General features: G+C 44.0%; 1 protein-coding gene across 1 annotated transcript; it reads right to left on the bottom strand.

Annotated features, from left to right (window-relative positions):
- Positions 1–29,523: 29,523 nt before the first annotated feature.
- On the bottom strand, positions 29,524–162,586 carry PPM1H (protein phosphatase, Mg2+/Mn2+ dependent 1H; the record flags this gene model as incomplete). The annotated part of the gene is made up of 10 exons (XM_084292889.1): positions 29,524–29,688; positions 35,718–35,869; positions 41,675–41,782; positions 43,442–43,505; positions 55,647–55,765; positions 62,353–62,437; positions 77,165–77,277; positions 84,414–84,758; positions 99,830–99,995; positions 162,333–162,586. 10 exons carry the CDS (start codon positions 162,584–162,586, stop codon positions 29,541–29,543), a joined length of 1,554 nt encoding a protein of 517 aa, XP_084149015.1. The 3' UTR covers positions 29,524–29,540.
- Positions 162,587–257,895: the final 95,309 nt, after the last annotated feature.

Here is a 257,895-nt window from a genome sequence, read left to right as displayed (position 1 = left end):
TTTATCTGAATTGTCCTTTCAAAGGAGCTTGTCTCTGAAGGTTGATTGCAAGGGAGGTGAAGGAGCTTTTCAGCTAAGCGAAGTGCCTGTAGGTGGGTGGTGTGAAATTGTCCTCTATCCTGTTTTCCCTTCCTATGCTCAGGGAACTTGGGTAAAACTAGGACTTGGCTTCCTTTGTCACTTTTTTTTTTTTTCTAGGAGGGTGGAGAGAATCAATGGGAGATGTTCCATATACTACCATTAAAGACTTTTTCACCTCCTGTGTAGAATATTTCCCTTAAACTTTGCCGCCTGAGCAATCAATTCTTCATGCTCTGGATGGTAACTTGAAAGTTCAGGAGAATGTCAAGAGCCTATACTAAAATAGGGTAGAACTACTAAAATAATGCAGGTCGCAGGGACTGCTGCTGAGGTGTTGTGTAATGCATGCGGTGGTGTGTCCTTACGGCCATATAGGTCTTGGTTAGATATGGCTTGGTGGGCTTTAGCTACGTACAACTTCTTCAGGGAGCTGCATTCGAGAGGTTTAGCTTTGCTTTAGGGATACCCTTACATCTCTTAATTCAGAAGGCTTCTCCATCTTGCATTCAAAGTACAGAAATGAGAGTCCAGGCAAGTCCATTCTTAGCTTTGTCACAGTCTCAGTATTTATTGCTTAACTGTCCAACTTACACAGCTTATTTATATGAATAATGCTGCGACATCATGCTTCAAGGCAAAAAAGATTAATTCTTCAGTGGAACGGCCTCATCTCAGTGATGTTGCAAAATCGAAGCTGTTCTGAAAATGCTGTGAAAAACCTAAAATGGAAAGAGTAGCTCATGTCTCGCAAATTCAGTGATCCTTTATTGTGACTTGATGAATTAGTTTGGAAAGAAAAATTGCATCATGCCAATTAAAAAGCTGTACTGCTGGCACATTATTGTCTATGGCATTGTCTCTTGCTGATTTTTTTTCTCCCCCTTTTATTCTTCAGAGGTTTCACTCAGTCAAACTTCTTGTGTGAATTTGTTATAGAAACATTAAAATAAGCACATGGCTGAGTCGATGGAATTTCTGTGCAAAGTTATTTAGTTTATAGTATCCCTATTGTGTATTGTTTGCTGTGCTGGATGAGAAAGTACTGCAAGAAATGTTCCTCTGTAGCTTTTCTGAGCACTTCTTTTGACTCATGGAATAATAAAAATGCATTGAGATTCACGGCATAGTCGATTAAGCTTTAGATGCTCTTATTCCCTGGTTTGATGTCTTTTTGCACTATTGTCTTACCTATTTTGTGAAGAACAGTCACCAGCTGCTCGCCCCTCCAGCTACTGTCTGTCAATGCTGCTTCTAAAGATACTGGCACACATCAACCTAAAATCTTAGATTCCAGATAGTCGCTTCCCTGCAGGGTGCAGTTGCCCTCTCTGTCACCAAGGAGAGTGCTGTGTTCCCATGCTAGCAAAACTGGGATATGAGAACTCGCCTTCAGCGGGGGCTGCTGTGGTCCTTCTGCTTTACAGACCCTGGGCACAATGGGCGAGACCTCCCCTCGCCTGGGGAGCTGCTCAAGGCAGCAAGAGGAAACGCAAGTTTCGGGAGAGTTGCCTCTATGGGCACACGAGCACTTACAGTGTAAGTTAGAGGTCCTACTTGTCCCTGGATGCTTTCACTTCTCTGTCAGAGCGAGTACCAAATTAGCATAAGGAAACGCTTGCACTAGTGATTATAAATACAAAGAATGCAATCTACTTTCATTTACATTGGAAATGGCATATTTAATGACTGGTTATCACATCCCTTCCCGGTCCTTCATCACCTTATTCTGTCTTTCCACCATCTCCACAGTAACTTCTGTGGCCAAGAACTGTCTTTTTTCACTTAAAAAAAAAAGAAGGTTGATTTTATATATTTTGTTAAATGATCATATTATTTTCACTTCCATGAAACAGTTTTAGCATCTCAGCACTAAAGTGGTGTGGTATTTCCCCTTGCACCTGAAGACCCCTCGGTGTGCCTCATCCCGAGTGGAGGGTTGCTTTCCCTGCGCTTTGCTTTATCCTTTGCAAGGAGTGTGGATTTTGCCTTGCAAGTGTCTTAAACCTTTTCCCATGAATGAATTAGTAAGAAGATGCCAGCACTGAATGATCCAAGGTAACGCTTGCTCTGCCTCTTGTGCGAGGGTTTGTGTTGCAGGGAGAAGGGGTGGTTTTGCTTTTGGTTCCCTTTTGAAATACCACCTCAGGAGGAACTGTGAAGTGACCTGGCGTTACCTGTGGCACGTGTCCCTGGAAGGATGCTTGATGCGAAGACTCCCGACCGGACAGGCAAGTGAAATCCTGGTATGCCACCTGCAAAGAGGAAACAGTTAAGAGTGGAAGCAAAAAAAAAAAAAATGGGCACAGACTTCCAGCTGTTCTGAAATCAGCTTCTTAATCTAGTTTCTGGTTTATCTGGTAAAAATCAGTGTGCTGTGGGGTTTTTGTTTAGATTTTGTTTTGTTTAAAGCAGCCACTGATGCCTTGTGTTTAAGTCTGAAGCTTAGTTTTCAGTCTAAAAGAGACTTTGTTCATTCCCAAAGTTTCTAGACTGTGCTTTGAAAGGGGAGGCTTGTCCAAAAACTGGAGTTGGCAACTTTGAGCACTGAGATCATGACTTGATATAAAATATATTTTGTTCATCTTGCGTCTGTGCTTCTGTGTATTGCAATGTGTGTAAGTGTGCAGTTGAAGAAGGAATTTTCTTGAAAACTAAGATAAATCTACTATTAATAGTACATCTTAGTTGTAAAAAGCTTTGATTAAGATAGCTAAATGCTTTTCGGTAGTTGAAGTAAGAAGTGGTGCCCGCAGGTAGGTTTAAGTGAAAGCTGCATTGCTTTTGTCCAATAAAGTGATATTGTAGGTGAATTGTGTTTCTGTAGAGGACGACGGGATTCACCAGTCACTGATGCGTGCAGCTATTGCAGCCAGGCAAACACGTTCATCTCTCGTGCAGTGGTAAAGTGTGGCCGTATGCCTAACAAGGAACACCAAGGGGCCAAACATGAACTGAAAAATCGATGTGTCTTTTTTGAGAGCCTCTGTGTTGTTTCCTGAACTGATACGGATGTGTGGGACTTCCAGAACCATCTGAAAACTTTATTGCTAAGTGAAAGACCTATGGGTCATTATAGGTACGAATTCATGTTAAAAATAAATAAATAAATAAATAAAGCCAAAAAGCCATCATCTGGCTCCATTTTTTCTATTCCCTCTATTGACTAGATAAATCCCACTGTTATATGTTTCCTTGAGTGATGTTTAAATGCGTTGTAGCTGAACTGTGAGGTTTGCCTGAAGAAAGATGAGGCCAAGGAGGTAGATGTTGAACAATGTGCTCTCTTTTTGTTCTCTCTCCCTAAATTGAACACACCTTTTAGAAGGAAGGGGGATGTGGGGCCGAAGTACAGCCCTCTCTGAAATGCTGCACCCGCACGGTAGATGCATGGGCTAAATGACCTGACTCCTGTTCATGGAGCTGAGGCCCTGGGCTTCTTCCAGATGGACGGTTCACCTCTGTACCACATCAGCAGCTGTGCTTTACAGGGGGAAAGCTGATCCCAAAGTTCTTGCCAGTGCAGGCTGTTACCGTGAGGGGACTCGCTATTGCGTGCCTACAGACTACACCAGCATGCACAGTTTATGTAAGGGTCTTGTATAAACCACAGCCCTTCAGCAAGCCTTGCAGAGTTGATTCACTGCTGTACGGCATTAGCTCTTGCTGCTTGTGTCTAGCAGTGACAGCTTCAAGGCCGTTTGCATCATGTGGGATGGCACAAGGTCATCTACAGTGATGTAGTTGGGGTTGGGATCATAGGTGTTCTGTCATTTTAGCTTTCAAACGCTAATGCCTGCAAAGCTGCTTGCACCTCCTTACAGGTCTGTGCTGTGCTACAACTTGTGCTTTATTGAAAGGAGAGAGCCTTGCTTCCTCTAGTTCTGACCGCATGGACAGCTATGTCAGAACACATCCATGTGAATCTGCATTGCTGGGTGGCTTGTAGCACGGTGATGCAGAAACTGACCAGTAGGGAACTACAAACTGCATCTATTTTTCTATATGTTGTCTTCTCTAAAGGCCTCAGGCTAGGCAGAAAATAAATCACTTCCTTACCTGTGCTTACCTACCTGCATTACCTCGTTAGGGACGCTGCTGACACGTACAAAGGGCTGTACTGAATATGTGACATCTGTGCTTCCCAAGGTCTTCTTCCCCAGGTGGTAATCACAAGTATTATCAGGATGTACACGTGCATTGTCACTGTCCCTATCTATCCTGCGCTGCTCTGTGTCATGTAACGCTATCTGATCTATGCAGTGCTTTCTCAGATGCTGAGATTCTGCAGCCTAGTGATCTGCTTTGGCAGTGAAGCAGTAATCTTTTGAGCTGGGCTTGTTGGTGCCAGCAGTATCAGTGTGCCGTTTCATACTGCAAAGCTTGAACATGGAGCCAAGAAATGCTTCTGTCAGAAATGCATGCGGTAGGTTACATTTGTGTAACCTCACTCAGGTTTGACCAGAAGGCCTAGAACTAAGATAAGGCTGAAAAGGTATGTATGGTACAGTTGGACTTGATGATCCTGGAGGTCTTTTCCAACCAAAATGATGCTATGATTCTGTATGCTTGCATGGTATGAGCTAGCACTGCTGCACTGTGTTAAACGTTACAGGTTGATCAGCCTGCCAGCTACAGTGCTTTCATTTCCCAGGTCCACTAAATTTGTTCCCTCTTGTGAGCCAGCTTTTCCACCACTCCCCAGCCGCCTGAACATCTTTCTGCTTTCTACCACCTAAAAGATTGCCTTGTAGTCGTGATGGTCCTTGATGTTGTGTGTGGTCTGTCGTGCATCCTGTACCCAGCTGCTGTCTTTGCTACTTTAGTACATGATTATAGGCTGGAGTAGAATAGAAAATGGGGAAGGATGCCAGAGGAAGCAAGTACTTAAGTTGTACCATTCTTGTTTTTTTAACAGTTGAAAGGTAAAAATAGTTTAGTAAGGAAGCAAGGTGCAAAGGTTAAAGTAGATAAATAGTGTTAACAATCAAATCCCAAACACAATGATCAGTGCAAGGTCTAGAAGGAACAAAGGCTCTTAAATGTTTCTGCAACATGTTCTCCCCTCCCTTCCCCAGGCTTGTGCTTCCAGCAGCCCCGCTGCTGTAACAGTGCAATGGTGTTCAGGATGTCATGTCTCCTGATAACCAGTGGTCTACAAGGCAAAATGCAGCCTGTGGTGACAGCTGCAGGTGAGACGGTGATTGATAGGACAGTACACGTGGAGCATTTACTGTTACAAAGCCATCCAAAATGTTTTATTAGTCACAGTCCAACGTATTCAGTGTTGTCAATGTGAAGTACTATATCTACTAGGAAAAAAGTAGGCTACATCCACAGGATGTGTTGTGTAAAGACCTAAAAGTAGTTTGAGGTAACAGATGGCAACTCTCAGTCTGTTATATAAAATTATTTGTAAACGTCAGGAAAAAAAACAATAAAAATAGATTTAATTCAGTCAAAAATTCCTACTGGTTTAAAGAACATACTGAGATTATATCTGATAGATAACAGGAGCGTGTGACAGGAAAACAGTGAACTGGACCTGCTTGTATTTGAAAGGTAAGCCTAAATGGTGGAACAGGGGGGCTTCCCTTCTTACCTCCTTCAGAATTCATTGTTCAAGTAAAGTGACGTGCAGCTTTACCTGCAAGTCAGCACCAAGGTGGTCACCAGACTTCACTCATGATGCACTGAAATCACAAAGCCTTCAGATTAAGTCAAGGCAGCAAGGACTGAGGTATCTTACACCTTTACTCAATTAAATGTAGTCTCAACCATCACCTGAAATACATGTACTTGGCTACTTCTCATTGCCCCTTTGTGCCTCAGTTTCTTCATCTTTCTTTTCTAGTCCTGATTTTTGCTTTCATGCTAATGAAGTCCTGTTAAATTAGTCGAAATCTTGTCTTCTACAACCTTGAGGCCAGGTAGAAAATGTCTCTGATGTGATACTAGTTTGGCCAGAGCTTGACATCACAGAAAGATGACACTTGGCTGTAGTGGCTGGTTTGGAAGAATTTGCAATACCAAATGGCATTATCTTATTTGTTTAACACTTATCTATTTTTTTTTTCTCCCTTTCTCTCATGTTTTGTTTGTGCCTCGCTTTCAGCTTCATGGCACATATCTCTAGGCTATTTCAATTTGTTTTCCTATCTCTAGAGACACTGTCAACGGCATCTTGGTTTGTCAGGACTGTCAAAACAGAAGTGTTTTTTCCATTCAGCATTTTGTATACCTAAAGTAACGGGAAAGGGAAACAAATGAAGCTTTAGGTTATCCTTCAAGTGATTTAACTGGGTAGGATTTGTTACTGCCTCCTCCACAGTCTTCATAAAGGGCTCATACTTTTCTAGTATGGTTGATTGTGATAAAGTAAGAGAGTATAAGACTGTTGGTCTCATAACGCTGACATTTAATATTGTTCAAGATGGTGTATTGACTGCTTTGTACTGATTTTGGCAGGATGCATGGACCAAGATAGTCAATGCAGGGGCTGTGTATCATAAAGCAAAGACTTAAAAATAAATAAATAAATAAATAAAGCAAACACAACAACAACAACAACAAAAAAACAACAATCTGGTGTCATTGTAGTCTGCTTGCTGTGAACTTCTGCTGCTGTGGTTCAGTACGCAGAAAGATTGTTTTATGTCAGCATAACAGTCTTCCCATCATACAGTATTTGATTATTGCATATTGACGGACTGATCTTCTTAATTCAGAAAGGAAATGGAGCTATTGGAGTGAATTCAAAGACTGAAGTGTTTCAGGAGGAGGGGAGTGTCTCAAGATGCAAGCCATACACACATTCAGCAGGTCAAAGGAAAGGACGGAAGGTAGCACTACACTTAAATATGGCAAAGCAAACTGATTATGGGGGGCTTTTAATCATACATGGAGGCATGAAGATCCAATTGCCATTAATTTCTGTTATTTGAGTGTTAGGAATAATAAAATATTTGAACAATTGACTGGGGGAAGTGGTCGGATGGAAATATTCTATGGGTCTTACATATCTCTTCTAACCACATGCTATGATCCAGAATATGAAAAAAATGATACGTCTGTTGTACAGAGTAGGTGATGACAGGTACTGGTTGGCCGAAGGGAATGACAGGCTACTGGTAGGCTGTACCAGGGAATAGCTGTCTTCAGCATCGGTCTCTGAGCCTTCTCAATGGCTTCTTCCTTCATGCGGTGGGGGCTGGACATCTCTTTCTTAGGATTTCGTAGTCCTGCCATTCTTACTGTACTTCAGTTCCTCAGCTCCGTTGAGTCCAAAAGGTCAGTGACCATGGTAATAATGGTCTTTCTCTTTCCGTAGTGCAAAAATTTCCAGAATGCCTATGGCTATTAGTCGAAAATTTGAAGTCAGCATTTTCCTTTAACTCCTTTCCTTCCGTCATCAAAAAAAGTTAACAGCAGACTGTGGTGGTATTGTAAGCCATGGTTTTCTCTATGAAAAAGAGTTACTGCGTGCCTCTCACTAGTGTTTCCTTGGCTTTGTATTCTATTGATATCACTGTTCCTAGAAACCATGCTAAGCTCACGTTCCTGACTCCGGTTCTCATATGTCCACCTCTAGCATAGGGACACTTTTTTCTTCCTGTTGGAATGAGTCACTTCTTTCTGGAACCGTAATGAATCTTCTTCAGTGTCATTCTTCTGGTTGTGTAGCTCTTCTGATGGTCACCTCAACATATCTGACAGGGCTGTTGGTTATGCAATGTGCTCCAAGCTGGCCAACCTCCAAACCCACTTTTGGAGACTTCCTTCCCTGAATCTGGGTGGCCTTCTGCCCTCCCACCAGCAACAGCACCCAGGCATAGCTTCATCTACAGGAGCACAGGATCCTTTGGTCTCCTCTTCTAGATATGTGTCCGCCTGTTGTAACCTGCACAGGGATGGACAATCTCTTCCTTCCCTGAGTGGTTACTGAACTCATTTTCCTCTGCCTGTCACCAAAAGCCGGGTTTTGCACAAGTAGGGTGGTAGTGAGTGAAACACACTTGGCCTGCTACCCACTGTAAGCGTACTGAAACACTTGGACAGCCACTGCTGTAGTGGCCTGGGAAGGACAGTGGAGCAGTGGCAGCTCTCATGAGCACTTTTTTGTGCCTCTGCCTTCATATCTTGGACTGTGGACAGGCCCCGGAGAAGGTATGCTGTGATTTTAGAAGAAAATGACCGCTCAAAACAACTCTGCAAGGCACAGTATTTGCACCACTACTTGGATGTCGGTGTTCTTTGCTTGTTTTTAGTCAGTGGCAAATAGCTAGTGTAAATACCTGTTGGTGTTATAATTTAAAGACAATTATTTCTCATAAATGGAGAGTTTGTATGCTGGAACAAAGTCTCACCTTACACTAGGACGGATTTGGCAAATAGATTACGGTCTTTTGTTTTGTTATGGCATGGCTGTACGGAATGCTAGGGCAGCTTCCTTTGCTATCATCGCTGGCTTGGGTTGTGGATAATGCATTGCTTCTGTTTGGGTGCTTATTCAAGCGCTGCTACTGCAAAGGTTTTTGTTTTAAAATTTTTAACTTAGGTTTAAAAAAAAAAAAAAGTTCTCTGCATCAGGAAAGTCCGTCCTGTCAAACACTTGGTTTTGTTCTCTTCTTAATTCTAGCAGGTTTTGTTTTCCAAATTACTGAAAGCATTAGAATCACTCTTTGTTTAGCACTGTATATTCCGTGTAAGCCTTTTTCTGCTATAGAAGGCAACCATGCAATTGCTGAACCCACTGCTGGGTATGGTCAGTATCCCTTTGAAGGAATGCAGATCATATGCTCCATTTACGGAAGCATCTGAGCTGCTGCTACAGCAAGAAACTATCGCTTAATGTGGCCATCAGATCAGTCTACACTATGGTCTGCTCACAAAAAAAAAAATAAAAACAGCAGAAAAAGGATGTGATAAAGGCTTATTTCCCTAGATTCCTCATTCTTTTCTGCCAGGTGATATATTTATTTTTAAGTATCTCTGTTTGTGCCAACAGATTTCTTTTTTTCTTAAGCAAGTGCTGAGAAATTGCTCTTCCTCTCCAAGGACGCTCCTCTGTGACCTACTGTAGCATAACCAGCTAAACTTAATCTCTGCTTTGTTCAACACTTGAAAGGATCCATTCACAGAATTGTTCAGGGAGCCTGGACTGAGATTTTTCAGCTGCCCCAAGTGAAATTGGGGAATCAGTAAGAGAACAAGGACTTGAACAAGGTGGTACACAGATGAGTCTGGTGGTTTGGAAGAAGCAGCCTGAAGCTATAGCAAAAATGACTAACCTTTGCTATTGAAACTAAGTATTCTTCTGAGGAGTCTGCAGCCAGCTGCCGCATCATTGTCACCTAAACCACAAATTGGTGCAGTGGCTGTATTGTTAGGCTGTATGTTACAACGTATTGAATCTGATCAAGAACATGGTTTCCTGTTTGTAGTTCAGGGGCATTGCTGTGTAATGCAAGTCAGCTGTGTTTCTGTTTCTGCAGTAAGTGCCTGTAGAGCTCTACATGTCTTAAAATCTATAGAAAAAATATAGAGGAATGAAGAAACTCTGTCTCACTGTCATACCTGAGATTATTAGAGATGCCTGTGGATAGTAACTACAAAAACAGAAGGAGGAATTGATTGAAAAGCAACACATGTAATTATATTTTTTGCCTGTCTCACCTCCCTTTTCTTATCTGTACCCAAATCTAGCAGGCTGCAGGATGAGTTGCAAATCATTGCATTTAAGATGATACTTGCAAATGATGGAAGGAAATGTGAATTCTTATGATGTTTGACTTGATAGCAAATGAATGCTGCTCCATGTAAGAACCTGCTACTTCATATCAAGAAGTATATAAATAAGCAAGTCTTTAATAGTTGCACAAATGAAGGAAGAAAAAATATTTTTCAGCAATAATTCCACTTTTTTTTTTTTGAGGAAAAAACTAAAAATTTATTCAAATCTTCTTTTTATTTACAAAGTAAGTTACATTCTCTAAGTGATTATGCAGTTTGGAAAACAGATCTGTACATACATGTGGAAAATACTTTTCTTATAATGAATGCATCTATTCAAGCACTTTTTCACAACATCGCTGATGGATCTTATTTTACTTTTTTTATTGATTTTGACCATTCCCATGAGATGATTTTCATTAGTCTTTAAAAAAAAAATACTGTATTTGAGAGAATCCTAGGTTCTGAAATCAGAGTAGTTTCAAACATAAACTAATGAGGTCATTTTCTTGCATAAAATACATGTTTTTTTATTTTTGTTGGAACGGTATTACCTTACTATGTAATGGATGTAAAATGTATCTCCTGAGTCAGTGTTCCTATAACATAACCCATTCTCCCTTTTCTGAATTTGGTTACTTCTTCCTAGCAGGACTACATTGCATCTCTGGTGATGTTTCTGCTTATTTCAGGTGACTTCTTAATTTATCAGCATGATTCTGTATTTATAGTGACTAGACTTTTGCTCTTTTCCATTTCAAACTATTTCAGTAAGAATCTATTTTTTCTATGCCACCTCACAGTTAATAAATACATTGAGAAGTCTGTTTTGGGAATGGATTCTAGTAGAACACATTTCTAGAACTCCTTTAAGTTAATACTAACACTAGTGCATTTATTCTTTCCACAAAGTTTGTTTCCCTATTAGACAAAGCAAGTTTAGTTAGTTGCACTTGATTTCTGATGATGAAGTTGACTACTACTTAATTATTATCTTACTGGTGCTTGAAATTCTCACTGTAAGTTTAGTGTTTCGTAAGAAATACAGAACTGTAAGCCCATATACACACATGCTGTTATGTTTTAAACTAATTTATGTACTTGACATTTCCCAGATTTCACCTCACTTCACCTAACTGTGATTATGTAGAAAGAATGGTGGATGATTCCAGTTAAATATTGCTACTTGCTTCAATTCCCTACCAGCACACATCTCTTTAAGAGAAATTCTAGCTACTGCTTGTGATAACGATGTAAGTTTTGATGTATCCTCAAAGACAACAACAAGATGGGAGTGAAGGAGGAAACTATTAGATGGCTGAGTTTTTGTATGTTTTGAAGTTATTATGTTTTTGTATTTACCAAAAGAGAACAACTGCAAAAAGGCAAGCAACTAGTGCAAGTGATCTTTTGCATCACTGGTGCGCAATTCAAATTGATGAGACTGGTGAGTAAAGGAAAAATAAAGTTGGGGAACAACTTCACTTTGCCTTAGTGAAGGATGAGAAAAAGAGAAAAAAAATGAAATAGAGTAGTAGACAAGAAGAGGAGTGAAAGCAGCTTCAGCACAGAAGAGGATGAAATTGTGATAGTAGCTGGCACCCAATGAGTAGTGAACATGATGAATGGACTGTGAAAGACAACAGATGATAGAATGGTCTGAAGACAGAAGAAAGAAAAGATGGGGAATCTAAGGAAGGTGCAGTTAGTATTAGAAAAAGGACATGTGTAACTGGAACTTCCTTCTAAAGAAAAATGGGTAGGCTGTAATGAGAACATATCCAGAAGCTAAGATAAAAATTACAGATTTGGATCTGAAAACAATAATGTTCCAGTGAACAGAAATATGCAGATTTCCTAGAAACTTCGGTGGAAATTCTCCGTTGCCTGAAGAAGGAAGGGCAAAGTTGCGTTGATCAACAGATGACTCAAGAGTTGGTGCTTAGAAAAATGTCGATGGGTCACTGAGAACACTACAGAGAGAGTGTATTTCTCAAAGCATATGCTCAAACATATTATGTGATTCAAGTAAGGCCCATGAAGAAGACAATTAAGTTGTGATAGAGCTATATTTACATATCATCCATGCCTATATAAACAGAAAGGGGAAGACATAGGTTGTGAAAGTTCATCAGAAAATATGGCATAAAGACAGGCATGTTAGAGCAGCAGTGATTCTAGACAGACTTCTGGATCGGGGAAAAGTGAGAGACTAGTTTTAAGAAAACATTCTGTAAACTCCTGAGAAGGCTTATTCAAGACAGTTGCAAAAGAACAGCAAGGGATAAAAGAGCCCCTTCCTATTTTATGTTCCTAAATGTTTATCTAGATGTTCTCCAACTGTTTCTCTTGATCCTGACTTACAACAACTTGTTTTGGTTAACCATTGTTTTGTCATGTCATGCTACTGTTATGTGCTTTTTATCGCAGCCAAGTAGTTCTTAAGCATTTCAGCCTTTCCCATGTCTCTTGAAACAGGAAGGTAAAACAAATACATAGTCACATGCTTGCCTGTTCTTTTTCTTTCTCAGAAGCTTGTTCTCCTTTATAATTTTACTTGCCTTTTTTTTTTTCTTCCAACCTATTACTTGGCTATGACTGGACACTTTAAACCTGACTTTCTGAAAAAACAAGATCTATGTGATTGTGCATCTGCCACCCATTTGTTAGGAACTTTGAATTCACTGGCTTATTTCATCCACATTTGACCAACAGGAAGAGAAGTGAAAAATACTAAGTTTCTGAAAAAGTACAACTTCATCTAGGCATCTGCTACTGGAAAGACAAGATCACTCTTATCAGATACCGTAAAACCCACATGAGAACTCATTCTATAGGCACAAATCCAGAAGAAAGCAGGCTTTACTGGTTCAGATGCTCAAACCCTTCAAAATTCCTAGGCCCTATGATGTGGTTGCACCAGGTGGTGGCACGTAAGAATTTTAGCCTAGGAGAACTAGTGTTCTCAAGGCATGGCTGAGAGACCTCACCTAACAGCTGGGTGACTGACTTTAAGTATTACTGTAATGCTAGCCTAGATGTGGTGCAATGGTGGGACATTCAATGAAAACTGCTAGCACAAATGAAGCTATTTCAGTCTCTGTTGTGCTCCAGATTCTGAGGTCGTTTTCATTTTTTGGTTTGAGAGATGTTGCTGTTATATCAATACACTTTTTCATAGTCTATTTCCTGGCAAATCTTGGCCTCATTGTTCTGTAGTTTCCAAGTTTAATTAGTCTGATGGGGCAGAAGACATGATGAACGCAGAAAAAAATAGTCTAAGAAAAACACGTGAAACTTGAGAGCTTTGCTAAACTAATAGGATACATACATGGATCATTCTCGTATTTAAGTACTGCTGCTCATCCCCATCTAAGGGAGTATCTACAGAAAGCATGCTAAAAATTAGCATAGGCTTTCTCAGCAGTAGTCAATGATGAATATATATCCAAACAGTCTCTGTTCAAAGAGAAAAATTCAGCTGTTAGTAGGAAAGAGAGCATGGTGAGAACACAAATATTTTATAGTGTTTCTTTCATAAAATGCAGTTTTTAAGAGCATAGGGTAATTATATTGAAGTTATATCTTTGGGAATTTTATTGTTACGAATAATTTCTTGAAAATTTGTACCCTCATTTGCCTAGTAATACCGATGGCCTAATGATAGCCACAAGAACTGATTTCGAATGCATTGATGGTAGGAATAATGACATTAGAGATGAAGCATGTTTCCATTAAACACTGAAATTTCAGTTAAATAGCTTTGACTATATATACAACTGATGATAACTAGCAATTAGTTCCTTTCCTATAGGGAAGAGGCTGAAAGCAGGAAATGCAGTATTCAGCATTTTTCTGTCACACGAATTCATTCCATATAAACAATCTATTTCCTTCTTCTGATCTAAAAAGCTGCTTTTGTGCATAATCACATAGTGTGCAGCACGTTTATACTTATAGGTAATAGCTGTTATCCAGAAGATGGCTCTTTGCATGTGAAGTGCCCTCAGTGCCTTCATCCTAAAGATAAACAAGATTGATCATACATCTTTGATTTTGCAACCCTACTTTGTTTGCTACTCCTCCACCAGTTGTGTACTGTTTTCCATCTGTTGCAACATCATGCATCTGCACTCGAGCGCCTGATCACTTACAAACACTCTCTAACAGAACCCCAGTGACCCCCTCCTCTCATATCTATTAATGGCATCACTTGAAGTTGAACAAAATTGTCATCGACTTTGTGATGTGTCCTTGTGAAAGCGAAATGGAGGTTCACAAATTTCCTACCTTATTGCAGTTCTGCAGCTTCCAGACTCCACTTAGAGGATTTCTCTTACTTCTTTATTTATAAACAATATGCTCTACACCTGGCTAATAATTAATACCTTGTTTTGTTTGTTTGCTTGCTCGTTTCTGAGGACTAAGTCAGGCTGGATATGTTATTGGAAGTAAGTCTTTCTCCAGGAAATATCAAGTAACGTTAAATCTGCAAACAGTTCCACATCTTAATACAGTTTTATAAGCTTCATGCTAGTGATTTTCCTGATGTTGAAAGGTTGCCCAGCTGAATGAGCACAGCATTCCCATCAGCTGCCTGAGTTTGCTCTAGAGCTGAGCCTGCAGAGCAGTGCTGTGTTCTTCCATTTAGCTCGAAGCCCACCATCTCCTTAGCTGCAGAGCTGGCACAGCACTGTGCAGGACAGCCTCTGGTCAATGTTTGTAGGCCCCATGAGGTCCCAGAGATCAGGTGGGTGCTTTTGTGTATCCCTGCTGAGCAACACGAGTGTTTAGCACATCTCTATGGGATGGAGCAGAAGGGCACCCTGGCAGGCTTTCTGTCTCATTGTCACCCCTACTCACCCTGCTGTCCTGCATCTCCAGCTCAAGGAGCTGCTGCTATTTCCCTCACTCGGCTTCCTTGCCTGCCAAGGCAGCAGGCTGGTAGCAACCCCACAGCCACAGCCCCTGGGCAATCAGGATGTGTGTAGGGCCGCAGAGTTGTGGCTGGGCCCTCTGAAGCCTGTGGGGTGCAGCCTGTGGTGGTGCCACGGTGGCCAGGCCTGACCATCAGCCTCCCCGCTCCTGCCCTGTGGATGTGGCCAGTCACCATCTGGGGTGAAACTGTGTTCCTGTGGCCCTGAGGTGTCTTAAAGCATCACCAGGGCTGTTCAGTCACATGCAGCATCTCATCCATTCTCCTCAACATAAAGGCTGAGTCAGAAGCTGCACAGCCGTGGATGAAACACAGCTGTGTGCTGGGTCCCCTCTCTTAGCTTGTCCCAGAAATGGGTTGGCCCCACCCATAAAAGTGCTGACTCGCCTTTACAAAATGATTTCTGGTGATTTGGGAACACTGTAGTAGGAAATACATAGACGCTAGGATCCCCTTTTTTTTTTTTTTTTTTGTCTTCAATGGTAATGCACAGACTGAATCATCACACAACTTTATGCTTATTAAACAAATATGCTCTTGTATCATACATCTGGCCTGCAATATCAGGCAAATTTGTTTCTAGTTTGCATAGTTCTGCACAGTTCCTTTCCTGCTTGTGCCATCCTTGCCCCTAGTGCTTGCTCTTTTGCTGCACTGGTGTTTGCTGAAGCCCTGGAGCTCACCAAGAGGCTGCACCACCTCTACATGGGCTTCAGCTGTGTGAGCTGGCTTCTGGACATGTCCTCCACTCGTGCACTAGTAAATAAGCCACAACACAAACTCAGCTTCTCATGGGCACCAAATTTGCTGCTATTACCCTACCCACATCAGTAGATGTGATATTTAGCTGACAGTTCTAACTCTCTCACACACATTTTATGAATTTCTGTGGACATTGCACTTCGCTAATAAGATGCATAGCATTTTGTCTAGATTGTGGAGAAGCATTCATTAAGCTGTTCTATTTACTCTGTTTACTCCTCAGGTAGAACTATGCTGTTCTTGTTCACACAAGATAATATATATATCCGGGGAGTCCAGCAATCCCCTGGTGTCCTTTCTTAAGCTATTGACATATTTAGGAAATTACTAACGTCATTTTTTGTTGTGTTTTGTATACAAATATCTCAGTGTGACTTTAATCACAGTCTTGGCCAAGCAGAGATTTCCTTCTAGCATTTTTCAAGGGAATCCCGTTTCTGCATTTTTGGTCTTTGTTGGGGCTGGGTGTGGAAACAGCAAGGCAGGCACACTGTAAGGGAGAGCCAGAGGGTGTGCTACAGATCTAGGAAGCTGCACAGCATCAAAGGAAGGGGACGTCTTTCACTGGTTTAATGGTAAACACACTGGCAGGTCAGAATATTTGCCTGCAGAGAGGTCTTGTAGCAAAGACACTTTTTTTTCTTTTTTTTTTTTTCCCCTCATTCAAGTGGCTCTTAGAAGTTCAAAGAAAAAGAGGAAGAGGATGTACAAAAGATCACCTCATTGGACTTGTCAATTATTATATATTTTTCAAAGTTTCGATCATCTCAAATGCTCACTCGGGTTCTTGGTAATGCAGGAGTACTTTTGCAGACATAGGAACTGAACAATTTCATTTTGTTTCTTTGTTGTTTATTTTCTTCCTTGAATAAATACATTAGAAGCCAGCTGTGATCGTGTATGTCCTGAACTGCTGGTGCTTCAGCAGCCAGTTACATAGGTTAGACTCTGAGATGCCAGTTAAACCATCTTTGTGACTTTTAAACAAGACAACTCCAAGATGAACAGCATTCCAGTATGTCACATAGAATATATCCCTTAAAAGAGAATTTATTTTTTTCTGTGCTGATAAGTGAAGATTAGGTGTACTTTTAAATGAACCTGTACGACTCGTTTACATCTCCATACACAATAGTGTTGTTAGAATGAAAGCAGTGCTAAATTAAGGGATTAAAAATAAATAAACAAATCCATATGCATTTGCTGAAAAGCAGTCAATAAGAAGTGTTCTTGATGTCTGTGCTGCTGTATATGCTTACCTGTAATTTTCCAGAATTTGATCAGAAGCTTTCCAGACTGTGCTTTAATTGGGAAGAAGTACCCATCATTGTTCTGGGAGGTACAGAGATTTGCTGGTAAGCAGGTCAGTGCTCTGAAGATGCAAGCTTGTTTTACTTATTTAGGAGAACCATTTCATGGGTAAAAACATTGTGTAAAAGCATTTTGTGTGATACATTAAGTGCATTTTCCCCATTAATTTGAATTCAAATAAAATAATATTGCACATAATTTATCAGACTCTCCTAATGTCTCTGTAGTTTGCCATAGGGAACAACACAACTGTGTGATGATGGCAGGAAGTGCAGGCTGGTGTAGGTCTTTTTGTATTCTGCAGGTCCATAATGGAGGCTTCAGCTTTGTTTTTATTTTCATGGGTTTTGGGCGTTGTTTTAACAGTTACCATTGGCCTCCCAAGCCTTTTAGTGAAATAGGTAATTGTGTATGCATTTTTTTGTCATTTTCTTGACAATGCGTATAAGATTTGTGTGGGGGAATAGCTTTTCTACATAGCTAATAATTTATTATATTGTCTTATGCTGTCTTTTCAGTTTTTTAAATAACTGTTATTATTTCACACTGGAGGGCATAAATATAATTTTCTGCCTTTTTTCCCCCATTGTTTGGAGAGTAACTGGACTACCTCAGTTTCAGGTCAGATAGCATTTCATCAGAACAGTGAAATGACTGTAAGCATTCATCCCCAGTGGATGAAATTCTAACCTGCAGCATTTCAGTCTCCCACCTTGAAGAGTGGCAAGACAATTACTGAGATCCTTGCAGATGGGCTTTAAAGCTGGGCATAATCCAGCAGTGAACAAAATGCATAACCCTCCAAATCAGTGACATTTAACCCAACTGCTCGTCAGGCCAGGTGGAAAGACAAAATTGGCACTCAACTGTTTCCAGCTCACTTTCCTGGTTAGTGCTGCAAACACAGGAAATAATTCCGGTGAGCTGATTTTTGTACACATGCACATGCATGTGCCAACACACTATTCTGTATTCAAATTTTCTGTTGTAGATAAACTTGTAAAGCATCTGTATTTCATTTCATGCTCACCTTAAAAGCAGTTGTTCTGCCTGTGGAGAGAGCATTCACCTTTCCCTTTGCCTTTCATCCTTTCTGGTCTTATTTGTGCAGTGAAATTGTATCACTCAGTTGTGACATTTCGGTGGTGGAAGCTACACTCATTTTAACCAAAAGAATATCCTTCTGAAACAAAAGCTGGGTATATGTACATGTCAACAGATATGCTCTATAACTTCTGTAAAGAGAACTGAATGATAAAAATAGCAAAATATGTGAAGCATTTAGGTAGTTCTGAAATCTACCCTTAAAAAAAGCAAGAGCCAGCAATCCCTTGTACCAACTTCTTTTATCTCTTCCAAAGCTATTTCTCATTTACTGTAATGCCTAACAATCCTATTTCACAGTGTGCTTTAGATTCCCAACAACAGAAAAAAAATTACTTAAGAAAAAACAACTTGCAAATCCAAGACCAGGCATCTATTTGTGTGCAGTTCTAAATGAAGCTTCACTGTTTCTTAACTAATGAGGATCTTCTCCATGTGGAATAAATTCTTAGTACTTAGCAGCATTAGTAATGCTTCAAGAAAAAAAAAGTATTTAAAATGGTTCAGTTGCCAACTGTCTTCTTTGACTGTCTCAGTAAGATGTTGAAACAGACCTTCTGCTCTAAATTAATAAGGCCAATCTCAACCACACAAAGCCCAGAATGACCGATCATTCTTCTGGTGTCCTCGCTATCTTTACTGAGGTCAGATAAATCACTTTCAAGCTGTTAAATCAATGATCATAAATTAGGGCTCTGTTTTTACAGCGCCTTGTGGGAAATTCTCATGGTTAAATTAATCTAACAGCTGCAGTGAAGAGCACCTCCCACAAGATCATGTCAAAAGTTCTCTCCCCCCCCCCCCCTTTTTTTTTTTAAAGGGGAAAAATGCCTGAATTATTTGTTTTTACCTAGCGCACAAAATGGAATCCCTCGGTCTGTCCCTGCTAATTCATGTTTCAATTGTACCCAGCTGTTTAAATTGCACTGCGCAGAGATTGCCTTGATCCCCAGGTGCTGGTACTCCATCTGTGCTGCTCCGAGAGACTATTTACAGCAGAGGTTAGGCCAGCGATTGCTGGGATGGAAAACTCATTTCTCAGCCTGGCTTTTATTTACACTCTTATTAAAGATCCTTTCACTCATGTTGGAATGGCAGCTAGTGGCTGCACTGAGCATTTGGCGTTGAGCCAAGCAGCGAAATTACCATGTCGATGAAAGATAGCCCGCTTCCATTTTAACCTTTCGCTGTTCTCCCCTTTCCATCTATATTTGCATGAAGAAGGATGATTATTGAAAGAGATAGGGGGACAAAGGGATGAGAGAATCCTTGTCAGCTGAGCTTTTCAAGGGATAAGCCAATGGTTTGTGACCAATTTGGAAAAATCTTTACTGCCTTATTAATTTCCTACTCCTTTCCCTTAATTGCTATTAGAGTTTATTTTCACATGAAGCAACAGAGCTGCTCATGCTCTGCTTCCTTCCTTCCCCCACTGCTTCCCTGTGCCTTACGAGCACAACCCTGGGATATGTCTGCAATGTTGAGGTTTCTCCTTCATCCCCAACGCAGGTCACACAGAGCCACGGCAACACCCTCAAAATGCTTTTCCTATGAATATGCCTCTTGGAAATGAATCGCCTTCCTGGGAGCAAGGGGCTCGCTGCTCACAGCATGTCACATCGCCGGGGAGGGCAGGGGAGGGTGCCTGCACAGTTGGTGGGGGAGGCTGGCGCGTTACAGACCTGGCTGCACTTAAACAAATGAAGATAACCGTTTGTCCAGAAAACTCAGCACATCTGTTCTGGGGAGCAACATGGGATTGGCAAAAAGCACCAGAATGCACCTCAGCTGTTGGGAGACAAAACCCACCTTCCTGAGCGCCAGCTACAGCGTGGCACAATGAGGACAAGAGCCCCAAACCCCTAAGCCACGCTACCAGACTCCATTCATGAGACAGACACACCGTGCACTTCAGTGTAGCCATGATGCAGGTTCTTGACTTCTACCAAAGCAGTGCTTTTCTTTCTCTTTACCTTCCTGGACAGCAGGAGAGGAGTCTATTTTCCATTTTCCTGGGTAGAAGAGCTGAGCAGTAGCTGTACCATGAGGTTTACAAGGCTTGGTGTTCTTGCTCTTGATCCTATTTTGGATCGTGAGCAAATATTAGCTTTCACATATTAAAGGAAAAAAAAAAAGGCAATATTTTCTGAAGGATTTAACCTTCTACCTAGATGCTTGTTAGATGCTACTATATCCTCGATGCTACTGCTGTTTAGGCACTCAGCCACTCTTTAAACTCACAGGTCGCCAAGATTCTTCATCATTCTTCATCTCTACCCATGCCCAGGAGGCTCAAATGCCTGCTGCTGGCCGGGTGCCAGCAGCTCTGGTGGGACCAAGCACCTAAAAGATGGAGGGTTTGTTAACAAAAGCACAGATGTGGACATGGTTGTATTCTGGGTAACAGACAGCTAAAAAGGGGGTGTTTGCAGACCACCGCTTTCTTTCAGCCCCCTGGAACATGCACAAACAGAGCACAGTTTCCAATATCTTCAAAGTTCCTTGCCATGTTTGTTTCATACATACATGCAGAAAATTGTATTCATAATTCTATATAAAATATGTTATATATAATACATACAAATATAAATTATTATATAATTCATATATAACTATAACATTATATATAAGTGCTTATTTACCAGTGCTCAGTCTGTGCCATTCAGCTAACTTCAGCACTTCGGGTTAGTTGGGTTTTGTCCTTTGCAATTCCCAACTGACTGAGTGCCTCAGCACCACTCTGCTTTCCCAGGGAAGCCATCAGCAGAGAAATTTTGCAAAGAGGTAGCAGAGGAGCATTACTTGGACATTTTACATAACTGTAATCTTTTTCTTGTTTTTTATTTTTTATTTTGGAGCTAAACAGCCTTTCCTTAAAACACCATTCTCAGAAAAATGTAACCACAGAAAGATTTACTGTCTGAGCATTGTGTTTAATATTTTTCCCATTCATAAAATACTTGTCTGTCTGGACATGAGACTCAGTTTGAAGGGTGTGTTTTGCTTCTTGTCTGGCTCATTTAAACTGCTTATATGCTAGTGCTCATGCAGAGAAGGGGGAAGAATGATGTCCCATCTCATAACATGTTATAAAGTCTCAGATGGAAAATACAATTGCATGACTGCTGGTAGACAACAAGTACTAAAAGGAGTGTGTGTGTGTGCATGTGTTTAAAGACCACCAAACTATTTATTTGTTCATTTACTTATTTATTTAACTGGGAGCAACATGAACTTATTCCTCAGCAAATGCAGCCTAAGAAGTTTGTTGGTTGTTTTTGGAGTACCTTGTTCTCAGCGAGCTGAGGTGCAGTTGACATTTGGTGACCAGCTTGGGAGAGATGGAGGATGATGAGAAATGAGACGTTTGGTGCAATTAGCTGTGGTACCAACCCAGGAACAAAAGTGAACAGGCACAACTTGGGGACAAGAGCAGCTTTCAGAGTCAAGGTCTAACTTGCTTGAGGATTTAGCAGTTCTCCCATTTTTGTACATTCTTTGGCAATTTCCTACTTAAATAATTGGATCGTCTGCTTCTAGATCTTGGAGAAATGCAACTGGATTTGGCATCCTCTTGCCTACCCCCATCCCATCCCAGTACGTGCTGGGATATTGCCCTGTACTGTGGAACAGCTGCCACAGCCCACAGCCGCTGAGGCTCTCCAGCTGCAACGGGGTTTGAGAATAAAAATTGAACTAACCCACATTTCGGAGCTCTGGATGGGCAGACACAGACCGAATTTTGGAAAAGAGCAAAATGACTGCAGGTGTGCCAGTTGCTTTTACATCCCCGTCTTTTATTGAATATTATACTGTACAGCGAAACTGAGGAACAGTTTGTGCTACCTGATGAAGGGCCTGCCTTGTTATTTGTCTCTAACAGCTACTTTCATGGGAAAACAGTGTGTTTTCTTGTAATTTTACTTCAATATCTTGCAATATCTCTGTGCTTGTCTTACCTTCTTAAAGAAAAAAAAAAAACAGCAAAATTTCATTGTTTTCTGCTTAGTCCCTGAAAAATTGTAGCACTAACTACAGAAATAGGTGGCAATTGTCAAATCAGAAGCCAAAAGCTTCATCTGAGCTTGTGTGGCTCTTCCAGCCAACTCTTCAGTTACTGAGAAGTAGTTTCCCTAGAGAATAGTTGGGCTGGAGAACTGGGGCAGCAAAGTTCAAAAGGTAGACCCCTCCAAAATCTACTTAAAACCGTAAAAGTTTTCCTTTTAAAATAGGAGAATTCACATATTACATGCATGTATGGTTTCATTTTGAGGTTAATGAGCCACATTAAGTAAAATATAAAAAAGAAATTGTTTCCCTTTCTGCTGGCTTCCCTTCGGCTAGCAGTGGTTTCTGCATTGCTGGTGAGCATCAGCTGCCACGGGAGACGAGAGGTGGAGAGAGGTGAAGAGCCAAAGGCTCAGTGGTTCTTCCAAAACAACAGCTACCTGCCCCACAATGCTTTAAGTTAAAGAGGAGCATGGTAAGGAGAAGGAAGGAAAAATACCACCAATAGGATAAATGAACCAGATGGATGCTATGCTGTTGTAGAGACTGTAGGGAAATGCCTTGACTTACCACAGACAAGAAAAAAATAAAAAATCACACACACACAAAAAACACACACACACACTGAGTGATAAATCCAGGGCTGAGTGTTGGGTTTAGGGGCGATACCACATCGTTATGGACAGTTGTAGAGCTGCCTTTACAGAACACCATGAAGGATTGCCTTCTATTGCTTAAGGGAATGACTGCTCAGGAGTAAAGGTCAGGGACATTTTGACTCTTTAGAGACTGAGATATTATGCAGTAATACGCCCAAGAAAAACAATGCCATTCTAATCTTAGGTGGCCTAAAATTCATGAGGGTTTAGAGGTCTCATCAGTCTATGCATCTAAATAATCAGTCTTAAATTAGCCGCAGGAAAGATCTAATTATTTTTTCTACTGCAGCTTCCTCCCTCTCCCCTTAGTATTTTATGGCAGAGTGCTGAAGAATATTCCTGCAGCTTCAAATTCATGATTAATTATTCTTAAATTATTAAACAGGAGTCTCTGAATCATCCTTTCTTTATCTACCTGTAGACACATTTTGTCTACCTTGATCGTATGCCTTTTATTAACCTTGTCCTCAAAGCACAATATTTCCTCGAGTCATTGTATCTACCTAAAAAGTTGTGCCATCCTCTGTACTGCAAAGTGAAAGAACCTTTTTTTTTTTTTTTTTAAAAAAAAAAAAAGAAATCCTTCATCTTTCCTTCTAACAAGAACAGGATGTGCAGTAACTTTGGTTTACATAAGCATTCCTGGAAAGCACGAGTGTGACTCTGGAATCAATAAAAGCTGCAGTGTAAGAGTATAAAGAAGTAAACTTTTTGTGAAGGTACGTGGCTGTACAGGGGTACATTAAGAAGACAAAACTTCAGGCCTCTGTTTTACAGCAACTGCACAAAATACATGTACAATAAATTACTGGGACTGTTCCCTTCGATAGCTTTAGGTAATGAAGTGCATTCAGTATAAGAATATGAAAGTATTATTGCACTTACTGCATACAGGGAGTACAGAAACTGATGTCCACATCTGAAGAGTTGTATCTATTACCTAGAAATGAAAATAACAAGCCTTATTTGAGCTACAGTCTTACACAATTTAGGGCGTAAGAGATGCAAAAGCAATGGCGCAATGCAGAGCGTGCTCCTTTAGGCTCACTTGGCATGGGACAGCACCCTGTCACTGCACACTACCGACACTGATTTATTCAGCTTGCACTAGTGAGGCTGGCAAAGCTACTCCAAAGTATATTTGCACCGTAATTTTAAACCTGACTCGGTGGTCTGAGTACAGTAGCAAACTGTAGAACTTGGAGGAGAGTAAGAAGAACCAGACTGAAAAGAACAAATCCTTCATCCCTGCACTGTTATGCTCAGTTAACACACTGTGCACAGGCAGCATTTTAAAAAGTGGGGTGACACTGGCAGCAGAGAACAAATGTTTTCACTGCTCTTCTACTGAGTTTGAAGTAAAATAAGAATGGGGAGTAGTAGTAGTGCTACAAGGCAACACCTGAAGAGGCAAACAGCAAATAGCGCACTCAGCTCTCATCCCTGTGCTACAGAAGGACGTTGCCCATGGCTGTGATGGTACAGTGCAAAGAGGCAGGTGTTACCTGTCAGCTACATCTTCGGTTGCTGAATTACCATAAAGACTTGCTTCAATGGAATCAATGAATCAGCTTTGGTTTCACTCTAATAAAAACTTTGGAGTGGAATTTGAGACAGTGATTCCTGAGAAACTGGGGAGGAAAACCATATCCCAACTGCGCTGTCATTTCAGAACTTGCACCCAATTTTTCATACCACAGACAGCGGAGAGCTGAGCAGTTTGCATAGCTCTTCATTGAGTCAAACACAGCAGCTGGCAACCTGAGCCATGAATCATAACCTAAAAGCAGCGTGCAGCTCACAGGGCTCTCCTACAGCTGGACTCCTCTGGATCACCCCATACACTGAGGCACCTCTTCAGGGATCTACTTCATTAGATCTGGTGTGAGACCTCTCGTCAGGGACTCGGCCTTTCCCTGGTAAAACAGTGTGTGCTGCTTGTCTGTACTGCACAATTAATACACAAGGAGACTCAGGTACTCTTCAGGACATTCAGAATAATAATGGTTATAGATATAGATGTATATATATAATTTAAAATTTTATTTAAAATTTTACGCATACACTTCTTCAGCATCCTCCTCTTTTTTTTTTTTTCATTGCACTGAAAAGTTTCAAAAAACACAAAATATATCCCTTTACTAAACATTTTTTTTTTGTTCTTCGGTTACAAAAAGATTAACATTTCACAGTCACAAAGCATAAGTACATTGGTCCAAAACATCTTCCTCCAGCAGGTCCTCCATTCCTCAGGACATATAAAACCTAGAGAGTTTTACAGGTCTCAAAATAAGATGACTTGTCCAATGAAGGGAAGAAAACAGTGATGGCTATTAAAAAAAATCCCAAACCGAAATAAGATACCTATGAAAGAACATCACCAGCAACAGTTAAAAAATATAAAGAAAAAATAATAATAATAAAAAAATGAGACCGGAGGCGGGCAAGGGCATCCTCCTTCAAGTACGTCACAGGTAGAAATACAGCAGCACGGTTACAGCATGGTTTGGTCACGCTCTATGGCAGCCACATCACTACGTCTGCATCTAAGACACGTGGAGGAAAACTATTTACACACCGAGAATGTCGGGGAGGAACAACAATTCTGTAGAGTTTGCAGCTCCTGTTTGATACAAGTGTTGAAATTATTTGCACATAAGATTAAAAAAAAAAAAAAAAAAAAGCAGCAAAATGCTGATGCAGGAAGAAACACAGCAGATTGGCTTGGAGTGTGTAGTGTTCTTTAAAATCTAGTAAAAGCTTAAAGCCAAAACACCAAGTGCAGTTCTTAGTTCTTCAAAAATGTCTTGGAGACACGGAGTCTACTGCATCTCATAGACCTCGCCTGTCGTGTTTTAATATGGAATCAACTTTAACATGAAAAAGCATGGCTAATGGCAGGCTATGACCACTTTCCTTTAGCTTGTTAGACCTGTTGCTCTTTAGTAGTCCTTTTATTAAAAGCATTTTCTCTCTCCACCATGAGGCCGTTGAAAATTAGCTCTCATGGACAACTTCTGTGTTCATACGGGAAGCATCGCTGCATTAATTTAACAGAAGACAGTTGCATCCCTCACTTAAGGTGCAAATGACATTTTGAACTATTGTCTTCATCTAATTAAGTAAAGGTGAGTTCGGGCTGTAGTGTGAGAGAAAACCTCTGGAATGTCTGTCCTACTTCTGCAACAGCATTCGCAATGGTAGAAGCTTCTTCGGTCTGGGTTTCTAGAAATTGGACTGGACCAGGCACCAGAACGGAATGTTAGATGGTGTCTGCTGATCTGAGCTATGTGGCATGCTATTTCCTTTCCTTGCTGGTGTCCAAGGAATGAAGGCTTGCCTTGTTTTCTGAGCAGTGCCAACGCACTGGCAAGGATACAGCACTGTGCAATGGCAGTGCTAATCCAGATGTAACTCAGGGCTGAGGCTCCTTGCTGCTCACACTCAAACAATTTTGGATACTAAGAGAACTTCACTAGCCAAAAAAAAAACAACCAACACATACTGCTGACGGCATCAGGCAGTGACTAAGATGATGTGCCAAGGACCTAAGATTTGGACTTGGTGCCTAACTTGCTCCAGTTCGAGATGAGCTCCTGATTTCAGAGCTTCACTGAGCAGCAGAGCAGCTACAAGTCTGAACATGGCCGTATCCATCCTGTGCCTACCTGAAAAATGGCTTTGTGCATTGTGGACCACAGCAATCCTTCCTCGCTGCCGTCAGTGATTTCTAATGCTGTGACTCCCAAATAATGCACTCTATGATGAAATAGGGAATGTGTTTAGTTATACCAGCTTCACACAAACCTCCCCAATAAATGGCTCCTGCTTCCTATTTGTGCCATGCTTTGGTGTGTAGATGTATTTATACCATGCTGTGAAGCAGAGCACAGAGCACAGTGCAGGCATGTAGGAAGCTCCTCATGAAGGCGAGTAGAAGTGAGAGCCCAGGTGCTAAAGCGGCGTATCAGAGGTGAACCAGCAACACTCAGGGTAGGCAAGCCTGTAAATGTGTAACAGGGACTTTGTAAAGAAGCAAAACAAAAAAAAAACATCACAGCATAGTTTCAGCCACATACATCTGAGTAGAAAGCTTTTTATTACTCTTGAAAATTTTCAGAATTGATGCTAATTTACGTCAATTGTTGATCCTGTGCTTCTGCCCTTTCCAGGAGAAGAGCTCATAGCTAACACAACTTGACCTAGGTAGGCGCAGCAGCTGCAGAGAAGCAGGCTGACTGATGGCAATGCCTCAGGTGAACAGCAGAACTGGAGGCTGATGCACAAAGCCATACTAGTGCCTGCCAGATTTTGCTCTGAAAACTGATCCCTGAATTTGCTCCCACCGAGTCATGCACTCTGCCACCCCATCTCTCTAGGGGTACGTTTAAAAACACCACTGAAAGAGAAGATGCATTTTCCATTGCCTTGAAATTTCACTTTTAAATTTTGGCTGATGCTATCCCGGAAATTAATTTCTACCACATTGTACTCAGTGGTTTTATAATGACTGGTGTGAATGCTGACACCGTGTTACTGAATAATGAAGACTAACACATGGGTACCAAAATGTTTGACTCCAGCTTGTAGCTGGTAACAGCAAGCATCAGCTTCTTTGCTGTTCATGTGACTTTGGAGGGATTGCCATTAGTTTCTTCATTAAAGGGGATCTTTATTGCTAAAGGACTACACAACTGCATTTGCAAAGAGACAACAGGAGTTACACAGAGCATGAAAAGCATGTTTACAAGTTTATTAGGCCAAAAAAAAGAAAAAAAGAGAGTGCAAGAGAAGATCTCCTGCTTGAACTTCAAAACATATGTGGGGCCACGTGAAAAATACTCTAGACTCCAAACCTGCAGATCTCTTTTCACCCATTTGCTCACACAAAAAGATGTAAAGGGGAAAAAATAAAAATGAATAGATAAAGTGTGATAACATATAATCAGATACACGGTTGATTTATACTGAAGCTCTAGAACATAAAACCTCAGTGTTCTGCACAGCTTTATCATATGCAGGCACTGGGGCATGCACGGAACAGTTTCCAGGCTAAAATCATGCAGTTTGCTGCATGTGCGAGCCATTGCTCACTCTGCATCGGCTCAGCTCATCTCTGAAACTCCTCCTGGGTCTAGAGACTTAGAGAAGGGCATCTGAAATTCTCCGAGAATGTTGCACACGTACTTTTGGATGCAATCAAATAAAGCATCTGGGCAGCAATACCGAACAGCACTGTTCTTTGTTTACATAGCACATTATAAATTATAAAACTGGCAAGCTCGAGGCTACTCCTGTTCAGGAGAAAGTCTGCACACCTCAGGGAGCACAAAGGACACAGCATCCTTCTCTTCGAGCTGGCAGTTTCTCCTTTAGAAAGGATATAACATTTGTGAGATGCCTAGTCAGTGCTCTGCAATTATGTCAGCTCCCTGTCTTTTGGCTATTCAAGAAGTAGCTTTTATGTACAAGCCAGATTAGCAGCTCCAAAAGAACGTGGTCTGGGAGCAATTTAGGTTGAATCTGGCTCCCCAGCTGACACATCTGCCTATATATGAGAACCTTCCTTTTTTTTTTTTTTTTTTTAATTGCAGCCAATGAAGTGAAGAGCTGTCTGTCTGAAGAGCAGGCAGCTAGGTTAAGCTGCAGATTTGCTCAGTTGTTACTCCCATGGACTTGCTTTTACTCCAATAAGGTACTCAGGTTTTCTTTATTTAAATCGATTCAGTACGGCTAAGAAAAAAGCTGATGAAGCTAGTGAGGGGTGAAGGGCTGGTAACTATCACAGTGATCTTTTGATCCTCAACTACAGTCCTCAACAAGTGAGAGGACAGAAAGTTATAAGCTGTCACTTTCTGATCGCCAAGTCAAGCAGGAAGCAGGAATATGCTGAATAGTAAGTGAGGCAGGAATAAGTGAAATCATTCTTAAACAGATCACTATCTGTGTACCCAAACTGATAACCAGAACAATATCATCACTTCAAGTAGAAATCCAACTGAAAATATACTCAGGAGCCCAAATAAATTTACTGAATCCCAGCTGATGCAAAAACTGTGTGTTCAGGGATCCTTTCAACAGGATAAGGCAGACGGACCCATTCAATGAATGAAAATCTGATCCCAAAGAAACCACGACCTCCAGGTAAACATCACATAGAGCTGAGTTTGCTTGCTCTGTATAAGCATGGTATGCACACAACAGGGAATCTCAACAAATAATTCCTCGTATCAGAACAAATCTTGCAGTACAAGACTGTGACCTATTTCTCCTGGACAATTTTGCAGCTGGCTGTTTTAGCTGCAGTAAACAGGTATAGTCACACTAAAAACAATTTCAGTTTTCCTACTAAAATACAGGAGCATAGTCTACTGAAGAAGAGACGAGGAAAAATGGGGATTCAAAGGATTACACAAGTTTGCAGTTGTCCATAGGTAAGTCATGAAAGCAACTTTTTGGAAGAAGAAAACTTTTGAGTCTCATATATATATCTATAAAAGTATTTTTAAATGAGATGTAACCCAAGTCACTACTCTGAATACCTGGGGTTAGACTTCAGGAGCCTCCACGGCTTCTGATGCCCACCTCTACTTGCACAACTGAAATGGCTCTTCCAAGCTACATGGTAAACTGAAAAAAATTAACTTGTATTTCAGGTCTTCACCCGGAGGGATGACAGAATCCGTAATATGCTAGCAGCATTTAAATCCCATTCCCGTTAAGCACCAAAACCTTTTCTATAGGGGAGTTGTAATCTTAAGGGTTATCTTTAATCATATACAGTATATGTGCAGAGCCCTGCCTTTCGGGCAGAAAAGTACCCCTCCAGCATTAGCTTTGAATAGATTACATCAGTTGGAGATGTCCCGGTCAGATCACCAAACACACATTGTCTCTTAGAGGCCCTTCCTGAAAAGATCCCCTTTCTGCAAACGCTCTCGATACTGCTCTCACGACTGCTTGTTCCCGTGTATTAAAGGAATGACGTAGACAGAAATGTCGTCTCCAGAGCCAAGCCTGTCGTTGGAGATTCGCCAGCCCCGGTCCTTCAGCACTCCCCGAGCTCGCATCACCAGGTCCTGCGCCGCCAGCGTGTACCTGTGAAGGCAGAACACAGCCAGGGAGGGTGAGTATTACGGCCTAGCTTGGTGAAGAAAGCCTGGAGATTTACATTTGTCAGGAACAAGGACAAGGTACCCAGAAGCAGAGAAATGTTAACCACAACATCCGCGCAAAGCAATCGTTCATAATTCAGTAGCAGCTTTTGTCTCAGAAGGTATTTCACAGGCAGTGATCAATCAAAAAGTGAGCAGTCATTTTAAGTGCCCAACTTCACAAGTTTTCAGAAAATATTAAAAAAAACAAACAAACAAACAAAAAACAAAACTCAACAAATCAGGTTTCTAGTAGTCTGAAAATTTGAGGACACAAAATAGCACCACTTGTTTACTGAGACCTACACTTGGGGACTGAAACACCTGGAGGTAAATATGGGTTTACTCATTCCATAGACAAACTGTAATAAAGAATGCAATTTGAAAACAAGCAATATTTAAAAATAAAATCCAAATTGCCCTTTAAACCAAGTAGATAAGCTATTTTCCTTGACTGTAAGAATGATTTTTGAACCTTTTGTATAGTGAAACTGGAAAAAGAAACTTAATACAGCAGATTCACAGAGTCCACAGTCCATTCACATTTATGAGTTCAATGAAAACTGTGTGAATGTGAGTTGTCAAGTGCTTAATTTAGTGAAATACTGACAGTTTCATGTTGCTTCAAAACTCCCAGACTGTGCGGGGCTGAATGGCATTGTATTTATGGGAGTTATTTTCTGTCCTTAGAAAATACCAGATGCTGCTTGGAGGCTGAAGGGTGGCGGAGCACAAGAAGTGGTGCAGACAGTGCTCTGCCCTGCGCCAGCCAGAATGGAGAAGCGGTTGTTTACAACGGGATTATTTCTAAAATGAGTCCTTATTCAACAAACCTGAGCCCAATGCAATATTGATCAGACGTGTTATCCCATATCGTTTTACCTGCTGTTACTAGATCAACACATCTGTGTGCTAATTTAGAAGTTTCCTCCGAAAGAAATCTCATTATGGATGAACAAGTACTCCAATCAATCCTCAATCCAACACCTGCCTAAGATGTTTTGAATTTAGCTGGGTGGAGCCAAGCTTCTCTATGATTTGCAGATTAAAAATTAATTGAACAGTTAAGAGACTCACAGAAGAAAAAAAAAACAAAAAGACACACGTTCAATATTGTGTCTGCCTGTATTTCATTTTAATCTGAAGTATCAGCCTCTGATGTGATGAGGGGCTCTCTGTAAAGCCAAACTCACAGACCATCAGAAGCAAAACACATCTGCGTAATTTAAAGAAAGCAGGAAGGACGAGAAGGATTGGCATTTCAAGACTCCCTTTTCTAGGGAAGAGCCTTGCCCAGAAGTGATCTGCCCAGATCTCATCTGAGGCATGGGAAAGAACAGCACCTCCACTGATCATAAGCAGTGGACAAAAAAGGGGTTTGTTAATTGAGTATCCAAGGATTGTTCTAACCCCAGCTAATTTCACCAAAGAATGAATTATTAAATGCAATTGCTATCAAAAGAGCCTTTATTCACCTTCTTGGGATAACAGAAGAGAAATACCCAATTTATTATGTCCTGTTTCTACAATTTTGGTTCCTTAGGCTCAAACGACTCCTTTGAATCGGGAATAGATTTACTTGCTCTACTAGAAAGTTACTTTTACTGCAAATAAAACAACGTTTCATGACACAGAAGGTTCGATGTTAAATCCAAATAATGCTCTGCAGAAGCAACACACTACCCGCTCCTAGTGGTACTGAGGGAGTGGTAACATTTCCAGGTCTCTCTAGTTTTGACACAAAATTTACTTCTAGCCATAAGAGCAGGGCCCAAGGGTCATTTTGCACCAGGCAAGTCACGAACTCCAACACACGCTTGCACAGACGCTGTCTGTAGGCTCCAAGACCTGTCTGCACCAAAGACCTCAAGGTGTAACAGCAGGAGGTGACAAGAAGCGCTGATTGTACTGTCCTAATAATGACATGAAATTTTGTTTTCCAAGGGGAAAGAAACAAACATACATTACTTGCATTCCTCAGTTCCCAAATCCCCAAATCAGATGCAGGGCTAAGAACAAAAGGACTCCACGTGGCAGGCAAGAAACTGAAATATTTATTCACAGCATGTCTGATGCTAAGAGAGTTTTGGCTAAGAACATCTTTTTCAAGGGTTTCTCAGCTATTGTCAGGATTTAAGAGAAGCAAACCCATCATTCTGGGAGAAAACTTTGCCTTCCTTCTTTTTCTAATTAACAAGGGCTCCCCACATCTAAAGAGCACAAAGGAATAAGTACTGCTCTTTATTGTGTAAAGATGTGCTGCTTAACGTTTGGAGAGGGTAAGATTAAAAAAAAAAAAGTCTTTAAGAAATCAGAAATCCTCCTGTAGACAGACTGTGAAATACACAAGAAAACCAGCTCGTTGAAGTGGAGGAGAAGGAACAGGTGAAGGCAGCAGCGAGGTAACGTATTCCTCTCCCAGCACAGAGCTGAATTGAGTGACGCTGTTCAGCTTGGCACTAGAGGAGATGGGGCGAGTTTCTGGTACCTGGAGATGAATAGCAGCAGCAGTCCATTATTGAATGCTTTATTCTCCAGCGCTGTGAACTTGGGATTCAGCTGTCAAGACAGCATTAGAGAACTGCTGAAGTAGTTTTAAAGTATCTACTTCCTCCTAATGAACAGCCTCGCTGGAATACAACTTCTGTGTTTTAAGAATAAATATATATATATTTTCTCCAGCTCAAGCTTTCAGTATTGATCAGTGAAAGTACTGCAGGGGAAATGGTGGCAGCAGGGGCAGCATGCTGTTGTCTGAGCAGCTTCTTATCCGCTCACACACAGCAGAGGTGGAGCAACTCCCCAGCACCCTCATAAATCTCCACATGGGGTGAGGGAGAGGAAGGACAGGAGGGAGGATGAGAAATTAAAGATTCCCAAGGTCAGTGTGTGAGTGCAGCCGAAGGAAATGGTCAAGATCCTCGCTTCTCTTCATCTTCATACTTTTTCAGACAGATGATGTATGAAAAAGCAGCAGTGTGTCGCTACCACCTGTTCTTCGCTCAGGGTCGCCTTCATGCTCTTGTAGGCCACAGTACCCGTAAGAAACGAGCTGGCTAAGAAATCCAGCTCAAGCCTGGCTTCTTTGCCCCATCACAGCACTGCCCAGCCCTGGCGGAGAAGCTGCTCTCTGATCAAGTCTGTTCTCGTCACCCGCTGCCCAGATCCCCTGAGGCTGTGTCTGCATGGCTGGGTGAAGACATCGCTCCCTGTGCATTGGAGATGCCCAGACACGTTACGTTTGACAGGATTCAGAAATGTTTTTCTGTGGGTAACAAACACTCAGAGCTCTGACAGTAAATACCAACAGGAGAGAGTCCCAAGAGCTTTACTGAGGGCTATGAGCTCTTATCCATCAGGCTGTAAAATGACTTCTAATTCAAATGGGAGGGATATTGTTCCCTAAAAGAGCTAATTACATAATAGGTAAGTGCTGTGCAGCTCTAAAATTTTCCTATTTTTATTTTTGCCTTTCTTTTTGTTAAATATGCTGCTGTCAGGGAATAAGTAGGCTACTGGGTCAGATGGATCTGGGGTCCAGGTTCTGCTCCAAATGGTAGGTTCTTCAGAAGATCATGGCATTACCAGGCCCAGGGGGCAAGCCCCTTACATTCTGACAAGTTTTCTGCATCCCTAGAGATTTTACATTTCCAGCTGATCACCTCACCACAGACTGTTACTGCACCCATCACAGAACTTGACATTTTGTAGGATAACATCTCCTTTAAACATAACACTGATAATGCTACAAACACGATTCTCCTGTCTCTGAGTAGTGAGAGGAATGAATGCAACGCCACTGTCTGAGCTGCTATGCTATTGTAAATTCATTAGTTATACCTCATTTGGACCACTGAAGTAATTACATAAAACCTCTCACACAGTACTTTAAACCCTTCAAATATTCTTTATAACCAAGCAGCAAGAGCAATTCCACAAAGGTAATTTTCATAAATATCATTGTAAACTATATGAGGGACTGTTCTAATTACCTTTTGCAAGCTGGCCTGAGAAATGTCTTGCTACCACTATTTGTAAGCCTCTAAATGACCTGGCATAAAGTTACTTAACAGAACAAATTAATTTTCGATTCAGATGTCCATTCACAGACCAATAGGTCAAACACTAATAAATGTGTTTGTTCTAACTCGTAATACAGGAGGCCCAATTCTGGAGTGTGTCGTACTCACACTGGTGCAAACGAGACTAATCCCCCACAATTACTGGGGCTAAAGCAGCATAAATAAATCTAAATCAAATAAAGAAAATGTTATTTTGCCCTTACTATGATTTCTATGAGTATTTTATAGTGGATGAGAAGTTACACACCTTGCATGTCAGAAAGATTGAACAAGGAATTCCCATTCCTTCTGCAAGAGAAGTGTTGGCTACCTCCAGTGCTGGAAACACCAGAAGGAACAAGACCGATGCAGTGCACCCAGACTGTGTTCACATCTAACAGGCCCAGCCAGGACAGCACGAAGAGCCAACCTTTCCCAGTTACCAGAAGACAATGGAGGCAGAGTAGGGCACAGGTATTACAACTATACCAGCTGTGTTTGCAACAGGAGACTCAGGGGTGCAGAATGCGGAGCAAAAGCTCCCTACCACCTCTGAACAGTGCTAGGGAAAAATGGGGATGCAATTGGGTGGGTCTCCTCCTACCTTCAATGAGCAGCTGATCTGCAGAGCACAGTGCCAGGTGCCCTGCAAGTGCTCCTCACTAGCCATGTACCAAATTCTGACTGTGTTTGGAGTGGCTGCCACTTCAAAACCCAAGCGGCCGTCAGGGTGTCTGTACCCTCTGCTGTCCTCCATGTTTGATGATGGAGAACAGGGCTCACCCCATGAAGATGACCACTCAGTAATTATGAATACATAAAGCATTTTGAGATTGGATTTCCCCATACCCTCAAGTGCTGCCACATCCAAACAAGTGAAACTTGAGCTCTCACACAGTCCTGCATGTTCTCACTTGGCTGCTGAGATATCCCACTGCTTATATCCCAAACTCCACTTTCCATGGGTACAACTGAGGATGCTTTAAGGGCTCTTTTCCCCCATACTCATCCCAGGGAGAGGGCAGAAAGCAGCGATGGCTAACCAGGCCTAAAATCAGGAGCAACAGGCACCTTTCAGAACAATCTCTGGAGAAGGATGAAACTACTTCCATTTTCATCATCCTCCCTTTCAGAAGCAAGAGACTTCTGATCTCCAGCTAGATGTTCTAATTCAGTGTGACACTGAACTTGGTAGCAGACAGACACTCCAGGCACACACTGCTCCAGTTAGTTTGGGAAGTTTTTTGTTTGCTTGGTGGTATATTCGAAAGAGAGAAACTGACCAAGAGGAGGTGAAGACAGGAAAATGAAGAGGATTACACAGGCTACAATTATGAAATTAAACAGAATCCAGCTACGTGAAGTAGAATAAAACTCTGCACTTATTTTGTCACCACAGCTGCCCAGCAGCAGGCAGGCAGTGGGCATCCACTAGCAGAGGTGGGTTTACAGGTCACAGCATGACTAGGAATAAGTGGCACCCACACCACACAGTATTTATCCATATGTATAGCGTGTGAGAGAGATACCAATAAGGTCCTAGCAAGAAACAATTCTTTAGTGTTAAAAGACTGTCCAGAGGAGAGTTATGTGTGACTGCTGGAGACAGAGACCTGTCGTGATGTTCTTTTAAGACCTCAGCCTCCTTTAGTTTCCATATGACCTATTACAGCCCACAAGATGATCCTTTGCCAAGATACCGTGATCCCACAACTTTCCTTTGAAGGTAGGCAATTCTGAGTTATAACTGGGAAAAAACAAACCCAAACATATTTGCTATAGGGATTCCATCCAGTGTATAAAAACATGCATACCTACTGCATGTTATCTACTGCATATGCTCTACACAAATACATTACAAAAAAGCACTCTTAATTCTGGAGAGGATAGAAAGTCAGGGATGAGCACAAACCTGTGGGGATCATCAGGGTCACAGTTTGGTAGGAAGTTAGTGACAGCTTCTGCCACTTCTTCGTTTAACAGAACGTCCCAGAGTCCATCAGTAGCTAGGATCAGAACATCATCCGGCCCATGCTCATACTGCAGGAGGTCGTAGACTCTCACCTAAAACACACAAAAAACATCATGAGAGGCATCCCACAGGCGTTGACCCAGCCGGGATGGACCCAAGTGTTCCTGAACGAGGCTGCACAAAGCAAGCCTCTGATCAAAGCAAAGCCCCCCCCAGCCCAGCTGCCTGGTCTGCATGCGAAGCTCTCCCCTATCGCTGGCAGGGCTAGTCAAATGGAAGCTGAATAATTCATTTGATGAATTTTTGATATTTTCTAATAAAATATTCACAAATAATTGTTTTCACTATTTGTCCAGACCCATTTAACTCTGCCAAATAAATTGCGTATGTTGTGCACAGCAGAAGGCATCTTGTTCGCCTTTCCAGGCCCGAGGCAGGCGCTGCGCTTCTGAACGACGCCCGGGCAAGGGAGCAGTCCCACCAAAGGGAGAAGAGCTATTTATTTACCTGCTCGGTTGTGTGCATCTCTACGGCATTCAGCGGGTAGAGGCTCACTTGAGATTCTCACAGAAGCGAACCCCGAAGCTTATCTGTGTGAGGCTGTTTTGTTAAAACGCCCACTGGCTTCAGCACCACAGCCGGGGGACGGGGTTGGGAGGGGCTGGGAGGCCACCAGCCGAGCCCAAATACGAGCAAAGGTCATCATGAGCATTTTAAAATGAGCCTTTTGGTGGCCGTAGCTCTCCTTCCAGCACACGCTGTATTCCAGCTGACAAAGCGCCTGCTCTTTCGATTCCCAGGCTCCAGCAGGGAGCCCTTACAAAGCCCTCCCAGAGCACTTCAATTACCACAGCAACAAGCCCCATCTGAAAGACGTGTGGCAACCCCGGCACGGCAGTCAGGAGGGAACGATGATCTGCACTGAAGTTTGGCAGCAGCACACCTTGTCACACATCCTGCTCCAGCCTTGGGCTTCACCGACAGCAGCAAGTTGGTCAGACAAGCACTTGGCATTGCCAGAAGACACGGAGCTGTTTTATTCTCCCCCCTGGTGCACTCTCCCCTTAGGAGCCATGGAGCAGGAAATGCACATAAAATGCCTGGACCTTTTAATGTAATTATGATTTTATGGGACTGCAAGCAGCTCTGGAGAAACAATCATCTAGACCTCACTGCTAATCCTTACTTGTTCGCCTTTCACTCAAAAGCACAAAAAGGTCATTTGTAAAATGTAACCTTCATTTCATTATCTAAGGTAACAGCTGAAAAAGGACTTTGGAGAGGATTAAAGTCAAGGCAAGATACTCTCTTCATTAGAGCATATCTCCTTATTCAGATTGAGTGGGAATACTATTATAGAAAAGATCCTTATATGCAGCACAGCTCTCCTTTCAAGCCCCCTGCACAAAAGGCAGCAGTTGTCACGGTCCCCATCTCCCAGAGTTTAGTTAACCTTTAACAGCCCAGAGTTTACTGGGCTTCAGGGGATAAATTGGGCAACGCAGCAACCAGCAAGTACACCACACATCCTGGTCAAGTCTCCCAGGTATAAGCAAGTATTTCAGATAGCATCCTGGGTAAAGCTCAGGGATTCACTGAGCAGCAAGCGCCTCATACAAACAACCAAGCTTCTACCATCACAATCTTGTACACTGCTGACAAAAAAGAGCTATTTTAGAGCTGTCCAGTCCATCATAGCTGCAGGTTATGCTTACAGACCGCTTTGCCCAGGTGCAGAAACGAGCCAGCTTCTACCTTTCACAGAGCCCTGCCACCAGCTCTCCTGAGCCTTCCAGCCCCTTCCATTGCCCTCACAAACTTTTGCCCTCTGTAACATCTCTGGAGCAACAGGACAGCCCTTGAAGGCTTCCATAAGTCACCATACTTCTGCCATCCACTGATGTCCTCTTTGATGCGGAGAGCTGGAGACCTGTGAAGTGGTTCAGTTTGACTTCAGCAATCAGCGAATGCAAAAAGCCAGCTACAAGGAAGCAGCAACCACCTCAGCAGCACCAACACCCGTGACAGTAAGAGTTGGGTTACACCGCATTTTATCTCGACTGGTACTTAGAGATCTCTGCTGAAATTCAGCAGTGGACACTTGCCACCAAACCCACAGTCGCCCACGACACCTTTCTGAACACGCATTACGTGGCTCGTCACACAGTGCCTTTTTTCATTACAGGTATTTCTTTCTAATATTGCTCGCCTACACACAATGAGAAGTGCTGAGTAAAATGCTTTGGGCAAGCAGCAAATAAGCAGGTGGGCCGGTTTTATATTTACATTTCAAACAACCTACCCACTGGACAAAACCTGCGTTTGGCTCATGCAAAGGACCACACCAGCGCTGCGAAGGCGCTAAGGCTTGCCAGGCAGTTCTGTTTGTAAGAGGCAGCCAACACGAGTCCCTGTGGCGTGAAAACTGTTCAGACAAAGTGGCACAAGAGCCTGCAGCCATCTGAGGTGCTCCCAAGCAGCCTGCCTGGGGGAATTCAAGCCACACAACAGTCCGCATTCAGTTGCCTGCACTATTGATCAACCCAGTCTCTTCAATAAATTAAACCCTTTCTTAATTGTATTGTCCCTTTTTATGTGCAGTGTTATCCAGTGCGGCTCCACTGGCAAACGATGAGATCTTTCAATACCACCCTCCAAGTAATTTATATGTAAATAATAAAAAGCGGGTCCCAACACTGCTCCCTGCAGCACTCACCAATTAATCTCCTTTTAGCTTTTTACTGCCACCCTTTGTTTCCTGCCCTTTAGCCAATTTCCAGTAGACTGTGCCAACTTTCCACTTAGTCTATAGCTTCATATCTTTTATATTAATAACCTGTGATGCAGAACAGTTTCTCAAATGTTTTTTTTTTTTCAGAAATCAAAGTGCTCGGGCGAGATCATCTACCACATTTTTATTTTTTTTTAATTCTCTGGTAGACATAACCCTGAAGGACTTCAAGCTACTAAAGCGTGATGTTTGCTTCCTTAAACCACCTTGACTCCCTTTGATCAAAGAGTACTTCTGTAAGTACTTGCCTCACTTGTTCCTTTAAACGCTGTAATTCCCCAAGATTTCTCCAGAAGGCAGATGTGAATCTAAAACGGCTTCCTTTGACATATTTGCGAAGTCGTTACAAAGATTTTTTTAATGCCTTTGGGTGGGGAAAATTTCTCCTTGGTTACCTTCTTACCATTTGCTCCCAGTGGTGGTGTTGGGTTCGTAGTGGCAAGGGCCAGGTGCTGTTGCCGGAGCCACACTGTGTCCACCGAACGGCTGAGCTGCTGCTTGAAAAATTTCAGGATGAAATTCTGCTTTTCCGCTGCAACAAGAAGGCTCTTGCTGAGCTTTAAAAAGCAGAATTTCCTGCTGAAAGCTTTCAAATGAGCTGTTCCATTATGAAAAATAAATATTTAATTCCATGCCAGAGAGCCTCAGCCATAGCTTGCCTGCTTTGTGCTACTCCAGTTCATTATAAAAGGCTCAATTCTCTAGAGCTCACCAACCTGCAGAAGTCCTCCAAATCTGGTCTCGTAACAGCTGAGCCACTGAATCCTGATTACATTTGTCAGTCTTGGCTACATGACTTCTCCTCCCATAGCCTGGCGCTCTATCAAAGCGTAAATTCATACCACCCCCAAATTACTTCTATGCCTGTTTCTAGATATAGCCACACGGATGCTTACCTTGCCTTCAGATAAATTTTGGTGGACACGCCATACCAGAGTTTTGTCACCCTGGCAGTAAATACACTGAAAACTCACCACCTTGCCCCCAGATTTGGAAAGGACTCTGTAATTACAGCACGGAAACAGAAGCCAGACTTGGATTCTCCCCATGTCACGGCTCACTGTGAGGCTTCACTTCCTGTGCCTCCCCTTTTCCAGGTCTGGAAACCAGACAACGTGCCTCCCTACCTCTACAAAGACAATTTCCAAATCAAATGCTGCACGAGGGCCAAATGTGACTGCTGCCCGAGGCCACTGCACTTCCAAGCGCCTGGGTGCCCAGATGGCAGCATAAAGAGGTTGATTCTTAATGCTGGTTTCTGTGCAAGGTGTCCACATATGGGCAGAACAAGTCAGAGAAGAATGTGAGGAAACAAAGCACTGGAGCCCTCTCTGGGAAGAGAAGGATGAGCTGGTTAAGAGAAGAGGTGTAATGGAAAGCAAGTTGGATCATATTTTTTACTTCCTAATAAAATTCAGGTTATGTTGTTTTTTCCCCCTCCTTTCCCACATCTCTAAATCGAGGTGGCAGGTGCTCTGTCTTTCCTCCTGCTGCCCTAGTACATTTCTACTGAATTTAGCTGAGAAGGGAATATGGAAACAAAGCTAATTTTGCTTCCCTTTAACAAAGCAGTTAAGAGATCCTGAAACGTGGATAGCATACGAACTGAATGACATATTCCAGAATTTGAACACACGCTCGCACACACGCACTACACACAAATCAGAAAAGCCCATGAGAAGCTGTGGTTTATACACACAGACAAATAGAGCAGCAGCAGCAATCAGCAGAGATGGTACTGCTGAGATACTGCGCTGCAGCTATTACATTCCCCAGAAATGCTGGGTCTCAGCAAGCCAGAAAGAAAAATAAATAGGTAGAACTGCATCATTGTGCTGGCACTAAGCAAAACCATCGGAGTGATGAGTGCAGAGCTGCTGCCTGCCTGGCTGAGGAGAACAGCAGCAGGTCCCAGCAATGGGCACCACACACTCAAATGGGGGAGAGGGAAGGGACTGGACTGACAGCAAGGAAAAGCGAAGAAGGGGCTGTCTCTGGATCGCCTCCTTTTCCTCAGGGCCAGAATCTCTCAGTGCTTCATTTTTAAATTGATGTTCTAAGATGTTCTAAGCAAGGTCAATTTAATACTTTTGTTCCCTTCTAGCAGTGTTATGCCATTTGTGTATTTTCACTCTCTCACGCTGCTGTATCAAGCAGTAAGTTCAAGGTCAGATACAGGGTATGGTTAAAACAATGGAAAGGCAGCTGACAGTGGATGGCTCTCAGCATTTGGGCCATGGCAGCAAAGCCTCCTCTTTTTGTGCTCTCACAGGATGGTTTGCCCTTGCTTAATATTTTATTGAAAATGTGTCATCTGTTCCCTGATGTAGGAACATGAATAAAGTTCCAGAGAACAAAGTGAGGTTTGAATGTTTCTTGTTAATAACCAAATACATTCAAACCCATTTAGAAGCCTTTGTATCCCTCACTGCAAGGTCTATGGTGGTCAAACAATAGAACTGTTTTCGTTGAGGCAAGTCAAAACAATGGAGGCACTTAAAACTGGTTTCCAGAGAGGTGAGTAGCAGGTTCACTACCCCTAGTATGGTAAATATTGCCTAATCTCCTCTTTATGTCATCATTTGGGAACGCACATTGCCATTTCTGACACTATTTTGGGTTTGCACAGAACCACCATAAAAAAATTAAGCACTGGATGTGAAGGGGCAGCCAGATGGAAGCATAAAGCACTCTTCCAACGCACTCTTGGCGTTTTCCTACTTAGCAGTTGGATCTGGTACCCTCTGCCTAAAGCAGGATGCCATGCTACCGTGGAAGACATCCAATGCTCCCTTCTGCAGAACGCTGGTTTGTGTCAGCTTCTGTGAAGGCTGCATGATCCAGGCCTCAGAGGGTGTTGGGGCACGTGAAGATGAGGAGAGATGGGTGTCTGCCACACAGAATGGTGAGGCTACAGGATAACTACAGACAAAAGGATGAGAAGGCATCAGTGCTCTGCCTGGGATGTGGAGCAACCAGAGACAGGCACACAACTGGAGAAGGAATTTTTAACATTCAGGAGTCAGATTTTGGAAGAACAAATAAGCACGGTAAGTATACTTGTTTCTCTCCCACAAACCAGATAGTCAAAGCTTGGCTGTTTTACCTCAGGAGATGAGGACAGGAAAGGTTTGATGTAGATATTGGAGTCATGCACCTTCAGGTCGTGGTCTCCCAGTCCTCGGGTCACCCCAATTGTTGCCATAACCCGAGCCTGGAAATAAAGAAATGGGATCAAAACTTGCTTCGTGCATTGTATCACCATGGAAAGAGATAACATTCCTACTTCACAACTGTCACAGCTAGGGATGAACTCTTTTTCTCCCAGAGACTTGAGATCTAACATAGCTAATCAATGTATGAACTTCATTTCCATTTCGCATTTTGTATTTGTGCCCATGCCAGTTTAAGTATGCCCATCCTAGACTGTGACCATCTGTACGGGACTGGGACTATGGAAATCTAACTCAGTTGCCTCACTGTCCCATGGTAATCAATGAGAGCACCCCTTCAGCAAATTACACTAATATGAAGTAAACAGGTTTTATAAAAGGGATGAGGAGCCTAATTAATCACTTAAGAAACCTGTGGCCTCTTCCTTTTGACATATTGCCACATATTTTCTTCATCAAGGCCAAGGCAAAGTGCCAAAGGCCACCTCAAACTGCTGAGTACGCAGAGTGCCAGTGCCCGCTGAGCTCTCTGTGGAGAGCTGGTCCAAATCAGGTCTGCTCTTACCTCAGATCTAATGCTTTCTTCGCTAAGCATCCTCCTTTGAGACAGGAGCTGTTTCCCAAGAGGTGCTGGGCTCTTCTTCATTAAAGCTTCTCCAGAGCCTGCCCAGGCAGCCTGCCCCATGGGCACCCCAACTCCCTGCACATCACCTCCCCAGAACACTACCTTTGCCGCAGCAGCTTTTGAACAAGATTGCTCACAGCATCAGTAACAGTGCAAGACTGACTCAAAATTATTCTGCCTCCCTAACCCCTGGCTCCATAAGGCAAAAAGAGAGAAAATTTAAAAGATATGCGTGAAACATTTTGCAAATAATTATAAACCTAACCAAATTCAGAGATAAGCTGCAGGTCCGAACCTTTAAAACTTGGGCTAATTCTGAAGAGCGTGTGTTTTTGTACTGAGATAAGAGCCTAATGCAGCAGGGGAGCACTATTTAGGAACACAGTGAGCATACAAATATCAGCAAACTGACACCACTGCGTCCTTGTATTGATCCTATTGCTGCATCCAGCTAAGCTTGCTGGGATCAGCACTAATGATCTCACTGTTCTTAATCAGGGAATTGGAAACAAAGTTCACCCAAATGGAAGGGTTCACTTCTTACTTTCAAGAAAAACTATCAGCAATCACATCAGAAAAAATCAACAGTGAGTTCACGTACACTAGCTGAAGAAAACATGTTTAAGGGCTGTTATAATTCCTAAATCCTGCCTTGATCCCTCCTCTTCCTAAATTAGGGTTTTTGCATCTCAGAGCACTGTAAAATGTTTTTAAACATCCTTCTGCTTCATTTTCAGCAAACATGACTTATTTTGCTATCTTCAATCATCCTAGTTATATTTTACAATGAAAATAGAAACATTTAAAGTCATCTATTGAAGACGGTCTCTTTGCAGCCTAGTTACTTGCAATGAAACAAAACCAAAATGAAACTGAACAGCAAATGACTTCCCTCTTCCCTCCACCCCAGACATGAGACTGATTTATAACTGAACCAAGATATTCTTTCAAGCTGTCAAAACGATAAAATAAAGAGATACTGAGTGGAAAACAGTGGACTGCCACAGGCTAAATCAAGTGGTAAACAGCAGAGAATTTGTTCTTCCTCTGGTCTGAGGAAAGCACATGTGCCCACCTTCTTGCCTTCTCCATATATCAGGGGAAACTTCAAGTCATCTTCCTCAATGGTTTTGTATGCCCTGTGAGGGGGGGACAAACAACATTTACAGAGCTTGAACTCAATTAGTGACCCACTGCCCTGAAACAAGCAGATATGATTATTTAATTATTATTATTATTTTTAAAATCATTATTTTTCCTAGGGACTCTGCCTTTGATCCGAGATGTACATTTCTTTCTCCATGGAAAGATTCTTCCCGAAGATTTAGTCCATTTCACCACAAAAAAAGTGACCATGAAGTATGTAATGTGCCAACCTGCTCCTATTGCCTGCAAGGAGAAAGAGGTGGACTGGAATAGCATCCTCACCAGGTAACATACTGTGGGTTATGGCAGTAGCTATACCATAACACAGCACAATTAAAGAAATAGGAACGAAACAAAAAGCCAAGAAACCAACCAATGCCTCGATTCACACCGTTAACGTGAAATGGTGAGCAGCAACTGAGTGTGTATGTGGTTGAAGTGTGAAACAGCTCTCTGATCCTGTTCTCACCTTTCAGGACTGCTTAAACTAAAAGCAAGCTTCACATGCTGAAGACTTTTAGAAGGCTATTTAGTGCTCATTTGACCTTGACTGCAACATCCAAGGTTGTCAGAAATTTTACATTTCGCAACAGTTTTCCAATGGCCGAGAGACAAGAGAAGTAAATGTTCATGCTCTGATTCTGTTCGCTTCATGCCTGCGTACTCTACCTTTTACAGCTGTTGACACTGATGAGGTGAGAAGGTGAGCAATTTTGCAAGTGAGAAATAAAATCAGAAAAATAGATGGCTGTCACTCTCACAGCCACAGAGCCCCATGGCTTGTGTAACATAACCTGGGGTCCCTCTTTGGTCAGAGTACCTCACCCCACAGCTTTGCCAGAGGGACACGCTTCCCTTCACACCACAAAATTGTTCCTCCCATGCTTTCCCCGGGTGTTGTCCTCCCCTCCATTCTACCCCTGCCCCCAGTCCTCAGGGTGATACCAAAATAATTTACTGAGAGCATGGGTCAGCACTCCTTGCTGACATGGAAGGAACAAGCAGGAGAAAGGAAAGGACAGCAGCAGGTCCCTGCCAGCCCCTGCTGCGTGGCTCTCGAGCTGGGCTGCTTGCTTGAGCTCAGGGGAGTTGCATTCAGTTTAAGCAATGGGACACAAACCAGCAGGAAATTAAAAAGTAAAGCTGAAATCCTAGATTGTAGTTTAACTGCCCCCTGCTTCACCAAAATATGGCACAGACCTGGGATCAGTAAATGGTGCTGGATTACACAGCTATGTGTGCTGCAGCATCTAGGCAAACCTCTTAAGTAGTGTAGACCCACTTGAGACCCCCCCCTTTCATTTCTTAGTAACCATAGGTAGGGTCCATATTAGGGCTTTGGGGTAGGGGGACAAAGGAGAAAAAGAAACCAAAATCCAAAGGAACAGTAGTGAACGACTCCACTCCCATGCTATAAAACATCACTACATGGTAAATCCCTAAGTGGAACCAGGTAAGGTTTGCAAAACACGGTGGGTGTTTCATGGGAGACCAGACAGTCAAGAGTATCTGGGGTACGTGGGTATCTCTACAAGGGATGCTATGGAGAAAGCACTTAAATGGCTTCTGTACTGCGGGAAGGGAAACTACAGCTCTTAAACCAAAGGCCACAAATCACTACACACAGCGAGCATGGTAAAACTTCACTGACATGTAAAACTCGGGTTGGCATTTTCTTGGGAAGGATGAGTCAGTCAGTCACGGACTTTGCTCCCGTTCCTATTCTTACATCCAACAGGCAATAGCTAAGGTCTCCGCCTCACTCACCAGCTGGGATACCCTGGTTTGAACAAGGAGGATAATTTTACCATCACTTTACTTACTCCCTGACTGGTTGTGAACACATCCCAAAGCTTCCCGTTAGAACCACAGCTCTGGAAGCCCTGGCAAAACCTCCCCAAGGAGGAGTCTGAATTCTTCTCATTCCTTTCCTTAGAGGCAGTTGTGCTCCGACAACAAGTAAAACGGTGTCAGCTGAGTCTGTGTTGGTCATCGGAGTTAAATGACTAATCCAAACCATAAACCCAAGGATATAATTCCTATTGGATTTTTAAACTGCTAGAGGTATTTGTTACAAAAAGCAAATACGACTACATTGATGTGACTTAACTATTTACAACCCCCCTTTCTAAAGGAACAAACAAACCCATTCTTTACCTACAGATTATATAATCTGAATGAGAACTAAAAATACTTAAGACCAAAGCCCCCACTTCACATTGTAAGTAGCCAAAACAGGGACCAACTTTTCATCCCACTCTCCCCCCCCTTCATTTTCCTTTGTAGCACCTCACACCAGCTGTGCTTTAGGAAGAAGGGGAAAAAAGCAGGGGAGGTGGAAAAGAAAAAAGCATCAGTTGGTCTTGTGTCCTTCAAAAGAATGGTCCCCACGGTTAAGTCCAGCATCTTTTATGGACCCACCAAATAGACAATCTTCTTCCACTGTGACACAATGGTGCAGGGATGTTGGTAGAGGCAGTGTTGCAAGGGCTGAAGCTAACTTCTTTCATCAACAGATTAGGAAGGGCATCTGGCTGGCCTACAACCTCCTGAAGCTATGTGACTCAGTCGGAGATGACCAGAAGCCTGCAGCGATTTGTTTCGTGGTTTCTCACAAGCAAATCATCTTCTGGGCTCAGAATGTGGGTGCCAAGACTCATCTCAAATGCACTTTTTTTCCTATTGATATTGCTATTGCCTGAAAAATTACCAGCCCTCGAAAAACAATGCTTAGAACTGCAACCGCAGCAGTGGAGCTGGCTTGGATACACTGAAAAGCAACCTAAGACACTTGAGAGAAGTACCTAAGCCCTGCACTACTAGCGAAACAGAATTAATAATATATGAGCCTGTGGTTTCCTGCAAAAGAATGATGAAGGACAGCTTTTCAGCTAGCAGCTCTGCAACTGTGCTGGGGCGAAGGAAGGAAGGAAGCTATGAAGTTCCCGGTGATTTATGCCGTGTGAAACCTCCTGTACTTTGTACATGTGTTTATTTCACACAGGCTACAACCTTCTGGACTATTTCACTTGACTTTATGTAGTAAAGTTGCATTTATACCTTCCTGTGCTCTTTAGAGAGAGAGTATGCTGTATATAAAGATGTAATATGGCAATAGGTATATCAAACACAGACATATGGAGAACCTGAGGGGGTTGTTTGGTTCTTTTAATGCCAACACAGCCTTATTCAGACATCCCTGTAACCCAGCCTATCTCGCTGTTTTAACAAACATAAAGGCAGGGTTGCAATCCTCTGAACTCCTCATCCTCCTCATCGCCATCCCAGAAGGATTCCACAGACAGCAGGGCACGAGAAGATGGGTTTTAAGGTTATAAGGACACGGCCATACTACTGCTTGCTGCCCTGAATGAGCCTAAATCCTGTCAGTGCTTCTGCCACGTAAACCTCTACTTCTCCAAATGGAAAAACACAGGGGGTGGAGAAGGGGGAGTAGAAAAGGCAAGCTTGTGCCCAGCTAAATCTAGTTGCATTTTTTTCAGTTAACTTTGTTTCTTCTTTTCGTTTCAAAAGAATTATGAAATGCTACTGCTGTCCAAAAATACTGAACTAGGGCTTGACATATGTACCACCCACAAAGTTACATTTGGACTCAGGATCAACATTTTGGAAAACCAGGCCAAATCGCACCAGGAGCCAAAAGAGATGTCAGAACGAAAGAACTAGGACTGACATGATGTTACTCGTATGCAAACTGGAATCTGCTCTAAATACATGGCGAAAAATCACCACAAGCTGATAAATGCCCAAGACAATCTATGAAATAAATTTCCTACAGTACCTGCAGTTGTTAGCAGTGCTTTAGTACTTGTTAAATAAGAGATAGTCGAAACTACCTGAATATTGCTGGGTCAGAACTTGAAAAACTAGTCAGCTCCCAAACACAAATTTCAGAGCCAAAATCCTAGATAATTTCTTACATATGTTAAGCATTCTCCTGCCATATAATTTGTTCTTAAAATTGGTCTTCTGAAAGCAGACAAATTCATGTAAGAGTAGAAGTTGCCGATGACAAAAAAAAAAAAATAAAATCTACTTTGTGTTCTCTTTTACAGCAAACTATGCAAGTCTACTGTTCATTGAAGGTATTGCATTGGCATCCCCAGGCACAACAGATGGTAGCAAAAACACAATCTATGCTGACCTGGAAGGCTCAGTTCTGCAAACAACAGGGGAATCCAGACTCCATGCCCACTGTGTGCTCTGCTGTTCCACAGCACTTGGCTTCTGAATGTTTGCTCGTTTTTACATCTCTGCTAGTGACACTTGATAGTAAACTGAGGAACAGCAAAAAGAATTGCCATCAAAGGGCTTTAGCTTGAAGCATAAGGCAAAACCCACTTGTGGCAAGCACAAAGAAAAAGCACTACACCATCAAAAATGTCTTAGTTTATATTGAACACAAGAACGAAGATTCTCCTTTGAGACAGATTTGTGAATGCAGTGTATTTCTAGCTCTACTTCGCTATTATTCTATAAAAAAAATAATAATAATAAAAAAGACAAAACAAAACCAAACACAAAACAACAAGCACAACAAAACCCCTCCAGCAAACCAACCAACCTCCCATCATCCTGACCTGTGTTACTCAAGCTCGACCTTTCTTGGTCATACCAATAGAAAACTAGATTTTTATCCTTGAGCAACATAAAATTTGAAAGAAACAGTTCCCAGTTCACCCCCAGTCCTCCCAAGTAATCAGCGGACCGGAGCTACTTTTGAATAACAGAGCTCAAATCACCAACCCAGAGGAACTGATTTTCCTTACTGTCTATCGAACTACAGGTATCAAACCAATGTAAGTGCTTACTACCAAATTTTCCAAAAGGAGAAATGATATGTAGCACAGGTTAGGCAAAGAGCCACTGAAAATCTTGCAATTTATGTCTCAATCCAACCATAATTTTGTTTAAATGTCCTTATATGTGTGCTTTGCAGAGTCAGGCTCTCTAAATCCAGAGAGTGCTGTCTGATACTAAGTACCCTCTAGATATGTTAGTTTTAATGTTTCAGTGCCTCAGTGTCTTTCTCCTATTACTCATCTGACATAGTTTAATGAGGCAAAACTACAATATACAAATACAATAAAAGCACACAAACTACAGCAATGTTTATAAGAGAAAGGATGATGGCAAACCCAGATGGATTAAAGAAGGCATGCATGCACACATGTGCACAAAAGAGTTTTTAGGGACACATCTATTCTAAACAAAGACACTCTAATAATGTTTCTTTCAGGTAAAGAGGAAAACATACAAGTTTTAAAATATCTCTTTTTCATAGAGAAGGCAGCAACTCCTTTTTCTAAACCTGAAACTGTACAGTGTTTAATTTTTGCAAATTCCAGCTCTGTCTACACATGTATACATTTTAATAAGTTTAAAATCTCTCAGCATGGCTTGCATACAGATATTTTCTCTAGTTTGGTCAAATCAGACTGGTACTTGAGCTGCAGGCTTTTTCTGGAGAGGATGTGTCCCCCAGGTACCAGGTACTGCTGTGAAAGTAACCCCTAAGCAAAGTGAACTCCACCCATCTTGCTCAGCCCATTTTACAGACTCGAGCATTGGCATCTTCTCTCAGGCACTTCCCTAAGTGTGGCTGATTTTTTAGTACATTTGCCTCTAATGAATCATTAAAAGAAAGTGGTGGAGGAAAAGCTGGGGAGTGAGTGGCCAAGGACTTAGGGAGCCTTGTTCAAAAAAGCTGATAGAACTGATTCCACAGACTAGGAGTCTTTTGGTGTCATTGCACATGAGGAACCTGATCTTGTGCCGAGGCAAAGCCCAAGCGGAGTTTTGCAGCCACATAGGGACAGGTCTTGGATGCACTGCTTCTGGAAGATGCTCCTGCAGGACACAGCTTGGACCAGATACTTTCTTTCCAGGCTCTCTTGGCCTCAGAAAGGCCATTTACAAAGAACTTTACCTCAGACTTAGTTTCCCCCTTTGTTGCAGCATTATTATTTTTTATATGTTTGCTTCTTCCTGCCCCAAAGACACCGGCTCGGCTCCTGTGGCATGTGTTCCCTTGGGGACCCCAGAGCCATCCATCACCACCAGGAGACTTGCTGTACGCAGCAGGCCAGCTCCCACCTCCTGCTGCTCCTCCAGCAAGGGCTGAAAATCCCCAAAATGCTGGGACTGTGCACGGCGAGTGCCTCGCTACGGGAGTGAAGACAAAAAAGCCAGGCAAGTGGCCACGCACTACGGCTCCTGCTGCAAAAATGACACCCTCTGTCTCCTTTCTCTGGAAAGGCCTAATGCTGCTAAGGTGGCCCGTAATCATTAAATTATGAAAATCTAAGTTGCTGGGAGGAAATTAATACCAGGAGTGACTCGGGAAAAGGCTGCTTTTTTTGTGAAGTAATTATGAAATTAAAATTTGATCTCTCCCTGGTGATTGTGCAAAGGATACGGCTGAGGTCTCAAACACAACAATACGGCCGGGGTTTCAACAGAAGAAGCGCAGAAGGTTTCACTCGACAAAAAAGCTCAATTAAAAAATGGGGGGGGGAGGGGAGAATGACTTTTTGTAAATTACATGAATTTGGCTAAAAGGCGTAATCAAGCAGGTTACGGCACAGGGTCTGCAGACTTCCAATTACTTTTTACAAGTTGGAATCAAGCTGTTAGGAAATGCAGCTTATCTGAATAAGACTAATAATGCTAAGCTAATTAGACCCAGCGGCATTAGCCGGCAGATAAATTCAGGCAGAAAGAGGGACAGTGTCACTTTAAATGCTGCCTTGGGATCGGTGGGAAAGCTAATGAGGAGTGTCAGTCGGGGCTGTTTTATTAGGTGGCTCTCCGGAGGATATAGCCCGAGGTTTCTGTAGCAGGGCTTCTGTGCTTGATTCAATAAATCAATTTATATTAAACGGGGGTGCAGTGCAGGCGCCTGCTTCATAAAGCTCCCGGTGGCATTTCTCAATCTGCTTAGGCGCTCCTCGGCTGGGCTACCTGAACGCCGTCAGAGGACATGGAGCAGGGCAGCGAGGAACAAGCAGCCACACCGGCAATATTTGTTCAGTCGGGCTCACGCATTACCAAGCAAAACATGTACATTGGCTCCCGCCGTGGCACTCCGGATCCCCAATAAGTGATTAATGAGACCCTGGGTTTTGTGAGCTGGAGCCTGAACCGCAGGCCGCGAGGCAGGCTGCACAATGAAAGCAAGAGGCATCCATCCCAAACCAAATAAAATGGCTTGAAAAGTGAAGTTGCTTTTTTAATCAGATGCTCAGAGGCTGAAAGACATTCCCTGTTGGAAAAGAAAAGGGCGAGCGCAGAATAGGCTGGCGGCTTGCCAGCAAGTGGCCAATATTGACTCTAGAATAAAATGGTTTTTGCTTAGCGCCGGCCCCAGGGCACCAGCCTCGCTGCTTGGGAATAAATCAGACGCGCAGCGCTTCCCCAGAAGGGGCTGGCCGTCAGGCGGCTGGTCACGTACCACAGCAAGGCCTCTGGAGGCACAGGGCTGCTGCTCAGGGCTCTGCAGCCCCTACAGCAGTAGGGCACGCTCGGGTGGAGCACGCAGTCCTGTCACTCGCCGGGCTTCAGCCCAAAACGCGTGGCTGGGGCTGTGCCGGGTTGAACCGCTTTTCATGGGTCCAGTTCAACTCCGTGCGGTCCTGGAGGGCAAAAGAAGTCACAAACAAATCAGCTGTAAAACCGGACTTTTGTCTGGGGCTCTTTTGCCACTAAAATCTACTGGAGTCAAAACACTGAAGCTTTGATCTGAAAACAAGCATTTAAAGAATCCTACTTTAATGAGAACAGCAGAAAGGCCACTGTTTACGTTCCAAGGAGGAGCAAAAAACTAATTTTGAAACCACAAAAGGCCAATGCCAACTGGTAGTGTCCTCTGTCTGCCTCTGGTTAAACACACTGCTGTAAGGATGCTCTGGTGCTGCAGGAGGCTGACAGAGGAACACTGGGAGAGGCAGCTTTGTGTGTACGCATGCCAGTAAGGGGCACAGTAAACCAGAAAATCTCCGAGCAGGTTTGGGGAAGATGTCTCAGATACGTTCAGTGCAAAGCAGAATTGATCTCACTGGACTTACCCAAGTGTAAAGGAAAACTTGCCAACCGTGTCTTAAATGCTAAATAAAAGGAAGAGACGGAAAACACTAATTCTGTGCAGTCCTTAAAAGGAGCACAGTAATCATCAGGCCTGCTTCTTTCCCATAATTTCTACCTCTTTTAGCACTGGCAGCACTTCGCTCTTGTGGTCAGAGTCCTCCCTGATGCTTCTGTTGCCAGGACATGTCAGTGTCACCAGAAGTACCTCCTTTCTGATACGAGCTTAACCTCTGCAAGCCACGGACTGAAAACCCTAGGCCAGAGATCCAGCTGTGAAAGACTGTTAGTAACACAGATGTCTGCCAGCAAATTACAGCTCGAGACAGCTCGGAGGCTTGTTCAGCAGGAGACACAACTCTTAAGATGCCTTGCCAGCTGCAGTACGCGATCTGTAAGAGTTGCTCAAGCACGATGTACGGGGGGCGAGGGTGCCAAAGGGGCAGCTCATGGTCAGCTCCCACCTAGATGGGATTTATTTTATATGTATTTAATACAGCGGATTTCCTGTCCCAAATCCCACGGGAGTAAAGGGAGAAAGGGTGAAGGGTGGGAGAGCTGGGGGGGGGAAGGGAAAGGCTGGTCTCAAAGCAGTTATGGGCAGCCTGGACTAGTGATGCAGCACACATTGCTGGATCAGTGGTTGTCCTAATGCTGTGGGGAAACTTGGCAGCTCTGCTACCACTGTGGGCTGTTGAGACAAAGCCAGTGTGGAAACTTCACAGGGAAAAAATAAAAAGAAAGAAAGAAAAAGAAAAACGAGAAAAGAGAAAAGAAAAAAAAAAAAAAGGCCAAATGCATTATGACAGACCCAAAGACAATAACCTTTTGTAATCCAAACGAGCTGGGCAAGCCAATTCATTGTTGAGAATCTGAAAAGCTCCAGAGCACAGGAGAAGGGTAAAAAAGAAAAGAAAAAAAACAAAACTTATACAGCTTCTAATAGAAAACACAGAAAGTGTCCTGAATTTTAAAATAAAGCAGTTCATTTTCGTGAGGAAACATCACAGTGCTGAGTTTTACACCCTCCCACTAAAGGATGCAAGGAAGTGTAAGAGTGGCTGCTTCTTCCCGACATCACCTGCACCTCTCTACGGGTACATGCAAACGTCAACACACCATGAAGTCACTGACCAAAAAAAGATTCAGACAATTGATCTTCTGCATTGTAAGTGATAAAGGTTTGGCAACATTTTAGCATACCGGGCTCTGACTGGCCAAAGTAGCATCTGACGTTTTCTAGAAAAGGAATATACATGCTAATTTATTTTCTGTGATAGATTTTGTCCATAGAAACAAATGGAGAACAGATATGTCCTTGGCTGCTGGACCCTGATAAACCAATTAATTCTAAGAATTAGAAAGGGGAAAAAATAAGAGCAAGACTCTTGAGGTGGAAAACAATCATTGAAACGCCAGCCACCTCAAACCATTACCTCGGAGGGCCCATCACGCTGGAAATCTAATGTCTTCTCCACAATCTCAACCAGTAAGACTGACCCAGACTTTTGGATAAATAGAGGCAGATTGCATTTCCTCTGCTTAGGTGATTGCTGCATGGAATTCAACAGAAAACAACATTTCCTTGGGCACACACCCTGAGAGAAGAAATGGATCCTTGTCTAAAAGGACTCTGATTTAAATAAATCTTACGATGACAGAACAGTTCAGGACAATGAAATGGTGAGTGAAGCAAACAAAGAGGTAACAGATACACTAGCTGTGGGGTACAGAACAGCTAAAAGATTCTGATTCTTTTATTCGGGACAAGAGTGCAGCCCTTATTTTCCACTTCCTGCCAGAAGTCAAAAGGCACAGCAGGGAGAGGTAGCATCATCACAGTCTCCACATGCTTTTGCCTGGCACAGGCCACCTGGGAAAACACTGAGGTGAATTTAGTCTTGAATTTTCAAGTCACAGTTTAAGTATATGTTCTGGAACAATACTTACAGCTATGACTATTTGTGTTAAACCAGTGATAATCTTTGCACTGACCATATTAGAACCTGTAACTGGATCAATGTGTGTCCCACACTTCAGGAAATTCAGAAAAATCAGCAGGAAAATCAACTCATTTCTCCCCCTTGCCATATGGTAGGGTTAAAAGAGTTCACACACCAGTACTGAAAAACAATACATTGAATCAAACTGCAATCCATTTAGACTTACCCAATCTCTTCTATTCATTATTCCACATTTAAAACATGTTTCTTCTTATTTATCTTTCTTCTAACACCAAACAACACTAGCTGTGCAATAACCATTCTGAATAAGTGCTATGCATAGATTCACAAATAAGGCACAAACTGATATGCAGAATTACCCCTTTGTTTAATTTTTAACCATTCCAACCTTGTATGCACCCCAATATCCTGCTTGCAAGCCGAACTTGTGCTGCAGTTTCTGACATGGCTCTCAAGTTCATTTGGAATGTCTGCTGTGCAAAAATAGTTATTTTTCCCAACTCATCCTTTACTCGCTATTTATCAACACCAAATTTGATCACTGTGATGACTATTTGTGTAAGTTGTTTAAATCTCCTCAGTTCCTCGCAGCCCTTCTTGTTTATTAGTAGAAGGGCAGTATCACCTGCAAATACTGCAACTTGAACCATTCTAACCACATCTTCTCCACAGACATCTAACCAACTGGGGAAAAGCCAGAACAACTCCCATGAACCTCGAGAAAAACTCTTTACCTTCCAATCAGTGAAAGAATTTTGCTCTTACCCTCCTCTTGGCCCATGATACAGTAGTTACACTGTAGCTCTCCCCAAAATTAGTTGGATGGTTTGGCTTTTTTTTTTTTTTTTTTTTCCCCAGTAGCTTCTCACATCTTGAAAAAAAAACTTTTGGAAGTCTACATGAAGCCATTCTTTTCTGATGTCTTCAGAAATCCATGAGTTTAACTCTCCTTTTGCAGAAACTGGAAGACTGTCTCACGATCTTCCAAATACTTTACTGTTCAAGTCCTCAGTTGAGCCAAAGGTCTCATTTTGTTCCTATTCTTTCACTTCTATTTAGCCTATTTAAAATGTGCAGCCATTATTTTCAGGGAGAGATTAAGTATTTCTACTAGCAGCTGTTCAAGATGATGGACAACGATGGTTATTCCCAGATTAGCATGTTCTGTACAGTGCAAACATTCCAGATTATATTATAAACTTTGGTCATTATTCTGCCATTAAAACATCATTATATTTATGGTCTGTAAAGTATCAGACAATCAGAAGCATGTGGAGTTGTAGTTGTGTGAGTACATCCAAGTCTCCAAACATACAAGAGCTCAGGTGTTTTTACACCCTCCATCTTTTCCTTTCCTGCATGAACATTTTCTAAGGATGCTAAAACACAAACAGCAAGGAAGTCAATTTGCATACACAGGGCCTGTTCCTTTATAGGTCATATGCACAGTGCTCAACAAAAAAGAAGAGTTGGGCTTCTCTAAATGAGAGTCACTTGAGAAGGAGCCTCTTGAGCTGACGCAGAACAATGAAGACATTTAGCCTGAGACAAAAACCTCATCACACTTCCTGTCAATATTGTTCATTCAAGCTTTTCATTTTTGGATGGCTATGACTTCTATTCAGATAGGTCCACCTCTAAAACAGTTCCTGAAGGGTTACCCAAATCAGGTGTCAGCTGCCCTGGAGCATGGAAGGCAGCTCGTCCTTCTGCAAGCACTCCTTTGCATGCAAAGACATGGTGGCTTCTTCTGTAAGAAGCTATTTGCAAGACAGGAGAGTTGTTCAGCTTTCACGAATACCCCCTGGCATATCTTCCCCTTTAAGTGTTTGCTCTGCTTTGAATGCTCACACGCTAAAATGAACTGAGATCCTGGCTGTGGAGGGAGGTCAAGTCATTTCAAATGTTAACTTCTAAAGAAAAATACATCTGAAAGAAGAAAATACCTTTCCTCATAATACACAGGTGTATACCTCCACCTTTGATGCAGTTTAATCGAAGATGCATACAAAACAGGCATGGGTAGGGGAGAAGATTGACCTCATGCTGAGAAGGGCACATCCTTACCAGCCAGTCATGTTGAAGTCGCGGTAGAGCATCCTTTTTCCAACTTCCTTGCGCTGCACCCTCCGAGGAAACTCTAAATGTGTGAACTCATTTCCCAGCAAGTGGGGCTGCATGTAAGCCTGTGGGCAAAAACCAAGCCACAGATACCACATGAACATCATAAAACAAGACATCGTCTATTTTTAATGAGATAGCATTACCATCCCTTCTCACTCCCTTCCCACACGTTTTTTTTTTTCCTTTTTAAACAAGGAAGATGACAAGCTCTGCTTTGTGAGGTGCACATACACCAGTTCTCACAGTATCTGGTGTCCGGCAGTGGCTCTACTGGAAGTAGTCCTCTGTCCCTCAAAACCCCTCATTTCTTCTCACTGCTTCTCAACATTTGGGATCTCTAAAGTATGCTCCATCCACTGGCCCTGAAGGAGTCTGCAGGGCTTTGTAAAGCAGAACATCTCCTTTTGCAGGTTGGTGACCTGAGAGAATGAATGGCCAAAGAACAAAGCCATCAGGCAAGAAGAGACTTGGAGGGGTGCATGTGGAGAGAAGCTCAAGCTATTTGACACACAGCGCACCTATGTTGACAACACACACAACCTAATGTTACTCCAACGCTTGAATTTTCACTGTCTCCAGAAAAAAATGAGCAATGGTTCTGCTCCCTTTACCTGCTCAGCGTGCTGCACCCCACTGCACAGACACCGCAAGTAAACGTGAACTGCAGAGCACTTTATTTTTGGGTTTTCTAAAAACTACTTCCTTCATACAGGATATGATTAAAGAAAAGCAGCGACTGATGTTTTTGACAGTGTGAACGTTCGACCAGTGCTGCCGCTGTCCCTTCTGGTGTGCTGCTCTCCAGATGCTGGGAGGCCTCCTCAGTGGAGCCGAGCCCAAGGCCTGTGCGCTTCAGAGCTGAGCGTGCTTGAGAACAACGTGAGGCAGCTTCGGCTCTTTGTCCACCACACACTTTTATACACAGATCCCCTGACACAATAGGTTAATCCTTAATCATACTTCATTTCTTCCTTCTGAAATAAACCTCACTCGTTTCTCTTTAACAAATGCATAAACAATCCTTCCTCCCCCCTTCTCTCCCCAAAAGCCACGCCGTGAGTGAGCTTTTCTGAAGATACAGTCAAATTGGCTATGGAACCAAAAAAAAAGTTGCATTTCTTAACCTTTCTGCAGATAACTCTTTTTCCTTATCCAGCCAGTTAAGGCAATAACGTCTGTCTTATCTTCAGCAGCAGCTGCCATCGGGACAGACCAAATGAGCATGCTTTAGTTGCTGGGTTTGTCATAAATCTAGCGCTCATCAAAGGTGAGCAGCAGGAAGCAGTGGAAGCCCTTATTGATCTACCTGGCAGCTATCATGCAGATAGTTCACAATAAAATATTTCCTGCATTTAAGGGCTGAACCTGCTCCCACTCAATTTAATAGGAGTTGGATCAGGCTCAGCGCATGGCAGCGCTAACCGTCCATCAGCCTGTCCCCGCTTCTTTCGCCAGGCATCCTTTCACAAAACACCTCCCAGCTCTGCTGAGACGGGGCCGAGGGAGATGCTGTGTAGCTGAAAAGATTGGATTCTGCTTTCAAGAGGCGGCTTTCAAGCACCCAAGTGTGATCTTGACATTGTGATCCCTTCCCGAAACAGGAGCTCCATCAGATTATTTCTGTGCGCCGTTAAGGGCATTATATTTTTTCCCCTGCAATCTACAGTCACCCAGGGTTCCCTCCCCCACCCAAATATTTGTTTCAAGGGCCCTCTAATTGGATCGCTGCTTCTCAATACAGAAATGGATGAGAAGCACTACTGACTTTTGAGTGTCCTCACAGTATTAGTCCAGAAGAGGCTTTTCATACTTCCAGAACTCTGGATTCCTTATTGACAAGTATATGTAAACTTCGTGTTCATTTTTGCTCAAGTTGCAAACGAGTTCCAACATCCCTAATGATGTATGTATTGTGATGCACAACAGAGCTGCATTTTAGTATTTGTTCTTTCTAATCTATGTCTTTGTAAAAAAATGAAGCCAACAGTCTGCTTAGAAAGTGCAGTTCAGTTCACTTTTGAAAATGCATAGCCTACCTTGATTAAGTCATTACAAACCACTTCTAGCTAAAGACTGGTGTCATCTACCCAAAAAAAAAAAAAGCCTTACTTAAAGCAAAAAACCTCATACCTGAAATCAAAAGCTATTTAACCCTTAGATTATGAGATTACTTATTAGTCCAGATCATAGGTTCAGAAGAAATAAAGTTACAGGCTTTTAGCATTTTTCCCCGTGAAAACAAGAATTTCATTATTGAAAAGGGAAAGCGATTGGGAGAGACTGCGTTTCATAAAGATTTACTCAGATGGAAAGTCTGAGGTCACAAGTGAAATAAGATTAATAAAGCTGGCAGAGTTACCAGAGGACTGCTAATGTTCAAATAAGATTTTTCTTCCGCAGCCAAGCCTCAATGCTTGATTTACAATCTAGGGATCTTAACTTGATTCTAATATTTTTGGCGTCAGTGGAACAGAGGGAAAAGAGCAATTTGGAAGCTTCTGGTGCTGTGAGCTGAATTCTTATGTGAAGAAATTCATTTTTTGGGGAGGTATTTTTTAATTTTTATTCTCTTTTTAACAGTTATTCTTGATGTTTCACTGGTAATTCTACAGAGAAAAGAATGATGTATTATAAAACTCAGCTCTGACTTTCAGTCAAGTTTGTTGAGAACTGTTCTCCATTTACTACAAGGCAGGGCTCTTCTCCTTTTCCACACCAACCAAACTATGCTGAACCAAAAAATAAATAAAAGCAACTCTTTAAAAGTCTAATGGTCCTTCAAGTAGACACACAAGCAGACACTAAGAAATCCCTTGACTGATCGTAAGAGAAACAAAACCAGTAAGTTAACTAACTACCAGAATTTCAGCTGTGATGAGGCACCACATTTTCTACTTTTAATTTGTTTAGTCACAATTTGTAAGAGCTTCAGATTAGAAACATCATCCAGAGAACTTAAAATGTAATAAAAACAGTGACCGTCAAACACTTCCTATATTCTTACGAGGCATGTTCAGACAACTTTGTTATTCTGTGTTATGAAATGGGAATATTTTCCATCATTTTTCTTTTAGAAGCTGTTAGAGTTTTTCTGGCATATATCTGGCACCGCCTGTATCATATGTTTGGTACTCAGCCATTTTATGGTGTATTTTGTGGCTGGATGTATTACACTCAACATTAGCTGTATGAAATGGAGTCCGCTCAGGGAAATATTAGTCACATTTCTTTCAAAAGGCCATTTACTTCCCGCTGTGTTTCCTAGTGCTCAGCAAAGCAAACATGAAATTAAGATAAACCTAGACTTACGCACTAGTATGCTTGTTAATTAGGTTGCAGGGAACATTGTACGTACCTTGCAAGTCTCTTTCCCTCACCCCTCTTCCAGCTTCTCTGGTATGTGCTGCTCCAGTATATCACTGGCAGTAGTAGTTTCACTGCATTACTTGGTATTTTTAGGCTTACTGTTGTCCCATGTATCAGCCATACCTTACAATGCTACCCTCTTATGGATATCTTCATGCCATTTTCTCCTGTAGGATATTCTACTACCTGGGAACACCTCTGACAACCACATATACATCACAACGCATCCAGAGGTTCTCCAAATTACTCAGCCAGTACCATATAGCCAGATTCATGTTGAGCCAAACGGAGATAACTAAAGGTGGTGGTGGTAGAAGAAAGGAAAAAAAGTGGGGGCTGAATCCATCCCTGGATTGGTCCTCTCTTTGTTACAAAACCATGTGTGGCAAAGACATCTCTGAAGCGTGACTTCGGTAACTAACAGAAATACACCCATCTGCAATATGCTCATTCATCACTCGTTTTAAACACGTTTTCCAAGGGGATAAGTAACAAAATCTAAGCCATTTACTGTTGCAATTTAGACTATCATGACTGAAATTAATAGCGTCCTCAGAACATAAAACGAAAATTGCCTCTGGCACTCTTTGCCTGCACAACTCCTGCACATACCAGAGCAGTTCCCAGTCAATACTGCATTTGGTTCTTTCTCAAGATGTACCAATACGGAAAGTCAGAGCTTTCCTTGAGTAGGCACTGTGCAAATTCTTCTGCCAGAATGCCAAACAGAACACAAAGACCTCAAAGTTCAAAACAAAAGGAGAATCGTGAACGCCTGACAGTGGAAGAGAAGCAGTGTGTGCCCTGACCCTCTCTGGGAAGCCAAAGAGCCAAGGCGATACTCATGGCAGGTCTTCCATCATCCCATGGGAGGCACCGAGGAGCTGTGTGCTGGCCTCCCACTGCAAGGACAGGGTGCAGGTGGAGATGAAGAGATGAATGTGCCCAGAGTTGCTCAAAGGTTAGAGAGACTGGGTAGTGACCTTGTTCTTTTGAAGCTGCCATGCCAGAAGCCTATGTCTGGGGTCATTAGCATTAAAACACAAGCTGGTACAGAAAGCATTCATTTTCTCCTTGTTTATTCAACCACCACTATTTGGAACTCAGTTACGTGTAGGACAGGGCTGGAGGGCTTTATACAGTGATTCTCTCATGACTGAGCAGCTCGTTTTCCTGAAGATTTCCTTGCATGTGGAAGTTGAGGCCCAGAGGACAGAGGAAGAATGCAGAAGTCACCAGTTAACCTAAATCAACACCTTTCGTGGCCAAAGTAATCAACAGGCACTAAAGGCAGAGGAAGGCTTCTTCAGCCTGCCTATGCTAACAGTATCTCCACAGGCTGCTGCTGTTCAGGAGCTGTAAATTCATACCCTCCGTTTGCCTTCACAGCAACCTCCCTGCATAGACAAGCCCTGAGCAGAACAGTATCTCTGCACTTACCAAGTAAAATATTTATGCTAAAATGATGAAGCAACTTTCTTCCAATTGTTCAGCAAGAACAGTGCAATTTGTTTCAAACAGAGAAACTCAGCCTTAACTGCAAATGAGAAAATAAGTCCAAAGCAAGCCACTTCCAGGTAGGAACAACAGAGATACAGTGAGCAGAATGACAGGAGAGTAAGGGGACAGCCCAAGGTGAGTAAGGGGAGCCCTTTGGGGTGTAATCAATGGGACAGATGCAAGAGCATAATGTAACGTTACTATGGAGTGTAATGTTCATGCAAACCTTACAAAGAATTGGGGGTCTTTTCTTTTCTTTCTTTTTTTTTAAAAAAAAAAACAAAACCAAAAAAAAAACACTAGAGTAAAAATGTTTCTAACAGAATGCTGTGTTTGAAATTATCTCTGATTTTGTTTCACGCTCTTGCTGCCTTGCATGTATTTTCTTTGAACATGATACCCATAGTCCTGGCATATTTGTTACATATAGAAACAAAATAAACAAACAAAGGTAAAAAAAAATCCAAAGGAAACAGCAGAAATGCTTTTTAGATCAGCTGCTGTTTTCAATATAAGCCAGAAAGGACATCAAAAGAGAAAAAGATTCCTTGTAGGCAATGCTTTATCTCGTATTTCTTACAGAAGCACCAGACTTCCTAGATACTACAGATACCTTTTATTTTAAAGGCAAACAAATTATTTTAAATGTAACTGCAGTGTAAATATTTATTAGGCCTCTTTTCCATTTGGTTTACTGAATTTGAATACTCCCAAAGCAGCACTTCTTCTGAAATTTTCAGCTTCAAGCCAGTGAATCTGACTAAAAACTAAATGTGACTGTTGTAGAAACACTTACAATTTTCTTTAAGATCTTCCACCACCATCTTCAATCACTGGCATACTGTCTAGCCTCAAACTACAGTGCTTGGGCCAGGCTGAAGATAAAAGACACCTGAAGAACAGGGAATGCCACCAGCCTTGGCCTGTCCACCTTGCTTCGGACAAAGCTAACAGTGAGCCTGCCTTGGCTTAGGCTTGAATTTCTAGGAGGTAAAAGCAGGAGACCAGAGGAAGCAGAAAAGAAATCTCTTGGACACGTTAGGAATGGCATTTTGATAACCAGCCACCGAACTTCAACCAAATGATCTGACTGTCAGTGAAACACTTGAAAAGCAACAGGGTTGTCTGTATGGAAAACAACATGCAGTTTGACTTATGTTGACTTGGTGTATAAAGCATCCTGCACCTCCTCGGACAGTCCACCTGTCACAGCATTATGGGTGCTCCTACATTACACAAAACTTGTCTTTCTTCACCCATCCTATGCTGTACTTACTAAGACTTGCTCAGATCACCTCTACGTTGGGCGTCTTGAGCTGGTTCTATCGGCATACTATTAGAGCAAATGAATAAACCCCTGCAATACTGTCCACATGTGTGCGTAGAGCACTTTGTGAAATCTTATCCTGTCACAAAGTAAACACTGGGATGTACTGAAATACCTCTGTGGCTTGTTAGCTGTGTGCCTGAGCTCTCATTATCCAGCACCAACGAGCTGCTTAAGGTCGGCAGCTGCACAAGGCACATAAGCACAGCCGTACCAACCGATGGCCTCTACAAAAGAGGTAAGGCTTCTTTCACCAGGATTTGCATTGTCAGGCTTTTCTGCATATTTGCTGATGGCTAAAACACATACACACACATAGTCAACCAGTAGTGTTCAGTGGGTGTGTGGTCTTCCACTGAGCCCCAGTAACTCAGCTCCATGTGTTTTTTAACCTCAGATGTTCCTGGGGCAATGCTCAGCAGCAGCAGCACCTGATTTGGTTCTCCAGTCTCTTACCAGATACTGAAGTCGCTGGCGTTCAGTCTCTGGAGTGAATTCTGAAGACATTGGAATGACTTCACCATTTCGGATTATTATAGCCCTGTAGGAGTAATAAAGCATCATTAGTAGAAGGAGGGGAAAAATGTAAAAACACACAGAAAACCACGGCGTAGGGTCAGACTCTTATTCTCTTCAGAGTCACAGAAAAATAAAGCAATTACTTTTCTACCGAAGTTCTCAACAGATACAATAACAATTCCTGCCATGCATCCTTTAGGCTGGATAACAAAGTGTATTTGTATATGCCAAGTTCATTTCAGAGCACACAAAAACATCCAAGCAACAAAGGCAAGAGTTATTTTAGTTGATGTCTACTGGGTATCCTTATTAGTGAAATGCAGACACCCAGAGGAGATGCTGCAGAATCACTGATTGCAGAACAACTCTTTGCAGGTTTTAATCCCAGCTGGGGCTGACACTGTCTGAAGCACTGGCTTCAAATGACTCATGCGAGCACTTCCCAATTATTGATTGGTCATATGTCATGTCAGAACATTTCTTCTCCAACAGCAAATGGAAATGGAAAAGCAAATTCAGTTTAACACAAATTTAACTAGCTACCTGCCAAAAGCAGACAGGTAATGGAATGACTATAGATCAGTGGGGAGATTTCACATGTACTTCTGCAAATGGCACAGAGCAAATGCTCTCAAACACCTGTCTCTTGCCTTTTACTCTGCTTTGTTGCAAGGAAAACATGGCCTGGTCCTTCCCTGGTGTAATTCCACTAGCTGAAAGACAGGTAAGAGGAGGTAAAATTTATGCAGTGTTCCTCCTGCATTTATTGGTCAGGTATTGACTCACAAAATTGTATTGCTTTATCTATTATTTGCACAGTTCTGTAAGTATAGTAATGCTTGGTGCTTTGAACAGCTGGATGAGCCCTCTATCATCCCAAAGATTTTAATACCTGATTTGGAGCTGTTTCCCTACCATCAGTTGATTAATTCAGTGTTTGGGTAACAGCAGCGCACCTCTTGAATTCGCACAGAATTTGCTGTGGATTAAGCAAGTAACTGGCATTCGGATTCCAGTTTCTGCATGTTTTCTGTATCTCCTATTGTGTGCTCTTTTAGTTCTGTTGATGTGGTATTTACATGCTCGCTTACTTCTCCTGATAATTTGATCAATTTGATGGTATTGCTTCATGCCAGGTATTCTGATGGCATTGCAATGCAAACAAGGAATATGGTAGTCACACAAACACTGAAAACTTTAAATCTTTAAAGTCAAAACATAAACATCTTGAGAAAACAAGCCCTGATACAAACCAGCTTTGCAAAATCAGCAGCACTGCATAATTTTCCAAGTGCCATGGATATAATATTGGACTAACACAGACTCTGAATGATCACCTAATACTGCTAGTATGAAAATGGTTGGAGCATTACCACAGAGGAAGGGCACTGCTCACGCTTCTTGAGATTCATATGGCAAAGAACAGACAGGTACAGGACTGAGCTGCACTGGCAGAGGTGGGAAAAGGCTCCAGTGCTGAGAGGAAAACAGCTCTGCTTTGACAGGTAACAAATTTACCGCTCCTGGACTTGCAGCACTCCCTTGCAGATGATCATTTTGCAAATTAGAGGTGGCAAGAGCATAAACCTACACACATTGCAGGCTCCCACTGGCCCTCCAATGCTACAATTAAGAACAACGTTGCATGCTTGAAACAAGGCAGACATGGTGGTTGTAATTCTTTAATTTATTTAGAGAAATTTGTGCAGAATTTTTGATGGAAATCCCTCTTTATGGAATCTGAACGGATTACAGGCTTACAAAAACATCAGTTTGAAGGTTTGCTGAAATTTTTTTCTACTTCAGCAGCACACTTGGATTTCTGAGACAGTCCTTTAAAACTCAGTAAAGACCACCACCACCTTTTCTGCAATATCATTGCTTTTATTTTTGCTGTCCTTAAGGTATTCAGATGTGAACCAGGCTCATTTACCCAATGACAGTGGCATGTTTCATAGGTAATTTGACTCACTTGAGTAAGCTCAACTTGGAGGGACTGTGCGTTTAGTACAGAGTAAGCACTCTTGCAATAGCCTGGGTTGAGCTGATCAAAGGAGCTGATCAGACACGAACCCAATTTTACATACTAGTTTAAGAGAGTCATAAGGAATCTCTGATCCTGTGCTTGTCTGAAAGAGCTAGAACAGAAACACACACTGACCTAACTGCTAGTGTGTCAAGCTAATTTTTTAATTATCCTTTGCTTCCCCTTTAATCACCATTTCACAGGAAATCCATATTTCAAAGACCACTGAAGTCTGGGGTTCAGCTTTTCCTTTGTGCACACTGACATACTTCCTATATATGCTGATGGCTATCATTCTCACTTCTATGGGTAGAATTGGGCCCTGAGGGACCAACATCATATAAAAAGCAATTCAGAGGCGAGTGGGTCAACCTTTCATGGCTCAACTTATTTTCACTAGAAATTGCAGCCACCTGGGACAAAAAAGTACAACCCGGCACCGAAAACCTTTGCAGGGGGAAATAAAGCAATGCCGTTGATACGTGATTAAATAGAGACTCAGTTTTATGTTTTTCATTAATGCTTTCAGCAGTTAGATTTTATTCAACTCAAAAGTTACAGCTGCTCATAAGAGTCAAGTGATTTGGTCTGAGGAGTTAAACAGCCCCAGCTATTAGCAAGGGGAGGGAGGCAGACACACACATCCAGGTCGCTGCTCTGAATTCAGCTCTGCTGGGCTCGTTATCCTGTTAGCAGTCTCGTTAACTTTCCACACCAGCTGCTTAGTAGTTTCCTGACAGCGAGGGATATTTCTGACCGTCTACATGACAAAAACGGACATATTTGTTGGCAGCCTCACCGCAGAGGCCGGGTGTGAAAGCCTGGCCCAGGAGCTGCCGCACTCGGTGGGATTTTTCCCTGTGATTTAAGAGGTGCCGAATCAGCCCCTAATTGGGCTCGGAGACCGAAGTGCCCTTCCAGTGACCTGGCAATGACGGAGCTGGAGCAGTGAGGCTGCCAAGTGCAGTCTGAAGGCTTTTCCCGTGGAGCAGCCTCCAGAGCCCCACATCAGCACCACGGAGGAAGCCTGGTGTCGAGAGCAGCCCAAGAGCTGCTTTTGAACACCCACTCTGCGTAGCTCTGCAGAACAATTATTTTTGACTTTATGCTTCCTAATGGACCAACAAGCAACATCGTGTTACGTGGACATTTCTGCTACTGCCATGCATGAGAGATGCATGTGTGTCATGAAATAGTGCTCTGCAAGCATTTAGCTCCCTGTGCATCGTGGAAGTACGAGCATATTATTTTATACCAGAATAAAGCTGCCCTATTAAACTGTCAAAAATAGCTACATAGGAAGGCAGAAAACTTGAAGAGATGCAGTGCTCAGGGAGCATCTGATTCTGCCATGTTTAATGGTGACATTTTAATTTCAACCACACTGGTGAAGCACATTATAGCACGGCCACAGGGCAAGCCTGCCAAAGGAAGCCGGGTGATTCATGTTTGTAGGGAACAAGTATGTCAACACTAACAAAATATTCTTTGATGACAAGGTTACTTCAGCGCCATACCGATCATTAATTTATATCAGCAATGAAGAAGTAATAAAAAAAAAAAGCATAAAAGTGTTTTTTTTTGTCAGCAGAGGAGGCTAGGAGTCACAGATCTGCAGCCCTGGGTGCACTGCCCTCCAAGCTCTGGGGCTCTTGCGCATTCTCCATGTAGCATCATCTGAGGGCGAGCAAAGGGAAACTGTTCCTAATGGCCTCCATGTCCTCACGGCTCACGTCAAGCAGTTTTTGATCATTTCTGAAAACTAGGGATTTCACCAAGTTCCCTCCACTCTTGAATTTAGCTACTTAACACCCAGCAAAAGGCACCCCACACAGACTGCAGGACTGCACTTGCCCTGGCATTTCATGGACACGTGCACCACACAAAAAAAGAAAGTACATTCACCAGTTTGGAACTGGTAAATATTCACAGGAAACAGGAAAACATTGAGGAAAAAATCAGCCAAAGTAGTCTAAAATGGAAGAAACAATCTGATTTTGTATCTCTTTCCTGGCCAATTTACTTTGAGGATTTTCTGCTTTGGAAAATGCCTGCCTTTAACAACTAGACATGGAACAATGTGCCTGGGCTTCAGTGTGTGAGATGGGGCTGACAGTCACGGCAAAGTCTGCAGCAGGTTACATCCAACAACTCTCACACATGTGAAAAGAAACATTATGAGCTTAAAAGGCTGCATGCAAAAAATCTGCATAAAATGATACATTTATCTTTTAAATCAATATAACTACATAGTCCATGGTGCACAAGTAAGTAATATTCTGAGCATCTTAGCATCTTAAGTATTTACTTACTTTCTATATTCAGATTTGATACTTTAAAACAAGAAGTGGTGCCTTAGTGTATAATCCCCTTTGAAAATAGGTGGTGAGTGAAAACAAGCAAAGAGTAAAAATCTGCCAGTGTGCTGTAGTGCAGCTTTCACACTCAAGATAGAGCAACAACACGCTAGCCTAGGGAAAATATCAATACATCAATTACTTCTGCATTTTTAATATGGATAAAACAGCCACCCCTCCTTCTAGCAAGCAGGGCTGGTTGTTTTTTTTCCTTTTTTTTTTCTCCCTTTCTTTTGTGAAGAACACAATCAGCTGAGAATTGCATAGCATCCTTTCTGCGTTTCTTATGAGAAACAAACAGAGGGAAACTCATACATTTTAGAGGAAGCTATTGTTGGTTACTCTCACTTAATCATACAGAGAAAGAAACACTTTAGTGAACAAGGTCAAAAGTGTAATTTCACTGCTGTCATGGGCCCATTGGGATTCTGGTGCTCAAAACAAAGAGGCATCTCCTACTGTTAGGAGTATTCAGGGGATGCCCTGATTCCATTACACACTTTTCCAGCCAAAAATGATTTGAAACGCAACATTAAACTGCACATTCCTACAACCGAGGATAAAAATCTGGTAAAGGTGACAAAGAGAGACCATTTGGAAAACCCTTTCTGACAGTGTATATCAATTCCAAGCCACAGGGAGGATGTATCTGTTTTGTCAAAAGGTGTTAAGCATTGTGGATTCGGTGCAGACGAAGCAGAAGTGTCTGGCCTGTCTGGAGAGGTATTAGAAATGTGTCAATGGAAAAGAAAGAGGGATTAAACTGACAGAAAGAATAAGGCAGGGTTTTATTACATTCAAATACGAAACCAAGCAGTAGATTTTAATTAGGTGTGTCACAAAATAGCTGAGGGAAAAAAATATAAATCCTAGAGCTGTGGAATTGGTCTAGGTGGGTGCTTGTTTACTACAGTAACTAAATGCATGCATTTAAAGAAGCCGAGGAAGCACAATGCTACTGCCGGCTGAGCTTCAGACTGGTTCTGTTTATTTATGTTTTCTTAATTGCTACAAAATGAAAGAGGAGTGATGATAAAAAGATTCAGCATAATGCTTACCTCCTCTATAAATTAAGTACTGGAACTTCACCGTTACGAACAGCCTTTATGATTACTGCTGAGTTTTAAGACCTTCAGCCCTGGCACCCTGGTTTCAATTACTACTCAACGTATCACTCTCCTTACTCCCATGCAGGATCATTTCCCCATGTTTACTTCGAAACCAGGTGAACAAATACTTCATTGCATTGGCCGTAATCATGGAACTACAGTGCAAAGCCTTTAAATGATTTCCTTAATTTTGTGCATTAAGTCAGGCTGGGGATAGTGACACAAGTCATTATACAATGTTTAGCTGGCATTAAAACAGGTCCCAGCGATGACATACCCATCACCATAAAACTCAGAGGTGAAAGCAGCAACCCTCAGCAACACAAATGGCAAAACATGCAGCTGCCTCCCACCTGTGATCCCCAAGATACGTTTTATATATGCCATGAAGAACAGTCCCAGGCTTTTGGGAAGGCCTTGCAGGGCCATGAGCCCTCTGAGCAGCTGGGGTGTCCACCTCAGGAGCATTGGTGTCCAGTATAGCTGTGGTGCTCTGTGAGGATGACAGTGCTGGGCTTCCATGGGTGTTGCATCCAAGGGCCCCTCCTCATTTCCTTGCACCAGAACTGAGTCAGCCGTGCTGCACCACCCTGGGGTGCTACAGGCATCTATCTCCTCTTGCTTTTCCAAGAAACATGGGAATAAGTTATAAAATTCAGTTTCTGTAAGAAACCTCAGGAGTCATCTTTCAGAGGCACCGTACCAGCAAGTGAGCTGCTCCTGTAGCACATTTGTAGGGTTTTATGTTGTTTCCAGTTACCTGATTCATTGCATTTACATTTCTAATGCTTATTTGGTGATTCCTGTGGCCTCTGGGAAAAATGAGGGTGCTGATACACTCTACAGCCACTATTTTGGTGGTCTGGTTGTACTAAACAATTGTATTATTTTTAATAAAGGATCATGACTGGGCAGGTAGAAGCTATTTCTCAAAGCAGGATAATATTCATGGCTTTCCATGGAAGTGTTTACTCCTCATTTATACCAGCAGCCGAGCCAGTCAGCATCTTCCTTACTGCCACTGAGAGCAATAAAAATCTGAATTTTTAGAGCTCTCCCATTCCATCTTGTGTATTCAGCTAACTTAGTAAGCAGTTAAAGGGATTTCCTACACCCAGCAGCCTCCCTCTGCCCCATATATTGCATCCAATAGCGAGAGGCATTTGGCTTCCACCAGCACTGTTACTAAACTTCTTCAGTTGTTTCTGCATCACTGCTCACTCTCTGGTTTAAAATTAAATATAATACTGAGCTTGCAGGTTGTCCACACAGCAGGCAGCCTGGAGAAGACATACTTCCCAGTAATTATTGGCCCCTGGAGCTCAGAGATTCTTTAGTGGGGTGTAGCTTGGTTCCCAGGAGATTGTCCCTTAAATTCCCTGCTCTACTTTAGGTCCTCACGTGGACTGCTTCTCTGAGCCAGTCTAAGTGTGGAGTTGTTATTATTAGCAGTTGGCTAATTATTAGCAGTAAGCTTTATTATCAGGGTTTCATTTTAAGGGCTAATTACACTTTTTTTTTAGTACTCCTCCCATCAGTAATGTGATGGTGTTTGCTATCTATATGTGATTTCTTTTCCTTTTTTGTTGTTTCATTGGGAAAGTAACTTTTACTATTAAAATATGCATCAGTGGTGCCTTTGTATGTCTACCTATACACATTTACCTTGTGCTATTTGCTACTCGGATACCAGTAGCATGACCCCAAAAGACAACTAACTGCACTACAACATTCTGTAATGAATTGCCTGTACTTTCCTGCTGCTTTACACCTGAACACACTGATCCTTCCAGCAGCCAGGAGGCCATTACAAGCCAGTTTGCAGCGAGAGGACACTGCTAGCCCACAAGAACTGCCTGCCGATGGTTCCAGCACGCTAACATTGGAGATTTGCTGCCCTCATGGGATTCATTTTGCTTGTGATGATTTCAGTGTATTCTTAATCTGAACACCGCCAAGCCCAGGGTCGCAGTGACGATAACATCACCACATTTCTGCACTGGCTGAACGTGCCACCCGTTACTCGGGTCGTGCCAGGGAGATGAGCAAAGCAGTGCAGTCACATCTCTGTGACCAGCTCTGAGCCTCGGGACTGGTATCTGTGGAATCAAAGCCTGTTTCTCTGCTGTCCAGGATATCACATTCATCTCCAGGACGAGTTACTATAGCAACTAAACCTGGGCTTAGGGATGAAGGCATCGCTGTGCAAGCCAGTGCTTGCTTTGCCAGTAATATGGCTGGGATACAGCTGACCACAGAAGATGGAAAAAGTGCAGGCTTTTTTTGCCTGCTGTTCAGCAATTTATCATTGAGGATGCCAGAATGATTTTAGCCCCTAAAGCATTACATCTACTTTGATTTCAGCTTTTCTACTTTCTTAACTTAGCAGCAGAACCTTCCAACACATCTCTGACCCCAGGAGACCGAGCAAGCCTCCAGTGCTCCCCCTGGCTCTCCTCCTGATGTTTGGATGGGAACTAGAGATGCAAGGTGGCCAGCCTGCTTGGCATGCCTTGGTGCAGGCCCTGTAACACTGCAATGAATAACCCACTGGTCTCTCTCTGGTCAACTAAAAAGGCACAGATTATAAAGACATTTCTGAGCTCAGCTCCGTGTGCTGGGACGTATGGATTCCACTGTACTTCTTACATCACAGGCTACCTGGACTCAAAATCACAGGCTCTTTATGCATCAGCATGGTACCAGTAAACGAGTGGTTAAAATTATGCCTCAGCACCCTTTGCTCAGCTTACCTCAGAGATTATAAGCTCTACAGGCTACACGCACAAAATACATGTGAGGATGTTATTACAGTGTGAATTTTGTCCTTGATTAGTGCTAATATGCACCAATAAAAGTCAGCAAACAGGGAATTTTTACTTGCAGTGGTAGCAAGCAACTGTTTTGTTTGTTTGTTTGTTTTTGTCTGGCTTGGTTAGTTAGTGTTTGTTGTTTTGTTTTTCAAAAGGCTGAAAAAAAACAAGGAGGATGGCAATTTATAGAATCCATTGCTCCTGGAAAGTAATACCAACGAACTGTGGCTTTGCAGCTTACTGAGAGAATTTGAATAGCAAAAATTTCTGTTCTTCCTCATAATCTGAAATATAAAGACTTCATGCACAGAAGGTATCTGTGTGGTTTGGGTCGAAGACCTGACTGAATGTACCACACATAGTAACTGTTTACAATGGCTTCAACACCTGCTAGGTTGCCATAGACATTGCTAAGGCATACTCTCTCCCAGAAAAAACAAGAGTTTGGAGAAGAAGGAGGATTTTTTTTTTTTTTTTTGGTCTTCAAAAGCCTATGAACACTGACTGCCAAATTAATCATTTCTGCCAAGTCAGTGCTGGAGAGGATGTGCCAGTGCTTTGGAACTCATCAGCCACCGCGTCGTTAGAAAATGCTCTCTCCCGTCACTGCACTTTGAGTGCAACAACTTATTTCTGATCCAACACTTTTTCTCCACACCTTTGATAAAGTGTTTCCTGAAGTGCCTCCAAAAGCTTCACCCGACACAAAATTCTGCAAGATGATCCGAGGTCACCGCTATTCCTGTGAATCCTGTGCTCTTACTTCTCCTTGGAAGGAGGCCAAGTGGCAGAAGGGAAGCAGAAGTGTTTGGAAGCCTGACTTGCAGGCCCTGCAGAAAGGAAGAGAAGCTGGGGAAACAGTGAGATGCTACTTGGCCCTATCTTCTGGGTCTGACTAAGATGTCACGCTCTTTTCCAGCATTTTCTGCTCAGCAGCAGAATCAGACTTCTCCACCTACCAAACTGCAGTCAGTGAAGGAGAATGTGCGTGGGAGAGACTCGCTTTGTTTTGAATCCAGTCCCTCTCCACTTCACAGCCTCCTGAGCAGACCAAGCAGAGGTTGTCTGTTGCCCTGGGAAGACTAAGCACTTATTATTTTTGAGTGATTTCGCCAAAGAATTAATTATCATCTAAAAAGAGGAAGTGCATGCAGCTTGGCCAAAACATGGTCTGTAGGTGTTGCTCTCGCCTCAGAGGAGGCACCACTTGAGGATTTGGAGCAATAAGAATTTTCAAAGGTGGAGGAAGTGTCATCATGGCAAAAGGACGGACCCTGTGCATGGCTCAGATTTGCAGTTCCTCTTGTCTCACTTTTAGGGGGAGACAGGAATAAGAATGCTGCTCCAAATACTGCAGATTGAAGAAGTGCAGTAACTGAGTTGTCTTTCCTTTCCTCCAGAGACCTCTAAAGACGAAACACAATCATTGTTTATGCAGACACAGATGTAAGGAGATAAAAGAGTTTAAAGAAAAAGATACACAATTTAGATTAGAAAATGGCTAGTTAAGAAAAATCTGAAAAAATCTTAAAATTAAAGTTTCTTAAAAGATACTGTAAACCAAGGACAAAAGCAAATCAACTCTACAATAATAATAGACTTGAACATTGCTTGGCTTCCACCCTTAAATAATGTTAGAGCTTCTGGCAAAAATCACCCTGCTGAACTGCCTTGAGGAAGAGGTCAAATAACATGAGCCACAAAAATGGGTCAGAATCTTCAGTTCCGATTTCTCAAAAATTCTAGTTAAGCTACCGTGTCAGCCAACAAATATATTGCTGCTTCCATGCTTCACTTGTTAACTTCATAAAACCACGATTCCCCAAATTTTACTCCGTTCAACGAGAACTACTTATGAAAGAAGCAGCTAACAAACATCATGACACAGAAGAGCTATAAATGTAGTGAGATTCAACACAAGCAGTAAATCTGGAAAGAATGGAAACAGTAAACACGGTAGAATTCCACTTTTGATTTACTATTATAGTGCATTGCGAGAAGTCAGTGTTAAATACACATCTGGGCAACTGAAGCTACAATGAAGTTGTTTAACCTGCAGCCACATGGAAAACCATCTATTCAGTGAGCTCATATCATTTAGCTATCCCAAATGCCTTAGCATTAGTTCTACAATTGCAAAAAGGAGGAGAAAATATGTTCTGAACATGAGAATATATGTTGAATATACCCTGAAAAGATGAGCACAGGGGAGCAAAAAGCAAGGAAGCAAAAAAATTATAAAAAGAAGAAAAAAAGAAAAAGAAAAGAAAAGAAAACAAAACAAAACAGAACAACAACAAGCTGATGAAGCAAAGCAAAAAATCCAGCGACCCCGCAAGTCTATGAAGCCTCCGAAACATCAGGCTCTTTGCTTTGATGCCATCTTATGCCAATATATCAAAAAAGCCCAAGAACTCATTTGCAGATTTAGCGAGTGTTTCAGGCCCTATGGATAAGTCAGATCAACTTGTGATGTTCTGCATCTTATACAATGATAAAAGCACTGCCTACCTAAGTGGCTCCAAACACAGCATAAAATGGCAGTGCCTGCAGTCTCTGAGCAGCTCCTTAGCCAGACAACATGAAAGCCAGAAGAACGCTTGTGCCAAAGATAGTTAATATGATCATATCGCATTAGAGTCATTGGAGTGATATTGGGCAAATGTTATGTTGCGTGAGGCTATACAGTAATGGGCAGTAATCAGTAAAAACATTTTAAGTCCTTGTTTTACTACTGCTTCATCACTAGCCATAAAAAAACATAGTAATAAAGAACATAAAACTAAAAAGAACCGAGATTAACAAGGCGTGTTATGGCAGTTTAGAAGTAAAAGTCACTTTAGCAATATAAAACTGAACAATACTACTTAAAAGGATGAGTAGAGATTTACTACTCATTATTAAAAATAAAAAATAAAAAAACAGCTATTCAGAGAGTCCACAGCATATCTATCAAATTGGTAAGCAAAGTACCAGTGCTCACTAAAAAGGCACTATAGATCGGATAGCTGACTACAGCACTGTCAGTCCCTACCTAAACAATCTTGCATGGACAGTGTTAACCATTGAGAGGGGGAAAGAGAAAGAGAGGCATTAAAAAGCTTTGGCCAATATTCAGGCATGAATTTTGACTGTACAAGTAGGTATATTTATGGCAGAGTTCAAGAATGATCAGCAAGCCATTAGAGAATGAAAGTGGCTCCCTCCAAGTTGTTTTTATCAGGCTCTGAAGACATCACCTCATTTTTAGTAGGGTTCTGGTATCATGTGCAGTTAACATATAATTATTACAGAACTGTGATTGCGTCGTTAGCAGAAGTTTAATTATATCATTGACATTAGTGATGCCATAACATCAAGCTCAACAATAGTTCATAACAAAACGTACAATTAGCACAATTTTTCTCCCTTTTACACCAACCAAAAGTGTTCAGCTTGGAGAAGCCTAATAGTCCCTACAGAAGTGAGCTAGGGCTGAACCTGAAAGGATTGCTGGCTGGTAATTTAGTAATATGGTAATTAAAGTCTTTTCATGATGTAATTACACATCAGCTACAAAAGGACAGCTGCTATACAACAGTGCCAGGGTACGTGGCATGAAATGATTAGATTTGAGAAGCTTTAGTGGTTAAACTGAATACCACAGACATAAGTCTGAGGTATAGCTGGCACCACATAGCACATTATTATTCAGGTCTCACACTTGGCGTTTCCTTAGTCTCATTGTGATAGTAACAGTTTGTTGTATGTACCTTGGTCCTGTGACAGCAGAAGCTGTTCAAAACCCACCTTTATAAGCTTCTGCTGTTTTGAAATTGCCTGGAATTAAAAGACCAAACCCTCTTCTGGGCAGAAGCGGTATAAATGAGTTTTGCGTAAACTCAAAATGTTCATTTCTCACCCCTGCAACACGAAATCTCCTCTCATAGACAAGTCTGTTGGAAATGTAGCTTGATTTATTTGCAGTTGTTTTTTTTCTTCCAGTGTGGGAGTGAAGAAGGTAGGAGAATGAGGACTGAGAAGAGGCACAAATGAGTAGGTGAACTCAAAGAAACTGACTCCACCGAAGAATGGAGGGTTTTGGCATGTGCTTCCAAAAGCAGAAAGCACAAAGTCCCCTGTTTGGGGAAAAAAACAAAACCCACTCTTCTCCTCAAGAGTATATAAATATTTTGTTTAGTAGTTTCCTCATAATATTTATCGCTGCCCTTATTTGTATCTGTACGAAATACAAAGTTGACCACGCAAGGCATGAGACAGCAAAAATGCACATATTTTTCCACTAACAAGAATAAGAGCTTGGCTGCACGACTGGGCTCTTAAAAATACAATAATGCACTGTGCACTCTGGCAGTAGGCAGACAAGCTCAGAGCTGCTTTTCTAGTCCTAAAATGTCATTTCAGAGATGATAAGCAACTTGGATGTTTCACAGACAACTGCAAACTCTCTTTCTGAAGCATGGGAAGTAGTGGGAAAGATCAAACAGTCTCCTACATTTAAAAGCTTTTATTGAATATAGTTTCTTCAGCTAGAAAATCTAGAAACAGGCCAATTTTGGGAGTCCAGGGAATTCTCCTCAGCATGAGGAATGTTTCTGTGAGGTCCATTTGGAGGGTGGAAAAATGAACTGTTTTTGATCTGAAGCGACTCTGTTACCTGCAGGATCTGAGAAATGAGTAGAAAAACTCCAGTCCTAGTTCAAAGCCTCGCCAGTGGTTTCCTTTCCCTTCCCATTCCCTTTTTTCTAAAAGAGATGTTTTGGATGGGCTTAATGAACATTCAAAGCTTTCTGAAGTCTCAGAAGTTTTAACTGCAGAGGACACTGGAACCACCTCACGATGACCATCAATAGGAGTTTCTTCCCATGAGTACCAAGAGGTAAGAAGGGAACTGAGACTGCTCTTGGGGAGCAGAGGAAGAACCCTGGGGAACCGGAAGCAGCCAATTACTTAAGAATCAAGACCTCAGCTACTCAGAAACAGACCAGTTTTATACCACACAGTTAAGAGACAATACAGCAATTCAGCTAACTCGATGCAAGAGACTCAACTTTACTTCAATGGATAGAAGCATAGGAAAACATGATTATTTTTAATTTAATGGAAGAGAGCTAAAGTGTAGTGCAGCTAATGGTTCTGATGAGCAGATAGGTGGTCTACTCAAATGTGTCTGCAGCCACCCTCTGTGAGGACTCATTTGCCGTTTGATGGGAAAAGGAGATTCAAATTTGGCACTTGTCAGGAGGAACTCGTTGAGCAATTTACAATTTTATTTAGCAAATTCATCATATTAAAAACAATCACCAACAAAAAAAGAATAGCAACTTTATGCACAATGGATTTGTCTTACCTCTGACACATTTTAAAGCAGCCAGAGGCAATAAAAAATATTTGGTTTGTTACAGAACACTTTGCTCTTGAGTGCTGTCTCTGTAAATACATGGCTGTACGCAGTACGAGCATGAACTGTCAGCACTCAAAACTCAAAAAAACATGAATGCGTAACCGTAGCAGTCTTCATCGAAAGACATGACTCAGTACCTGCACAGACTTTAGTTATTCAGCTGCTAACTAGCTGGACCCAACTGCAGACTCTGTCCTGTGGAGAACTACTCTGCCTGGCCTGCTTGTGCAGAGAGCTGCCAGAAGAAATACGTGAAGGTCTGAAGCCTTGCAAGAACAGTTGTTCTCTCTCTCTGGCAGTGCTGTGGCCACAGAACAATAGAGAGGGAAAGTATGCTTCTAGTTTTAGCTGACTTAGAAGACAAAGCAGCAGCTTTTCATTCACGAGATTTAAAGCATCCAACTTCTAACTAAAACAAAGTGACAACTCTTGAACTACAGCTTTCAGTTCTGAGAAATGGCCGAGTACACAAGTCAGAAGAGGTCACAGTAAAAAAACAGTGACAGCCCCCCTCCCTCCCCTCCTCTTCCACTGAAGGACTACAAGCTATTTGTTTACAGATGATTACTGTCAATTATATTGAAATCTTGATAGATCAGATGGTGTCAGGTGGTTTGCCAAGGCTAGGCCTATGGACAGGGGCCACCAGACTTTCTATCGAAGCAGTCCAGCCCCACCAGCTGTTCCAGATGCAGTCCCCCTGTCAGTGTTCAACACACGTTGAACTGCATGTCAATTCTATTGCACGTCCAACATCTGTTTCAATGGCTCTTTAGTGACTTTCCACCTCCCTGCAGCCATCAGCTCATTCAGAAACAATAACAAGGAACTGAAAAAGTCGACCTACCTGAGTGCATCCACCACTCAATTAGATACTGGAAACCTATTGCTGCCGTTTGCATTAATTTTGGGGAGAACTGTCAAGAGTCCAGCCAAAAAAACAGAATCCTCTTGTGATGGCAGTTGCCACTAAAGAAATCAGTAATGCCAGATCTTGGGAGTTTGGAGGTGAAAGTTGGGGAGACATCACACTCACTTACCTGCTATCACCAGCATTTGCCACGTACAGCTTCCCCAATAAATACACCACCACAAGGGCTGTGCAGCCACCAGAAATATTATACACGGTCCTCTCTCGTTCTATTTGCAAATCCTGTGGGAGAAGAGAAGAAAAATGTATAAAGAGAGCACTGCAATTAATGTTTTGGAAAATGAAGACTTCTCTAAAAGGTTACGGTCTTCCTTAAACTGCAAGTCCCACTGGCTTTCTTTATGGTTACAGCTTAGGCCACATGCTCATGGAAAAGAATGAGAAGTCTTAGAGTACCTACTACTTATGATACAAAGCTGAGAAAAAATCAGGACAGGAGATTGTAAAACATCACACATCAAGGAATAAATGGCAAGGCTGAGGGATGCAAGAGATTTTACTATGGAAAAAACACAATGGAGGCAAAGATAAATGTAACTTCACAACAGGTACCTGGTGGTATAATTGGAGAGCACTTTACATAGACAGCAAATAATTAATGAGACTTAGCTCTGACATGAATAACTACCTGCTCTCCAAACAGGAGGCTAGGGTTGTGGAGCGTACACCTTTACAAACAGCAGCAAGACACACTCATGCCACAGAGCTACCCTTCAGAAACACAGAAGGGAGGGATGCTAAACTTGTTAAGGGAAACAAACAAAAGGTCAATAGAACAGCATTTACTGAAAGATACCAGGCACTCACAGACCTGCAGGATGAACCATAGTATTTACGGCTGTCTTATCTCACCACTTTTATGAGGCCCTGGAAAGGTTTAATTTATGCACATGCCTGGGTGCAAATGTAGGGAGGTAAGTACCTACCCAAGCAGTTTTTCCTGTGTTTAATTTCCAACTGATTCTGAGTGTAATAAATTATATATATTAATATATATAATAGATATATTGATAGATGTGGAGAACACAAGTCACATCTGTCACTGACAGTCAGTCAAGCTCAGAAATATACATTATCCCAAGAAAGACTGGAGATTATAAAAAAAAAAAAAAAAACAACAACGGGTAAACGAGCTGCTTCCTAGTACTCCGTACATTTTAAACAAAAATTGAATTATATGCCAATGAACTCATTCTGCTGCCTCTTAGTTTGTCTTGTGGTAATAACCCAGCATGTTACAAGCTACGCTCCTCTCCCGAGTCCAGAATCAAGCCCAATTTCAAACTGGTCTTTCTCTGATACTGGATTCAGACAGGGATCATCATTTAATGTGGCTGTTGCAAATGCTGGCAGATCTTTCCAGCTAAACCCTGCCTACTTGTATGCATTTTTTATTATGAATATATTTGCCTCTGTGTGTGCTCTACTTCATTTTCATATTTGCACTGAGCAACAAACAGCTCAAATTGTCCACGCCTTGGGGTATGGGATTTAGAGCTTTATTTCAGAGCTAAATTTATCCAAAGAAAAGCACCACAACAAATGCTAGCCATGACAGCTGCAATTTGATTGAAAACCTGCAGCACCGAAGCAGGCTGGGACCATTCTTTGTTTCCTGCAAATTTCCAGAGAGGGAGGTGACCGGGGGGCAGGAGTGGTGGGGATGCTCGGCAGTGCTCGGCTGCTGTCCCGAGTGAGCTGGGCAGGGAGGGCTCCCATTTCTAATAGCGCCTGTCACAAATAATGCTATTCCTGGCGTGCACGCAGCCTGATCCCATTTGTGCCATGGGGCGGGCGGCGGGGACAGCAAGAGATGTGCAGCGCTACCCGAGGAGGCCATCCTCCGCTGCGCACGGGAACTGCACTGCACGCTGCTTCCCTGCAGGCAGCCGGCTTTGCTGCAGCTCTTGCAAGTCCATTCAAGGACGGATTGTTGGGGGGGGGGGAAAGCTGTTGTTATTGGGTTGGTTGTTTGCTTTTTTGGTGCTGAGGACCAGGAGGAAAACACCTCAAAGCTAAAATCAAATCTTGCAGCGCCTTTGGTCACAGACATGGGCTGCTTGCAAATGCCACTTTATCTAATCTGGCCATAGAGAAGCTGATTTTTCCTCCCCGTGGTTCCTATATATTTTTAAATTAAGCTGAAAAGAACAGTTCAAAGGAAGCAGACGTTTCTAACCATCAAAATAATTTAAACTTACAAATACTACAGTGGATTTTCCAGGCACTGCCAGGAATTTTAAAATACCTTCATCTCTGCTGCTCAGGGTATCCTCTGAGACCTTGAAACAAAGTACAATTCCTCACCTGGCTTCAGCCCTGTCACACGTACACTTCACAAGTGCTAGGATACCTAAATTAAAATTTATTTCTTTCAATAAGCAGAACTCAGAAGCATTTATTATGAGAGGGAAGATGGATAATCCTTAGGGCCTCATTCGTAGAGTTTCCTTGACTTAAACTAGATCTGTGTACTGAAGGAGAAGGTTTCCTGCATATCAACAAAATTTGAGGGAAAAAGGTAAAACAAAATAAAGCCCACGACTGCCACTAACTCATTCTGATGTAGAGATATTGGCTTTTAATGAAATACTTTGTAACAGTGCTTCTTGGAAAGTAGTACAGCACAAAGAGGGGCAGAAACTCAAGAACCCCCTGAAGCCCTTAGAGGTGTAAAGGGGCTCATTCCAGACAAAGCCCAAGCACATGCAAAGCTTTCCTAATTTCCCACCTGCAGAAAGATTTCAGAGCAACTTTTTTTTTTTCTTTTTTTTTTTTTTTTTCCCCCTCCCCTCTTTTCTGGAGGATGCAACTTATCTCTACACAGCAATCTGCTTGCTGGGGAAGAGCTGAGCAAAACTGAGCTGAATCAAATGATGCCTTGCTCAGTCCAAGGGGCAGCATGTGGCACACTCCCAGACCCCGATGGAGCTGGAAAACTTCACTCACCAAGTAGAAATCAGATATGAACTGCAGGCTGGAGAACAAAGGGCGAAGAAATAGAGGGCTCATTCGTAGCTGGGACAACACCCCTCTTTTAGCTATTAAATTGTTTAAAATAAAAAAGATTTCTGTATCCTCTGTGCAAAAGGCAATCATTTAGTGCCAAGGAAGCAGATAATTTAATCTGTGCTCTGCTCCTCTTTTTAGGGAGGGGAGCAGGTAGGAGCAGGGTGCCCTCGGGGTTGCCTCATACCTGGCCCCCCAGGTGATGGCACGAAGGGGAGGATGGAGCCAAGCCTCCAGAGGACACTGAAGTGCTGTGAGGTGTGTTTCCAGAGGGTGATGGAGAACTGTGGTCACTGCTCTGCTGATTACAGAAGCAGCCTGAGGGTGCAGTGTGAGCCCTGGGACAGACCATTGCCACTGCCTGGACCACTCAGGGGGTCATCCTAAGTGAAGGTGCATCCTGCAGCTCAGACCTGAGCTTCCCAGAGCAAAAGCACTGGTTCATCATGCTACTTCACAATCTCTTGCAAAAAAAAAAAAAAAAAAAAAAAAAAAAAAAAGGAAGATTACGCCATGAAGCCCGTATGGTTTGCTCAGTCGGAGGCTCACGGCGGCTTGCTCGTGCCACCTCGTGGAGAGCTGGTGGAGGGGCTCGGGTGTCTGCGAGCACAGTATGGGCCGGTGGTCTGGGGGTGCTGTGGGACCCCCCTTTTTCTTTCCCCCTTCTTCCAGCAGCATGTGTTGGACACAGCTGATGCAGGCTCGCACATGCAGGCTGCTGGCATGCTGCAGAGGCGAGGGGAGAGAGTAAGAAAGCTGCAAACGTGGTGGTGCAGAAAGCAAGTGCCAGCCCTATCTGGTGCCAAATTAAATTTGGCATCTTGAAAACAGAGGTAGGTAAACTCATCAAATCGCAGTACCAGCATTTCAGCTAGTTATTACACTGCAATAACTACTAACAAAACTACTTGTCATCTACATACATCCTCACTGTAGGTCCTCCAGGACCTTCATCTTGCTAGGACAGCAAGGAGCTTTACTCCCTGCACAGAGCCTATATAATGGCTGTTAAAAAATAAAAATAAAAGACCACGTTTCAGAGGGCAAAAAGTCAAAATTAACTCCTTAAATTGCTTTAGCTCTATCAAAAACGCATCAAAAAGCCTGTACCACCGTTGCAAGCTTCCCTACTTCTATTTCCTATTCGTATTTGGCTATTTAACCAGAGGATTTTTTTCCAAAAGAAAACCATACAACATATGCTGCTCTCAAGATTGGTGCCATTTTCATTTGAAGCATTTTCTAAAAGCATCTGTCTAGATTTCACGTGAGTCAAACACATTTCAATAAAGAAGAAAAAGCATGGACTTGGAAGCATGGACACAGAAAAAGAATAGACACAAACATACACCTTCTGATAAATCATGCAGCCCAGTTCTGTGCCGTTTTTTCCTGTCCAAAATTAAATAGGGTTCAGTGTGAAATACATGCCTTCTCTCACAAGACTAAAATAGATTTAAAAAACTGCACTCCAACATACAAGGTTAAATTCAGGGAAGGGATTATAGTTTGATACTTCTATCTAGAACTGAAGAGCACTTGCAAGTACCCTCCTGGTTCCTAAAACTGAATCTCTAAATGCATATCTCAACACCCAAGAGATGATTATTACAGGATTTGATTTACTACACCTTCAGAAGTTGAGCTAATTTATTTCCACTTAACTGAAGTAATTGTGGTCACTGACAGTTACTGACACTGAGAATTATCGTTATTATTATTATTTTAAACAGGAGAGTAAATTACCAGCAAACACCTCACAGCAACTTGCTAATCTCAGTTTCAACACAGAGAACACTATCTAGAAGTACTTCAAAAAGTGGAAATCTTAATTGCTTAAATTTCCAAGTTAGGCAATAACTTAGTGTGTAGCAGCTTCCCGCAGTGTTTTGGTGCACGTAGCTGTAAGATGAGCACTGTCCAAAAGAAAATCACACCTGACAAAGAAAAATAATTTTAAAAAGCCATTTGATATAAATCAATTGCATTTTGTTTGTTACTCAAGGCCAGAAGAGGGAGAGCTTAACTAGAATTCATAAGGACATCAGGGAAAAAAGCAGTGGCATGCAGAAAAAATCTCCCAGGAAAAGGGGACAAAACCCTCACTAGACCAACCTGGCAGGCTGGACTGTTACTTAATAAAGAAATAAATAAACAAAAAAGGAACCAGATCTACCCAGCATTTGTGTTGGGTTCAAAGGGTTCCTTTGCAGTGCTAGGTTTTTCAGGAAACAATACCGAGAAGCCTGCCTACGTGTCCAGGAACATGAGCTTTCCCCAAGTGCCAGGTAAAATGATACACCCTGCTGGCGCTGAGCCCCTGGAAATGATGCAAGTCTCCGCTGCGCTGAACTAACTCAACAACATCCATGATGTTCCAATACAAAACAGGACCAGATAAACAATGTACTATGGAGGAGAGGCCCAAAGCCTGCTAAGAGTATAAACAAGCAGGAAGTTAGGGAGAAGTGGGATGAAGACAAATCATTGCAGGTACAGCTGAGACTGAGTAGTACTGACCTTATGAACACAGACATGCGTGCAAAAGAAAATGGTCCTTTGCCTAACCTGACTGTGATTACAAGACACCACCTAGAGTTTGAAGTATATATAATTATCTAATGCTTTTCTTAATCTGACTTTTTTATAAGACTTCCTTTTAAGTAAAAGATAATGCCAGGGTTGTATTGCATTGTGAGAGCCACAGTTGGAGTCAAAGTAAAAGGGGGATTTAAGGTACCTGACCAAAGGCACAGGGAGGAAAATGAGATACTCTGGGCTTCAGTTTAGAAAAAGGGAGGACAGATTACTATGGTCTGTATGTGGAATACCCAGCCATCACATCTGTAATAAATTATCCAGGGTTTCTAAATTTCTACTGTATTACAGCTTTTCCACTGCTCAAGGAAAAATGCTGTAAGAAAAATCCCTGGCTAGGGTATGGTGGGCAGGCAGCTCTTTCTGAAGGGGGCACGCTAAACTGGCAGGAGGTTTTCACGTCTTCCTCTTTCCTTTCAGCTGGCAGAAACTTAGCTCAGTAGCTGCAGTGCACTCATCTGCTCATGTGCCCCACACTGTCTGATGCCAAAACCTTGGCTGTGGGTCTCACTCCTGCACATACTCACCTAAAAGTTGGATGATGCTGTCCAGAGCCAGTTGGAGGATGTGTTTCCCTGCACATCCCTGGCAATCCAGCAAGATAACTGCTATTCAGAATTCAAAGTGAAACACCACTTTGTAATAACAACTGCAGTCTCTAATTAGATGCATGTACTAAACAAAATTCACATATGTCAGGAAAAGCTATGATTGAATCCTGCCTTTGTACTTCTTTCCAGACAACAAATAAAACCTCTGGGAAATGCTCATTAGTTCAAAAACCTTCTGCTCAAAAAAGAGGCAGAGAGAGAGAGAGAGAGAAAGAAGACATCTCCCAAGACCTTATCCCACGTGTACTTGCTGGCAGACCAAGCCTCTACTCTGACTGACAGGAATTATTTTTAAGACTGTGAAGAACTGAGGGGGAAAGTGCATAGCAGTTATATCAATTACAAAAGCTCAAAGAGAAAACATAGCCTTCCATGGAGAAATTGGAGGATATTCTGTTTGCACAGGGTCATGATTTCTTCTCAGATATCCTTGCTGTACACGAGTCAAAGTGGGTGGTAAGAACTTACTTCATGCCCCACTCACCCACTCCCAGCCAACCTCACCCAAGAGCTGAACACACTCTCTCCCCACAGACACTGCCTTATGAGCAACCCCAGTGAACTGCAGGTCATCAGGTCAAGGAAATTGGCTCTCATCCATGTCCCTGATGTGATTTTAGGACTCATTTTTGTGCAGTTGTGGGCAATACATGCAAGCGTCTGCAGTGCAAGGGATGCTGAGGTGCCTTTGCTGCTGCTCCCATAGGGCAATGAGGCTTTCCAAGGCACATGTCCATATGTGTAGCCTGATGGACAACAGCCAATGCTGAATGTGCTACTATGAGGCAACGCTAATTTTTAAGATTAGAAAGAAAGAAAAAAAAAGGAAAGATGAAAGAAAGAACAACAAACTTCTCAGAGTCTTTCTAGCAGAGTAAACCAATAATGATGTGGTCATGGCGCTACCTGGGATTTAGGATGTTGCTCCTGTTTGACTGCTAGCAAGCCTGGCAGCAGCTCTAACAAAGGGAGAGAAATAGTTCCGTGCCTCACAGAGATGTACCAGTTAAACTGTTGAGGCTCTTAAATACCATCCATGTATGAACATGATTATTTAACTAGGGAAAAGAAATTGAAAAAAAAATCCCTTAAAGTTCATTTTATCCAGGCCATGTGGATAAAACCCAAAGACACACGTACCATTTCCTTGAATGCACTTTCTATAGCCCCAATAACCAGGCACTCATGTGGGATCTTCTTCTCGGTGAAGAAGCGTGTTGGAGGTGTGCTGGGTGAGCCCGGGGCCCCCACGCCGCCACGCAGGGAGGCTGCCCGTGTCAGTGTCCTGCTGTTGGTGGCCGGGTTGTCAGGCTCCTCTCCCAGGCAGGTGGGTGGGAGGACGGCCGTGTTCCTCAGGATATCCACGATCTCCTGCAGCTGTTCCAGGATATGGTGCTGCAGCAGTTTGGAAGCGACCACTGCTGCTCCTGAGCCAGCATGTCCATCAAACAGGGACCAGTAGTACAGGCTGATCCCATCTGGGTCCTGGGGAGATAGAAGGAGGAAAAAAAAGAAAGGAAAAGAGACAGTCACTGTCATGCAATCACAGGTGAGGTAAGTGACGGAGCAGCCCGTGGCACAGCAGCAGCAGGTAAAACACAGGCCACTTTCCTAGAGGTATCTTTCTACTGAAAAGGAAATAGTCCAGTGTGTTAGCACAACTCTTGCAGGGAAGAGACATGTATTTTTACCTATTTTTCAACCCCCTAAAAAAATACTAACAAAAAGGTTGAGGTTGCAATCTTTTTCACCTTACAGTCATCACAGAATGCCTTGAACAAACACAGCGGCCTCTGTGAGACTGCCTTCATCTCCTAATGACTGTGTAGAGGAGAAGTACTGGAGAGTCACATCTTTGATATGTGACGTACCACTGTGCTTAGCTAGTGCCACGGTGTGACCCCTTCCTCCGTAAGGCCCACCCATGCTGACAGAAGGTACAGCTCAGGCTTTTCCTGTCTGTGTCAGACTGGGAACCAGCACAGTGCTCCTCAAGGCTGGCGGACGCACGAGGTCTATCTGTACTCTTCATGTACTAGCATATACATTCACTACCTAAATATTCCCAGTCCCCCCAAAAGTTTCTTGTATGGTACTGGAGTTACACATTCTATGTGTAAGTGTTTCAGGATGGCTCTCAGCATGATAGCATGCTTTTAGATCTCACATCTTACCTCAGTTCCTAGCAGGCTGGTCAACACAGTTGCTCTCATACAGGCAGAGTAAGTATTTAAAAAAGTAATTTTTTCTATTCATCATTAAGAATAAAGTATATGTGGTAATGTTATATATTTGTTCAGCAGTTTTTGATCAACGATGTGAATTTAAAATATTTCTTCACTTCTGCTCTACACCTGTCTATGTAAGTCATCTCCACTATTGCTCTGATTTGAGCAGAAATCATGTTCTCGTGGTGGCGTTCAGTATCACAAAGATAGGGCCCATTAACCCTGGCCTCAAAGTAGACCAAGTTCTCAGCAGCTCAGATCTGCCTGAAAAAGCACTAAGGAGTCATACCCTAGATAACTTCAACTCTTCTGGAAAATTCACCTCAACATCCTCAGGGAAACATTTAAGGACTAACAGTACCTGTCCTTGCATTATAGCATATTTGGCAGCAGCATCAGGAAAGGATATTTCCAGTCTCTCTTTCACCCTGTTTCTTCTTAATCCTGCACCTTCTCCCAGCTTTGCTGAAATAACTGCTCATGGGGCTGCCTTGCAAGCCAGAAGGGAGTCAGCTAATAAAGATTTTGAAATAAATGATTTTGCAAGGGATGTGAATCAGGCAATACTGTTACAAAACACCAAATACTACAAAGGCATAACCTATATCTCAAAGCAGTCAAATAACTTAAAAATTATGTCTGAACTTTGTGCTGACTATGGTCTAATTTAGGATGACAGACGTCCTAGCAATAGCTCCACAGCTAAAATGCATATTTATTTCATTCACCCAAAACTGCTCCCTTACACAGCAGATCAGCATATAGTCTAGGCACCACCTGAATCTCCTCACCCCATGCACCCAAAGCACTGCTCATTTCAAAGCTGTGCACAGGGTTGTGAACCACAGCTCCTTTTACTTGTTGCTGTTCCAGCAGCTCCACAAAGGTGCCAAACACTGGCAGTAGGGCAGAGAAAGCAGGTTGGATTGGGAACACCATAAACTATCATTCACAAATCCAAAAGTAAATATTCATTGCTGACCTGAGTTACAAAATCTGAAACTTAATGCAAAATGCCTCCTTCACCGACAAGTATCTAGATCATCACTACAAGTTCACGTTGTTCAAAGCTGCAGAATATTTGCCTAGGGGGACTCGAAAATTAAACCGATACTCACATTTTAAAGAAAAGGTACAGCATTGAAGAAGTTTCCAGGGTGCAGTGTAGCTCTGCTAACAAAATGTTCCCTAGGCCTCCAACCTGAGATGTTATCACACCAGGGGAACCTGGTGTGCTGACTCTAAGGAACAGCACGGAGCGCAGAGCGGTGTGGAGACACCGCGGCTGGGCTCTGTGACCAGGTGGGGACCCGATTGTTCTTGTGCACACCGAGACCAACCAGCTGCCCTGAGCCAACCACCCGCCATGGCTTTGACAAAATGCTGTACTCCAGTGAACTTTGCTCATTATAATATCATTATAATGCCAAAACACACCTCCATCCCAAAAGCCACCCGCCTCCAAGGTGCGACCACCCCTCACAGAGCATGCGCTCTGAATTTCTCACAGCCTATTCCTTTAAATGAAAGCCAGAAAACTTTGCACCAATCATACCCAAGATATGCATGACTAGAGTCACTCAAACTCCACCTAAATGACAGAAAATAATATAAATTGGCTTAAGCGGAAGGGGATGTCAGGGAAATACCATCATGAAGGATACCTTCTGACTTCTTGGATCAGTCGACGGGCTGAGCCTCTCTTCCCCCGCACTGGAACACCTCTGGGTAAGATTTGGACACTTGGTCACACCGAGTGCCTCCCTGGGAAACTTAGAAATCTTTATAAGGTCTTTGTGCTTTTTAATGTGTTAATAGCCACCCTGTGTTACTCATACTTCTGGCATTTGAGTGTGCTTTGCAGACAGTGAATTTTTATCACTGGCAAGCCAAAGAACCTGTGTACCTGTTGCTGTAATAAACTGCACTAGATTGCATTGTGACAGCTGTAGCTGTGACAGTTCTCATTGAACACGACCAAACTCTGAAAGTGGTGGTTCGTGGAACGTGACTCAAGTGAGGGTGTGCTGCATTACTTGTGAGTCCATCATCAGGGTAACTTGATACTCTGAACGCGGCCGGACTTGTAAGGACTAACTGGTCACCCCTTTAACGCAACAGAAAAATTGGCGTAATCAGAAGGATTGCCATGGATAAACTGCTGCAAAAATATGAATGTGCTCCTTCCCAGGTTGCGAGGGAATGGGCTCAAAATTTTTGGAAAGGAGGAGAGAAATTGGTAGAAAGCATTAAGCAGTGTCAGGCTGCACAAAAGATCGGAGTGGGAAAATGTAAAGGTGTAGTTTGTGAGGTGTTAGGAGCCGGTTTGTCTTCTGCTCAGCAAGGAGCTAAGGAAACTCCTGCTCCCAAACTAATTTCTGATGTGGAATACATGGCTTTGAAATCAGAAAATGAGGCGTTAAAGTCATCATTGGCCTCTGAAAGGGAGATGGGAAAAACATTAGGAATTAGTGTGGATAAACTTTTGAATGAGAATAATAAACTTTTGAATGAGAATAATCGTCTTAAACAATTACTGAATAAGTATAATCACCTGTTAAATAAAATAAAGCCTTCTGCTCCAGTTAAGCAGGTTCATAGGTTAATGCATAGTGCAGACCCTGAAAGCTGGAATGGTGATTTTTGGTTTGACAGTGATAAGGAGGCCAAAAAGACTGCCAATTTTGAACCTCAATCGATTTCCATGAGACCTTCGGTTAAAACTGAGACCACCATTGATGATGGAGTTGAGATCCGCACTACAGTGCGAACGATCCCATGGTCACCAGCAGAGCTGATAAAAATACAGGAGAAGTTCTCAAGGCGGTCAGGAGAATCAGAAGTCAAGTATGTGTGGCGAGTTTCTCTTGAAGGAGGAGACCAAATTATGTTGAGTGAGGAAGAAGCAAGAGGCTTTTGGGGACCAGGAGTATTTTTAACCACCACACCAGGAGACCATAATTACTCCTTAACTGCACGAGCTGCATACTGGGCGGGGGGTATAGATCCTCAGGAGAGAGGGGAACCCCTGGAAATTAGAGCCACAAGCTATTCTGACCTGGCTGTCGCAGTACAGAAAGCAGCCTGCATTCAGGCAATATATGAAAGAGATGAATTTAGGAAATCCCCAATGTTGGCTCCTATCAACCCAGCCCGATTAACCCCTCTTATCCGTGGACTCCCTGACGGTCTTAAGATGTTTGTATCAAATACCCAGGGTCGCATACAAGCTGCTCGTAGGGATGGTGATCGTGGTCGTAGGCGAAATCCGTACTCCCCCATTCCCACCTGGAGTGAATTTGTACAAGATATAGATAACTATGCACGCCGAATGGGTTGGATTAGTTTGTCCCATACTAAGCCCCCAGATCATTCCTGGCGAGCGCGCCAAATCCACACTCAAAACCCCAAATATCCCAACTTCAAAGAGACATTCAAACATCATAAAGAACGGACTGAGTGGTGGCGTACGGCCATGGCTTTGGGTGTACCCCGACCAATCTTGCGTGGTGTCTCCATGGAGGATCTCCGTATATTAGTCCAATCTCTGGTTAACAAAAATAATCCCAGTGAGGAGAGCTGCCTAACTGGAAAAGTCTCAGCCCACAAGGAAAGCAAACCTCCTGCACCAAGCCCACCTGACAAGGCAGAGTATCAACAACAATACTCCTATCCTCGGGGAAGGGAGCAAGCCACCCTGCTTGGCAGGTATTAGCAATTTAATGGCTCTCTGCTGAATACTCTTACCCTACCATTGCCTTCCCATTGGACCCCAAAATATTGGTAAACATTCTCATTGATACCTGAGCCCAAATGTCAGTAATTACCCATGAGACAGCACAAACCCTGGGCATAACACCTGGTCAATGCAGGGTTAAATTCACAGGAATCGACGATGTGGAAAAACAATGCCCCACTACAAAAATTTCACTCTGGCTGCCAGAGGAACGAAAATTAACCAGGGCAGAAGTGTTAGTCAGTGCTGCATATACTTATATAGATTGTTCAGGAAAAGTACACCAGATCTGCACCTGGTGGATTTCACCCTCTTTCTAACCCTGCCGGTTGAATACAACCGAGCACGTTTTCTTTCCTTTTGTGTTCACAGGAATCCCGAGTGAACTGCATGTGTACACCTGGAGAATGACAAATCAGCAGTTTGGATTGATAATGCTATGCTTTACCCTGACATTAATGCAATCCCCTTTGGTTCATAGCCAAAAAGACCCAGCATGGCCGTGGTCCCAAGCCCATGTTAAATACACTGGATTATGGGAACACTTGCCATCAGGGAAAACTTAAACTTAGCTACTGTGGCTGTGCATGGAGGTGAGGTATTTCACCGTGACATCTCATAACGACCCTTGGACCATGCATTGTCACGATACAATGCAAGTGTTGCAACACTGCAACTCTTCAACTTAGCTGGTCTCTAAAAAGGATAGAGCTATAGTTGTGCATTAATATTTCATAAATCAACTCAAAATGTACCACCTTTTTGAGAACTGCATACACTGGCTGGATAGCATGGTTACATGGATGTTCTCTGAAAAAGTCTTGGCGCATGCCATGGGATACAACTGGGTTATTGGGAACAGAATTAGGTATATTAAATAGCATTGATGCTGAGGTCCTAATGAGCTGAATAACTGCTACTACAGACGACCTAAGGAAATTGGAATGCATCCTTATCGGCCTTAGGAGCAAGTCAATGGCTTTTATCAGACATTTTACCCCATTGGGAACAAATTGAAGAAAATGATCATCAATTAATTGTAAATGCCCTTAGGAAAACCCAAGGTAATACTTCCCTTGCCTTGAGCTGCATCCAAGTGCAGTTATGGATACAGTCTGTAGCAGCAGCTATTATTAGAGAGGGAGAAGGAGTTACCTTATCCACTGAAATCTGAAAATTGATTTGGGATAATGCTTCAGAATTTGAAAAGGATTTTCAAGCATGGTGGCAATTAGTCAACTTTACCCATTATGCAGAAAATGATAAAATATTGCCTTAACAAGCAATGCTACAGTATACAATGTATACCCAATCATTGCATTAGGACTCAGTCATCATGGAACTATACTTTATCCTAAGGAGCATAAAGCATGGGCCCATCAAAAGGGAGGAAAGTGGTAAACAATTGATGTAAATGCATGTATTGTGCATGAACAAAAAGGCTTCATCTGTGAAAGCAACACGCTTGAAGCCCAAGACATTTGTTCTTGACACTGAACAAAACATTTGTCACTTTGAGATACACCCTAATGAAACCCCTGAAACTGTTTGTATATATTGGGATAGGCTGTGTTTGCATGAGAACCCACTGTGATTCTATAGTCATAGATAATATTACTGTAAGTGCAAGTAATGACTCCAATGTTTGTGTCTGTAACTTTACCAAGATTCTAGGATGTGATTTTAGTTGCTCAGCTCCTGTCACCTCTTAACAACTTATTACATCCAATTATGTTCTACTTCATGATCTGCTGTCTACTCCTATTGGAATGAACCTTACACTGGTGAAGAAATTACTGTTACATGAAGCTTTGAAGCAGTTGATGAAATGAGTTCGAGAAAATGGACAAAGGACTCTGATTATTGTCCATCATGATATAGAAGACATACATCGAGTGATGGAAAGAGTAAAGAAAGATGAAAAACACTGCTGCTGGGACACTTTGTTTGGATGGATGACAACTGACACAGGAATCTTCAACAAGATGCTTCACCCTGTTGTAGTTTTGTTAATACTCACTGCATTATGTTTTATGCTAAAAATTACTTTGTATGTTAAACTTCGTATTATCATACCTATGAGATATACATATACTCGATAATCCTCACCACAAGAACATATGTGATACACCCGATATATTCCAAATGTTGTGAAGCTTGAGTGACTATAGTCATGGGGTGGATTATGAGGATTAATTCACTAAGGTGACATGAAAATTAAACCAATATTCATGTTTTAACAAACAGGTACAGCATTGAAGAAGTTTCCAGGGTGCAGTGTAGCTGTGCTAACAAAATGTTCCCTAGGCCTCCAACCTGAGATGTTATCACACCGGGGGAACCTGGTGTGCTGACTCTAAGGAACAGCACGGAGCGCAGAGCGGTGTGGAGACACCGCGGCTGGGCTCTGTGACCAGGTGGGGACCCGATTGTTCTTGTGCACACCGAGACCAACCAGCTGCCCTGAGCCAACCACCTGCCATGGCTTTGACAAAATGCTGTACTCCAGTGAACTTTGCTCATTATAATATCATTATAATGCCAAAACACACCTCCATCCCAAAAGCCACCCGCCTCCAAGGTGCGACCACCCCTCACAGAGCACGCGCTCTGAATTTCTCACAGCCTATTCCTTTAAATGAAAGCCAGAAAACTTTGCACCAATCATACCCAAGATATGCATGACTAGAGTCACTCAAGCTCCACCTAAAAGACAGAAAATAATAAAAAATTGACTTAAGAGGGAGGAGATGTCAGGGAAGATACCATCATGACTTCTGGGGTCAGTCGATGAGCTGAGTCTCTCTTCCCCCCAATTAGGACAACTCTGGGTAAGATTTGAACACTTGGTCACTCCAAATGCCTCCCTGGGAAACTCAGAAATCTCTATAGAGTCTTTGTGCTTTTTAATGTGTTAATAGCCACCCTGTGTTACTCATACTTCTGGCATTTGAGTGTGCTTTGCAGACAGTGAATTTTTATCACCGGCAAGCCAAAGAACCTGTGTACCTGTTGCTGTAATAAACTGCACTAGATTGCATTGAACCTAGCCATGACAGTTCTCATTGAACGTGACCATACTCTTTAAGTGTTGCTGTGGTGGTTCATGGAACGTGACTCAAGTGAGGGTGTGCCGCACTACGTGCGAGTCCAGCATCGGGGTAGCTTGGACTTATAATAGTTAATTTGTCACCCTTTTAATGCAACAAAAGTGCAAAAAGTTCATGGCTGAATAAACACAATTACTTAAAAGTCTATTTGAAATGCACTTTCAAAAGTCTCAATTATAAATATTATCATTTTTATTATTATTATTTAAGCTTCTGGCATTGTTGCTCTATGTACAGTGTATCAACTGCGTGTAGTAAAGTTCAAAAGTATCCTCAACCATTTCATCAAGAGTATAGTCACCTATACAAGGGAGCTCCTCTAAGCCTGACTTCTACCAAGAAAAGAAATTCAGCAACCTATTGTGCACACCATTCATTTCGTTATTGAAATGCCGAGAAATGGGAGGATTGTCTTGCAGTACTGGATTACCCACCACAGTAAGCATTATACAGGAAACATCCTATAGTTGTAGGGGGAAAAAAACAAGTGTACACAGCTCTGAATGCAGCTCCATATCCAGTCCCACCCGCTTGCCTGGTTTGGTGAATTCACCAAAAACATTATATGAATTTTTACCCCTGAGGGCATGTGAGCTGGCACAACTGCCAGACTCTTGGCTCAGAATCACTGAAAGTCCACACAACTGCTGGCTGTAAAGTTCTGCATTAAGCCATTTTTAACAGATAACAGGATTACTGACCAAAAAATCTGTTTGCAAAAATAGTTTGCTATTCATGCAAAATGTGAAGTAGTTTGCCAGCAGAAACAAGTGTCCCAAATTGGTAGTATAAAACTAGAAACTGAAACCATTTATTCAGAATGGCAACACTGCCTCCTGGGAGTTGGTGGTCAAGTTGCTTCTGCTCCCATTCCTCTCTTAGGGTTTGGTTCCCTGGCCAAAATCCCTCTCTTATGATGCACCACAGATAATGTTTCCACTGTTTTTATCTTCATACCATTTGTAAGGTGCAAGTCCTTCACAGACGTGCTGCCATTGGTGATGAGGTGTGTGTACGCATAAAGGCATTATATCTTGTCCTGGTTTCAGCTAGGATTGAGTTAACTTTCCTCCTAGTAGCTGGTAGAGTGCTCTGTTTTGGATTTAGAATGAGAATAATGTTGATATCACACTTACGTTTTAATTGTTGCAGAGCAGTGCTTACACCAAGCCAAGGACTTTTTGGCTTCTCATTCTGTACTGCCAGCGGACAGGCTGAGGGTGCAGCAGGAGCTGGGAGGGGACAGACCAAGAACAGCTGACCCAAATTGGCCAAAGGGCCATCCATCCCATCTGACAGCACGCTGAGCAATTAATATGGGGGGCTGGCTGGGGTGGGGTTCTCGCTGCTTGGGAATAGGCTGGGCATCGGTCAGCAGGTGGTGAGCAATTGCATTGTGCATCACTTGTTTTCTACATATAAGTAGTAGTAGTACTATTATCATTATTATTTTCCTTTCTTTTCTGTCCTAATAAATTGTCTTTATCTCAACCCACAGGCTTCATTTTTTTTTATTCTCTCCCCCATCCCAGAGAGGGAATGGGGAGGGTGAGCGAACAGCTGTGTGGTGCTTGCCTGCCGGCCGGGTTAAACCACAACATATCTCTAACTCTATTTGAAATAGAAATACCTTTACCTTCCACCTAGAGGATTTGAATTTTGACAGTGCCCCCCACCCCAGACAATTTCTATCAGAAAGCTACAATTAAAAGCTAGTCACTAAAAATAAATTATTGAATCTTCCAAAGCAAGCCCCTGAAGTCTGTATTAGAGCTGTTCAGAAAATAAAGCAGAACACTTAAAGTAATTCATTCTTTACTAACACAACAGTCATTTACGATTAGCATTTGCAAAGAGGTGTTCACACCAAGCTACACTTTATTCCATTCCTGCTCTGTTCTCTCAGCTCAGTTCTTGTGGCTGCAGTCACCTCACTTCACGTGCAAGTTTTCTGACAGTGTCCCCGCCACTCAACACACAGCAAATGGCCATGATGAGAGCAAAGCTACCTCACCACCTGATTCAGGAGTAGAGCTAAAGTCTCTGTTGCTGGAAAAGCCTAGTCAGAGCCAGTGCAGCTCTTTGTTTCACTAAGCAGTGTTGTCTTGAACAAGAAAACCTTCAAGGCAGAGAGAAGTTTCCAAGCAGAAATGTCCAGACGCCAAATACCAGGACACAGATGGGAAACTTACTGTCTTCCGCTCACCTGCTCATGCCTTATGCCCCTTGTTCCTCGGTCTCCTGCACACTACTTTGTCATCCCTCACACCAGAGGGAAGAGGAGTGCAAACCTGGAGCTCCTTTACCTCACCATCAACCTTGAAACAGCACTACAGTGAACGTGGTAAATCAGGAACACAGATTTTTGCAGCAGGGATGAAAGACCCTGCTCCAAAGACCACCTCTTGAGCTCTGCTCCAGCCAAACCCCTCATCTTCTCCAGAGGAGGTAAGTTTTCTTCCTCTTACCCACAGTTGTGCCAACCCTGCCACTGTAGCCTCTGGTGTGCACGGGCCAGATGTGATGCTCCAGTACTTACTGGATACTAGACTCGACTTAGTAGTAAAACAAGGTGGCAAAGACCATAAAGTTTTAAACAGATCCAAACAACAGGTCATGACAAAAAGAGAAATTGAAATGTTACCACTTGTTTCCAATAAGCCACTGGAAAGCACGCGTTAGTACAGAAAAGCTCATGTGGGCCCAAGCTGCAGTCTCAAGCTGTCATTGGTATGAACATGGCATGGTCTTATCAGCTCTGGCAGTTCCTGTGTACTTCACCTAACTTTAAAACAAGACAGTGTTGCTACCAGCTCAGCTAAGTTCAGACATCCATAATGCACATCTCTAAGACAGTTCCCTAGATTCCCCTTATAACCAGTGGAGGAAAAAAAACACCCTGCACTTTCACACTATCCTCATCTTATTCCAAAGTAGACTTATTTTTTCTTATATTCTGTAGAAATAGCCCAGATAACTGAGAGGTATGTATTATAAAGTTATGGGAGATGACTACCACAACATTTCTCTTATATACACATTCCTTATGAGATGCTCTACTGCCTTAACTTCAACTGGGATCTGCAGGCACTACAGTAACAAATATTAGTCTCCACAAACTTGTATATATTCCTGCAAAGCCCGATTAACTTTTGAACTAGCAAAGAGAATAACCATTAATAACCTATTAGCTATCTAAATAAGAAGGCAGAAATAAACTCATTTTCCCCCCTCCTGAGAATAAAAACAGCTCTGCTTGAAAAAAATTGAATTATCCAAAACCCACAGTGCAAATATACAGTGCAAATAAGGCAGAAACTTGGAGAACAAACAAGAGCTGGCAATCAGGGCGGCCAGATGAGACAAAAGGCACAAGAAGATCCTCACTTTTCTTCCACACTGAGACGCCTTCTGTAGCCACCATGCTATTACCCATTTTGGTGTGCAGATGCAGGGCTGTTCTCCATCTCTCGTTTGGGGAGCTTGAACTTCCTCCTAACACAAAGGTATTATCATTCTTCAACATCTCAGAGACATCCATTTCTGCTAGCTCTGGTGTTATTTTGTCTTTCAGTCATGATACTCCATTCATTCATTCAACTGGACAAAGCCCTCAATTGGGAGTATGGTAAGTCAACACACCCTGATTTTAGATTTTCCTTCGTTCAGATTGAACAGCATTCTAAATAGCTACAAGACACATCAGGAGAAAACAGATCCTTCACTGCAGTGACCTTACAATTCGTTTCCAGTATGCACTAGGAAATTTAATAAGCTTCAGACTCTACATCTGCTGACCCTGCGCTCAGGTACATGCAACAGTCTCCTGGGTTTTGTAATTGTAAAACTTAATTAAGACATGCAAAGTTTTGGGTCAAGCAATGGATGAGAAATCATGACAGCAAATGCGTATGTACAAATAACTGGAGGTTGGTTATAGTAAAAAGCGGGCAGTTTTAGAAATATATAGCAATCAATTTCAGACATATTTTTCAGGTAAGCTAGATGGTGGTCCTGCATTGTAAACTTGAGCTTTTTTATGCAACTAATTCTAAACAGGCAAACGAATCATGTTGCTATTCAAGATTTGTTCTCAGAAAAAAAAAAAAAAAAACAATCAAAAAAAACAACCACAATCCACCCTACTACTATTGCACCAAATAAGTGCAGATACAAATGCAATGGAGCAAGACTTGGGTTCAGATAAAATCAGAATTGGGTGAGCAGCTGCCATCCCATCCACAGAGGAAAGCCTCCTCGTGGCACTGATGGTGTGTTCAGCTACATATGGTAGACAAACAGGCTTGTGTCATATAAAACAAGTACTCCTTCCCATCTTTGTGACACAGAGAAAACTACAGCACTATTAATTATGTATCTCCATGGTACGATGACAATTAATAATGCATCACATTAAGTCCTGTCACCTGACCGTCACTATGACAAGACCCTGGCATACGACTCCCATTTCACTCACTGATGGTAACTGAAGAAATCTTTTTTTTTTTTTTTCCCCCTTTGGACAAGTACTCAGTAAATCACTTCTCTCATCCCTTCTTCCTCCAAAACTTCTATGAAGTGCTTCACTACTCAGGGATGATTTCAGATCATGCATTACAGGGATGTCCCCAGAAGGCATTTACAGAATTCAGCCCCTGGCTTTCTTACTGAACACTTGCTGAGATGGTATCACAACATCCACCAGAGTGCCTCAAGCCTGTATTTCTGCATCCTTTTGATACAGAATAGTTGCATCCTCATCATGTTCAACACTGACTCAGATACTCTTTAAAAAATATTTGCTTCCAACGCTAAAAATGTTATGTGAGGGCAAAATACAATATTATACTTCACAGCATAAAAAATACAAAAAAATAGAAAAGTAAAAGTATAATAATTATAAAAATAGTATGGTATCATTATCAGTATCTTTTTTAAAATTATTTTTAAATATTTTCAAGTAGCAAAAGATGTACCAAAGAAAAAACATCCTAACAATTGCTAGTGTAAGAGTGCCCTCTAGTAGAGATAACATTCTCCAGAAATATGCTGCCTGCCTTGGGAAAATATATTACAAATTTCTATTCACAAGCTGTGGTCTAATAACATGGTAAAATAGGTTTTACACAGCTAAATTATGAGTGCTACAGCACCTTCAAAGGTCACGTAGTAAACAAGAAAATCTGTAGATAAGAACACATAAAAACCAGGATGAGTAGCATGGAAGCAGTACTATGCTGTATAGATCAGCTGGTTCTTCATTTCCGACACTATGCACTCTTCTGGTCAAAGTATGTAAGAAATAAAAGAAAGTAAAAATATTTTAAATAAAAAGGTTTCTCTCATTAAAGCTGAAAGAAAGTAGCTATTTAAGCCAAAACGGAGATGAAAGGTACAGGATCAAAGTAGGAAATACACTAATAAAGAGAAGAAATTGGAGAAGTCTATGAGCTATTTCTTTCTCATTACGCAGGGCAATGGGATATTTGATAAGGCTAACAATCATTCAGTCTAAAATGAATAAAAAAATCAGCTTTCAAAAATATGTAATCAGTTTATAGACCCTACCATTATGGTGCCATAACAGTATGAAAACCATAATGATAGATAACATCAGGGCTACTGAAGACATCTTTCCTATAATGAAATAAGTTTTATATTCCTGTATTTTGCATGCAATCTAAACATATTAAGTACTTAATGTTTGGAGAAAAATACCTTGTGAGGAAACTGTGCAGTAAAGTATATACAAACCTAGCATGCCTTTTGCTCTCTTGGAAAGAAGCATCTGATACTACTCAAAACTGGAAGTTTTGCAAAAGACTTGCGAAACATCACTGTGAACCTTTATGTTCTGTGCATGCTTCCAAAATATGAAAACAGAGGCAAATTCAGTACAGCTATATCCATCCACACCATGGATTCAGAGGTCCCTGATCTGATTTCCCACAAGCTAGGCCTGGAACTTTAATGAGGTGTTAGAGCATCCCTACCCAGGTCAGGGTCTGCTCCAGGGTCCTTGTAGTGTGCTATATGCATGACAGCAGTACCTTTGGTGTCAAACAAACCCATCACATGGACCAAATACGTTGTTGCTTATCTTTGTGTGGTTTACATATGTGCCTATGCACTGTAGTCAGACACTTGCTTCATTAAAAGCAATTAATGTATACAAAAATTAAATACACTCATTGCAACCAAGCATTTGCGTAGGTCAATAGCAGAGAGCTGCATGGTCTTTCTAGGACAGAGTTTTTTGTTCTGAACGTAGACTATTAAAAATTCTTTTTTGGCTTGCGAGAATGTATGCAAAACTGATTAGTCTCAATAGGTATAGGGCACAATTATTTATCCTAGAGGGTGTAAATATGCACTTGGAAAAAAAATTGTGACAGTCTGAATTCAATGGGGAATGTCAGCACGCAGAAACTAGCACAGATGATTTTAGGAAAGGTTTGAAAGAGGAAAGGACAAGACTATTTGCAAACCTGAGTCTGAAGATTTTGCAGCAATAAGGAAGTATGAAACAGAGCAGGGGGAGCACGAGGTGAGGAGGGACACGGTACAAGAGGAAGTTCTTGATCCTCAGGACCTCAGTGACCCCTGCAGTCATCAGGTGTTCATCAAGCCACGGGGGTTTTGGGAAAGAGACTGAAGCAGACTTGTAATTACTACATGGTTTAAAAACAGATGAACAAGCAAAGAAAGAAAAGATGTTCTTATAGTCCAACAAAAGGCTAATCAGTACTTTGGGAGAAGCTGCGCTCTCCCAAAAGTAGAGAGACAGCATATCCACAATGTCTGACTCCAACATCCAAAATTTAGGGAGCTTGTATGTCTGAATCTAACAGAGTATCAATTGTTGCTGGAGCCTGAGCCCATGCTTAAAGAATGGATGAAATAAGACAGACGAAGAACAGAAGATGATTACCAACAGAGAAGTGCATGATGTACATCACTCTCCACAGAGAGGGCTGCTGTCCATGATCACTGAATTCAGGGTGCTGGAGGACCTTAACCTACCTACACAAACCAAGTTTGTGACAATCAATCCTGTTTCAGTAAGAAGAACCCAAATAAAGTACAACTCTTCATAAAATGGTGAAACCGTATAAACAATGATTCTCTTATGCTTGCAGTGACCTTCACTGGACAAGATAACCACAAAAATTAAACTCAGTATTTTGCAGCAGTAAATTTCTCAGGATTATGTTTTCATAAATGAATTATAAAGGAAAATCCAAGGAGTACTCTCTTCTGCATATTTAAACTAATATGCAAGAAGCATTTTTCAGTGAAAAAAATATATAAATCAAGTAGTAGAGCTAAGAAAAATTTAGTTACGTGTTCTGTATTTACACAGAGATTATATCATGTAACTGGAAACACATGAAACAGTAAACACTTGGAGTTCTTCTTTCGGTGTCCTATCACCACATCCTTTTATTTTTATTTTGTACTTCTCCACAGAAGTCTGCTTACCGAGTTGTCTTTCAGTTGGAGACCTTCTCCATTTGGCAGCGATGACCTCCGTTTTGTTGAGTTCTTGTTTGGTGTAGAATTTGCGCCTCCAGATTTCTTCTTGACAAAGAGGACTTCACAGCTGGCCTGATCTTCATTGTGTGTGCTCTTCCCTGCATTTATTACCCTAAAGAAGGAAAAAAATCAAAAGAGAAATTAAGGGACATAGTCCAAGTTAGTGAAGCACAGAAGCCTCCAACTGTATCTTATATATGACTCACGAGATAGTATTGCAAATGCCAACTGAATTACAATACCTGACTTTTGTACACACATACACCCCCCCCACACACACACACATACTTGCTTGTTTCCATACACCTACATTTGGCATAACCAGCATTTCTCACAGAACTACGTGAATAAGAACCAATGGTATCACAAGCGTGTTTTACCCTTAGGCATGACACGCTTTTCCTTACAGGGACTACCTGATGGTCATGTCTGATACCATTTATGCCTCCCTGTTGAAACATGAGATCCCCAGTTGCTTTTCTACGGCAACGTCTGCTATGCTGAATAATGAATCTGTTGGCGCAGGGTGTGTATTTGGTCAAGTTCTGAATCTTGCACAAACAAAAGACCTGCTGTAAATCTAAGAGTTGTTGGCACTAAAGGTACAAAAGAGAGAGAGGGAAAAAAAAGGAACTACTGTTGGTCTGTTGAAAGGACAGACTCTGCCTTGTATTCCAACAGGCAAATTGCACCACGGCAACACAGAGATGCATGTGCCCCCTTTGGCACTGCAGCATAACATATAAAAAACAAAACAAAAAATACAGCTCAAACCCACACTCCTCTGTCCCATTTGCAACTTGGAGAGCAGCTGACTTACACCAAGAGCTGCAAGCATGCAGAAACGACCACCAAGATCTCAGTACAGCTCTGGGCAGCCAAAGGTATCCCCAGACTTACACCACGGCTGCTGATGTCTACTCAGCTGAAGTCACCAACATTGGTGAGACAATAACCAAGACACCATTTGCTTGAGGCGGCATTTCCAGCACTAGACAAGCACAGTTTCATGTCAGGCACACAGTGTCTTGAAAAACAACTGCTGCCACCCCAGAAAGCACAACAGCTTGAAGGCATATCGTAATCCTGACGGCAAGTTGAAGACATACGTGAATTCTTGATCTCTAGTGTTTTGATTACAGTAAAATTTTACATAACAAAAAACCTTGATAGAAGTTGTTGGAAAGCAGAGAAAACAAAAATTGCAGGCAGGCCTGCAGGGGACTCTGCATCAGCTTGTCTCTTCTTGCGGAAATGTCAGTTCTGTGTCAGTCTTGCTTAAAGATAAAATATTCTTTTGATTTTTTAAGAGCAACATGGTACTGTAACATGCAAATGAGCATTTCTTCCTTCCAATAGAAGAAACATGGTTATACTCTGTAAATGCATCCACTCCAGTTAAGTGCTTGCAGAAAGTTTGCTTGCAGCGCTGAACGTTACACGCTGCAGTCACACAGAAGAGGGATTTTATTTGCAGTTAACACCTGTATGCATAACGCCACCAGTTTTTTGCAAGTATTTCATGTAAATAAACACCAACTGTAGATAAAATCATTTTTGAAAACAAATAAAAAGCATAGATTAAGGAGCCTGTAGTGATGAGGCACCTGTGTGTGGTTTAACCACGCGCATTCTGTAGTCCCTCTCGTTTGAGCAAATGGAGATACTGATCAAAAACACTGAGGCAATAAGCTTCTAGTTTGAAAACCTGACGTATAATCAGAAGTAAAAATACAAATACCAAAGAATTGATATCAGCTGACCAACACTACTTTAGTTTGAAAGGCTATGAGCATGATTAGAGTAGTGCAGTAGCACAGACAGAGCAGTTTTATAATAAACACTCTGTTCAGCTGACTACTTTCCTTACTTATGATGCTGTTTTCAATCTAGAAAAGACAAATTGAGACAAAAGCTACTCCTTACAAAGCCCACGACACTCCTTAGCACTTCTCATTCCTTACGAAAATCACTGAGGTGCTCTGGTCTCTGAGCTTGGCAATGGACTTCAGGACTTTAACAGCAGGAGATGTTCTGATGCTCAATGGTGTGTTAAGTTACACACAATATGGTATCATTTTACAAAGCTCTTACCAAGAAAATTTGTCAAGGCACTGAATGCATGAGAAAACCTACAAGAACAAAGTGACCTGACAAGCCAGCCTGGCAGGCAGCTGCTGTGAGACACACCTGGCAGCTGAATCTGTGAAGCAAACACCTTGCTAGGAGAGGGAATGGCCAAAAGGAACCCAGCAAGACTGAAAACCAAAAGTACATGGGGGTTGGGGTGTCAGTATATTGAGGTGGGAGGATTGGGGCTGTGAAAGCCAAGTTCCTGCTTACTATTCCAGCTTTTCCAATTATTTCAGAAATAAATTACTCATAATGTCAAAACAGTGCTTATGGGCACTACAGGCAATGCAGGGTCCAGATGCCAGAGGTTCCCCTCTCCTGATACGGGCACTCTTCTGCCCTCACATCCCACCTCACACCCCAGCTTCTGGGAAAGGGCTGCAGGAAGCCCCACGATTTTTAGTCTCAAAGTTTGACCTATGTGTTTGTAATTACTAACCCTGATGCCTAACACAGACACTAGTAACACCTTCTACTCCAACAGCTCTGTGTCACTGCTGTCTTTTGAAATCCTTTTCTCTGTGCAGCTTAAGTCCCTTCTTGAGGCACTTCTTTCAGCCAGCTTTCCAATGCTGTTTTTACTGTTGTCTTTGCTCCTTGCTCTCACAGCTAACTCATCAGGACAAAAAACACATCTAAACTGCTTATACAAATAACAAAGCAGAACTAACAAGTTGTTCATATCTCTAAAAGATAACTCTTAATTACACATCTTTTAAAAATTTTAAGGAAAACCTACCACCCCCCTCCGTCAATAGAGGAAATGCCTCAACTTCCTAAGCTTTTCGGTTCCCCTTCATATTTCTCTTTCTGTCCACCCCTCAAAAATGTTATCCTCCACTAAAGTGAACAAAATGAGATAAAGCATTATCTTATCACATTAACAAAAGAAACACCCTTCCAAAAAAAATCTCCAACCATGCAGTTGTCCTCACTTCCATTATATCATGGATGCAAGTAATCAGAAAATGTCAGAGCGAAAAGGGGGAGAAAAAGATAAAGACCTATAAGTCTCTAGCTTTTACTTGAACACATTTTCAAGGATTTTTTTTCTCTCACCATAACAGTTCCTCAGGGAACTGTTGAATTAGACCTGTTCATGATCAACAACTCCTGTCTTCTTCCCCATTACCCATTTATCCATTATCCAATCTTTCATGAAGTTCAACTCAAAAAGCATATCTACTTTGGATTAGAAGTCCCTCTTTTTACAGTATTGGCTGTCTCTAAAGTGTCAAACAGGCATTGTTCAGTAATAAACAGGCAATCCTGTGGCTTAGTCCATGGTATAGTAGTGCTAGCAAAAATACATCCTACTTTGCAAACAGGAGCTTCACAAAACCTGCATGGCAAGGTGGTAGGATTTCATCACATTTGCAGAGGTCTCTTGATAGACACTTCAGTACATTACAGACCGATCTGATTTGCTGAAAGTAAATCCCCTAGATATGAGCCAGCTAGTTTGTCTGGCTCACAATTAGCATTCTGCTGGTATCTCACAAGACCCCAAATCCCATCTGACTGAATGGAGATGTAGGTCACGCTGTGCTTCTATTCTTCATTCATTGAGCAGAGCTCAAACTCCTGTTACCAACATTACTGATTACAAAATCCTAAATTTATCTTGAAAGAACAAACCAGGTCAGTCAAACAAACCCTGGACAGCTTCTCTGTAACCAGTTCCTAACAAAAACACAACCAACACATCCTAAGTCTTCTGAAGCATTCTCAATCAGCCCTCTGTTTTTCAAGTTTACATCAATACATTTACTCTGGGGAACACCTTTGGCTGTTTTACTCTTCTCTAAACCACACGTGAGATTGCATGAAGATGTATTTGCTCCAGCAGAAGCTCCAAGGAAGCTTTAGGAGGACTCTTTTACCCTGGTCTAGATCTCAAACTATTAAAAAACTTAAATAAGTAGTGCACATATATATATATGTTTTTTTTTTTTTTTTTTTTCAAAACTTATCTCTCATATCTTGACAAAAATATCTGGGAAACGCAAACAGTTTAGCAGAAATACCGAATGATGCATAGCTACAGCAGTGTTCATAAAAGTGCTTTTTGAAGATTAAGGACTATGAGAGCTCCAAGACTTCTTGCACCAGGGAGCCACCATGCACCAGGAGAAGCACAGGAACTGACTGCACACCTACTCCAGACTGGCCTCAGCTCAGAGATAAAACTCATTACCAGGGCCCTGATCTACCCCTTCAGTCACTGACAAACACTTGCAACCACATGATAAGATCCCAAATCCTACCTGCTTCTCTCCTACCACAGTTCCTCTATGCAGTTACTGGGCTGCATCAAAAGAAGTGAGGCCAGCAGGCCAAGGGAGGTGATTCTCCCTCACTTCTCTACTCATGTGAGACCCCCCCAAGCACTGTGTTCAGCTCTAGAGCCCCAGCACAAGAAGGTCACGGACCTGTTGGTGAGAGTCCTGAGAAGGGCCACAAGGATGTTCAGAGGGCTGAAGAACCTCTCTTATGCAGACAGGCTGAGGGAGTTGGGGTTGTTCAGCCTGAAGAAGGTTCCAGGGAGACCTTACAGTGGCCTGCCAGTACCTAAAGGGGGCCTGCAGGAAAGCCGGGGAAGGACTCTTTGTTGGGGGACGGAGTGACAGGACAAAGTGGGATGGCTTTAAACTAAAAAAGGGGAGATTTAAATTAGATATTCAGAAGAAATTATTTACTATGAGGGTAATGAGGCACTGGAACAGGTTTCCCAGAGCAGCTGTGGGTGCCCCATCCCTGGAGGTGCTCTAGGCCAGGCTGGATGGGGCTTTGGGCAGCCTGGTCTGGTGGGAGGTGTCCCTGCCCAAGGCAGGGGGTTGGAACTGAGTGGTCTTGTCCACTTCTGATAAAGATGCAGACAGCAAAGCCTTAAATAAAAGACGAGTTGATGTTCTCAAGTTGCTGCTTTCTTATAGAACACTTTTCTCTGTAAACTTAATTTAGAAAAGGCTTCAACTCCACCCCCAAAAAAAAAACGAAAGTCCCATAAGATGTTAAAAAAATACCTGCATTAAAAAAAAAAAAAAAAAAAACTCTGCAAATTAGTTATGTCCTTCAAACTAACCCATGCCTTTCAAAAAATAAAATCTTCCAATCACCAAAACATTTTTTTCTACTAACCACATATTTATTTTCCTTCCCCCAGGACATTCTCTAACTCCATCATTTGTCTAATTAGTAGACACGTAATCCTAACATTCACTAAACCTTACAACCTGGAACATACTCCTGTCTTCTTCATTATCAGTTTTCAGATTACCAACAACTCTAAAGAGTTATTCTGGTCACTGGGGAAGTAAACAAATCTTTTTTTCCAGGAATTAATGTATTTATTCAATAACCACAAAAATTAAGCAATGATAACCGAGAGCTTTTGTTGAGGTTATTTCTTTATTTTCTGTAGATCAAAGTGACTCTCTACAATTCCTGCATCTACAAGTTTCTGGAAAAAAAAAATCAATTTGTTAACCCTCAAGCAAATAGAAAAGCTTTTCGTATCCTCCTTAAGGCTTATCAAAAAGGAGGTAGACAAACACAAATATATCCATGGGCAGCTCATTGTTTATTTTGATTTTCAGTTTAAGGCTGAGGATTGAGAGTGCAGCAGGTACCCTCAGCACAGAAGTCTGTCCATGGTGCAGCACACCATCCTTCTAGGCTCCAGCAGCTCAGAGGAGCTGCAGCCAGAGCCTCCTTCCAGATATATATATATATATATATATATATATATATTATACTCCAACTGGGGTATACTCGTGTCACCCTGCCACCATCAGTGGGACAACAGCTTGCAGCCAACCTAACCAATAACACAGAAGTAGCCTAGATTAATTAAAAGTGTATCTGTGAACAGCAGACGGTATGTTCCTACAATTTTCCTTTATAATTTCAATAGTCATCATTTCACTAGAATGAGGATTAAGGATACCATACAAGTACCCTCTTTCATAAACGTGTTGCTGGCTTTTCTTCCCCACCCTCCATCCCCACCCTTCTCTTTCTTTTTTTTATTTTTTCCTTCCCTCTAATGGATTGGCATTGGAGTGGATGCCACAGCCTTTTTCTGTGACATCTCATTTATAGTCTTAGATTTCCAGGTAGGTGGCTGTTTCCCCCCCTTCACCCACACAAGATTTATTTCTGCATTGGGAATTGACTTGAAAGAGATTTCATTCTATCTGCTCAAATTCTCCCACAGATGAAAGGAAGCTTTTGAAAGAGGCTAAACAATTTCATTCATTCATTACTGTAACTGTGATATTGCTCACATCAAAAACAAAATACCCACTAGTATTGTTTACTGTGGGCAGAAACCAAAGCCATCCATGAATAATTTGTCTGAATCTATGGGTTTACATAAAATCTTCATTTCCTTAAACAGGCTGGAAGTGAATTTTTAGCCAAAAAAGATGAGTCTTTCAATACTTCGGTGTGAAAATGCGTGGCTTTTTTTTGTGTGTGTGTCAGCAATCACACCAGCATGCAGAGCCAAACCCGCTTTAGGACTGAGCTACAAGCTATTATACCTGCCAGGCTGATAAGGAATAAATATGGGATTAAAATAGGCGGGGTCCAAAAGTGGAATGCGATTTTAAATTAAAATATATGATAGAAGTCAAAAACAATGCAAAAAAAAAGTTTCCACAAGTTTGGTGTAAATGAACACAAGCTGGAAATGCACACACGGCCCACCACCCACATACACTTTCCAAAAAAATACTGAACCAAGCAACTAGAAGCAACAAGGCAGTTTTAGGTCACAGTAACAGAGCAGGCTCCATGATCACTAAACAGAAAGGGATGAGCAACAGCTGTGTTAGTAATTAGGATGTAGGAAACTACATGAGTAATGCAATGGTCAGTGAGCCTGCAGCAGATGCTGAGCTGGTCTGGTGGGATGCAAATGTGGTTAAGAGTGATCTCACTTCAGGGCTGAGCAATCCCAGCCATGGCTGGAAATAGAAATGCCCAATTCTCCTTCCTCACTCCTTCTGTACTGGCTATCAGCACTGGATGGTAAGAGGTTGCTAAAGCAAAGATGATCTTGATGCTGTAAAAGCAAACCACCATTTATTTAAAGCACAGTGAAAGTGCTGGGGGAAAACAAACAAACAAAGAAAACTAAGCAAGAGACCTGGAGGATAACAGGACAAACTTCAGGTTGACCAGGGCCCTTCTAACCTGATGTCCACTAACACACTGCCTTCCAGCTTTTTCTTTTTGGAAAAACTATATTTGGAGATATTTCCATGGTATACAGGAAGAAGTTACTTTGAAGGTTCTTCACTGATGTTTCTTCTATGAATAGCATATACAGTCTAGTGAAGCTTGCCTTTAGATGGGTATATTTGCACAAAAAACTGAAGATTTTCATGCATAATTTGATTTTTCTAGATTGTTGTTGTTTTTAAGGCAAGAAATGGTCATCGCCTTTGGCTACTGTGACAAATCAAAGATTGAAATTGAAGCAGAAAACACTGAGCAACAAAACAGGTGTGAAAAGAAAATGAACCTTTATATAGGAAAATACTTCAGCGCTGTTCATCAGCCTGAGAATTGCCCGTGGGCTTCATTTTACACATTAGGATGGACAACTCCTGAAACTGAAGTACCCAGTTCAATGTTCAGAAGTCATGCTATGCACATCGTGATAGTGACTTTTCTGCATGTTGTTCCCAGCCACTTTGCCACACATGACTTGTTAATTTGGCCTTGAAGGGTGATACTGAGAGTTTACTGATGAGCAACACTTTCCTTTTGGCTTCGCACTGAGAAACAGCTCTGTGGATAGTAGTTTTGAGCTGTATTTTGATGAGAAACATCTTTGGCTCAATTCTTCAGCCCACACTCAAAGGGAGAACCCAGCTCTTCTCTTCCCTTGGCTCTGATGCAGGGGAACAGCAGCCACTCCTGTGCCTGTTCCCAGGAGCTGTACAAGTCCTTACGTGCACAAGGCTGAGGATAAGCTTGAACATGAGCATTGGTTAAAAAGATGCAGAGGCAGGGACAACAGCCTGCACCATACCCCTACAGAAAGTGGCCCTTGGGCCTCACAAATACCTACTTTGCCTACAAGCTCCATACTGCTACTACTAAAACAGCAGCCCCACAAACAGGACACCCAGCCAAATGCTCAATTTGAATTCAGAACATTTTATTGTGGCACATAAGTGAATGTTTGCACATGGCAAGGGTGCATGAAGAAAACAAAATGCCGTTTTTGGTGATTTCTTTTCCAAAGTTCTACTTACGAAAGCACATCCTAAATAAACCCTTTCTTCCTTAGAACAATGCCAGTTACATGCAAATAAAACCTCTCCTTATACTTACCCTGAAGTGAGTTATATGTTTAAAGGATTTCAGTAAATCACACGCCATTAGGCTATGCTGCTGTGAAGTGCCATTGCAGCTCTCTCAGGGTTAAGAGAAATCACGATAAATGGCTTATGCAGAACTGGTTCAAGCTTCAAAAAAATTATCTTTCATATTTAGCATGTGTGAAAGTTAACTGCAACAGTTTGGTGGTGACAGTACTAATCCCTTTTATACAGCTGTCAACTTAAATTAGCCCCAAGCTAATCTTGGCAAGTGTGACAGAAAGTGTACACATTTCCACAGATAAGCACTAATGCTTTATTCACAATAACCCGCTACTACAGCTGCTATTGTGAAACCCCTATAACGTGAAAGATGTCAGTTTGGTAATTTATTCTCTAAAAGTCATTATAGGAAACTCTATATGTATGCAAGTACACAAATGCAAGTCAAGAAAAAAAAGGAAACATTATGTACAGCTTTGTTACCAAGAATCCGTAAGTAGAAAATCAATTCAAAGCCACTCTTATGGTGGTTATTTTTAGGAATAGCTTAGAGAAGACATACACCCTGCTGCTAGAGTTTTACGTCCATCAATTCTCCTCCAGAGAACATTAAATGGCAGGTCTGCAGGAAGGGGCCACGTGTAAACCACACCACAATGACTCTTTGCCATAAAAATGTCCTCAAAACTTAATCTTTTAGGTCTACTATTTAAATTACTTTTCTAGACCTTATCTTTGAAGCTGTTAAGATATAAGCTAAATGCAAGACAAAAGCAAAAAAGAGACTGCAGAGCACTGGCAGCTACCTTCATCTTGATAGATCTTTATCATCAAAACATTTGCATGGTGCTCATCCACTCTGCTTGGTAGTAACAGACAACTCCAAAATTAGCTTCCCCAAATTTTAGGCTAAAAAAGTAGTGACAGTATTTAATGTGAAACAAGATTAGAAAATACTACAATAGTTTTATATATTTTTAATATACTCATACACACACTGGTAAAATCAGTACCATCTGAAAGAAGAAGAATCACAGCTGAATGAGGAATTTCTGCCCAAGAATAAGCACACAGCAGTGAGCAAACGAGCGTGTGTACAGGGCTTGGAGAAAAGTGTTCTTTCCAGCCCAAACCACTCCTGTTATCCCAAGGGGAGGTCCACAAGCTCTGGGGTCTGCACACACACAGCTGGCTGCACAAGACCGTGTCCAGGTGGGCATGCAGAGGGAGCAAAGCAGTGGAGACCTGTCTCACCCAGCACGTGGACAAGATCCGGCACAGAGCAGGATACCCAGTGCTGTTGTTTCTTCTGCCTGTGCTGCAAATCTGTCTGCATTATGAATCTTGCCCTTTCCAAAGTCAATGACTTGAGCACCATTGGTTTCTATAAACCCTTAGCACAAGTCTTCACCTGTAAAGGTATACATATGAAAACCTGCTTGTTTGCAAGCAGTTTGTAGTTAGCACAAACACAGCATGCAGGGCCACCTATCAAATATTTTAAGAGTTATAACTAGGGAGAGTCCATTGTGTTCAAGAAGGTCCCCAGATGAAGGGGCAGCCCAGCACAATCAGACCTAAGCAGCACTTCAGGGACAGGTCCTGCATGGTGTGATCAAAGGCACCTGCAATTCCTGCGAGGTCTCACAACAGGTACAAAGTCAACACCAGAACCAGCTGACTACTGCAGCTTGTACATAGACCTTTCCATTCCCCTCAGGCCACTGGGAAATTAGAGCCTTGTCAAGATCTGTAAAAAATACGTATCAGGAAATGTTAAAATATTAGTGTCCCTGCACCCTGCTACACAAAGAAATAGCATGTATTCAGGAATTATAATTACAGTTGCACAGAGCACAAACATGAAATATACACTAAGGTAGCAACTGAAATTGGAAGTTCAAGTGGCATTAATTAACCCCTTGACAAGACTGCAAACAAACACTAAACAAAGCTGTACGTGGACTGAAAAGAAAACCCTGCCGAATGCAACAGTTAATTCTGAAAGTTAACAAGGGAATCAACTTCTCAGGCAAAAGAGGAAAGGTGAACTTTCACACACATCCCCGTTCTTGGCTTTCCGTGTGTAAGCAAACCTCCACATGGCAGTGTGCTGCCCACAGGTACACCTGTGCAGCATTTTTTTTTTTTTTTTTAAACCCAAATCAACATATTTCCACAGCAACACTGAAGAGACAACATGAAGGCAGAAAGAGCAGATGATGTGGAGGACAGGTCCTGCTTAAAGGAACATTTCTGGAGAAAATAAAGGTTATGCAATTGTGTTTGATGAGTTGAGGAAGTTAGCAATGAAGAAAAAAAAAAAAAAAGAATCCTAGTTTAATGCTGTCTGCATATTATCAAATACCAATCTGTAGCTTTCTTTGGAAAATCCATCCATTCTTTCTTCTTTGGAAACTAGCTTCTGCCAGAAAGCAGCACAGGAATTCACAGGGTGAGGAGAAACACGGCTGCTCAGACAGGTTTGCCTGCAGCTTCAAGAAAGCAAGCCCAGAGCACTTTCACCTTGGTGCTCGCAGTTGCGGCGACTGTGCCGAGCCAAGTATTTTTAATCCTCTTAGGTGTCTACACGTGCCTACAGTCACCTACATGTGATAGCTGCTACAAGCATGGTCCCCAGAGGTGAGATCTATTCAGATGTCCATGGTGCAGACAGCTAAGTCCAAGCTAATCATCCGACTTTATTTATAAGCAAAGAGAAGGAGGACATCTGGGGGCATGATTCATCTGACCTATTTTAGCTGTTTACATTAACGTGAAGTGTCTCTTCCTCTTTGTGGACAATAAGAAAGAGCCTAGGCACTTACACAGCAGGTTGTCTGTATGATGTGGTCAAATGATTCCCACCTTACATGCCTGAGCTTACATGGCTGGGGGCAGCAAAAAAACAAGACACCAACTTCTCTTTCAGTAAGTTTCCTTGCTGTTTTAAATGCATTTTCTTCATAATAGAAGTCCCGTGGTGTGACTAATGGTGCCACCCAGTGCAGAGAGCCAAGGCTGACGGCGAGGTGGTAGACAAAGGATCAAATGCAGCAAAAATGATTTTTAAAGTAAAGGCCAGGGACATGTTATGAGCTGCCTCAAATCTGGCTCAATAGCTCCTGATGTGACAAGTGAATTTAGCATGGTGCAGCCATTTAAATGCATCTAAAACAGCTGGTGGGATTCTCAAACACAAAGAGAGATAATTGTCAACCTTATTCACAGCAATTAAATCTCTATGGACTAAAATAGAACCTATTGTTCCCCAACACCCTGGGACTGGAGCCAGAAGGAACTTCAGTGGAGCAGAAAGTTGGCAGTTTGGAAAGAAAAAAAAATGCACAGAAAACCGCAATTCTCTGGCATAAGAAAAAAAATCCCCCCCCCCCCAAAAAAAAAATAAAAATGGAAACAGACCTTCCTCTTGCACAGTAATAGGGAGACAGCAGAAATTAGCACTGAGATAGATGTCAATATGGGCTTATCTCAGTGGGTACTCCACACAAACGGAAGCGTATCCAGAAATTTCTTCTACTGACTGAAAAGAAGAAAGCTAGAGATTATTATTGCTATATTTAGACACTTGCATAGTGCCCAGATATGTTTCCTCTAGAGTCATCTGAGCACATGATACTTAGACAGACACAAGAAAGCTGGATAACTGTTATTAAGAGGCAACCACTGCCAATACAGAAACAATCATTAATCTGCTCTCAATTCAAAATGATCACAAAGAAGTGGCAAAAGTTTTGTAAATCATTTGCCAAGGACAAAATACCTCCAGAGCAGCATCAAGAGACAGCTATTAGACTGGGAAAAGCCACAAAGAGGTGGTGCCAGAACCGTACAAGTGACGCTCAGGCTGCCACACGTCAATCAATGTGCCCCAAAGAGACCAATGGTTGTGTTGGCTGGGCTGGGGGCAGCAAGGGAAGCATACAACAAATCTTCAAGGTAGAAAAAAAAAATATTCCTCCAAACCATTTGAAAATGTGCCTCTCCTGACCAAAAACGTGAAGAACTCAGACCAGGGGTGGGCCAGAACATGTTGCAACCACAAGTCTTCTGCTCGCTAAGCCTGCATGCAGCTAGCTATCTGCTCCTGTATAGAAAGTATATTAAAATGTAAAAGTAGTTCAGTGTTGACTTCAAGGAATAAAAATCCATCTGCTTAGGGCTCTGACAAAGTGGTCTGATGGAAGAAATGCAAAGCATAGGCTGAAGGATGTACCGAAGTTCCCTCTGCAGATTTGCATCCAGTCCCGTGACTAGGCCAGGCTGCTGAAGGCCCTCAGGGCAGCTCACTGTCACTGCTGACACTTCTGGTCCTGTTCCTGCCTTTCCTCCGTCCGGAGATTTTGCCCACTCCCTGCACCAGGTCTGTCCTTCTGAACCAGAAGCAGCAAACTCTGCACCAGCTCCGTTGTGCAAGCCTCCTCCCGGGTTACATCTGCATTGCTGCATACAGCTGGCCAACCTCCAGCCCAGGGACCAAGGGACATGGGCCACGCTCTTCATCCTCTCCCAGAACTGGGTATCTGCATCCACACTGCCTGCACAAAGCAGCTCCTGGCTCAGCGCTGCCCATGTTCCTCCTGGGTACCATCTGGAAAAACACCAGACTGTGGGCCACAGCTGTGCTGGGGACACAATAAGAAACAAATTTGTGCAAATGCGGGACAAGCACTTAAGCCAACATCAGCTTCAGCAGAGTTTCACAGCACAAATGCTGCTCTGGAAGACAGAATAAGACCTGCAATGAAAGGCAGTTTTCCCCTGATCTGTAGACTCAGGAATTCCTGCACAGTCCTTTAAGGATGCTGGACACTGTCAAATGGGATATTCCCCCATGCCTTTCCAGCTGAGAAATCCTTGGGAACCTCATGGAAGCAAAAACAAACTCAATTATTCTACACAATTTCTCTTGAAGAGACAAACTAACCCCACCATTATTTTGCCATATGATCCACCTGAAATACAATTCCGCAATAAAAGATGAATACAGATAGATGCCGTTACGCATCACAAACACCATAATTAAAAATCATTAATCTTCAAGATATCTTTCTCCAAAGCTTCATGTGCATTGTATTATTCATTGAAAAGGCTTCTGTTGCACTCAGGAAAAAATAAAGTTAACCATTCTTCCACAGTGAGAACATTTCATACAGTGACTGTTGTGTAGTGCAGAAGAAGCCCACAGAATCACAGAATTGTCTAGATTGGAAGAGACCTCAAGATCATCGATGCAGCTTCTGAATTTACTAACAGGGATGTTGTAACTGAGCCCCAGCAATACAAGGTGGAAAGTAAATCAGCAAGTGCCAACCCCATTTGGAGACTACAGCGCAGCATCCAGTGTCACGGTGATGGCAGGGTGCGAGCTGCTCCTTTCTTAACACCACCCTTGCAAACCCCTGGCATTGGCAGAGATGCTTGAAGTTCCTTTCGATCTTGAGTGGCTCTAGGCCCTGCTCACAATGCCAGCCTGACACAGGCGCTGTCCTGGCTGCTGCCCAGCTCTGCATAAACACTCCTGGTGCTGTCCCCAAGCTGCCGCCTTCAGGGTTCAGATAGAGTCCTCCTGGGCTCTCTTTGCCACTAGATACTACCACAACACTCTGCTGAGTCTTTTTCTGCCCTGGGTTCCTCTATTCCTGCCTGGCCCCTTGGTTAAAAGGATATGTTGTGGTGAGGCCACATTTCTTCCTCCTAATCCCGAGGACAGCATCTAGCTTTCAGATCCAATTCTTCAACTTTCTCTAGTTGGATCTCATTCACTATCAAAAAACTTGGTTCTCCTTTCTCATTACTAGGAACTTTCTCATCCTGCAGCATCTTACTTGAAAGGAAGCTGAAAGAGGTATCGCCTACTTTCAGCCAACACTGCCAATAAAAAACAAACATGACTCTCCCCCCTCATAAGGGTTAATAACCAGCAGTAAACAGAAACTTCATAGGAAACCAACAGAAAAATACTACTCTTCAGCTGCTTCTCAAAGTCACCATCTGGTTCTGCAAGGCTGTCTCCTAATATAAGGTAGTGCAGCAGTTTAAGTTGCATTACTTCTTGCCTTCAAATATCTTAACACATTGTACAACACAGAGCCATGTAACAACCAACGGGTTTTATATATACAGCAAAGAGCTACAAAGAACAAGAAAAAAAATTATGCTCCTTATATAATACTGCAACTATGTATAACCACTTAATTGTATTGCAACTTACACACAAACACACACAAAACATCTTCCAAAAAATCTTTAAAATGACCAGTGAAGCAGCCAAAACCTTCCATCTTTGTTCTCAATTTCTCACTTCCAACTTGCAAAATCATGGTATTTTCCACCCATTTACGCATCACCCAGCTTAAAATGCGAACCTTTTCCCACTGAAGTATGTTCATGTAAAATATTTCATTAAGAAAGAGGAGATCCACAGACTCAAACATACACAAAATACGATCATACCACCTCCTGAAATTTTTTGTAGCTGGTTATGGTAACCACACTTCCTTAGTCCAATCTTCTTTGGATGTATATATAAATACATATATGTGCACACACACACACACACATTAAACAAAGATAAACCTATCTGGCTAGGACAGATTTGTTTTTTTTTTTATCTTTGTTTGGTAAATAAATCTCAACAGTTCTCAGTGATGCAATCAAACACCCCACAGAACACATGAGCAATCAGCAGAGCAATTAGAAAGAAAGATTTAAACACAGTGGAGTTGTGCTCTACTTGGAAGAGGAAGTAAAAAAAAATAAATAAATAAAAAGAAAGTTTCCATTCCTCTGAACTATTGATTATATCAGTAAGTACAACATGCAGTCTTACAAAGGAAACAGCTGTGAGGAATTCACTTCTGAACAGAAGAAATCCACCTTTCCATGGCTGATGAACAGACAGTGGCTGCAGCGGGGCAAAGGATCCCCAGGGCCTCATTACCTTCCTTCACTGAACTGCCTCAGTACAGCTCTGCTGTCCCTGCTCTGAAGTGCCATTCTGGGGAGAGAAATCAGGGAGCAGGTAGAGTAATTATGCACTTTTCTAATAGCAGAACAGCTTTCCAAAGGAATTTTACCCTCCCACAGTAGCCCCAGGACTAGACACCTCAGTGTAAATGCCAAAGGAATTGCCCGCTTCCTGCTCACTAGTCTTGTACCAACTTACTTACGGCTTCTGCAATCTCAGTTAATCACATTTTATCACTCGAGCTCAGATAAATATAGCCCCCACATATATAACTCCTTCCCTTCTTGTGAAAGTTTTGGCTGGCACTTCTTTCCTTTTATAAAGAAAAAAGGCTTTTCTAGGAGGTTGGATGCTGAAGGGAAACTGCTTGCCTTTATTTTTTTTTTCAAGCAGTATTTCTGCTTAAGAAGGCATGTTTTTTCAATTATGGTAAAAAAAATGAAATTGTTTAATCTTCTTATTTCCACATGCATGAGAATTTGCACAGTCTTCTGGATTTACTGCACTTTTTAGACCATAACTACCCATTGAATATAAATTGAAGTTCTGCCATAGAGATATCAGTGGGTGGCCATGGGACTAGCATCCCATCTTCCCCAGTTATTTGGGCATGCAAAAACTTCACTGCACACAATTTTTTAATCTCTACAACAACAATTCTATTTCCCCCATCCCTAATTTCTCTTCTGCCTACCAGCACAAACTGAACTACACTGAAGCAAAAAAGGAGTTTAAATGCCTAATTAAAACCATCAAATACTCCAGTCGGTGGTTGGCATTACTGTACATCATTTTTTTTTTCATTTCCTTCCTCAGAGAACAGATCTTTGGTCCAATGTGCTGTGAAGCATAGCAACTAATACCCTCCTAGGATCCTGCATAATTTGAACGTGACCCAAACATGTAGTAGATATTTTCTCTAGGGATAAAACTTAGTGTCCAATTAACATTTTGAATAGCCTTGATAACTATTGCAAAGAACACTAGGATGATAATTGTAGGCATTAGACTTCCACGCTTCAAGCATATTCATCTGCCTATGACTCCACAGTGGCCTTCAACTGGGCTTTAAATATGATAATAAAAACATTAAGCAAGAACACTGTTGCAGCTGATGCTCAATAGCACATAGAACTTCAAAAATATTCTTGACTAAGAGAATGATTTTTACTCTATACTAACACACAAATCCATTGTTTAGACATGGGAACAATACTCCCCAAAATGTTTAACTATCAGACTTCATTCTTTACAAACTCTCCTCAGAGCATGAAGAGGGATATCTTCTGTAAAGAAAAAAAATCACTTTATTAACAACACGTGAAAGTAAGGAGACAAGGAACACGCTCAACTTATCTGCTTAAAAGTATTTCCTGCATTACCACCTCTATAGGTATTTACGATTTACTGGATTATAATACAGCCAAAATAATGTTCAGTTTGAGGGCTTGTTTTGCATAACATTTTAAAGTACACGCTGTAAGCTCCTCAACCCATTGTAATTTGGGTCTCCAACGGCTTAGTAGAGTCTTGATGCTTATCTACTTTCTTTCAGAGTTGCCTGAAAAACAAGTAGCCCACCTTTACATGCATTCTGTGATACCTGCTTAATCAAAGAGAACTATTTCTGTCACCATGTAAGCATGGAGACTTTACATCTTATTAAGTCATAGTGCTTGAAACACTGATTATAGGTTTAAGGGAAGGAAGGAACAGCTCAGAGATGTGCACAGGGCTTGGGTCATCTGTGTGTTGTGCTTATTCCTCACCTTTCAGTCCAATACTCACAGCTCTTAATGTCTTTAAAAAAACAAGTCAAAATCTGTACAGAAGCCTGGAGTGTACTAATGGTACAAAAAGCCTTAGGTGCTTACAAGAATGGGGTTTACAATTCTTTGGGAGGGCCAAAGTCAGGGCCAGTTCCCCATAAACTCTGTGTCCTACACCACAAGCCAGGCTCACCAATGACAGACACCTACAGGAACTTGCACCGGGCAGCGACGGGCAGCACAATGAATCCCTAGAGGTAACACACATGGTAACAAAAGACATCCCAGTTAGCTCAAGTGCTGCAGAATGCAAGTCAATCCATTTCACTGCCATAAAATAAGCCTCCAAATAAAGCTTTCTAACATAAAGCTGGTGGAGTAATGAGGCCAGAGCAAGGAATGCTGACTTGAGGAAAGGAAAATGACAGATAAGTTCACCTGATAATTAAAAGGATTATTATTATTATTACTAGGTTTTACAGGTCTTAAAGTGGAAAATAAGTTTTATAGACTAGTACATCTACCAGCATCTGAATGATTAAGAAGAACAGTACTTTGAGTGTTTAATCAGCTTTTGATTTAGAGTACCTCTTAAACAACTGTCTCAGGAACTAGTACAGACTGTGATCTTGCATTTAAAAACATACATCTTTTGTTGCTTTTTTTAAAATACATAGTATTAAGCAGAAAATAATTCCTTTCCTCACATCTCTTAGATGAAAGAACTGTAAAAATGCACATTTCTTTCTGGGTCTAAGAGTAACAAACAGCCCTTTTCACCTACATGAAGGTCATCTAGCCTAGGCAAAGAGACACAAATATTTCCCTGTGCTGAACTCCCCACAAAACTAGGCAAGATGGCTTTCCCTTATCTGGAGTTTCCTTGGTCGGTGGTGACAAATCTAGACAGGCAATTTAACCAAATATATTCCTGTTAGGAATGTACCTTTTGAGGTTCAAGATCACTGCTGGCTGCTCCTATTTATCTGGGAGGTGGGTTCTTGGCAAAGCCAAGCTGGGAAAGAAACTTGAGGGCAACTGGGATTTGCTCCCTGGTGGTTTAGGTACCTTGTCAACAGCAGCCTTCGGTGTCACAATTTGTTTGTTTCTCCATGCTGAGCAGTGACACACAGTCAGTGACAAGGTGGTGATACTCAGCCCATGGCAGTTTGCCATACGCTGGGTTTGCACCTTTCAGGACGGGGGAAGCCACTTCAACAAGTCAACATCAAAGGTGGATTCTCTGGATGACATCAGTGAAGACTAAGGAGCAACCTTTCAACAACCTCAAAAGCCATGATAAAAAGGCCAAAAAGATGGGGGACATAGGTCCTTTTCCTACATAATCCCCAAGAACATTTTTTATTTTTCTAAACAGCTGCTTATACTTCTATAGAAGTTTCCTTTCTCCCAACTATAACTAAAACTAACTACACAAACAGCCATAAATATAAATGGCCTGTTGGACCACCAAATCATCACCTTCTGTAAGGACAGTTCATCACCTCAAGAAGGTCCAGCCCTAGGCAAAGCAACCCCCTGACCTTTGAAGGTCCCTAGTACTCAAACTGGAACTTATTTCTACAAGAAAATGGCAGGCCAACTTGGAGTAAACCTGAAAAAACAAGTGCTTTTCCTGGGTGCTGTTCCACATCCCTGAGACATGAAACGAGTTAACTGCTTCCTTCTATTCCCTCAAGATAGGGAGTTTCTCCTCTGTGCCCTTGGAAGGCCATACGGGTAGCTCCACAGACTCTCCCCTCACCCTCCTCACCTTTTGCCTCCAGCTGTAGTGGTTAAGTCAAGTGAAAAAAGGACTACTGCAAACTTTTTCAATATCCACCTGTATCTGCATACCCCAGGCAATCTCCTATGCAACAGAAAGTAATACTAAAACTGTTTTTTTTTTTTGTAAAAAAAAACAAAAAGCTGGCTCCCATACAGTGCCTTGTTTATTAGCAGATCACAGATGTTCTTAACACACACTGGCAAAGCGGGATAAAATCAGCAAAATGCATAAGCATCTGCAACCAACATTACGCTGAAAAAGGCAACACAATTTTTATGTCATATCAGTCAAGCCCACAGAGGTTTACCAATCACAGCCTGCAATCACACTGAACATATTGGTTGCCTTAGGCAACTGCCTCTTTTGCCTCGGCAGAAGAGATAACCCAGGTATTGAATCAGATAAACCCTATTTTTTGGTCAATAAGAGCCCGTGTGTCAGGTTTTTATCCTCCCATCCCTCAAGGAATAACCACGCTGAAGAAAAGGCTCAAGCAAGCAACAAGCCCTCACAGAGCTGGCCTCACAAACCCGACTCATCTGCCCAAAGAGGTTGCTGAGCACCCTCCGGGTGCCTTTACCACCTCCTTGCTGCTCCTGCTGCCGCACCACAACCCACCACCATCCTGTGGCCTGCTCACCCTCTGCCAAACCAATCTCCAAGGCTGAATCACCAGCCAAGGCTGGCAAGCCACAAACCCACACGCTACGCTGCTGGGTGTTTTCATTCACTGGCTGTTATGTTTGAAGGAAGTTGCTTCCACTCAGGACAAATTTTCAGTTTAAACCATAGCAGTAGGCCCTAGACACGCCAGCCATAACAACAGCCTCACTTCAGGTGAGGACTCTAGGCATTGGCATACCAAATGTGAAAATTTCCTTTCCATCACCTAAAAATTCACTGTAGGATAATGTAATAGCTTGTTGTTTTGTTGCCTTTGTCTTGTTGGACAGTTGTGTTTGTAGGTATGACAAGAAAAGGGAATTATGGAAGAAATGGTTCCAATGCGCTGTTCCTCCTTGAAGTCCTTCCATTACACGGTTTCAGGAGGTGAAACTACAACTTCCATGTATTATATTATCTCAACAGCTATTTCTCCACAGCTGCACTCAGTAACAGAAAGCACCTGTGCTGTTCTGATGGGGCCTCAGGATGTGAGAGGGTAAACTGTGCAATTAATCATATTAATTCAGTAACTGAAGACTCTAGCAGTCAATAGAAGCCATAAGACAGCGAAGACAAAAGATAAGAAACAACCGTCCAAGTTTTGCTTGGTTTTTTTTTTTTTTTTTTTTTTTTTTTCTTAAGCTAAAGCATAAGGCTCAGGCTTGTTGCATCTTAATCCTGGAAGCTATCTATCCCATCTCCCACTTTGCAGACCACAAAAATGAAATATGCCAGTTCCTCAGTTGCCCCAGTTCACATCCAGCTCAGAGTAGATGGCTGACGAAGGTAAATTTATGCTAAGATGTTTAAGTGTAAACTGAAGCAGCTAAGGCACACAAGCTCTTTCCCATTTGCCAGCAGTGCTTCAGGGGGTTTGTTCAAGAAAACAGTCTTGTCCCAGCTTCACAGGCAGGTTTTCCAGCTTGCACTAAGCTGCAGACTGCTATAAGCACAAAGCACTTACCTGGTTAGCTTTTTGCCAGCCACACTCTGTCTGCAGTCTAGGCACATCTTGGTACAATTTTTCCACTTATCAAGATGCAGGTTTAAGTCTAGAACTCCACAGCACAGGGGCAGGCACGAGCCAGGGCTGTGGAAAACAGCTGTTCTGTACAAGATGTCTTGTTTTTTTGTGACTGTGATACCAATCAAATTTCAAGATATTACAAGAGGAAAACATTCTTCAATACTGAGAAAACACATTTGAGGGAGAAGATATCAAAGTGACTAGAGGGTCTTTTTAGCTTCCTGCTCCTTTAAGCAGCAGCTTCTTTCAGAGGATCCATTTCAATTTTTAGAGAAGGTGAATGAGGAGAGGTGACATGACAAAAGGCTTTGCCATTTTGCAAGCTAAGGACTTGGAACAATTCCCCAGTGTAAACCTGCATCTGTTTGGTCAGGTCTTTCATCGGCAGAGCCCGAGTGAGAGTGTCTCCTTCCCCAGAAGTATTTACTGATGCTTATGAAAAATGCAAGTGCCACGGAAAGGACAGAGTTGGAAGACATGTGGCATCTCTAGTGCCTCATGCCCACTGAGTTATTAGATCAATAACTTCTCCCTACTCAATGTTGCTATACAACACGTAGGAACCTCACTACCTCTGAGAACTGTCAAACTTCGTTTAAAAGAGCCAACAGGTTTCAAATTTAAGAGAGATATACACAGAGCATTCATACAGACCTCGTTTCCATAGAAAACTTGGTAAGTTGTCCTCGGTAAGGATCAGAACAATAGCAAAGATTAAAAAGCTATTACGGAGCTCAACAGGAATGGCAGGTTTGGTGGTAGGCTTTTTTTTTTTTTTAACTAGAGGAAACAATGTGTTTTTACTGAAACAGATAACTACAGAATGAAGAATCAGACAGTGCTGCACTGTAACTCCAGTGCAGTATGATACAGCCAATGCCTGAAACACCAGGTTTCAATGCTTTGCTTTCAGCTTCCACTGAAGCTTAAAACTGTTTTAATCAGAAATCCCATGTCCACACATAGCTAGACACAAGCAGTACTGTTAACAGATGCAACAAGAAGCAGGTTTGTCTATGCACGAGTACTCATTTGCATACCTTGTTGAATATACTCCTAAACAGGTACAGAGTCTATCTTTTATAACCCAAAGTAAAAATACTGCCCAAATGAAAACTAGTTAGTATAATTCATTCAAGAAAAGCAGCCTGAGAGTTGTACACTTTTTTTCCACACACTCGGTCTATCAATTCCAATTGTACTCTTAACAGTATCCTCTAAGAGCCCATCTTCTCTTTTTAAAATCATCTCTGCAAATGGTAGGAAGACAGGTTAGTTGTTCTAAAAACTCACTCTGTTGTAGCATATTTATTTTATATGTGTTGCTTAGAGAGAGAAAAGCTATAGGTATATCAAGATGAATTTAATATATTTAATACTCCTCTACATCTAGTACACTGTTTTGTTTCTTTTTAACATTCTACACTGTGAAAATACAATATTTTATGACAAATATCAAATGCAAAGCATGCCTTGTAAGTGTCTAAGGTCCAGCAGGGGAGATGTGCTAGGTGAGATACACAGCAGCAAGTGCAGCCAGCGGAGCCTGAGGAAGTGGAGGGAAATGACTTCATTTCCCATACCAGGAGATAACAGGCCAGCACCTCGTGAAAGTAATAAGGATGGAAAAGTCAGCACATTCCTTGCATTTTAAGTGTGTGCATGTGGGGGGAATAACTCAGAGCAGCCGTTCTGACTGGATGTAGCAAGCGCCTTCAGCGGGACGTGTTACTTGGAAGGAGGATACAGAGGGAAGACGCAGCATCAGGAACTCTCTGGGGCATGTCAGCCCAGGTGTGGGCTCATTAGCCACCACTGTGCACCAGTCAAAATGCTGAAGCAGCCAAGAAAGAATCCTATGGTAAGGAAAAAAAATTGCATCTTAGCATAAACATAAAAAATACGTTTTGGTGCATCATCTTTTTACAACTTTGAAAACAAACTTTTCCCATAATGGATCAAATAAACATATTTTTAACTCTGAACTTTTACTTCGAACCAGTCTGGACACATGGCACACAGCAAGGCACTCCATCTTCAGGGGCACAGTCAATACTTGGGGGGCTCAAGTCCCACCTGAGCTCAAGGGTTCTCAGAGGGAAGCTCTGTGCTCCTTCACTACTCTGGAACCTCCAAGGGTTGCATTGGTCAATGCAGGGATTTGGGTGAGGAAGGTTTGTGTGACAAGCCACGGACAGGCCACCTCCTTGGTACTCAGCAGTTTACTGCAAAATGCATCCACACCTTCAGAATCCTGGAGGAATTCTGGTAGGCATGAAGCTGGCATATGAGTCATCAAAACACAGGGCAGGAGGAAGCTTTTAAATTCAGCTACAGCTTGATTTGAACTGACAGGGATGCATTTTTACTCTGGTGACCAAAGGAAATTGTGCTGTGTTTTTGACAAGTATCTAAATTGGTTTTACCTTGCTTTACACTTCCAACAGGTTGCTGTCATGGTCCAGAAACGATAGAGAGTTTAGGAAACATAAAAAGGGAGAAGGGAAAATTTTTGTTTCAAGATAACATTTGGAGTGCTGCAAAATCATCCCAGGGCCTACTCAGAAATGTGAATACATATCCATGTACACTGCTGAGACAGATGTGGTTCTGTCTTTAGTCATATTTAAGCGTGTTTAAAATTGCTTGCTGAGTGGAATGGCACAGCAATCACAACAGCAGGAAAACTTGAGGAAAAATTCTACCCTCCCACCCAACCAAGAATAGTTTTTACTGATGATTTGCCTCAACATTTGTCTTGAGCACCAGCAAAGTTCACTCATTTCTTTTCTGAGTGAAGAAGCACATACTGTGGGAAGAGAAGCACATACTTTTTTCGTCTCTATAACAGTTCAAATATTTCTTAGAGGAACTTCTTAAGAACTGGCATTAAATGTTAAAAGTACTTTCTGCAGATTGGTTGAGCACAATGTACTGTTTAATATACCAGACAAGAAAATACCCGATTTCTTCCATTCTTGTGGTCCATACCAACCAACGGGCAAAGAGCAAGCAGACTAACACTGACTAAACACACTCAACTACACGTGAGCAGTAGTGGATTAGTAACAGCAAAAGCGCATCCCAGCTGCTGAGACGCTTCCTCTCTCCTAGAAGAGTCTTTCACTGCTAGTCAAAACACTCCTCTGATGCTTGTACGTTGATGTGGCAGAAGGCTTGTTGTAATGACCTTGGAAGCTACTACCAGCTGCGATTATAAAACTTTGGGGTTAGGGCAATACATGTTGGATAAAAGGTGAAGATCAGAGAGAAGAAACTCACTGGCCACCAAGAGAGAAGGGTGATGGTTGGCCATTTTCCACTCCTTAAAACACAAAAACAAGATAATAGGATGTCATGGTTTTAGCTCGGATAGAGTGAATTTTCTTCAGGGAGGCTTTTGTGATGCCGTGTTTTGGATTTTTGATGAAAACAGTGGTGATAACACACGGATGTTTTAGTTGTTGTAGAGCAGGGCTTACACAGAACCAAGGACATTTCAGCTTTTCATTCTGTCCTGCCAGTGAAGGGGCTGCACAAGGAGCTGGGAGGGGACACAGCCAAGACAGCTGGCCCAGATAGATGTCTCATACCACAGAGCATCATGCTTGGCAATAAAAGATAGGAGAAAGAAAGAGAAAGGGGGCATGCGGGAGAGAAGGGACATTCAAAGTGATAGCATTTGTCTTCCCAACAAACTGTTATGCGTGAAGAGCCTTGCTCTCCTGGAAGTGGCTGAACTGCCTGCTGATGGGAAGCAGCGAGTGAATTCCTTGTTCTGCTTTGCTTGTGAGCATGACTTTTGCTTTATCTAGTGGAATGTCCTTATCTCAGCCCATGAGTTCTTGCACTTTTACCTTTCCAATTCTCTCCCCCATCCCACCTGGGGAAAGTGAGCTGTGGGGCTGAGCTGCCTGCTGGGTTAAACAACAACATAGGGTCATCATTAAAGCAAGCTCCAGGATAAAGACAAAATAAGTTTAAGATTTTTGCAGTACATAGGGATGTAGAAAGAATCTAATATCCAATGCTGAGTAAAAGCATTGAGGCTTCTTAATTTCCTGACTGACACAAATTCCTATGGAGGTCCTGCCATCAAGAAGTGATGTACTTTCTTTCAAAGGCTTGGTCTACAGAGCCCCCAAAGCTACAATAAGGCACATATAAAAGGGCTGTCTATGCCCCCATTAATTAGATATAAACACAGAAAATTTTCATCAGATAACACTCAAGAAACCCAAGGAAGAAAAAGCGATAAAAACACGCTTCTTTAAGAGAATCCCATTCCAGTTTCTCTACATTAGTGATTTTTCTGAAGTTCTGAGACAGAATGATACTGAGAAACCTTTTTTTTTTTTTTTTTTTTTTAAATGAAGTAAGAGTACAATCTTGCTTTCAGTTTTCCCAATTCTTGGCCTAATGCTGCATTCAGTGGACTTGTACAAATTATGTGCAGCAATATACAAAAACTCTCTGCAGGAGTGACATTCAGAACTGAATTTTTTAATGTTTAATTATAAAGCAAAACGCTTCATGTAAACCTAAAAAGGTTTTGTTTGGACAGGCACAGGGCTTGCCATAATGCTTCAGCAGCCTGTATCTGATATCTGTCCTGTAAAAATACAGCGCTTTGAGTCATTAAGACACTGTATATTGCAGAATATAAATTAGAATTATTTTCACTTGCCAGCTGCGAAGCGTTCGCTATTTATGCTCTGCTGTAATTCTGATGTATACACTCCATCTTAAAACCCCATAAATATGTTTGGTACTGGATTAAAAGAGGAAAAAAAAAAGTTTCATCATTTAATTTAATAAAATCACATTAAATCAACCACCACCACCACGACACCCCCCGCCTTTCCCCCAACAGATAAGGAAAACCATTAGCACTGTTAGATCAAGTTGTAACGGGTTCATTTGATGAGAAGTTAAAAACCGCAGGGCTTTTGAAGGTGATACACAGCCCTGTAGCTGCCAAATGATCAGAGCAGAGCTCTCCCAGGCAAGGATTTACAGCATCAAGCAGTACCGAAGCACACAGTTACCCTGGCTGCTACTTTTACTGGGAGGGAAACAAGGTAGAACTATCACTAGGCTTACTTTAAACACAACCATCTTGTTCTGTGAGCTCTTGGGATCTCATTTAAACTACCTCCAGACCCAGAAGGGCCCTACTTTAATTACCAAGTTCCCCTACCCTCCTCCTCCCCACCATCCCCTGGTAAAACCGGGTGACACAAACACAGCTGGGCCTTTCCTGCAGAAAGCACCGCGTCCATCTCGGGCCCAGCCTGGTGGGCCTGGCAGCAGGTGGCTGTGGAGGAGCACAAGGAATACCTCGGGCAGACCTCTCCACAGGTACTCTTGGACTTTATAATTTAGTTGAATTTTAGAATTTGGGGTCACCTCTTGCCTCTGTTGTAAACTGATTTAAAATAAACTTGCTAGATGCAGAAGCCACAGCTATGCATGGCAAAGTCAAGTCAGAAGAGTGCTAGTCCTGTCCTCAGTGGGGTGGCTGCTCATCACAGGGACCCAGAAAAGCCACGTCCAGCTCCAGGGAGAGAAAAGACCCCTTCCCTTCATAGACAGTGCAGACAAGATGCACCTGAGCACATTTATCATGAGTCACAACACAGCTTGGGCATCTCAAGAGGTACAACACAGCCCCAGAATGTGCAGGATGGATAAAACAGAATAAATCAAACTACACAATTTAAAGATTAGTATAATTGGATGACATGGTTGTAAATAGTATGTTTCCACTTAAAAGCAGTAAGTGGAGGATATCAATATTCAATGCTCCCAGAAAGCACGATCTACTCCTACAACATGCAGCAAAAATAACTCCACAAGCTTACATAAAATCCAGCATAAGAAGATATATGAGGCTTATCCTGTCAATGAAAAGGCTTTTTCATTGTAAAACTCAAGAGCCAGACGAGCAAATACAGCAACACTGACATCCCACTCTCAAGTCTGAAGACAAAGAAAACACATTACCTGCTGCCACACAGGAAAACCTGAAGCCTTGGGTTAAAAAGAGAAGTGCATTCACCAGTTTTCTCTGCACCTCCTTTTTTTTCTTTTTTCTTGGGGTAGTAAGGGGACAGGGAGGGGACAGGTAGTGTAAAAGCCCACTGCTTCAAGATACAAGGATGAAGAGCAGGGCAGCAAGCAACCAGCTTTGCAAACATCATCTCAGGGGGCTTTGGCTACGAGGCAAGCACACTGAGTTCATGAGATGGAGGTAAAATTTACACAATAATTGCTTGCCACAGCAGAAAAGTGAAATAAAGAAGTATTCTCCTTCTTTTGGAGGTTGATTTACTTTCACATCAGGTTTCTGTTTTAAACTTTCAGCCTAAACCTATACTGAGTTGAGAAGAAACTGCAATGGTAGGATGCAAATTTAGGTTCTTCACATGTGGAATAGTAAGGAGTCTCCACACTCTCCACACTTGTTTACAACGTTTCAGCAAGTGGAAGAACATTTCTAATCACCATTTCTTTAACTAGTGTGCTTTAAAAAAAAAAAAAAAGAAAAAAGGAAAGAAAAAAATACAGCTAGCATCATTTACTCATCATGAGCTGTCAAAATCCTAGGACAAGTTAATTTCTCTGCACCAAACAGTTTAATACTATGGGGGAGAAAACAAAATCAAGCATTGCACATACTTGGCAATTATTTAACTTGAACAGTGACATCCCTGCATAGTAATCACATATTTCATTCTAAAAAATGAAACTTCTAGTCAAAGGATTGAAGGTAATAAGTGAACTCATGTTTTGCTACAAAAAAATCTGATGCTTCTCAAAGTAAATGACTCATCTATACCAATACTTTTATGATCCACCATTTTCTAAGAAATTGTCTTCTCTTTTTTAAACCACAGGAGAATACAACTTTGAAACGACGACTCATGAGGCAAGTGATGACAGAGGCATGCAAGCCTCTTAAGACTGCACATGCAGATAATTAAAGCAGACATCACAATTCTGCAGGATTACAACCCAAGGAATGAAACAAGAATGTAAACCTCAAGCTTTTCACAGGAGTTGCCTCTGGTGGCTTTTGAGAAGTTGTGAACTACTTTATGAGTAGACATAGTGACTCAATTGGTTGTCATTTTTGCTTTGTCTCAACTGTAGAGCATTGCCTTATTATACCAACTTCATTCAAATGATTCAAAATTCATTGAATCAAACATTTAAGAGGTTATTGAATTGTGCTGCTTTATCTCCCAGCTATTTACCATCCCTAATAATTTGAATTTCCATCCTCTTTACATTCAAGGAGTGAATAGAATTCAAGACAAAGCCTTCTGCCTGACTCTTTAAATGTAGATTTGATGAAAGCATGAGAAAAATCCTAACAATTACAGATTTTTTACATAGAGAAGGTAATAGGCTTCATCAAGAGCTACAGACAAGCAAAAAAAATCAAACCAGTTTTGATGGTACTAAGTAACCATGTAAGAAATTTGGAAGGAATATAATCCCAGTACAACTGAATATCAGACTATGCAACATATGTCACCACTTGATTAATAGCTTAAGGATATCACCAAACATAAAACATCCAGTGGAAAATGACCTAAACTGGCAGTTCATCCCCAATGCTCATGTCCAAGAAGTCATTATCCCTGCATCTGGTTCCCGTTCCTCTCACTGTCCCCACTATGGATGATTTGGGATTCATAGTCCCGGGGTCCCTTCTGGACAAACATCAGAGGACAAGAAAGCAACCCGAGGCTGTGCCATCAAAGCCTTCCCTAGCAGGACAGCTGTCTCACAAAGCTGCCAGGTTAAACAGCTTAATCAAAAAAAAAAAAAAAAAAAAAAAAAATCTGGAAAAGTGCTATCATTCCCAAGCTATAAAGTGCAATCACCTCATTTCACTACTGTTACACTGTATCTAGCATGAGATAATACGTTTTCCAATCTGTAAACAGGTATCCGATGGTTAAGATGTCACTGGTTTACACAGTATGAGGGTGAAAACCACACCTCCTCAAACTAATTATAAAAAGTCATCAAACAGCAGGAGATGTGTTCCTCTGCAAGGTCCCACAGGACACTGCTGCTGCTTACACCTGACAAATTTTTCCCCTGTGAATTACTGCTTTATGATTCGCCTTAAAAATCAAAAGCCTGGAAGGCATTTAGGCTGTTAAAGATTAATGAGCAGAGGCCTTTCAGCTCTTGCTTTATGCTCAAATATCAAGAGGTCCTCTATCAAGGATTTTATTAATTTGAGCAGAATTGATGGAGGCTGCCCACACAGCATCTCCTTGCCAATTATAAGTATACCATAATAATTGTAAGAACGCTCACTCCCATTCGCACGACATTGAAATAATGCTGTCATATGCGACTGAACCCAGACAGAGAAGTGCCAAAATCTCTGTGTACCTGCTTGCAGGTATGTCCTAGTTTCTGAAGAAAAAAGGCTCCTTTCTCCTGCCCCCCAACACACATGCACACTTTGTTCTTCTCTGTAAATGGTTCTTTAATAAACTATGAATGAGGACTAAAACTGGGAACTTTGTCTTTCACATGATTCGAATAATGAAGTTAGGCAAGATGTTTGAAGACATAGATTATACTTGATAAGCATAAATACCCAAGAGACCCATCCACAGGCTAGAAGCAGATAAGTGTACTGATAAACAGCACAAGATACTGTACAAGCAGGAAATTAAAAATAAGTGCACACACCTCCATCCCATGCCCACTCCCCCCCCCTCAAAATAAGTAACACACAACTCTCAATCAAAGCAAACAAACAAACGAAAAAAACCCACAACTATGGATTTCTCTCCTCCGTGTTACTGTCTCTCTCAAAAATACCCACACTATAGTTACATAGAGCAAGGCAAATGTTTTTCTGGACTGTTTCCACCCTAAAGGACAGTAGGTAAAAACGTGGGTCATAAAAATCCCCACTCCATGCAAAATTGGCTGAAAAATGCCCTTTACAAATACACTGACTGAAGTTTAATGATTTGCTTGGAGAATGTGAGTATATTGGACTAGCCAGCAGCTGACATTAAATCGCTTCACCGGTCATTGTCAACATTCCTGCAATAGTCCATGCTACAAGAACTTAGTCACAGCATAAAAATGCCAGAATCTTTCAGAATCTGAGCTGCATGAGACCAGAAATCACCAGATTTTTCTGCACAGTCAAATGCACTGACCAGCCTGGAAGACTGCACCCACATGTTGCCTGGTGTTATAGGAAAGAACAACAAATTATTTAACGTTTCCTATATTTTCATTCCTTTGTCCCTCTCCCCTTTTCCAAAAACATATTTTCTCCTGGAATACGTTTCATATAAATAACACTTCCAGAAATTTCAAACACTTTGAAGCTCTGTTCCTTCCTTAACTGACTGCCAGAAGCACAACTTGCCTTGTAGGGGTGTTGGAAGAGCCTTCAAGTGAGGAGCTGTGGGGATACAGAGAACACCGCAGTAATAAACATCCTGAAGAAGAAATGCAAAAAGAACTAAATAAAATGCTAACTTGGAAACACTGAGCTGAGTTTCAGTTTTAGGTTAAAAGTGCAAGTCTACTGCTACACCGTTACTGTGGTATGTGCCCTGACCCAGGTGAAGCCCTCTTTTTCACCTCTCTTGAATCACTCCCACACATTTCTCATCTGAATTTCTTTATTTCTCGAAGCAGAAACCACTATTTGGCTCCAGCATGGTATACAGATGCACCTGGAGCTTGGGTTAAGACTTCTTTCAGGCATAACAAAGAATTTACAAGCAAGTTCACAAAGCTCCTAGTGTTGTTTCACACTAGAAACCCCACTGCACGTCTTGTTGGATGTTCTCATACTATCTCTGACTCCTAACAAGGAACAGTGAGAGTCTGTCCTCACCACCAGTTAACATTACATTGAGTACATCAGTAATATCCACCATTGTCTCTTCCACTCAAAGACAGATTTACTCCCAACCTCACTTTCCTCCACAGCACTAAAAGTCCTAACCGTGAACCCCACATACCGGGCCCTGCAAGACATTCCCAGACCCTAACCACTCATTCCTGACTTTTTTTTTTTTTTTTTTTTTTTAACCAAGTACCATCAGTTTATTATGAAATACACCCACCTGGTTTTGGCTGCCACACGACATCTCCTGTGCCTGCACCAGCTCCACTCCCCCCAGATCCAAGGATCACACCCTTTAGTACAGCTTTCTTGTTTGGGGCAGTAGCACCTCCTCTTAGAGAAGCTGCCATGCACTTAGAGCCAGGTCTCATACTGTAGCTCTGCTGCTCATAAAGGCACGTAAAAGACAATACTGAGCCAGTCCGTAATCACTGGGAAAGGCAGCACTTTATGCCAATGAATTACCACAATCCTCGCAATCCACGTGGCAACTACCACAGCATCAGCCACGTAAAAATGTATATATGGAACTTGCTAGTTCAAGTTTGGGCTACACAGAGTTTATCCACTTCTCTGTGCCCAGCCCAACACTTGAACTCACATTTTTTTCATTCACCACTGGAGGTGTTCTCTCATGAGGCATTAGTTCTGCCAACTGCGCTCTAAAGAACAGACCCAGGCAGACATGTCTCTAGAGCTGGATCTGTCACCAAGACTTCCAAGGGCTGAACTCACTTGGGCTCAAGGAGCTTACCATCTGGCTCATACCAAACAGAAGAGATGACCCCCATTGCTTCTGCTTGGGATGTCTTCTGCACTGGGGAAGAGTCGTCCTGGAGGATATCTACAAGTTTGTGACTGAAGACAAGTACTGGAGAAGAAACATTTTGTGGCTTGTTTAAGAAATTGTCTTTGCTCCAAAGGCAACGGTGTTAGGCTGCAAAAAAAACCCAGATGTGCTCAGCTTCAAAGCTGAGCTGTATTATTGCTAGTAATCAACATAAAGCAGACAGCAATAAATATCAACTGGCCAAGAAAAGTGCTAACAATCAAGCAAGGAACAACAGCAAAGTTCTGGTTTCTGCAGAAATGCAAACCAGCAACCTGAGATACAGGTGGCCTGTGTTACAGCCTGGTTGTCCCCAGCTCAGCATGTTACATCAGCTCTTTGAACAAGGCCTTCCTGTTCCTCTGACAGGTGTTTCATCATGCAAATAAACAGGTTCAAGCCAGTTAAAGATAAAAGATAAGCAATGAACTCGTTCGCATTAAAAATGATACTGAGCTACCAGTGCCAATGCATGAAAATGCTCCCACTGATAGCTGTGCAGGCTGCAATAATTCTGTACCTTTACCACATGCTCCTGGCTTGGTACATGCCTATTAATGCCACAACACTGTGGCAGTACAAGACAGCCACATCCAAGGTAAATCCTCCAGAATAACTTCTGCAAGTTAAGCAAGAGTGCCAACTGGAACTGCCTGCCATTTTCCCCCCAGAGAACAGTTATCTAGGCTTCACAACAAACAAAGAGAAGAGAAGAGGAATGCAATTAGTGAAATCAGGAGATAGTTGGCAGGGATGTCACATGGGAGAATTAAAGAAAACAAAAATGACCTTCAATAATCAGGTCAAACATACAATACAAAAGCTGGGTTATACTACATAGGTTACTCAGCCAGCCAGCTACAAAAACGGTAATCGGATAATTGAGGTTTCCTCTTCTCTTTTTAAAAATTGCTTTTAAAATAGTTAAGAAGCATTGGCAGTTTGTACCTACCTCCTCACCCCTTTTGTTTTTTAAAGGAACTTGGAGAGCTTAGGGCAACAGGTTTCTCCCTAGGAAATGTTATGATTCATGAAATAACCACACATGCAGCAGTACTCTCCTGAAAACGTGGAAAAGAAAGACCATCCACAGTACTACAGCCACTCCTAACGTTTGTTAGCATACAAACACCAGATAAAGTCATCTTCATAATCATTTCAGGAGTCCCAAATTAATATTTCTATAATCAGTGTCAAATACTAAATTGAGTGGGGAGGTCAGTCCCAAATACTGCTATTGAGGTCTCTCTCTCTCTAGCGTAAGGGAAAAGAAATACACGGTCTAAGGATCTGAAGGAGTAGTGTAATTAATCATTATTATTATCAAGTCCTAGGCAAAAGAGATCAAACACTGCACTGCTAAGGAGGATATATATAATCTGAGCCTCCTGAACTTCACACACGCCGCTCGGGATATCACCAGCTGTGACTTCATTCACCAGCAGGGAATGGTGAGGATGGAGGCTGCCTGCAACCACTGGATGCCTGGGGCTCCAGTGCAAAGGGGAAGGGAGCAGCCAAAAGAAAAAAGGTACATTAAATTAAGTAAATGTCTACATACAGAAAGAGCTATGTAAATGTATATTTCCCACACCTTTAAAGATGTTCAGAAGTACAAATGCATGCTGGTTTTGAAGTCAGATCCTTTTCCATGATGCACTGAAATTCTCTACACAAGAGTTAGGTCAGAAACTCTCAATACAGAAGGTGACTAGCTTGTGACTAGGTAAATGACCCCATAAAACAAGAAGCAAAGCTAGGACTGTTCATTAGAGACAAGTCCAGAAAACAAGTAAGTTCCCAATTGTACCAGGATTGCCATCTGTGATCAGAACATTCACAGCATTGCCTCAAATCACAACAGGAGCTTTTGAAGAGAAAGACCAATTTGGCTCATTTCCCTGCTTTTCAAAACTTTGACTAGCATGCAAAATTATTTGATTGATCCAGGTTTCCTCCACTCTGTGCCTACCATTCTTGACCAGACGAAAGGTCTGGGCTGGGGTAAATAAGGAGGAAGAACAGTTGTTCTGGTAGGATGACAGTGATAGGTGGCACTGCAGAAGTGGGGTCAGCAAAATTCATCCCTCATGGAGAAAACACTACTGTTTGTCAACCGACTAACATGCCAAAACATAATATAAGGCTTTATTACTGTCATGGTTCTGGCTTGGATAGAGTGAATTTTCTTCAGGGAGGCTTGTGTGATGCTGTGTTTTGGATTTCTATGAAAATAGTGGTGATAACACACCAATGTTTTAGTCGTTGCAGAGCAGAGCTTGCACAGAGCCAAGGACATTTCAGCTTCTCATGCTGTCCTGCCAGGACTGGGGCTGGGGCTGCACAAGGAGCTGGGAGGGGACACAGTCAGGACAGCTGGCCCAAAGCGATGTCCCACACCGCACAGCATCATGTTTGGCAATAAATGCTGGGAGAAAGAAGGAGGAAAGGGGGGGACATACAAAGTGATGGCGTTTGTCTTCCCAACAAACAGTTGTGTGATGAGCCCTGCTCTCCTGGAAGACGCTGAACACCTGCCTGCTGATGGGAAGCAGCAAACAAATTCCTTGTGTGTGCACAGGCAAAGCAAAACAGCTTTCACTTTACCTAATGAACTATCCTTATCTCAACCCATGAGTTCTTACACTTTTTCCTTCCCGATTCTCTCCCCCATCCCACCTGGCGAAAGCGAGCAAGTGGCTACATAGGGCTGAGGTGCCTGCTGGGTTAAGCCACAACAAGTACATTTTTGGAACACAAACATGTTTGGAGGCAACAGCTGAGTGAAGCAGTCGAAACTCACAGTTCCAGCAAAGGAAACTAAAAATGATGGCTGTACAGTGGGGGATGCACACTCTCAAAGTGAGAAGGGAAGAAAAGACTCTGCCAGGTCCAGTAAATTTTTTAGAAAGTCTTTAAAAAAGTGTTTAAAATCAGCTACACTGACCTCCACATAACCTTTTTGTGGTCTTTAGGTTTTTATTTATAAAAGTCCAGGCTTCCTAGGAACTCTGAGCACATTACTCTGTAGCTTAGCTGATTTATTTCCTTTGACCTCATCTCTCAGTCATTTACCCTTTCAGCCCAGGTTCAGGACTGGGCAGATGGTACCTGCAGGTCCTCTCACAAAGGATGCAGCAATCAGGGTGAGCTGTCCCCCTCGTGCCAGGAGCTGTGCTGCAGCCTCCACGTGGTGCAGGAGGATGCTCCCATTCCCCTCCCAGCCAGGACTGTTCCAGTTATCGCAGCCAACACTGAAGTGCTTTTGACCAAGAACTTTATAAGCTAGAGCTGATGCTGAAACCTACCCATGCTGCTGAGCTACATGCTATCTGATCTGTCCTGAGTGAGGGGGATTAAACGGGTGGAAAAAAAAAAAAAACTTCATTAAAACGTTTCCCTGAATTCAACTCCTGTTGCTCACGATAAAGCTCTAATTCAGACCTTGCCAGTTGTAGGAAAAACAAGATGGGAGATAACGCTCTAACTACAAAGCCTACTCTGTCAGCTGGCCATCGGGCTGACAGACAACATGCAAACTCCCTGCAAGAGTTTGTAAGAGGCAAATCTGTGACAGGACTTCATTGTTTGTATTTATTTGAAGCAATAGACTGTCACTTAGTAGGCTGGTCTTTAAACTTTTTTGTTCACACACCCCATGACTAAAAAGTACAAATAATTGCCTATATCGGAATACTTGTGCTCATCTCTCCAATTACATACTTTCACTACTGAAGTTCTAATATTTTCTTCTTGCACCTCACTGGATCATCTCATTCAGTCCGCTTTGAAGACCACCGAAAAAAAGCCATTTATTCAGAAGATTTCAAAAAACTTAAGATTGATTTTCATATTAAATATGTTAACACACCCCTTTTCGAGAACCATTTCATTTTCTCCACAGATTCTACACAGAAAAAGCAACTTTACAAAGATTTTCACCAGGTCTAATAACAGGCAAATAAAATATTCCAAAAGTCACCAAAACTAAAGAACATTTTTCTCCTTTGCAATATTGCCCAAACATCTGGGGAAAAAAAAAAAAAAAAAAAGAAAAAAAAAAAGAGTTCCCACACCTTAGACCCAAGCTCATTAGCTTTGGCTGAGATAGAGCGGATTTTCTTCCTAGCAGCTGGTGCGATGCTGTGTTAGGGATTTTTGATGAGAATAGCGGAGATAACACACAGATGATTTCAGTTGTTGCAGAGCAGGGCTTACACAGAGCCAAGGACATCTCAGCTTCTTGTGCTGGCCTGCCAGCGAGGGGGCTGAGGGTGCACAAGGAGCTGGGAGGGGACACAGCCAGGACAGCTGGCCCAGGCTGACCAAAGGGATGTCCCATACCATGTGCCATCATGCTCAGCAATAACATCTGGAGGAAAGGAGGAGGAGCGGGGGCATGTTGGGGATGCTGCTGCTTGTCTTCCCAACCAGCCACTAGGTGTGGTGAGCCCTGCTCTCCTGGAAGTGGCTGAACACCAAAGGGAAGCAGCGAGTGAATTCTTTGTCCTGCTTTGCTTGTGCATGTAGCTTTTTCTTTACCTAGTGAACCATCCTTATCTCAACCCATGAGTTCTCGCACTTTTACCTTTCCAATTCTCTCCCTCATCCCACCTGGGTAGAGCGAGCAAGCGGCTGTGTGGGGTGAGATGCCCACAGCGGTTAACACACAACACCCAAACTAGCCACTGCTATCTAGATAAAAGAAATAAAACACAGACATGCATGTGGAGTCCACTTTTAAAGTGCTGTATCATTGTATTTGTAGTTTTCACACTGCACTTTTTTCTCTGGGCTTACAGATGATGATTCTGTTTTCAAATTGCGTATTCCCTTCACATGAGATTTTACCAGCTACTGCTGTACTACACAATTTCTCACTGAACCATATAATTAGGTTACATTTTTAGCTGACTACATAAATTGACCTTCAGATCTAACAACTGCATGTGCAGACTGACATTCTGGACACACGCAGCTTGGCTGTACCCTGCTTTCACTGAACAAGTGGCAAGGCTTCCTCTTGCTCCACAGACAAGTGTTTTGTCTAGAAGAAAATGCAGAAACTGTAATAAGAGGACAAAGTAACAATACTAGTTACATACATTGGCCTCCCTCCCCCCCCCCCCCAAAAAAAAAAAAAAAGACAACCCTAACCCCCCAAAACAACAAACCAAAACAGAAATAATCTTAGTGAAAACTCACTGTTACACCAACTGATGACCTCTTTGAAGAAGAGGTCATACCATCATACAGAGCCACATACAAGGTTCATCTAAGGTTTTGATGTCTTTATGAGTAATTACAATTCATTCTCCTAACTCATTAATCTATTTCACAAGAATAAAAGGATCCTGCAATTTCTTGTCTCAAACTTATTTCTGCTAACTTGAAATTACTATCATTTCAAAGACATAACGCCTTTCAAATTCTTCAGCTGGAGAACGGATTGAAATGACCCTTTTTAAGGGATTCAAGTCTCAGATTCACATTCAGTCTTGACTATGACTACTAAAGTTTAAAAATGATATTTTTTAGAACAGATATTTGAAATTTAAGCCATATTATAGGAGCCTCCCCATTACAAGCACTCCCCACCAAAGGATTTACTTCCTGTGACATGCTTCAAGTCTACACCTACACCCACTGGCAAGCTCATCTTCTGACTTATAGTAATACCTAGAAAAATGCTTCAGTGAAGTGACCTGAGCATTTATCAGACTCACACAGGAAATGATTAATTCACAGATTTATGAATGTTTTTTCTCTGTGGCCTGTATTCTTTAACAAGAATAAAAATTTGAAAAGGTTATTCTCTGTATCTCAAATGAGTAAAGATACTTGTTCCTAAACACTTTCTAAAACTATTACATGAATCTGATTTTCCCTTTCCAGGTCTCTGCAATATCAAAGTAATCCTAATTGGTTCTAGACTTAAAAGGTATGAAAGATATTTTGCCCCCTTGATGAGAGGCCAGTAGAAACTTCTGAGTCCCTTCAGCTTGTGGCTGAGTCTTCTGTCTTCACCCTTCACAGTCTGTAGAGCACAATCTTTCTCTAGAGTCTGCTTTCCAATTGCTCTGCCTTTTCCTCTTCTTGTCTGTTGCTTTTTACAACTATTGTCCGCTTGAGTGAATACAATGATGCCAAGCCTCTTTGAAACAGCACAGCATAACTCAACCATACACCTAAAACTCTCTTCCCTCCACTCTGCTGTGCCTCAGGATGGCCTTATCCACACCACCTACCAGGAGCAGGAACTATCTGGGGATTGCTAGAGACTGTGACCCAAAACTCAGTCCAAACGATGGAGACACCAGGCTTGAAGCCTGTGCCACTGGCCCACTCCACACAGCCGCACCAAGAGCCCACACAGCAAGAGTCTTGGCCTGCAAGGCACCCCTTCTGTCCTCCTTGTGCCAGCCACCAGCCCATTCGTGTAACACCTTCCAATTATATTAACCCAGACCACATCACAGCCCTTTCTTTCCCTCCTTTGCATCCACTTGCTTCCTCCTTTCCCCAGCTCTTTAATGACAACAAACCCGATGTCTGTTCCTCCATCCAGCCTGTCTGACCAGCTTGGAATTACATTAAGAGACCTACGTTTTTTTAAGCAACTCACCTCGGTCAGATAGTTTCTAAATTTGCTCCCATAGCTCTGCACAGCACTGCTGCTCTATGCCTTCCTACTTTAACAGCTGTCATCACACGCCTGTGGCCAGATGAACCATTTAACTTGGGTAATGCAATCTGAAGGACAATCTCTGCATCCCATCAAGGTGGGATAAAGAGATACAACTTCTCTGCAGCAAGCCTGACCTCTGCTTTCAGCTGGCACAGCACCTGCAAGCCACTACTAAAGAAGCCGTAAGGGCCAAACGGGTTCATTTGCCATTACGAATGGCAGATTGCAGTACTCTGAAACACTTTTCCAGCACTGACTGAACAAAAACAGTGATTAGCAGATCAATCTAGCAATCACCCACTATCAACCCAGCCTGTGGATCAGCTGCTTGCTGCAGCTCCTCCCAGCCAGCCCACACTCACTGCTCCCTCCCACGGCCATCACCCAAGCCTCAGGCACTACTGCCCCAAGCAAGGCTTCCCCAGAGCCACTCCATTTACCTTCTCCATCTACAGCTGCCTGGCTTTCTCTTCTCTTTATTACTTACATCTACACATATTATTAGTTATTATTAGCAATTTGTTTTCCTTCTTTCCTGATTAGGAGAAATGCAGCCCATTTTTTTTTTCTAGGAACCTTTTTTTTTTTCCCCCCTCTCTTCCTGCTCACCTGCACATCACCTCCCACTGCCTTGGTCAGAGCTCTTAGGCCAGCTGGACAACCCAAAACACCACACCAGGCAGCCATGCAGCAGGAAGAAAGAACACTTCCCAGCACATGTTTGTTTTTAAAATCTAGTCTCTAGCCCCCATACCTACCTCATGATTACAACTGTATTTACCACTGCCTCCTAGGGCTAAAGCAGTCTCCACATAGGTGCTGGGGGGACCAGCACAGCCACCCAGCCATCATAGCCTCATGAGTCTGGGAGCCCAGGCACTGCACTTCAGGTCCCACCTGGCCTGCCACCTTCCCTGCTACTGTCACACCCCAAGCAGCCTTTAAGGTTTGTTCTGCTCTTCTACCTCCAATGAGCGGCTGCTCACTTCTCCAGTTCTCTAACTGAGCAAGCCTGGGGTACAATGCTTGGGCTAGCCAAGGTTCTCCCTGGTCATCCCGGCCGCAGTAGGACACCTTCTCCCATCCCTCAGGAGAAACCCTCTTATTCACATCATGGTAGGGTTTCCTTTAGCAGTAAGAGCAAAGCACTGTGAAGGAAAACTGGGGTACCCAGCAGTACAGACCACACACACACACCTTTCCCAAAGGGCTGACAGCCCTTGGTGGCCACCAGGCGGTCTTCAACCAGCAGCAGCAATGAGGGAGCCATCTGTAGTTTGAGACCTCCCAGATGCCTCACAGAATAAATTCCTTTGCGCCATCCCTTCTGAGTCTGTTGTGGCTCTCCCGATACCTCATCTACAGGATTTGTCCTGGTGGCAACTCAGCAATTCCTGGGCATACGATGATAAATGTCACTATACCCCACCCACAGGTCTCTCTGGACACACCAGCCTTACCACAACAAGCAGTTGTAGTGATATCTGAGAGACTCTTTGTATAATTTTCACTAAAACAAAAGAGATCCGAGGACAAAACAGAAAATGGTAGGCTTCCAGCTTGCTAAAGACAATCATAATTAGTTCTTCAGCAACATGGCATGCTCTGTGTCCAGACACCAAATGGCACACTGGCCTACAGGGCTACAAATCAGTATGCACAGCAAACGGGTTTCAAGCCCACCCTGTGAGGTACGTCATCCCAAGAACATGAAAGGTCCCTAAAAGAAGACGAGTGCCTCACATGAGCCATGTGACACGGAACACGGAACCATTTACACAACAGTTAGCATCACGCTCCTGGAGACCCTTTTGAAATTAAGCTTTGACCCCATACATCCTTTTCCAATTTCACCATTAAACTCTCACTTTATAATAGCACTCCATTAGAAAAAATAGAAATAGTAAGGATTAACGCACACTGATTAAGATACCTGGTACTATACGTGCAGAACCTTTTTGTAGATTTAATCTGTGCTGATTTTTCAGGTAATACAAGTATAAAATATTTATTCTCAGCTTTCCCGTTCTTAATAAAATCATTACTGCCATGGATCAAAGTGATAAACACAGCTCCATGTCTAGAGAAAATGCCCCAGGTGTTCGAACTTCAGAAGAGGTCAAGCAGCATTAAGCTTTCAGATCCATACTATTATGTTACATCAGATGATGGCTATAATCACCTCTGGTAAGTCATGATATTAAGGCTAGTATGGGCAGTATGTACTTTCGTTGCGCATTTTGTTAGCTTATGTTTATTTTTAAAATCCAAAGGTGCTGATTGCTGTATGGGACATTTTTTTTCTGAAACAGAAACAACAATCTTCAAAATCTTATAGGTGTCCCACACAAAGCAAGTACTGCAATTGGAAAACAAAACCAAAGAACTTAGCAAAACAGCTTAGGTTTGTAGTTAGCTGATGTCCAAGTTCAAAAATAAATGATCCAGAAAGCATTTGGCAGCATAAAGTATTTTAACAGAAGTAATTATCACCAGCTTCTCTACTTTTTATTATTATTTAACTTCATTTCTAAATTTTTGATCAGGAAGAAAAGGGAGATATCTCCAATCCCTGCTTTTTCTTAACACCATAAACCAAACTGGAGCATAAAATGAGTACTTCTCTCCTCATCTTGTAGCATATAAAATATCTTTTCACTTGGAACCTCTGAAGTCCTAGAATCAATATTTTTAAATGCATAGTCTAGCAAGTTATAAAAAGAATTCCATTAAGAATAGATTACGCTTCAATATAATGCTAAAAAAGCTTATTTCCGATATGTTTTATTTCTGCTCACTGATATAAACCAGACCTTACTTTAACACATCAATAATTAGGAACCAGGGGCACTGATGCTCCCTTGAAGGTCAGTAAATGGCTTCACTGTCTCCTCCACAGTGACTGTGAAAGACTGAAATGATGCTATCAGTGCTCTCCTACTACTAACACTGAGATACAGTAACTCTTTTTGTGGAACCATATATCCATATAGTTCTAAATAAATGGCAGAATATTAAAGCCTCCTATCCATCATATAATATTTTTTACTTCCTTCAGAGAGACAGCGGTGTAGGAAAACGACACTGAGTCCCACCAGTGAGCTAGCTGAGCTGACTGTAGAAGCACCGGGAGCCTTCACCTTTTGGGAGGTGCAAACTGAACTTCTGTTCTCTTACAAAACAATACTTGATCTTCCAAGATTAATTCCAGCTCCTTCTGCAAATCCTTCCTTGCAGGGGCAGAGTCTGCCCGTGTTACGTTCAAATCCCAGCTAAGCATGTGCTTACTCACCGGCCAATACGCCCATCCTGACCAACGATCATGCCTAGCCAAAGAGAATGGAAAAATTAAGATATTGCCACAACTTCCTCCAAATCAGGTTTTCCTGTTCTGTCTCTCTCTCAGCAGCCATGCATTTTCAATAGACTTGGGAGTATTCAACTCAGAGTCCTGCTCCTTGGACAAGTTTGGCTGAAATTATGCTCCAAAGAACTTCTAACTGTGGATTGACCTCTAGTAGACAAGATAATCAAGCATGCTTCCCTCCTTCAAAGCACTGGGCTTCATTTTGCCCATAAAGTTAAAAAAAAAGGCATTTGGATTTTAAAACAGATTTTGAATCAAGTGAAGTATCCTACACTTGAATCTTTCCACACCATTTGTGGTATTTCCAAACCCTTGTTATCTGTAGTAAGATAATGGGAAGGAAGACTGGCAATGTAAATGCCAGTCCTTACAGTGACAGCAAGAAGGTTAAAACATCAGCCCTGCCTCCAGCCAGCTGTCCTCAAGGCTGCTCTTCTGCTCCCAGCACGTGAGATGTCCAGATAGCTGATTCCCTTGCTGTGTCACATTTTGATGGAAACTCACTCTAAAACATGTATCTATGTGCACAAACGCTCATACATATTCATGCAGATATATCTATAAATATATTTACACTTATGTGTGTATATATATATATATATATATAATTTAGAGAGGAAGTACAAAAACACAAGGCTCCCTAGACATTGTTGCTCAGAAGCAAAACAAAACAACACCCTAGGCAGGCTTTTCTTTTCATTGCTCATGTTACTAAATGACACGCACAAATTAAACTAAAATAAGGAAGAAGAAATTCCATTAATGCAGTCACCTCGCAATTAAGCATTTATGTAGATACTGCAGAAAGCTGGTGGATATTTTATAACCCCTTGGGGGCCGAATAAAAGGAAATCAAGGGGAAAAGGAAATGGGGTGACGCAAAAGTTTGCTTTAATTAATCAAAATTAACCAAAATATAAGTCAGTGTTCTTCTAGCAGTCAAAGCAGCTCCAGGGTAGATATGAAAATGAAGTAAATAACCCATCAGAAAAATAAATGCTCCAAGTATAGGCACCCCTTAATTAAAAGGTTTTTGAAATCCTAAACTGCCAAAAGATACACTTTTGCAGAATCCTTTCAAACAGGTGTTTTTCAGGTTGGTTTTGAGAAATGCTCAAGAAACACATATAAATCTCAGCCTTGTTGGCCTCAAACTGTGGGCCACTGCTCTTTGAAGCAGGACAGCTGCCCCTTTGCAAGCGGTAAAGCTGCGAGCATCGCTGCGGCTGCATCGCTCTGCAAACACTTCTTGAGGGCTGGTGTGGTGGGGCACAGCAAGGCAGCCTTCCACAACGCTGAAAGCAGGTGCAAGGACCACCGTGCACTTCAGTTGTGTACACACACACACAGCATTTGGGGGGTTTGACAACTAATTGGCTACCTTCTTAATTACAACCCCAGCTGAGATAATCTTTTCTAAATGGGTGAAAGTGCCAAGCATCGCCATAGCTACTAATAAGGCTGATACAATCCATAATCAGAGCAGTGTAAGCAAGACTGAGCAGTTACATTTAAAAGACTCAATTTAGTCAAGTGTTATAACCAGAAGAGATAATTACTATGAAAATAGTTTCATCTATTAAAACAGGTTTTCTAAAAAATATATTTATAAAAAGTTTTAAAGCCAGAAGTTTATCGGCTATTCAGACCTCTAATCTACCACAGATCTTGACATGATTGAAATACCTCTAAACCAGTATGAGTAATTTGTGTCTGCAGAAACTCTGGTTTCTCAGGAGTATTCACTCCTCAGGTTAGGACCCCAAAACAGGACCTTCACCAGCTGAGAAGGTCCATCTTCGCCTGACAGAGCCTTGAATTACCTACCACCCCATGAAAGACTTGTGTTTCACATTCAAATCAAGTTTTAACTTCCAGGCCTCAGCTCCTTTTCTACCTTTCTTCAAGGGATTAAAAGAGTCCCTTAACAGTGCATTTTCCCCATAACCATTTTTATAAGCCTAATCAGGTCAGTTCTCACTCTTCTTTTGGCCAACGAGATAGGGTACCTCCAAGTCTGCTGCTATAAGGCACCTTCTCCATCTTCTGAATAACCTTACCAGCCCTCTTCTTCAACCTGCGATTTTCCCAACATCCTTTAAAGGATGCTGACACCAGAACATTACCCGGTACCCCAACAACACAATACGCAGAGGCAAAAATCTTACCCACCCTATACTTCTGGGGCACATTATGAATGCAGAGATACGCCAAGGCTGTCTGTACAACACCAGTTGTCTTCACAGACTTCTCAAACCCATAAGCAGGGCCCAAACTATCAACATCTCAAACCCCCCAGGTCTGCCCACTAATGCTGAGCAGCAGTTCATCTCTAAAACCTTCTGCGCAGGCCCCTCTTTGGCTGTTTCCTTGGGAGCACACAAGCTCGATATCCCTGTGCTTCCACTGAACTCCCCATGGAGGAAAGTCAGGATGTCTTTGCTGAAGTGATCTGTTCTATCTTGCAAACACCCCCGTTGGGTAAGTCCCTGTAGCTTTCTTGATGGTTACCTCTCATTTTGTTAAGGTGAATAAAAAATGGCCCGTGACTTCAAAATAGAGTATTAAGTTGCAGAGTAGAGACACAGTGCTTGTTATCTGGAAATATCCATAAGTGAAAGAAATCCTGTAAAGCAAGTCTCTATTATTTTAATAGACTTTCCTTGCTAACTGCAGTCTCTGCAGATTTACAGACCAATCTGGCAGCAGCTCCAGTGACAGCACTGCTGCACAACAATAATTACCATTCCCAAGGCAGGAAATGCTCACTAATACATAAACAACTCACTGTCATTAAAGATATGTACATTTCATGTGAGGATGGAGACATTTCTTTTCGCCCTTCTCTTCACAAACCAAACAGCAAAGATACCTTCACCCCAAACCACAGCGGAGCATTACCAGGCAGACCTGCATAGGAACCCTGTGCAGCACCCAGCTCTGCTGGCAGGTGCCACCAGGGAGCTGGGGAGCCTTCGGCGTGCACTTTGGGAGCACCCCTCAGACTTTTTAATTACTCACTATAAGAAAAGCCCAAATTTGAACTAAGTAGCAACAGTTGAACAAAATCTCTTAAGAAGCAAGACAGCTCAATCACTTAATCTTCATCAAAACTTTCTCATCTGCAGAAACGGTGTAGAAATGAAAACGCACAATAAGGAGTTTTACCAGCCCCAAACCAAAGAGATCCCAAAAGATATTGCAGTATGTGTCTGCAGCAGGAAAACTGTAATATATCTCTATTTAGAATATGCATGCGTGCCTATTTGCTCTAGATGCATGTATAATCATCCCTGCTATAAATTAGAAAACAGATGAAGGATTAAACATCAATTGCCTGTCCTCCTACACTTCCCATCTCCCTGCCAGGGCCTGAGCAACAGAAGGCATGGTGGCAGTGGTTGGAAACAGACTCTGAAATTGGAATGAGAGAGGAAAATAAGCATTTTCCTTCTGTAGCAGAAGGAGAACCTATAGGAACCACTCGTGTTTCACTCTCAACAAATACACCCTTATTCTAAAATTACAAAACGCTTATGGCTTTAACAAGGATCTTAAAATGCAGCATAAATAAGTATCACTTGAGTTTGCAGTTGTAACTATTAAATTTGACAATGGAAGCAGCACTGTTATGTGAAGAGTTGCTTTAATACTAGTGAAGCATCCTACATATTGTAACTATTTCTGAGAGACTAGGAGAGTTTTACACAAGTGTAACCTTTGCTAGCTTCACCATCTGGGAGTGCACAGACAGCACTTAATTCCCTTGGCTTTTTTCCAGAAGACTTACAGTAAGTCTGTGGTATGCTTTTCTCTTAACAATGAAATGAGAGGTTTATTTTATTTTTGATTGTGGCTTAAAATAGCCCACCAACAAAATAATATTAAGGAGATTGGATCTCCAGACAGCAATAGCATCTTTTATAAGACCAACTGATAGAGCTGAAACTTTGCCCAGTATTTCCACCCAGGTACGTACACATTTCTTCAGAAATGAGTAAATGCAGAAAACTCCAAACTAAATACAGATAAAGATGAAAAGTCAGAAAGAAACAGCCTGCTGGCAGAACATGGGATAGGTCAGAAAGAGGCGAGAGAAGCAGGTCAGTAGCTTGTGAGATAACAAGAGAAAGGATGCTCTAGAAAAGAAGAGGGTGAAGCCGGAGAGAGAGAGGTATAATTACAAGCCACACCATAAAGCTATTATGCATATCTTGAGATATCCCTCCTATTATGCATATGTGTATCTCTACCATTATCCATTATGCATACCCAGGAGAGCTGCAACAAGTTCAATTTCTCAAGTTCATATTTATACTGCTTTTTTCCCCCTCTCTCTTTTTTTGTTTGTTTGTTTTTCAGAATAACTAGAGAATCGAGGACAGGAAGAAAGTGGGAAGATACGAGAGATGCTTTCCTGCTAAAAACAGAGAGTTCCAGTCCTTTACCAACTGTCTGCAGGAAAGCGTCTGGGTGTTAATGGCTCTTTAGAGTCACCCACACAGTTCCTGTGATAGCTCTACTGCTCTGGACTGAGTCTGTTGCATTCAGAGCATATGTAGGTTTCAGGGATTCCTACAACTCTATTCCCTAAACATTTAATGTGAACATATGCTGTTCCGACCCAGTGTGGTTTCACAATTGTTTTTCATCCACTGGTAGTTTGTTCCTTGTGAAAACTTTGGTAAGGCTGATGGCTTTTCTGAGGACTCAAGGAGCATGGGCAGATGAAGAATGTGGTTTGGGGGTAATGGAAAAATTTATTTAAAGGTTTGGTCTTCTGATTCTGGCTGAAAAATACTCACTGATCCATCATGGTTACAGAATAGATTGATAAATAAAAGGAAAGAACAATTAATGATAACTTCAGTTCCAAGTGTTTTATACACAGGCACAGCTTGTTTAGAGAAGCAACCAGAGTGCTAAGCTGATGAAGCAGAGCACTCCCTACAGACGAGCACCCAAGTTGCAAACTACCACCTCACTGGTGTGCGTGATGTCCATTGGTTTTGTGGAGGAAGGCTTCTTGGTCTGTGGGTTGGGCCTCAGAAGCATGGCAAGGTCTGAGGAATCAAAGTGCAATAACCTTGTCCTGAAAACTCCACTGTACAGGTCAAACAGACAACACGGTCATGCTGGACATCACAGATTGAAAGCTGCCAGAGAAAAACAATAACAATATTGGCTCTCTTCCGACATAATTCTCCTCTTTTACGCTCTGATTCACCACACAATTAATTAAAAGGATCAAAGGTCATGGGTGTACTTCATGAATTACGCTTCTCCATCACACTAGATGATCTGTCCAGCTGGAAAGTAGAGCAATGTGGCTTTCCTATCTCAATGGGTACTCAAAGTGTGTCAGCACTTTTAGATAAAGATATAATTAGAAGTTTTCTGTTTGTTGAAAAACAGACAGTGGCTTATTTCAAGTGATCAACTTGGCAGGAAGGGACAAAGTGAAGTAACAGGCAAAAGAAAACAAAACACTTTGAAGGTCTCCAAGACTTAAGCCTGTGGGACATGCTCTGAATGCATAAAGGCTTTTGATTACAATGACTTTGCTTTCTTTAAAATAAAAATGCCTAAAATGGCCTTCTTGAAGGCAACAGAACAATTTCCTTTTGGAAAATATGTCACAGGTCACTGCCCATACACACAGATGAAACCTACACTCCCAGCTATGGTACATGTTCCCTAGCTGCTACCACCAGGTAAGGCAGATGCTCGCACACAAAGTCTGCATTTGTAATAGTGAAACGCTAACAATGGTCCTAGATTTCAATCATGTGTCTGCTTTCTTATTTCCAAATTTCTAGACCCAATTTCTATTCCGAGTTGACTAGGAGGAAACATATTTCCCTACGTACCTTGTCAGACTACTTGGCAGTTTAGTGGCCACATTTCACTCTTCGGTAACAGGAACTGGGCCCATGAAACACGTAGAAAGAGATGGACAGAAGTCAGCTTTGCAGTCACATCACCCCTCCATACATGATGGGGTTGTGAAGACATCCTACCATCCACATGAAGACTGTGAGAAGCCAATGCTTTCTGCAGTACATCCCTTCTCTCCTCAACTGAAGAGCACAGATCCGGTTTCCCATTCCACAACTATGTTACCACTGGTTCCCTTGCCCACAAAAATTAACAGAACTTCGATGATCTTGAGGTCTCTTCCAACCTAGACAATTCTGTGATTCTGTGATCTGGAAGTGTATTACATATTTCTTACATCTGAGGTTTTCTGTTCAGATTTCATGCTGTTTCTTAAAACAACAGGTTAAAACTCTTTTGACATAAGTCTGCAATCACATTTCCCCCATATCCCCAAAGGTTGACTTTCTGCATAGCTAAATTCAGGCAGCTTACCAGGTTTATTTTCTATTTGATTTACAACCAAGTTTGCTGAAGAATATTGCGTAAGCTCTTATCTATAGATAGTGTTTGCTTCACTGTTTCACGTGTAAGAGAGTAATAGCTCATGAAGATGCTCTAGCAGCAGTGTTCCCAAACAAGCTTACTTCACGCCTGCTGTATGAAAACTCCACCGTGTTTTTCAGTTCCCTGAAATAACACTGCCCCCATCTCTGCCTACACAAACATCCTTTTAATTCCGGTTAAGATGAGCTCTCCTGCAAAATGCAACATTAGCTCCATACATGACTTATACTCCTCACCCTGCTGCGTGACACGCCACTGCCGGTGCTAGGTGCTTTTGTACAGCAAGTACCTCTCAGCCGAGAGCAAACCCTGCCTGCTCCATGCTGCTTGCTAGTATGATTTTCACTGGAGATATTTTGGTTCCTTCAGGTCTTGTTAAAACCCTCACACAGGAAATACTTTTCAAACCCCATTCTCATTTAAAAAGTCAAGACCCTCTTGCCATTCCTCCAGACAGAGCTATTTGTTGAATGATTCTTTCTGACTATTCTATTCATTACTCATGCACCTTTGTGGTATCAGCCTTACAGCCTGCCTGTAACAATGCTTTACTGCTCACTGGTGCAGTAAGTTTATTTTATTTTTTATAAAGTATTTTCCTAGTGGCACTCCTGCAAGGCTGGGGAGAGCGGCGTAGAAGCTCACAGCTCTGTGACAGTGCCAGAGGCTGGGGTCTCAACAGCATATCCAGAAAGAGAACAGAACAGGACAGCTATTTGCATATATTTCTTTTGCATTTTGTTTCAGGAATGCAGGCTAAAATATTGCATAAGAACAGAAAGATGAAGACTAAGATGCTACAGAGCATGGGAAAAGCTCTTATTTTAGGATTCCATAAAATAAACACATTCATCCTCAAACAAAACAAAAAAAAAAAATTGCTTTCTGTTGTACTTAACTATGGACTACTAAAACAAAGACTTGTCAGCCTATCCCTAGAAGAGCTTTTAAGAAGGAATTTCCTTCCAATGCAGAATATCTACACACTGCTTTTCAGTACAATTTGTGCTGCCATTTTCAATTTCTATTGCAGTCTCCATGGAAGGGCCTTCTCCCACAGGTTGGACTGTCATTCTAAATGGAAACACACTTGGGAGGATTTTTAAGGGCAGCTCAGTTTGTGCCCCCTAATTGCACCCTGCTTGCAGCTGCAGACTTGCTATTCCCAGTAGAACTGTGAGAAATGCCAGGTTAATGCAGGAATGAACCCAGCCATAGCAGAGTAATTCCCTCAATGCCCAGTAGAGTCATCTGCCAAGCAGCAGAGCATGAGATTTTATATCTTCCTTAAAATACATTAAAAAGCCTCCGGGTTTTCATGACACCTACCTCTAACAATAGTTTCACCAACTGATCCAAGGCCTCTGGGCACTCTGACACAGAAGGCCCTGACCTGTCACAAGCCTTTCACCACTGTATGTCCTCACACAACGAGCTCTGTCTATATAACTCTAAGTTACAAAGAGAGGCATCATCTTTTATCACTGTTTACAGCCTGTGATAGGGGTTTCTATTCCTGTTAAACGTTTCCCCTGATACTAAAATATTTAGCCTACCTTCAGCATGCTCTCTCCTGGTTTCATAAGGCTTGCTTTCTATTCCTTCTCTTCCAACTCCTCTGCATTTCCTAATTACTTTTTCCATAGTCATTATTTCTCCTTTTAAGCTTTGCCCATAATTAAGGGTGAACACTATTCTCAACAGTGTTTTAAATGCAGACTTCTACAGAGGCAATTTATTTTCCACTATTGCATCCCACTTCCCTTGTATGCTGACATTTTCTTTGGCTTTTTGACTATACCCTGAGCAACTATTTTTGGTAGCTCCCTAGAAGGACTTTAAAAGGGCTAATTTTAAAATGCATACCCGTGTAACTAGTTCAAATCAGCTTTGCCAACCACCACTGCATTTCTCCAAGATCACACCCACCTAGTTACTCACCTAGTCTTTCCAATTTCTATAGGAAATACAGCAAAGTTTTGAAAGATGAAAGAACAAAAACTTTCCCTTCAATTGTCTGTTGGTTTTGTTTCTTTATTTAACGCCCCTCATTTATTTACACAATAGCCTCAAGAGGTGTGCTTGCAGTAGAGGAGGGTGTGCAGTACTACCACGTACCAAACTTCTGTAAGTTCTGTAAGCAACTGCAAGAGAAGCAGCATGCCTTACGCTTGTCATTAAACTAAGTGTAAACAAGGCAGTCTGGCACAATCTCTCCAAATACCAAATTGACCAAGTCTACCTGGTGATTGGATTAACACTACAGCATTTTGTTGCAGATTGCAGCATCGTCTCTCCCACCCCTCCTACCTTTTGCTAACATTTGAACTGCTGTGAGAGGACTGACACCTGATGCCAACTAAGCACCAAAGACAAAATTAATACTTCTTTTAGCCGACTTGGTGACTCTGCTCCCACTTTGCATTCCTTCGGGGAGCTGGATGTACAGGTTACAGCTTGAACCAGGCCATCCTTCCAGTGGGGCCTGCATCCCTCTGCTCTTCCCAGGACCTAGGACAGCCACCACCACCAGGGCTTCCCCACCTAACGCCACCATACACATGCTGGTGGGGTGGGGGGGAACTTGATGGGAAGACAAGGGGAAGCCTCAACTCACTGCAATGTAGAGACTGCGAGAAACTGCACATTTCTAATCTGCTGTTTAAGAAAGCAGTGAGCTCAGTCTTTAGGTCTCACTCCTCTCCAGAACTCACTCTAGAGGCCTCATGTAGCATCTGACTCTGAGATTAGCCACACTTATTTTCAATTTGTCCAGCAAATGAGCAAGATGTGAACAAGACACCTTTCTGCCTGCTTCCACAGCTTCCTCATACTTCATCCTTCGAGTCCCCTGGAAACTGGGACAATCCCCAGCAGTGGCAGTACTGAGGACCCCACTGCTCCCAGAGGCCACCACCTGCCCCAGACAGCACCCAAGCTTTGAATGCGACCAGTTGTTGTTAGCAAACGATGTAGCATTGAAAGACATCCATCTCAGGTTGCACTTTGCGTTTCACACAGCAAAAAGATGATCTTGTCCCCAGAGCACCTCATTGTTTGTGCTCTGCTGCCCTTACACGCACGCAGCAGAGGCATTTTCCATTCCGTTCGTGAAGAGCCCTACCTCTCTCCTACCCCAGCAGGGTTGCTAACACCTCAAACCAGCCTCTCAAGAGAAGTCAGCTTAGCACTAAAAGGAAAAACACACACCCCAATGGGAAAAAATTCCCCAGGTAATTCACTTCATGCAAAGTCAAAGTCTCTTAATAAAAGCTTTATTTATTTATTTTTATGTAGACAAGGGACCAAACAAACAAAACCAACACAGAATAGTGATTTGGTCAGCAGCAATAACATACTAGCAAATAATAGTATTCTAACATAAACCCTTGGGTCTACAAAGCTCCAAAGAGCAACTTGCAGTGTATGTATAAGTTGCTTCTTGCCCGTGCTTAAGCATACACAGCTACCTGAAAGGATTATGCTCCTTTTATGTTTCCACTTCCATCCTCTTGGTTTCAGATTTCTAAATTACACTGAGCAACAAAGAGTAGAAACAAAGTGCCAACTATGACAGTTCATTTCTCTCTTGCCACTGTCTTTTTTCAAAGACAACCAGCTGAGCAGGAAAACAATTGCCAGCCCCTCCACAGAAGCCCTTCGGGTGCTCCACAGAGCTAGCTGGTGATGTAGGCATCAGGCACTTCTCTCGAACCCAGCAAGAATGGGATTACAGTTAATCACATTAGCCTATAACTTTTTTTTCCTCTAAAAGCAGGATTACAGCCAGAGATAGAGAACTTCCCACATTCCTGCATGCCAGCTGCATTCTTCCCGACTTCATTTGATTAACAGCTAATAGAATTACAATCCACAGACCTGGGTTTTAGGGGATTATGCCAGAGGGGTTGCTGAAGGCGCTCGCTTGGCTGTAATTCCCAGCTTTGCACTACTGGAGAGGGACAGAGAGACCTTAAAATGACATTGAGAAGTACACTGGAGGGAGCCCCAGCCTAAAGAAGTGGCCCTATGTATTTTCTCATTTATCATATTTCCTGATAACACCGGGCTAGAGCACACGTGCCTGATTTAAAGTTCTTGCCTTCAGAAGATGTAGGAGAATGGTTGAAAAACACGTTTTTGTAGGAAGGGAGGGAAGATGGGAGGAAAATATATTCTGCAAATATTCTGAAATTGCTCATTTCAGAACAACTCAGAAAGCTCTGATGTATGTGATGATTTAAGCAACAATATTCATTGGAGTTAGCTTTAAGATCAGTATTTCTCATTTCTGAACACCCACCTATCTGAATTGAAAGGTATACTCCATCCTCAGAAGCACCAAATACACTGCGCAGGTTTCACTCTACAGATCTTTAAATTTCTGAAGGAAAACTTTTTAAAAAGTTTGAACTAAAATCCAATGAGGAAGTCCTTGGAAAGAAATGGGGGGGGGGAGGGGGGGGGGAGAATACAATTTCCTTTTTCAATCAAGACACCTACAAATAAGCGCAGCATAGAGAAACAAAAACTAGTTTGAACTGTGTTGTAGTTTCAGCTTTAGCACAAAAATTCAGCATTCACACCTGAAACAAAGACATTTAAAATAGATTTGGGTAAAACAAACAAACAAAAAACACCCTCTAAAATTCTGTTTCAAAAAAAAAAAAAAAAAAATGCACCAGAAACCACACATACTTATAAGCAGTAATTTAAGGAACTCAGTTGTACTGCACAGACTTCTGCAAAGCATCACATACTGCTGAACAAATAAACAAAAACCTAAGACCTACACTCTCTACACTCTAAATGCCAGGGAGCTTGCACAGAAGCTGAGCCAAGGCATTAATGGGGTCTGAGGGCAAGGGGTGCACTAAACCCCCTGCACATCTCCTAAAACCAACAGAGATGCAAGGAAAAGTGCACCCTTGAGCACTTCCATGCTGCTCAGTAAGCCCGGCATGTGCAGGCAGCTGGGATGTGACAGATTGAACACGGTGGCTCTTGCCTTGAAACAATTTGCAAACTGCACTCACGGGACAGGGCTTGGCTCCTGGTGACAGCCCTGGGGCCTGCAGCCATTTCAGGAACATGCTTCCCAAACAGATACTGCAGGAAGTCTTGCTTCTCTCTATCGGACTCGCAGCTTCTCATTTTCTCCTCCTCATGACCAACCAAAAAGGAAAAAAGTCCACAACCAAGGAGAAAAAAAACAACAACAAGCTTCCCTCAAGAGGGTGGGGTGGTGGTGGGGAGTTAAATAATGATAACCATCATCATTTCATTCATTATCATTGCCACTTTGGGAAACTCACTGATCTCTCAAACTGCATCCTCCAAAACCTAACAAAAAGCCTCCCTTCTCAGAGCAGCAATACCCACACCGTTTTCTCAGCCTTCCAAGTGCCGGGCAGCTTGCAGCACAAGGGATCCTATTTCACCCCAGAGAAGGTGTATCAAGTGTTTCACAGCTGGGTAAAGGCTGAAGCTGCCATTTCTGGAAGACCCGACGGATCCCAGCCAGCAGCATGTCTGTCTGCACAGTGACCTGCTATAGCCGAGGGCACTGAGACCTCAGGAGAACACAGGGGTAACGTTTCTTCCCCTTAGACTATTCCACAAAACAGAGCAGTGTCCCAGACAGGAGTTGGAGGTGTGTCCTGCATCCTGCTTCAGACTTCACCAGGGACCAGACCATTAGTTCTGCTTGGTAGAAATTCTGTGACATTACAGCCATGCATTGTGCACCATCTGTTTCTAAGGAGGCCTCTGACATGTACCTAAAGACAGACAAACAACACTTAGTCTCAATGAATCAATGTTGGCCAATAAATAAATAAATAAATAAATAAATAAATAAATAAAAGAGCTTGCTTGGCTGGAATTGGATTTCTTGCACCTTTCTGCAGGAAGCTCGAAGAGCAGAAATTATAACAGGCCATAAAGGACAGAACAAACTGGGAAATTCGGAAAGGCTCATGGGAGGAGCAAGATTTAAAAGGGACCTCATCTCTGTCAGTACCTTTGTGTAAAGGAGCAGAGGCACAGGCAGGACAGTGTAAAAGTAGCCTAGCTGCAGGACCAGCAGTTTAATAGAAGAATTTAACTGGAAAGACTTTGTAAACAGAGCTATGACTACAACAGGATCCCTAGACAACCTTGGAGACCTCTAATGCGAGTCCAGGACGCTGCCATAAGATTTCTGAAGCAGCGGTATTCTGGACTTCAGAACATGATCCACAAAACCATTGTGGACTAACACACAAACAGCAGTTGCTCTTCTACTTCGAAGCACACAGATGCTGCCCCCTCTCCAAACTAATTGCTTACCATGCAAAAACAGAGCAGCAAAGGATGCAATCAAAGCTCAGCCTGTTTCTTCTCTTATTAGAGCAGAATCCCACATGGAAAGCATACACAAGTGTATGTTTCCCACTCTTTCCCCAACCCTCTCTCCCTGAAAAGCAAGGCCCATCTACCTGCACCAGCTCATTATCAGTGTGCTATCACAACTACAAGCCACGCTGAAGACAGAGCCTGAATGGCATCAAAAACAGTCAGCCAGGATTAAACATCCTATGGTAGCAGTTCAAAAATAAATTGTGGGTAAGGGGAAAAAAAAAAAAAGTTTGGAAGTGATTATCCACCTCAGCCACAGTGACCATCAGGACCCGGAATCTGCTTCCATGAGAAGAAAGTGTGCGGAGCCAACAGGATCTGACAGCATTCCTCCTCCACCACAGGAGATGCCCAGCAAAGTTAGTAACAACCTGACACTACCAGGAGTGAACCGATGGGACAGCCTCATCCTGATCTCTCTGCACCAGGGGAGAAAGAGGTTAGTGCAACTGCTGCTTCCTCATGGAGGACCAGGCCCGTTCGCTCCCTGCCTGTCTCAGAGATGGCAACCATCTGGGAGGAGCACCACCACAGCTGTGAGGTGTTAATGCGACCTTTGGTATTAAAGGAAAGAAAGATGAAAAAATGAAATGAAGCTGAACACAAGTGATAGTAACAGATGATCAAATATGGATCCCATAAGCGGAGAACCGCCACCCTGCCTCATGCGAGAGATGCACACCTGCCACAGCAACACTGATTGATAACCCTTTTATGTTTTATTTTTTATTTGTGGTGTGTGCGTGTGGGTGGGGTTGTTTGTTTTGAATCAGCATGAGTGTGGAGCAGTACACAGGGTCCATATTTTGGTTTTCCCCAGCTATGCCTTGCCAACACCTACCCTCCTGCTCAGAGCCTCGCTCCAACCTCCTGCATTCACCAGTGTCGGCTGCCACCTCCAACCATCAGCATGTTTGGCAGGATACAACAGACATGTGCTGCTGGAGGGGGAACCATGCAAGAAGGCCATGGGTGAAACCAGCAACACCACTGCCGTGGACATGCTGGCCTCCCTCTTGCGTTCTTCAAGCTCTTTAACTCCTATGCAGTAAAAATCCCACCCCATGCCTGTTGGGTTTGGATTGCAGGGCTTGGACACAAGCTGAGACTTCTCCACTATCTCCAACAGTTTTGTAGGCTGAATACTTGAAACCAAAACCCCTTCTGCTCCACCTAATGAGGGGGCAGGGAAAACTCTGGGGACAGTGCCATGTACTGCATGTAGCCATCCCAAACCTAAACCCTACTTGGTGAATGTAACTGGCCAAATGAGAACCAAGTCTTACACATCGTCTTCCTCCTCCTGCTTCACTGGAAGGAAAAAAGGTCCTTAGAGAGTTAAGAGAGAACAAAAAGCACAGTTAACGCTGAGTTGCCCAGCACAATGTCTTGCATTTTAGAGCAGCAAGTTCAATCACGAGTCATATTCAGGATTCAGCTCAACAAAGAACTGACCAACCTGTCCTTAAACCCACAAACCATATTTCTTCCTCATGCAATACATGGGCCCTGTCACAGGGATGAGCTGTGCTTTGCAGCTCTGCTTCCCTTCAAGGTTAACGCGAGCATGTTTCATTTGATCATACTCACGGGCTGGAAGAGGTTCACCCTCGGGGGCACAGCCCTGTCAGGTTTCCTTATAGCACGTACCTTCCTGAACAACACAGCTGTATCAGACAGAAAAGAGCCAAGCCAGAGCACTCGCCGACCGCTAACAGAGCCTGGTGAAATTGGGCAAACCAAAACTGTCCGGGAAGACACAGATGCCCTCCCATTTTGGGAGCTGGGACCAAGCTCAAGCAAGCTCCTCAGACAGCACCGGTCCTCAGCCCCTGGGGCCAACAGCACGAGACACAGCACAGAGGGATGGATTTCCTACTTGTCTCTTTAGGAATCATGTGCATGCAATTTAGACAACATTAAAAACACCAGAGCACATGATTTACCCTTTCCCCTTGCCCTCCCTCCCGACTAGTTCGAAGAAACCAGAGACCACATAGGAAAAGCCAAGCACAGAAAGGCAGGAAAAATTGTGTCGTCCAAGCACGCAACTCAGGACTCATTTTCCACATTCGTAACTCCCCCCCCTTGCCAGAGCTTATCCTCACTGCCTCAGTTTCTTCATCTGAAGCAGAAGGACGATTTGCACATGTATATTCTTCTCCGAGGCTGTTCTGAAGTTATTATTTGCAAGACACTTGGCAGATTAGAGCCATTACATAAATATTAAATGTTATGGTATCAGCTCTTACACAAGGAGAGGGATTTCTGAAGCTCTTACAACTACCATGAGGTTTCTGTAGGCTGTTTTATACAGGCCCAGGCTTAATACACGTTGCCAAACTCTTATTTAAAGTTAAGATTATATTATGCATAAAAGAATAATTCGTTCACAGGAAGAGTGTTCAGGCCTCTTTAGGTACACATACGGGATTTGAATTTTTAGCTCATCCATCAGGTCCCTATTCAGTCCTGTCTTCTGAACTACAGAAAAAAATAAGTAACATGATTTTATCCAGATATAGGGGGGAAAGTAAACAGTATTTTTAAAAGTTTAAAAAGGAAAGTAATTCATTATTTTTGTGTATTCAACCTGAGGAAAAAGGCAAAGAGAACAAGACAAAAAAGGTATTCCTCTTTCCGGGCACGCTATCCCCCTGAAATCTGTACCAAGCAGAACACACACAAGAAACCTGTTTACAGGCAGGGGATGAGTCATGCTCCCAGCTGACAGTTCGAAAGACTGGCTCCCAGAAAGGAGAACATAACTTGCAATTCACAGGAGCCAAATGCTGCTATTAGCAGGCGATGGGCAACAGGATAAGGGATCGGGAGCTGCAAGCCCTCCGCTATCCGCTGCCCAACTCCGGACAAGCAGTTTCTGTGCCTTGGTTTATCCCACCTCACAGACGTGGGGAGCTTTCACCTACCTCAGAGGGTTACTGCAAGGCTCAGCATTTGTATAAACAGCTCAGTCTAGACAGAACGTGGAAGGTACTTCAGGGGGAAAACTACTTCTTTGTTATTTTAACCCTGAAAATCAACAAGTTTGGGCTTGATTGTGCCAACCTAAAATTTCTGATGACTGAAAGTGGATGGAAATGATTTTATTAAAAATCCTTCACTCAATCCCTGCGTACATTCATTTCTTATAAGCTAAGTAACATAGCGTGAGAAAATATGATGCAACATCAGCCTTACCAAAGAACCAGTACTTGGAGTGGAAAAAAAAAAAATCCATAAGCTTCCCTTCTCCCTCCCACCCTTTGCCTTTTTCATTTTAAGCTTAAATTATTGCTGTAACAACGTGCCTCTGGAATAACACTGTCGAAGGACATGGTGGTCATACTTCACCTACAACTCCACATCCATTACGGGCCAGCAGTCACCACACCACAGAGCAGATGTAATTGCTACTGCAGGCCTGCAGAGCAGAGAAACCACAGCGTTGCAAGCCTTCTGAAATGTAACATTATGGAAAAAAGAGCCTGGACTTTGTGGCTCATCAAACTAAAGGCACCGCTGGGATACTAAATTGATTTTATAAAGCCAAGATGCATACATACGACAGAGGCCTAGTTTCTAGCTACCTATTATGACTTGGAACTGCACAGATATCTAGAGTGGCATTTAGAAATTAAAAAAAAGCAAAACAAGCCCTTGCATAAAGTCACAGACAACATATGAGCCTGTTTCCACATTTCCCTTAAATATCCTATTAAGTGCATTTAATGGTACCTTTTGATACTAGTCTGCAAAGAGATCATAGGAAGGTAAGAGTAGGGAGAAGAGAAGAAAGCATGTGATACTGGAAAATCTAGCTATGATCCCACCCCCAGGACTCATTATTTAGAAAAGCAATTGCAGCACTAAACTATGGACCACCAGAAACACACATCCACATTCAATACAAGTGGAAAATGACTCAAGCTTTGTTTTTCTATCACAAAATGTTATTCAGTTGCAGTTTCTCTGCAACTTCACTAGAATAAGGCTATTTCTTCGTCAATTGCAAACTCAGGATCAGATTTTTGTAAGTGCTATCTGTAACCCAGGTAATTCAGTCAGGAGAGGAAGGCTCTGCTCCACCCTACTGATGCTCTTGTGTTCAAAGCAAGAACAGGACAGATAGAGAAAAAGGTGAAAAAATGACGTTATGGGCAAAGTTCAGGCAGGCAAATGCTACCCAAGACGTTTAATGCTACGTCCTCCAGCTCTGCTGGTGCCTCTACTGGGCTGGCTACATTTGGAGTTTAGCACTGGGGCTGATGGCAGCTTAGCAGAAACCACGGGAAAGAGGTCACAGCACGCTAAAGCCAAGCGGAGAGAGGAACTACAGAAGTTTTCCTCCTGGTAACAGGGCAATCCAAGCAGATGCTCAGAAAGCAGCTCAAGGTGCAGATCAGAGGAGGCCTTCAGCCTTGGAGCACAGATGCTTTGGAGGACAAGGAGGCAACAAGCAAACGCAGTGTCAGGCAGGACTCCCCCCACACAAATAAATCACTGAACTCTTCAGAGAGCAGCAAATCTCCTTACCCCTCTGGATTAAAGGCAGACTTAAAGGAATGTTTGTTAACAGACTGCTCACTCCCTGGGTCATTCCCAATGCATGTTAGCTAACCACAGTCAGCAGAGTTATGTCAGGGATGTCCTTGGTTTAAAAAATAAATACATAAATAAAAAGTGTTTCTAAACAAATTGATACCTCTAAGGACAATCAAAAAGCTGACTAGACGTGGGACAACTCATTTCATTTCTATGGGGTTTGTTGACTGCCTGCGGTATAAAAGTATCTTTTTGAAACATCTACTTGCCTTTTGCTATTCTGTAGATCAAGAATTGAAATTCAGGGTCTCAGGTCTTCCACAGGAGTAACAGGACAGATGTTTTGGGAGGCAATTTTCAGTCTGCTCACTACGGAAAGCTGATTCCCTATGGGATTCCCACTGAAATTTCAGGAAGCAATGATATTTTATGCCAGCATTGACTATGTTTTTGAAGATTTCATTTGCCTGCCTACATGCTTTGCATAATAATTATCACACTGAAAGAGGGGAAGCTAATAATAAAAATTAAATGCTAATTTACATTTCACTGCATAACACCACAGAGATAACTTATTTTTTAAATTACCTACTTAAAATATATGACATGGATGAGCAATATTGCAAAAGTATCTATTACAAAAAAAGCTCAGAATGAGCAAAGATAGAAAAAGGGAAGGACCAGTGCTTGTTCCAGGGGGACAAGTCTGATGAACAGGCATGTAACACGGATGCTAAGGAGAAAGAAAAAAAGAATAGGGTGGGCTTCTTTGTCACTGTCTAAGGTGTTAAGAAATCCCTGTCCTCGGGAACCAAAGAAACAAGAGAAAGTCCCTGAAAAAAAATATATATATTTAGTGGACTTTGACTGCTTTAGTCCAGCACAGGAACCAACACTAATCCCAAAACACATTCTCCAGCTTGGATAAAGCAGACATGAGGGAGCTCCAGTATGATCAGCACACTGTCACGCTTTTACAACTAAAGAACATGAACACAGCAAATGCCGTCCCGAACCAGGGCATCCAGGTGATCTGTTCTCCGAGCCAAAATTTCCTCCCAAAGACAGCAAGACATGCACTGGCACTGGCCACAGAGCATAAATCCAGCAACTCCAACCCTGCTGTGCACAGCCCATGACACCAGTGAAGACTCAATAAAGGCAGCACAAAGTCTCTCCAGGGCTAAATCTCCATCTTCCAAGCCTACTGCAAACCTCTCTTTAACTTCAAGGAATAAAAAAAACTCAGAGCCCAGAGCTATCACTGCCAACAAACTAGTAAAACACAAATTAAACTGCTGCCCTTTGCATGTCACCAGCTACTGGTGAAGACGCCAGGCCTGCCCCTGACATTCTTGCAAGTGCTCATTTGTACTGCACCAAGAGGCAAGCACTGCTCTGGTAGTTTCCTTAATACAGATGCTAACACAATGCTAAGTAGTGTTATAAAAGCACTTCCTCCCCTGAATCCCTCTGAGCAAACAAACTTAAGAATATGTATAATAGTAATTTGACCTTCCTGTTTCTTTTTTTCCTTTATTTTCTCCATATAATTCAAATGCATTCCAAAAGGAAAACAGATATTTTCAATATATACCACCAAGTAAATCTTGCAATTATCTTCAGACAGCCTGGTAACAGCTTGAGGGGGGGAGTGTTGGGAAAAAAAAAAAAAAAAAGTCAAATTTGGCAAAACCCACTTTTGTCCTTATTTCCTTCTTTTTCTTTGTGCATTATGTCTGTTGCATTGCTTCGTCTTTGGATGACAACATAATTTTGGTAGCACTGTTTTCTTCTTAGCTACAGCACAGTGAGCATTTTGACATCTTCTGGTTACAACCAAGCCCCATTTTGGAAGTGCAGAGGGATGTTTCTGGGAGCAGCCTGGTAGCACTTCCACAAGCTCTTCTCTTCCCTTAAGGCAGCAGTACCCCCCTTGAGCTCTGCTCCATGCGAGTCAGTTACTGCAGCCAGGACTGCACTGGGAGGGGATGAAATAAAAAAAGAAAAACAAACAAACAGAGCAAAAGGCTGATCTCTTTTCACAGAGATAACAGTAGGAACGGAGAAGGACAGTAACTTTTTTATGCCTTCCAATTAACCAAACTGCTCAAAGCTCCAAAGAGGTATTTGAAAGTGAACCTGGCACATCCTCCTTTCACTATCACCAGAGCTGGCTACCTTGTCTCCAAACACTCCCCCCGAGCTGCAGGTTTCAGCTATAGGGTCTCCCCTGGCCTTCCCCTTCCAGCATCCTCATTTTCCTTCCCCGACAGTCCCGGGCAGAGGCTGCCGGTAGCGGTGGATGCGCAGACCTGGGAGCTGGAGAGCCTCCCTGCCGCTCCGTCACCAACCTGCAATTACAGCTGCTCGCTGAAAGCCACAGCACCTCACGTAAGCTAAAAATAGCAGCACTTACTTGCTTTGGTAAAGAACTGCTTTTTAAGGGACTATTATAGTAGCAGAACAATCAGAGCTTACTTTTAAACGTTTCAACTTATAGTTCCTAGGGAATTCGCTCAGCAGCATATTCAATTCCTTAATAATCTGAGGAGAACAATCCAATCTGAAATTCTTTAAAACTCCCTTCCTATTTCAGCGTCCCCGATGATGCAGCAACTCATATCAACCTTTTAAATAAAGCTAGCAATTGCTCATTAGCAACACACAGCCTTCTCTGTAGTGTTTGCAGCAGCTTTGCTGGGAATTCACGGATGCCCAAAGAGACAGTATGGTAAAAGAGCTGGTAGCTTGGAAGAGCTCCTTTGGTGGGACTTCAGCAAGCTGCCAGGTAGGAGTGATGTGAATGGCACAGTCAGGACTTGGAGACAGCAGCCGGGAGACATCAAATACTCGGCCCTGCTCCCAGCATCACCAAAGCAGCGATGTGTGCTGGTACAGGAGTCAAGTGCAAGGACGTGCCTTGCCTCCGCAGCCGCTGCCCTTGCCAGCGGGACGAGGAGCTGCATCCAAACGAGCGCTGCCCTTTGCCTGCAGCCAGTGCTTGAGGTGCAACCACGTCGCTTGAGTTCAGGGCTACCACCGGTCCCAGCTGGGCACCCTCCAAAGCAAACAGCATGGCACTGATCGCAGCAAGGAGCTGCTGGGGAAGCCCGCTTTTAGGATTATTTCCATCAGTTCAGAGCTCGCGTCCCTCACGTCTTCCCCCAAGCTGGGGGCACTTTGTGAAGAAGCAGCCAGCCACCCGTGTGCCTTACATCTTGCCGGGTGCACACGAATATGCTCCCAGACCTCACCCCAGCCCTTGTGGCTAGCGGGCAGCATCCACACGAGCCGAGCTCCCTGCCAACAGCCCCTCCATCCCCCAGCCACGGCTGAGCTCCGGCCTCACCCCCTCCTCCTTGGGGGGACACCAACGCCTGTAGGGGGGGACAGGGCACCGCGGATGCCCCCCCACTGCCCCAAAACCGACTCCCCTTGCCCTCGGGCTCCGTGCAGGCCTGGAGGGGGGGAGGATAGGGGCAGGGCAGGGCAGGGCGGAGCAGGGCGATGCCGGCCGCCCCCCACCTGCCCGCCGGCGCCGTACTCACTCGGCGTAGCCCGTGGTCCAGGGCAGGCGGCGAGTGTCCTTGCTGAGGATGAGGATGGGCCGGGCGATGTGGTCGGCGGAGCACTCCACCTCGTCCGGGGACAGCCCCAGGAACTCGGGTCTGCCGTAGGGGAAGCGCAAGGGCAGCTCGGAGCCGCCGCCGCCGCCGCCTCCCCCGCCGTGCTCGCCGCCCGCGCTGCCAGCCATGATGCCGCCCATGAAATTGGCCACGGCGGACTTGACCCGGGTGAGCATAGTACCCCGGGAGCCCCCCCCCGCCACGGGGGAGCCCCCGCCGCAACCCCGCACCGGGGAGGGGGGGCTCCGGGCCGAGCCGCGCCGCGGAGCCGAGCCGCGCCGCGCCGAGCCGGGTGCTGCAGGCTCAGGGGCGGCGGGGCGGCGGGCTCATGGCAGCGGCAGGTTTCCCCCTCCCGGCTGGACTCAGCCCGGTGGCGGCGGCGGCTGCTGAGTCATGTGATGGCGAGGCTGGGTTCGCCCCGGCGCTTCCTGCTCCTCCTGCGGCACCGCCGGAGCTCCCGGCCGGCCCCCGGCCCCCGGCAGGTGCGCGGCGGGCGGGGCCGGGCCGAGCGGGGCCGCCCACGCCGGGGCCGCCCCCGGGCAGAGCCACCTGGGGGCCGCGGGTCCCCTCTCCCCTCCCCTCCCCTCCTTTCCCCGAGGGGTCGCTCCGGGCCCCGCGGTGGATGCAGCGGGAGGGTGCCGGGGCGGAGGGGCGAGCCCGGGTGCCCGCAGGATGAGGGACGGGGAAGTTTTGTCCGGCGCCCCGCACAGAAATGCTGGCCCGCAGCCAGCGCGGTGGAGGGGGTGCGGGGCTGGGGGTGCCAGGCGGAGGGGCACGGGGCTGAGGGGGCAGCAAGAGCGTTTGGAGGAGGTCCGTGCCCTCCAGCACGGCTGTGGGCGTGTGCCCTGTGGCATCCCAGCGCCCCCCAAAACCTGTAAGTCACCAGGAGGCAGCGACCTGTGGGGCGGAATCCGATTAATCGGGACAATTCCCACCCCAGGTTAAGCACTGAAGCAGGTATACACCCAGATTTCGGAGGAAGTGGTTATTTTTCAGATCTCTTCTTTAACCTGGATTGGTAGAGATATTTTGGGGAACAGTAAACCTCTCCTAGGTTTATCAGGTACTTGATATTAATAACTAACCACTCGATAACAATGTAAGGACACCTTGTCATTCTGCCATTCGTGTATTTCTGTTTGCTTTGCTTTGTTTCCTGGTTATGTTGCAGACGTCATAACTTTAAAGAAAAGAAAAAAGAAAAAAAAAAAAAAGAAAAAAGAGAGAAATAAAAGGATTGTTAAATATATATATATATATATATATATATTTTTTTTTTTTTCCAGGGGTCCTTTGTCTGAGTGCTGTAACAGGCAGCAGTTCATCCAATCCACACGTGACAGAGGAAGGCAAGTCTGAGGTGACCAGGGCTGACCCCAAACCCCTGGTTACTCTATTCAGTGGTCTGTACAATATTTGATTTGCCCAGTTCAGTTCACTGCTGGCCCCATCCACCTGAGGATAATCCCTCTCCTCTCCTTTTTCAGCTAGATGGCCAATGTTTTTCCTCAAGCAGCAATCCAGTGCCACTTGCCTCACTACTGCCATAACAGCCTGCTGTCTGAGGAAGACAGGAGTGAGAAGAGGGGCATGAGCAGAACTTGACATGTATCCTGAAGAGGCTCATTTTTTCTGTGTAAAAGTAGAGCTCCTCACAGGTTATCACATACACTCTTGGAGAGGCTATGCCAGCTGACTAAATTTTGCGGTCTATCTGACACACGGCTTCAAAAAATACCATTGACAAGGACTCAGAGAGGATGAGTGTTTGTCCTCCTGCCCCACTTGTGGTCACCATTCTGCACAAAACGTGAGGGAGAAATGTAAGAGAGTATGTATAGACTTGTTAGAATTTAAATGATTGTCTCTGCAAGATGAGAAGGAAAAGCTCAGATCAGACATATGGGGAGACAGCTTAACAGCTCACCATTCAGAACAAATCTGTGCGCTATTTGAAATTCTGGGGTTGTTTGCCTCTGACACAAGAACGCTATGTGGATAAAACAGCTATGATGTGACCTTTCCATAATGAAATGTATAGAGATGCTTTGATTTCAGTTCTCTTTGAGGAAAGAGGATCGTGTTGTTCACTTCTGAGTCAAAGGTGAAGCCCCACTTCTCAAAGGAAGTCAGGCCTGGCAGATCTGAGCAAGTTCTTCAAATCGCTCAGCCTGCGGTCCATCAGGTCCAAGCCAGACATCTTTGGTGATGGGCAGACCTTGAAATGTCTGGGTATTCACTTCACATCAAATTTTCAGGCTAAATTCTCAATGTCACTATTTGAAAATTGACTCTCTCTCTTTCTGCTATCCCATGACTAATGCAAAGAAAAGATGACAGGTTTGATTTTTTTATTTTTTTTTTTAAATGCAAACGTATTTGTGAAATTGAGATAAATATAATTTTCTCTCTGAATGGCTAACCACGTCATGGAGCTAGAGACACATTCACACGCAGCTCTTTGAAGGATCTGCACCGTATTATGTCACCTTGCCATGCATTATAATCAACATTTGACAAATTCAACAGCATTTTACTCACAATTAAAAAAAAAATATTATGCAGAGAATGCTCAAAATCTTCACAGAATAAGAGAATAACTCTGATTGGAAAGGGCTTCTAAGGATCATGTGCTCCAACTTCTTTGTCAAAGAAGGGCCAACTTTAAAGTTATATCCTATTGTCCAGAATCTTGTCCAGTTGAGTTTTCAGTGTAACCAAGGATACAGATACCACAGCTTTTCTGGGCACTTTTTAAAGAACTGTAACACAGTTCACTTTAAAAAATTGAAAAGTTTGCAGGATCCATGTGGCTCTGAGGACTTTGGCTCTGTCTCTTGGGTATATGGGATGCTTGAGCAGAGGGCATATTGTGTGGAGTGGTTGGACCAGTGAACGTGCTTTGAGTCAACATGTTTCCACATTTTCTGATTAAAAGAAATGTCTGGGACAGGCCTTTCTTTGTTTCTTTTACAGAATATGCAACTACTGTCTCATAAAAGGCACCAGACTATGGAAGCCATTGGATATATTCATGTTTCCTAAAGGATTATGGAATTTATTTTATAATTTATTAATTAATAAAAATATATATTTATTTCAGTGTGATTCTTTTACTTGCCTGTACATTGTTTATACCTCACCTTGCTTGCCTGTTTTACTCTTTGTTTGCTGTGCTTTTTATACTCTGAGTGAAAGCAATGGGAAAACTCACAAGGACTCCCAAAGCAGGAAGTCTAATGTGGGGTGAAAGGAGCATTTCTGCTGGCATGAACTTCTGCGCTGTTTTTAGTACTGAGTATGTACAGAATATCGACAGGTGTGAACTCTGCTACTGGCTTAATTCTGAGAGTATGTCAGAATAGGTATCTGGCATTACGGTGATGAAACTATCAGCAGGGTTAAAAAAAAAATAAAGGAAGAATTGTTTGTTTTTCTCAGTTAATCCCCCAAAAGAAAAGCACTTGGAGCCTTATTGTTGCACATGACTCTGCTTAGGAAGATCACCACATCATGTGGTGATCAATGAACTTATTCTTACCTTTTCAGAAGTACAGTACAATCTTTAATAGGCATGAGGAAGCTCTTCATCTCTGAAGAAAGGCCCTTCAGAGGCACAGTGCCTGAAGCATCACCGAGATGTGGAGGGGAAAATGCCTCTTGTTAAGACATCAGTGCTACTCCCTGCAGTGCCCGATCTCCCCTGCGTGCCCTTAGCTACCCCCAGTGTTTCTAGGCTTATCAGAGCTGACAAGATCAAAGCCACTGGTGCTCTTGCCAGTTTGCAAGTAAGAGCACCAAGTACATTAAAAAATAAACAGCAATACTCGCAGTGTTGTATTTCCTCTGTTGTACCTGATTTCTACTTCATTCCTGAGTAAGTATTTATTTCACGCATGGTATTTCCTTATGAGAGATTTCCAAGGCTGAAGTTCAAAGAGAGCATCTCCTGCAGAACATGGGCAGTGCCACGGTCCCAAGGCTTGGGGACCCAATCCTGTTCCCACAGAGCATGATTCGAGTGGTCTCACTGAAGGCTGCAGGCTACGCAAACAGACCAAATAGATGATCCTTACGGGTCCCTACCAATTCAGGATATTCTATGATTCTATGAAATCCACAAAATGGCACCAGGGCCAAAACACCCAAATATCTTATTCCCAAGCACAAACTTTAGGGCAAACTCTTCATTTTGCATCACTGCCCTAACCATGACATGACCAGAACCACTGAGTACAGTTTGCCAGACTCACAAGTGTGGCTTGGGGGGTGAAAGGAATGAGAAAACATCCAAGGTTTCCTTTAGACTAGGGAGAAACTAGGGATAAAACTTGTATTCATGAGTTTCATGCTGACAAGCAACAGGGGCCAGGGGCCCTAACGCATAGAAATCATAGCCAGGCAATGAGGACCTCTGTCACAGCTCTGCCCTTACTCAAAGATATGCTGAATAGTTGCATGGGGAAAACACTCAGGCCAGAAAAGTGGCTTCATGTTTCTTCTCATGATGGAGCACTAATAAATGCACAATTCTGAGCTGTGTGAAAGTAGCCCTGGTTTAGGTACCCAGGCAGGAAAAAGGCCCTAAAGAGGGGTCTTAGGTGACAGGCAGTCACAGTAAAAGATGTCCCAAGATCTTATAATGGCTTGCAATCTGCATAAATATAAATAAATACTTCAATGTAAGCTGCCCATAAGCCCACAAATTTTCGTATTTGCCAAAAACTACAGGATGACTTTTTCTGCGAGAATCTCTATGCAAGTATCCTGAAGAAATAACCATCTAATTTCACTACAAACATCATCAACAACATTTTGCTTCTACAACCTCTTCTTACTTTCCATTATCTGCTCCTTTTTAATGCCTGCAGCTCCATCTGCTAATAATGGGCTGTGCTGGGGATTAGCTTGTTTATGTGCTCCCGTTGGCAGCTTTACATGGGGGAGGTGGAGCAAAATGATTATAACCTCCTTGTGCTCCTTTGCCCTAATCCCTGTGAAAGAACAGCTTGCCAGATGATGCCATGAGATGCTTCAGTGTCAGCTATAGCTGGTAAGGAAGTCTTGACTCATGCCCAAGTTAAGCATGGGTTAAATACTCAGGGAAGTGTTTTGTGTTTGCAGAGTGGTGGGGAATGTTTGTGTAACCTGCCAGCTGCTTTCACTGGCTCCTTACCTGGGGCGTTTCAAGAGTAAACGGGATGGGCAGGGGCTGCCTATAAGCCTGTGGGGCAAGAGAAGGTGGCAGGGGCATGGGATACAGGAGAGCCAAGCCTCACCATCACACCCTGCTTTGACTTTGCTTCTTTATTTTCCTTGTGTTTTTTTTTTTTTCTTTACTTTTTTTTTTTTTTTTTTTTAATACAAATTAAGTGAATGGTTCTGGCAAACCTTCAAGGTTTTAATGTCAGTCTGGGCATACAAAATCACAGGTAAAGCTCTTACGTGGCACTTGCTCTCAGGCAACATTGCCAAGGGAGGAAGTGGGATTTTTGAACAAGTTGTCAAAACCCTGAGCTCCTAGACTTGAGGCTGAAGGCTTACCAGATGTTTTGTGCTGTCAGAAATCACAGTCCTGGTTATTATGAATCATGGCAGAGAAAAAAATTACTCTACTTTTGCATTCAGTTTGTGGATTTCTGTTCGTCTTCTGTAAGTAGGAGTACGGAAACTATTTTTCCCCATTTTTTTTCCTTTTTTTTTTTTTTTTTTCTTTTTTTCCCTTTTTTATTTTCTTTCCAGCACTGCTCTTGAGGTGCGTGTGGTCCTGCATAGTCAGCCTGGCTGCCTGGTTTCCCAAATACGTGGCATATGTGGCATTCTGATATTAATGTGTTATCATTCAGATTGCTATGGGTAATACCCAGAATCCTGTCAATGCCTGAAGAAACAAGTGCAAACAAGGCAAAAACAAGCATTTAGAATTTCCTGACACTTCCAAAAGTCTTGCAAAGTTGTAAAAGTGTGTATATAAATATTTATTAAGTTGTGTTGGAGAAAAAAAAATGTGAAAGTTTAAGTCTTCAGAGCTCTCCAGTTTCAGCTGTGTAATAAGATGCTATAAATATTGTCATTTCTTCTGCAGCATCAAAGGTCCCTTGTTATAGGATCTGCTGCTTTGTCTGCAAAGACCTGTGTAGTGGGGGCTCTAATCCATTTTTAAGTTGTGCAAGCACATTTCTTTTTTTCCCCCCACCATTTTTTTTTAAGCTTGACCATTCCCTTTTATTAATGCTTTTAACAAGATTGTTTAAATGGATTCTTTGTTGTCTTGCTTTATGTGTGGGGTGGGTTTTTTTTGGCTCGATTTGTAATTTTTTTTTTTATTCCTTTTTTATTGACTAGAAGCTATGGCTTTTGACAGTCTTTTGTAGAGGAGATTTAAAAATAATAATAGAAAATTATTTTTATTTTTTCACGTCTTCCTATAATAGATTGTCCAAGGCACAGAAATTTCACCTGGGTTGCACTATGAGCATAATGCAATGTAAAGGCTGCTCCAAAATCATACAAGCCATTACTTTCTCAGATGTCCTCAACAAAGAAAAAAAAAAAAAAAAAAAGAATAAACTGGAGGCCAAAAATCAGACTGAAAATGTTGTGCTGGGGAGAAGTTGGTCCAGCGCCGGGCCAGCTAATTAGGGAAAAGTGCAAACAGGATTATGTGAACATCGCTGCTTCCGCAGCAGACACAGCAGCAGGAAAGGTCCCCAACAAACATGTAGCCACAACAATAGGCAATCTGCACGGCCTGCTGGTTGCTCCAGCTGAGCTACAAATCTAATTAACCTCTGACTTCTCTGGGTCATGGCCTCTCAACTACTGTGCGGAACAACCTAGGAAACGTGATAGAAAAGATGCTTTATATCAGATTTCAGGCAATAAAGAAAGCCTCACAATCTCCCACTAAAGATTTGACATAAATATGATGACCTTCTGGAAATATCATTATTTGTGATGAACATCTGTGTGTACAATTTTTATTAATATAGGGTGTTTAAAAAAAAATCAACAGTTTCTATGGAGTTGTAGCCCCCTTGGAAAGTGACTCATGCACCTCAAATGCATTTAAGTAATGTAGGTAAATAATTAGCATGCCATAACCTACTGCAGGTCACTGCCAATTGTTTGTCAGCTTAGCCACTGACAATTATTTTCACCATGATGCAGAGGGGTTCCCTTCATCCCATGTCCAAAGCTTGCCACTAGCATAGGTAAATCCCATTTCAGTCTCCCTGAAGGTGGAAGTAAAATAACCCTGCAGCTGCTCACTGCCTTCCCCAGCCAGGGATGGCATGGGGCTGACAGCAAAGGTAGTGGGGCAGCTTTGGGGGATGCTCAGCCCCCTCCCAGCACCTCCAGCCCTCAGACAACCTGTACCAAAACCCAGGAGTCACTGGGCACTCACTTGTTCTCTGCACTTTGTACCTGCGCTTTGCAATCCCGATCCACAAAGGGGTTTCCTCCACAGATTTCAGGATAGCACAGGCTGAGATGTCTCCATATGCACTTGGACTTGGTGAGCCACAGGAATCTACAGCCCCATAAAAAGACTCATGGTTAAGAAAAATCTGGAAAAGTGCTGTCTGTATTTCCGCATTATTTACTATTAAAAGATTTAGGGGTGTGTGGGGAACAACACATGATAAAATGTGTTGTCAAAAAAATGTGATACAGAAGTAAGCCTGATGTAGGAAGCCCCAGTACCTGAGCCCCTGTAGGCATCTGTGATAGATGCAGGTCTGATAATCAAGGTCAAAAAGTTCCTTGGCACGATAGCGAGGAGAGAAACCGCAGCTTGAGAGGAGACTGAAGAAAAGTGTTGACACCACAAAGGCAGCGACAATGCTCCATTAAACCTGATGAAGCCTGAAATCCAAAGCTGGTAGGAAAGGCTTGTATAAACTGCATAGGAAGCGCTTAAAAACGCTGATAAGTAGGTATCTTTCGGACCCTGTTGGCAGCTGCATTGATACACATTTACAGGGACAAAGTTCCTATACAGAAGTTTCTCAGGAGCATTTGATGTGCCAGTGCATTCAGGCAAAAATGGGCAAAAACCTCCCTGAAGTTCAAGCAAACACGGTTAAGGAAAACACCACAAGCACAGAACTGCTCTGCTCCCTGCTTTGTTTTTACTTGCTCCTCATGGGAGATTTTGTGACAGGGGATTATATAGCTCCCATGTGCAATTATCCTTTTATTCTAGATGCCCTAAAGACATTCAGTGACTGTTTACATGCCTTTTTTTTTTTTTTTTTTTTTTTTTTTTTTTTTTTTAAACAAGGGATTGAAGCTGGTCTTTGGCTCTAAAGTATGCCCAGGCTGCCACCCCTCTTCAGAGCACATCGACATGCCCCAGGTTCCTCATGTGGTTCTTCTGGTCCTCCCTGAGCACAAACTTGAAAACAACCAGAAATCCTCTTTGGGATCGACACAGGGTATGGTGCCCCTGTGGGGTCTCCACCTTTTCTGATAAAGGAATGAGGTGCTCAAGACCAGGTGAGAAGTGCTTGTGGGGATACCCCACAGGGAAAAATGGTTGAGATTTTTAGGATGGGGCAGTGAAGGGTTTGAAGCAAGGCAGGAATAAAAGAGGAGTCTGGGCGAGGTGGAAAAAGGCATCCAGGAAGTGTAATGATGTAGTAATTCAGTGATATGGATTATGATAGTTGTAGACTGTCATCATAGTAATTCCATTGTTAGTTCCATAATAATATTTCAGCAAAGACTCTAGTTCCTGATGAAAATAAAGTTTGGAAACTGTTGATTTAATGAGTAACAGGAAATTTGGTAAATCACAGTAAAAGTTGTTGTCTATAATTTTGTAGCCACATATTAAACATTGCTATTGACACCTCACGGCAGGGAATTCATAACATTTCAAGTTACCTTGATTTTGTTATTCTGCACAGCACGGCCATGGGAGCTCATGGAAACTCTGGAGGTAGAACTTGTTTCCAATTACTCCTGAAGTTGCCAAGGAAAGCAAACCTCACTTTTAGAAAGTTCTGCCCCTTGGCTTCTGCTGCAATGACCATTCGGCTTCAGTAACATCTGTGTGTCCTCAACAGCTCTGAGAAACAGTACGTTTCTGTCAGGTACCCAAAGAGGTGTTGAAGAGCTGGAGTTAAGTACTTGGTCTTGACAGTCTGATGAAATAGGATTTTTCATAAAAAGTCCTAGTGGTTGTATTTCATCAAAAATAGGAGCAGATACTGCTGCCTTCAATACTTGCCTTTTCCTGTTTTTATACTAACACACACGTCATCAGCTGTGTCTTGAAACACTGATTTGGAAAAATAAATTTAGTTTATTGTATTAACAAGGCTGCAAGGATGCGTAAACCAAACTACACTTTATATGACAGTTTGCCAGAGTTGCTCACCCATATCTAATTACCAATGTGGCAACAAAGGTGAGATTAGGGCATAATCGTGTCTTCTGCTTGGTGACTTTCACTATAGCAAAGAGAGCAGTAAAGGAGTGTTGCAGTGCATGTAGTTTTAGTTTTGATAGCTTGGGTAATATTAATGGTCACCGTAAAATGAAATAACACAGGTGTTGCCATGACAGAGGTACTGGGGGAAAAATCCTACGTCCTTGATAATCTCCTCACAGCCTGTGCTGAAACACTGGCCGCTGTGCTCCCCAGTGAAATCAGAGCACCCAGCTGGGGTCACCCTGATGAAAGCCTGCTGCCCAGATGCAAGCTAGCACCAGCCCTCTGTAACAAAGGACACCAGATCCCAGCAGCTGGTGCTCCTCAGGCTTGTAGACAGTTGTATTTTGTAGAAATATAACATTCAACACATCCTCATATGAATCTTGTGTGTTCTTCCTCTTTGGTATCTTCCAAACAAGTTCTGTGTGTCTCTGCTTATCACTTCCAGCTGGTCATTAACAGGGTAGTTGCACATCTTGTATAATTTAAAGTGCATATCAGCTCAGAATGCTTGTAATAAAATATAGATTAATTCCTTAACAACAACAACAAAATCTATGCAGAAAACTATTGCCTTTACAGCAGAGTAGAACTTCATGTGAGAATCTCCTTCAGGGCAGTGAAATGATCTTTTGATATTTTTTCATGTAAATCTCTGCAGACTTTTTTTTTCCTTTTCCTTTTGTAGAAAGAAAATAAAAATTTTAAAATAGCCAGAAGGCAAAATATTAACACATTTTACATTTGAACAAGTTCTTCTGATTTCTTTCATAAATACCATCAGTGCCAAAAGGGAATTCTGCACTTACATTCTGAAGCATCAGTGTGATCATATGATTCACACTAAAATTCAATCTGAATAGCAGTGTTTTATTGTGGTATTACAAAAAAAAAAAAAAAAAAAAAAAAAAGCTGCCCCAAGGCTGGCAGCTTCTTCTTTGCAGTATGGAGAAAGATTTTTCTCTGTAGGACATGGTATAAAGCTGTATTATAAATGTGTTCAGGTACCTGCACACACAGTTGATGTAAGACACCTTATGCTTTTGTCAGAGGTATGTGACACTGTAGCAGACACAGATTTAATTGGGAGAAGCAGATTTCCATTCAGGACAGTATGACTGAGTCTATCCTGGTCTGAAAGAGCAATGTTTGTGTGCATGTATCCTCCCCGTGCCCTCCACCTACTCCTGTGCATGGGGTAACAGGGCTGTGCCCAAGCAGTGCCCTCCTCCCTGCAAGCACCAAAACCATGCCATGCATGCAGAGCACATGGGCTGCAGCACTGAGCAATGCTCTGTTTTCCCTGGCAGACTTTATTCTCTGCTGTCCTGCAAGGTGCATGTGCTTGGGCCCTTCGATACCGAAGGCCACCTGTTTGCAAGCAACCAGACCAGTCCAGGCACTATCCTTGTGTATACATCATTGTGCAGACAGCTTGCTCTTGTGTAACGGGCCCAATTCTCTTCCAACTTGATGTGTTTTGCATCTGGCAATGCAAGGGGATTGATGCATAGGTGCACAAGCACAGGGCAGGTCCATGTCAGGCACATTTCTGTTTTTTCCCAGCATCGTTGCCAGTGAGGCAGCATGGTTTGCAGAGGAAGGTACTAGAAGTGTAAAGTATCACAAAGATCACAGCTACTGCGCTGTGGAACAGTTTGGGTCCACTTACAGCTCCTTGTAGTCCCAATCCACCTTCTTCCTTTGTGATTCAAGGTTACAAGTAGAACAGCATCCCCTGTAGCAGAAAGGAGATGACTCTGCTGTAATTACAAAGGGGACTTTTGAGATCAAAAGATGTAAACAGCTTCTCATAAGTGTGTTATCCTGCAAATTCCCCAGCCAACTGAATGCTAAACTGTGCCCTGTTGGGATGCAAAAAAAATTTGAAAGGCAAAGAGCAGAGGTCAGAGTGATGTCTCTTTGGGCACTGGCTGAGATACTGGCGTACAGTGAGCTCATGAAGTAGCCCAAGGCTCAGTGCAAGCATCATTCATACAGCTGCAGGGACCCAGGAGCATGCATCACACCAGCCTTGGGGACGAATCCAGCTTCCAACACTTTGCCAGGTGTCAGCCCGTGCAAAAGGGAGAACCTCCAGCAAGAACAGGGCAACGGAGCTGCTGGTTTCCATCCTGGTTTCCATCCTACAGAGCAGGGCTATGGCCCTGCCACCTGCAAAGCTTGCCTCAGGTGCTCACGTGTGGGCACGCCAGTGCCAATTTTATGAGATGCTTGCATCGATATGCACCCTCAGACCTCACTATTCTAAAATTGTGTCCCAGCCCTTCACCAAGGCTTTAAAGAGCATTGTTAACTCCATATGTGTCTTTTGGCTCCCTGCTTTTTATTTCTGTGTTTTATCTGCTGGCACCCTCCAAGTGTTAAAAGTTGCATTTAACCTTGTCAAAGGAGGACTGCTTCTATTTTAAATTGAAGCATTTTGTGCAAAAGTCATATTTTGCTTGCAGCATTTCCTTATGGCTAAATATTTCTGTTGGAATTCCCAAATGACAATGTAAAAACACTCCAATGAGCTGAGGAAGAGCAACTTCTGCTCTGGAAGGGAGTCTGATGATATCCTTGATACCTTTAATTGAAACTATTTTATGTCCAAGACAAATGAAGGGTTAACAGCAACATGCATATTCATGACAGATTTAGCCTTTTATATTATTCTTTTACAACATTTTTCTGAGCATATCATGATTCCCTCAAATTTCTATGGTAAAATCTCTTGGGCTGTTTTATTGTACAAATTGCCATATTCCATAGAGTGAGTGACAAGATTCCCCAGGCTGAAGCATCACCTCCTCACCCTGGGGCTTAGCTGTCATTGCAGAGGCAAGTTGCACATTGCAGCTACTATTCTTTGCCTGGGCAAGCGTGTACTTCACCTGCTTGGGTTTATTTAATTTATTCCTTGAATATGTCGGTGTGAAACTCTAAGATCTGCTTTCTCCTGGACCTGACTGGGCATTCTCAAAAGAAAAAGTTAAACTTGCAAACTTCTTGCACTGAGAGAGCTGAAGTAGAATAGATTGTTTTGGATTTGTTTAATCTGAACTACAAGCTCATTGCTTTGGGACCTTGGAATAAATTCCTTTGTTATCATGCAGGAGGGCATCTCTTCTGCAGAGTCCCATAACAAATCTTGGCCGTTACGTGACCACATACTCAGAAAACACCTTTGCTTTTCTCAACTGCAATTCTTTGGGTGTTTTCTTCCCATAAAAATTGGCTTCAATTTGATTTGAGACAAAATATGAAAATATCCAAATTCCCCCAAAATAAAAATCCTGCTTGCTTAGCTCTTCTTTCTGCAGAGATCTGTACAATAAAGTTTTAAGTAAAATTAGTAGAAAGAGAAATAGCAGAGGGAGAAGCATGACTAAGCAGATTGAAGAGAACATCACTGTCTACCTGCAGTATTTTTCAACATTTGTCCTAAATCTGTTTTAATGCCTATGGGGAACTGCTCTATTCATACAGAAGGACAATAGAAGTGGCCTGAAGTGATTTTTGCCCTAAAGAACCAACCTTTGAATGTAGCCTGGCTAGGTAAAACCTGGCCATCAGCTTTCAGTGACTATTAGGAAAACAACCAACCAACCAACCAACCAAACATATTTTCTCATTGTCTTGAAGCTCTTCAAATATATTCTTCTTGGTCTTCAGGTTATATTAGAAAATGCTACTGTCAAATGAACTTTCCAAACCAAAATGGAGCTTTTTTCATTTTTAACAGTAAAAACTAATAAAAGATATTGTTTCTGCCTAAACATAGTGGTAACAAAAGACACCAGCAATATACCTGACACAAACTAATCTCTATCCCTTTGAAATAAATGGCTACCTAATGGAATAGCTGCTCTTTTATGGGTCTTCCTTTTGAATAGAGATACTGAATGAATCCTCATTATCTATTCCTTCCATACTTATTCAAAGAGTGAAAATATATGACAGGTGGGCACAATACATGGAAGATGTATTACTGCATAGCTGTAATCCAGTACACTAAGGTCATTACTTCAGCTGCGACTTAACTTGGTAATGGAGATAGGATAAACAAGAAAGGAAAGAACCATACTTTTCCTTGAATATCTCAGAAAATAACACTGTATATTATTTTTGATTCAGAGACAGCTATGTAACTACTTTAAAAAAAAAAAAAATTCTTTTCCTGAAAAAAAAAATAATGGTGTGAAAAGCAGCCATTAATGAAACAGACCGGTTTCTCCTGGGCTGAAAAAGATACGATGAGGCCAAGATTGTTCAGCTGATGAACCCGCTTCTGTAATCTGTTTTGGATAACATTGTTATAACAGCATCAAAAGCATGCCTATGTGAAAGATATTAATGATTTCTTCAGAAACAAAACATGAAGAACAACTGTCTGGAAAGAATGTAATTGATCATATATTATGGGGAATTAAAGGCAGTGTTGGGGGTGTTACAAACTTTTCATTACATTAAAATGAAAAACGACCATTATGGGACGAGAGGGATTGAACTTTGTACTGAAAACATCATGCATTCATCTATTTATTTAAACCATGCTTCCTAGATGACTCAGCCCTTTGTTAGGGTTGTCTAAGCCTATTACCTCCTTTTCCAGTTGCCTTTTTTTTTTTTTTTTTTTTTTTTGAGAAATTTCAACTGACTGAGCCGTATTTTTTATTTGATCTCTACCTCACCCTGAATTTTAACATTAAATGTGATTTTAAGAAGTTCAGACATAATTGAAAGGAATGCTAGGATCAGGAGGCAGATTCCTCAGTACCTGATGCATTTTCCACTATAAAGCACTTGTGGTAAGCCTCCTGTTCGGTGGAGGTATATGAGACTTGGCAAGAAATTTGGTTCTAGGTTCACTAGGCTTCTGCTATTTCCTCGGGCGACACCTACCTGTATTAGAAACCCCAGAAACTCACAAGATACACAGGTTTTCCTGCAATTGCTCAATGCAGATGAAAATGACAGCAGCCTTAAGGCTACCCAGCATTTATGCTGAAAGACTGGACCTGCCTACAGACATCCAGCAACCCATAAAAATGCGAGACTGAGATTGCTGTTTCACATAAAAATGGCTCTGTGTGTCATTCCCAGTGCTCTGTTCCACATCACACATTCAGGTATGTCCTTCATGGCTATGGGATGTATCACTCCATCGTGGTCCTACACAAGGACTGCAAGACAAATTGGCTATTTGGCTGTTACGGTGACGGAGGACATTCTCCTGCTTCTGTATTGGATGACAAGGATAAATCTTTAACCGTGTGTAAGTACACTTCACCAGCTGCCAGCAGAGTAAGAGTACATTAGAAAAACAACTTGATAAGCATATTGATTAATGAACACTTGGAACGGTTCAGTTAAAGACTTAATTCAGATTTGTTATAATTCTGATTACTATGCGCTCATAAATGCTCTCATAATCCATAGCTATAACCAAACTATTAGAAACACTGGGAATTAGCATAGTGAGACAGCAAATGAGCCGCTGGATCATGCTGACAACATGCTATGCACTAGTCATATTTTTTTTTTCCTTTTTAAAACAGTGATCATTGTGGGATTAAATGGGTCAAAATGATGAAGCAGCACAGGTTTGAAAGAATTTGCATTTCCTATGTCACACCAAATGGCTGGCTTTCAGAGTGTGCCATTTAACCAGTTTGCCTCTCTTTCCAGGTTTCAATCAGTTTCTAGATAGTTCTGCAAAAGTTTGGGGTTGAACCTTGTTGAACCTATTTCAGAAAGTTACGAATCTTCTGAGAGAATGTATAAAAAGACCAAAACTGAGGTAAAAATAAGACACCAAAAAAAAAAAAGGATTTAAAAAAAAAGTTATGCCACCTTTTAAAAAGTAGTAGTACTGAAGGAGTAATGAAGTAGTATTTCAATGTTACTACTTTCAATACTAGTTGAAAGTAGTAGCATTGAATACACTAATCTTTCAATACTGTTACTTCCACCACTAATACTGACCTAGATGAGGTTAAAATGCAAGGCTGCAGATAGAAAGAAACACCTGATCTTCCTTCTCTTCATCTCCTAGAGAGGATCTGAAGCCTCCTGTCCTGCACCTGCCTCCCATCTGCATTCAGGGCGTGCTGTTGAGGAGCCCACACAGAGAGAAGGCCTTCGGGGCCAACCAGCAGGCATGGGGATGTGGGGGCTCAGCTTTGGGACAGTGATGGTGCAGAGTGGAACAGACCGGAGAGACAAATTCAAAAATGCAAATACTTGTCTGACTGGCAATGAGAGCTGGCCTTTCTCTGCTACCTCAGGTACAAGGTTTTCGCAACTTCACCTCCAAAGAGCATCTCAGCTGGAAACCCAGGTGCCAAAGATACTCATTTAGAACGGATAACCCACAGCTCTTTTAGGTGTAGGACCTGCTCTCAGAGCTTGGGAGTTGGCAGACCTGGGCAAATGAGAGCCCCAGCTCTGCAGCTGTGACACCCACAGGTCAGGCTGCGTCCTGCTCAGGGGACTGACCCTCAGGAAAGCATGCAGGTCCTGGAAAGATCCCACCAGCTGCTCTAAGTCAGCAGTCTGCTGAATCCAGCACATGGGTCAAAGCTGGCATGGCTTTCTGCGTAATTCTGTTAATTCCTTGGAGATTTGCAAAGCTTCATGAAAAACGCCGTGTTTTCCCAGTGGCCATCTGTTATGAGCACATAAGATTGCCTGTGCTCGTGGCTAGCAGGTCAGCTGCTGGATGGGGTTTCTTATCATATCCCTTCAGAGATGGGATCAATCTTTACAAATAGAATAGAATAGAATAGAATAGAATAGAATAGAATAGAATAGAATAGAATAGAATAGAATAGAATAGAATAGCATAGCTCAGTTGGAAGGGAACTACAAATGCCATCAAGACCAACTGCCTGACCACTTTAGGGCTAACCAAGAGTTAAAGCACGCCATTGAGGGCATTGTCTAAATGCCCTCATCAACCACCTCTCTAGGAAGCCTGTTCTAGTGTTTGACCACCTTCACAGTAAAGAATTTTTTTGTAACATCCAGTCTGAACCTCCCCTGACGCAGCTTTGTGCCACTCCCATGCGTTCTATTGTCATTTACCAGGGAGCAGAGACCGGCACCTCCCTCTCCACTTCCCTTCCTCAGAAGGTTGTAGAGAGCAATGAGGTCACCTCTTAGCTTTATTTTCTACAGACTAGACAACCCAAGCCTCCTCAGCTTCTCCTTGTAAGAAGCAAAAGTTCCTCTCAGATCACATCCAGATGTTCATTGCAGGCAAGGAAATACAGACCACATGGCAGTGGCTCTTCCAACTATCACACTTGACCAGGCTTTGCTCAAGTGTTGTATGAGAAGTTTTAAAAAGTGAGAAGCAGCGGCCACAGTTTCTCCCAACACACTGTGTGGGGGCTTTTCAGGAGACGTGACACAGGCACCTCCGTGCGCTCTCAGAAATGCACATGCCGAGATCAGAGCTGCTGTTGTTGCAGCTGCTGCCTCACACACACAGCACTTTGAAGCCTGTGTTTGAGCTTTTGGTTTGGGATTTGTCATGGGCCAACTCGGAACAAGGAGGGGAGGATGGCTCAAGGCTTGCATCTTGCCTTGCATGGGTGGAAAGATGGGGGTGAAGGCTAGAAATGCAGGTAAAGGAGGAGGAATGAAAAAATATGGAGTTCAGAGGGAGACACTTGGTTGCAGGAGATGGGGAAGAATAGGGAAGTAGACAGAGATATGAGGCTGGGATCCGGACAAGAGAAATTGAATTGCCATATAAGTGGTCAGAGAAGCTGATACTGACCAATTTGTTTTGGGAAGCTTTTGTAGGCACTTAGAAGGATGCCTTACAAAAAAAAGTGAACAGCTCAAGGTGCTATTGCTTTCTGTTAACCTGGAATTCTTCTAGAATGCCTGGCTGGAGACTTGCATCCAGGCACTATAGAGGTGATTAGTATGCCATTCAGTGTTATTCAGATAGCTATATCATTCCTATCAGGGTTAATGATAACGTGAATTTAGACAAGCCTCTGGTGGGTTTTTGTAGTTGCTCTTATTCCCTAGAGACAGGACTTCATCCATGCAAAACCCACTTGGGTAAGACTGCAATGAAAGGACATTTTACGGCAGCACAAACCCTTCTGTAAGTGACTCTTCCAGCAATGATTAGACAATTCTTTTCCTAGTGTATTGCCTAAGTCTTCTGTATGCATGGAAAACCTTTTGCTAGTTGTCAAATGACTGTTTCTAAGGCTCTAAGGATCTGTTACATTTGGAATAAACCTACAACTTGCTTAACCTTGTTCTTTCTGTGCCCTAAGGCCTCAGGGCTGCTGGAGGCACGATGTAAAAATGCCTTGCCAGGAGCATGTTCACACTGGGGAGCCATGGCAGGAGACAAGGCTCTTGGTGGCATTGTGAGGAGAAGTATATGTGCCTCCTCTGTTCAGCAGCACCTATTGGAAGGCACTGTTGGATGGGTTCCCAGCATTAATTTGCAATAATCACAATCATTTACATTCAGGCCTTAATTAATGAATATCTGGATGTGTATGGGATGAGGTGATGTGGAGAGGATATGCAGGGTCTATTTCTGCCCCTTTTCATTCTGGTAAAACTCTGCTCATGACTCACTGCTTATTACTGTCTCCTGGCAATGTATGAAGAAAGAGATGTACAGCAGAACAAAATGTTTCTTACTCTGATTATTTGCTTCTTTTTAACAGCCCAGTACCTCCCTTACCACAGCCTGGTAAAGGGGTTCCTTACAATTTTAAATCCTCGAAGTGTTTTTGTAAGGAAATGTTTGAGCATACGACTACCTCAAGGTTATTTGAGTTTTATCAAGTTATCGTCTCAGTGCTAAATGGTTGTTGGAGGGATAAGGGGGTAGAAAGTCCTTTTCTGTGGGATGTGCCATCCCAACCTGGCTGCTGGAGCTGTTTAAAATCTCTGACCTGGTAACCACTGAAGCCCACCTATATCTCTGTGTGCTGTCGTGCATGGCTGCTGCTTCCAAATGCAGGACAGGTATGCCAGCGGCATTCTTCCCACTGCATGGGAGTCCTAAGGACCTCTTCCAGCTCTATTTGCTGGCCCAGTTGAACAGCACAGGGTGCTGAAGGCATCTCAGCAGCATGGGCACAATGGAGGAAAGGTGACCTGAGCTTGGGGCAGGCCATCTCCCAAGGGAGAAGCATCGATGGGCCTATGGATACACCTCAAATGTTGGTTGAGCTGGGTAAGGAGGAAGAGTGCTGGGAAGTGCTGGGACGATAGCTGGATACGTGCAAAAAATACAAGGTTGGCATCTGGTCTGACTAACAGAAACACACTAAAATTATCCTAGGGAAGAAGCATTTCAAGTTACTCATTTACAGCTGGCACACATTTTATATCTGACAGTAGGACAAAGCACTGTAAAAATACCCTTAAGAATGTGAATCTCTGCTCTGATTTGCACTTAAAAGGCAACATCTGATTAGTGTCTGTATTTTATTAGCAGAAAACTGAGAGGATAAAAGCTTCTCAGATATTACCTTTATTGTACCAAATACTTTTCAGAGTATACTGTGGAGGAAAATGTCACATTTCATTAAAGTGGATCATTCATATACCACGAAGGACTTGGCAGCGGTTTATAGACCCAGTGGTAATTTTCAATGTTGCCCATTTTTTAGTATTGAAGATCATTTTAAAAATGCTTCTGATGACCTCAGACTAGATCAACTGGTGCTCACTGGTCTGTGTGTCGACATGTGCTGTTGTGCACCAGCTGTGGGGCTGCTTTAGGTATAAGCAGCTCAGTTGCTGTGTCAGCAGTTATCACACAGTCCAATTTTAATAGGCTTGGTTACACAGCACATTCCCAGACCTTCCAGCTGTGCCTCATGAAAATGTATGCTGACACTCATTCTGGTCTCAGCATAACCCCTGCTTTGGTGTTACTTTATTATTATTATTATTATTTATTATTATTATTATCTATTATTATTATTATTATTATTCTACTTACAAGTAATCTCAGTATTTCAGATATATGAAATGTCAGATATGTTGAGGATAATATCCAATCACCGCAAGGTTTTGCCTCTATTAGTTGTTTCTGTGTGCTTCATTTAATCTGTTTGCTACCCATTAGAAAGGCTAGCAAAACATTTGGTTCTTGAAGAGTTGAGTGCTTCATTTTATCTGATGCAACTGAATCAGCAGGGCAATAATTTACAATGAAGAACTTGTTTGGCAGTCTTGGGCTTTTTTTTCATGGATTGTCTTTGAACAGATTGTAATTTTCTTGAATTTATTAATTATTCAAAATGTTAGTGACTTTGGGGGATTGATTATGAGCAATTTTATGTGAGTATTTGGTATTCAGTATACAACTTCTAGGGCCATTACTTCGTTGTGTAGGTAGATAAAGGAGCATAGTTTTCTCTGTATTGTTAACAAAAGATGCTGAAAAATGTCATGAGAATTTTGCTCAGAAGATAAGAGCTTGGGAAAACACAAGAAAAAAGATCAGAACATTTACCCCTAAAATCCTGGCAGATAAAGTGTTTTCCTAATAATAATTTCTGAAGTAAAGGTTATTGTCAAATCTCTTTTGTTTACATATAGGATGTTCATTTCTCAAGATAACTCACACACAAAGCAATTGGGTGTGTGCATGTAGTCCTCATGAGGGTGTAATACAGCTTAGGTCATGGTTGCCTTGTGCTTTGGTGAGAGGCATGTTTCTCCAAACAATATATTCTGCCATTGCTGTCAGTCTGCAAATTTATCTCAAGGTTACTGTGAAGGTGAAGGTGACTGGATGCAGTTTCTAGTTCCGAAGAGTGCTGTCAGATGCTTGTACACTTTGCTGGTCTCTGAACATTTGCTTTCTAATTCTATTGAAGCACAAAAGGCTTTAATTCACAGTTAATGAGCATTTTGTGGGATAACAACCTCAGTTCTTGAACAGCAAGTGGCTTGAAACAGGTGTTCAACAAATTAACTTTTAAAGACATTTGAATAGTTAATTAGGAAATATTTGGTGATGCTTCCTTCGATCTGCTCTCGCCTACTTTTGCTTTAAGGGGGAGAGGAGAGAGGGAAAGCATTTGCTGTGAGGTAGAAGTACATACTTCTTGCATCATTTAAATGTAGATCTGATTTTTGATTTAAAAATTCAGTGTTAAAAAATCACGTTTTAATTGCTGTATATATTTTCTATATATTTAATTCCCATACTCTTGACATTTTGGTCAGTCTGGGAAGCAGCCGTGTGGGTGGCTGCTGCTGGTTGGAGCTTTCCCCCTGTACCAGACAGGAATCTCTACAAGCTCTGCACCTCCTCGGTGTAACTTTTCATTGCTTTGACTAGCAGGTCTACTGATGGATTTCCTTAAAAAGCAGACTGCTACCCAGATCTTAGAGTAATGTGATGTGTGCTGAGGCTCTCTGTAGCTGTTGAGGTGAATGAAGAGCACTTACATTTCTTCTTCTGGCTCTGCACAAGCAAAGCTAAATGAAGGGTGCAGACGCTGCAGAGGACTGCCAGCTTAGCACAGGAAAGAGTCACGGCACAGCCTGTGGGAGCATGTGAGAGCTCCCATCTGCACTTCTTTCCCAGTCATGCTCAGGATGTTTTTTTTCCACTAAATGTCCAGTTGTTGCTTTATTTCTTTTCCCACAACCTTCCACCATCTGGCTTGTATTTAAAAGACACAGTTTAGTTCAACACATTAAATTTCAGCTATGCAGGCTGCAATAGCTTCTGCTCTCCAGGAACTGGTAAAGCATCATGTGTCAGCTCTCAGAGAAAGACAAGGGTTAGTTGGTTAGAAAATGAGCAGAGAAGCAAAAGCTATATACCTTAAGGTTGATAGAAGTTAATCCATTTTAAACTCCTTACATCATTTAAGCCTCTTGGGACAGGGATTTGTCTTTAAGTCCCTGCAAAATATCATGTCATATCCATTCTGCTCTATAAAAAATGAGTAAAATCCATAAAATTCCACAGTCATGCTAGAAATCTATGGGACACCTACATTTGGTTTGCGTTGAAACCTGATCTGGTTCTTCACAGTAGACACTGAAGTGAAAATTCATCGTTAGCAGTGCTCTGGCACTTCCCTAGCTGTACTTCAGAAATAGGCTGAACTGGGTATGCTTTATGGAAAAAAAAAAAAGGAATTTGTATAATTGTGTTCAAGATTATGATTTCCAATTTAGAGTATCTGTATGTGAGCTAAGGGCATGCTGCAGGTGCTTGACTGCATGTTTCTGCAGTAGAGCTGCTCAGTCACTCAGCTGTGGCAATCTGTGACCACACACGGGACCCCCAAGTCCCCCTGGGGTGGCAGGGGAAACCAGGTCTGATAATCTGGAGCACCTCACATGAGGTGCATTTGATGTCTATGTTTGGGACAAATTAATCCGTGATTAGGTGTATGAGCTCCCACTATAGGCAGGGGACATTTTTTCTGTGCAGTTGGGAGAAAGGCCAGAGAGCAATTTGGTCACCCTGAAGTAGACTCCTAGGTGCTTGGGCTGTTTTTTCTTGTCTCACCATCAGCCTTTCTAAAAGCTGGTCAGAACCACTCCTTTGGATGCCTGGGCCATGCTGCACCTGGCAGGATGGTCACGAGTCCATCTGTGTGGTGCAGAGAGCATCTTCCAGCCCCTCAGGTCTGTCGCATTCACCAAGGCTCTCCAGTTGACAGCTGTCTAGCTACATGCCACAGAGGGGTTACTGCATCTCAAACATCACTTTTTCAAACATCGCTATTGCAACACACATTTTTCTGTGTGTGGTCTTCCTTCCTGACAAAGAGCAAGGTAAGTGAGCAAGAATGTGCAAGAATGTGTACAAGTATAAGCACGTACTTGTGACTGTGGCATACAAATACTGTAAGGAAAAAATACAGTTTCTGTTGCCATTAAAGCTGTCTAATAATTTCCATTTCCTTTTTACAGATGTCTCTGAAGCTGAGGTTTATATGAGTTAAATCTTTGTTTGCAAATTCTGCAACAGACTCTACTGCTTTGACTTCCTGTGCTGTAAAGTCCTGCTTCTTCTGTGCACATACTTCTGGGCCAACCGGAGGTCAACAGATAGTTCCTAAGAAAGCTCTTGATGGCTTTTCTTTTCTTCCCCTGACATATAAAGTTCTCTCTCTCTGAACATTACAGAAAAAGCGCAGTAACAGGAAAGGTACAAGGAAAATGGAACTGTAGATTTAAAGGTAAAAGTCAGGAGTAATCTCTCTCTATTGTGATACAGGGTACACACAGCTGTCTGGCTGGCTGAGTTTTGGAATGCACTGAAATATAAGCAGAGGCTTGTTCTTTGTCTTTCACTTTTAACTTGACAAGATCCTCAAACGTATTTTTATAGTTTCCTTCCTGGTATGCTCCCAGAGATAAGTACTTGCTTGAAGTAAATGGCAGGCCTGCACTAGCTGGAAGAAAGCTTCTCCTTACACTCTGTAATAGAAGCAACAGAATTTGCTCCTGATTCCTTTGTTGAGCCACCAGAGATCATAAAAAGAAAAGCCAAAGGATAATGCATTTCTAACTGGTGCACTCCTGGCTACCCTGTGTATGGTATAAAGAAATTTAAAAGCTCATACACAGTGCAATACTCAATCATACACTTGATCATGAGCTCTAATAAAAAAAGGAGGATTACAAGCTCTTCTTTGTTTCACATGGGAAAATATTTTCTGTTTCATTTATTATACTGAGTTTTCCTGCATAGATACTCCTAATACAGGTCTGCCATGTTCCTGCATTCTCTTTCATATTCACATAATTAAAAAAAAAAAAAAAAACAACAAAAAAACAGACCTTTTCTGATATATTTAAAAATTATTCTTGCAACAACAACACTTTTCAAAGCAGTTTACTATTTTATTTAGCCCAGGGAATTTAGGGGGAATTAGCTCAAATGGTAGAGCGCTCGCTTAGCATGCGAGAGGTAGCGGGATCGATGCCCGCATTCTCCATTTTGCACTTTGAGTTGGCTGAAGGGAAGGAGCCAGAGAGTTGAGGTCAATGGGATGGAGCCAAGTTGGAGTCCTGTGTCTAGTGGAGTCTCTCAAGGGTCGGTACTGGGACCAGCGTTGTTTAATATATTCATCGATGACTTGGATGAGGGAATGGACTGTGCTGTCAGCAAGTTTGCTGATGACACTAAACTGGTAGGAGTGGCTGACATGCCTGAAGGCTGTGCTGGATGGCTGAAGGACCTTGATAGGCTAGAGAAACTTAATGAAATATAACCAGGGCAAGTGTAGACTCCTGCATCTGGGCAAGAACCCCGGACACCAGGACAGGCTGGAGACTACCCTGCTTGAGAGCAGTGAAGGGGTGAGGGACCTGGGGGTCCTGTCCTGGTGGACAGCAGGATGACCATGAGACAGCACTGTGCCCTTGTGGCCAGGAAGGCCAATGGCAGCCTGGGGGTGGTTAGTATGTTGAGAGAGATTCTCCTGCCCTTCTGCTCTGCTCTGGTGAGATTGCATTTAGAATATTGTGTCCAGTTCTGGGCCCTTCAGTTCATGAAGGACGGGGAACTGCTTGAGAGAGTCCAGCGCAGAGCCATGAGGATGATTCAAGGAGTGGAGCATCTCCCTTATGAGGAAAGGCTGAGGGAGATGTGTCTCTTTGGCTTGGAGAAGAGGAGACTGAGGGGTCACCTTATTAATGATTATAAATATGTAAAGTAGCTTGGGAGCAGCGCCCTACCATAACTCCTAAAGAGGGCAAATAGGTGGCTGAAGGCTGTGAGGCAGCTGCTTCTGCTGGGAGCACTGGGAGGGAGATGTGGCGAGGGATGGCTCCTATCTCATGCGGGCATGTAGACTCCAGCAGCCCCGTAAGATGCCACTCCTGGATCAGCTGGGCTCTCTGGGTCTTTGACACTGTAAAAACCAAATAAAGGAGCAGACTTGCTCGTACATACTCAGGGGTTATAAGTGCTAAATGACCCAAGTCAATAGCCAAGGGGGACAAAGTCCACTAAAATCAATGAGAAGACTAAAAAAAAGGTAAGAGAGAAACTGCTTTAAACAGAATCTTTTATTACCATCAACTAAAAGTTAGCATGAAGACTACTTCCCTTTGACTTACACAGCAGTATTTGTGTAGGATAATAAGAGAGAGGCAGGAAGCTGGAAACAAAACCAACACTGGAGATAGAGGAAGGTAAATAAAGCAAGTCCCTGCAAGTTAGAAAGCTTAGAACATCCTGGTTACACAGAAAGTAAAAAAGAGCCAACTTCCCATTTCTCAGGAGAGGCACTAGATACACGTTTGGAAACGTTCACATAGCACAACTTTCATTAAAAAGCAACTGAGCTGCTGCCATCTTCCTGAATCAATGCAGAACTATTTTACCTTTCCTAGTGTCATTTCAAATGTTGCCTAATGCAGCATCATTAAATGCAAACGAAGTTGTTGTTATGGAGAATACCCTGCTGTTTCTGGTAATGATCAGTTAGAAGGTGTGCTTGCATGAAGAAACCAGAAGGTTGGTATTTATGTCTCTATAATGAATGAATTGCATCTTAGCAGAGTTAAGGGAGTCCAAAGATGAGCAGATTCCTGCTGGTTGCCTTGTCAAGACAGCAGCAGTGGAATAAGTAACCAGGGAGAAAGTCATCAGAGATCAATTTACAAAAATGACAACAAGGTATTAAGAACCTCCTGAAACCTGTAAAAGCGCTTTAGAAAAGAGACATGAAGAACTTTATAGAAAATTTTAAACTAAAAGAGGATAGATTTAGATTAGATATTAGGTTTTAAACTAAAAGGGCAAATTTAGATTAGATATTAGGATAGGGGTAGATATTAGATATTAGCTACGAGGGTGGCGAGGCCCTGGCACAGGCTGCCCAGAGCAGCTGTGGGTGCCCCATCCCTGGAGGTGCTCAAGGCCAGGCTGGATGGGGCTTTGGGCAGCCTGGTCTGGTGGGAGGTGTCCCTGCCATGGCAGGGGGTTGGAGCTGGGTGGGCTTTGAGGTCCCTTCCAGCCCAAACCATTCTGTGATTCTATGAAGATGTTTAACAGTTTCAGCATAGGAAGTGAGTATCTTTATATATACATGTACGGCACTTATGGTCTTGGGGTTTAGGAATTGAGAAGAATTTGTTTCTGTTCTCAGACCTTCCTTGTACTTTGCAATAAACTATAAATAAATAAATAAATTTAATAGGCAGAGTCTATATTAGTGCCCTGGTTTCATCTGGGGTAGTTAATTTTCTTCCTAGTAGCTGATACAGTGCTGTGTGATTTAGGGTGATGTTGATAACACACAGATGATTTCAGTTGTTGCAGAGCAGGGCTTACACTGAGCCAAGGACATTTCAGCTCTGCCAGTGAAGAGGCTGGGGATGAATAAAGAGCTGGGAGGGGCCACAGCCAGGACAGCTGGCCCAAAGGGACCAAAGGGGTGTCCCATATTGGATGATACTGTAGGATGACACGCTCAGCATTATAAGCTGGGGGAGCTGCTTGGGGGGCTGCTGTTGCTTGGGGACTGGCTGGGCATATATCAGATGGTGGTGAGAAATTGTGTTTTGCATCACTTGTTTTCTGTACCCTTTTATTTTTTTCTTTCATTTTTCCCCCCTTTTCTTTCCGACTAAATTGTCTTTATCTTAACCCACAACTTTTATTTTGTTCCCCAATTCTCTCCCCCATCCCACTGGGGGCAGGAATGAATGAGTGAGCAGCTCTGTGGCACTAAACTGCCTGCCAGGCTAACCCACAACAGTCAGTCAGTGGAAGTCAAAGGGCCAGGTTGGGACTTTTGCACTTCTGAAGTGCTTCTGAAGTGTTATTTAGAAGGCACGAATGAAAATCCAACCGTACATAGGCCTTACTTTACAGCCTTGCAATGAATGAATTTTGCCCTGAATAGTTTGCTATTGCCAGGCAGAAATCACTGTGAGAAGCATCATTTCTGCAGAGAAATGTTATTACACCAGGAAGAGAGAAGATTCAGCTCCCCTAACTTCTGTGATATCTAAGCTGGGCACTGGGAAGGCATTTCTCCTATCAAAGCCAGGAGATGTCAGGCCTCCCACAAATGAGTGATTCACCCCAGTCTAAAGAAGGCATCTGAGACAAATCAGACGAGCTGCTCTCTGGAGGCGCCTCTGTCTCTCCACTGACAACAGAGAGAAACTGGACTGAAAGAACAGGCACGATGCTGAACTCTACGTGGCTGCAATTATGTGACAGAAATTCTACCTTTCACAAGCAAAGGTTGTGTTTTAGTGTAAGCCGTGTAAGACATAATATAAACATATAGGAAATATATATATATATATATATAATAAAAATGAGGAGAAACCAAGAATCTTTATGCAGAGAAGCAAGTATCAAAAGGTATACTTAGAAGCCTGAAAATCTTGAGCATACAGGTCATTAGGTAATAAAGAGTAAAGCATGCAAATAAGGAATAAAGAGTACATACAAGGACAATATCTCCACTGTTTTTTAGGACAATAGCAACAGATCTTACTTCCAGTGGATGCTGCTTTCTTAGCCTGCCCTTTTGCTGGCTGGAAGCTCCTCCTCATTACGGAGGAGCCCATAGTGCTCCTGGACCCCAGCACCTCCCTGAGCTCCTGGGGGGGCATCTCAGCAAAGTCCCACCTCAGCTCTGCCACTGCCTTAGCACCTACACTACTAGCAGCTCACCTGGAGGGTAACTTTGTGACAAGGCTACTTCTAGACAGCCTCTGTGGAGGAAAGTCTCTTCAAACTGTCATCTCTGACATTTGCCACTTGCTGTTTCCCTTTACTCTGTTGCCTACTGACATGATCTATCAGTCTAAGTGGCTGCATCACATAACCTTAATGTAACCACCTCTACAGAGACCTATATAGTTCAATGCAATCTACAGGCTACCAGCTACCCACAGACTAAACGATGTTTGCTGTATTTATGTCACCTATGTATAGCTCCCTAACATATTTTTTTCCTTAATTTTAGGTAAAATTGCAAAAAAACTACGGGTACTGCATTAGCATTTCATTAAAATTCTTTCTGCCTCCTGAGTGGCCAAACTCAGGAGAAAAGGGAAAACCGTTGACATGCTATTTCAGAGGAAAAATTTCAGACAGTACATAGGTGATTAGATGTTGAATGCTTGTTATTAATGATGTGAATGGCTGGTTTAATTCCCCTGCTATCACACTACAAAATTACCCTTGACATGATCTTCTGTAATGCGCCGAGCATTATTTTATAGACCGTGTTCCTAATGAATTTACCCTGATGAGAGATGTAGCGAAAGGGAAAAAAGTCTGCACCTCTTTTTCATGCCTGATTCCTTTTGTGTTTCCTTCTTGAGGTAATGTCTGGATTGTGACTTCTTTGTTGCTAGTGCAGTACATTAAAAATCAGCTAATGTAGCATTAACTAAACACTAATAGGCCATTAAAGACAGACTTCCATGCTGGAGAAAACAAGAATGTTTCAAATGTAAATATAAGGCAATTTCATATGCGTAAAGTTTTGCTGTCTGATGCCATTTGTATTAATAATTAATGCACGTGCTTCACTGGGGCATTATCAATCTTGATAGATGCCCAAATTTTCTTGGCTCAGTGCTGCTTCTTGTCCTCCCAAATGGTACAAGAAGCCCAGGGAAGGCTGGCCATCGCTTTGTCCTCCCCTGCCAACTCTGGCAAGGGGATGGCCCCAGCTGAGCGGCGATACTGGCTGCACCAGAAGTGATCCCGAAGCAAATAATCCTTGACATGTATCCTGCTGTCACAGGTCCTTATAATTTGCATGATGATCTGCAAATGTTTTCTTGTATCTAAGGGCACAGAGTTGTACTGTCGCTGTATTTATTTGGAGTGCAGATACATGCACAGCCACCCTGTGCCGATAACCTCGTTATCAGCACACACACACGCCTCTCCAAGCGCTAAGGAAATTTCCATCATGGATCTGATTCAACCCCTTCCTGCTGTGGTGTTCATCACCAAATCACAGGCTGGAAGGACTCGAGTGTCCCACAGCCAGCACCCACGAGGCAGAGCTCCCATGCCCATGCAGTCAAGCTGCCCGTGGCTTTGCCAAAATCTCCTGGGATGGAGGTCTTGGCTGCCAGGCAGCTGCTGAATGCTGTCCTCCCAGGACACTGCCAGCATCTCCTGTACAGCTGAGAAATGAGACCCTTGTGCATGAGGCAGCCTGCTGAAATCAGTGAGAATACCTGCTGTGCACAATCCTACAGGCGAACTGTGCTTATAAGATCTGCGCTTATGGCAGATAGAGTTCAAGAGATACCTGTGAACATATCCATCTATACAGCTGACACGAGGAGACAGAGAATGAGAATGGATGGTGAAGATGATGGCGTTCATCTCCTAGAGCAACTCTCCAGATGACTTCTTAATGAGAAATCCTGTTTGAGTTGTTGCAACTAAATAAGCTATTGCATTTTGCTTTGGTATAGATAATCATGATAATAATATCTGCCCATAGCAAAAAGCTGTTGTAAGGCAGGGATGTGATTTCCATCTGTCTTTCTCAGACTGTTTTAACCTTAGCAAAAAATCCTGTTTTTCAGACAGAAGCTGCTCACACATGATCCAAGTCCAAGACACATTTTCGGCTTTAGTCTACTGATTGTGATCATTCAGTCACTTGCCTTTCTTACACTTGGGTGGATCTTTATTAGAGAGAGTTATCAAAACATTTGTGTTAGCATTTAAGTATGTATCTACCACATAACCAGAAAGAGGCAGAGGGCATTTTCTTTTTTTTTTCACATATAAAGTAGATAAGACATCAGAACAAATTTCTTGCTCCAGTAGAGCCAAAAAAAAATATTAACTAGTTCATTTCTGATCTTTGCCTGTCCGTCCTGGTCCAAGGTGGCAGAAGGGGCATGGCTCAGGGCTCAGGATAGCTCAGGCTTTTCCATGAGGTTCTTCTGGGGTGTGTTTGATGCAGCAGAATCAGGACCCCCCCCCCCTCCCCATAGGTCTAAAAGCCTTGTTGAGCAGACGCCTTGGTTGTCTTTTCTAATTATTGCTCTAGTTAGTTGGAATGAAACCTGGTGAGCCAATACCTCCAGTTTAAAGCCACGTGCAGATGAATGGTTTCTTGTATTTGAAATATTAGAGTAATAGATGCATTGTTTGTGTCTGAGACAGGCCAGTTTTACAAGTGTCACATTTGGAAAATAAATCTGCTCCTGTGCCCCCTCAAGGCGGCATTAGATGATGTTAAGTGCTCTCGTTTTTCTGCTCCTTAAGATATTTTTATCTGCATGAGTCATTAGGTATTCTGGTCACTCCTCTTACAGATGCAGCTATGATTTGAACAGGGAAAATGTCAGCACGGCGACACCTTTCTGTGACAACCCTTCTCTTTTTTTCTAAGGATTTCAGTCCTCATGGAGTTATAGAAAGCACCCAGGGTGTCATGTTGGCCACCCCCTTCCCCAGGGCAGGCTCAGCACAGCCTGGCCAGCCCTGAAGGCAGACAGCTCTTAGTTTTTCCTGCAGCTTGAGACCAGCATTGTTTAACCTAAATCTGCTGTTTAGGCACTTTTTAAGAGTGTTTCTTCTCAACCTGTGACCCACGGCCTGCAGGACAATCTTCTAAAGGTGGAAGCTGTTAGTATATTTCTCCTCTGCTTTCTCTTGCCTGAACAGCCCCAGTGCTCTCTGTCTCATCTCTTGGATCAGGGACTCTCAGCCTTTAATCTTGCTGCTTCTGCTCGGGCTTCTTTCAAACTGACCCCATGTTTCTTCACGCAGAGCCGAGACGTTGCCAGTGACAAACAGGGCAGAAGGATTACTTAGCACATCTTCCACACAAATCCTTTATTTCAGCACCCCGCTGTGAAGCTGTGTTCTTGCAGCAGCTCAACACTACTGACTCGGATCATGTGCTCTCACATGCTCATGTGCCCCAGAGCCTTAAATGAAAAACAGGAGCTTTGTTCGCCATTTCCTATCTGTATTCTTACAGTGAATTTTACTACCTATGTATTGTGCTATTTATTTCAGGCCATTTCAGTTTTTCAGAAAAAATTTGAAGTCCAACCTTATCTTCCACCCTGTGTCCTGTATTAGAGGGCTTCATTGTCTTGTGTCCAAACCCTTAAATATCGTATAACACCAGACCCTGGAGAAATCCTAGCACAAATTTACTTGTCATTTTCTGTAGAAGTATGATTTTCCAGCCAGTTGTACAATTTCACAGTGGTTTCAATAAGACTGCTTCCTTAACTTGTTTAAGAGAGTCCCATAGGAAGTGAAGTCAAAAGCATTGCTGCAGCCAATACCAACAAATCTACCACTTCTTCCCTGCTCAAAAGGTCTCGTTTCCTATCTCTATATAACATTAACCTTCTTTGCCCTTAGCAATGAGCCTTTTTTTCTTTGTCTTCATATTTTACAAGTGTTCTTTCATGGTATTTCTTCTTCTTTTTTTTTTTTTTTTTTTTCTTGTTTCATTCTGTGTTAATTCTACTTCCTTCTATGCTTTGGCCTTTCTGATTTTGTCCTTGTAGGTTTGCGCTAGTCTTACATATATCTTCTTAGTAACTTGACCTACTTTCTACGTCAAATAATTTTCAGGTCACTGAAAAACTTCTGAGTTAGCAAAAGAGGCTTCTCACTACATGTCGTGTGTCTCCTTTCAATGAGAATAAAGCGTGCTTCTCTCTTTGAGACTGCCTTTTTTAGGACTTCCTTCTAACTCCCCTATTTTACTTCTGCCTTGCTTATTTCCCTATTGACCATGTAGCGATGTTTCTTTTCTTGAAATAATTTGTTTTCATGTTGCTGCTTTACTGTTAAATTTCCGGAATACCATGCTTTGTGCTCACTTGCACCAAGTTTGTCTTCTTCATGATCTGGGCCAACTCCTTCTGTGCTCTGCGGAAATGAGATGCAAAGGAGCCTTTACCTTTCTGAGAACCAGATAACAATCCCCACTGCAGCAGGGTTGCTTCTCCCTCCTCTTTTCATGCTCAGAGTCTCTCAGCATCTCTATTGCCTCAAACTGCTGGTGTTCACAGCAGGTGTATGCAACTGCCTTGCACACCTTGAAAACATGCCTCTCCCTCTCCCCCTGCCCCAAATAAATCACAAATGTATCAAATCTATTAAGCTATCAAACTAACTGTCATATTTCTGATCTTCCTGTCTCCTGGCTACCCCATCCTCTCCGGGTGCTGGTCCCTGCCCCAGCCTTGGCCCTCAGCTGGAGAGGCTGGGGGGAGCCCTCAAGCCTCCCTCCTGCATCCCGCAGCTCTCTCCTGTCCCAGGGGATGCTTTAATGGCAGAGGTTTTCTAACAGCTCACATCCAGGCTTTCTGGTGCTGTGCCTTTTGGGATGTCAGGTTAGATCTGGAAACAGACATCTCTGTCACCGTCATCCTCTTTCCTTGGTAGACTGTGCCAGTTTTGCACATCTTACACAAATGATGTGTGACCATCCTCAAACACTACTAATGATGATTCCCCACTTGGTACCAAGGTGGAGCATGGATATCTATGTACATTATCCAGAAAAAAATAATCATTAAAGCATAACAACATAATGACCACACTGTATATTCCCATCTTTCATAAGCATGAAAGCAGTTTCTTGCCAAAGGCCATGGATCTTTAGTATTTTTGTAACGGGGGACATTTTTATGTCCCTGATTCAACTGGATGTCTAACTCCAAGCACAGATCAGCTCAACTGAGCCACCAAAGCCCCAGATCAATGCCTAAATGATGAACAGATGCCTGCTGTTCATCTGAGTCTAGACTAATGGCAATATGCAGACATACTTTCATACAAAAATAATCTGTGCTACCGAACACCCTGAAAGTCAAAGGTGCGAACAAAACTGCTTTCATTACCAAGTCTGAATTTCATTCCAGCTTGCAAAATGTTGAATAGTTTCTCTTTGACTCTGTTTCTGAAAATCTTGGATTATGTGAGTCTCCAAGATTTTATTAAAAGCTCAGTAGTTCCTTATGATTGCAGGGAGAAACTTGAAAACCTGCACCTTGCTAGTTCAGCAGCAAAACAGCAAATTCAAAACGCTATAATTTGTTGTTTGCATCAGTTATTTTAATCCTATTATTTTGAAATGAATTCTGTCACTAATGTTTCTGAAATATTTGCACTTGCCACAGAACCAAATAAGTGTGGCAAATGTCTTCAGGATTGAGACCATTAGCTGATGTGGTCTATTCTGTCCTATTTTCTAATCTGTCTGCCTGAGAAAAAAACAAAAACAAAAACACAGTAGAGATATAAAATAATAAGCTATCCAAATATCAGCATTGTGGAGCCAAATTCATCTTGGTGAATGAATCTGACCAATTATTTTACTTAGAGTGAACATTTTTGTGTGTGTGTGCCATGTTCTTTGGCTTTGTAGACTCTTTATCCAGTGAAAAATTATTCTTTCTTGGTTTGTCACTGATAACAAAGCCAATCACACATTAGGAAATCAAGTATAATTTCTCCAAGGCTCAAGCAAGCAACATTTTCTATGGCTTATTTCCATAGGAAAGGAACCTGCAGATAACATGGCAAAACGGCTCTTCTATTTTCCTTAATGGGAGCACTAGAAATTCTCTGCTATGCCAGTTCCTACTTGCAAAAAATAATGCGTTTTAGGGTTGGGAGGAAAAATGTCAGCATCCTGATATTTAGTGGAATGACATTATTCTACATACTGCTAACAAGTACATCATATTTCTGCTGTTTATGATAAAACTGTGCTGCATGTCAACTGCAAAGCCACCTTTTGCCATTTCTAGGGAAGCAGTATACATGGATGAGAAGAGCTGGAAGTAGTGGGTGTCCCTGTGGGTGAACTGCTGGGGCTTTGGCACACTTCCAATGATAGCCTGGCAGAGTGATGCTCTCTGTGGGCATCCCAAGAGAAGGATGGGATGAGAACGGCGTGAGAGCTTTATGGTGGCACAACTTGTGCCGTCTTATGTCTGCACGGAATTGTGGAGTCATGTTAGAGAAAGAAATTGCCACCTCTGCTTTTTATCTGAGTAACAATGTTGTCTCTTTGTCCGTGTTGGTTGTAGCAGTTTCAGCTTCCATGTGTTACACCCCCCTGCACATCCTGGTGTGGATCCCTTCTTGGGGCCAAATTCATCTTCACATCAACATGCACAAGTCTGAGAAGAATCCCTCAGCAGGAGTTTAACATAATGATTGGAGCAGAAGTAATTCAGATAAGGCATGCTACTGGATTGGGGCCATAATTAAGTTGTACACAGTGCAGGAAAACATTTCTCGTCATTATCCATCATCATCTTCACTCTCACTTGGAAAGTATTAAGCTACCATATTAAGTTATTTAGATTGTTAGTCAAATAAACAAGAGGCTTTGTTATTGCTGTCTTGGAGACTGGTATTTTATCAGCCAGCAGCAGTCTTCTCATATCTTAATAAAATCAAAGGCCATGCTCAGGGGAAAATCACTATATTGAGGTGAAAGAAAATGACCCTGCTATGTTCCTAAATTTCCCCATGTCCTAGAGACTCCCAAAGAGAAGGGCTATTACACCAAAATGTCACCCCATCCTCAAAATGAAGATGATCTAACTATTTTAAAAATCAATTTTAATTACTTTTTAAATTTGTTCTTTACTACACTACAATAAAATAACTACTGGAGCCATTCACTTGCTTTTCCCTGTGAATAGGGAGGGTTAGGCTTTTTGGACAATGTAGAGGTATACAGCAATTCAGATTTAGCTTGAGAAGGCAAAAGGAATTTGTTAATAGGCAGAGGAGCTTTCTTTTTCCTACAGTGATAGCAGGCATGAACCTCACAAATGTACAAATGAGCTAGATATGGAGCTCTAAGACCTGGGTGCCTATAAAATAAACACTATCACCACCTAGTAAATGCAGGGAGAAGGCTGAGAATGGAGAGCAAGTTGCACAAGTTGCCTCCTTTTCCTGGTGGAAAAGAGTAAAACAAATTAAAAGAAACTGCCCCATCTTTTCCATCCCCTCCATGCTTGGCTGAAGGAGGAAGGGCCATGGCTCCAGGAGCAGCCTGGTCCCTCCTATCAACCTGGGCAGAGCAGATTGCACAGCAGCCCTGGGAGAAATGGCTTCTTCCAAGCTGCTGGAGCCAAGGGCTCTCTTGGGTGCCCTGGCACATGGCAGCGCAGCTCAGAGCTGGGCACAGCCATCGCATTAAAACGTGTGATCTCTGCTGCAGCTGCCACTATTGTTTACATGGGATAATAATAACGGAAAGCACTTGCAGTAAGGTTGTAGCTTTCACTGTGACTTAGCAGCTCACTGAAAGGAGAAGCACCAGCCTGCTGTGCTAGCCAGACCCCCAAAGAACTACTGCTCTGGGTTGGTTTTCATATAAAGAATCCCACCAGTTTTCCTGCTCTGCCTTTCACTGTGCCTTAGTTTGCTGGAAGCTAGCAAGGGCTGAGGGAACATCTTTCAAGCTCTGTAATTTTTGCCCACACTGCCAATTGCTCCCAGTGCTGGGAATTCATCAAAAATTGTGATTTGCCATATAACCTGTTTCTTCATCAACTACCATGCTGTATTTTTATTTACTCAGCCAAGGCAGTGTGCAGGCCTGTTAAAGGCACTGAAGTGGCAGCCGCTTGTGTCCCTGCTAAACAGGTGGGATCAGCCTCCGTACCACAAGCTGATATTAGGGTTGCCAAATACATACAGAAAGAACTGTGCTACCTTCATTTTTTAATTTTTTATTTATTTATTATTTTTTATTTTTAACAACGCTACAGAGGCAAAATGCTGGAAGTCAAAACTGTTCCAACCAAGCAACCTTAGCTCAAGCCTCCAAACAGCTCTATAGATTGCTACTGAGCACTGGGAAATAGTTGATTTGGAGCCAAATCAACTAAAATTTTGATCCTTGTTTCTAAAAACTGTTAGCATAAAGCACTCAGAAACAGTGGGTCATTTAGTGCAGCACCTAGCAAATTCCTACTGGGGTAGAGCTTGGTATTTTATCTTCCAAACAGTTTCACTAAGTACAGAAAAGCAGCTGGAGAGATTTTCCTACAGAGGGGAAGATGATTTTTCCATATATTAATGAGAAAATAGGATTCTTACTATGGTATTACCATTGCCATAGAAAAGTTCTAATGCCCAAGGCTGTAGGAATTAAGTGGACTCTTTGGTCTGCTTGAAGTTAAAGCTGAAACATCTCTTTCTATCCTCATTTACGGTGTATTGGATTTACTTGGCAAGGTTTTGTTAGCAGGGGGCTGCAGGGATGCTCTCTGTGAGCAGAACCCAACAGCTGCCCCATGTCAGATCAGAGCCAACTCCAGGTGGCTCCAAAAGGGACCTGCTGCTGGCCAGAGCTGAGCCAGGGAGCAATGCTGGGTGGGTCTCTGGGAGAGCAGATTGAAGAAAGGGGAGAAAAAAAAAAAAAAAGTGCAGCACAACAGCAGGAGTTGAGAGAGGAGTGAGAAAATGTGAGAGAAGCAGCCCTGCAGTCCCCAAGGCCAGTGCAGCAGGAGGGCAGGAGGTGCTGCAGGCACGCAGAAGCAGTTCCCCTGCAGTCTGTGGAGAGGCCCCTGGTGGAGCAGGCTGTCCCCCTGCAGCCCATGGGTCCCACACGGAGCAGATCTCCACGCTGCAGCCCCCCCATGGGTGGAGGAGCCCCCGGTGGAGCAGGTGGATGTGGCCTGGAGGAGGCTGCGGCCCATGGAGAGCCCCCGCAGGAGCAGGCCCTGGGCCGGAGCTGCAGCCCGTGGAGAGGAGCCCACGCAGGAGCAGGGGGTCTGGGGGGAGCTGCCGCCTACCTGTGGGGGACCCGTGCTGGAGCAGTTTGCTCCTGGGGGATGGAGCCTGTGGTACGGAGCTGTGTGGGAGCAGTGCTTGAAGAGCTGCTGCCTGTGGGCAGCCCCCGCAGGCTCAGTTCGGGAAGGACAGCATCCCATGTGGAGGGACCCCACGGGGAGCAGGGGCAGAGAGGGACCGTGAAGGAGCTGTGGAAGCAAAGTATTAAGGTCTAACCACAGCCCCCATTCCCCATTGCTCTGCGCTGCTTGGGAGGAGGAGGTAGAGGAGGGTGGATGAGGGGGGATGGTGTTTTTAGTTTGCTTTTAGTTTCTTACTGCTCTAACTTGTTAGTAATAGGTAATAAATTACATTTGCCTTCTTGTACTGACTGTTTTGCCTGTGACTCTAATTGTTGAGTGATCTCCATGTCCTTATCTCAACCCATGAGACTTTTCCATATTCTTTTTTCCTTTTTTTTTTTTTTTTTTTTCTTTGAGTACAGGGATAGAGGGAGTGAGAGCATGGTTGTGATGGAGTTCAGCTGCCCAGCAGGTTGAAACCACCACAATGGGGACAGCTGCGGTAACGGTGAGGCAGCATCACCAGCCTCCTTGCCCAGCATCCTGTGGCAGCGCTGGCGTAGGCAGAGGCAAAGCTGCCACAGCTGAACACACGCATGCACAAAAGGCTTTGGGGAAAAATGCAGATCCCTTCTGGATGCTAAATTTAGCGTTTCTAAATAAAAAGGATTTATACGGTGGCGCCTCCTTTCTCCTCTAAGACGTAGCTCCCAACAGATGGTGAGGAACAGCCTGGAATAACAGCGTACCCCGCTACATTGCTAGATGCCTTTTCACAGCACAACTCTGGGCTGCGTCCTTACCACTTACAGCTACAGAGTGGTAATTTTAGTTGCTCACGTGATTTTTGCCAAAATGTGATTTCAGCTGGAGACACTGTTTCTTCAGAACAGCCAGATGTATGGGTTTCTACAAGGCTGCCTCTTGGTAAGAAGCGAGAGGCTACAGCTCAGCAGGGTCACAGCAGGCTCAGGTTTGTGATTTACCTACAGAGAACAAAATAATGTTCCAGGGAGTGACATGCCTGCCAAACATTTCATTAACAGAATGGATAAAACCCTTGAAAACTAGTTGGAGTGAGTAAAATGCCTTCCAAAGGCTAACCACTCATCAGGTTGTCCATAGTGAGTCCATGTCATCAGCTAGGAGACCCAAACCCACCTTTTCCCTTGTCAGCAGAAGGCCATACATGTCACTGAAAAAGCAGTTAGTGAACGTCTTCCTTTTGCTCTCTTGTACCTTGACTGATAGATTAAGCTGGCAGAATTGATATACCTATACAATTAACCATACTGAAATAAAACCTCCAACATTTATTTATTGAATTAAGCAGACTGAAAAGGTTTTTCCTTTTGGTTGTGAAAAACAGATATATTTGGGACTCAGTTTCCCTTTGAATAGTGCCTTGTATTCTGATGGCATTATACATTATAGCTCTTCCTTGGGTGCAAAGATGTTTTCCCTTTACATTTAGGATGATACCACTTTTCTAACCACTTGAGGATTCAGTCGATTAGTGTATTATTTTAGATAGCTGGTTTGTTGACAGCATTTGCCCCCTCAGCTTTGCAGATGAAGTTTGTTCCTTGAGATGCCCTACTACTGTATGATGCAAGTATGTCTTCGGCCTGGCTCAGGAGCACTGAAAACTGAAACTTCACCTTTAATACTTTACTCTGAAATTAGCTATGCTTTCCCTGATAGTTTTCTAATAACTGACGGGAAAGGACTTATGCATCTCTTTTTTTCCCCAAACGAGCAGGAACTGCTTGTGGTAACTGATAGATTTGGCTTAACAAACTGAATGCTAATGATTCTATATCACAAATTAAGTGGAACAAATCAGGGATGTTTGGGCTAGCCCGTAATTCTCCTCAGAAAAGGAAGAGCATCCAGAAGTACCCAATTTAGGAAAGAGAAGAGACTGCATACCGACAAGCGAATTCACTCCTCCTTCATCATGAAGCCCTGATAGTCAGAGAAGGGATTTCTGCAAGGTAAATATAAGAGGATCTGGGCAATGCTATAATTTGGAGGTTCTTTACAAAAAATATTTACCTAATGTATTTATTTGTAACTAGACTCAGACATAACAAATCACGCTAAAGATTTATTCTGCATGTTTATTTTTTATTTTTTTTCCATTTCTTGACAATAATGATAATTGATAATGAGGAATTTTATAGTAGGCTAACAAATACAAATAAGATGCATATTCAAGAAAAAATGATAAGAAGTGAAAAAATGATAAGATGATAAGAAGTAAGCAATCTGGAATACTCCAAAAGAAAAAAAAAAAAAAGAGGGGGGAGGTAGAGGGAGGGGAGTAAATGGGTTATAGGCCATGTTAATTGCAGCCAGAGCTACATCAGGGAAAACCTAAAGATCAAAAGTAGTAGCATACATAAGGAAAATCCATATCTTACCAGGATGGATCAGGAGCTTCAGAATGATCAGTTAACGTTTTAAATTTCAGTTTATGAAATGTTGACAATTAAGCTGTTTTTTCCCTGCCAGGATGTCAAATGCTGCTCCTTGGAGGCCTGGCTCATTAGATAATTATGTAAGCCAGTCAGTCTCAGAGAAATTTCAATCTTGAAATAAGCTTGGAGCTCAGCAGAGACATTAGCTGTTATTGGAGTAGGACTTTTGGTTTGATTTTTCACTAATTCGCTGAACACAATAAGAAATTGGTGGCCTTCTCCTTTGCAGCTTTTATTACGCTCCCAGTTGGCACCAAGTAATAAGTGACTGTGCATATGCCTTCTGATCTCTTCAGATTCCCTTTATTGTTTATATGCATGCTGGGAGCCTATCCATGGGCATCCCAAACCAATAGCAAGGAAGATGAGCAGTGACAGACTACCAGCTCTAGCAATCTGCTTGCTAATAGTATTTTCAGATTATTATCACTAGGTTGCATTGATTTAAAATAATGTCTGTAGTAAAGGGCTACAAAAAGGAAAACATTTTATATGACTGAAAAGGAACTGGTTTCCTTCTGAACTGTTTGCCAGCTCTTGCTTTGTCAGTGGTGGTTTACCAGTGACCTTCTACAACACGCCAAGAGTCCTTTCTCCCTCAGTAGCCAGCTTGAACTTGCTGCTGACATTGCAGCCTCACAGGGGACCTACACTATTACAGAGCAACGCTTGAGAAAGTCTCCAAAAATAGTCTAAATCCACCCGTTCAAAAGAGATAGGCATCAACACTTTGGACGTTTCCACAAAAGCAGGTTCCTTAGTTTCTGAATGCCTATGGTTCCTATGTGCGTGTTTAGGGATGGGTGGTGTGGGCTATCTAGGGTACGAATTTAACCCAGACTGTTGAGGCTCTGAGCCTGCAAATGCTTAATAGCAGACACAACTTCATTTTTGAGCAGTTAGGTACCTGCAAACACAATGACTGCAATGACAAACACTGTAAACTCTTTGGTTACAAGACTTTCCCCTCCATTCAGGCTACCCGCAGAAATAATTTGCAAAAGTCTTTGTCTCAGCTTTGTAGGCAGTACATGACACTCTCCTAAAACTGTGGGGGCAAACTGTGCTGGCTAATGGCTGAGTTTGCAGATACCCCCATCCTACCTGGAAGGTGTGCCATCTGCATCTCTCTGCGCCCTTGTCCTCATTTTGATCCACTCAACATATGCAAATGAGCAAAATGTACCCCCTGCATAAAAATGAATGATTCCTGAAATGTCTGGACAGCCTCTAACTTCGAGAAAACATAGCAGTTCTCTCTAATACTGAAATAGCACTCTTCCTCTTCTTCCTGGCCTGCAGGAATTTACTGAACTGCTCTATAAACAAGACCTAACTATGGATGTTTATTCTGCTCTCTCTTCCCTCCCTTCCTGGAAAGCACACTGAAAGAAGGACATTCAAAAAAGGACATTCAAAAATAAAAGTTGAAGGAAATTAAAAAAAAAAAAAAAAAGTTGAATGGTGTTAAACAGTTCTATGTGATCTTTAAGAAACTGGAAACAGCAAAAGACAGGTATTAGCCACACACACCTATGTGTATATATATGTAGCAATTATTTTAAAATTAAATTAGTCCCTTCCCCATTGTTATCCTACCGTATGTTGAAAACAACATGACGTTATTACTGGTCAGAAATTGAAAAGCAGGCAGATTGTCTTCCTCCTAGTGCCAGTTGTACCAGCTGTGCAAGTGGGCTTTCTGTAATCCCGCATCAAGATAATGCACTTCTAATCTTACCCTTTAAATGTGACTCCTGAAAAAGGACACTGCATCCCTTCTCTGCCACTGCATTTTCTGCAAATCACTGGGTTCTTCCTTTCATGCTTCAAAACTGCTATGCTGTCCTGAAAGAGCCTTGCATTCACATGATCTTAATTTTCTAATAAAAACTATCATTATTTTAAAGCTTCAGAATCAAACACAAAATTGCCTCTCATGTATAACAGAATTATCTAAGCAGAAGAATATCCCTCCAAATCTGAAAACTAATTATAACGCCTTCTTTCATATGCTCAAAACATTGACCCTTATAACTTGGTGCTAGGATCTTGTTGCTCCTGTTAAATTGGGATTGCCTCAGGAGAGATTCAGTCCCAAACGTGGTCTATAGTTCTCAATCACAGGATTAGTCACACTGATTTATTCTATTTCTTACCTGTGTAAAGACAATAAGATCAAGCTACTGATTTGATTTTTAACCTGGATGGACAACAGTCATATTTTGGGTATTCCAAAATCCTTTCTGCCTTTGTATCTATGCCATCTCTGAATCTGTGTTTTGGACATGCTTACACCCTTGCTGAACTGTGTGCATAGGGAGTAGTCACAGACAAGGTCTACAAGGTCTATCATCACTGCTGGTAGCCTTGAAATGATGATGGTCCTCAGCCCCTGGCTCCCTGGGTTGCTCCTGTCCGGCTTATTTCCTGTAGTAACATGCATCACCCCAACACCTCTGAAGGTCTGAGCCTCCAAATGGTACACAGGTGGGCAAGAGGAAAGTATTTTCAGTTTTGAAAGCCCTTTGAAGCACTTCCTAATCCCTCGTGAGAAGGACACCAGAACAGCCTTGTTTCAGTTTTACAGACGAAGAAAATGTGACCAGGGATTTTTACTGAAATTTGCAGAAGTCCGTTCAGGTTTGGGAGTGAAAGTTCCTCCTTTCATTCTTGTGACGGATCATGTCTAAAATGCTGCTTTCCTCTGCCAAAAACTGAAGTTGAGTTAAATTAAGGAGTGTGTGATATGAGTGCATTATTTTTAGAACCCCAGCCTTAAACGCTGCACAAACCAAACAGGCCCAGGGTTGTTTCCTCAGCGCTTTCTGTTGTCAAATCAGGCAGACAAGGCGGCTGCTTGTACGGGAGACTGGGCCCAGTATGGCAGGAGCACTGCTGCATTCAGCTGTTTTCACATGTCAGGGACTTCCCAAAACACCTTTTAAAATGTAAGGTGATGTTGATTCTGGAGGCCAGCTGCATGGCAGAGCCCAGACACCAGGGCCACCAGCAGTGTTGCTGGCAGAAAATAACGGCTAAGGCCTCACATAAAATTTTGTCAGAAAACAGGCTGCAGTTTTCTGACATGCAACCAAGCACAAGGGGATCTACGAAGCAAGATACAAGTCAATGGCTAGGGGTGGTTGAGACCACTGGTCCCAAGGACGGCGTTTCCTGACTTGCTTTGCCTCGACAGAGGTGGCACAAGGGTATGAGGGAAGCGGAGCGGTGCCTTGCCGGGGGTTTAGCAGGGAGGAGCTGCCATTACTCAGAAATCCTGCTTAGTTCCTTGAACTGCCTTGTTGACACGGCCTCCAGAAGAGTACACACAACATTGCCTTTGGAAGTAAGCCAGCTCCTCGCTGGGAGCCGAAGGAGAAGTGCCTCCCGTGAACGTGCTGCCAGATCTGCAGCGAGTGCTGGGATGACAGCAGGGTCTGACATGCCAGTGGGGCACGGAGTGCACCCGTACCCACTTGGTGCTGGCTGAGTGCCCTGGCCCAAGACGGAGGAGCCCTGAGTGATTTCTGTGAGGTTTTTAGTCTACCAGGCTGTGAACAGGCCATTTTCTGTACATGCAATACACGCTATTCTTCCCCCTGAGCTGATGAGGAATGCTGGAGCCCTGGCCGGATACACAGGAGCTGGAGGCCCCTTCAGGGCAGCAAGGAAATGGAAATTCAGCAATAAAAGGGATGCGGGAGCCTGCACAGAGAGCTAGGGCTGCTGCTGGGTAGCACTGGACACGTGTGTGTATGCAGGCATGCGCGCACGTCCCTGGGTTTTCCTTGGGGGGATGCTTCATCAAGCCAGAGAAACCAGAACAAGCACTGCTAGTGAGCCCATGCCTGGGCTGGTGTGGACAGAGGCCAAAAATAATAAACAGAAGGCAGCAGGGTCCCTTCTGAACAGAGCTGGGACACTGGGGCTTTTTGCAAGCCCTTCATAGGGGATGTAGCTGCAGGCACTGTCCTCCAGGGCCATGAGTAAATTCAGGAATGCAGGGGATGTAGCTGCAGGCACTGTACTCCTAGGCCATGAGCAAATTCAGAAATGCAGAGGCAGCCAAAGGAATTAAAGGGAAAAGTGCCTGGCAAGAGGACAACTTCTCTAGGTGCTTGTGGAGGAGAAAACATGCCAATGGAGGGAGCAGGGAAAGAGGCAGGGGGGCCTGAAGGCAGAGCAGACACAGCAACTGAACAAGGTAGCAAAGGTAAAACACTGTAAAGAAGACAGAAGGAAGGACTGAAATGTTCTTCGAAATGGGATAAAGAGGAATAGGAAAGCAGTATAGGGAGCCCTGAGCAAAGTGATCTCTGACCCTTTTTGTATAGTGATGTTTTGCATTGCAGTGAGTCCAGGGACACCTGTAAAATCTTGAAACAAGTGCAAGGTGGGAAAAATGCATCCCTGCTTCTTCAGACAGAATGGATCTAGAGAAGGTAGAAAAAGAGAAATAACATGAAAGAGAATTTGTATCAACAGAATTAATAGTCTTGATAAAGGCTGGTATTTTGAAAGTTGCCTCTGGGGGTTGTGTTTACAAGTATTTCCTGATACAAAGGGAAGGGACTAAATAAATGGATTTGTTGGGTGTGGGGGATGAGGGAGACTATTATACAGTTAACACATTGTGCTCCTTAAATGTATAAGGGAGGCTCATTCCTAAACTGTGCTGTATTTCCAAGGCAGAAATGGGACAGAGCAGCTGCAGTCCTGGAAGAAGCAGGAAGACTCGTGAGTCAGCTCTAACACTTACATGTCAGGAAAAAATGCATCGTGTTTTCCATCCCAATGTGAATCTTTGGGAAGGAATGAGAGAGGAGGAAATGTCTTATGCTTTGGGGTCCTGATAAAATTACAGGATTGATGGATGATGAGGACTTCCATTGTGTAGGCCAGATTTTAGGTATGGAGGCCTAGTCTGAGGCACTTTGTAAATGAGATAAGGGAAGGTAAGATGCGGGCTACCAGGGCTCAGCCACTTTGTCTTCATGAGTCAGCTGTACACTTGGACTGCTTTAGTCTTCCTGGACAGCATTTTCAACATCCTAAAGGGAAGAAAATGGCTACTGACAGCTGTTTATTCAGAAAGTAAAAGCAAAGCATAGTCTAAGAAGAGAGTGAGGTTCTCTGGAGTCCCTCATGTTATAGCTCCCCTCTATGCACGAGGGTCAGGACCATTGCAACAGACAGCAGGCATAGGCTGCTGCTTCCACAAGAGCATGGCCAGGTTGGTCAACTAGTTGCCTCCTACGGGACTTATGGGAGCAGTGGTATAAGGCAGTGAGTGCTAAAGCACTGTCATATCAGGAAAAAATCCACGGCATTGATAGAAGGTACAAAATGAATGTGCTGTGCAATGCCTACTTCAGTCAAGAGGCTTTCCAGTGCTAGGAGGGACAACATTTGGCTTTGTGAGGTTCAGAAATTTCTTGAATACAGTTTCCTCAGCGAAGTGAAGTGAGAGTACCAACCACTGCTAGGAAACTTTGCTGATAAGATTTGTTGTTCCAGTGAAAATGGGTCAAGAATTCTAATTTTCTCTTTGACTTTGTGTAAAACAGAACTGAATTTATGTTGGAAAGGTGGAGAATCTTTATTTTTGGAGATTGTAAACAACAGATGAGAAAAGTACCTGACAGCCATTATTTAACAGAGCTGCTTTTCCCTTGGGCTGGTCTTGCAAGAAGACCACTCAAGGTCCATTCCCAAATGCAAAATATCAGATTCTGTACTTAATTTTCACTTAATGTCAAGGATTATATTCTCTTTTTCCCCAACATTCCAAATAGAGTATAAGAATTTTATGATTGGAGGTTAATTGCTTTTTTTTTTTTTTTTTTTTTTTTTTTTTTTTTTTTAGGATTAGATCAGCAATTAATCTATAAGAATAACCAACAATTTCCTTGCATCAGCCACAAACTCCTTATCTCCTCTCATTTCATGCTTAGCAAAAACCCAAGCATTCTTTATGGTGTAAATGTTATTGCTAATGAAAATAGTGTGTTATGGGCTCATCAACTGTATCCAGAGTGCAGATTTTGTCATGATTTCTCTGCTGTTTCACTACTGTCAGGACCATTTCTTCTGTCATCTGTTATAATCTGTGTTAGCATTTTAGTTTCAGCAGCTGGAAGAAAGGTGCAGGAGGGCCACATGACTATCATGTTTCTGTGTATGATCCAGAACACTGATCCTACAGAATTTTCCACCATGCTGTTTGAAAACCAATGTTGCTTTAAATGGCAAAGCTCAAACAGAGTGTGTTCTTCAGATGTCAGTACTATTTAGATAATGAGCAGTAGCTGAGAAAGCTGTGAAGACTTTCATTACTGACTGAACATACTGCTGGTAGTACTTTCGATGCAAATGGAACCCAGTAGACCAAGTATATGAAAGATATGAAAAACTGGGCAACACAAAATACGTGACTTCATAATTTGAGCATATAGACCCCTGAAAAGAAACTGAAAGAAAGCAAATCAGATCATGTGTAACTGATGCCATCTTTGAGCACTTGCAGAAGATTCATGCTAGAGAAAGCCAAAAAATCTTTAGGTTCAGGAAATGCTATTTAACGTGTGTGAAGCAAGAGATTAATTTTGGTGATCCAGTTGAGGACAAAGCAAACATCAAGAGGGGATTTACCTGTAATTATAGTTATGTTAGCACTCCTCTTACTAAGAAGCATTCCAGCACTACCGGGTAATCCTCTAAGGTATATAACAGACAAGATAGAAGTGATGCTCAGCAGTTATATAACCTGTACATCTCCAGGGACTATCACAACATGTCCATAGCTGAGCTGGATGCAACTTGGACGTGTCCATTTGAGAAGGTTGCTGTGATTACAGCCAGTTCCTGGGCTGCTTCTTTACCTCCCTCAGTGTATCCAGGCTGCTTCTCTCTCCTCCACCTCCACCCTGACAAGCAGTCCAGCACAGTCTGGGGGACCCAGAAATGGAGACTCCTCTCAGATCATGACCCCATTCCAGCACTCTGGAAAAAAGCTGGTCCAATGGGGAATGGCGTCAGAGCTGGACAAGGGGCTGTCCTCTCCTAAGACCTTTACAAGTCCAGGCTAGATTTAGGGGACCATATCAAGGGGTGGCTAATAGCAAAGACTCTTGGCAGGGCTGTGAATTTCAGCACCATCTAGAAAGCTTGACAAATTTAGTTATGTCTCAGATCCTTCTAAAAGACACTAGTGAATGCTATGGCCATGCAGAATAACTCCAAAACAGGAGGGCACAAAGGACTGGCTTAAAGACTCAGGACTGTAAGCACCTCATGAAAGTAGAGTGAAAGTCTCACAACATGCACATCTGGGACTGATAGGAGCTTTCAAAAACCTCTAGGCATGACCCTGTAGCCCCTTTCTCAGATGAGCAGTGCTTATTCACGCAAATAATTGCTTTTAAATCAATAGAAAGACTGGTATGGATAGTAGCTTTCATGTCTTGCTGCTAAGATTGGCCCACATCACTTTACACCATACTGTGGGGCTTCTTATACCCCAGTACAGTAAAAGCTGGACACAAGCAATGCCCGGGGAGTCCTGTCCCCTGCGTACCCCCAGCAGAAAACTTATTCCTGCAGGGCTGCCAGCATGCCTTGTGTCACAGCACTGGGAGAAGGGCTGGGCAGTTTGCAGAGACATATCAGAAGTGATTTGTGTTGCGTCCATACATTCAGCTTCAGTGTACAAGAGCATGGTTCAGGGACCAGTTCGTTACTCTGCATGCACACTGCCTCTTTAACACAGGCTCAAATCAATATGCGTTGTTTCAAATGTGACCTTCATGGTGGTTACTGCAGCATGAACAGCACATGATAGCTCTTACATCAATAAAAAAATAAAAAATAAAAAAGCTTAAATAGCAACTTTTAGCTGTAGTCATCATTTTATATCATGGGTTGTTTCCTGAGGCTGTTTGTGCTGTTATCTCAAACAATCTTCCTTTTTAGCCACTGAGCAACTTCCTATACTTAGCTGATGAAGTTTCTTAAAATATCTACTCCAAGTGATGAAAACAGAGCTGCTGATCTGTTTATCTTCTAGCCTTTTAATGTGATGTGCTATATTTTAAAGTGAAACAGATGAAATTTTTGCTTCTGCCTCTGGTCCCTTTCCTGTCTTTTTCATCCCAGTCTTTACTCTTTCTTTTTTTTAAAATTTTGCCCCAGATAGCACATAGCTCAAAAGTCGTATCTGACTTGAGTTCTGAATCTATATTATTCAAGTGACTTTGTTGTTCCCATGAAATAGAATGATTTGGTTCCAGAGCTTTTGATTAGAGAAAATGAAAGATCAAGTCATTTGTCATTGAGTTAGGATGATGATGAGGGCCGTGATACTTAAGAAGGAGAATTTCTAAAATGCCACATACACCAAGCTGTTTATTATTTTGACAGTCTTGCAACATTCTTCTCCATTAACGCAGAATGATGCATTATTTACATAAAAATCTACTGAAATTAACATTATTGAACGCTCAAGACTTGCATAAATCAAACTGCTCCTGAGACTAGTGAAGAGTGTGAAGTTCAGCTTATACTTTTGAAGAAAAATATCTGTTAGCATGCTGTTCTGGAGCAACAGGGTCTGCATGGTATCTGTGCAAGACCAGCAATCCCATTTTCTATTCTTTGCATGACTTCCCATTGCAGGGCTATGGAAGCCCCTACTTTCTCTTTGGCTTCCCTGGAGTAGATGGCAAAGTCTGTCCTTGTCCCATTGATGCTGTAGCTGATGATGTGGTGGGATCCCAGCCTCCCCTCAGAAGGAAGAACTCCATGCTGACACATATTTCGTTTCGAAGCAGAAGACTATTTCTGGATGCCACAGGGTTGACTCACCAGCCTGAGTTCAAATCCCCAACCACAGGATTCAGTTCCTTTTACTTTACTGCTTCAGTTTTATTTCTTCAGAACAAAAGAAGAAGCTTCTGAACACATGCTGAACATATCCTTAATGCCTTCCCTTCTCTGCTGAGCACAGGCTCACCAGAAATACACTTTTGCAGTTTAGAGAAGACAACGCCCCTTTTTTTCCCATTGTCCCAGACCATGTTTTTTGAGGCAAACACCTGAGAGTTGTAAATAAAGGGGTTCTTCACTCATACAAGGTATGATAACTGCAGGATAACCACATGATCTGCTGATCACCTCATTTTGTCTTGTATGCAGGTGTTGGCAATCACCTGCTGCTCACAAGCTGGAAGCTTTAATTTCATCACCGTGAAGAATTCCCGTGGAATGCTGTGTGAGCACAGCAGAACTGGAACCCATGGAGCTATCCTTTGAAGACCGATCTTCAAAGCACTTTTAAAGGGGGCTCTGGCAAGCTAACGATCCTACAGGCCTGCTAGATCACCACTTCCAGTCCCCTGCTGTCATGGGCAATCATGTCATTTCTTTAATTAACAAAAATCTACATTTAAATTAATCACTTGTTGCCCACGAGAAATGGAAGCATTTGGGAGGCCTGGAAATCTTTTCCTGAGTTCCGGCCTAAATTTTATTTACAGGCAATTTATACCCATCTGTTTTTGTACCAAGAATGTGCTTCATCCTGAATAGCTTGTCTCCTCTTTACATTCACCCCTCCGTGTATTTATAGTTAACTGTCATAATGATTCCCAGCCTTTACTTTCCTAGGACAGACAAACTGTGCTGTTTGAGCTTTGCTTTTCTGTTGATCACCACTATGGCTCCATCTGTGTCTATTTGTCTTTTGGATGGTCTTCAGTGATTTCTGACACAGAACTGCAGGTGAGTCTTACCTCCAGAGGAAGTCTCACCTCACCCTTCTGTTGTGTTAGAAACACTTTCACAGATAAGATTCCATTCTGAGTGGCTTCTGTGTTTTTTGGTTTTTGTTTTTTTGATATCACATTAGCAGCTTTATAGTCATCCTGTAACTGATTAAGGTACTTGCGTCTGTCTCCTCTCCTGTCATGCTTCCATAATGAGAGTGAGTGTGCATATCAGGGGATGGACTTCACCAGACTGGTGCTTGCATTCCCTCTCTTTCAAATACTTGAGGAGTTAGGTGTCCTGGTTAATGTTCATAGCAGGTAACATGGCAGGCAGGCACAGCAAGATGTATGGCCACAAGGGATGTCTCCGTGTGGAGCCTCCAAGTTCTGGTTCTCACCCCCTGCGAGGCTGGTGAGGGGCTGGCTCAGAGTGCCTGGGAACAATAAAATATTAGGAGATGTTTAACAAATCTGAGCGATTGTTAGAAGCAGCATACATCAAGTTAGCTTCAGATAGGCTAATAGAAAACTAGAAAGACATTGGAGGGAGAAGTTTCAGGAGTGAAATATGAGCCCAAGCCTTTCTCTGGCAGAGGCCAGAAAGCAAACTTTGTTTCATCTGGTCAATAGCTACATCATTTAAGGTACATCGATTAGGATCAGACATTACTAAATTGTGTGCAGATACTTTATGTAGGCTAAGATAATTTCCCGTTAGTGGCAGTAGTATTAGAGGAATAATATAACTCTCTTTTCTCTCAGCAAACACGTGGAAGTCAGCATTTCCTCTCACCCTGCTCACTGCCCTTGGGCTGCTGCAGAGTGGGAAGGCAAAATTCTTGGGCAGGAACGGAGCAGCCTACAGGAAAGTATCTCTGCAGGGCACTGTAGTGGGTATGCAGCCACGTATCAGGAAAGCATCTTCCAGTTCCAGCCCCTGCTTCTTGGATTGACTCTGTGTCTTGAATCAGGCAATCATCTGCCATTAATTCATTTACATATTATTTGTTTATTTATTTATTTATTTATTTTCACACTGATTGAAATAAGGTTTACGAAGAGAACACCAATAAATGCTGAAGGATGTGCATGCATTTTCAGATGTTCTAATGTTCAGCTTAAAACTACAATTTTACTCTTCACAAATCTATTCCTGTACTCTATTTCACCCAACATTTGACCCAAAACCTTCAGAAATGCTGTAACTATTTTTGTCTTTCCCTTGTTTCTATTTTCTTTTTCAATAATTGAATGCAGCAAAGTGATGAATAACCTAGGATTTACTGACCTCTAACGGCTAAATTAAAAACTTCTACCTCTTGTGTAAACGTGACACTAAAATGAAAAAAATACCTTTAGGATCCACTTTTTAAAAATTATTATTATTATTTATTTTTTTTGATCAACACACTCCATCTTAGAAAGCATGTCTCTTCCTTCTGCTGGCAAAGAATTGCTTGTTCTCTGGGCTGAATAATATTTATATATTTTGAGATATGAGTAAATTATCAGTCACTCTGCCTTTCCCTGCAATTAGCATGAAAAGGGGAAGACAAGAAGCTGAGGTGCCTGGCTGAGTAGGTTTTCATCAGCTGTGCATGCACTGCTAATGGGAAAGAAGCAGTTCACCTCGGTGATTTTAAGCTGTTTACCTGTGGACAGATTAGGTTTACCATATGAACACATCACTGGGTGATTGCACAAAACACTAATGTGGGAAATCAGGACACAAAGAGGTGAGGTGTGCATCACGAGAAGCGTTTGCAAAGACTCTGGCTTACTCTGACCTCTGGGGACCAAAGATGCAAACCCAAATCCCAGCCAGTGCCATACTGCACCCAGCCAGCCTCTCAGTCCCCCAGCTGCATGCAAAGGAGAAGGCTAGTGGGGGACATAAGGCATTTTAGATTAAAATACATTAAAAATAAGGCATGATATAATGATAGGATCTAACCAGTTGGCCATATTTTGAGTGCAAGGTGCATTTTCCCCACAAAGGGCAAGCAAAGAGCAGATCAGCCCTTGTCTATCATTTCCACTTCTGCTGAAAAAGTGCTGCCACTGGGACACACTGGATCTGCCCTCTGAAACCCCTTACCCTAAAGAACTAAAGATTACCATTTGTGTTTATGGTGATGGCAGGCAAAGTGCTAGCTTGTTGCCAAGTGAGTGAGCAGGCAGAGAAGATTACAAAATAGACAAATATTGCTAAAAGCAGGATAACAATTTATGCACCATAACTAACGTGCACCATCATTTTTAAAGAAAAGCATTGTGTTTCCTCTTGAAAGTTTAACTGCATAATCAGAATGAGCAAATAATGATAGATCACACTCACCCACTGATGTGCTTTTATTTATTTATTTATTTATTTTAAGACAAAGCCCTTCAAAATATTAACAGCAGTGTTCTTTCCCATTTTGCCTATGTAGTACAGTATACTACTGATTTAGAGGAGGTAACACTGTGATCTTCCACTACTTTAGCATATAGATTAAAATCTCATGATTTTTTTCAAAATATTACTCATCATAAATCTAAATTCGCAATTATTTTATTTAAGATTGCTTTCTGGAGTCAGCAATGTGCAGGTAACCTTGTAGTTTTTGAGCTCCTTTGTCATCCGCATAGGAAGAAGGGGAGCAAAACATCAGAGGTTTTGTTTTGAGTTTTGCCCATCTCTGAGCATCAGGACTTCACAGATGGGTGGTTTCACACAGCCGTGCTTAACCACGTCAGACCCCACAGGTAAAATAATAACTGCTTATTAGCAAGGGCCTTCAAGGCCTCCCATTGAACTATAATTTCCTTGTGAACATATGATAATGGTCCCACAGAACTTACAGAAACCAGTAGTACAGACCTCTGCAGCTGAGCAGGTCCTTAGGATTTTCTTTCAGTCAGCAAAGTTGTTTTTAGGATGCAGGTCTCTTACCCATTCAGGACACCTCCTTTAGGATGCACAGACTACATGAGTTTGTCTGAGGTGGAGAGCAGCTCCAGTCTATAAATTTCTTCTTTGCTGGCAAGATGAGATAGATGATTTTTCTTTACCTTTCTTACTTCTGGTCATTAGGGACGAAGTTTGTCTGTGATTTCTAAAAGTGCTCTTCAAATTGCTGAAGAGATACATTTTCTCTGGGTGTCGACCAATTCAGTGCTTCTTGTTTTCAGTATCACCAATTTTCTTTGTATGATATTGTGAACATGAAGTGGCCAGAGCCACAGGAGTAAAGCTTATGGGGCCATTAGTTGCCACCTATGAAGTGCTTCTCTCTCCTTTTAGTCTTTCACTGGGCTGGGAACGCAAAGCTAGATGGAGCAATGCGACGAGCTGGCTGTCAGCAGTGAGATGCACTGCAGCGTGGGGTTTTCAGGCACAGAAAAGCCCCAAGCACTTCCTCACTCTGCTCGTTTTTCCTCAGTTTGGTCTCAGTCTTCTGCATAGAGAAAAGCAAAAGATCAGCACCTGTGAGCACTAGTACATCATGCAGAAACAATGGATTTATGTAGCTCTTTGTTCACTTTTAACACCTCTAACAATGATCAACTCTAGTTACCTGTAGTCTTGACACATTCACTGAGCCTCTTGCAGACTCTCCACAGCTCCTCAATTTCAAAGCAGGGTCTGCAGAGCACGACTTGTGCTCCAGTGAGATACTTGCGTTCAAACAAACCTGTACCCAAAGTGATACTGCTCAAACACTAGATTTGTCATACCATTAAAAATATAATTTCAGTTCAGGCTGTCCCTTCTGCCATTGCTCAGCCATGTTCCGCTACCGACATTACTGAGAAGAAAATGTTTCCTTATTTTGTCATGATTCCTATCTTTCTGATGCATATTGTCTTAGGCCCATTTCTAAAAAGTCCTTTTTTACAGCCTACAAAACCAATCAGTGCTGAGCTATTTTATTGGGAAAGGAGGTGTAACCCTAACAAGAGCTTTTTTGGGTCTTCTAACTCATAGCTGTAATGCTTACTTACCAATAATCCTGCTTTGCTCTGTGTCTAAGATGCATCTTCATTCCAAATGCAACAGCTCTTCTTTTACCAGACATGTACCATTAGCCCCGTTGTTCTTTCACTGGTTTACCATCAGATTGCACAGTGATTCACAGCCTGCTTCACTCACAGTCAAAGTCCTGGATGGGGTCTGCAGAGTTTTCTCCAGCTAATCCACTCCCTAGCTGTGCCTCTGAGGGCAGGGCATGAAGGTCCATGGGTTATTAACCTGGGTCAGCTGGAGATGGGGGCATGTGGCAGCTCCACACTCCAAATTACATTATGGGATTCACTGCTCAGTCAATGTCTTGGCACTTAACATAAGGCTAAGGAAATACTGGTTCCCTGCAGAGTGACTGCTGATAAATTTGTTTTGTAGTCATGGGTTCAGCACTCTTAGACCCAGCTGTGAGGTGTACTACAGAAATGTAAACAGCTGGAGAGCCTTCCCTCAAACACTGTCTGGTCTTATTTAAAATACTTTAAATTATAGAATTTACATTGCTTCCTTTGGGAGATTGTATCACAGTCCAATAATCTCTGTGCCATGCAGCTCTGAGACAGTCAGGCACATTTCTGTGCGTGCTCTACTCCTTGTAGCTCCAGCAATTTGTAATTCACCTTGCCATTTATGCCCTAAAATATTACACACTACACAGAGCATAGTAAAATAAATAAATAAACAAACAAACAAATAAATAAAAGTTGATGAAAACCTAATGGCAGGATCACCTACAGTTTACAGAAAATGGTGAGGGAAACAGTTTTTCTTGGCTGCAGTGGTGGTGGCTTTGTAAAGTACTTCCACCCAGGACAAAATCGTCTTTCTATGAAGTCCAGCACTTCAATAACAGTTCTTTCTAAATGAATCCCTGCAGCCCCTTAATCCCTGTTGCTCTTTCCATTACTTTCAGGGTACTTACATCTTTCTTCTACTTAAGTGGTTAGGACTATAAGCAGCTTTTAAGGGCAATCTCAAGAGGGAAGAGCAGAAGGAGTTGATTCCCTGCTGACTAACACAGTTACTACAGCCCATAATCTCAGATCCCGTTTGCTCTTCTTTAAAGAACAACATATATATATATATATATATATATATTATTTTGTTTTTTTTTTTTTTTTTGCTTGAGGATTGTCCATGTAAAGAAGAAAGGGGAATATATACAAACAAACCCACTGGTTAATTTTAATCCAATTATTATTAAACAAGGATCATCCAGCTAACAAGAAATGGTGGGGAGTGTCTAAAAGCTGTTTTTACCTGTTGTCAAGCCAGGATTATTTTAATCACGGGGTACTTACCATGTCTGGACCCTGCCAAATTTACAATGTATGAACTATATTTACCATTACTAGCCATTACACTTTTGTGAATTTTTAAAAACTGAGTAAAAGGGAATACAAGTGAACAGTAAAGAACTGCCATTTCTGGCGGTTTCTTGCAGGGACAACTCTTTTCTGGGTTTAGATGTAATTTCCCTCACATTGACTGTGAGCATTATCTCAGTATCTATCACAGAAAAATAAAGCAGTTTATGGATTTAACAAGAAATATCACTGAAAACTTGATTTATCTTGTTGGGGTTTATATAAATATTTAACACATAGACAGAAATAAAAGATTACTACTAAACCATATGAAAGAAATAACAGTATTGAATAGGAAAGAAAGGATTCTAAAAATAATCTGGAGGCAGGCAAACTGTAATTCTTAAACTAAATACCACTATTTCTTTCTGCTCATTATAGTTTACATGTAATTCTTCTCCATATCCCCCTGCAAAATGTTTTTAGCATTTTACTTCATCAATAATAATTATTCAACCAGTTTGAAAGCAGAACAAGAATATGAAGATGAATCAGCCCACATTTTCCCTGTACTTCACCACAGCTGACAGACTCCTTTGGGAGTGGGATTTTGGTGGAGCAGCTTTCTGTCAACACAAATGAGCAATATTTCAATACTGTTTGAAGGGCTCTGAATGAACAATAATGAGTTGAAAGATATTCCTCATTATGTTATGAGGCCTTTGCTTCCTTTTTCTTCATCATTGTGTATTGGGTTTATGTGGAAAGGGCTTGGTAGCAGGGGACTGCAGATGTGGCCTCTCTGAGAAGAATCTAGAAGCTGCCCCATGTTAGATAAGGGCCAGTTTCCGTTGGCTCCAAAGGGACCCCACTGCTGGCCAGAGGCAAGCCAGTGAGCGACACTGGTTGTGCCTCTGGGAGAGCAGATTTAAGGAAGGGAAAGAAAAAAATGCACAACAGCAGCTGGGAGACTGAGGAGTGAGAAGCAGCCCTGCAGCCCCCAAGCTCAGCGCAGCAGGAGGGCAGGAGGTGCTGCAGGCAGGCAGCAGCAGTTCCCCTGCGGGCTGTGCAGGGAGAGGCCCCTGGTGGAGCAGGCTGTCCCCCTGCAGCCCATGGGTCCCACACGAAGCAGATCTCCACGCTGCAGCCCCCCCATGGGTGGAGGAGCCCCCGGTGGAGCAGGTGGATGTGGCCTGGAGGAGGCTGCGGCCCATGGAGAGCCCCCGCAGGAGCAGGGAGGGGGTCTGGGGAATACTGATGCCCGTGGGGGACCCGTGCTGGAGCAGTTTGCTCCTGGGGGATGGACCCCGTGGTATGGAGCCATGTGGGAGCAGTGCTTGAAGAGCTGCTGCCTGTGGGCAGCCCCCGCATGCTCTTTCCGGGGCATCTCGCGGGAGGGACGCCATGTGGAGCAGGGGCAGAGAGTGAGCGTGAAGGAGCGGTGGAGACAAAAGCATCAGGGACTGACTGCAGCACCCATTCCCCCATGCAGTTTGGGTTAAGAAGGTGGAAGAGGGTGGGTGGGAGGAAGGTGGTTTTGGTTTCTTTCCTTTGTTCCTAACTTCTGTAGCTTGTTAGTAATGGCCAATGGGTTTTATTAATTTCCATACTCTGAGTTTGTTTTGCCCTTCACAATAATTGTTGAGTGATCTCCGTGTTCTTGGCTCAAGCCCTGAGCCCTTTCCATCATGTTTTCTCCCCCTTTTCCCTTTGAGGAGGGGGAGTGAGCGAGCGGTTGTGGTGGAGCTCAGCTGCCCACCTGAGTAAAACCACGGCAGAGGTGTGTCCCACAGTCTCTGCATAGGCCAACAAGGAGTCTTGCAATGTGAATCCTTCACAGTGGATGAGAAGTTCCCCCCGCCCCCTTCTTTTGCTCCCTCCATAGAGGTTCACAGTCCGAGGCAGTCGCGTGCTGTAGCGGAGCAGGGGATCACGGTGGCAGGGCGCTTTTCCTCATCGAGGTCACTGGAGGCAGGCGAGGGAGCCACAAGGACCTGGCAAGTCGACTCCATGCTTCAAGACTTCCTCCAGCCGGAAGGAAAGAAGGGTAATGGTTGTAGGCGACTCCCTTCTGAAGGGAACAGAGGGCCCCATATGTCAGGTAGACCCTACCCGTGGGGAAGTCTGCAGCCTACCTGGGGCTCGGGTCGAGGCCATTCCCAGGAAACTTCCTGACCTTGATAGCCCCTCCGATTATTCCCCATTAGGGAGAATTCAGGCTGGCAGTGATGAAATTGCTGAGAGAAGCCTGGAGGCTACCAACAGGGACTTCAGGGGATTGAGGCAATTGCTGGATGGAGTGGGCACGCAGGTGGTGTTTTCCTCTATCCCTTCAGCCCTCCCCGAATTTGCCAGATGAGTGTCAGAAGGTCTCTTTGTATGGGAGAGCCCGAGTCTCCTTGCCAGGAGAACACCTGGCTCAGAGGATGCTGGTTTGAAGCCTACAAATCATTTGCCCTGCATTCAGAAATCTGGCCACAGCACTAAAGCCAGCCTCATGGACAGTGTGGTTGAGGTCCCCCGCTTGTCGTGGGCTATCCCTTTTGCAAGGGAACCATTTTGAGCCACAGCAGGCAAATGACGCCTCTGTCTTTGCGTATTCTCCCTTTTTCCATCCCAAGCCCTTGTCCCTAGTTTGCCCACGAGTTTCCCTTGGTACTGTGAAACTCACAGGACACACCTGCAAAAGGCTTGGTCTGATTCCCACAACAGAAATAACACATTTGCTGTTCACAGGATGCTCCTGGTCAGCAAGGGAGACAAGCAGAAGGAATCAGAGGGAATGGTCACACGGCCATGGGAGAGGAGAAGCAAAGCCCGCAAGGGAGAAGAGAAGAAGACAAAGACCCGCACTACATGACGTGCTTTATTAAGTGCCAAGGTGGGCGACAGAGCTTGGAATTGAAGGCGGGCTGTTATCTTGTTTTCTGGACTGGGACGTCCTCTGCTCCACCTTCATCTGATCTGTAATCGTGTTCACCTGTGAAAATAGGCAAATGCAAAATAAGGCAATGCACAAGGCAGGAACACGTTTTCACCTCCAATTAACAGTATGTCAAAAGTTAGTGAAGGAAAGTCCAGAAGCTACACACAGAACGTTGTGAGGGAACCTGCAAATGACTCTTGCTCAGCAGTGTTAGACTTAGGACTCTGCAGCCCTCTTCATCCTCGAGTGTCCCTACTCCCTGAGCATTCAAAGTGGGCATTCTTTGGAACACTACTCCTAAAATGCAGCTTCCGCATTCACCTTGAAAACGTTGAAAAGGATCTGCCTTTGAAAAGGCAAACATCTTCTTGCTGCCACCTGGCCCTAACGCAGCCTTCGGTGTGGCATGTCTTTGTCTGGTGCCCGTTCTCTCAATACCATTTTTACGGTCATTTTGTCTATTCTCCCTGTCTTTCCCTTCACTCTTTCCCTTATGACTTTGCAGAAGAAGAAGGGCACTCTGTATTTTGCACACCCCCCAATGACCAGAGGTCTTCAGCCCTCCCCCATACAGTTGTGCACTCTTCTGATGCTTAGCAGTTGTTTTAGCAGAAAGACGGTGTGTTTTGGAACCACAAAGAGATTCTAACTTGAGGCTCAGAAGCATAAGCTTGCCCACAGATATTCTTTCAGAGGGGTTGAGAATAACATTTATGAATGCTGACCTTAGCCGCGCAGGCTTCAGTGGTGCTTCCGGTCTTCCGGTTGAGCTTCGCGTTGGCTTCGTTGAGTCTCTGATGAGCTCTGAAAAATTCGGAGAGATTGAATCAGGAGATTCAGAGATTCTGCTCTCTAGAAGGCCCATATTATTCAAGCATTCATGTTTGCAGACAGGACAATAGGACAGGCAATTTTGCTTCCCTGACTTATATCGTAGAGAACATTACGACGAGGAACACATGATCGGAGTGGCCAGAAGGCCACCTCTTAAAGACGATACCAACTTCAAAAATGCTTTTGTAATGCCACGACCAGTGATGGTACTGCGGGAACACTGAAGCATTATGAAGGCAGTTCTAAAAGAGAGGAAGGGTTGCAGAGGAGTCTTTTATCAGTACGCCTTTTTAGGCAAATTTACTGACATAACGCCGAGCAGGCAGAAAAAAGGGACGTTAGGAAGAAAATGTACAAGGAAAAAGCAGCATCTTGCTCTCACTCCAAAAAAAGTGCAGACGTACTTTTGGAGGTCCTTTTCTAGGCATCTTCTGAGGTTTACTTCCTGCAGATAGTAGTGCTTGTAACTTGCCAGTCTTGCCTCAATGGACTCATATGGAGAAGTATGCTCTTGCAGTGTCTTTTCCCTAACATCCTCCTCTTTAGAGTCAGCATCTCTGTTTCTGTGCGTTAGCTTCTTTCCCAGAGAAGCACAAGGAGGGAATCTTGACGGACGTTGCGTGTCCAGAGAGGCTGCCTGTGTCTGAAGCAGATAATGAAATTTCCATCACCACAAAGAAGAAGAGAACCATCCCCCCACCAGTCACACATAGCCAGTTTCAAGGGCCCAGCCTCACTAAGGGGAGGGCGCTCTCCTCCTCACTACCACCAGCAGTCAAGGCAGAACATGGAAACTACCACAGGTCAACGATCCTATTTCTCAGGAGGAGAAAGTAAGCCTTTTCCAAAGGCTCCATACACAATTCACAGGGACTTCTGCGCCAGTGGAGAACAACGCCTCACAGAAAGAATGAGGGGCAAGACCCCAAATACAAATATGTCCTGCGACTTCTGGTATGAGCACTTGTTCCCTGTCAGGCTCTTTCTTAGCTCTGTCTCTTACTGTTGCTTTTGCTCGTGACCCACCTTGTAAGTCTGCAGAAGATCTTTGAGGTGTGCCACCTCTTTTTGCAGCTGGCCATTGGTCTTCTCCAGTTTCTTCTGAGACCCACGCAGAGCAGACAGCTCTTCTTGCAGGTTGCAAGTTTGTGCTTCTAGCTGCCTGCGTTTTTCAGACTCCATCTCCAGCTGCTGCGAAAGTTCTTTGAGCTGTGGAGAGCAAAGCACAAAGGGGTAGGGCCTCAAGATGGTGTTTGTCACCTTCGGACTTGGTATTGAAAGCAAAGTAAAGGCAGGCTCGTCTTTTAACAGAACAGCTTTTAGATCACTGCTGACAGGATTCCCCACGTTTTCACCCTTCCTCGGTTCTTCTGCAGGGAGACTGGCCTGAAAGGTGCTAGGGACGCTCTTGCCCAAAATGCTCCTCTGCTCATGGGACATCAAACACACCTCTACTCAAACACCAGAAAGAACGCCTATTGTGTGTGTGTGGGGAAGCGCTGCAGTGCAGAACGGAGTAGGCACGAGCAACCAACGCTCTTCCTGTCGTTACTCTGAAAGCTTTGGAAACAGTGCCTCGGGAGGCCACTTTGACATGGCTGCTGGAGGAAGGCATTTTCTTCCTAGGTCAAAGCTGATGTTTGCTTGCAAGGATGCGCAGGATAGAGCAGATGTCCCATGAAGTCCCAAAGGTCAGCTGCGGTGCTGCCTTACTCTCCTCCCCCAGAAATATACCTTTTTTATACATACTAAAAATACAATCGAGAGGTTCCTGCCTTTCATAAAGAGAAAGCAAACAAAACCAAAACCCTCACAAAACAAGCAGACCAAAAAAAGGAAACTTAATCTTCACTTTACACCGCCTCCACACAATGCTACTTCCTTGCAAATAAGAGACCTCTTATAAGGGCAGTGAAGCTACGAGAATGCTACGAGCCTTTGGACTAAGAATGGGCCACCACAAGGGCACTTGACTCCTTCCACAACACCTCCTAAAGCACACGTGTGCCTTAGCAGCACCTCTCAGTAACCAGGGGAAAGGTAGCTAAAGGGTTCCGTGCAACTGAACAAGACACCCACGGCAGCTCAAAAGCACTTCTTGCTCCTCGACATCAGGGTGCCCATGGCTAGGGGAAGACGGGCTGAGACAGCGGCTGGTGAGCGAGCGGCAAGTTACAAAAGCGTCACTGGCTCAACTCCTAAGCCAGGGCTCCAGAAGTGATCTTGGGCAAAGCCAACTTCAGACAGGTGGAGTTGCACCTGCCAGACCTGGAAAATGCTGTGGGCCTGTGCCATGGCCTGTGAAGCCACTGAGCCCGCCAGCCTTGCTGTGACTCTCAGCTCGTCCTTCCTCCACAGAGCAGCCTGCCCTCAGGGTGCCCTCACAGATACTGCTCTGCGCGTTCATTTTGACCCATAATGGCAACTGCATCTGCGTTCACCTGCTATGGATGACAACAGAAGGTGCACCGAGGAGAGAACAGGCAACTCGCAATACGAGAAGCAGTATAGAAAAGAACAACAGAGGTACAAACATGAACAGACAAAAAAAAGAAATCCAAAAATCCTGCAGAATCCAGAGCTCACCTTTGCTGTTAATTTGTCAGCTTCACAGGCCTCTTCAGAGCAGCTGCTCATCACGTATCCTGAAGTATTAAACTGGCTCTCTCTTTCTCTGGCCTCGTATTTGCTTAGTTTCTGCAGAGCTCCGTCCAGACGCCTCCTTAACCTGCGCAGCAAATTAGTCAAGAGAACAACGAGCTGAAGGAACTACCCGCCCGTTTCACATTCTCAGACATAAACAGCATAGAGGTGGCTTGCTTCTTCTTTAACACGCTTGACAGACCAGGAGTTACTGAGAAAAAACAGCGTTCCAGTGCCACAGGTCACTTGGAGGGTCCACCTTGCGCCTCAACGGAGGAACAAATGGAGAAGGGACTTCCTTCCCTCCCAGGAGACTTGCAGGGCAACCTGCATTTGAAGTTCTTTTGGCAGCTCTGTAAAACCATAGGCACGCGTACAGAAGAGCCTTGTAAGGCCTAGCGTGAGGCTTGAATTTGCTCACACACCGTTACCCTCACCTACTTTTACAATCAGCCTCCATGAAGCTTGATTTCTGCTCTATGGGATCTCTCTTTAGAGTGCTAACAAGCCATACCTGTCACATTCTCTCTGCAGTTTGCTGTTGCTTTTCATTTCCTGCTGGAGGCGCACTTCGACTGGGCGTTTCAACTTGACCTGCTGCTTCTGTTCCGTTCTCTCACACTGATGCTTTCAAAACAGAAAAGATGCGTGGTAGAACCAGCGCAGGGACAGTATCTACATGTGGTATGTGCAGAATGCCTAGGCAGAACTGGGTAGCAGTACTGGGGAAGCAGGGGGAGCAGGGCTTCCCCTTCCCTTGAACGTGCCCTGCCATAAAAGCAGGAGGGTTCCCCATGGCTCCCCATGTCTTTCCACCCACTGCCTGCCCAGCAGGTATTCAAAGGCTGAAATAGTCATTCACAGAAAGCATTCCCATACCTGCTCGTGCGGAGGCCCGTCTGCGGTCGTCTGTGCTGACTGAAAGGGAGTTACCAAGATCTCCCGGGGATTACGAGCCTACAGAAGCACAAGAAGAAGTGAAAAGTCATGCTGCATGCAACTTTCCTGCCTCACATCTCTCTGCTGCTCTTCCCCTCCTGCCAGTCCCAGTAGAGCACCAGGCTCACGTTCGCCTCACCGCCTCCCCAGGCGGACAAGAAGAATCATTTGCTTCGCAGACGCCACCGATGAAAGCCCCTCCTCTACACCAAGAGCAACTGCTTTGTTAGCGACCGCGTGGCATTTCAGGTCGGGGCTGTGCAGCACTGTGCAAACTTGACAACTACCTCTCATGCAGGAGGACTATCTCAAGTGCGGCCTGAGATCTACAGTATCACCACTGGTCTGAAGCAGAAACTACCCAGAGCGGTGCATTCCAGTGAATCCTGCTTACTTTCCTACTTACAGGGAATCCATCTTACTTTGTCCCCACAGAACTACTTAGCCAGGCGCAGGAGCTCACAGGGAAGAGGGAAGTTTGTCACTGACTTACTGAGGCAGAGGCTTGCGGGCATCTCTGAAGGGGTTCAGTCAGTCTGCTTTGTTGCTGGATTGTGGCTTCCAATCTGTCACTTCTAGCTTTGAGTCTGAAAGAGAAATATGGGCCTTGTTGTGGAACTCCACAAGAGCACACAGTTGGAAAGAGCAGTGTGCAAGAACGTAAGCTGAAGCAAAGGCTTCTTTCCAAATCAAGTGTTAACTTTCTGCGATGTGACGAGGCAATCCCCGTGCGTTCACACAGTCCCAGAAAGCAGCGCCTCGCCCCTCTGTCTTACTACCCTGCCTACCCTTGCACGCGTTCTTCCAGCTCTCGGAGAGCTGCAGTTCCAGAGGATGCCTCCAGAAGGTCTTGCACTTCCTGGGAAGAATCTGCTTCTTCTCTCTTCTTATCCTGCTGTACTGTCTCCAGGTGTTTTGCCCAGTCCTCAGTCTGAATAAGCTTTTGTTTCAATTCCTTCACCTGCAAACCCACAGGAAGAATCAATCCATGGTAGTCAGCCTAGTCTCTACGGAGGGGACTTGACTGCTCCCACTCTCAAACCCCCATGCATGTTACTTCATTGCAGGTTGTACTAACCCCTCTCCTATAGCTCTCAAGATTTTCTACAGCATTTCCTGAATGCCCGTTGTGTTGGTCACCAGCAGAGAGGGGGAAGAAGGGAAGAGAAAGGACAACCACCCTCGGATTTATCCCTATAGTGCAGCCTTTCCATACCTCAGCTTTAACCTTCTTCAATTCCTCTCTCAAGTGCTCTGCGTCTTTCTCATCGTCCCCATGCTGGCTCTCAGTAGCTTCAGGTGGGGCTTCTGACACAGACACACTTTCAGGAGCACCAGGAAGCTCCATCTGCAGCTGTCTGTCTCGATCCTACAGAAATGGGGTTCCGTGAGCATGACAAGGTCAGTGAGAACAGGGGAATATGAGCTGCGCTTTTACTCATTAGCTTCTGCAACGAGGTCAGTCTTCTGCCTGAAACAAAGCATTGGAAGCGCCCCACCGCCGGGCATCTGCACAGCTGGGGACCTCTCTCCATCTTTCTTAGCCTCAACTAGCAGCAGCTCTTTGTGAGGGTTTCTGTTGCTTAAAACACAGGGAAGGCTTAACGTTTTTTCTCTTCTTGGAACATAGGCGCAGAGCCTGGGCAGGGGCTTTCTGCCTACGCAAGAAGGCGGGCAGTGGAGAATGGAATCTGCAGAACTATTGTTGCCTCCAGGGGCATTTCAGCACTTGTAAAGCAGAGGCCAGACTTCTTTCTGCCAGAGCTTAAGCACGGCCTGGAATCTCCCTGCAGCTTCTGAGAACATGCTCACAACCAAGGAATGCACACTGCAAGCAGAGCTGCAAGCCCTCAGTGCTATTCCCTGGTATGTATGTCTTCGTTGTTGGCCTTAAAAGTTGCCACGTAAAGGTTACCGGAGCGCTGGTGAGGTATGGTGACCAGCAATGGCCACTACCGCCAGCCCCTTTGAGAAGCTCAGAAGATTTTAAGCAGCAGGAAGAACCTTTGCTGCTTCATTATATAGAATATGCTTCCCCTCGGCTGGAACTCTAACTGAAAGGCCAGCTGCAGCGAGACCCAGGTCTCCTAGCACCTTGACCAACCTTTGTCCCAGTGCAAACTGAAGAGCTGGGCTGGAGCACAAGTAGTTCAAGGGCCCCCAGTCACAAACATGTGGCAGAGGCAGCAAGAGAGGGAAGCGAGCCCAGAGGTAAACCTGCCCCAAAGTAAGTGAGCCAAGTGGCAGCCAGTGGCTCCTTCACAGAAAGTACCTTGTGATCCCAGGGCAATTCAGCCTCTTCCTCCTGCTCTGCTCCTACAGCTGGCAGGGCGCCTACAAGGGATGGACGAAGCAAGACAGTGTGAGCATTCCTGGCACTCTGCGTTTCCCTGCCAGTCAAGCCCTGACCCCAAATACGGGAAAGGGTCTGACATCAGGCCACATTACTTGTCCTCATCGGCTCTTCCACACTACAGGCTCCTACCTTCTCCATCCAAAGCACATGTGGCCACTGTAAAGCACTTAGTCCTTGGAGAGCACGATCTGCTGGGGACTGCTGTGTCTTGCGCAGCATCAGCAGAAGCTTCTCCCGTCTTTTCACTGCGTGCGGGTTCTTGCAGTTTCCTGGCAATGCTACGCGTAGAAAGAGAGAACGTACAGGCAGTCAGATCCAAAACATCGTTGCCCAGGATCCTGGCTCTTGCTGAGGACAGCAACTGACTTGGAACCGGTTCAGAACTGTCTGTGTGCGGTGTCAGTCTCCCCACGATGGTGGACCTGCTGTGCCACCAGGGATCTCTTGGAGGGTTTATCTGAAGGGACACTGGTAAGATCCCCACTGAAAGACAAGGCGCCTCTTCCCTGCTCAGTGGAGTGGAACTGGGCTTAGCAACACAAGCGGGATTTCTAGGAGAGCCTTGTGGGTGGAAGTTCTCCTCTACTTCCAAATCCTCTCTTGACTTGGGAAGGAGACTTATGAGAAGACATCACTGAGCCCAGCTTCAAGAATGGTCTGAAGATATCATTAAGCCTTTGTGCATCTACCACAAAGGGTGACAAATCAGCACGGACACGGACAACTCAGCCGCTCTAACAGCGACGTACAAAACGCTCACCCAGCATGTCCCGACTGGAGAGCATAATCCACAGCCGTGTAGCCAGTGAAATCTTTGCAGGTAGTGTTGGCACCGTAGGAAAGAAGCAGCTCTACTATCTCCATTTCCCCAACAGAAGCGGCAAGCATAAGAGCAGTCCTAAAACATCCAAAAGATGATATATGAAACATGGCAGCATTTGCAGGCTCTGTGTTGTTATTATTCTAATCCCTGTCTACTCCCCAAACAATTCCCTCCCCGACTCCTACGAGCTGAGGGAAAGCAAAGCCACAACACACAGGGGAGTGTTGCAGGACTGAGGCTGGAAGGCACCTCGGGACGCCTCCTGGCCAACCGCGTCCCCAGAGCAGACTCAGCCACGAGTCCAGACCACGTTGCTCAAGGCTTCTTCCACGCTGCTCTTCAAAGCCTCCAAGGATGGAGGCTGCTCAAACCCCTGGCACCACCTGCTCCCCTGATTAACCTTCCTCATGCCGAGAGGGTTTCTCCTAAGCAGCTCTGGGAAGGCCTCTTGTTTCACTTCATGCCCATTGTCTCTTGGACAACACTGACTCTCTTTCTCCGGATCCTTCCAGTGACAACGCTAAGGAGACCCGCATGCACTTTGGAGCAACGCCTCACCTTCCAAGGTCATTTTTAGCACACGCAGTCGCTCCTTTTTGAAGAAGAAGCTTTACCATCTCTTTCTGATGGCAGGAGATGGCAAGAAGAAGCGGGGTATTTCCCTCCTGAAAGCGTAAAGAATCCCAGTCAGAACAACCCAGATGAATTCCGTGCCTTTCCCAAAGAGCAGCGCTACCCATACTCAAAACTTACCCAGTTCTTTGTTTCAAGCTGTGCACCATGCTCAACTAACATCTCTGCTATAGATGTGTTAGGAGCTGCGGCAGCCAGGTGAAGGGCAGAGTTGCCTCTGCAAACTCTCAAGTTTGGGTCGGCATGGCGCTCTAGCAGCATCGCCACGCATTCTTCATGCTGGCTCTCCACTGCCTGCAAACAACACAAAGGAAGGACTCGTGCCATGTTTCGCTCTGTCACAGCTACAGCAGCTTCCCAGTGCTGGAAGACAAGAGTGTCTTCCAAGACGAGCTCGCGTACGCCTATTACGTGCCGATTACAACTTTCAGGCTTCTCTACAGGTTGGCGTGAAGAATGCAGCAAGACACTTGTCACTTGAAGCGCAATCGATAAAGCCCCACTTAGAGCAGAGTAACGTGTTCCACATACCTTCATCAGTGGCGTTTTGCCAGTGCTGTCGCAAAGGTTCAGCAGGCACTTCTCTTGCACCAGGAATCGAACAACATCTGCATGGCCGTTCGCACAAGCAAGGTGCAGAGGTGTCCTAAAACCAAAATAAATTAGCTTTCCACAGGAAGGCAGTGCCTGAAATCACTCCTGGCTGTGGAACACGCGCAGGGCCACGAGTCTCCACTTGCCAATGCCAAGCGGAACGAAAGCTTTGGAGGCTGTGGAACTCCATGAAGACCGTGAAGTCTGTGTAAGCCTTCGAGTTTTTCCACAATCACTCAAGCGGCAGAAGGGCGGTGAATGCCCTGACGCTGACCACCAGACAGGAGAGAACTGCTAATGCCCGAGCGGCTGCTAAACAACCCCAGAGGGAGAGGACAGGGCGGTGGCGGTCGGCGGCATGCCCTTTGAGCAGCGCTCGAGCCGCCCCAGCAATTGCAAGCAAAGCTGGATTTTTCCCCTCTGCCAGCTGAGAGGGAAAAGCTCGCGCGCCACGGGAGAGCGATCCCACCCCAAGCCTTTAAGATGCCCCCCAGCCCCTCACCGCTTTGCCTGGTCTAGACCGTTTTTGCCTAGTTTCTTCAGCCACCAGTGCTGCCTCATCCAGGCCAGGTCGCCACGGGCGGCAGCGTGGTGCAGCCCATGCAGGCCCTCCTCTGGCAGCTGGTGGGCATCGCTGTCTCTGGACAGCGAAGTGCTGCTGGGCATCGGATGCGCCTTGCCCCGCTGGAGGAACCTCCCCATTCTGAAGCAAGGATGTGGGCACAAGCCCACCTGGGGCCACCGGAGCCCTGCGGGCCCTGCTTGGGTCCGACACGGACAGGCGCAGGGGCAGGGGAGCCGAGCCCCGAGCAGCGGCTGTGGCCTAGCACTCCCAGGCAGGGCACAGACGCACCAAGGCTCCCAGCCAGGGCAGCGCTGTTGCTCCCACAGCAGAGGCAACAGCACTGAGCACTGCTGCTGGCAGCGGTGCATCTACACTGTGTCTCAGCGTTGTGTCACATTATGTCACAATGGGTGTCACCAGGGGCGTCACTAGGTGTCGCCTTAAGTTGGAGGGCCTGTGGTGGTTTTACCGTGCTGGGCAGCTAAACCCCACAACCGCTCTCTCGCTCCCCCTCCTTTAGATGAGGAGGGGGAGAAGTAAAGCAAAGAACAACTCACGGGTTGAGATGAGGATAATTTAATTAAAGGGAAATAATTATAATAATTAAAGAAAGACTACCGTGAACTAAACAATTTAACTAAGGGGAAATAAAAAGGGAAAGGGGAAAAGGGAGGGGGAAAAGGAAAAATAAAAAAAAAGAAGGGAGGGCATTTGTTGTCGACGGAAGGAAGACAAGCGCACTCAGTATGAGTGATCAGCAAGCTCCATTTTATTGCCCAAATAGCCTAACTTTTATAGTGAACTGAACAGGGGCGGACAGTGTCTCACACAAGATCATTGGTCAAAAGCACTCAGACAAACAGTTACAAGAAAACAACCCCACCTGCAAGAAAAGAACCCCTTGTGATTAGCAGTCAGGTAAACCTTGTCCTTGAAGCCAGCTGCTGGTAACAGTATTTTCTGAGTTCCTTAATTGGGCGATGTGGGAGTCATAGCCGTGGGAGCTTCTCACAGTTACTCTGGCACCTTGGTTTGCTCAGCTAGAGCAGGCCCTGAGATTTTCTAAGGCCTACCCCTGGCTGCTTAAAGCAAGCTCAAATTGAACAATTGTTCCACGGGCACATGTCCACGTCCTGTATGCCAATTCCCAACAAAAAAAGAAGGGAGGAAAACAAACAAACAAAATAAACGAAGGCTATATGGAAGTGCAGAGGAAAGAAATTACTCTCTACTTCCCACAAATGAGCGATGATTGACCACGTCCTTGAAGCAAGGCCTCAACGCACGCAGCCGGGTGTTCGAGAGGAGGACCGACGTTTTCCCAACGAGAGCCCACCCCTCCCCTCTTCTTCCCGTTTCCACCTTTTATTGCTGAGTGTGACATCGCATGGTATGGAATATCCCTTTGATTGGTTTAGGTCAGCTGCCCTAGTGATGTTTCTCTCCTCACTTTTTGCCCACCCCCTAGGAGGGTTAGAGAAAGGCCCAATGCTGTGCCACTGCTGCTCAGCAGTAGACACAACACTGGTGTGATAACACTGCTGTTCCAGCTACAAGTACAGAGTACGGCACTGTACGGGCTGCTGCCGGGAAAGTTAACATTCCAGCCAGACCCAGTACAGGGCCACACTCCCCCACAGTCCAGCAGTGACTGCGGCAGTTTCTGGCTCCTGCCTGAAGAGCTCTTTGTGCCTCAGTTGATGTTCTTCCGCAGCGTGGATGGGGATCTCGGGCCATGCGACGGGGCTGGGCTCCTCAGGAGGCATCGAGAACATGCCTGGCTGGCAGGGGCACTGCATTACTTCCCTGGGGCCATGGTTGAGCTGGCACCCGCCCCAGTTGTACTGGGTCTGGCTGGGATGGAGCTAACGTTCCCTGCAGCAGCCCATATAGTGTTGTTCTCTGCACTTGTACAGAATCGTAGAATCATAGACTCATTAAGGCTGGAAGTTGCCTTCAGGATCATCTGGTCCAACCATCACCCTACTACCAATGTCACTCACTAACCCACATCCCTAAGCGCCAGGTCCAACCTTTCCTTGAACGCCCCCAGGGACAGTGACGCCACCACCTCCCTGGGCAACCCGCTCCAATGCCCGACTGCTCTTTCTGACAAGAAATGGCTCCTAATTTATAACCTTATCCTCCCCTGGTGCAGCTTGAGGCCATTCCCTCCAATCCTGCCACTAGTTACCTGAGAGAAGAGGTGGACCCCAGCTCGCCACACCTTCCTTTCGGGTAGCTGTAGACGGTCATGAGGTCTCCCCTGAGCCTCCTCTTCTCCAGACTAAACAACCCCAATTGCCTCAGCTGCTCCTCACAGGACTTGTGTTCCGGGCCCCTCACCAGCTTCGTAGCCCTTTTCTGGACACGTTCCAGGGCCTCGATGTCCTTCTTGCACTGAGGAGCCCAAAGCTGAACACAGTACTCAAGGTGCAGCCTCACCAGAGCAGAGTACAGCGGAACAATCACCTCCCTGTTCCTGCTGGCTACACTGCTCCTGATACTAGCCAGGATGCCATTGGTCTTCTTGGACACCTGGGCACACTGCCTGCTCATGTTCAGGCCAGCATCGACCAACACGCCCAGATCCTTTTCCTCTGCACAGCTCTTGAGCCACTCTCCCCCAAGCCTGTGGCGCTGCAGGAGGTTGTTGTGGCCAAAGTGCAGGACCCGGCACTTAGCCATGTTGAACCTCATCCCATTGGCCTCTGCCCATCGAAGCATCCTGTCCAGGTCTCTCTGCAGGGCCTTCTGAATTTTAAGAGTAGTTTTAGCTGTATTTTAGGAGTAGTTTTCCAAAGAATGCCCAGTTTGAACGTTTAGGGAGTAGGGACACTTGAGGATGAAGTGGGCAGCAGAGGACTAAGTCTAACAACACTGGTGTGCAATAGTCCTTTGCAGGTTCCCTTCAGATGTCCTGCGTGGAGCCTGTGGAATTTCTTCCACTAACTTCTGAAATGCTTGTAGTTGGAGGTGAAAACATGTGTTCCTTCCTTAAGCATTTCCCTCTTATTGTGCGTTTCCCTGCTTTCACAGCTGAACATGATTACAGATCAGATGAAGGTGGAGCAGAGGACGTCCCAGTCCAGAAAACAAGGCATAGTTCTACCAAGATGGGAGAAGACTGCCAACACTTGCCTTCTGACCCCTAACTCAGGCATCTTCCAGGCAGCGAGCAAGTGCAGTCATTGGCCCCACCATGCTGGCAAGAACGCAGCGGTTTTGTGCAGGTAACAGCCTGCCTTTAATTCCAAGTTCTGTCACCCACCTTGGCCTTTAATAAAGCATGTCATGTAGTGCGGGTCTTTGTCTTCTTCTCTTCTCCCTTGCGGGCTTTGCTTCTCCCCTCCCCTACTCATTTGACCGTTCCCTCTAATTCCTGCCGCTGGCAGGGGCACAGCATCATTACTTCCCCATCCATGGCTGTGGTTGATCTGGCAGCTGTCCTAGCTCACCCCCGCACTCTCCCAGGCACAGGGCAGCACCGTGCCCACATGCAGGGACAGTTCCCCCCTGACGTCCAGCTCCTGCGGGGCCGTTCTTCACTTGTGCTGCCACAGTGGTGCTGCTGGGTTGGTGACAGCGGCTGAAGGTGTTCGCGTGCTCCAGACCGTCTGGCTGCAGATGGGCCTCCCCAGATTTGCCAGAGGAATGGCAGAAGATCTCTTCCTATAGGAGTATTGGGTTTACACAGCAAGGTTTTATCTGCAGGGCGCTGCAGGGGTAGCCTCTGTGAGAAGAGTCCAGAAGGTGCCCCGTCTTAGATAAGGGCCAGTTTCTGTTGGCTCCAAAGGGACCCCACCGCTGGCCAGAGATGAGCCAAAAATTGCTCTTTGTGCACCTGTGAGAGCATATTTAAGAAAGGGAAAACAAACAAACCAAACAGGGACACAACTGCAGCTGGGAGACTGAGGAGTGAGAAGCAGCCCTGCAGCCCCCAAGCTCAGCGCAGCAGGAGGGCAGGAGGTGCTGCAGGCAGGCAGCAGCAGTTCCCCTGCGGGCTGTGCAGGGAGAGGCCCCTGGTGGAGCAGGCTGTCCCCCTGCAGCCCATGGGTCCCACACGAAGCAGATCTCCACGCTGCAGCCCCCCCATGGGTGGAGGAGCCCCCGGTGGAGCAGGTGGATGTGGCCTGGAGGAGGCTGCGGCCCATGGAGAGCCCCCGCAGGAGCAGGGAGGGGGTCTGGGGAATACTGATGCCCGTGGGGGACCCGTGCTGGAGCAGTTTGCTCCTGGGGGATGGACCCCGTGGTATGGAGCCATGTGGGAGCAGTGCTTGAAGAGCTGCTGCCTGTGGGCAGCCCCCGCATGCTCTTTCCGGGGCATCTCGCGGGAGGGACGCCATGTGGAGCAGGGGCAGAGAGTGAGCGTGAAGGAGCGGTGGAGACAAAAGCATCAGGGACTGACTGCAGCACCCATTCCCCCATGCAGTTTGGGTTAAGAAGGTGGAAGAGGGTGGGTGGGAGGAAGGTGGTTTTGGTTTCTTTCCTTTGTTCCTAACTTCTGTAGCTTGTTAGTAATGGCCAATGGGTTTTATTAATTTCCATACTCTGAGTTTGTTTTGCCCTTCACAATAATTGTTGAGTGATCTCCGTGTTCTTGGCTCAAGCCCTGAGCCCTTTCCATCATGTTTTCTCCCCCTTTTCCCTTTGAGGAGGGGGAGTGAGCGAGCGGTTGTGGTGGAGCTCAGCTGCCCACCTGAGTAAAACCACGGCAGAGGTGTGTCCCACAGTCTCTGCATAGGCCAACAAGGAGTCTTGCAATGTGAATCCTTCACAGTGGATGAGAAGTTCCCCCCGCCCCCTTCTTTTGCTCCCTCCATAGAGGTTCACAGTCCGAGGCAGTCGCGTGCTGTAGCGGAGCAGGGGATCACGGTGGCAGGGCGCTTTTCCTCATCGAGGTCACTGGAGGCAGGCGAGGGAGCCACAAGGACCTGGCAAGTCGACTCCATGCTTCAAGACTTCCTCCAGCCGGAAGGAAAGAAGGGTAATGGTTGTAGGCGACTCCCTTCTGAAGGGAACAGAGGGCCCCATATGTCAGGTAGACCCTACCCGTGGGGAAGTCTGCAGCCTACCTGGGGCTCGGGTCGAGGCCATTCCCAGGAAACTTCCTGACCTTGATAGCCCCTCCGATTATTCCCCATTAGGGAGAATTCAGGCTGGCAGTGATGAAATTGCTGAGAGAAGCCTGGAGGCTACCAACAGGGACTTCAGGGGATTGAGGCAATTGCTGGATGGAGTGGGCACGCAGGTGGTGTTTTCCTCTATCCCTTCAGCCCTCCCCGAATTTGCCAGATGAGTGTCAGAAGGTCTCTTTGTATGGGAGAGCCCGAGTCTCCTTGCCAGGAGAACACCTGGCTCAGAGGATGCTGGTTTGAAGCCTACAAATCATTTGCCCTGCATTCAGAAATCTGGCCACAGCACTAAAGCCAGCCTCATGGACAGTGTGGTTGAGGTCCCCCGCTTGTCGTGGGCTATCCCTTTTGCAAGGGAACCATTTTGAGCCACAGCAGGCAAATGACGCCTCTGTCTTTGCGTATTCTCCCTTTTTCCATCCCAAGCCCTTGTCCCTAGTTTGCCCACGAGTTTCCCTTGGTACTGTGAAACTCACAGGACACACCTGCAAAAGGCTTGGTCTGATTCCCACAACAGAAATAACACATTTGCTGTTCACAGGATGCTCCTGGTCAGCAAGGGAGACAAGCAGAAGGAATCAGAGGGAATGGTCACACGGCCATGGGAGAGGAGAAGCAAAGCCCGCAAGGGAGAAGAGAAGAAGACAAAGACCCGCACTACATGACGTGCTTTATTAAGTGCCAAGGTGGGCGACAGAGCTTGGAATTGAAGGCGGGCTGTTATCTTGTTTTCTGGACTGGGACGTCCTCTGCTCCACCTTCATCTGATCTGTAATCGTGTTCACCTGTGAAAATAGGCAAATGCAAAATAAGGCAATGCACAAGGCAGGAACACGTTTTCACCTCCAATTAACAGTATGTCAAAAGTTAGTGAAGGAAAGTCCAGAAGCTACACACAGAACGTTGTGAGGGAACCTGCAAATGACTCTTGCTCAGCAGTGTTAGACTTAGGACTCTGCAGCCCTCTTCATCCTCGAGTGTCCCTACTCCCTGAGCATTCAAAGTGGGCATTCTTTGGAACACTACTCCTAAAATGCAGCTTCCGCATTCACCTTGAAAACGTTGAAAAGGATCTGCCTTTGAAAAGGCAAACATCTTCTTGCTGCCACCTGGCCCTAACGCAGCCTTCGGTGTGGCATGTCTTTGTCTGGTGCCCGTTCTCTCAATACCATTTTTACGGTCATTTTGTCTATTCTCCCTGTCTTTCCCTTCACTCTTTCCCTTATGACTTTGCAGAAGAAGAAGGGCACTCTGTATTTTGCACACCCCCCAATGACCAGAGGTCTTCAGCCCTCCCCCATACAGTTGTGCACTCTTCTGATGCTTAGCAGTTGTTTTAGCAGAAAGACGGTGTGTTTTGGAACCACAAAGAGATTCTAACTTGAGGCTCAGAAGCATAAGCTTGCCCACAGATATTCTTTCAGAGGGGTTGAGAATAACATTTATGAATGCTGACCTTAGCCGCGCAGGCTTCAGTGGTGCTTCCGGTCTTCCGGTTGAGCTTCGCGTTGGCTTCGTTGAGTCTCTGATGAGCTCTGAAAAATTCGGAGAGATTGAATCAGGAGATTCAGAGATTCTGCTCTCTAGAAGGCCCATATTATTCAAGCATTCATGTTTGCAGACAGGACAATAGGACAGGCAATTTTGCTTCCCTGACTTATATCGTAGAGAACATTACGACGAGGAACACATGATCGGAGTGGCCAGAAGGCCACCTCTTAAAGACGATACCAACTTCAAAAATGCTTTTGTAATGCCACGACCAGTGATGGTACTGCGGGAACACTGAAGCATTATGAAGGCAGTTCTAAAAGAGAGGAAGGGTTGCAGAGGAGTCTTTTATCAGTACGCCTTTTTAGGCAAATTTACTGACATAACGCCGAGCAGGCAGAAAAAAGGGACGTTAGGAAGAAAATGTACAAGGAAAAAGCAGCATCTTGCTCTCACTCCAAAAAAAGTGCAGACGTACTTTTGGAGGTCCTTTTCTAGGCATCTTCTGAGGTTTACTTCCTGCAGATAGTAGTGCTTGTAACTTGCCAGTCTTGCCTCAATGGACTCATATGGAGAAGTATGCTCTTGCAGTGTCTTTTCCCTAACATCCTCCTCTTTAGAGTCAGCATCTCTGTTTCTGTGCGTTAGCTTCTTTCCCAGAGAAGCACAAGGAGGGAATCTTGACGGACGTTGCGTGTCCAGAGAGGCTGCCTGTGTCTGAAGCAGATAATGAAATTTCCATCACCACAAAGAAGAAGAGAACCATCCCCCCACCAGTCACACATAGCCAGTTTCAAGGGTCCAGCCTCACTAAGGGGAGGGCGCTCTCCTCCTCACTACCACCAGCAGTCAAGGCAGAACATGGAAACTACCACAGGTCAACGATCCTATTTCTCAGGAGGAGAAAGTAAGCCTTTTCCAAAGGCTCCATACACAATTCACAGGGACTTCTGCGCCAGTGGAGAACAACGCCTCACAGAAAGAATGAGGGGCAAGACCCCAAATACAAATATGTCCTGCGACTTCTGGTATGAGCACTTGTTCCCTGTCAGGCTCTTTCTTAGCTCTGTCTCTTACTGTTGCTTTTGCTCGTGACCCACCTTGTAAGTCTGCAGAAGATCTTTGAGGTGTGCCACCTCTTTTTGCAGCTGGCCATTGGTCTTCTCCAGTTTCTTCTGAGACCCACGCAGAGCAGACAGCTCTTCTTGCAGGTTGCAAGTTTGTGCTTCTAGCTGCCTGCGTTTTTCAGACTCCATCTCCAGCTGCTGCGAAAGTTCTTTGAGCTGTGGAGAGCAAAGCACAAAGGGGTAGGGCCTCAAGATGGTGTTTGTCACCTTCGGACTTGGTATTGAAAGCAAAGTAAAGGCAGGCTCGTCTTTTAACAGAACAGCTTTTAGATCACTGCTGACAGGATTCCCCACGTTTTCACCCTTCCTCGGTTCTTCTGCAGGGAGACTGGCCTGAAAGGTGCTAGGGACGCTCTTGCCCAAAATGCTCCTCTGCTCATGGGACATCAAACACACCTCTACTCAAACACCAGAAAGAACGCCTATTGTGTGTGTGGGGGGAAGCGCTGCAGTGCAGAACGGAGTAGGCACGAGCAACCAATGCTCTTCCTGTCGTTACTCTGAAAGCTTTGGAAACAGTGCCTCGGGAGGCCACTTTGACATGGCTGCTGGAGGAAGGCATTTTCTTCCTAGGTCAAAGCTGATGTTTGCTTGCAAGGATGCGCAGGATAGAGCAGATGTCCCATGAAGTCCCAAAGGTCAGCTGCGGTGCTGCCTTACTCTCCTCCCCCAGAAATATACCTTTTTTATACATACTAAAAATACAATCGAGAGGTTCCTGCCTTTCATAAAGAGAAAGCAAACAAAACCAAAACCCTCACAAAACAAGCAGACCAAAAAAAGGAAACTTAATCTTCACTTTACACCGCCTCCACACAATGCTACTTCCTTGCAAATAAGAGACCTCTTATAAGGGCAGTGAAGCTACGAGAATGCTACGAGCCTTTGGACTAAGAATGGGCCACCACAAGGGCACTTGACTCCTTCCACAACACCTCCTAAAGCACACGTGTGCCTTAGCAGCACCTCTCAGTAACCAGGGGAAAGGTAGCTAAAGGGTTCCGTGCAACTGAACAAGACACCCACGGCAGCTCAAAAGCACTTCTTGCTCCTCGACATCAGGGTGCCCATGGCTAGGGGAAGACGGGCTGAGACAGCGGCTGGTGAGCGAGCGGCAAGTTACAAAAGCGTCACTGGCTCAACTCCTAAGCCAGGGCTCCAGAAGTGATCTTGGGCAAAGCCAACTTCAGACAGGTGGAGTTGCACCTGCCAGACCTGGAAAATGCTGTGGGCCTGTGCCATGGCCTGTGAAGCCACTGAGCCCGCCAGCCTTGCTGTGACTCTCAGCTCGTCCTTCCTCCACAGAGCAGCCTGCCCTCAGGGTGCCCTCACAGATACTGCTCTGCGCGTTCATTTTGACCCATAATGGCAACTGCATCTGCGTTCACCTGCTATGGATGACAACAGAAGGTGCACCGAGGAGAGAACAGGCAACTCGCAATACGAGAAGCAGTATAGAAAAGAACAACAGAGGTACAAACATGAACAGACAAAAAAAAGAAATCCAAAAATCCTGCAGAATCCAGAGCTCACCTTTGCTGTTAATTTGTCAGCTTCACAGGCCTCTTCAGAGCAGCTGCTCATCACGTATCCTGAAGTATTAAACTGGCTCTCTCTTTCTCTGGCCTCGTATTTGCTTAGTTTCTGCAGAGCTCCGTCCAGACGCCTCCTTAACCTGCGCAGCAAATTAGTCAAGAGAACAACGAGCTGAAGGAACTACCCGCCCGTTTCACATTCTCAGACATAAACAGCATAGAGGTGGCTTGCTTCTTCTTTAACACGCTTGACAGACCAGGAGTTACTGAGAAAAAACAGCGTTCCAGTGCCACAGGTCACTTGGAGGGTCCACCTTGCGCCTCAACGGAGGAACAAATGGAGAAGGGACTTCCTTCCCTCCCAGGAGACTTGCAGGGCAACCTGCATTTGAAGTTCTTTTGGCAGCTCTGTAAAACCATAGGCACGCGTACAGAAGAGCCTTGTAAGGCCTAGCGTGAGGCTTGAATTTGCTCACACACCGTTACCCTCACCTACTTTTACAATCAGCCTCCATGAAGCTTGATTTCTGCTCTATGGGATCTCTCTTTAGAGTGCTAACAAGCCATACCTGTCACATTCTCTCTGCAGTTTGCTGTTGCTTTTCATTTCCTGCTGGAGGCGCACTTCGACTGGGCGTTTCAACTTGACCTGCTGCTTCTGTTCCGTTCTCTCACACTGATGCTTTCAAAACAGAAAAGATGCGTGGTAGAACCAGCGCAGGGACAGTATCTACATGTGGTATGTGCAGAATGCCTAGGCAGAACTGGGTAGCAGTACTGGGGAAGCAGGGGGAGCAGGGCTTCCCCTTCCCTTGAACGTGCCCTGCCATAAAAGCAGGAGGGTTCCCCATGGCTCCCCATGTCTTTCCACCCACTGCCTGCCCAGCAGGTATTCAAAGGCTGAAATAGTCATTCACAGAAAGCATTCCCATACCTGCTCGTGCGGAGGCCCGTCTGCGGTCGTCTGTGCTGACTGAAAGGGAGTTACCAAGATCTCCCGGGGATTACGAGCCTACAGAAGCACAAGAAGAAGTGAAAAGTCATGCTGCATGCAACTTTCCTGCCTCACATCTCTCTGCTGCTCTTCCCCTCCTGCCAGTCCCAGTAGAGCACCGGGCTCACGTTCGCCTCACCGCCTCCCCAGGCGGACAAGAAGAATCATTTGCTTCGCAGACGCCACCGATGAAAGCCCCTCCTCTACACCAAGAGGAACTGCTTTGTTAGCGACCGCGTGGCATTTCAGGTCGGGGCTGTGCAGCACTGTGCAAACTTGACAACTACCTCTCATGCAGGAGGACTATCTCAAGTGCGGCCTGAGATCTACAGTATCACCACTGGTCTGAAGCAGAAACTACCCGGAGCGGTGCATTCCAGTGAATCCTGCTTACTTTCCTACTTACAGGGAATCCATCTTACTTTGTCCCCACAGAACTACTTAGCCAGGCGCAGGAGCTCACAGGGAAGAGGGAAGTTTGTCACTGACTTACTGAGGCAGAGGCTTGCGGGCATCTCTGAAGGGGTTCAGTCAGTCTGCTTTGTTGCTGGATTGTGGCTTCCAATCTGTCACTTCTAGCTTTGAGTCTGAAAGAGAAATATGGGCCTTGTTGTGGAACTCCACAAGAGCACACAGTTGGAAAGAGCAGTGTGCAAGAACGTAAGCTGAAGCAAAGGCTTCTTTCCAAATCAAGTGTTAACTTTCTGCGATGTGACGAGGCAATCCCCGTGCGTTCACACAGTCCCAGAAAGCAGCGCCTCGCCCCTCTGTCTTACTACCCTGCCTACCCTTGCACGCGTTCTTCCAGCTCTCGGAGAGCTGCAGTTCCAGAGGATGCCTCCAGAAGGTCTTGCACTTCCTGGGAAGAATCTGCTTCTTCTCTCTTCTTATCCTGCTGTACTGTCTCCAGGTGTTTTGCCCAGTCCTCAGTCTGAATAAGCTTTTGTTTCAATTCCTTCACCTGCAAACCCACAGGAAGAATCAATCCATGGTAGTCAGCCTAGTCTCTACGGAGGGGACTTGACTGCTCCCACTCTCAAACCCCCATGCATGTTACTTCACTGCAGGTTGTACTAACCCCTCTCCTATAGCTCTCAAGATTTTCTACAGCATTTCCTGAATGCCCGTTGTGTTGGTCACCAGCAGAGAGGGGGAAGAAGGGAAGAGAAAGGACAACCACCCTCGGATTTATCCCTATAGTGCAGCCTTTCCATACCTCAGCTTTAACCTTCTTCAATTCCTCTCTCAAGTGCTCTGCGTCTTTCTCATCGTCCCCATGCTGGCTCTCAGTAGCTTCAGGTGGGGCTTCTGACACAGACACACTTTCAGGAGCACCAGGAAGCTCCATCTGCAGCTGTCTGTCTCGATCCTACAGAAATGGGGTTCCGTGAGCATGACAAGGTCAGTGAGAACAGGGGAATATGAGCTGCGCTTTTACTCATTAGCTTCTGCAACGAGGTCAGTCTTCTGCCTGAAACAAAGCATTGGAAGCGCCCCACCGCCGGGCATCTGCACAGCTGGGGACCTCTCTCCATCTTTCTTAGCCTCAACTAGCAGCAGCTCTTTGTGAGGGTTTCTGTTGCTTAAAACACAGGGAAGGCTTAACGTTTTTTCTCTTCTTGGAACATAGGCGCAGAGCCTGGGCAGGGGCTTTCTGCCTACGCAAGAAGGCGGGCAGTGGAGAATGGAATCTGCAGAACTATTGTTGCCTCCAGGGGCATTTCAGCACTTGTAAAGCAGAGGCCAGACTTCTTTCTGCCAGAGCTTAAGCACGGCCTGGAATCTCCCTGCAGCTTCTGAGAACATGCTCGCAACCAAGGAATGCACACTGCAAGCAGAGCTGCAAGCCCTCAGTGCTATTCCCTGGTATGTATGTCTTCGTTGTTGGCCTTAAAAGTTGCCACGTAAAGGTTACCGGAGCGCTGGTGAGGTATGGTGACCAGCAATGGCCACTACCGCCAGCCCCTTTGAGAAGCTCAGAAGATTTTAAGCAGCAGGAAGAACCTTTGCTGCTTCATTATATAGAATATGCTTCCCCTCGGCTGGAACTCTAACTGAAAGGCCAGCTGCAGCGAGACCCAGGTCTCCTAGCACCTTGACCAACCTTTGTCCCAGTGCAAACTGAAGAGCTGGGCTGGAGCACAAGTAGTTCAAGGGCCCCCAGTCACAAACATGTGGCAGAGGCAGCAAGAGAGGGAAGCGAGCCCAGAGGTAAACCTGCCCCAAAGTAAGTGAGCCAAGTGGCAGCCAGTGGCTCCTTCACAGAAAGTACCTTGTGATCCCAGGGCAATTCAGCCTCTTCCTCCTGCTCTGCTCCTACAGCTGGCAGGGCGCCTACAAGGGATGGACGAAGCAAGACAGTGTGAGCATTCCTGGCACTCTGCGTTTCCCTGCCAGTCAAGCCCTGACCCCAAATACGGGAAAGGGTCTGACATCAGGCCACATTACTTGTCCTCATCGGCTCTTCCACACTACAGGCTCCTACCTTCTCCATCCAAAGCACATGTGGCCACTGTAAAGCACTTAGTCCTTGGAGAGCACGATCTGCTGGGGACTGCTGTGTCTTGCGCAGCATCAGCAGAAGCTTCTCCCGTCTTTTCACTGCGTGCGGGTTCTTGCAGTTTCCTGGCAATGCTACGCGTAGAAAGAGAGAACGTACAGGCAGTCAGATCCAAAACATCGTTGCCCAGGATCCTGGCTCTTGCTGAGGACAGCAACTGACTTGGAACCGGTTCAGAACTGTCTGTGTGCGGTGTCAGTCTCCCCACGATGGTGGACCTGCTGTGCCACCAGGGATCTCTTGGAGGGTTTATCTGAAGGGACACTGGTAAGATCCCCACTGAAAGACAAGGCGCCTCTTCCCTGCTCAGTGGAGTGGAACTGGGCTTAGCAACACAAGCGGGATTTCTAGGAGAGCCTTGTGGGTGGAAGTTCTCCTCTACTTCCAAATCCTCTCTTGACTTGGGAAGGAGACTTATGAGAAGACATCACTGAGCCCAGCTTCAAGAATGGTCTGAAGATATCATTAAGCCTTTGTGCATCTACCACAAAGGGTGACAAATCAGCACGGACACGGACAACTCAGCCGCTCTAACAGCGACGTACAAAACGCTCACCCAGCATGTCCCGACTGGAGAGCATAATCCACAGCCGTGTAGCCAGTGAAATCTTTGCAGGTAGTGTTGGCACCGTAGGAAAGAAGCAGCTCTACTATCTCCATTTCCCCAACAGAAGCAGCAAGCATAAGAGCAGTCCTAAAACATCCAAAAGATGATATATGAAACATGGCAGCATTTGCAGGCTCTGTGTTGTTATTATTCTAATCCCTGTCTACTCCCCAAACAATTCCCTCCCCGATTCCTACGAGCTGAGGGAAAGCAAAGCCACAACACACAGGGGAGTGTTGCAGGACTGAGGCTGGAAGGCACCTCGGGACGCCTCCTGGCCAACCGCGTCCCCAGAGCAGACTCAGCCACGAGTCCAGACCACATTGCTCAAGGCTTCTTCCACGCTGCTCTTCAAAGCCTCCAAGGATGGAGGCTGCTCAAACCCCTGGCACCACCTGCTCCCCTGATTAACCTTCCTCATGCCGAGAGGGTTTCTCCTAAGCAGCTCTGGGAAGGCCTCTTGTTTCACTTCATGCCCATTGTCTCTTGGACAACACTGACTCTCTTTCTCCGGATCCTTCCAGTGACAACGCTAAGGAGACCCGCATGCACTTTGGAGCAACGCCTCACCTTCCAAGGTCATTTTTAGCACACGCAGTCGCTCCTTTTTGAAGAAGAAGCTTTACCATCTCTTTCTGATGGCAGGAGATGGCAAGAAGAAGCGGGGTATTTCCCTCCTGAAAGCGTAAAGAATCCCAGTCAGAACAACCCAGATGAATTCCGTGCCTTTCCCAAAGAGCAGCGCTACCCATACTCAAAACTTACCCAGTTCTTTGTTTCAAGCTGTGCACCATGCTCAACTAACATCTCTGCTATAGATGTGTTAGGAGCTGCGGCAGCCAGGTGAAGGGCAGAGTTGCCTCTGCAAACTCTCAAGTTTGGGTCGGCATGGCGCTCTAGCAGCATCGCCACGCATTCTTCATGCTGGCTCTCCACTGCCTGCAAACAACACAAAGGAAGGACTCGTGCCATGTTTCGCTCTGTCACAGCTACAGCAGCTTCCCAGTGCTGGAAGACAAGAGTGTCTTCCAAGACGAGCTCGCGTACGCCTATTACGTGCCGATTACAACTTTCAGGCTTCTCTACAGGTTGGCGTGAAGAATGCAGCAAGACACTTGTCACTTGAAGCGCAATCGATAAAGCCCCACTTAGAGCAGAGTAACGTGTTCCACATACCTTCATCAGTGGCGTTTTGCCAGTGCTGTCGCAAAGGTTCAGCAGGCACTTCTCTTGCACCAGGAATCGAACAACATCTGCATGGCCGTTCGCACAAGCAAGGTGCAGAGGTGTCCTAAAACCAAAATAAATTAGCTTTCCACAGGAAGGCAGTGCCTGAAATCACTCCTGGCTGTGGAACACGCGCAGGGCCACGAGTCTCCACTTGCCAATGCCAAGCGGAACGAAAGCTTTGGAGGCTGTGGAACTCCATGAAGACCGTGAAGTCTGTGTAAGCCTTCGAGTTTTTCCACAATCACTCAAGCGGCAGAAGGGCGGTGAATGCCCTGACGCTGACCACCAGACAGGAGAGAACTGCTAATGCCCGAGCGGCTGCTAAACAACCCCAGAGGGAGAGGACAGGGCGGTGGCGGTCGGCGGCATGCCCTTTGAGCAGCGCTCGAGCCGCCCCAGCAATTGCAAGCAAAGCTGGATTTTTCCCCTCTGCCAGCTGAGAGGGAAAAGCTCGCGCGCCACGGGAGAGCGATCCCACCCCAAGCCTTTAAGATGCCCCCCAGCCCCTCACCGCTTTGCCTGGTCTAGACCGTTTTTGCCTAGTTTCTTCAGCCACCAGTGCTGCCTCATCCAGGCCAGGTCGCCACGGGCGGCAGCGTGGTGCAGCCCATGCAGGCCCTCCTCTGGCAGCTGGTGGGCATCGCTGTCTCTGGACAGCGAAGTGCTGCTGGGCATCGGATGCGCCTTGCCCCGCTGGAGGAACCTCCCCATTCTGAAGCAAGGATGTGGGCACAAGCCCACCTGGGGCCACCGGAGCCCTGCGGGCCCTGCTTGGGTCCGACACGGACAGGCGCAGGGGCAGGGGAGCCGAGCCCCGAGCAGCGGCTGTGGCCTAGCACTCCCAGGCAGGGCACGGACGCACCAAGGCTCCCAGCCAGGGCAGCGCTGTTGCTCCCACAGCAGAGGCAACAGCACTGAGCACTGCTGCTGGCAGCGGTGCATCTACACTGTGTCTCAGCGTTGTGTCACATTATGTCACAATGGGTGTCACCAGGGGCGTCACTAGGTGTCGCCTTAAGTTGGAGGGCCTGTGGTGGTTTTACCGTGCTGGGCAGCTAAACCCCACAACCGCTCTCTCGCTCCCCCTCCTTTAGATGAGGAGGGGGAGAAGTAAAGCAAAGAACAACTCACGGGTTGAGATGAGGATAATTTAATTAAAGGGAAATAATTATAATAATTAAAGAAAGACTACCGTGAACTAAACAATTTAACTAAGGGGAAATAAAAAGGGAAAGGGGAAAAGGGAGGGGGAAAAGGAAAAATAAAAAAAAAGAAGGGAGGGCATTTGTTGTCGACGGAAGGAAGACAAGCGCACTCAGTATGAGTGATCAGCAAGCTCCATTTTATTGCCCAAATAGCCTAACTTTTATAGTGAACTGAACAGGGGCGGACAGTGTCTCACACAAGATCATTGGTCAAAAGCACTCAGACAAACAGTTACAAGAAAACAACCCCACCTGCAAGAAAAGAACCCCTTGTGATTAGCAGTCAGGTAAACCTTGTCCTTGAAGCCAGCTGCTGGTAACAGTATTTTCTGAGTTCCTTAATTGGGCGATGTGGGAGTCATAGCCGTGGGAGCTTCTCACAGTTACTCTGGCACCTTGGTTTGCTCAGCTAGAGCAGGCCCTGAGATTTTCTAAGGCCTACCCCTGGCTGCTTAAAGCAAGCTCAAATTGAACAATTGTTCCACGGGCACATGTCCACGTCCTGTATGCCAATTCCCAACAAAAAAAGAAGGGAGGAAAACAAACAAACAAAATAAACGAAGGCTATATGGAAGTGCAGAGGAAAGAAATTACTCTCTACTTCCCACAAATGAGCGATGATTGACCACGTCCTTGAAGCAAGGCCTCAACGCACGCAGCCGGGTGTTCGAGAGGAGGACCGACGTTTTCCCAACGAGAGCCCACCCCTCCCCTCTTCTTCCCGTTTCCACCTTTTATTGCTGAGTGTGACATCGCATGGTATGGAATATCCCTTTGATTGGTTTAGGTCAGCTGCCCTAGTGATGTTTCTCTCCTCACTTTTTGCCCACCCCCTAGGAGGGTTAGAGAAAGGCCCAATGCTGTGCCACTGCTGCTCAGCAGTAGACACAACACTGGTGTGATAACACTGCTGTTCCAGCTACAAGTACAGAGTACGGCACTGTACGGGCTGCTGCCGGGAAAGTTAACATTCCAGCCAGACCCAGTACAGGGCCACACTCCCCCACAGTCCAGCAGTGACTGCGGCAGTTTCTGGCTCCTGCCTGAAGAGCTCTTTGTGCCTCAGTTGATGTTCTTCCGCAGCGTGGATGGGGATCTCGGGCCATGCGACGGGGCTGGGCTCCTCAGGAGGCATCGAGAACATGCCTGGCTGGCAGGGGCACTGCATTACTTCCCTGGGGCCATGGTTGAGCTGGCACCCGCCCCAGTTGTACTGGGTCTGGCTGGGATGGAGCTAACGTTCCCTGCAGCAGCCCATATAGTGTTGTTCTCTGCACTTGTACAGAATCGTAGAATCATAGACTCATTAAGGCTGGAAGTTGCCTTCAGGATCATCTGGTCCAACCATCACCCTACTACCAATGTCACTCACTAACCCACATCCCTAAGCGCCAGGTCCAACCTTTCCTTGAACGCCCCCAGGGACAGTGACGCCACCACCTCCCTGGGCAACCCGCTCCAATGCCCGACTGCTCTTTCTGACAAGAAATGGCTCCTAATTTATAACCTTATCCTCCCCTGGTGCAGCTTGAGGCCATTCCCTCCAATCCTGCCACTAGTTACCTGAGAGAAGAGGTGGACCCCAGCTCGCCACACCTTCCTTTCGGGTAGCTGTAGACGGTCATGAGGTCTCCCCTGAGCCTCCTCTTCTCCAGACTAAACAACCCCAATTGCCTCAGCTGCTCCTCACAGGACTTGTGTTCCGGGCCCCTCACCAGCTTCGTAGCCCTTTTCTGGACACGTTCCAGGGCCTCGATGTCCTTCTTGCACTGAGGAGCCCAAAGCTGAACACAGTACTCAAGGTGCAGCCTCACCAGAGCAGAGTACAGCGGAACAATCACCTCCCTGTTCCTGCTGGCTACACTGCTCCTGATACTAGCCAGAATGCCATTGGTCTTCTTGGACACCTGGGCACACTGCCTGCTCATGTTCAGGCCAGCATCGACCAACACGCCCAGATCCTTTTCCTCTGCACAGCTCTTGAGCCACTCTCCCCCAAGCCTGTGGCGCTGCAGGAGGTTGTTGTGGCCAAAGTGCAGGACCCGGCACTTAGCCATGTTGAACCTCATCCCATTGGCCTCTGCCCATCGAAGCATCCTGTCCAGGTCTCTCTGCAGGGCCTTCTGAATTTTAAGAGTAGTTTTAGCTGTATTTTAGGAGTAGTTTTCCAAAGAATGCCCAGTTTGAACGTTTAGGGAGTAGGGACACTTGAGGATGAAGTGGGCAGCAGAGGACTAAGTCTAACAACACTGGTGTGCAATAGTCCTTTGCAGGTTCCCTTCAGATGTCCTGCGTGGAGCCTGTGGAATTTCTTCCACTAACTTCTGAAATGCTTGTAGTTGGAGGTGAAAACATGTGTTCCTTCCTTAAGCATTTCCCTCTTATTGTGCGTTTCCCTGCTTTCACAGCTGAACATGATTACAGATCAGATGAAGGTGGAGCAGAGGACGTCCCAGTCCAGAAAACAAGGCATAGTTCTACCAAGATGGGAGAAGACTGCCAACACTTGCCTTCTGACCCCTAACTCAGGCATCTTCCAGGCAGCGAGCAAGTGCAGTCATTGGCCCCACCATGCTGGCAAGAACGCAGCGGTTTTGTGCAGGTAACAGCCTGCCTTTAATTCCAAGTTCTGTCACCCACCTTGGCCTTTAATAAAGCATGTCATGTAGTGCGGGTCTTTGTCTTCTTCTCTTCTCCCTTGCGGGCTTTGCTTCTCCCCTCCCCTACTCATTTGACCGTTCCCTCTAATTCCTGCCGCTGGCAGGGGCACAGCATCATTACTTCCCCATCCATGGCTGTGGTTGATCTGGCAGCTGTCCTAGCTCACCCCCGCACTCTCCCAGGCACAGGGCAGCACCGTGCCCACATGCAGGGACAGTTCCCCCCTGACGTCCAGCTCCTGCGGGGCCGTTCTTCACTTGTGCTGCCACAGTGGTGCTGCTGGGTTGGTGACAGCGGCTGAAGGTGTTCGCGTGCTCCAGACCGTCTGGCTGCAGATGGGCCTCCCCAGATTTGCCAGAGGAATGGCAGAAGATCTCTTCCTATAGGAGTATTGGGTTTACACAGCAAGGTTTTATCTGCAGGGCGCTGCAGGGGTAGCCTCTGTGAGAAGAGTCCAGAAGGTGCCCCGTCTTAGATAAGGGCCAGTTTCTGTTGGCTCCAAAGGGACCCCACCGCTGGCCAGAGATGAGCCAAAAATTGCTCTTTGTGCACCTGTGAGAGCATATTTAAGAAAGGGAAAACAAACAAACCAAACAGGGACACAACTGCAGCTGGGAGACTGAGGAGTGAGAAGCAGCCCTGCAGCCCCCAAGCTCAGCGCAGCAGGAGGGCAGGAGGTGCTGCAGGCAGGCAGCAGCAGTTCCCCTGCGGGCTGTGCAGGGAGAGGCCCCTGGTGGAGCAGGCTGTCCCCCTGCAGCCCATGGGTCCCACACGAAGCAGATCTCCACGCTGCAGCCCCCCCATGGGTGGAGGAGCCCCCGGTGGAGCAGGTGGATGTGGCCTGGAGGAGGCTGCGGCCCATGGAGAGCCCCCGCAGGAGCAGGGAGGGGGTCTGGGGAATACTGATGCCCGTGGGGGACCCGTGCTGGAGCAGTTTGCTCCTGGGGGATGGAGCCTGTGGTACGGAGCTGTGTGGGAGCAGTGCTTGAAGAGCTGCTGCCTGTGGGCAGCCCCCGCATGCTCTTTCCGGGGCATCTCGCGGGAGGGACGCCATGTGGAGCAGGGGCAGAGAGTGAGCGTGAAGGAGCGGTGGAGACAAAAGCATCAGGGACTGACTGCAGCACCCATTCCCCCATGCAGTTTGGGTTAAGAAGGTGGAAGAGGGTGGGTGGGAGGAAGGTGGTTTTGGTTTCTTTCCTTTGTTCCTAACTTCTGTAGCTTGTTAGTAATGGCCAATGGGTTTTATTAATTTCCATACTCTGAGTTTGTTTTGCCCTTCACAATAATTGTTGAGTGATCTCCGTGTTCTTGGCTCAAGCCCTGAGCCCTTTCCATCATGTTTTCTCCCCCTTTTCCCTTTGAGGAGGGGGAGTGAGCGAGCGGTTGTGGTGGAGCTCAGCTGCCCACCTGAGTAAAACCACGGCAGAGGTGTGTCCCACAGTCTCTGCATAGGCCAACAAGGAGTCTTGCAATGTGAATCCTTCACAGTGGATGAGAAGTTCCCCCCGCCCCCTTCTTTTGCTCCCTCCATAGAGGTTCACAGTCCGAGGCAGTTGCGTGCTGTAGCGGAGCAGGGGATCACGGTGGCAGGGCGCTTTTCCTCATCGAGGTCACTGGAGGCAGGCGAGGGAGCCACAAGGACCTGGCAAGTCGACTCCATGCTTCAAGACTTCCTCCAGCCGGAAGGAAAGAAGGGTAATGGTTGTAGGCGACTCCCTTCTGAAGGGAACAGAGGGCCCCATATGTCAGGTAGACCCTACCCGTGGGGAAGTCTGCAGCCTACCTGGGGCTCGGGTCGAGGCCATTCCCAGGAAACTTCCTGACCTTGATAGCCCCTCCGATTATTCCCCATTAGGGAGAATTCAGGCTGGCAGTGATGAAATTGCTGAGAGAAGCCTGGAGGCTACCAACAGGGACTTCAGGGGATTGAGGCAATTGCTGGATGGAGTGGGCACGCAGGTGGTGTTTTCCTCTATCCCTTCAGCCCTCCCCGAATTTGCCAGATGAGTGTCAGAAGGTCTCTTTGTATGGGAGAGCCCGAGTCTCCTTGCCAGGAGAACACCTGGCTCAGAGGATGCTGGTTTGAAGCCTACAAATCATTTGCCCTGCATTCAGAAATCTGGCCACAGCACTAAAGCCAGCCTCATGGACAGTGTGGTTGAGGTCCCCCGCTTGTCGTGGGCTATCCCTTTTGCAAGGGAACCATTTTGAGCCACAGCAGGCAAATGACGCCTCTGTCTTTGCGTATTCTCCCTTTTTCCATCCCAAGCCCTTGTCCCTAGTTTGCCCACGAGTTTCCCTTGGTACTGTGAAACTCACAGGACACACCTGCAAAAGGCTTGGTCTGATTCCCACAACAGAAATAACACATTTGCTGTTCACAGGATGCTCCTGGTCAGCAAGGGAGACAAGCAGAAGGAATCAGAGGGAATGGTCACACGGCCATGGGAGAGGAGAAGCAAAGCCCGCAAGGGAGAAGAGAAGAAGACAAAGACCCGCACTACATGACGTGCTTTATTAAGTGCCAAGGTGGGCGACAGAGCTTGGAATTGAAGGCGGGCTGTTATCTTGTTTTCTGGACTGGGACGTCCTCTGCTCCACCTTCATCTGATCTGTAATCGTGTTCACCTGTGAAAATAGGCAAATGCAAAATAAGGCAATGCACAAGGCAGGAACACGTTTTCACCTCCAATTAACAGTATGTCAAAAGTTAGTGAAGGAAAGTCCAGAAGCTACACACAGAACGTTGTGAGGGAACCTGCAAATGACTCTTGCTCAGCAGTGTTAGACTTAGGACTCTGCAGCCCTCTTCATCCTCGAGTGTCCCTACTCCCTGAGCATTCAAAGTGGGCATTCTTTGGAACACTACTCCTAAAATGCAGCTTCCGCATTCACCTTGAAAACGTTGAAAAGGATCTGCCTTTGAAAAGGCAAACATCTTCTTGCTGCCACCTGGCCCTAACGCAGCCTTCGGTGTGGCATGTCTTTGTCTGGTGCCCGTTCTCTCAATACCATTTTTACGGTCATTTTGTCTATTCTCCCTGTCTTTCCCTTCACTCTTTCCCTTATGACTTTGCAGAAGAAGAAGGGCACTCTGTATTTTGCACACCCCCCAATGACCAGAGGTCTTCAGCCCTCCCCCATACAGTTGTGCACTCTTCTGATGCTTAGCAGTTGTTTTAGCAGAAAGACGGTGTGTTTTGGAACCACAAAGAGATTCTAACTTGAGGCTCAGAAGCATAAGCTTGCCCACAGATATTCTTTCAGAGGGGTTGAGAATAACATTTATGAATGCTGACCTTAGCCGCGCAGGCTTCAGTGGTGCTTCCGGTCTTCCGGTTGAGCTTCGCGTTGGCTTCGTTGAGTCTCTGATGAGCTCTGAAAAATTCGGAGAGATTGAATCAGGAGATTCAGAGATTCTGCTCTCTAGAAGGCCCATATTATTCAAGCATTCATGTTTGCAGACAGGACAATAGGACAGGCAATTTTGCTTCCCTGACTTATATCGTAGAGAACATTACGACGAGGAACACATGATCGGAGTGGCCAGAAGGCCACCTCTTAAAGACGATACCAACTTCAAAAATGCTTTTGTAATGCCACGACCAGTGATGGTACTGCGGGAACACTGAAGCATTATGAAGGCAGTTCTAAAAGAGAGGAAGGGTTGCAGAGGAGTCTTTTATCAGTACGCCTTTTTAGGCAAATTTACTGACATAACGCCGAGCAGGCAGAAAAAAGGGACGTTAGGAAGAAAATGTACAAGGAAAAAGCAGCATCTTGCTCTCACTCCAAAAAAAGTGCAGACGTACTTTTGGAGGTCCTTTTCTAGGCATCTTCTGAGGTTTACTTCCTGCAGATAGTAGTGCTTGTAACTTGCCAGTCTTGCCTCAATGGACTCATATGGAGAAGTATGCTCTTGCAGTGTCTTTTCCCTAACATCCTCCTCTTTAGAGTCAGCATCTCTGTTTCTGTGCGTTAGCTTCTTTCCCAGAGAAGCACAAGGAGGGAATCTTGACGGACGTTGCGTGTCCAGAGAGGCTGCCTGTGTCTGAAGCAGATAATGAAATTTCCATCACCACAAAGAAGAAGAGAACCATCCCCCCACCAGTCACACATAGCCAGTTTCAAGGGTCCAGCCTCACTAAGGGGAGGGCGCTCTCCTCCTCACTACCACCAGCAGTCAAGGCAGAACATGGAAACTACCACAGGTCAACGATCCTATTTCTCAGGAGGAGAAAGTAAGCCTTTTCCAAAGGCTCCATACACAATTCACAGGGACTTCTGCGCCAGTGGAGAACAACGCCTCACAGAAAGAATGAGGGGCAAGACCCCAAATACAAATATGTCCTGCGACTTCTGGTATGAGCACTTGTTCCCTGTCAGGCTCTTTCTTAGCTCTGTCTCTTACTGTTGCTTTTGCTCGTGACCCACCTTGTAAGTCTGCAGAAGATCTTTGAGGTGTGCCACCTCTTTTTGCAGCTGGCCATTGGTCTTCTCCAGTTTCTTCTGAGACCCACGCAGAGCAGACAGCTCTTCTTGCAGGTTGCAAGTTTGTGCTTCTAGCTGCCTGCGTTTTTCAGACTCCATCTCCAGCTGCTGCGAAAGTTCTTTGAGCTGTGGAGAGCAAAGCACAAAGGGGTAGGGCCTCAAGATGGTGTTTGTCACCTTCGGACTTGGTATTGAAAGCAAAGTAAAGGCAGGCTCGTCTTTTAACAGAACAGCTTTTAGATCACTGCTGACAGGATTCCCCACGTTTTCACCCTTCCTCGGTTCTTCTGCAGGGAGACTGGCCTGAAAGGTGCTAGGGACGCTCTTGCCCAAAATGCTCCTCTGCTCATGGGACATCAAACACACCTCTACTCAAACACCAGAAAGAACGCCTATTGTGTGTGTGGGGGGAAGCGCTGCAGTGCAGAACGGAGTAGGCACGAGCAACCAATGCTCTTCCTGTCGTTACTCTGAAAGCTTTGGAAACAGTGCCTCGGGAGGCCACTTTGACATGGCTGCTGGAGGAAGGCATTTTCTTCCTAGGTCAAAGCTGATGTTTGCTTGCAAGGATGCGCAGGATAGAGCAGATGTCCCATGAAGTCCCAAAGGTCAGCTGCGGTGCTGCCTTACTCTCCTCCCCCAGAAATATACCTTTTTTATACATACTAAAAATACAATCGAGAGGTTCCTGCCTTTCATAAAGAGAAAGCAAACAAAACCAAAACCCTCACAAAACAAGCAGACCAAAAAAAGGAAACTTAATCTTCACTTTACACCGCCTCCACACAATGCTACTTCCTTGCAAATAAGAGACCTCTTATAAGGGCAGTGAAGCTACGAGAATGCTACGAGCCTTTGGACTAAGAATGGGCCACCACAAGGGCACTTGACTCCTTCCACAACACCTCCTAAAGCACACGTGTGCCTTAGCAGCACCTCTCAGTAACCAGGGGAAAGGTAGCTAAAGGGTTCCGTGCAACTGAACAAGACACCCACGGCAGCTCAAAAGCACTTCTTGCTCCTCGACATCAGGGTGCCCATGGCTAGGGGAAGACGGGCTGAGACAGCGGCTGGTGAGCGAGCGGCAAGTTACAAAAGCGTCACTGGCTCAACTCCTAAGCCAGGGCTCCAGAAGTGATCTTGGGCAAAGCCAACTTCAGACAGGTGGAGTTGCACCTGCCAGACCTGGAAAATGCTGTGGGCCTGTGCCATGGCCTGTGAAACCACTGAGCCCGCCAGCCTTGCTGTGACTCTCAGCTCGTCCTTCCTCCACAGAGCAGCCTGCCCTCAGGGTGCCCTCACAGATACTGCTCTGCGCGTTCATTTTGACCCATAATGGCAACTGCATCTGCGTTCACCTGCTATGGATGACAACAGAAGGTGCACCGAGGAGAGAACAGGCAACTCGCAATACGAGAAGCAGTATAGAAAAGAACAACAGAGGTACAAACATGAACAGACAAAAAAAAGAAATCCAAAAATCCTGCAGAATCCAGAGCTCACCTTTGCTGTTAATTTGTCAGCTTCACAGGCCTCTTCAGAGCAGCTGCTCATCACGTATCCTGAAGTATTAAACTGGCTCTCTCTTTCTCTGGCCTCGTATTTGCTTAGTTTCTGCAGAGCTCCGTCCAGACGCCTCCTTAACCTGCGCAGCAAATTAGTCAAGAGAACAACGAGCTGAAGGAACTACCCGCCCGTTTCACATTCTCAGACATAAACAGCATAGAGGTGGCTTGCTTCTTCTTTAACACGCTTGACAGACCAGGAGTTACTGAGAAAAAACAGCGTTCCAGTGCCACAGGTCACTTGGAGGGTCCACCTTGCGCCTCAACGGAGGAACAAATGGAGAAGGGACTTCCTTCCCTCCCAGGAGACTTGCAGGGCAACCTGCATTTGAAGTTCTTTTGGCAGCTCTGTAAAACCATAGGCACGCGTACAGAAGAGCCTTGTAAGGCCTAGCGTGAGGCTTGAATTTGCTCACACACCGTTACCCTCACCTACTTTTACAATCAGCCTCCATGAAGCTTGATTTCTGCTCTATGGGATCTCTCTTTAGAGTGCTAACAAGCCATACCTGTCACATTCTCTCTGCAGTTTGCTGTTGCTTTTCATTTCCTGCTGGAGGCGCACTTCGACTGGGCGTTTCAACTTGACCTGCTGCTTCTGTTCCGTTCTCTCACACTGATGCTTTCAAAACAGAAAAGATGCGTGGTAGAACCAGCGCAGGGACAGTATCTACATGTGGTATGTGCAGAATGCCTAGGCAGAACTGGGTAGCAGTACTGGGGAAGCAGGGGGAGCAGGGCTTCCCCTTCCCTTGAACGTGCCCTGCCATAAAAGCAGGAGGGTTCCCCATGGCTCCCCATGTCTTTCCACCCACTGCCTGCCCAGCAGGTATTCAAAGGCTGAAATAGTCATTCACAGAAAGCATTCCCATACCTGCTCGTGCGGAGGCCCGTCTGCGGTCGTCTGTGCTGACTGAAAGGGAGTTACCAAGATCTCCCGGGGATTACGAGCCTACAGAAGCACAAGAAGAAGTGAAAAGTCATGCTGCATGCAACTTTCCTGCCTCACATCTCTCTGCTGCTCTTCCCCTCCTGCCAGTCCCAGTAGAGCACCAGGCTCACGTTCGCCTCACCGCCTCCCCAGGCGGACAAGAAGAATCATTTGCTTCGCAGACGCCACCGATGAAAGCCCCTCCTCTACACCAAGAGCAACTGCTTTGTTAGCGACCGCGTGGCATTTCAGGTCGGGGCTGTGCAGCACTGTGCAAACTTGACAACTACCTCTCATGCAGGAGGACTATCTCAAGTGCGGCCTGAGATCTACAGTATCACCACTGGTCTGAAGCAGAAACTACCCGGAGCGGTGCATTCCAGTGAATCCTGCTTACTTTCCTACTTACAGGGAATCCATCTTACTTTGTCCCCACAGAACTACTTAGCCAGGCGCAGGAGCTCACAGGGAAGAGGGAAGTTTGTCACTGACTTACTGAGGCAGAGGCTTGCGGGCATCTCTGAAGGGGTTCAGTCAGTCTGCTTTGTTGCTGGATTGTGGCTTCCAATCTGTCACTTCTAGCTTTGAGTCTGAAAGAGAAATATGGGCCTTGTTGTGGAACTCCACAAGAGCACACAGTTGGAAAGAGCAGTGTGCAAGAACGTAAGCTGAAGCAAAGGCTTCTTTCCAAATCAAGTGTTAACTTTCTGCGATGTGACGAGGCAATCCCCGTGCGTTCACACAGTCCCAGAAAGCAGCGCCTCGCCCCTCTGTCTTACTACCCTGCCTACCCTTGCACGCGTTCTTCCAGCTCTCGGAGAGCTGCAGTTCCAGAGGATGCCTCCAGAAGGTCTTGCACTTCCTGGGAAGAATCTGCTTCTTCTCTCTTCTTATCCTGCTGTACTGTCTCCAGGTGTTTTGCCCAGTCCTCAGTCTGAATAAGCTTTTGTTTCAATTCCTTCACCTGCAAACCCACAGGAAGAATCAATCCATGGTAGTCAGCCTAGTCTCTACGGAGGGGACTTGACTGCTCCCACTCTCAAACCCCCATGCATGTTACTTCACTGCAGGTTGTACTAACCCCTCTCCTATAGCTCTCAAGATTTTCTACAGCATTTCCTGAATGCCCGTTGTGTTGGTCACCAGCAGAGAGGGGGAAGAAGGGAAGAGAAAGGACAACCACCCTCGGATTTATCCCTATAGTGCAGCCTTTCCATACCTCAGCTTTAACCTTCTTCAATTCCTCTCTCAAGTGCTCTGCGTCTTTCTCATCGTCCCCATGCTGGCTCTCAGTAGCTTCAGGTGGGGCTTCTGACACAGACACACTTTCAGGAGCACCAGGAAGCTCCATCTGCAGCTGTCTGTCTCGATCCTACAGAAATGGGGTTCCGTGAGCATGACAAGGTCAGTGAGAACAGGGGAATATGAGCTGCGCTTTTACTCATTAGCTTCTGCAACGAGGTCAGTCTTCTGCCTGAAACAAAGCATTGGAAGCGCCCCACCGCCGGGCATCTGCACAGCTGGGGACCTCTCTCCATCTTTCTTAGCCTCAACTAGCAGCAGCTCTTTGTGAGGGTTTCTGTTGCTTAAAACACAGGGAAGGCTTAACGTTTTTTCTCTTCTTGGAACATAGGCGCAGAGCCTGGGCAGGGGCTTTCTGCCTACGCAAGAAGGCGGGCAGTGGAGAATGGAATCTGCAGAACTATTGTTGCCTCCAGGGGCATTTCAGCACTTGTAAAGCAGAGGCCAGACTTCTTTCTGCCAGAGCTTAAGCACGGCCTGGAATCTCCCTGCAGCTTCTGAGAACATGCTCGCAACCAAGGAATGCACACTGCAAGCAGAGCTGCAAGCCCTCAGTGCTATTCCCTGGTATGTATGTCTTCGTTGTTGGCCTTAAAAGTTGCCACGTAAAGGTTACCGGAGCGCTGGTGAGGTATGGTGACCAGCAATGGCCACTACCGCCAGCCCCTTTGAGAAGCTCAGAAGATTTTAAGCAGCAGGAAGAACCTTTGCTGCTTCATTATATAGAATATGCTTCCCCTCGGCTGGAACTCTAACTGAAAGGCCAGCTGCAGCGAGACCCAGGTCTCCTAGCACCTTGACCAACCTTTGTCCCAGTGCAAACTGAAGAGCTGGGCTGGAGCACAAGTAGTTCAAGGGCCCCCAGTCACAAACATGTGGCAGAGGCAGCAAGAGAGGGAAGCGAGCCCAGAGGTAAACCTGCCCCAAAGTAAGTGAGCCAAGTGGCAGCCAGTGGCTCCTTCACAGAAAGTACCTTGTGATCCCAGGGCAATTCAGCCTCTTCCTCCTGCTCTGCTCCTACAGCTGGCAGGGCGCCTACAAGGGATGGACGAAGCAAGACAGTGTGAGCATTCCTGGCACTCTGCGTTTCCCTGCCAGTCAAGCCCTGACCCCAAATACAGGAAAGGGTCTGACATCAGGCCACATTACTTGTCCTCATCGGCTCTTCCACACTACAGGCTCCTACCTTCTCCATCCAAAGCACATGTGGCCACTGTAAAGCACTTAGTCCTTGGAGAGCACGATCTGCTGGGGACTGCTGTGTCTTGCGCAGCATCAGCAGAAGCTTCTCCCGTCTTTTCACTGCGTGCGGGTTCTTGCAGTTTCCTGGCAATGCTACGCGTAGAAAGAGAGAACGTACAGGCAGTCAGATCCAAAACATCGTTGCCCAGGATCCTGGCTCTTGCTGAGGACAGCAACTGACTTGGAACCGGTTCAGAACTGTCTGTGTGCGGTGTCAGTCTCCCCACGATGGTGGACCTGCTGTGCCACCAGGGATCTCTTGGAGGGTTTATCTGAAGGGACACTGGTAAGATCCCCACTGAAAGACAAGGCGCCTCTTCCCTGCTCAGTGGAGTGGAACTGGGCTTAGCAACACAAGCGGGATTTCTAGGAGAGCCTTGTGGGTGGAAGTTCTCCTCTACTTCCAAATCCTCTCTTGACTTGGGAAGGAGACTTATGAGAAGACATCACTGAGCCCAGCTTCAAGAATGGTCTGAAGATATCATTAAGCCTTTGTGCATCTACCACAAAGGGTGACAAATCAGCACGGACACGGACAACTCAGCCGCTCTAACAGCGACGTACAAAACGCTCACCCAGCATGTCCCGACTGGAGAGCATAATCCACAGCCGTGTAGCCAGTGAAATCTTTGCAGGTAGTGTTGGCACCGTAGGAAAGAAGCAGCTCTACTATCTCCATTTCCCCAACAGAAGCGGCAAGCATAAGAGCAGTCCTAAAACATCCAAAAGATGATATATGAAACATGGCAGCATTTGCAGGCTCTGTGTTGTTATTATTCTAATCCCTGTCTACTCCCCAAACAATTCCCTCCCCGACTCCTACGAGCTGAGGGAAAGCAAAGCCACAACACACAGGGGAGTGTTGCAGGACTGAGGCTGGAAGGCACCTCGGGACGCCTCCTGGCCAACCGCGTCCCCAGAGCAGACTCAGCCACGAGTCCAGACCACGTTGCTCAAGGCTTCTTCCACGCTGCTCTTCAAAGCCTCCAAGGATGGAGGCTGCTCAAACCCCTGGCACCACCTGCTCCCCTGATTAACCTTCCTCATGCCGAGAGGGTTTCTCCTAAGCAGCTCTGGGAAGGCCTCTTGTTTCACTTCATGCCCATTGTCTCTTGGACAACACTGACTCTCTTTCTCCGGATCCTTCCAGTGACAACGCTAAGGAGACCCGCATGCACTTTGGAGCAACGCCTCACCTTCCAAGGTCATTTTTAGCACACGCAGTCGCTCCT

Source organism: Netta rufina, assembly GCF_964035555.1.
Source record: "Netta rufina genome assembly, chromosome: 1".
Taxonomy (NCBI): domain Eukaryota; kingdom Metazoa; phylum Chordata; class Aves; order Anseriformes; family Anatidae; genus Netta; species Netta rufina.
Note: the sequence above shows the minus strand (reverse complement) of the source record. Positions and strands in the feature narration are given on the sequence as shown.